This window comes from Schistocerca cancellata, chromosome 6, assembly GCF_023864275.1.
Source record: "Schistocerca cancellata isolate TAMUIC-IGC-003103 chromosome 6, iqSchCanc2.1, whole genome shotgun sequence".
NCBI classification, from domain to species: Eukaryota; Metazoa; Arthropoda; class Insecta; order Orthoptera; family Acrididae; genus Schistocerca; species Schistocerca cancellata.
This window is the reverse complement of record NC_064631.1, coordinates 70,370,888-70,659,245: the sequence shown is the minus strand read 5'-3', so window position 1 is coordinate 70,659,245 and position 288,358 is coordinate 70,370,888. Positions and strand designations below refer to the sequence as shown.

At 44.6% G+C, this 288,358-nt stretch overlaps 2 protein-coding genes across 2 annotated transcripts; both read left to right on the top strand.

Moving 5' to 3' along the window:
• The first annotated feature begins 14,615 nt into the window (after positions 1-14,615).
• LOC126191089 (UDP-glucosyltransferase 2-like) lies at positions 14,616-82,380 on the top strand. The gene is made up of 7 exons (XM_049931815.1): positions 14,616-14,695; positions 27,103-27,501; positions 44,195-44,454; positions 66,533-66,698; positions 69,441-69,684; positions 76,916-77,138; positions 81,869-82,380. Exons 2-7 carry the CDS (start codon positions 27,103-27,105, stop codon positions 82,167-82,169), a joined length of 1,593 nt encoding a protein of 530 aa, XP_049787772.1. The 5' UTR covers positions 14,616-14,695; the 3' UTR covers positions 82,170-82,380.
• Positions 82,381-122,038: 39,658 nt separating this feature from the next.
• Positions 122,039-258,548, top strand: LOC126191088 (UDP-glucosyltransferase 2-like). Its single transcript, XM_049931814.1, has 7 exons — positions 122,039-122,165; positions 200,412-200,831; positions 201,213-201,472; positions 206,271-206,436; positions 222,651-222,894; positions 249,954-250,176; positions 256,867-258,548. The coding sequence occupies exons 2-7, from the start codon at positions 200,412-200,414 to the stop codon at positions 257,153-257,155; spliced, it is 1,602 nt and encodes a 533-aa protein (XP_049787771.1). The 5' UTR covers positions 122,039-122,165; the 3' UTR covers positions 257,156-258,548.
• The last annotated feature ends 29,810 nt before the right edge of the window (positions 258,549-288,358 follow it).

Here is a 288,358-nt window from a genome sequence, read left to right as displayed (position 1 = left end):
CTTTGAAATTCGGTAATGTTTGTTCAAGCGTGCTCTTCATGTATCAACAGAGAAGTTCGAACGATCTCGAATTTGAAGCGAAACTCTGACTAAACTTTAAAATTTTTAGTAGGGTATATAGTTTCTCTCTCTCTCTCTCTCTCTCTCTCTCCCTGTTTTGTTCTCTCGTTCTCTGTAAGTGTGTGTGTGTGTGTGTGTGTGTGTGTGTGTGTGTGCGCGCGCGCGCGTTCGTGTGTGCGTGTTTCGTGTTACGTATGTTAGGTACCATTTGGATTGGATTGGATTGTTTGAAGGAAGAGACCAAACGTCGAGGTCATCGGTCTCATCGGTTTAGGGAAGGACGGGGAAGGAAGTCGGCCGTGCCCTTTCAGAAGAACCATCCCGGCATTTGCCTGGTGCGATTTAGGGAAATCACGGAAAACCTAAATCAGGATGGCCGGACGCGGGATTGAACCGTCGTCCTCCCGAATGCGCGTCCAGTGTGCTAGCCACTGCTCCACCTCGCTCGGTAGGTACCATTTCATAAAGAAGTCCTGCATGAAGGAAAATGTGTAAAAGAAAGAATGAAGATTACAGTTAAGCGTACCATCGACAAGGAGGCCATCAGAGACGGAACACAAGCTCGGCTTAGTGAAGGATACGGAAGGAAATCAACGGGGACCTTTGAAAGAAACCATCCAGGCATTTGGCTTAATTGGATTAGGGAAATTATGAAAAAGGTAAATATTCACAGATTAATCAGTGTGGAGTTCATAAGTCAAGAATATTAGTTATGAAATTACATTTCATTGTCAATTCAAAATAAAAAAAAGTTGGCAATCTACTTTTGTGTGGCAGAATGTTACGGAGCGTGGTGTTATGCGTACACACGGACTTGCCGATTGGGAGTCCTGAGGCTTCATTTGAGTTACGTGAGCAATGACTGTCAGAGGTTCATTTTTTCTACGTTGCTATTTTCGTCAGTCCTGTGCTTACCTCTTCACCTCAGAGCAGCACTTGCACATACGTCCTCAACTGTTTACTGGATGTATCTTCCAGCCTCAGTCTTACCCTACAGTTTTCATCCTCTACAGTTCCCTCAGGCACCATGGGATTGGTCCTCGACGTCCTGAGACAGTGCTATCCTGCTGTCGATGACAATGTTCCCATGGCGTAGTCCTCCACACCGGTTCTGCGTAGAACCTCCTCATTTCTTATGTTAATAGTTCCCTTAATTATAAGCATCCTTCAGTAGCACTACATCTCAAACGATTCGTTTCTATTTTTTTCTAGTTATCACACAATCCGTGATTCTCTCCCAAATAGTACTTACACCGCATGTATATTCTCAGATACTTCTTGTTTAAACAAATTACTACTCCCAGTGAATTCTTTGTTTACCAGTCTAGTGACATTTTGTAAGTGCTCCTTGCTTCGTCCGTCACGTGGTGTTTCGCTTCCAGGCACCAGAAACCATTCGTGGTCCCCAACTTTCGTGTCAACTTTATCGCTAATCATATTTCTGCTTGTCCACGTTCCCTGAGTCTTTCTTCTGTTTGCCGGCCGTTGTGGCCGAGCGGTTCTAGGCGCTTCAGTCCGGAACCGCACGACCGCTACGGTCTCAGGTTCGAATCCTGCCTCGGTCATTGATGTGTGTGATGTCCTTAGGTTAGTTAGGTTTAAGTAGTTCTAAGTTCTAGGGGACTGATGACCTCAAATATTAAGTCCCATAGTGCTCAGAGCCATTTGATTTTTTTTCTGTTTACTCTCAGTTCACAGTATAATCAGCTACATAGTCTTTCGTCTACCTGTCGTGATGGTAGGGTTTACCTCGTAGAGTGCTCCGTTACGTTAGTGCGAATGCAGAGACAGATTGCGGTCGTCGATGCTCATACATTGATGAGCCACAACATTACCACCACATGCTCAATAGCTTGTTTGTCCGTCTTTCGAACAAGATACTTCACCGAGTCTGCGTATTACGGATCCGACAGTTTGTTGGTAGGTTTGTGGAGGTATGTGGCATTAGCTGTCTACGCACAGGTCATGTAATTGGTGTAAATAACGGGCCGCTGATTGGCTTACGCGTTAATGTCACCCGATAGCGACGCAGATGGATTCCATAGGATTTACATCAGGCGAATATGGTCTCCCGAGACATTGACGTGAGTTCACTATAATGCTCCTACAATCACTAGCAAGGTTCTGTCTCCGAGACACGGATAGTTACACTGTTGCTGGCCGCGGTGGCCGAGCGGTTCTAGGCGCTACAGTCTGGAACCGCGCGACCGCTACGGTCGCAGGTTCGAATCCTTCCTCGGGCATGGATGTGTGTGATGTCCTTAGGTTAGTTAGGTTTAAGTAGTTCTAAGTTCTAGGGGACTGATGACCTCAGAAGTTAAGTTCCATAGTGCTCAGAGCCATATGAACCATTTTTAGTTACACTGTTGAAAGATGACAACGCCGTCGGGGAAAACATCAAGCATGAATGGATCTTACAGGTGATTCGCAACTGTTAGCTTATCTTTGATTAATACCACATGTCTCATGCAAGCGCAGGAGAATGTTTCCCATAGCATAATACTGTAGCCACCAGGCTGCGTCCGAGGTGGGCTGCACGTTTCGAGCAGCTATTCATTTCGATGGCGGCTTTGGTGGAGACGACCATCGACCTAGTGTTACAAAAATATTAACCTAGTGTAGCAAAAATGTTATTCACCCGAAGTTCAAAATGGTTCAAATGGCTCTGAGCACTATGGGACTCAACATCTTAGGTCATAAGTCCCCTAGAACTTAGAACTACTTAAACCTAACTAACCTAAGGACATCACACACATCCATGCCCGAGGCAGGTTTCGAACCTGCGACCGTAGCAGCCTCGCGGTTCCGGACTGCAGCGCCAGAACCGCACGGCCACCGCGGCCGGCCCACCCGAAGTGCCAACACATTTCCTTTGATCCACAGACGAATCCCGATGGTCCCGTGGCCCCTGCAGTCGTTATTGACGATATCGTTGAATCAATTTGTAAACGCGTAAGGGTGGTCTGCTGCGGAGCTCCATGTTCAACAATGTACGATGAACGGGTGTGCTCCTAAACACCTGTGGGTGCTCCAGCATTGTGCACTTTTGGCAGAGGTGCCACAGAGATCTATCATACTTCACAGAGCAGACAAGCCTCCGAGCCCCACGTTCAGTGCAGAGCCGTGAACGTCCTAGCATTTAGCACATAGCAATAGTTCCAGTGTCCTTCTTCCTTCTTCCATGGATGCTCACGACAGTAGCACGTGGACATTCGACCAGCTTCGCCGTTTTCGAGATACTCGTTCATAGGCTTTCTGTAATAATAATCAGTCGTTTAACAAAGTAGGTTATCTCCGTGGATTTCCCCATTTGCAGACCATACCTCCGCTTGGATGATCCCCATCCGTCACTGTTGCGATTACACACTTTGCATTACGGCAATTACACACTTTGCATTACGCTCCAAGTGCCGACAACGTCGTCAGACTGCACCCAGCTCACTGTGGACAGTGGTCATAATGTTTCGGCTAATCAGTGTATCTATTTGTAGTGGACTGACGTGACAGCCAGTCCACAGTGACGGGTAACCGAAAGGCACGCGTTTACACACGCCGGCTGGCGGTAGGTCTGAAACAGGATACGTAACGAATGCTATAAAGAAAAGTACGTAGCTGCTGGAATACTTAACTTTAATCCATCATTTGTATACAGCATTCTTGATGATACAAGTGAGACTCTCTCTAGAAATGGTTCATGGCGCCTTGCTAGGTCGTAGCCATGGACTTAGCTGAAGGCTATTCTAACTATCTCTCGGCAAATGAGAGAAAGGCTTCGTCAGTGTAGTCGCTAGCAAAGTCGTCCGTACAACTGGGCGAGTGCTAGTCAGTCTCTCTAGACCTGCCGTGTGGTGGCGCTCGGTCTGCGATCACTGACAGTGGCGACACGCGGGTCCGACATGTACTAATGGACCGCGGCCGATTTAAAGCTACCACCTAGCAAGTGTGGTGTCTGGCGGTGACACCACACTATTAGTGCTCCTCATCGTGCCTCCTCTTTAGCGCTTAAGGTGGTCCAACTTCTCACAAAAAGATTTGTAAGCAATAGGGGAGGACGGATAATGTAGAATATGTAAAAGAACCGTGAAGGAAAAATAAGGATTGAAGACCGAAAACGGGTTGCTCGAATTAGAAAGGGTATACGACACGAATATAATCCTTCGCCCTTACTGCTCAGTCAGTACATTGAAGACTCCATAACAGAAAGTTTGAAGAATGGACAAACGAACAATGAAAATCGATTCAACATTTGTAGAATGGTTAGAAAGGACACAACCACATTGGTATGGTCGAATGTCACATATGGATCGTAAGAGAATATCCCACGAAAAGCGAGTATGGCGACGTGCAGCAATGTGGAAAAGAGGCAGACATTCCTAGGAACGCAATAGTTACAGAGGAGAAGCAGGAAAGACAGCTAACTGGAGATACTTAGGTAGGCGACAAACGATGCCAATGTGGTTCTTCTACTGGACGTGTCCTTACGTGGCGAGATTTGAGAGCACGTAATGCACTCAGCAACATTGTCGAGCATCATCGTTTTGATGATCCCGGTGTTATGGCGTGGCTAGGCACGATGTTACATGGGTGTACTGACTATCAAATCTTTTGAACACGGCATACTCAGCGGTCAGTATGATTGTGATACATATTCTCCTTCCCCACGTGTCTATTTTCAGGGGTGCATTCAACCTGGTCTCCATTTTTATGGATGACACTGAGCCATCGCACCGAACAGTGCAGGAGAGCAGCTCTTGGAACGAGAGGATGTTCGGTGAGTGGACTGGCCTGCTCGTTTCCCGCGACCTGAATCTGAACGAGCGCGAGTGGGATGCTTTGGGGAGACGTACAGCCACACGGAAAGATGCACCAATGGCAATCTAGCTGTTGTCAAGGGCAGGGGTTGGAGTAATGGAACGCTGTACCACGTGAGCCCCTCACTAACCGTGTGGTCAGCTTGGCAACACGTTTCAGATCATGCACTAAAGTCCCTGATTATCACGGAATCTATTAAGAACCACGTTATTTTTATGCGATGTCAAATATCTGTAAATTCATTGAAGAATTCACTTACCTTTATACGTAAGTCACAGACATATCAGGGTAGGGTAACGACACAATAAAATTTCAGTATTAATAATCAGAACACATGTTTTAATATGACGCTTAGCAGCACGCCGCTACTGTAGTTTGCGATCGACAGCGGTGCCGCAATGAGAACTCCGGTCGTAAAGCGGAATTTATAACAACAATACCAAAATCCCGCCACAATCCCGACTGTTATCTGAGCTGTGGTACACTCGCCAAATACACTCAGGATTCACATGCAAGTCTCTTTATTACCACTGCAGTCAGTTTAATCTCAGTAATCCGCGTCTTCGTACATGTTTTCCTTAAAAATCTAGCGGTTTTGTCAGGGACTACCGCGAAACATTACCTTTAATGTACACATGGTAACTGCACGCTAAAAGGCGGTTACATCATTATAGACGTCACAATACATTGATTTATTCTGTAATCACAATATCTTACGTTTCGCAGAGAAGACAAGGGGTCCAGGAAAAAGGAATTACGAAAAACCGCCGACGGGAGACATTTCCAGTGCTTCTTTAGACTGTTAGAAGGAAGTACATTCTATAAATTTCTACCTTTAAGAGAAGTTTAAATACATGAATTAATCCTACTTATAGTGAAGAAAATATGTGCTTTTATCTACAAATATCTGATTACCAGACGTTGCTTGTTTACTTATTTATTCCAACTTCCCTTGAAAGGAAAAAGAAATCAAATATATATTGCATTTGAAACCAAAAATCAACTAGAAAACAACACCTCTTCATTACGATATATTTCTAAGGAGATACAGGGATAGTTAAATGAGTTATCGTATGTTTATTGGTTCTATGGAGTTCTGTTACTTTGTATAGTAATATGACGTGTCCCACAAGGTTCAGTAGTAGGTCCTATATTCATACCATTGTTTACAAACTGTTTGTCATCAGTTTTGTCCTACTGCAAATACCACATGCACGCTGATGACCTGTATTGTACCTGAAATACCTATCGATCATCTTAATACCGACATGTGTGCACCATGAATATGGGTGCAGGATACAGGGTTAAAGCTCAACCCATCCAAAACCTGGCCGGTACTCGTCGGTCATTCTAGGCTCATTAGCCCGAATTATCAGGAATCCCTATCACCTTTAACCGTTAATGGGGAAAATATGAACTCCTCTTCTTCAGCATAGAGTGTAGCAGTAAAACAGATGAAAATCTGTACTGGACTGCGCAGGTAACTGCAGTGTGTAAGAAAGAATCAGCGTCTCTCCATGTTCTACAAAAACGTAAAAAGCTTATCTCTCTTCACCTGGAGAAGAGACCTGTACAAACATTTAACATTGCAATAATTGACTACAGCGATGTTATCCTGCAAAGCATTTCTCAGGAAGGCTCAGGGTGCTAGAAACTGGTTATTAAGGCTTTTGTTCGTTAGATCTGTGATGTTCTAGCCTTTGATCATACTTCACCATCATATGCTATCCTAGCAGCATGCAGACAAGCGCAAAAGTTTCTTCTCTACCGTCTTATCAACGTGTACTCTCCCCCATATCCCTTCTCGACCTTAACACTCTTGTCTGAAACACATTACAGAAACACTCGTTCCCATGAGAGCAACATCGTTTCTTTCCCACTCCACCGTCCAACCACTTTTTTCGAAGTCCGCCTCAGTAACAGGGACCCGACTCTGGAATAATCTCCTGTAGCATATTAGAGAACTGAATAACATATCTAGTTTCAGAACACAGTTAATGACATATCCGCAAAAATGACAGTAACGATTAACATCGTCCCTGTACGCATTCGTTATCCTGTACATCCGTCTTCCCAACCTCCTTTTCCTCATTAATCTGTGTTCTTAGCCGATGCAGCATCTTTAAATTTCCTTTCGTCAGAACCCATTATATCAGAAAACATTTATTTTGTACACCTAAAGCCGCTCGGGATTAGCCGAGCGGTCTTAGGCGCTGCAGTCATGGACTTTGGGGCTGGTCCCGGCGGAGGTTCGGGTCCTCACCCGGGCATGGGTGTGTGTGTTCGTCCTTAGGATAATTTAGGTTAAGCAGTGTGTAAGCTTAGGGACTGATGACCTTAGCAGTGAAGTCCCATAAGATGTCACACACATTTGAACATTTTTGTACGCCTATAAATTCTTTTTATGTTTGGCACTATCATTACTGCTATTATTGTACTTATTATTTCTTTCTATTCTCAGACGTTATGTCTGGTCAAAAAGAGACAGTGACGCGGACCTTGATCAAGCGTGACTTCCTTTTAACTGTACGGTATATGTTATATTGCATTTAGGAACTTTCGGGTCATTGAACATGTATCAATAATTACAGGTTTTTGTAGTTGTATATATATGTTTGGATGTAGCTGTATTGCATTGATGTGCTGGTGGATATTGTGAGGTATGACTCCTGTAGTTGATAGTATAATTGGTATAATGTCGACTTTATCCTGATGCCACATGTCCTTGACTTCCTCAGCCAGTTGGATGTATTTTTCAATTTTTTCTCCTGTTTTCTTTTGTATATTATTATTATTATTATTATCATTATTATTATTAGCGACAGTAGCAGCAGTAGTACAAGTACTGGCAGTGTTGATTTTATTAGTTCATAGTCAGTATTACTTTCTCACGTTATTACTATAAACACTTTAATCATTTTAATACTATTTGTCATACTAAAATTGTTATTTCTTAGGTAACTATGACGTAAACACGGTACTCTATGCGTGAAACCCTAGTCTGATGTAGGAGTGTGCCTAATGGTACTAATCATATCAGGTTCAATACATAAATAAATAAATAAACGTAGAGTATCCAAAACGTTCTGTAGAATTATATTAGTTCCATTCGACTAAGAATGGTGATCTGAAATTACACTGAAATTCCAGTTAAACTCTACAGTTGTCTTGTAGCGCCATTCTAGTATCCTGACGCAAGAAGAGAATAGAAGCTGGTTGTGATTAACGGTGCAGATTAAGTGGGTATATCGGATACGTAATGAAGACGTACAGTATCTAAATGGGGAGAAAAGAAGTTTATACCTTAACTTGACTAAAACAAGGCGTCTGTTGAATTGACAGATCCTGCTGCATCGATGAATTGTCACTTTGTTCAAAAATGGCTCTGAGCACTATGGGACTATGGTCATCAGTCCCCTAGAACTACTTAAACCTAACTAACCTAAGGACATCACACAACACCCAGTCGTCACGAGGCAGAGAAAATCACTGACCCCCTCCGGGAATCGAACTCGGGAACACGGGTGCGGGAAGCGAGAACGCTACCGCACGACCATGAGCTGCGGACAATTGTCACTCTCTAATGGAGACGGTATCTGGATATAGATTCTAGAGGGAGCGCTAGACTTAACTACGCAAAGCAGTAGTTATGGAGACAAGAAGAGTCTTCAACATGACAGATTACGTGGAGCCTACACCAAACTAGTTATCAGACTGAGTACTACAATTACAGTAGTTATTCTTACTTTTACTCTACTGGCCCCACAAAATGCAGTCTGTTTTTGGCCTCGTGCAGTAGCCTTCTCGACAGCATTTTGTCCTGGCATCTTCTTCCCTTGCTCCATGTGTCTGAAGACCCATGGCCATCTGGTCTCTCTATCTTATTTTCGGTGTGCGTAAAGGTCTTCACCGGTCGCATTCCTTCTCTGACACTTCTCCCAATCTTGATCCCTCCTTGTATAGTCGGGCCGGCCCATCTCAGCCTCCTCTTCTTGGCTTCCGCAACAGAATCTGGTTTATTATACACCTCCCTTATACACCTCCCTTAGGTTTTTCTTCTTCACCATTCTCCTTTCCGTCAAACTGGTCCAAATATCTTCCATAGGATTTTATTCTCGAAAACCTTCATCTTTCTCCCCGTAATCTTACCTAGTGTCCACATTTCTGCCCCATGTAGTAATACTGGTCTGATTATAGTTTTATATATCCTTATTCTGGTTCCTCTTGACAAAAATTTGGATCATAGTAGTATGCTGAATGAATGCAATTCCCTGCACGTCGCTTTTAGCCTCGCCGCTGTTTCTTGTTACTCATCATTTCTGTTACTTATTCCAAGCGCTAGATATTTAGACTCCTACTTCTTCAAACACACGGTAGTTACTCGCCTTTTTTCTTGTCATTTCTTTCTAGCCTCATGAATTATGTTTTCTCATCATTTACCTCTAATCCAGCTTCCTTTGCTTTTTGAAATAGCTTTCTTGTCGGTATTTTCAGGTCATCAAAATTTTCAGCGATTAATATTACATCATCCGCAAAGACTAGTACACTCAGTTTTATTCTTAGGCTAATTCCTTCCTCCACTTCACTTGTTGCATCTAGCGCTTCCTATATTATTACAATGGACAAGAGTGGTAATATTCCATCTCCGTTTTTGCGTCAAAAGCCGTGGAGCACTCTTCATTTATTTTCACCATCCCTTTTGAGCCTTTTACTGTAACTTTTGCAAGATTTGTAACTTTTTTGGTACACGAAACTTCTCCATTTTCTCCCACAACTTTTCTCTGCTTATGCTCTCGTAGGCTTTCTTAAAATCAACAAACAGTATTGTCATTACACATGAAATGTATTCGCAACTGCGAATACGAACAACCATCAGGTGTTTAATGGAATGACAACAGCGAAGATTTGTGCCAGGCCGGGACTCGAATCTGTATTTCCCACTTCACGCAAGCAGTCGCTTTAACCGGGTTCACTGCCCGTGGACGACTTATGCCCACACTTTAACTTCAGTATGTCGTCATTCATACGTAACAACCTGCATTCGTACATATTATGTAATTCCCGTAAAGGGCGAGGACATTTTAACTGAAAGTCTCTGCCAGGTATCGGCGGATAAGTCGGATATTGTAGCGCATGTGCGAAAGAACAGGCACTGCGGCATGCATGCATGCACGTCTGATGGAACATTACATCCTACCTCCTAACAACACAGACACTGCAATATTGCATATCGTAGTAATGCCACTGTTTTATTGTATTCTCAGTATTTTGATGTGGCTTCTTTCGGTACAAGTACCTGATCAGTAGTGGATGGACTCTTCATAATTCCCTCTTGATTCTCGTCTATTACCTCTTTTAAATATGGTTCTAATCTTTTCTGGACAATCTTAGAGAACACTCAGTAGGCTGTGCTATTTATTGAGATGCGTTTATAATTCCTTCGTCCTTGCACATCGCCCTTTCTATGAGTTGGTGCTATGACCGCTTATTTCCACGCAGATGGTATTCCTTCCTCACTCGAATTCTGGTCACGAGCTTGTGTGCTTATTTCGCAATCGTATCTGCTTCTTCGTAAGTAGTTTAGCTGTTATTCCATCTCGTCTTGGAACTTTGTTGCTGTTTGCTATTTAGATTGCGATAATTAATCAATAATCTCAAAGATGATATTCCAGTCAACATAATCAAAAGCCTCCATTAAACCTACAAATTCTCTAAACGTTAGTTTGCCGTTCTTTATCTTTTAAGATAAGTCCTAGTGCCAGTATCAACACGCTTGTTCCCAGATTTCTCCAAAACCCTCCTCCTAGGTCTGCCTCTAGCATTTGTTCATTCTTCTGTAAATAACCTGTGTTTTTATGTAACAACCATAGCTTTCTGAAATGATGGTTCGATAATAATCACAGAATTTCATACAACTATCAACCTTGCAAATTCTCCGCCTGTCCTTGTTACAACCGATGTTCTCGTCTAGTAGAAGATGCATTTGCATACAAACACCTACCTAGTGTCAACTATATTTTTAATCAAACATGAAAGTGTCACAACTTGGAGTCATGGAGGACATTTCACAAACGTTGGGGAGCCATTTTTAATTTTGACCGGTCGGCTGCCGTGCACCAATTAAGAAGATCACACGAAACCAGGTAGAAGTATTTAGCTCAGTTGCGTCCCACATGTGTTGAACTGACTGGTGAGATTCTTCTTGATACTACTACTCAACTGGTTCTTTTTCCAACACTGAATTAGCGAGGGTTTTCCCTCTCTGTGACCAGTTTTTCCGCAGTTTACCGTCAGCCGTGGTCATGTGGGTAGCAGTCTCCGGTGGCAGCCATTTTCCGCACATACAGATACTCACGACGCGCCCTGGACACTGAAAAGGTCAAAACCTTCTACAGACTCCGAAATGGCGTTTACCACGACCTAGCGGCGATCAAATGCACTACAACTGTGCTGTTAGCCTATCCTGAGCTTGAAACTCACTCCGATGGCTCGTACAGACCCTGATGACGACGCCCTACACTACATCGATGTGGAGCCTTTGCGATCAGCTGTGAGCACCGCATTGAAACTAGAAAATCAACTGTCTTGTTTCACGTATGGCTCTACATTTCAAAGGCAACGCGACAACCTACTTTTATTAAGCAAACGCTGTCATTTTCTATTCCCTGAGGTAAAGCAGACATTAATTCCTCGCCAGCTTGTCAGCTTACGGGTTGTGTCGGCAAAAGGTTTGTAGAATTTTCTCATACGGCATCTGATCTATACAGTCTATCCATAGACTGATTCAAGTAAACAGTGAATAAGGAATAGATTGGACGGCAAATGAGACATGACGTGGACATTCGACGTGTCCTTCATTCCGCTGCATGATGAACGAAATCTGGTTTCCGCTGTTGGCTGCTTCTCAAAACGTTTACTCTGTGGTAGCGAAATATTAGTGTTCTGTCATTCTCGTGTCACTCGTTTTTATCACTTTCGCATTTTTTTAAAATATTTGTAAATGGATTCCATTTTTGTGGGATGTGAATAAACGCTTCTTACTGTATGAAGGGATTCTGATATGCACTGTAACAGCGTATAAGGAAAATGAATCTGTCCTCGACAGTACGTAATTTATCTTCGCGTCATTATATCGCGATTAGTGAAAACTGTCCAAAGTGTGAAGGTACACGCATGAGAGGCCGCAGTAAAATTTTCCATCCGCGGAGAATTTTTGAATGGTTACGCAAAAAACATGCTCGTTGTGCGTGGCACTCCAAATCTTATCGCCGTCGAGGCGCTGTACCGCATCTTTACACACATAGCGATAAGAGGTATGATACAGCTGTCACAGCGGCACTTCTGCTGAACCGGCTTCAACTGCTGAACCGAGGGGATCCAGTTGCATAACGCCGTACCCGACACCTTTTGCAGTTTTCAAGGACCGACATCTCTTTGATGAAGAGGTCAGCAAAGACGGAACTCAGGTTCCTGCAGGGAAAGTAAAGAGAAGAAAATCGGCCGCGTCCTTATCGAAAGAAAGGTGTCGGGTACGGCGTTATGCAACTGGATCCCCTCGGTTCAGCAGTTGAAGCCGGTTCAGCAGAAGTGCCGCTGTGACAGCTGTATCATTCTGCGATTTGCCTTGAGCATTTTTGGGAAACGAAGGAAAACCTAATTCTGGAAGATGGAGGGGTGTTTGAGCAGCCATCGTCACAAGTATACTGCGCCACCTCGGTCACTATTTTGTACCTCTATCATCTGTACCCGAGTTCGAGTCTCGGTCCGGCACACAGTTTTAATCTGCCAGGAAGTTTCATATCAGCGCACACTCCGCTGCAGAGTGAAAATCTCATTCTGGAAACATCCCCCAGGCTGTGGCTAAGCCATGTCTCCGCAATATCCTTTCTTTCAGGAGTCCTAGTTCTGCAAGGTTCGCAGGAGAGCTTCTGTAAAGTTTGGAAGGTAGGAGACGAGGTACTGGCAGAAGTAAATATGTGAGGACGGGGCGTGAGTCGTGCTTGGGTAGCTCAGTTGGTAGAGCACTTGCCCGCGGAAGGCAAAGTTCCCGAGTTCGAGTCTCGGTCCGGAACACAGTTTTAATCTGCCAGGAAGTTTCTGTTAATTTTTGTTTCCATTTAGTTCGTTGTGTGTCTATTCAGATTTTTACCTTTCTGGAAAAATATGTGAAGGTCTTAAAAAAACTTGCATCATTTCTAATACCATATACGACAGTTCCCTCTGAAGAATATACCTAAAATTCTTGTACTACATTTTTTTCGGAAATCTTTTCTTACCAGTTTATTCTGGTATTTTCTGTCATTTATTAGTTTCTGCAGTTCTTCGTAAAGTCTCCCTCCTTTTTATAGTGTGAGCACTTTAGCCTACAGACTAGCATGACTTCCGTACATTATCGTCCACTTATTTTTGGAAGCAATCTTGCTATTCTGGCCTAGAGCTTTCAGTATCTGTAATAAAGTTTCCAGTTCCGTAGATTACAATAAATCCATTTTAAAAATTTCCTCCCTGATAATTCTAATTCCACATAAGTTTTCGTTTCTCTCAAAAATGGTTGAAATGGCTCTGAGCACTATGGGACTTAACATCTGAGGTCATCAGTCCCCTAGACTTAGAACTACTTGAACCTAACTAACCTAAGGCCATCACACACATCCATGCTCGAGGCAGGATTCGAACCTACCACCGTAGCGGGAGTGCGGTTCCGGACTGAAGCGCCTAGAACCGCACGGTCAATCGTTTCTCTGCCGCACTTCATATACCCCTATAAAGTTATTGTTCTCAGCTGTAAAAGTGATAGAAGCATCTGTGCTCCTATGCCCCACTTATTGTTTTTATTGCCAAACTGTAGCTGGGCGTGCTCCATTGCCTCAAGCCATCAAAAATGGCATTGAGGTCATCAGTCCCCTAGAACTTAGAACTACTTAAACCTAACTAACGTAAGGACGTCACACACATCCATGCCCGAGGCAGGATTTGAATCTGTGACCGTAGCGGTTCAAGCCATCGTCCCGACAAAATTCTTTCATCGGGATAACAACGTTCTAGGAGAACCATCGTGGCAGTACGGCCGACGGCAGTCTTACCCATGAGACTGAGAGGGCCTGAAGAGCAAAAGCCGGAGTCGTGTTAAATCTTAGCAGAGCTGAGCTCACGCAATACTCATCTCAGACCGGATTCCTTCCCAGTCTCAGAGCGTGAGACGAGCAATACCAGTTCACCTACTAACCACGCGTTTGCAGGGTCCGCAAATCGCCATTCACTATCGTCCATTGGCCCTCAATCATTCTTCGTCGCAAGAAGCATACCAAATCTAGAAGGTAGCACTTTGGTTCACCACGCTGTCAGGAGTGTGAACTGGTGGGCAGTTCACAAATCGATCCGTCAACCTTATCACTTTGTCGGTACTAACACCTATAGGGTACGATCGTCTGGAGTGGAAATTGGGACGTGCCCTGATTGGTTTACGTAATCCATACTCAGATTTAAATAACTGCTTTCCCTCGAGGTCTCAGTAGAGTCATCTTTGGCAGCCATCACATTGTTTATTAAAATACATAGCATCTAGGCAAAACTCTATACCAACAATGGTTCAAGACTTACATGTTCTCGATGATGTAAATCTGCATCATCACGTATTTCGACGTCGCCTGACTCAGCAGGCGGCTGCGGTTCGAAGGCTGCCGCCGTTGCTCCTCAATTTGCTTATCTACAAGGCCGCGGCTGTCCGCAGACCGCCAGTGGAAAACGATCTCGCGAGACACGCAGAGTGCGAGCAGCTTGTGTTCGCTGCAGCCACCGGTGGGGGGTAGCACCGAAAGCGATTGTAAGTACTGAGTCCAACATCGCTTCTGCCTTGACTCTAGTGTCACTGTATGATATATGCTAGGTGTTACGAGAGTAACGCCTCGAAACATTTCCCTGTGAAGGCAAACATAAACACTTTTGTGTAGTTCGTACCTTTTCATCAGCACCTGTTTTCAGAAACGCGCATTTACATTAGTACGTGATCCTCCTATGCTGTATCAAAGACAACGACGTCTGATATACACTGTGTGTGTATAGTTCGTGAACGTGCGCCTCAGCGAATGATATACACCGAACAAAACTTGCAGGGTCGCTCATACGTGAACAGGTATTACATTGGTCATTTTCCGATATCGGCACATTGCCCATAAAGTTTGCGTAAAAACTGGGAAGTTACAAATCCATTCAGCTAACAACTCATGCGGCGTTTTAATAAATTGAGTGATTCCAAAAAGAATTCGCTTCTGCTATTGTTTTTTTTGTTGCTGTTACATCGACCGGATTCCGTATGAGCGAAGTGTGGGCTGTCAGCGGTAACTCTTAACAGCCACGCTCCCGCCAGGTAGATTTTAAAATATGTAACAATGATTCAAAAACATAAAAATCGTGACAAATTCTGTATAGTTTCTAAGTTGCAATATCATCGAATTTCTCTGAGTTTTCCTTAAAAGATAAAAGCAATTTGTCTTGATAACAAGTAAAACTGATGTGTTCACTGGTGTCTGGCAGAATTAGTAGTGATGCTGGTGCACGATTTGGAACTATAAGAACTTGACAAGAAACGTGATTTGTTGATTTCGAGAAAGCAGTCAGCAGTAGGTTATGAGGATTTTCGAGACGTAGTGTTTTCCTCCGGCATCAGGAAACCTGCTGGTAATGGAGAAACTACTCGAGACAGTTTGACTAACGATATGTAGTGAACATACTAAAACGCTCATAAAATAATTATAACATGTTCACAAAAAAAATCACGGAAAATAAAATACTTAGGAACAGGTAATGGAACTGACAGTTTTCGTACACAGAATCGAAATTTGTAATCCTAAACTCAGTTGGACTAATAACGTCTCAAGTGTAATAATGTACATATTTATTATTCACTACTGATTGATAGAATGGTTTATTACATTCGTTTAATCTTACATTACGTCGTAAGTGCTGCATAAATGAAAAAGTATAAAACAAAATCCGTATGATTTTTTACTCGTAGCAAAATGGGTGCGTATAAATTCATACTTAGTCGCAATTCACTAATGTGAATGTACAAGTTTCCGTATTCTCTAAGACTATACAGCAAACGAAAATCGTAGGTTGGAATGTAAATGACAGCAGGCAATAGGGAGAAGAGAATTACTTAGAACCAGAGTAAAATGAGTATTCTGTTAAAAGTGGAATGATAGGGCCGAGATTGTGGTCAGGTAAGGGAATCTGGATAAACGTTTTGTTGGGATGCAATATGGAGAGTGTGTAGGTATGAGGTTTGGGGGGACTGTTTGTATAAAGGTGACAGGAAAGGAGGGATAATAATCAGGAATAAAACCATTGGCTGGTTAGTGTTCATTTTTCGGAAAGCGCAAGAAATCCGAGGGCGTTGATATGGTAGAAGGGTGCGAGGAGAGAACACTTCTCGTAACATGTTCTCACGATATATACGTCAGCAAAATGTAACTGGCCCGCGAAATATTTATAACACTGGAGCTGAATTGACTCCTGTTAATGAAAAGGAGAACTGCTAACACGGAAAATGCTGGAAACCGAGATTTCTGTTTCCAGCCGGTTGCCATACGTCTGTGTCTGCGCTCGTCTGGAGTACTCCGCATCGAGTCATTAGCGCTTACGATAGTACATCGTGTAGTCATTGTCGAGTGCTATGCAAAGCAGAATTCACGTGAAACGTCTGAGGAAGTGTTCGTGCAAGAGTTTATAACTGGAAGTCTTTCGGCAAAACCTCCTGCACTTAGTGTGCAAAACGACACGAAGCTATCTATGTAGCAATATAAACCGTAACAATGGTCAATCCTGCGTCAGTCTTACTGTAAATATTTTTCCTTCGTGTATAAACTGATGAGCCAAAACACTATAACTGCCTGCGTAATCGCATATTGATCAAACTTTGATCGCAGTACAGGAGCGATTGCGGGTGACATGGATTCGACAAGTTCTTGGTAAGTTTTTGGATGTATTGGCACCAGATGTCAACGCACAGGTGAGGCAGTTCCCACAAAGTACGGGCTGCTTGTGTGTGGGCGCACGGAAGACACCTAGTAGCGCCGCAGATGTCTTCCATCGGGTTCAGCTCATACAAATTTAATGGTCAATCCATCAACATGATTTCACTTCCTAAACCTCTGGAGTACTATTCTGGCCCCTTAGCACAGACAGTTTTTCTGATGGAACACGCCACCGCCACTGGGAATGACTGCAAGACTGAAGGGGAGCAGGTTGCTCGGAATGACGTTCACGTTATTAATAGACGCCTCTGGTGCGCACATTTACGAGAGGCGTTCAATATGTAATACAGCACTTTTTTATGAAAGCAGATTGATTTTATTCAGGATTCCTCTACATCACTCTTTTGGCTACAAAATTCTGTTTTGAAAAATAATCTCCGTTCAGTGCGACAGCCTTATGCCATCTTACTGGGAGAGCCCGCATAGTACCACTCTACGGATCGACTTCGGAGCCAACGTTTTGTGAAACGATAACCTTCCCATCATCCATTACTGCTTCCATCCGAGTGCATCATTCACTGGGCCGAACAGGTAGAAGTCGGAAGATGCGAGATCTGGGCTGTAGGGTGGATGAGGAAGAACAGTCCTAGGAAGTTTTGTGAGCTTCTTTCAGGGTGAGCAGCCTTGTGCGAGGCGTTGCATTGTCGTGGAGAATGAGACGTTCGCATTTTTGTTGCGCCGAACAATCAGAAGTCGATTCTACAGTATCCTGATGGTAGCACAGTATACGTAAGAGTTGATTGTTGCACCCTGAGGGGGAACATAAAACACAATCACCCATTCAGAGTGCCAAAAGACCGTCTCCATGACTTTACCGATTGATGGAGCGGCTTTGAACTTTTTCATCGGAGGAGAGGTGATGTGGCGCCACTCCATGGATCGTCGTTTTGTTTCCGGTTCGAAGTGATGAACACATGTTTCATCGTGTTTGCCTAAGTTCAACAAAACACTGCCATGATCAGCCTCGCAAAGCGCAAGCAGTTCAGCACAGATCATCCTTCGTTGATTTTTATGGTCTCCTGTTAGGTGGCAAGGATCTCAGAGGGCACACATCTCTTGAGTACCCCAACTGGTGGATGAGTGCGTCAGTACTACAAACAGAGACGTGCAACTTACAAGGGAACCTCCCCATCGCACCCCCCCTCAGATTTAGTTATACGTTGGCACAGTGGATAGGCCTTGAAAAACTGAACAGAGATCAATCGAGAAAACAGGAAGAACTTGTGTGGAACTATGAAAAAATAAGCAAAATATACAAACTGAGTAGTCCATGCGCATGATAAGCAACTTCATGGACCAGGCTAAGGAGCGCCGTGGTCCCGTGGTTAGCGTGAGTAGCTGCGTAATGAAAGGTCCTAGGTCCAAGTCTTCCCTCAAGTGAAAAATTTACTTCTTTTTTTTTCGAAAAGTTATGATCTGTCCGTTCGTTCACTGACGACTCTGTTCACTGTAATAAGTTTAGTGTCTGTGTTTTGCGACCGCACCGCAAAACCGTGCGATTAGTAGACGAAAGGACGTGCCTCTCCAATGGGAACCGATAACATTCGATAGCAAGGTCATAAGTCAACCGATTCCTGCACAGGAAAACACGTCTGATATATTCTATACGACACTGGTGACGGCATGTGCGTCACATAATTGTCAGAAAATAAAAAAATTAAAATTTTCACCCGAGGGGAGATTTGAACCAAGGACCTTGCGTTCAGGAGCAGCTCACGCTTACCACGAGACCACGGCGCTCCTGAACTGAGGTTGTCCTTCATGTTACTTATGTTCCACATGGACTACTCAGTTTGTATATTTCGCTTATTTTTTTCATAGTTCCACACGACTTCTTCCTGTTTTCTCGATTGATCTGTGTTCAGTTTTTCAAGGCCTATCCACTGTGCCAACTTATAACTAAATCTGAGGGAGGTGCGATGGGGAGGTTCCCTTGTGAGCAGCGATGTTTTTGATGATGATCCGTCATTCACACGTTGCAACACTGCAGGCGTCACAAGTGCGTGCGCCTGGCCGGCACACGGGTGACAGGACAGGTTTGTGCGACCTTGTTGCTATCTACATCTACATCCGTACTCCGCAAGCCATCTGACGGTGTGTGGCGGAGTGTACCCTGAGTACCTCTATCGGTTCTCCCTTCTATTCCAATCTCGTTTTGTTCTTGGAAAGAAAGATTGTCGGTATGCCTCTGTGTGGGCTCTAATTTCTCTGATTTTATCCTCATGGTCTCTTCGCGAGATATACGTAGGAGGGAGCAATATACCGCTTGACTCCTCGGTGAAGGTATGTTCTCGAAACTTTAACAAAAGCCCGAACCGAGCTATTGAGCGTCTCTCCTGCAGAGTCTTCCACTGGAGTTTATCCATCATCTCCGCAACGCTTTCGCGATTACTAAATGATCCTGTAACGAAACGCGCTGCTCTCCGTTGGATCTTCTCTATCTCTTCTATCAACCCTACCTGGTACGGTTCCCGCACTGATGAGCAATATTCAAGCAGTGGGCGAACAAGTGTACTGTAACCTACTTCCTTTGTTTTCGGATTGCATTTCCTTAGGATTCTTCCAATGAATCTCAGTCTGCCATGTGCTTTACCGACGATCAACTTTATGTGATCATTCCATTTTAAATCACTCCTAATGCGTACTCCCAGATAATTTATCGAATTAACTGCTTCCAGTTCCTGACGTGCTATATTGTAGCTAAATGATAAAGGATCTTTTTTTCTATGTATTCGCAGCACATTACACTTGTCTACATTGAGATTCAATTGCCATTCCCTGCACCACGCGTCAATTCGTTGCAGATCGTCCTGCATTTCAGTACAATTTTCCATTGTTACAACCTCTCGATATACTACAGCATCGTTCGCAAAAAGCCTAAGTGAACTTCCGATGTTATCCACAAGACGACTCGCCCAACCATTCACCGTCCTTACGTTCACTGCCAGGACTCCGTAGACATTCTGCAAGCGGCTATTAATACCTGCGACGCTTTGGTTTAGCGCCAAAAGAAACTCAATGACAGTTTCTGTCTGGAAGGCACCTCCGTTACAGACGACATTTCGAAGGCTACGCCACCGCCACCTATTGCAACTTCAAGAAACTATAGGAGGCTGAAGCCGGAATATTCGACGATGTCCCACAACAACTTCCGTATTTTTTCAGCCGAAATTGCATAGAAAAAAAGCGTTTCATTACATATTAAACGCTGTTTGTACTATCACAAGTCTTGTTGAAGCCTGGACGAACATTTCCTGCAGTTTATACTGCCACACCGATCTGCATCCGTGGCCGGTTCCTGTTTAGAGTAGCCATTCTCCTGGATGACGGCGTATTCGGACACGACCATCGACCTGGTGCAACAAGAAACGTGATTCACTTGTCTACACGACACGTTTCCTCTGACCCAAAGACCGGTCTCGATGATCTGTTGTCGACTGCAGTCTTAACAGACAACGTCACTGGGTCAACAGGGAAACTGGTAGGAGTCCGGAAACAGGTAGACGTCGCCTACTGCGGAGATCCGTACTGAACCACGTGCACCGAACGGTGTGCCACGAAACTCTCGCAACTGCTCCAGCATTGTACTCTGTCGCTATATCTGCCACAATCCTCAGACCTCCACGTTTTGTGGTGAGGCTTCTACGTCCAACACCTTGTCGCCTACCCCTGGGCTTAAACGTCCTTCGACCACTTCCCGTTGATGCTCACGGCCGTAGCACGTGAACAGCCGACTAGCTTCTCCGTTCTCTGCTCTTTTGCAGCCGTTGGACCACAACAACCTGCCCTTTGTCAAAGTCGCGGATGTCAGCTGATTTTCTCATTTGCGATCCGCATTGTGGTGGGAATGATCCCCCATTCGTCTCTGGTCCACTTCTATACTTTCTTTACCGTATCCCGTATCCGCAGTGCCATGAAGTGTGACTCGATCTTTCGTTGGGTGGTGGTCATAATGACTTCTAATGGGTAATTATACAGCATATTTGTCCATTACTCGCACAAAGAAAAGCAGTGAATAGAGGACGGGTAAACAAGTAAAAAAATCTTAGCAAACATAGGCCCACAAACCAAGCGTTTCCCTGATATGGCGTTTATTCCTACCGAGCAGACTTACTGATCGTGAGAAATTTTCTGGAACACAAGCCAATCTGCTATTTACAGTATCTCCCTTACGGTGATGATGTGTTTGTGGCACATGCATAGTGGTGCACTGGCACACTTTCATGTGACCATTCAGCAATACACAGTACGAATCGTCAATAACAAATGAATCGCTCGTGGTTCACCACGCAGGACACCGACATCAACTACGTGGATTTTTTTCTGTGGCGATGTTTAAAAGCTTCATTGTATTTCACCCCTGTTGATAGTGTCGAAGAACACATTGTGGATCATTATCAATGAATTCGTGACACGCCTGGGATTTTTCAACGTGTACATGCGTCTATAAGGAGATGTGCCTGCCTTTACGGTGTCCATGTGGAACATTTCTGAGTACTATGGGACTTAACATGGGAGGTCATCAGTCCCATAGAACTTAAAACCACTTAAACCTAACTAATCTAAGGACATCACACGCGTCCATACCCGAGGCAGGATTCGAACCTGCCACCGTATCGGTCGCGCGGTTCCCACTGAAGCGCCTAGAACCGCTCGGCTACAGCGGCCGGCCATATATGTAAATCCTCGAAGACTCTGTTATAAGATGTTCACGTACTGAGACGTAGGATACTGATCAGTCAGAACATTATGATCACGTGCCTAATAGTCGAAATGTCCACCATTGGCACGGATGACAGCGGCGGCATTTTGTGGCAGGGAAGCAATGAAACCTCGGTAGGTCGCTGGAGAATGTTGGCTCCACATCTACACACACAAGTCCCCTAATTCCCGTAAATTCCCGGAAGGGGGGCCATGAGCAATGACGCCATGTTCATCCCAGATGTGTCCGATCGGGTTCATATCTGGCGAGTTGCGAGGCCAGCACATCAACTGCAGCTCGCCACTGTGTTCCTCGAACCACTCCATCAGACTCCTGGCCTTGCGACATGGCGCATTATCTTGCTGAAAAATGCCACTGGCGGCAGGAAACATGATCGTCATGGAGGGCTGTGCGCGGTCTGCAACCAGTGTGCGGTACTCCTTAGCCGTCACGGTGCCTTGAACGAGCTCCGCTCGATCCATGGTTTCCCACGTGAATCTTCCTCACAGTATAATGGAGCTGCCACCATCTTGTCTCCGTCCTTCAGTGTAGGTATCAAGCAGCTACTCTCGTGGAAGACGACGGATTCGCGCCCTCCCATCGGCCTGATGAAGAAGATATCGGGATTCATCAGAGCATGCAACGCTCTGCCACAGCGCCAATGTCCAGTGCCGATAGTCATGCACCGGTTTCAGTCGTAGTTGCCGATGTCCCGGTGTTAACATTGGCACATGCATTGGTACTCCGCTTGCGGAGGGCCAGTGTTGGGAGTGTTTGGTGCATTGTGTGTTCAGACACACCTGTACTCTGCCCGGTATTAAAGTCTGATGATATTTCTGCCACAATCCTGTCCTGTTTTATCAGTTTTGCCACATTACGACGTCGGATATCTTAAATGAGGCGTGGCCGAGCAACTCCTCGACGTCTGGCTGTGGTTTCACCACGTGTTGAAGTCGCTCACCGTAGCACTCCTCAAACACCCGACAAGTCGTCCAGTTCCCGAAATGTTCGTGCTCAGCCTCCGAGTCATCACAATCTGACCTCTGTCAGACTCAGACAGATCGAGCGCATTCTCTATTCTACCCGGTGAACAAAAAGTCAGTATAAATTTGAAAACGTAATAAACCACGGAATAATGTAGATAGAGAGGTAAAAATTGACACACATGCTTGGAATGACAGGAGGTTTTATTAGAACAAAAGAAAAATAAAGTTCACAAAATGCCCGACAGATGACGCTGGAGAGCAAAACGTCAGTGACTGAGCATGAGAATCGTGTATAAAAGGAGCTGTAATGAGTGATAGAATCAGATGCGCCAGCAGTCGCAGCATGTTGACGTTACCTGAAAAGGCGCTTTTAGTGAAGCTGTATTATCAGAATGGGGAGTGTGCTAGTTCAGCGTTACGATCCTATCGCCATAGGAAGGGGATTCGTTGACAAATTCAGCTGTGGCGAGAATGATTTCGAAGTTCGAAGCCACGGGTTGCTTGGACGATAGACCCCATAGTGGCCGACCGAGCACAAGGCGTAATGCTGCTGAGACAGTTCAGGAAGAAATGGGGACTGTAGGGGTTCGTCTATGCACGGGGAAGTCAGCGCTCGTGCAGTCGCACGTCGCACCGGCATTCCACACACTACTGTTTGGTTGGCACTTAGGCGTACCCTCCGATGCTATCCGTACAAAATCCGTCGGCATCATGAACTGTTACCTGGCGATTTAGTGAAGCGGAGGGCATTTGCGGTGTGGGCGTTTCAAAATATGGCGGAAGATGACGATTGGTTGAGTAACGTGTTGTGGACCGACGAAGCTCATTTCACGCTCCGAGGGTCTGTCAACGCCCACAACTGCAAATTTGGGTTACCGAAAAATCCTAGAACTGTCGTGGAAACTCCATTGCTCGACGAGAAGGTCACGGTATGGGTTGGATTTACCACATCTACCGTTATCGGGCCTTTCTTCTTCGAGGAAATGCGTGATTCTGGTTTTGTAACTGCTACCGTGACGGGTGAGAGATACGCTGATATGTTACAGAATCGCATCATCCCCAGCCTGGCTGATAAACACCTGCTGTAACGTACGATGTTTATGCAGGATGGCGCTCCACCTCATATTGCTAGACGCGTGAAAGATCTCTTACGCGTCGTTTGGTGATGATCGTGTGCTCAGCCGCCTCTTTCCTCATGCGTGGCCTTCCAGGTCCCCAGACCTCAGTCCGGGCGATTATTGGCTTTGGGGTTACCTGAAGTCGCAAGTGTATCGTGATCGAACGACATCTCTAGGGATGCTGAAAGACAACATCCGGCGCCGATGCCTCACCATAACTCCGGACGGGCTTTACAATGCTGTTCACAACATTATTCCTCGACTACAGCTATTGTTGAGGAATGATGGTGGACATATTGAGCATTTCCTGTAAAGAACATCATCTTTGCTTTGTCTTACTTTGTTATGCTAATTATTGCTATTCTGATCAGATGAAGCGCCACCTGTCGGACATTTTTTGAACTTTTGTATTTTTTGGTTCTAATAAAACCCCATGTCATTCCAAGCATATGTGTCAATTTGTACCTCTCTACCTACATTATTCCATGATTTCAAAAATGGTTCAAATGGCTCTGAGCACTATGGGACTTAACAGCCGTGGTCATCAGTCCCCTAGAACTTAGAACTACTTAAACCTAACTAACATAAGGACATCACACACATCCATGCCCGAGGCAGGATTCGAACCAGCGACCGTAGCAGCCGCACGGTTCCGGACTGCGCGCCTAGAACCGCGAGACCACCGCGGCCGGATATTCCGTGATTTATTCAGTTTTCAGATTTATACTGACTCTTTGATCGCCTGGTACACACGGACAGCACGCTCATTGATACTACGTGCACAGTGTACAGTCTGGTTTTAGAAATGGTTTAACAACTGAAAATGCTATAGTCTCTTTTCTCTGTGAGGTTTTGGACGGATTAAATAAAAGGTTGCGAACGTTAGGTGTTTTCTTTGATTTAACGAAGGCTTTTGACTGTGTTGACCACAAAGCATTACTGCAGAAGTTGGACCATTATGGAGTAATGGGAGTAGCTTACAATGGGTTCGCCTCTTACTTCAAGAACAGAAAGCAGAAGGTAATTCTCCGCAATATTGAGAGTGGTAGTGATGTTCAGTCCCAATGGAGCACTGTTAAGTGGGGCGTTCCACAAGGGTCTGTGCTGGGCCAATGCTGTTCCTTATTTATATAAATGATATGCCTTCTAGTATTACAGGTGATTCAAAAATATTTCTGTTTGCTGATGACACCAGCTTGGTAGTGAAGGATCTTGTGTGTAATACTGTAACAGTATCAAGTAATGTAGTTCATGAAATAAGTTCGTGGCTTGTGGAAAATAATTTGATGCTAAATCACAGTAAGACTCAGTTTTTATAGTTTCTGACTCACAATTAAACAAGAACCGATATTTTGATCAGACAGAATGAGCACATTATAAGCGAGATGGAACAGTTCAAGTTCCTAGGCGTTCGGATAGATAGTAAGCTGTCGTGGAAAGCCATTATTCAGGATCTTGTTCAGAAACTAAATGCTGCTGTATTTACCATTAGAACAGTATCTGAAATAAGTGACAGTTCAACACGAAAAGTAGACTGCTTCGCATATTTTCATACACTTATTTCGTATGGTATTATCTTTTGGGGTAATTCTTCTGGGGTGTTTTTGGCTCAAAAACGGGCTGTTCGAGCTATATGTCGTGTAAGTTCGAGGACCTCTTGTCGACCCTATTCAACAGTCTGGGAATTCTGACATTGCCCTCACAGTATATATTTTCTTTAATGTCGTTTGTTGTTAGCAATATTAGCTTATTCCCAAGAGTTAGCTTTCACTCAGTTAATACTCGCCAGAAATCAAACCTGCATGTGGAATGCACTTCCTTGACTCTTGTGCAGAAAGGAGTGCACTATTCTGATCCATCCATTTTCAATAAGCTACCACAAGAACTAAAAAATCTTAGCAGTAGCCAAAACTCTTTTAAGTCTAAACTGAAGAGTTTCGTCATGGCTCACTCCTTCTATTCTGCCGAGGAGCTCCTGGAAGAGCTAAAAAATTAAGCAAATTCCAGTGATACATTGTCCATTCTCTTTATTTAAAGTTACGACGTGTCGCCTGAATATGTTTCTTATATTTCATTTTATCTGTTTCTACAATCGTGTTATAATTACATGTATTGACTCGTTCCATGACCATGGAGACTTCTCCTTAATTTGGTCCCACGGAACAAAAAATAAATAAAGAAATAAATAAAGTGCTTGTGTCTGACTAGCAGTTACCCTCGCCAGATGACGCTTCTATCGCCTGGACGGCTTTATATCGATAGCAGGTCAGTGGTCGTAATGCTCTGACTAATCAGTGTTTTTTTTCCTTTATTGGATTTCGATTCCTTAGCTTAGTACGCCGCTCTTCAGCCTACAGAATTTTTTGAACATAAGAAGATAAGAAATCGATAAAAACAGGCGATGAAATGGTGATGTAAAATGTAAATCGCCGGAAAATTGTGGAAAGTTAAAACATAAAACTGATGGTGGGAGATGATAATAAAATACAAAGGAAGCAGACAGGGAAAAAGTATACAGACAATTAAAAAAACACGGTGACAGTCTGGATTCTGTTCGCAAGAGACATAAAAAAAATCACACCCTGCGACAGCATGATGACCGTTCGCAACAAAAAAATGGCTCTGAGCACTATGGGACTTAACATCTGAGGTCATCAGTCCCCTAGAACTTAGAACTACTTAAACTTAATTAACCTAAGGACATCACACACATCTATGCCCGAGGCAGGATTCGAACCTGCGACCATAGCTGTCACACGGTTCCAGACTGAAGCGCCTAGAACCGCACGGCCACACCGACCGGCTCGTTCGCAACACTTCGGAAAGATGCTCAACACTTAACAATCACTAGGAACACTGCACTAAAAGGTCGGCATGAAGATGACACTCCACAGGCAAGGGCAGATGGAAGGGGGGACCTGGACAGAGGAGGGGGAAGAAAAAAGGGGGGAGGAGAGGAAAAAACGAAAGGCGGGGGGGGGATGACGAAGGGAGAGGACTCAGAAGGGAGGGGAGCAGGGTAGACGCGAGAGGGAATGGGAAAAGGCAGAGGGTGGGAGAAGGGAGGCAGAGAGAGGGTAGGCGGGAAAAATAGGATGGAGGGGGGAGGGGGAAGGCAAGAGGGAGCCCGGTAAAAGGAGAAGGAAATGAGTGGGGTGAGGTTCAGAGTTGATAGGAGGGATGTATGGAGGGAGAGAGGGTATCATCCGGGAGGGGGTGTTGACGGAAGCCGCCTTGGGAAAGGAACTAATCAGTGTGCATCATATCGGGGAAAACTTTTGTGTCCGGCCATATGTTTGCTAGGATTGTTTGCCTTCTCCTCGCCGTTTTAGTTTGTCTACTGTGAGCAGTGTTGAAGACGTACAGGAAGTGGCAGGGCTGCGTTGCAGATGCGGCTGTTGGGCCTGCTGCTGTGTTCGGCTGCGCTGCTGGCGGTGGCGGTGCCCGGGTGCCGGGGTGCGCGCATCCTGGGCCTGTTCCACTTCCAGGGCCGCAGCCACTGGGCCATGGTGGAGCCGCTGCTGCGCCAGCTCGCCGCCAGGGGGCACAACCTCACCGTCGTGTCGCACTTCCCGCACAAGAGCCCGCCGCCCAACTACCGCGACGTCAGCATCCGCGGCTCCGTGCCGACCATCGTCAACAACCTCACCGTCGACTTCGTGCGCAGCCTCAATGTGGTGTTCTTCATGTGGCAGAACACCTACGACTACTGCGAGAACATCTTCGAACATCCCGGTCTGACCGAAATCTTGACGACGAACGAGAAGTACGATCTCATAATGACGCAGGTATGCAGCTACATCCCTCTCACATGCAGACAATGTAAATGCAGTGTAACTTGGCTATAACAACATCCAAGGGACCTTGAAATCTATGTTGTTGTAAACGAGTGTCCTAACCGCGATTCGTCTTATCAGTCTATTGTGACAGCAAATGGAAAAGAACATAATGAGATTTTTCACTCTGCAGCAGTGTGTGCGCTGATATGAAACTTCCTGGCAGATTAAAACTGTGTGCCGGACCGAGACTCGAACTCGGAACCTTTGCCTTTCGCGGGCAAGTGCTCTACCTACTGAGCTACCCAAGCACGACTCACTCCCCGTACTCACCGCTTCACTTCTGCCAGTGCCTAGTCTCCTACCTTCCAAACTTCACAGAAGCTCTCCTGCGAACCTTGCAGAACTAGCACTCTGGAAGAAAGTATATTGCGGAGACATGGCTTAGCGACAGCCTGGGGGATGTTTCCAGAATCAGATTTTCACTCTACAGGAGAGCTTCTGTGAAGTTTGGAAGGTAGGAGTCGTGCTTGGGTAGCTCAGTTAGTGCTGACACTGTAGCTCAGCGTCTTCGGTCAAAGAACTGTTTGGTCTCTGTAGAAAAAAAAAAAAAAAAAAAAACTGAGTTGAAGGATCAACAAACGAACTTGACCGGGTGTCATGTGGCGTCCGCAACGACCAAACAGAATGATAACAAAAAGAAAAAAAAATGGTAGAGCACTTGCCCGCGAAAGGCAAGATCCCGAGTTCGAGTCTCGGTCCGGCACACAGTTTTAATTTGCCACGAAGTTCCAGAAATACTTTGGTTTGCTGAGCTATGGGCAATGAATAAATGCGGATTTTTAAGGATACCATAACATTTTTTATCTATTTATTTATTTATTAATTTATTATTCTATCTATTTCTGAGGGATGTTCACTAAACGTTATCACAAGCACTACGAAAATAATGACACCCAATTGAAATAAAGAAGTACACACTCTCACATCATGTACGTCTTTGTACATCTATGTACGTCTATGTATATTCAAACTCATACTGAACTATTATTTCATATTTTTCTGATTCTCTGCTTCTGTCTGTACAATCTGTACCATTGCATTCTCTCCAAAGGATATTTGCTAAAATACACTCCTTCGTGTCAGGCCGCCCTAGACACTCTCTTTCCGCAAACGCTAGCCAATAAAAGGACAGGCAAAGCAAGGCTTCCTTAGAATGGCGTGATCTGGACAGCCACTGACAGACAAGAAAACGTATTTCTCAGTCGCTTCAAGTGATCGACCAGGAGCCGCGCGGGATTAGCCGAGCGGTCTAAGGCGCTGCAGTCATTGACTGTACGGCTGGTCCCGGCGGAGGTTCGAGTCCTCCCTCAGGCATGGGTGTGTTTGGTTCTCCTTAGGATAATTTAGGTTAAATAGTGTGTAAGCCTAGGAACTGATGACATTAGCAGTTAAGTTCCATAAGATTTCACACACATTTCTTGATCGACCAGGATCCCAGTGCATAATCACAGTGCTATATGTGTCGTCTGCTAGCCTTTATTATATCAGCGCACACTCCGCTGCAGAGTGAAAATCTCATTCTGGGAACACCCCCGCCCCCCCCCCCAGGCTGTGGCTAAGCCATGTCTCCGCAATATCCTTTCTTTCAGGAGTGCTAGTTCTGCGTGGTTCGCAGAAGAGCATCTGTAAAATTTGGAAGGTAGGAGAGGAGGTACTGGCAGACTCAGAAGTAAAGCTGTGAGGACGGGGGTGAGTCGTGCTTGGGTAGCTCAGATGGTAGAGCACTTTCCTGCGAAAGGCAAAGGTCCCGAGTTCGAGTCTCGGTCCGGCAAACAGTTTTAATCTGCCAGGAACTTTCATATGAGCGCACACTACGCTGCAGAGTGAAAATCTCATCCTTCATCTCCCTTGCTCACTTCATGGTCGCTGTGACCCCGATTATTCATTTCATTTGCGATTTCCCCTTCAGTTTGCGCTTCGGTTGTAACAACGTCATCATCTACTGTTGCATAAGTTTCAATGTCGCACCGACTGTGACTATCACAGTAGAGTTCTGGCAGCAATGCAGACAGATCATCAGTCTCATCGAACGTTTGTTCAATTTCGGCGGCACTTATTCCTTAAATTGTGATTCCCACACGACAGAAACAGTTCTTTATGGTTTGGGCTGTGACTCACCTCCAAGCTTGGGTAATGCACCTGAAAGCGTCCATTAAGGTAAGAGAATAATCCTGCTTTGGCAAGTTGAAAAAGAGAAGAGTTACAGAGAAGCCATATATATATATATATATATATATATATATATATATATATATATATATATATATATACACGTACGTATGACCAACCTCTCCCCTCAAAAATATTTCTCTCCGTCATACCTCCTCTGCGTTACCACAGATGACGTGTCACTGATCTCATTTGTACTAAGATTGCAGTACACGCGAGGTGTCTAGTTGCTTCTACCGCCCTGAGTGGAATGCATAAGTTCTAATAAGTGTTCACCAACCTGCAGTCTTCTACAGTCGTTGTCCCCTGCGCAGAAAACAGCACGTAGGTTGTGAATCCGATGTCCTGAGGCTGTAAGAAACTCTTAGCGAAGAACTGTTACTTCAGAAATAACTAAATTTCCAACAGTTGGTTTATATGGGATGCCACTCTCTTTTATTGGCAGAACACCAGAAACTGCACAATTACATACAACTTTAGAGCCACAAACGATTTCTATTTTTCAACAAATTAATGAACAGCATATTTCCGTAATTAGTGTCACACTGCTCTCAACTATACGTCCAAATAACCGTACATTGCTAATAAAATATTAACTAACACTGACCGCGGCACACAACATGTCTGTCTTCCGAAGCTTCCCAGCCAGATCTGATTTACACACTGTTGTTGTGGTCTTCAGTTCAAAAATGGTTCAAATGGCTCTCAGCACTATGGGACTAAACAGCTGTGGTCATCAGTACCCTAGAACGTAGAACTACTTAAACCTAACTAACCTAAGGACGTCACACACATCCATGCCCGAGGCAGAACTCGAACCTGCGACCGTAGCAGTCGCGCGGTTCCGGACTGCGCGCCTAGAACCGCGAGACCACCGCGGCCGGCTGGTCTTCAGTCCTGATACTGGTTTGATGCAGCTCTCCATGCTACTCTAACCTGTGCAAGCTTCTTCATCTCCCAGTACCTACTGGAACCTACATCCATCTGAATCTGCTTAGTGTATTCATCTTTTGGTCTCCCTCTACAGATTTTTACCCTCCACTCTGCCCTCCAATACTAAACTGGTGATCCCCTGATGTCTCAGAACATGTCCTACCAACCGATCCCTTCTTCTAGTCAAGTTGTGCCTCAAACGTCTCTTCTCCCCAATCCTATTCAATACTTCCTCATTAGTTATGTGATCTACCCATCTAATCTTCAGCATTCTTCTGTTGCACCACATTTCGAAAGCTTCTATTCTCTTCTTGTCTAAACTATTTACCGTCCACGTTTCACTTCCATACATGGCTACTCCATACAAATACTTTCAGAAATGACTTCCTGACACTTAAATCTATACTCGATGTTAACAAATTTCTCTTCTTCAGAAACGCCTTCCTTGCCATTGCCAGTCTACATTTTATATCCTCTCTACTTCGACCATCATCAGTTATTTTGCTCCCCAAATAGCAAAACTCCTTTACTACTTTAAGTGTCTCATTTGCTAATCTAATTCCCTCAGCATCACCCGACTTAATTCGACTACATTCCATTATCCTCGTTTTGCTTTTGTTGATGTTCATCTTATGTCCTCCTTTCCAGACACTATCCATTCCGTTCAATTGCTCTTCCAAGTCCTTTGCTGTCTCTGACCGAATTACAATGTCATCGGCGAACCTCAAAGATTTATTTCTTCTCCATGGATTTTAATACCTACTCCGAATTTTTCTTTTGTTTCCTTTACTGCTTGCTAAATATACAGATTAAACAACATCGGGGAGAGGCTACAACCCTGTCTCACTCCCTTCCCAACCACTGCTTCCCTTTGATGTCCCTTGACTCTTATAACTGCCACCTGGTTTCTGTACAAATCGTAAATAGCTTTTCGCTCCCTATGTTTTACCCCTGCCACCTTCAGAATTTGAAAGAGAGTATTCCAGTCAACATTGTCAAAAGCTTTCTCTAAGTCTACAAATGCTAGGAACGTAGGTTTGCCTTTCCTTAATCTAGCTTCTAAGATAAGTCGTAGGGTCAGTATTGCCTCACGTGTTCCAATATTTCTACGGAATCCAAACTGATCTTCCCCGAGGTCGGCTTCTACTAGTTTTTCCATTCGTCTGTAAAGAATTCGTGTTAGTATTTTGCAGCTGTGGCTTATTAAACTGATTGTTCGGTAATTTTCACATCTGTCAACACCTGCTTTCTTTGGGATTGGAATTATTATATTCTTCTTGAAATGTGAGGGTATTTCGCCTGTCTCATACATCTTGCTCACCAGATGGTAGAGTTTTGTCTACTCCCGGAGCTTTGTTGCGACTCAAGTCTTTCAGTGCTCTGTCAAACTCTTCACGCAGTATCGTATCTCCCATTTCATCTTCATCTACATCCTCTTCCATTTCCATAATATTGTCCTCAAGAACAGCGCCCTTGCATAGACCCTCTATATACTCCTTCCACCTTTCTGCTTTCCCTTCTTTGCTTAGAACTGGGTTTCCATCTGAGCCCTTGATATTCATACAAGTGGCTGTCTTTTCTCCAAAGGTCTTCTTAATTTTCCTGTAGGCAGTATCTCTCTTACCCCTAGTGAGATAAGCCTCTACATCCTTACATTTGTCCTCTAGCCATTCCTGCTTACCCATTTTGCACTTCCTATCGATCTCATTTTTGAGATGTTTGTATTCCTTTTTGCCTGCTTCATTTACTGCATTTTTATACTTTCTCCTTTCATCAATTAAATTCAATATTTCTTCTCTTTCCCAGGGATTTCTACTAGCCCTCGTCGTTTTACCTACTTGATCCTATGCTGCCTTCAGCACTTCATCCCTCAAAGCTACCCATTCTTCTTCTACTGTATTTCTTTCCCCCATTCCTGTCAATTGTTCCCTTATGCTCTCCCTGAAACTCTGTACAACCTCTGGTTCTTTCAGTTTATCCAGGTCCCATCTCCTTAAATTCCCCCCTTTTTGCAGTTTCTTGAGTTTTAATCTACAGTTAGATTAGATTGTGGTCAGAGTCCACATCTGCCCCTGGAAATGTCTTACAATTTAAAACTTGGTTCCTAAATCTCTGTCTTACCATTATATAATCTATCTGATACCTTTTAGTATCTCCAGGGTTCTTCCATGTACACAGCCTTCTTTAATGATTCTTGAACCAAGTGTTAGCTATGATTAGGTTGTGCTCTGTGCAAAATTCTACCAGGCGGCTTCCTCTTTCGTTTCTTACCCCCAAATCCATATTCACCTACTACGTTTCCTTCTCTCCCTTTTCCTACTGACGAATTCCAGTCACCCATGACTATTAAATTTTCATATCCCTTCACTATCTGAATAATTTCTTTTATTTCATCATACATTTCTTCAATTTCTTCATCATCTGCAGAGCTAGTTGGTATATAAACTTGCACTACTGTAGTAGGCGTGGGCTTCGCATCTATCTTGGCCACAATTATGCGTTCACTATGCTGTTTGTAGTAGCTTACCCGCATTCCTATTTTCCTATCCATTATTAAACCTACTCCTGCATTACCCCTATTTGATTTGGTGTTTATAACCCTGTAGTCACCTGACCAGAAGTCTTGTTCCTCCTGCCACGGACTTCACTAATTCCCACTATATCTAACTTTAACCTATCCATTTCTCTTTTTTAATTTTCCAACCTACCTGCCCGATTAAGGGATCTGACATTCCACGCTCCGATCCGTAGAACGTCAGTTTTCTTTCTCCTGATAACGACATCCTCTCGAGTAGTCCTCGCCCGGAGATCCGAATGGGGGACTATTTTACCTCCGGAATGTTTTACCCAAGAGGACGCCATCATCATTTAACCATACAGTAAAGCTGCATGCCCTCGGGAAAAATTACGGCCGTAGTTTCTCCTTGCTTTCAGCCGTTTGCAGTACCAGCACAGCAATGCCGTTTTGGTTAGTGTTACAAGGCCAGATCAGTCAATCATCCAGACTGTTGCCCCTGCAACTACTGAAAAGGCTGCTGCCCCTCTTCAGGAACCACACGTTTGTCTGGCCTCTCAACAGATACCCCTCCGATGTGGTTGCACCTACGGTACGGCTATCTGTATCGCTGAGGCACGCAAGCCTCCCCACCAACGGCAAGGTCCATGTTTCATGGGGGTAGGATTTACACAGTAGACATTGTTAAATAAGTGCTAACTAAACCGACTGCGGCAGACAACATATCTGTCTTCTGTGATTGCCAAACCAGCTCTGATATTACAGCCAAACAGCTTTGCTCGCCATCCAAGTTAGGCTCGATCCGAAGATCATCGAAGTGCTTCGTCTGCCTTTTCGTTTTGCAGTTGTTTATTATTCTGCTTCTTATTAACACTATTGAAATGATGGCATGATAGCACGCTATTGAGAGATGCTTTAATTTTAAAATCAAGTAAATACACTGTTTAATTTTTCAAATATTAATAATGGAAGATTACCATTTTGACGCGCAAGTACCGAACGCACCAGCCAATAGCGGAGAAGTACCACAATTTAGGTGGTCTATCTCACGATACCCTTAACAAAAATACCATCTGTCGTCGTTACCTCACATCACATTACGTCATCTTGCAACTGCTGCCTTCTCAACTGCTCTAAGACGAGCTTCTTGTACCTGAATATGATGGCTACAAAGCCAGAAATATTACAAGTTTACGATAGTGGCATTTCAGACTTTTAATTACGCTTTGGTCCATGGGATGCAACAAGCTAGTAGTACTTGCAGGAAGAAAACTAACTTAATATTTTCCAGGTCATAGAGTGCAGGATGTGCTGGAGGGTTGTCAATAACAACCGGTATCTTTTTTTTTCTGACTTCCAAGCCGCTGATCCCAACGCCTTATTTCAGCTTCCAAGAGTTCGGAGGTCATCCAGGGCTTTTTATTAGCATTGTAGTGCCCAGGCAAAGTTTTTACATGCTTAAAATAAGCACGAGGTTTGACTTAGTTATGACGAGCAATTTTTTCTTCTCAGTTCCATCTGTGTTACCAAAAACCAGAACTGTTATTCGTTCTTTAAATAACTTGCCTCCAACACATTTTTCGCCCTTGAATTTCAGAGTTTTTTCAAGAGTCAATTTAAGGAAAATGCTAGTTTCGTCTGCATTAAAGATGTCACAGTCTACATATCCTTCACGAATTTTAGGCCACGCCGTAGTGACAGATTGTTGGATTAATATTCGCACTGTTGGATACACCGCTCTCTTAGCCAAAAGTAATGCCGTCAGTCCAGCCAGTGCTGCACACAAATTCCTCGTCTTTTTCTTGGCAAATTCTTCTACTTTTCCATTAAGGAAAGGCCAGTCAATGGGTACACTGATATTTCTCTGTTGCTTAAACCACTTAAGCAGCGTTTCATCCTCGTCGCTCCGTTCTGCTTTTCGTAAACCATTGATTTTAGATCCATTTTGTTCAAACGCAGTAACAATTTTATACTTGTCCTTCTTAATCGTTTGGACTCAACATTTTACCTCCAACTCGATTTCGTGAATTACTTTCACTTTTTATTCCAGCGTTAAAACTTTTCTTTCACTCGCCATGCTGTTCTAAAATGCGTGCGCTTCGTAACCTGACATCACGTGTACTGTCGACAAGTTCTGTGACTGTCATTACTACTGTAATTTGACTGCGCTAGGATAACAATGAGGTGAAGATTTTATGCTACTCCTATTGTTGACGGAAGGGCAGAGAGAACACTATGCCAATTTGCCATGGTACAACACCAGATTTCCTTCTCAAGTACATTGATTGTTGGAAAATCTTGTTGCTAACTGCGACCAAAAATGACGTTATATACGACGTACATGCATATGCATTTGTCGTATTAAGCAGAGATGAGAAGTATATTCTTCACGAGAAATATGGCCGTACCACAGAAACCACGACGTTATACCAGAGTTATCGTTGTAAATGATGTTGTTATAAGGAAGTTCACCTGTAATACACTGGATATAATGTAACGTCTTCGGACGTCATTTCTCGAAATTTTTGTTTAGACTATAGCCTTAACGATACGCAAACGATGAACACACAAGCCAAGAATATAACAGATACTTCTGAAAATTTGGTAATTCAAAAGAAATCGTGGAGAAAACAGCTCTCCCTCATGACTTGACTGAAAGAAAGGATAGTTTGTTAAGGAACATCTTTAGACACCAACGGATGATTCATTCCGTAATGCCGGCCGGACTGGCCGTGCGGTTCTAGGCGTTGCAGTCTGGAGCCGAGCGACCGCTACGGTCGCAGGTTCGAGTCCTGCCTCGGGCATGGATGTGTGTGATGTCCTTAGGTTAGTTAGGTTTAATTAATTCTAAGTTCTAGGCGACTGATGATCTCAGAAGTTAAGTCGCATAGTGTTCAGAGCCATTTGAACCAATTCCGTAATGGCAGGAAATATAGCAGGCGTGAAGGCTACCAACTGTCGACGCGAACTGAGACTCGAATACAGTAAACAATTTGGAAACAGTACAATACTTACGCAGAGGGGAAGAAAATTTGGTACGATAGACTATACTCTGTTCAAAATTACTTTACGATTAGCGACCGTGAAGGAAGTAGTGGGGTGAAACTCACGCGGGATGTTCGCCTCGTTAACCAATGTCACGAGACCTGTAGCCGCAGCAAATAATTGCAGTTGTCAGACCTTCACCCCATCAATATAATACTAGCCACTTGCAGAATTATGGGCTTCTGTTTTAGGCGCCTTGCTGTCGCGAGGTTTTATTTTCATTTCTGGCGACTGTGAGACTGGGAATTTTATTTGTTGTTAGTGTTGTTTCTTGTGTGACAGTAATACGTTATTTATAAACCCACCTACGTGTTTCTCGCAGAGAAACCAAATTGGCGACAGCTTCTCTTTTGACTTGCGAGCAGTTCATAATTTGCAACGTTTAAGCCAACTTACATCACTGACAGAGTCCCGGTTTGGAGCAGAATAAAATATGATTCGTTTTTAAGACTTCGTTCGCATAATCCGGTCACCTTTATAACATCTAAAAACTTTCTCTTTTGTCGATAATTTCGTAACGTCACCTGGAAGGACATTTACGTAAACTTCCCAGATATCGTATGAAAGTTTATCGTTATTAATGTGGCCAAAATGAAAGCGCAGTACATCTTTTCCAGAACAAACTGATGCCAGTTCAGTTCCATCTTGGTACGCAGTTTTTGAGTTTGAGGGAACTGAACAGAATGTAAGATTATAAGAGTCATCGGTGCGGATGTAGCAGCTTTCTTCCGCGCTCCCACCTCCTCCTGCAGTGGTCTCAGTCCTGCAGTAATTTTGAACAAAGTATAGCGTGGACATTATCAAACCACTCTTCCGAACAACGACTTAAAGCGCAACAACAATACTGTCCATCAAAATTACTGGGCTGTGCATAAAGGTCAGATTCCTGATATAGAAGTAAGAAGGGTAACATGTCGAAATCGATCCCGAAAGTATTAGTTTCTGATATAGCTTGTGTAAGCGGCGCCCCACAGCCGCTAAATATTTAAAGAGAGTCATTATAACACCACCTTCAGTACTTATATAGTACAGTACGTACGGAGAAAATATATGAGATACTTAATATTGATGTTTCACAATAATATTTATATTTATTGTTCATGAACCAGGTTTCGGCTTTGTATGCCACCCGCATACAACATGAAACGAAACACATACTCCTAACAGCATCAGCGATACTTTATAGTTATGCAAGGACTTCTTTTTCCAAAGATAACGTGATCTGTTACGATTATATATCCATACGAAAAATTGAAATACAGAAAGGAGCAGATTATATGCACGTCAATCCGGTACAACTATAACTACTAGACTGAGACGAGGAAAATTCCACCTTTTCCGATCACGCTCTGACTGAATTTCATTATTACGACGTTAAATGTGGTGTTTTTCATAGATCAAATAAAGGCAGAAAACTAACATTACTTCAAATTCTGGCTATCAGTAAACATCCTTATTCACCCTTGTTCACCCGCGTAATGGGGCCCCTTAGGGATATGGCAGCAAGAGAGGGGAAGAAAACCAATGTGCACTCCGTGTGCGTACCGGGGAGAGTCATTCCAGATGTGGAAATGGTCCTTCCGGATGCCATGAAGGGTACAGGGTGCACCCATCTGCAGGTGGTCGCTCATGTCGGCACCAATGATGTGTGTCGCTATGGATCGGAGGAAATCCTCTCTGGCTTCCGGCGGCTATCTGATTTGGTGAAGACTGCCAGTCTCGCTAGCGGGATGAAAGCAGAGCTCACCATCTGCAGCATCGTCGGCAGGACTGACTGTGGACCTTTGGTACAGAGCTGAGTGGAGGGTCTGAATCAGAGACTGAGACGGTTCTGCGACCGCGTGGGCTGCAGATTCCTCGACTTGCGCCATAGGGTGGTGGGGTTTCGGCTTCCGCTTGATAGGTCAGGAGTCCACTACACGCACCAAGCGGCTACACGGGTAGCAGGGGTTGTGTGGCGTGGGCTGGGCGGTTTTTTAGGTTAGATAGCCTCGGGCAAGTACAGAAAGGGCAACAGCATCAACGGGTGCGGGGAAAAGTCAGGACATGCGGGGACCAAGCAGCAATCGGTATTGTAATTGTAAACTGTCGAAGCTGCGTTGGTAAAGTACCGGAACTTCAAGCGCTGATAGAAAGGACCTTATAGGTACAGAAAGCTGGCTGAAGCTGGAGATAAATTCTGCCAAAAATTTTACAAAGGTACAGACGGTTTAGAAAGGATAGATTGTATGCAACCGGTGGTGGAGGGTTCGTCGCTGTTAGTAGTAGCTTATCCTGTAGTGAAGTAGAAGTGGATAGTTCCTGTGAATTATTATGGGTGGAGGTTACACTCAACAACCGAGCTAGGTTAATAATTGGCTCCTTTTACCGACCTCCCGACTCAGCAGCATTAGTGGCAGCACAACTGAGAGAAAATTTGAAATACATTTCACATAAATTTTCTCAGCATCTTATAGTCTTAGGTGGAGATTTCAATTTACCAGATGTAGACAGGGACACTCAGATGTTTAGGACGGGTGGTAGGGACAGAGCCTCGAGTGACATTATGCTGAGTGCACTATCCGAAAATTACCTCGAGCAATTAAACAGAGAACCGACTCGTGGAGATAACATCTTGGACCTACTGATAACAAACAGACCCGAACTTTTCGACTCTGTATGTGCAGAACAGGGAATCAGTGATCATAAGGCCGTTGCAGCATCCCTGAATATGGAAGTTAATAGGAATATAAAAAAAGGGAGGAAGGTTTATCTGTTTAGCAAGAGTAATAGAAGGCAGATTTCAGACTACCTAACAGATCAAAACGAAAATTTCTGTCCCGGCACTGACAATGTTGAGTGATTATGGAAAAAGTTCAAGGCAATCGTAAAAACGCGGTTTAGACAGGTATGTGCCGAGTAAAACTGTGAGGGACGGGAAACACCCACCGTGGTACAACAACAAAGTTAGGAAACTACTGCGAAAGCAAAGAGAGCTTCACTCCAAGTTTAAACGCAGCCAAAACCTCTCAGACAAACAGAAGCTAAACGATGTCAAAGTTAGCGTAAGGAGGGCTATGCGTGAAGCGTTCAGTGAATTCGAAAGTAAAATTCTATGTACCGACTTGACAGAAAATCCTAGGAAATTCTGGTCTTACCTTAAATCAGTAAGTGGCTCGAAACAGCATATCCAGACACTCCGGGATGATGATGGCATTGAAACAGAGGATGACACGCGTAAAGCTGAAATACTAAACACCTTTTTCCAAAGCTGTTTCACAGAGGAAGACCGCACTGCAGTTCCTTCTCTAAATCTTCGCACAAACGAAAAAATGGCTGACATCGAAATAAGTGTCCAAGGAATAGAAAAGCAACTGGAATCACTCAACAGAGGAAAGTCCACTGGACCTGACGGGATACCAATTCGATTCTACACAGAGTACGCGAAAGAACTTGCCCCCCTTCTAACAGCCGTGTACCGCAAGTCTCTAGAGGAACGGAAGGTTCCAAATGATTGGAAAAGAGCACAGGTAGTCCCAGTCTTCAAGAAAGGTCGTCGAGCAGATGCGCAAAACTATAGACCTATATCTCTGACGTCGATCTGTTGTAGAATTTTAGAACATGTTTTTTGCTCGAGTATCATGTCGGTTTTGGAAACCCAGAATCTACTAAGTAGGAATCAACATGAATTCCGGAAACAGCGATCGTGTGAGACCCAACTCGCTCTATTTGTTCATGAGACCCAGAAAATATTAGATACAGGCTCCCAGGTAGATGCTATTTTTCTTGACTTCCGGAAGGCGTTCGATACAGTTCCGCACTGTCGCCTGATAAACAAAGTAAGAGCCTACGGAATATCAGACCAGCTGTGTGGCTGGATTGAAGAGTTTTTAGCAAACAGAACACAGCATGTTGTTATCAATGGAGAGTCGTCTACAGACGTTAAAGTAACCTCTGGCGTGCCACAGGGGAGTGTTACGGGACCATTGCTTTTCACAATATATATAAATGACGTAGTAGATAGTGTCGGAAGTTCCATGCGACTTTTCGCGGATGATGCTGTAGTATACAGAGAAGTTGCAGCATTAGAAAATTGTAGCGAAATGCAGGAAGATCTGCAGCGGATAAGCACTTGGTGCAGGGAGTGGCAACTGACCCTTAACATAGACAAATGTAATGTATTGCGAATACATAGAAAGAAGGATCCTTTATTGTATGATTATATGATAGCGGAACAAACACTGGTAGCAGTTACTTCTGTAAAATATCTGGGAGTATGCGTGCGGAACGATTTGAAGTGGAATGATCATATAAAATTAATTGTTGGTAAGGCGGGTACCAGGTTGAGATTCATTGGGAGAGTCCTTAGAAAATGTAGTCCATCAACAAAGGAGGTGGCTTACAAAACACTCGGTCGACCTATACTTGAGTATTGCTCATCAGTGTGGGATCCGTACCAGATCGGGTTGACGGAGGAGATAGAGAAGATCCGAAGAAGAGCGGCGCGTTTCGTCACAGGGTTATTTGGTAACCGTGATAGCTTTACGGAGATGTTTAACGAACTCAAGTGGCAGACTCTGCAAGAGAGGCGCTCTGCATCGCGGTGTAGCTTGCTCGCCAGGTTTCGAGAGGGTGCGTTTCTGGATGAGGTATCGAATATATTGCTTCTCCCTACTTATACCTCCCGAGGAGATCACGAATGTAAAATTAGAGAGATTAGAGCGCGCACGGAGGCTTTCAGACAGTCGTTCTTCCCGCGAACCATACGCGACTGGAACAGGAAAGGGAGGTAATGACAGTGGCACGTAAGGTGCCCTCTGCCACACACCATTGGGTGGCTTGCGGAGTATAAATGTAGATGTAGATGTAGATGCTAAAGAGTGATAATGCGCTTGGTGTAAATAGTATGTTCCCCACCCAATTCCATTGACCCCATCCTCCATTCTACCTCCAATTCCTTTTTTGCGTGTTCATCACTTTCACCAGTTATAGTGTTCATATAAGGTAGTATGTGCCAGAACTCACTTGTGTATCGTATTCACCTTGTGCATTACTATACTTTTTATCTATGAATGTAATGTAATAAAAGGCTTATTTGTTCATATGTTCTTTGTGTATTTCAATGTGATTGTCTTTTTCGTGTAGATCTATAGACATACTAGGACATACAATTTTCGGAAAACAATCTCAATGCAGCTATAAATTTTTGTTCATACAGTGTGGCTGTCTGTGGAGTCTTACACTGTCTAAGGATTTCCTCATAAGCCGAAAGCTGGTTCACAACGAACTGTGAAATAAATATTATTGTGGAGCATCAGTAATGAGTATTCCAGTTTTTAATGTGTATTTGCTCCTCCAAGTACCTGCCGATATTTTGTACGAATACTCTCTCAAGAAAAAAAACTAATACAACTTTTTAGAGGTTTTCAATTCACTCACGATTTATTGCTGCAACAGTGCATGTGTAGTTCATGACATGATTACATTTACAGATCAATACAAGCGATGCTGAGGTACCAGGTATCGAACCACGCTGAAACACCTATATTAGTACGTGGTGTACCTCTACGGGCCGCAATGCTGACACTGGCATCCAGTCGATCCTACAGATGTCGAATACTGCTCGGGGATACGTTATGCCACGCTTGATGGACCAGTTCGTGTAGTTCTTAAAGCAGTGTTAGCTGATATGTCGCACGAGATACTTCTTGTCCCATCATATCCCACACCTGCGCTATTGGAGACATATACGGAGATCGTGCTGGCCAGAGACGTCGCTGCGCGTCTTGCAGAGCACGTTGAGTCTCATGGACAGAGTGTGGTAAACCATTATCCTGTTGAAACAACAAATTTCCTTCCTGTTGCGAGAATGGCCAAAGGATGGGTCTAACAACATTCTGCACGTTCTTAGCGTCCCCTCCAGAAACACCAAAGGTGAACGAGAGTTATAGATATCGCACCCCAGACCCTGAGGCCTGGAGTGGGGCCTTCGATGCTGTGGCGTGAGTGAAAGTCGCGCTAGAGGTGTGCGTGCCCGTAGTCCCATTGCTAATAACCGGTTTGCAACAGATCGTGTTGATGCGTCTGGGTTCACGAGCCATCTTTTCTGAACTGTGGTAGCTGTGCGATCTGTCGCTGCTGCACTTACAATACATTAGTCGTCATGGGCCTCTGGAGTGCTTAGATGTCCAGAACCTCGGCTACGGTTGTGAGAATTTTCACGTGACCACTGACACCAGCATCGTTGCAAAACTGACAGAGAGCGTCCAACTTGGAGAGGCAGTTTTTCGAAAGGACCATCACGCCACACTGGAACCCACAATCTGACCCATTTCAGACTAGCTCAGATGTCTGTAGGAAGCCCGAGTGGGTCCCCGTGGCACAGTTGCCAGCTTGCTTCACACGTTTACACCACACTGAGCCTTCTGGTTGAGTGTTTTCCCTGTAAAGGGTAGACAAAGAGTGCGCTCTGGTAGACATATCACAAGGTATCTACACTCCTGGAAATGGAAAAAAGAACACATTGACACCGGTGTGTCAGACCCACCATACTTGCTCCGGACACTGCGAGAGGGCTGTACAAGCAATGATCACACGCACGGCACAGCGGACACACCAGGGACCGCGGTGTTGGCCGTCGAATGGCGCTAGCTGCGCAGCATTTGTGCACCGCCGCCGTCAGTGTCAGCCAGTTTGCCGTGGCATACGGAGCTCCATCGCAGTCTTTAACACTGGTAGCATGCCGCGACAGCGTGGACGTGAACCGTATGTGCAGTTGACGGACTTTGAGCGAGGGCGTATAGTGGGCATGCGGGAGGCCGGGTGGACGTACCGCCGAATTGCTCAACACGTGGGGCGTGAGGTCTCCACAGTACATCGATGTTGTCGCCAGTGGTCGGCGGAAGGTGCACGTGCCCGTCGACCTGGGACCGGACCGCAGCGACGCACGGATGCACGCCAAGACCGTAGGATCCTACGCAGTGCCGTAGGGGACCGCACCGCCACTTCCCAGCAAATTAGGGACACTGTTGCTCCTGGGGTATCGGCGAGGACCATTCGCAACCGTCTCCATGAAGCTGGGCTACGGTCCCGCACACCGTTAGGCCGTCTTCCGCTCACGCCCCAACATCGTGCAGCCCGCCTCCAGTGGTGTCACGACAGGCGTGAATGGAGGGACGAATGGAGACGTGTCGTCTTCAGCGATGAGAGTCGCTTCTGCCTTGGTGCCAATGATGGTCGTATGCGTGTTTGGCGCCGTGCAGGTGAGCGCCACAATCAGGACTGCATACGACCGAGGCACACAGGGCCAACACCCGGCATCATGGTGTGGGGAGCGATCTCCTACACTGGCCGTACACCACTGGTGATCGTCGAGGGGACACTGAATAGTGCACGATACATCCAAACCGTCATCGAACCCATCGTTCTACCATTACTAGACTGGCAAGGGAACTTGCTGTTCCAACAGGACAATGCACGTCCGCATGTATCCCGTGCTACCCAACGTGCTCTAGAAGGTGTAAGTCAACTACCCTGGCCAGCAAGATCTCCGGATCTGTCCCCCATTGAGCATGTTTGAGACTGGATGAAGCGTCGTCTCACGCGGTCTGCACGTCCAGCACGAACGCTGGTCCAACTGAGGCGCCAGGTGGAAATGGCATGGCAAGCCGTTCCACAGGACTACATCCAGTATCTCTACGATCGTCTCCATGGGAGAATAGCAGCCTGCATTGCTGCGAAAGGTGGATATACACTGTACTAGTGCCGACATTGTGCATGCTCTGTTGCCTGTGTCTATGTGCCTGTGGTTCTGTCAGTGTGATCATGTGATGTATCTGACCCCAGGAATGTGTCAATAAAGTTTCCCCTTCCTGGGACAATGAATTCACGGTGTTCTTATTTCAATTTCCAGGAGTGTATATATCATATCACAAGGTATCTATAAATCCAGCATACTTGCGCAGCTGTGAGTTACGTGACGAGCTGGCTGACTGTCGGCAGGTGTTCGGGGCGGACTGCTTCGCCGGCTTCCTGCACCGCTTCCGGGGCACGCCCGTGGTGAGCCTGACGACGAGCGTGATGCTGCCCTGGAGCAACACGCGCATGGCCAACCCGGACCACCCGGCCTACATCCCCAACTACTACCTGCCGTACGGGCCGCGCATGACCTTCACCGAGCGGCTCGTCAACACAATCGCCACGGTCGCCACCAGCGTCGGCTTCGACTATTACTCCGCCAGCCTGGTGGACCGCCTCAACAGGTAGGCGCAGCACCAGTTCTGAGAATTCTCTCACGGCAGACGCTCGCACAGAGGCCGCAAATATCCGAGAACCTGACTGGGAAATTCCAAGGAGTAGTTTCCGTGGTAGAATCTATTGTGTACGATTTCTCGGACATTGAGGTAGCTACACGACTGGCCATTAAAATGGCTACACCACGAAGATGACGAACTACAGACGCTAAATTTAACCGACAAGAAGGTACTGTGATATGCAAATGATTAGCTTATCAGAGCATTCACACAAGGTTGGCGCCGGTGGTGACACCTACAACGTGCTGACGTGAGGAAAGTTTCCAAACGATTTCTCTTACACGAACAGCAGTTGATCGGTGTTGCCTGGTGAAACGTTGTTGTGATGCCTCGTATAAGGAGGAGAAATGCGTACCATCACGTTTCCGACTTTGATAAAGGTCGGATTGTAGCCTATCGCGATTGCGGTTTATCGTATCGCGACGTTGATGATCGCGTTGTTCGCGGTCGAATGACTGTTAGTAGAACATGGAATCGGTGGGTTCGGAAGGGTAATACGCAACGCCGAGCTGGATCCCAACGGCCTCGTATCACTAGCAGTCGAGATGACAGGCATCTTATCCGCACGGCTATAACGGATCGTGCAGCCACGTCTCGATCCCTGAGTCAACAGATGGGGACTTTTGCAAGACAACAACCATCTGCACGAACAGTTCGACAACGTTTACAGCAGCATGGAGTATCAGCTCGGAGGTCATGGCTGCGTTACCCTTGACCCTGATCACAGACAGGAGCGCCTGCGATGGTGCACTCAACGACGAACCTGTATGCACGAATGGCAAAAAGTCAATATTTTGGATGAATCGAGGTTCTGTTTACAGCATCATGATGGTCGCATCCATGATTGGCGATGTCGCGGCGAACGCTTATTGGAGGCGTGTACTCGTCATCGCCATACTGGCGAATTACCCGGCGTGATGGTATGGGGTCCCATTGGTTGCACGTCTCGGTCACCTCTTGTTCGCACTGACGGCACTTTGAACAGTGGACGTTATATTTCACATGTGTTACGACCCGTGGCTCTACCCTTCATACGATCCCTGCGAAACCCTACATTTCAGCAGGCTAATGCACGACCGCATGCTGCAGTTCCTGTACGGGCATTTCTCGATACAGAAAATGTTCGACCGCTGTCCTGGTCAGCACATTCTCCAGATCTCTCGCCAACTGAAAACGTCTGGTCAATAGTGGCAGAGCAACTGGCTCATCACAATACGCCAGTCACTACTCTTGATAAACTGTGTATCATGTTGAAGCTGCATGGGCAGCTGTACCTTTACACATCTATTTGACTCAATGCCCAGGCGTATCAAGGCCGTTATTACGGCCATAGGTGGTTGTTCTGGGTGCTGATTTCTCAGGATCTATGCACCCAAATTGCGTGAAAATGTAATAACATGTCAGTTCTATATTTGTCCAATGAATACCCGTTCATCATTTGCATTTCTTCTTGGAGTAGCAATTTTAATGGCCAGTATTGTACTAATCATACAGTTATATAGAACACTCTGAATAAGTAATACTTTATTAATCACAATAAACTCATCTTTGCTCGCCAAGCTCGGCTGCAGCTGTGAAACTGCAGCTGTGAAACTTGTGGTTCAGAACACACTATATGGGCCACGAACACTGAGTGGCGAACTGATACAAGTTCAGAAAAGACGAAATGTGGCTTCATTACAGTCACTAGAAAAAACAAGTTTGACAGATCTGGTAGCGTTGGGGCGTAGGCACAGTTCACAGGAGACGGAAATCTCTTCACTCTCCCGTGGCTGACACGGGCTGCGTCACGGTGAGTAGGCAGCACAACGACATTATTCCTACAGGAATTTCCCAGAAGTGTAAAATATCCGACCTCGATCAGAACTGCCCTCCTGGCCACTGGCGACGCTATTTCAGGGGGGGGGGGGCTCGGAACTACGGGACGCCCGGCGTCTTCCCACCATCTCATTGGCGCCTCACGACACTGCTTTGCGGTGGTCGACACTTCTTGAGCCGCTCAGGATACGCGACGACACAGCAGAATCTACAGATGTTCATAACCGCCTACATGTGTAACTTCCCTAGAGACTGAGAACAGTAAATGAAATAGAAGCGCATGCAAAAGGAGCTGGTCGGAGTGGCCGAACGGTTCTAGGCGCTACAGTCTGGAACCGCGCGACCGCTACGGCGCAGGTTCGAATCCTGCCTCGGACATGAATGTGTGTGATGTCGTTAGGTTAGTTAGGTTTAAGTAGTTCTAAAATCAAGACACTTTCATAGGATTTGTCAATCTGGAAAAAGCGTTCGACAATATAAAATGGTGCAAGCTGTTCGAGATTCTGAAAAAAGTAGGGGTAAGCTATAGGGAGAGACGGGTCATATACAATATGTACAACAACCAAGAGGGAATAATAAGAGTGGACGATCAAGAACGAAGTGCTCGTATTAAGAAGGGAGTAAGACAAGGCTGTAGCCTTTCGCCCCTACTCTTCAATCTGAACATCGAGGAAGCAATGATGGAAATAAAAGAAAGGTTCAGGAGTGGAATTAAAATGCAAGGTGAAAGGATATCAATGATACGATTCGCTGATGACATTGCTACCCTGAGTGAAAGTGAAGAAGAATTAAATGATCTGCTAAACGGAATCAACAGTCTAATGAGTACACAGTATCTATCGTCTGAGAGTAAATCGGAGAAAGGCGAAGGTAATGAGAAGTAGTAGAAATGAGAACAGCGAGAAACTTAACATCAGGATTGATGGTCACGAAGTCAATGAAGTTAAGGAATTCTGCTACCTAGGCAGTAAAATAACCAATGACGGACGGAGCAAGGAGGACATCAAAAGCAGACTCGCTATGGCAAAAAAGGCATTTCTGGCCAAGAGAAGTCTACTAATATCAAATACCGGCCTTAATTTGAGGAAGAAATTTCTGAGGATGTACGTCTGGAGTACAGCATTGTATGGTAGTGAAACATGGACTGTGGGAAAACCGGAACAGAAAAGAATCGAAGCATTTGAGATGTGGTGCTATAGACGAATGTTGAAAATTAGGTGGACTGATAGGGTAAGGAATGAGGAGGTTCTACGCAGAATCGGAGAGGAAAGGAATTTGTGGAAAACACTGATAAGGAGAAGGGACAGGATGATAGGACATCTGCTAAGACATGAGGGAATGGCTTCCATGGTACTAGAGGGAGCTGTAGAGGGCAAAAACTGTAGAGGAAGACAGAGATTGGAATATGTCAAGCAAATAATTGAGGACGTAGGTTGCAAGTGCTACTCTGAGATGAAGAGGTTAGCACAGGAAAGGAATTCGTGGCGGGCCGCATCAAACCAGTCAGTAGACTGATGACCAAAAAAAAAAAAAGTTCTAGGGGACTGATGACCTCAGATATTAAGTCCCATAGTGCTTCGAACCATCTGAACCATTATTTTTCAAAAGGATTTGAGCGCTATTCCAGGGAATTGTGGTAGGACTCCTCTTGTTTACTACATATAGATCTGTCGTACAATGTGAATATCAATCTGTGACACTTCGCTGATGACGCTGCAGAAGATGGGAAAGTGTCATAGTTGAGTGACTGTAGGAGGACGCAGGATGAACTGCACAGAATTTCTATCTGGTGTAGTGAATGGCAGATTACTCAGAATGTAGAAAAATATAAGTCAATGTAGATGAGTGGGGAAAAGAAACCTGTAATGTTGGGTCAAAGCATTGCTAGTGTCCTGTTTGAGACACTCGGGTCGCTTAAATATCTGGTCGTAACGTTGCAAAGAGATATGAAATGGAATCAGAATGTGAGGATCGTGGCAGGAACGCCAAATTGTCGACTTCGGTTCACTGGGAGAATTTTAAGAAAGTGTGGTTCATCTGTGAAGAAGACCGCATATAGGACGCTCTTGCGAACTATTCTTGAAAACTGCTCGAACGTTTGGGATCCGCACCAGGTCGCATTAAAAGAAGACATCGAAGCAATTCAGAGGATGGGTCCAAGATTTGTTAATGATAAGGTCGATTTACACTCGAGTATTGAGGAAATGCTTCGTGAACCAAAATGGGAAACACCGGAGGAAAGACGATGTTCTTTCGCAAAACACTACTGAGAAAATTTAGAGAACTTGCTTTTGCGACAGAGTGCACTAACGTGCATCTCACTTACGGAGTGCGAAGGTAAAAAAAATCAGAGCCCCTACAGAAGCGTATAAAAAGTTTTTTTTCCATCGCTCCAGTTGCGATTGGAAAAGGGAAGGGGATTACTAGGTGCAGTACAAGGTACTCTCCGCGACGCACCGTAATTCGCCTTGTGGTGTATGTACCTAGATTTGTATGTAGAAGCAATCATACATCACACGTCTTGTCTCGTGAATGGCAAAGAAGAAAATCTTAATGCATGCAAAAAGACAAATAGAGTCTGGCATGGTCTTAACAACGACTACCAGAGTACAGCTGCAGAAGTGGGGCATTGCTGCAACCTCAGAAGGCGGCATCGCTTGATTTTATTCGACTACAATCCTTAGTTTTTATTTACATTCCTGTTACAATGTCGTTTTTTGACATTATACACTACTGGACATTAAAATTGCTACACCAAGAAGAAATGCAGATGATAAACGGGTATTCATTGGACAAATATATTACACTAGAACTGACATGTGATTACATTTTTACGCAATTTGGGTGCATAGATCCTGAGAAATCACTACCCAGAACAACCACCTCTGGCCGTAATAACGACCTTGATACGCCTGGGCATTGAGTCAAACAGAGCTTGGGTGGCGTGTACGGATACAACTGCCCATGCAGCTTCAACACGATACCACAGTTTATCAAGAGTAGTGACTGGCGTATTGTCACGAGCCAGTTGCTCGTCGACCATCGACCAGAAGATTTCAGTTGGTGAGAGATCTGGAGAATGTGCTGGCCAGGGCAGCAGTCGAACATTTTCTGTATCCAGAAAGGCCCCTACAGGACCTGCAACATGCGGTCGTGCATTATCCTGCTGAAATGTAGGGTTTTGCACGGATCGAATGAAGGGTACAGCCACAGGGCGTAACACATCTGAACTGTAACGTCCACTATTCAAAGTGCTGTCAGTGCGAATAAGAGGTGACCGAGACGTGTAACCAATGGCGCCCCATTACCATCGCGCCCGGTGATATGCCAGTATGGCGATGACGAATACACGCTTCCAATGTGCGTACACTGCGATGTCGCCAAAGACGAATGCGACCATCATGATGCTGTAAACAGAACCTGGATTTATCTGAAAAAGTACACCATCGCAGGCGCTGCTGCCTGTGATGCAGCGTCAAGGGTAACCACAGCCATTGTCTCCGAGCTGATACTCCATGCTGCTGCAAACGTCGTCCAACTGTTCGTACAGATGGTTGTTGTCTTGCAAACGTCCCCATCTGTTGACTCAGGGATCGAGACGTGGCTGCACGATCCGTTACAGCCATGCAGATAAGATGCCTGTCATCTCGACTGCTAGTGATTTGAGGCCGTTGGGATCCAACACGGCGATCCGTACTACCCTCCTGAACCCACCGATTCCATATTCTGCTAACAGTCATTGGATCTCGAGCAACGCGAGCAGAAATGTCGCGATACGATAAACCGCAATCGCGATAGGCTACAATCCGACCCATATCAAAGTCGGAAAAGTGATGGTACGCATTTCTTCTTGTCACAAGAGGCATCACAACAATGTTTCACCAGGCAATGCCGGTCAACTGCTGTTTGTGTATGAGAAATCGGTTGGAAACTTTCCTCATGTCAGCACGTTGTAGGTGTCACCGGCGCCAACCTTGTGTGAATGCTCTGAGAAGCTAGTCATTGGCATATGACAGCATCTTCTTCCTGTCGGTTAAATTTCGCGTCTGTAGCACGTCATCTTCGTGGTGTAGCAATTTTAATGGCCAGTAGTGTACATTCCATTTGTAAGATGGCAAAAACTATGCCCCTTACATGAAGTCATTAAAGATCACCTAACTCACGTTGAGTGAACAGTAGGGCTGAACAAAAAATGACTGACAAGGCACAATGCATCTTGTAGAGGGTATAGTATGGACATATTGGAATAATTTATGTCGGGTGATGGTTTTAAAGTAATTCACACGACATGAAAACTTTGTGGAAACGAATCGATTCCCTGGACGCTAGTTTACCCCAGGGAAATATTTAGAGTTGACCGTGTCCGGCTGGGGAACGGCGAAGGGAAGCGACAATAGGCAGCTTAGGGTGGCTCAAGCTCCGAGAAAGCGGTAACGCGGCGCGGCCTCCAGCCGCCTTAAGATGAGTGACAGTGAGTGGGTGCTTGACCCCGACTCAATGCTGGTGTACCGGGAAACAGATGGAGAACTTGTATGCCTGTTGATAAATGTCCGTCATCCCGTTTTCTGTGAAACATGCGACAAAGCCATGCAAAACTACTGTGGAGCGGTCAACAGAGGTCAAAATACGTGTATTCGTGACTAGAGCAACTTCACGCTGAATTCACGGTCCGCAGAGCCTGAAGTAAATCAGTGAAGAGCGACAGCATGAAATACGCTGGCCTCCGATGGGAACGTAGGACCAAGGAATTGGAAGTACTCTCCTGGGAGTCAGAATTCCGGAAAACCTGGTGTTTGTGCAGACGCTAACCTTGATGGGTGGCCTGGGGGGGGAGCTAAATAGAAGAAATTGAGAGAGGAAGGGAAATTTTGTGGGAATTTGTCCACTTCCCAGAGCAGGCATTGGTCGGCGTTGGGAAATGACGCATAATTAATGCGACTTGCACTGCAATTGGCGTAAGTGATTTTGCTGGAGGGGAAACCGAGGCGAAGAGCTGACTGGCAGAAGTCTCAGTAGAGGTCTTCCGTTCCCAACTTGCCTAGAGTGCGGACGTGGCTTTCTTTACTTAGCTTGCCTGAGAAAGAGTGAGCATCTCTGCAGTTTAGGACTTAGCAAATGGAACGATTGAGTTTGGAGATAGAAAGTTTTGGTTCAGCTATGTACTGAGCACGATAGCTAGGAGTGAATAGACAAGCGCAGCCTTGCAGCACCATGAGGTCGGCCGACACCCACACAACGATGCCGCTCCACCACGCTGTATTCGGTGATATTGCGCCCACTCTGGCCACTGATTAATTTGTTGAATCACGTCGGCAAAGCTTCCACAAGGGTTTCATGGGCCGTGTACTGAATTCTTCTCGCACTTCGCATTACGCCTGGGTCAGTCGATAGGAATTACTTTTGAGTTATTGAGCTTTACTCCACGCAAACGCAATTTATTATCTCTGCCTGGTAGGAGAGTCATGTAATGTGATGATTGAAGGTCGTGAGTTAAAATAAATTTGTGATAATCGACTGCATCTGTTTTCAATCAAGTAGTTGAAATCCCAAGTCACTTTCTTAATTAATTATATGTTCAACACTTGCATCTGGTGTTCAATAGCTGCATTTAACATCAATGTGCACCCCTTTTTAATTAAAAGTGATCAATTCTGAATCAATTAATGTCAACACTGCCACCGCTGTTCAATCAGGAGTCGCAGGGCCTTATTACTTTCTTTGCGTTATCTGATATTGTGGTTGTTTTGCACTCTCTGTTGATCTGTTAGTCAATTAGCTGGGGTGCACACGCCAAAACCAGATAAGTGACGGGTGGGGTGTTACACATTCAAATGATCTTGCAGTTTCTTTGCTGTTTTCTGACAGAATGATAATGTCACTGGCAAACCCCAAAGTTTTTATTTTTCTCTCCGAATTTTAATTCCCGAACAAAATCTGTACTTGGTTTACTCTACTGCTTGCTCAGTGTCCAGACTGAATAACATATGGGATAGGACAAAATCTTGTCTCTCCCCGTCTCAATTACTACCTCTCTTTCATAACCTTCTACTATTATAGGAGCAGTTTGCTTTCTGTAATATTTGTGTACAAACTTGTGCTACCAGCAATGGTAAGAATTTCAGAGAGTATTTTCCAGTCAGCGTTGTCAAAATATTTCTCCGAATCTACAAAAACTGTTAATGTAGGTTCACGTATGTTTAATTATGTCCTAAAATACGTCGTCGGAGTAGACATGGAAATCACCGCTTCAGTTGCAAGTCTTTTATTGCTAACTTCACGACCAGGTTTAGGCTAGCAAATATCCTTCATCTGGTGCAATTACTGAAAGCAAACATGAAAAATACACTAAAAAATAATCTTTGCATACTCTTGTATTCGTAAAATAAAACGAATGAGAACCACCATTCATGAAACTCCAACAGCGGTCGGGCTAGATACAATGAAAAGTGAGAAAGGAATATATCGCAATGCCATGGCGATAGCTAAAAGTACAGGTGCATAGGTGAAGAGACGTAGTATAAAATACGAACAAGAACACTCACGTTGTATGCGGCGACACCGAAGTTTCGTGAGATTGAATGGTTGGTTCAAATGGCTCTGAGCACCATGGGACTCAACATCTTAGGTCAAAAGTCCCCTAGAACTTAGAACTACTTAAACCTAACTAACCTAAGGACATCACACACACCCATGCCCGAGGCAGGATTCGAACCTGCGACCGTAGCAGTCCCGCGGTTCCTAAGATTGAATAGAGTGGAGGGTACGGAGTAGGGACGAAGTTAGGAAGGAATATTCAGCTTAACATCCCGTCGACATCGATGTCACGAGAGACGCAGCATAAGCTCGGATTGTGTCAAGGATGGGGAAGGAAATCGGCCGTGCCCTTTCAGAGGAACCATTAGGAACACGGAATGGCGCACACGAAAGAGGAAGCTAAGTTGGTAAACTTTGGTATCACGATACTGTGGCCATCTGTTAGGACGGAAGTGAATGGGATGAGACCGTCAACCCCACCGTTAACACTGAAACCGGCAGTTTTAAATGCAGAATAGGGGAGAAAATACTGTAAAGTAACGTAAACATCGCGAAAGGCGTATAATAAGACGATTTTTAAAAGATTAATAAATCATTAAAACGAGGAAACAAAACGAACAGGTGATAAAAACTACCAAATAAAAATCTAGTAGCTTAAAGAGACCTGGAAAGAACAAAACATAAACGAACAATAAAACTCTTCCCATAAGTGATAGACTCATGCTATCCAATGGATACAAATTTAGGAGGGTTCAAGTAGTATGTCATCAGAAGTTAATGCAACAATTAAAACTATTAAAGTGTGCAGAATTCTATTGAAAGCAGAATTCTTCAAACTGTCGAAAATTAAAAGTAACTGAAAGATAAGTTTTTGCCTTTTCACTTTGAATGAATAAACCTCATTAAATCAGATCGCACTAATCAGTAATTTTCCTTTCTTGAAGCAGCGTCCGATTTCACCCTTTCATCTTTCTAGTTTCTGATAAGTATGCGTTGCACTACTTTCAACAGTGTTATTAACTTCTCACTATGGGATATTTCTGGGACACTTCCAAACTTCTCTGCGTAATTCGTGTTAGTACTTTCGAACCTCGACTTAGTAATCTGTTGGTTCGATAATATTCGCACACGCCGTCCCTGCGTTCTTTTGAACAGAGATGATTACATTCTTCATTAATTCGGAGTTATTTCGCCTGCCCTAATATATCGAGCTGTTCAGTTTTGTCATAGTATCCTCCCACAAGAGGTTAATAATTCTGAGGAATTCCTTTCTATGTGGATTATTTTTACCTAAGTCTATCAACATTCTGTAAAATTCTTTTTGTAGTATCACACCTCTCATCTTGTCTACATCTAATTCCTTTTCACTCTCATAATAACATCTTCAAGTTTATTTCCTTTATACGGAACTTCTAATCTTCCAACGTGCGAAATTCATTGCTCGATGATATCTTTGTATGTTATTTGGGCTTGCACTCCATTCTGAAGTGTCTCTTCATAATCTGACTTTATCGGTCGGTTACTGCAGTCGGAATGTGATGTAAACAAACAATTTGACGTATATATGGAGAAACAACTGAAAAACGGAGTACCCCAGTGCTAACAGATAAAACCGAATAAAAATAGTTTTAGAACAGCGTGTGCGAGAGATCTATTTAACATGCATACAGTGGCTGTGCGAATACATTGTGAATTGTAGATAATCTTCCAATCTGCTGCGGTTTGATCACTTCTTTGAATCTCCGCATCTACAATTCGCTGACAAATAAGAGAAGAACGTACAACGACATCTCTACTCTGTTAAGTGTTGCATGCTTTACTATTCATGGTTTCACGAAAAGTTAAGTTTTTTGAGAAATAATACCTTACTTAATTAAGACATCTGTCAATCTAGTGCTCATAATTCTGTGTTGGACTGAACTGTTTCTGCAACAACTCGTGCTTCTCTTGTTAACCTTCATACATCTATTTAGAAATTCTGAATCATATTAATGCCAGTATAAAGTTCACTATGGGAAAAGAGAAAGGACGTCAGATTTCATTTTTGGATGCACAGGTATTTAGAAAACATGGCAAAAGTTAAGCGGACAAAGTTGACAGAAAGTCCACTCACACTGACCTCCACAAAAATTCCAACTAGCATTCCAAGCAGGAAAAAGAAGTGACTGAAATACTGGTGGGCATGTCTGAAAGAATCTGTGAGCTGCAGAACTAGGAGAAAGAGCACTATCATTTAAGTATAACTTTCAGAAGGAATCCCTACTCTGACACAGAGCGAAATAGGGCAGCATAATCTAGCGAAAAAGAAGCATCTGTTCGTAAAGTTTTCCTCGTGTTCGTGAAAACAGTTACAGATCGCATCCGCAGGGTGCTTGGAAGGCACGGCGTAAGTGTTTAAACCTAACAATAAATTAGTATGAATATCTAAACACTTCAAAGGACCAACGCATGTCTCTTGCCAGAGCAGGAATATTCAAAATACGTTGCACATGTGGTCAAGTGTACACGTCATATATTGGGAAAATGAAACCACCAAATACGTGTCTTTGATACTGTGGTTTTATCGAAGTCAAATCGTTACTATGCTCAGATGTAGAGAGAGACCATAAAAATTCAAAAGAACAAAAACAACTTTAACAGAAGAAAGAAGGATTGAAATTACACAAGCTGTGCACCCTGGTCGTAAATACAGAAACCAGCATCATCTCTTCCGCACTATACGCTCCATAAAAGAAGTCGATGTGACTGCTCGATCTTAAGGGCCCCAGAGCGACCGACACCGGTCGTAGACGAACCACTAGCTCTGATCCGGCCACACAGGAACGATTTACCGAGCAATTTCAATCGGAATTTCGAACGAAATGTGTCGTAAAGCTGGAAAATGAGCTATCTTAAACAGCGGTCACAGTTGTTCTCCGCGCATCAACTAATGCATGAAAAAAAAAAAATAAATAAATAAAAAACGGGACTCAAATTTATGAATCTTGTATCAAAATACTTTTCTTGGCTACTGTCGGCTATGTCGCAGAATACATTTCACCTTTCATTGTCACCAGGTCTGTTGTGCAAACTTTTCCAGCATGTATGTCCCGTATAAGTTTTAAAGTCCTTATTTCCTATTTCATTTATTACACAGTAGCTTTGCAATCTCGATGTTTCTCAGGAAGGGTCACCAATAGCAGCACCGCTGTTTTCCGTAACCGTTGTTAAAGCGTATGAGGGAGAGTTAGGCTATACAAAAAGCAAAGGGACTTTACGACTATGCATTAAGAATAAACATTTAAACCGAGCGGGGTGGCGCAGTGGTTAGTCACTGGACTCGCATTCGGGAGGACGACGGTTCAATCCCGGGTCCGGCCATCCTGATTTAGGTTTTCCGTGATTTCCCTAAATCGCTCCAGGCAAATGCCGGGATGGTTCCTCTGAAAGGGCACGGCCGACTTCCTTCCCAATCCGTCCCTAATCCGATGAGACCGATGACCACGCTGTCTGGTCTCCTTCCCCAAACCAACCAACCAATAAACATTTAAATTAAAATGTCGACTTAATATTACCTCATTCAGTTGGCACTTATTAACTGCAATAACGCGTCGTTTCATAAGTAAGGCCACATCATGAGATCTGCTTTTTTCAAACCAAAAACTACAAAATGCTGCTCACTGCAAAATCTATGGGTCCTGTGCTATACTAGGCTCTTTGGGTGCCTCAAAGGCCCATTTTTCGCGCAGAATTTTTCGTTTCAAGGCTTCCCAGTTTGCTTCCCGACTTGGCAAGTGACTTTGCATCGCATGAATGTTTTTAGATTTCTATTCCTTTCTAATAGTAATTAGAACTGTTGAATCCTGCCTAGTTGTCGACTATGAGGTATCTAGGAAACCTGCTTCCTCGGATCGCTAGACAACAATTCAAACAAATCATATTAATGAATTTTATTACAAAAGGGAATGATTAAAATAATTATCTTTGCGCTAAACAGGTGGGTCGAAAGCAAAGGGCAAAAGGCAAATAAACAATGTTCTTCAGTATATACACTACTGGCCATTAAAATTGCTACACCACGAAGATGACGTGCTACAGACGCGAAATTTAACCGACGGGAAGAAGATACTGTGATATGCAAATGATTAACTTATCAGAGCATTCACACAAGGTTGGCGCCAGTGACGACACCTACAATGTGCTGACGTGAGGAATGTTTCCAACCGATTTCTCATACACAAACAGCAGTTCACCGGCGTTGAATGGTAAAACGTGATGCCTCGTCTAAGGAGCAGAATGCGTACCATCACGTTTCCGACTTTGATAAACGTCGGATTGTAGCCTATCGCCATAGCAGTTTAACGTATCGCACATTGATGAAAGCGTTGGTCGAGATCCAACGACTCTTAGCAGAATATGGAATCGGTGGCTTCAGGAGGGTAATACGGAACGCCGTGTTGGATCCCAACGGCCTCGTATCACTAGCAGTCGAGATGACAGGCATCTTATCCGCATGACTGTAACGGATCGTGCAGCCACGTCTCTATCCCTGAGTCAACAGATAGGGGCGTTTGCAAGACAACAACCATCTGCACGAACAGTTCGACGACGTTTGCAGCAGCATGGACTATCAGCTCGGAGACCGTGGCTGCGGTTACCCTTGACGCTGCATCACAGACAGGAGCGCCTGCGATGGTGTACTCAACGACGAATCTGGGTGCATGAATGGCAAAACGTCATTTTTTCGGATGAATCCAGGTTCTGTTTACAGCATCATGATCGTCGCATCCGGGTTTGGCGACATCGCGGTGAACGCACATTGGAAGCGTGTATTCGTCATCGCCATACTGGCGTATCACCCCGCGTGATGGCATGGGGTGCCATTGGTTACACATCTCGGTCACCTCTTGTTCGCATTGACGGCACTTTGAACAGTTTATTTTACATTTCAGATGTGTTATGAACAGTGGCTCTACCCTTCATTCGATCCCTGCGGAACCCTACATTTTAGCAGGATAATCTACGACAGCATGTTGCATGTCCTGTACGGGCCTTTCTGCATACAGAAAATGTTCGACTGCTGCCCTGGCCAGCACATTCTCCAGATCTGTCACTAACTGAAAACGTCTGGTGAATGGTGGCCGAGCAACTGGCTCTTCACAATACGCCAGTCACTACTCCTGATGAACTGTTGTATCGTGTTGAAGCTGCATGGGCAGCTGTACCTGTACACACCATCCAAGCTCTATTTGACTCAATGATCAGGCGTATAAAGCCCGTTATTACGGCCAGAGGTGGTTGTTCTGGGTACTGATTTCTCAGGATCTATGCACCCAAATTGCGTGAAAATGTAATCACATGTCAGTTCTAGTATAGTATACTTCTCCAATGAATACCCGTTTATCATCTGCATTTCTTCTTGGTGTAGAAATTTTAATGGCCAGTAGTGTACAATTCCTAAGTCTCTGGTCTTGAAGTGCCTAATCTTGATGCTGCTACAGAACTGGGCCGCGAATAGTCGGCACGGCGCTTATGTCCTCTGCGTATAGAAGCCGCTTCCGTCGCGTTGTCTTCCTGGAGAGGGTTCGGTCAGTGTGCAATTGGCTGACGTCTTCTCCACAGCCCTCTACGCTCTATCATTTTCGACTGGCGTGCCGGCGCTTGATTTTACGCCATAACAAGTACTTCGACTTCAAGTTCACTTTATTGAGAGATTCGTGCTCCCTGAATAGCTATACATTCTAACGTCTAATTCACGAGGACGTAGAGTAAGGAAACAAAAGTACACGATCAGCGTTATTAAACAGAGAAAAGAGTCGCAGGAAGCAGTCGCATTGCGACACGTGGTACGAGATTCATCAGGTGGCCTGGAAATTGCGAGTGATCAGCGATCGACCACTGCAGTTTGCGGTTTCCCCGAACACGTGCAGTAAGTGGACAGATCGCGTGACCTGGTGAAGGACAGCTGTGGCGCTTCGCTTATGTGTGCGTCCCGCAGGAATGGTCTCATAACGTCTCAATCTGATGTGTGGATACGAATAAGAGCCGGCCGCGGTGGTCTAGCGGTTCTAGGCGCTCAGTCAGGAACCGCGCGACTGCTACGGTCGCAGGTTCGAATCCTGCCTCGGGCATGGATGTGTTTGATGTCCTTAGGTTAGTTAGATTTAAGTAGTTCTAAGTTGTAGGGGACTTATGGACACAGATGTTGAGTCCCATAGTGCTCAGAGCCATTTGAACCATTTGATACGAATAAACAATTCACCTTGTTTGCGTCTTAAATTGTCGTGTGAATCGTTATAACCTCTGATGATATCCACAGAATAAGTACGCGAATCTTTAAACACAGGAACACGCCTTAGATGGTGGCCTAGTCCAAAGCAACAAAAATCAAGAGAATTCCGCCCGTGAAAACCTCTATGATGAACAAAGTAAGAGCATATGGACTATCAGACCAATTGTGTGATTGGATTGAGGAGTTCCTAGATAACAGGACGCAGTATGTCATTCTCAATGGAGAGAAGTCTTCCGAAGTAAGAGTGATTTCAGGTGTGCCGCAGGGGAGTGTCATAGGACCGTTGCTATTCACAATATGCATAAATGACCTGGTGGATGACATCGGTAGTTTACTGAGGCTCTTTGCAGATGATGCTGTGGTGTATCGAGAGGTTGTAGCAATGGAAAATTGTACTGAAATGCAGGAGGATCTGCAGCGAATTGACGCATGGTGCAGGGAATGGCAATTGAATCTCAATGTAGACAAGTGTAATGTGCTGCGAATACACAGAAAGATAGATCCTTTATCATTTAGCTACAGAATAGCAGGTCAGCAACTGGAAGCAGTTAATACCATAAATTATCTGGGAGTACGCATTAGGAGTGATTTAAATGGAATAATCATATAATGTTGATCGTCGGTAAAGCAGATGCCAGACTGAGAATCATTGGAAGAATCCTAAGGAAATGCAATCCGAAAACAAAGGAAGTAGGTTACAGTACACTTGTTCGCCCACTGCTTGAATATTGCTCGCCAGTGCGGGATCCGCACCAGGTAGGGTTGATAGAAGAGAGAGACAAGATCCAACGGAGAGCAGCGCGTTTCGTTACAGGATCATTTAGTAATCGCGAAAGCGTTACGGAGATGGTAGATAAACTCCAGTGGAAGACTCTGCAGGAGAGACGCTCAATAGCTCGGTACGGGCTTTTGTTAAAGTTTCGAGAACATACCTTCACCGAGGAGTCAAGCGGTATATTGCTCCCTCCTACGTATATCTCGCGAAGAGACCATGAGGATAAAATCAGAGAGATTAGAGCCCACACAGAGGCATACCGACAGTCTTTCTTTCCACGAACAATAAGAGACTGGAATAGAAGGGAGAACCGATAGAGGTACTCAAGGTACCCTCCGCCACACACCGTCAGGTGGCTTGCGGAGTATGGATGTAGATGTAGATGTAGATGATCATTTCGATTCGGTTTCAGTCGTTCGAGCTACGGTACTTCCCCTCTGACAGCGTACACCTTTCCTTTGATCGTGGAGGGGGAGAGGGCAAGGGGATTGGGAGTTCACTGTTCGTCAGTCTGTTTTCATGCGCTTCACCACGACTTTCTCTTCCGTTCCAACCTCTTCGTAGCAGCGCTTACATCCTACGTCCTCGATTACTTGTTGGATGTTTTCCAATCTCTATGTACCCTTGCAGTTTTTCCTCTGTACAGCCCTCTCCAGTGCCATCGAAGTCATTCCTTGATGTCTTGTCCTGTCATCTCGTCCCTCCTTATCAGTGTTTTCCACATTCTGTAAAGAATCTGCTCATTTTTTTATATGTGCGCATCTAATTTTCAACAGTCTTCTATACCCCCCCCCCTTCAATTGCTTCGATTCTCTTCTCTGCTGGTTTTCCCAAAATGGATGCTTCACTTTCATACAATACTGCTGTCCATGCACACATTCTCGTAAATTTATTTCGCAAATTAAAGATTATGTTTTGGCCAGGAATGCTCTCTCTGAACTGTGCTAGTCTACTTCCTACGTTCTCCTTCCTCCGTGGTTTATTTTGCTTCTACAGTAGCAGAATTCGTTCATCTACTTCGTGGCCTCCAGTTCTGATGGTAAGTTTATCACTAATCTCATTTCCGCTGATCCTCATTTCTTTCGTCTTTTATACGAATTCGTGGTGTCTGTTCCTTCGGACAAGTTTTTCTCTCTACAGCCCTCTCAAGTGCCATGGAAGTCACTCCACTTCGTATAACTGGTTCACCTCGATGGACAATGAATCCACAACCTCCAGCGCCGATGCACGTCGACGTTCTACATCCGGCGGGAATCAAAAATTAGAGAGAACGAAGAAAATGGACGAGGACTGCTGTCGGATGGGGTACAGTGGGAATCAGCCGGAGAATATGCCGAGATAGCCCGCACATTTGCGCCTTGCTTAACGCAACTGCCTAGTAAGCACGACTTCCTGGGTTCGAATCCCGGTCTGGCACACATTTTCACTCGTCACCGATGATTTCACAGCTGATATTGTTAGTTCCTTCGCGTTCCTTTGCTTTCTGCCCACGTCCAACTTTCTTCGACTTTCTCTTATAAATATTCTGTGATCAGGAGACTGTTCGTTCCATTCATTATGTCCTGTACCTCGTTTTCACTGAGCATAGCCTAGCGATCACGTTATCTAATCAATGAAATTTTTTCATCCTGAATTTTAATCCCATCCTTGAACATTTTTTTTATGTTTGTTATTGCGTCTTTGATGTACAGGCTGAACAGTATGACCCAGAAACTGCATCTCTGTGCTACGCCCTCTTTTACTCCAAGCATGTCGTTCTTGGTCTTTCAACTGCTTAGTTCCCTTTTGGTTCTAGTCCATATTGAAATTTTCCGTCTTTCGCTATATGTTACATCCCGGGGATTCCGATCATTTTGCTCCATTTTACACTGTCGAACGCTTTTTCTAGGTCGAGAGATCCGATGACAGTGTCTTTATTTAGGTTCTCCTTCCGTTATCAAGAGCAACGTCAGGATTGCTTCTCTGTTGCCATTATCGTTTCTAAAGGCAGATCGATCGTCACTATGAAGTCGCCGAACTGCACACTACGGACGTTTTGCGATACCATACGTCATCCAACTGAAATGGTTTGTGGAAACCTAAACAGAGAGATAGGGGGAGATATCAGAACTGTGAAGTCTCCTGAGACTGACCAGGGAGCCACTATACACGACTACACGTACGCAAGAGTATATATAGTAGTACCCAATTCACTATCGAGTGCTTGGCGGAGGGTACCGGCCAGCGCTGTGGACATGTTTGTACGTACTTTGAAATTTCATCGGGAGAAGTGGAACGTAATTAGAAACTTGGGTGTCGTGTCGCTGGGCGTCGACTTCTTTGCTCATCTGTAAACATTGCGAGCTGGCCCGCGCGGTGGCGCGGCGCTGCTGCGACGTGTTGCGAATCTCGGAGCAGTAGCCTGCCTGCATAGGGAAACGGTTATCTCCGCGATGACTCCAGCGCTGCTGCATGTAGTGGAGTTTTCTGCCACTGCCCTGTACTGTCATTGGTTTTTGAATCGCAGCGATGCCACTGGTCTTCACCAATCGCGCCAACAGTATAAGCTAGGTGGCTCCGTGGAAGTTCTTGTATGTCATGCATCCCACGCAACCCCCTGCTCCAGCCGAACTTCACCCAAAGTTATATCGCACCAGTTAATTGAATCTATACCCGCCCTCTGAAGCCTAGAATAACTTCCACGGCACACCCTGCGAAACGTGAGCAGGTAAGGCCCACTGTGGCTTCCCTCTCATATGAACGCACGCCTTTATGAACGCACTCTTCATATCGTTGACCTCTCCAACACGCTTTAAGAGGAGCGTATCTGCGTGTTGTTGTGAAAAAAATTTTGCTGTTTTATCAAAAGCAGAGGGTCTCTGGAAAAATTATTTCAGGCAAATAACTTTTAATGGTTTTCAATTATGACGTGTGGCATTTTCACATTCGAGCAGCTGTTTCTCAGCGACATACTAAACATCCTACTCTGGTTTCATGTAGTGAATAACGTTCAATTCAGTGACTGAATGTCACATTTTCGATTCTTCACATGTATCTCTGGATTTACAATGTGAATTACTTTCAACTGAGAACACAAATAAAGCAACCAGTGCAGCTAGGCCCTACATGGGATTCCATTGTTGTTGTTCTTGTTGTGGTCTTGAGTCCTGAAACTGGTTTGATGCAGCTCTCCATGCTACTCTATCCTGTGCAAGCTTCTTCATCTCCCAGTACTTACTGCAGCCTACTTCCTTCTGAATCTGCTTAGCGTATTCATCTCTTGGTCTCCCTCTACGATTATTACCCTCCACACTGCCCTCCAATGCTAAATTTGTGATCCCTTGATGCCTCAGAACATGTCCTACCAACCGGTCCCTTCTTCTTCTCAAGTTGTGCCAAAAACTCCTCTTCTCCCCAATTCTATTCAATACCTCCTCATGTGATCTACCCATCTAATCTTCAGCATTCTTCTGTAGCACCACATTTCGAAAGCTTCTATTCTCTTCTTGTCTAAGCTATTTATCGTCCATGTTTCACTTCCATACATGGCTACACTCCATACAAATACTTTCAGAAATGGCTTCCTGACACTTAAATCTATACTCGATGTTAACAAATTTCTCTTCCTCAGAAACGCTTTCCTTGCCATTGCCAATCTACATTTTATATTCTCTCTACTTCGACCATCATCAGTTATTTTGCTTCCCAAACAGCAAAACTCCCTTACTACTTTAAGGGTCTCATTTCCGCCGGCCGCGGTGGTCTCGCGGTTCTAGGCGCTCAGTCCGGAACCGCGCGACTGCTACGGTCGCAGGTTCGAATCCTACCTCGGGCATGGATGTGTGTGATGTCCTTAGGTTAGTTAGGTTTAAGTAGTTCTAAGTTCTAGGGGACTGATGACCTAAGATGTTAAGTACTATAGTGCTCAGAGCCATTTGAACCATTTTTTTGTCTCATTTCCTAATGTAATTACCTCAGCATCACCCGACTTAATTCGACTATATTCCATTATCCTCGTTTTGCTTTTGTTGATGTTCATCTTATATCCTCCTTTCAAGACACTATCCATTCCGTTCAACTGCTCCTCTAAATCCTTTGCTGACAGAATTACAATGTCATCGGCGAACCTCAAAGTTTTTATTTCTTCACCATGGATTTTAATACCTACTCCGAATTTTTCTTTTGTTTCCTTTACTGCTTGCTCAATATACGGATCGAATAACATTGGGGAGAGGCCACAACCCTGTCTCACTCCCATCCCAACCACTGCTTCCCTTTCTTGCCCCTCGACTCTTATAACTGCCATCTTATTTCTGTACAAATTGTAAATAGCCCTTTCGCTCCCTGTATTTTACCCCTGCCACCTTTAGTATTTGAAAGAGAGTATTCCAGTCAACATTGTCAAAAGATTACTCTAAGTCTACAAATGCTAGAAACGTAGCTTTGCCTTCCCTTAATCTTTCTTCTAAGGTAAGTCGTAAGGTCAGTATTGCCTCACGTGTTCCAACATTTCTACGGAATCCAAACTGATCTTCCCCGCGGTCGGCTTCTACCAGTTTTTCCATTCGTCTGTAAACAATTCACGCTAGTATTTTGCAGCTGTGACGTATTAAACTGATAGTTCGGTAATTTTCACATCTGTCAACACCTGATTTCCTTGGGATTGGAATTATTATATTCTGAGGGTATTTCGCCTGTCTCATACGTCTTGCTCACCAGATGGTAGAGTTTTGTCAGTAATGGCTCTCCCAAGGCCGTCTGTAGATTCCATACAGAGCATCATTTGGAATGTAGTTATGCCCTACATCGGAAATTACCCTAAAGTCTCTATTCTTCCTAAAGATTCTGCACACAGCGTGATTTTCGATAATGGGGACAAAGTGCAGTAAACGCTCCCTGCGAGAACAAGGAGAGGAAACGATCATGTGGTCATATGACCCGAAATGCGGCCCAGGGGAGGTGGATATAAAGATCTTCATCAGTGATCCAAACGTCAGGACTACCAGATGGCCCGCCTGTGTGGTGTAAGCCAGGCGACCGTGTGGAACATTCTCCACAACAAAGCCTCTGCGCGTATTCCTTTAGAAAGCGTACTGGCCTTATTACTCACCGCCACTGCGACGGTTTCTTCGCTGGTTCGTTGGACAGGCCATCACGTTGGTGGGATTTCGTTCATCCGTCCTAATCGCAGATGAGGCAGCCTTTACGAGGGTCGGTATCGTGAACCTTCACAACACCCACCCGTGGCCTACGGAGAATCCCCACGGTATGGTGGCAGCGATGCATCACCACCGGTTCATCCTCTGTGCGTGGGAGGGGAATACCAGCGACCACATCGCGGCACCAGTCATCTTTCCACAACGTCTCACAAGCGAGGCATATCTGCACTTGGTGCGGCTGACCCTGATTCCACTGCTGGAAGCCGGTCCGCAGCTCGTGGTCGTGCGGTAGCGTTCTCGCTTCCCACGCCCGGCTTCCCGGGTTCGATTCCCGACGGGGTCATGGATTTTCTCTGCCTCGTGATGACTGGGTGTTGTGTGATGCCCTTAGGTTAGTTAGGTTTAAGTAGTTCTAAGTTCTAGGGGACTGATGACCATAGATGTTAAGTCCCATAGTGCTCAGAGCCATTTTTTTTTTTTTTTTTTGCTGGAAGACGTGCCTTTGCAGGTACATAGGGTGACGTGGTTACAAAATGACGGTGCTCCAACTCACTGCCCTCTTGATTGTGAAGTTAAAATACCAGTACAAGTAGAAAAGTCCCACTTTCTTCGTGTTTCCTATGTGTGCTTTCAGTCATTGAAACCCGCATTCTCAAATACCTATTATATCCACCTTCAGGTGGGTATACGTACATCCCTTGGAACGCATTTCCGGCCGTATGACCATGTAATCTCTTCTGATCCTTTCCTCTCAAAGACCTTTTCCTGCAGTCTGTCCGCATAAAACAAACTCACCCTTTATATTGGTGTGTTGACTACAACTCTGTTTTCAACGTCGACCATCATATTTTTCACTGAGTATGAAAACGGGATTTTGGTTATAAGGCCTGGTTACGAATTGAAGCACGTGCATATAAATACACGGAGGCCATCAGACGGAAAGGAAGAAGGCAAACTAAGCAGAAAAAGAAGAAGGCGGCAAAGAAAAACTGTGAATAGGGTATATTTTACAGGGTAAGTTTAAACCTAATTTGAAGTTCTGTATATTATTCGGTAGATACATTTTTGCCGTTTACATAGTTGTCAGTCTAAGGTACCACTTCCCAAAATCTACCCTTCAGACTTGAATTAAACTTTGATGTTAGCTTCAGGTTGCTGCTACCTATCTGCGTATCATCCCCCGATCGAGGTTCGTAATCTTTTTGACTAGTGACATTTAAAGTTGAAAAAACGTAACTCGTAAACAGTCGCTTCTAAAATCATAAATTAGAAGTACTTGAAGCATAATAATTCTGTTTAATTGTATTGATTCTAGATATTTTTCATCCTTTGCCTGTTAATATTTTTTCAGAGTGGATAAATACACACAAAATTCGGCTGAAAATTTGTAAAACTGTTTATATGAAAGTCAATATTAAATGTTTCAGGATAATTACATTCAGTTCCCCAGTAAACGAACTCTTACCTAACGAGACGTTTTATGTTTATCAGGCGATATTTCGGCAAGGGGATTCCCAGGACGGCGGATCTGGTGACGAACACGAACCTGATGCTGGTGAACAGCCACTTCAGCATCAACCACGCGCGGCCCTTCGTCCCCAACGTAGTGGAAGTCGGCGGAATGCACATCCCCAGCAATCCTAAGAAACTGCCCGATGTAAGTATGTGCTCAGAGGTCTGTTGCCAGATAACGCTATCCCTTTTTCTTACTTATGCTGCTAATGAGATTGTTTCCTCTAAGTTAAGGAAACAACTTCAAGGCATAAAGTAATTTGTGTTTTTGAGACACCTAAGCAAAAAAAGGTAGTCACCTAAGATCGCATTTTTTTTTTTTTTTGGTAAGCTAGAGCTACTACAGACAAGAGTTGAAAGTGGTTTTGCGGATAGACGGAAAAGAAAAAAACAGACCAGTAAAAAACTGGTCTGAAGCGCTTTTGGTAAACTAAGTGCGATTTTCAAAAGTAAGCTAAGCTACCGGTGTACCCGACAAGGAAACTTAACAACCACTGTTTTGATTTGTGTCAGCGTGACACGAACTTCCAGTGTGACGTCTGTAGAATCACTTGAAAAACATGCAGGATCAACGTGAATACGTGTAGCTGAAAAACGTAATACTGGAAGAAGTAATACATGGTGTGTGCCAGAGCCGGCCGCAGTGGCCGAGCGGTTCTAGGCGCTTCAGTCTGGAAACGCGCGACCGCTACGGTCGCAGGTTCGAATCCTGCCTCGGGCATGGATGTGTGAGATGTCGTTAGGGTGGATAGGTTTAAGTAGTTCTAAGTTCTAGGGGACTGATGACCTCAGACGTTGAGTCCCATAGTGCTTAGAGCCCTTTGAATCATTTTTTGTGTGTCAGAGAAGGTAATCCGTGAGTGCGAGAATGAATTTTTTCAAGAAAAGATAAGTGAATCAAATACATAGTCGAGGTACTGAGGACGGCACCAAGATCTAATCTCACGCTTTGGCCGATGATCTGACAAGATTACTGATATGGAAGTAGGGGAGATAGAGCTGTTAAACAAATAATACAAAGTACACACAGAAAGATAAATCTCTACGCCGGTTTTCACCTAAAACAGTCGTTATCACAGCGGTCCTGAAAACAGCGCCCGACTAATCTATGCTACTATACAAAGCCAAGATGTAGTTTAACGTTGTTGCCAAAAATCTCGGAAAGTTAGTTACCAACTTACTTCAAATTTTTACACGTCATTCTAATATACGTGCGGACGAACAGAAACTATATTTTTTAAAATGTATTTTATAGGAAGACCTCGAAAAGTACGTGACCCATTTACTCCAAATTTTTACACGATATTCTAATAAATGATCTGACGGATACAGATTACACGTTTATATACATAAAGGAAGTCGTAGTTTAACGTCGTTACCAAAATCTCGGAAAATTTTTCTTTTGTTTCACCCATACATGTTTCAGCACTTTTGTGCTATCATCAGTGGGTTCTATTTATTTGTAACTGTAAACTTGTTGTTAACATATTAACATTTTCGTCGTTTACAACATTATGTAAAAGTTGCATTTATAACTTAATTGGCGAAAAGTAACATACCTTACATTATATTATTGTCCTCTTGTTTTGGTAGCTGTTATGCTACACAATATACAACATGTCATCTGCAAACAGCAAAACGTAATTTATTTTCTATTTGTTATGTATTTACGAACGGAAATAAGACTGTATCACGTTTTCTTTCTGTAACTTACAGTTTTGAAGTTGTGGTAGGTTTTCCTGTTTTGTTGGCGAAGTAAATGGGCTTACTTCTTTGCCTGTGTTCGTGTGGCAATGCAGTTTATCGATTATTCAAAACATAGGCGGAGTTTTCGCTGCCATTACGTGTTGTTGTGGTTTTGTGGCGTTCATTTGTTTCGTAGCGTGTTCTGTTGGGTGAGGCGCGCGAGTTTGAATTGTATTTGGTGTTTAGTTGTGTGTGAATACGAGGGTAAAGGAGCATAAAAGTCTTTGCCGACTGGGAAACGTAGATAAATCGGCCGTTGCGGAACATGCGCTTCAGTCAGGTGACCATGTAGTTAAGTTTTCTGAAACTACAGTTTTAAGTGCTACCACGAACTATTATCCACGACTGTATAGGGAGGCTATTGAAATTTATAAACATGAAGATAATTTTAATAGAAAAGAAGAGGCCTTGAAATTAAGCGAGATATGGACAGTGGCGCTACAGAATCGATAAGTGATTTTTATCTATGACAGACTATTATCGATAGTTACATTTTATCTTTGAGTAGTTTTCTCTCTGCTACTGTGTGCAGGTAGACCACGCCCACTTTCCTCGGCATTTAGGCCGCTCTCCGACGTCCGACTCGTCAGTCGGCAGGACTCAACAGGAACAGCCATACCTCTGAGGATGGCCAACGTAGTATTGGAGGAAATGTTAGGAATTGAAGAATTCCATGGACCAAGGCCATATAACCCGGAAGAATTATCAACAACAGTACCGGAGGAGAGATACTCTGACAGACAAAGAAAGTGAAAATGTAACAAAATCAGTCGGTATAGATTGGAACAAAGAGCAAGGAGTTACCTTCAGCGACGGAAATAGCAGAGGAGGAATGATTTTACACATTCGCAAACATAGCGACATCACAGGGGCAAGACAGTTTTGCAGATACTGCCAGCGAAGCGCCGTGGGCAGTTAATTTGAAACGTACTGTACACCCTTTTCGTCTTCTCGCTACTAATAGGCACTGTGCTTAGTGGACCGTACGGACGTCTACTGTGTGAGGCAAGAGTACTGGAGTTGTCCTCCCCCCCCCCCCCCCCCCCCCGCCCGCTTTCCGGGCGTTGACATGACGGTGCTGCCACACCCGGCCAGGTAACCAGTTCGCCATGCCGGGTAACAGACGGCATTCTTTGTGCAGGATATGAAGAGGTTCCTGGACGGGGCCCCGGAAGACGTGGGCGCCGTGCTGTTTACATTCGGCTCGCTGGTGCGGACGGAGACGATGCCGCTGCAGAAGCTGGTGGCCTTCGTTGCGGCGTTCAGGCAGCTGGCCCCGCAGCGCTTTATATGGAAGGTGGACGCGGACGCCCTCGCCGAACTGGGACTCACCGTCCCCGACAACGTTTACACGGCCAACTGGGTGCCGCAGTTCGACGTTCTCAGTGAGTACCACAGTCTAGTCTTCACACTGTGCCGAGAACTGCAGCATAGTGTGTAAGTAGGCTGTTTAGGTTTTTATGTTGGTAACGCCACGTAGCCCTCTGTATGAAAATCACTGACTGTGCTGTGTGCAGTCTGTGGCTGGTTTGCATTGTTGGAATTTGCTATTCTAGTGTTGGGCAGTTGGCTGTTAACAGCGCGTAGCGTTGCGCAGTTGGAACTGAGCCGCCATGACATCCAGTCTCACAAATTTACTGTCTCTGATGGACACACGTCCAGATCATCCGCCCTCAAAACTCCGCCATCTCTCTTCCCACATCCACCAATGCTGGCGGCTCACCTCCAACTGCGCAACGTTACGCGCTGTTAACAGCCAACTGCCAACACTACAATAGCAAATTCCAATAATGCAAACCAGCCACAGACTGCACACAGCACAGTCAGTGACTTTCATACAGAGCGCTAGGTGGCGGTGGCGTTACCAACATAAAAACCTAAACAGCCTACTTACAAGTGTACAGTTAATAACGCTTTGAGTAGTTTCCTATCACACTAGAAACCAGTTTTGAATAGTATAGAATGTAACATTCACGTGCGGTAGGACGGGTGGCTCTATCACTGTCCTTTAAACAATCAGTCCACCTACCTGGATAGGCTTCAAGTCGTCTGCCCCTTCACTCAGCGATAGTAGATACTGGTTTAGCCGACAAAAGCAGCGGTGATGAAAATTCAACTTGATACCTACCACACAAAGACCGCATGACTCCTGTCCATTAGGCAGTAGCTGAAAGTTAGTAAAACTGTCGATCGTTCGGGATTCGCTCAAAAGTCCTTTGAAAAAACTGTCAAAAATTTCCTTTTTAGTTGATTTATTGCCTTTAAAACAAGGAAAACGGCTATCAAGTCCCGACATCAGTTATGAAATGTTACTGGTTGTCTCTGTTCCAGGTTCACACATAAAAACCGTCAGAAGATATTTAGTCGGACCCGATATTTCAAACGTCCTAAATAGTCAGTGACCCACGACTACTTGTGAGTTACAACTGTCAGTCGTTCTGTAGTCTTCTTGCACAGAAGTGCTCGCCATAACGCCTCGTTAAAAAAATGGTTCAAAAATGGCTCCGAGCACTATGGGAGGTCATCAGTCCCCTTGAACTTAGAACTACTTAGACCTAACTAACCTAAGGACATCACACACATCCATGCCCGAGGCAGGATTCGAACCTGCGACCGTAACGGTCGCGCGGTTCCAGACTGAAGCACCTTGAACCGCTCGGCCACACCGGCCGGCACTTCTCATTATCTGCGCGAAACCGGCCACGGCGGAGATGACGTACGACTTGAAACGTTCACACCTGAAATCTCCTACAATCAATCACTCACAAAGCTCAAACTTTCTCAAAATACTTAACACAAGTCGCTTTTCGACTGCGACACGAGAACGGATCAAACGTGGGAATTTCTTCATCCTGGTACAAATCTGATCAGCGCGATTTAACGTAGGTGTTTACCAGAAGACGGCTCCGGAGCGACTATATCTCGAGTCATAGATCTGAGGCACCAAGACCTACTCAAACGCGCGAGAAATGCTGAATTCCTATTAGCTAGTATTTTAGCACCCAATCAAATCGTCTCGACTACTTCTATACTCGCTGTATTTCTAACGTAAGCCATTGAGATTGTCACACGCAATTTAGACTAGAAAGCTCTTCATTCCAGAACTAGATAAAATTTAATGAAAAGAAAACACGTTTCGATTCCACAAAATAAATTACTAACAAATTTAAAACTCAACGCCCTCCCCTCCCCCCCTGGGCTGCCCTTTACAAAATTAAGCTCACTCGCACATACGAGGGTAATTCCAAAAGTAAGGTCTATTTTTTTTTTATAAGTACGCCGGCCAGAGTGGCCGAACGGTTAAAGGCGCTACAGTCTGGAACCGCACGACCGCTACGGTCGCAGGTTCGAATCCTGCCTCGGGCATGGGTGTGTGTGATGTCCTTAGGTTAGTTAGGTTTAAGTAGTTCTAAGTTCTAGGGGACTTATGACCACAGCAGTTGAGTCCCATAGTGCTCAGAGCCATTTGAACCATTTTTTATAAGTACAGAACTCTGCTTGTGTGGCAGTTGGTCACACTGTTATGAAGAGTGCTTGACGCGCTGTGTGTAATCATGCACACGCCCCGCTGAGGTGCTCAGTCTTGGCTTGGCAGCCGTTGAGAATGGAGTTCCCGTTGGATGTTACTGCCAAGTGCGAATTGCGCTCAGTTATTCGGACTTTGATCGCAACGGGCACTGCGCCGATTGAAATCCATCGCCAATTGACGGAAGCGTATAGTGAATCGTGCATGGATGTCAAAAATGTTCGTAAGTGGTGTAGAGAGTTTGCTGCTGGTCGGACCGAAATTCACGACGAACAAAGGAGCAGGACACCGTCGGTTCTGAGGAGACAGTGTTGAAGGTTGAGCATAGCATGCGTGACGATCGACGGATCACCCTGGATGATCTCTCTCTGTACGTTGGTTCCTGAGGTTTCCCGAAGCACCGCCCACGGAATTTTAACGGAAACATTGCACTACCTGAAGCTGTGCGCAATATGGATGCCACACATGCTGACTGAGGACCATATGCGGCAACGAGTTGATGCTTTCCGTGCATTTCTTCACCGCCTTGCAGACGAACACGGCAAGTTTATGGACTCAAATGTCACGGGGACGAAACCTGGGCATACCACATTACACCTGAGACCAAGTAACAATCACGCCAGTGGCGGCATCCTTCTCGGCCAAAGCCGCGGAAATTCAAACATACACACTCTGCCGGTAAAGTCATGACAACCGTTTTTTGGGATCGGAAAGGGGTATTGTTGGTCGACTTTATGCCCACTGGGACGACAATTAACACTGACAGGTACTGTGAGACTCTGAAAAAACTCAAACGGCCAATTCAGAACCGGAGAAGAAGAATGTTGAGCAATGGCGTACACATGACAACGCTCGCCACACATCGCTCGGCGAACTATTGTTCTCCTGCAACAGTTTCAGTGGAACATAATCACCCACCTTCACTATACAGTCCTGACTTGACGCCCAGTGAGTATCACCTGTTCCCTAAGTTAAAAGAACATTTGGCTGGAAAGCGATTCATCTCCGACGAAGAGGTGAAAGAAGAGGTTCATAACTTTCTGAACAGCATGGTGGCGAGTTGGTATGACATGGGCATACAAAAACTACCACTGCGTCTAAAAAAATGCATCGACAGAAATGGCGATTATGTCGAAAAATAGCTAAATGCTCAAGCTGTAAACTGATGTAAGCCATTGTAGAAACAAACAGGCCTATGTACTCATAAAAAAATAGGAGACTTTACTTTTGGGATTACACTCGTATATCCCCTAATTCCCCTATTTCACAACAACTTTCTCACACTTGCATTTACATAGTTTTCAATAAAATATCACATTCTCACTTTACTTATGTCCCCCATTCACTCCCTCAGTCTCTCCAAAACACTCACACAACCAAAACGCAATTAAATAATACTTTTTCAATGTACTTTTAATTACGTCAGAAATCTATGGCAATGAAACCAAAGAAAATTCCAGTAATGTAGATTATATGAACCTGTCCTCTTGGTTGTAATTTCAGTTGGTACTGCACATGAATACATTACAGTACCTAACTCAGTTTCACAATGCTAGCACGGTTTTTGTAGGTAAAAATCTATGTCTCCTAAAGTACTGAAGTTATTGAATTGAAATTTTAGCAGTATAGTTGTGTTATCCATAGAATTTGGTACAGTCGTATGAAAAAAACATCGATTAATATTTAATAGTACTTCTTGAGATACATAGACAGTACGTGTAACGTACTGCGTGTGGTATTAAGCAAGCGCACCGCTCCTCCGGCCCAGTAGCCAATATCTCCTCTCTGCCCGGCTCCACTGAAACGTGACAACTCGTAATAATTTGCTACGTTACAAACGCTCATACGCACCAAATCAGAGCTTGACGAAATTTTTGCTGTCACTTATACTTACGTTGCCTGCTAAATTTATTGACCACGGGGTTTCCTAATTGCGTGTTAGCTAATTAATGGTTCAGGTGTGATTTCAAAACTCGACCCATGCAAAAATATTTTCTGTATTTAAAAAAATTAATTCTCTCCATTCGAAGAAACTTCCTTTATCAACATCAGGATGGACACTCTTAACTTGCCGGTGTCACTGTAATCCTCTCAGAGACCACATAGGGCTTAGAAGAGCGGCTGAACGGAATGAGTACTGTGTCGAAAAAGGTTAAAAGATGAACATCAGCAAACGCCAAACGAAGTGAATGTAATGTTGTCGAACGAAGTATCTCGGCACTGAGTCAAGCTGCTACGGAAACGAGACACTGCAAGTGCTTGGGCAACAAATGACTGATTATGGCCGAAGTACACAGGACATAACATATAGACTGGCAATAACAGGAAAAACATTTTTTGAAAAGAGGAATTTTTTTCGTGTGATGCGTATCTTTCGAAATATTTTTACTTGTTCCAAGTTAACACGAACACAACGTAGCTCTTGGAGTGCAAATTACCCAGACTATACTCCTCTTCATCCGCTATTACACAATGAGAGTACTTAGCTATTTCTAACAAGCAATATACATAATTTAAAAACTGCTTCTCCCTGGCGACACGGTATCCCCACAAAATAATGAAAGGAGAGAGATTTATCGCTTACTACATTTTCAACGTGCATGCAATAAATCTTCAGATCGGGCATGATGTTTTACTTTATCACTGCATTACTCTTTCCTCTAAGGCGCCTTGCCACGGTTCGCGCGGCTCCCCCCCCCCCCCCCCCCTCGTCGGAGGTTCGAGCCCTCCCTGGGGCATGGGTGTGTGTGATGTCGTTAGCGTAAGTTAGTTTAAGTTAGATTAAGTAGTGTGTAAGCCTAGGGACCGATGACCTTAGCAGTTTGGTCCCACAGGAACTTACCACAAATTTCCAATTTTACTATTCACAACGTAAAAAATGGTTCAAATGGCTCTGGGCACTATGGGACTTAACATCTGAGGTCATCAGTCCCCTAGAACTTAGAACTACTTACACCTAACTAACCTAAGGACATCACACACATCCACGCCCGAGCCAGGATTCTAACCTGCGACCGTAGCAGTCGCGCGGTTCCGGACTGAAGCGCCTAGAACCGCTCGGCCACTATACGACACATAATTCAAGAGATACTACGCCGTAAAATGTAATCGCGCCAAGAACTACCTTTTGTGAAAACCTAGCGCAAGTTACTCAGATTATACTGAGTCAGTGTTTGATAATGAGGTCACTGTTTTCCACCCGGAAGTTCTGTTCTGTGAAGAATCTGGGCTGCGTGCGGGGATAAGGCGGAGGCTGGGAATAGAGGTTACTGCTACTGGTAGTATGGGCGAATGGTTTGCCTGACAGCGGTCTGTGTGTGCAGTATACCTTAGCCGGTGGCAACCGCTGCCGTCAACAAGCTGTGGCCGTGCTGCGTGGTTTCTCGGATCTAGCTACTCACGGTACACGATCAGAGGTCAGTTCCTGCACGACCTCTGATACGGAGTGTGCCATTTCTAACGCACAAACAAGCTACGCGCGATAAAAGGCGCTGACGTCACGCGTTACGCCCATCCTGCACGCCGACTGCCAGGATGGCTTCCACACACATCTCAACCACGAGAAACGAACTACCTGTACGGTATTCACGTCGGCTATCTTATCATGGAAAACGTACACTCCTGGAAATGGAAAAAAGAACACATTGACACCGGTGTGTCAGACCCACCATACTTGCTCCGGACACTGCGAGAGGGCTGTACAAGCAATGATCACACGCACGGCACAGCGGGCACACCAGGAACCGCGGTGTTGGCCGTCGAATGGCGCTAGCTGCGCAGCATTTGTGCACCGCCGCCGTCAGTGTCAGCCAGTTTGCCGTGGCATACGGAGCTCCATCGCAGTCTTTAACACTGGTAGCATGCCGCGACAGCGTGGACGTGAACCGTATGTGCAGTTGACGGACTTTGAGCGAGGACGTACAGTGGGCATGCGGAAGGCCGGGTGGACGTACCGCCGAATTGCTCAACACGTGGGGCGTGAGGTCTCCACAGTACATCGATGTTGTCGCCAGTGGTCGGCGGAAGGTGCACGTGCCCGTCGACCTGGCACCGGACCGCAGTGACGCACGGATGCACGCCAAGACCGTAGGATCCTACGCAGTGCCGTAGGGGACCGCACCGCCACTTCCCAGCAAATTAGGGACACTGTTGCTCCTGGGGTATCGGCGAGGACCATTCGCAACCGTCTCCATGAAGCTGGGCTACGGTCCCGCACACCGTTAGGCCGTCTTCCGCTCACGCCCCAACATCGTGCAGCCCGTCTCCAGTGGTGTCGCGACAGGCGTGAATGGAGGGACGAATGGAGACGTGTCGTCTTCAGCGATGAGACTCGCTTCTGCCTTGGTGCCAATGATGGTCGTATGCGTGTTTGGCGCCGTGCAGGTGAGCGCCACAATCAGGACTGCATACGACCGAGGCACACAGGGCCAACACCCGGCATCATGGTGTGGGGAGCGATCTCCTACACTGGCCGTACACCACTGGTGATCGTCGAGGGGACACTGAATAGTGCACGGTACATCCAAACCGTCATCGAACCCATCGTTCTACCATTCCTAGACCGGCAAGGGAACTTGCTGTTCCAACAGGACAATGCACGTCCGCATGTATCCCGTGCCACCCAACGTGCTCTAGAAGGTGTAAGTCAACTACCCTGGCCAGCAAGATCTCCGGATCTGTCCCCCATTGAGCATGTTTGGGACTGGATGAAGCGTCGTCTCACGCGGTCTGCACGTCCAGCACGAACGCTGGTCCAACTGAGGCGCCAGGTGGAAATGGCATGGCAAGCCGTTCAACAGGACTACATCCAGCATCTCTACGATCGTCTCCATGGGAGAATAGCAGCCTGCATTGCTGCGAAAGGTGGATATACACTGTACTAGTGCCGACATTGTGCATGCTCTGTTGCCTGTGTCTATGTGCCTGTGGTTCTGTCAGTGTGATCATGTGATGTATCTGACCCCAGGAATGTGTCAATAAAGTTTCCCCTTCCTGGGACAATGAATAGACGGTGTTCTTATTTCAATTTCCAGGAGTGTATTTTCGTTCGTCTGGACGATCAAAGTCGATTTCATCGTCACGTCTTTCAGGCCACTCCAAGTTGCGGGCGTTCATCTCCCACGGCGGCCTCATGGGGACGCTGGAGGCGGTACACTGCGGGGTGCCGGTGCTGGGGATCCCGCTGTTCGCCGACCAGAAGCTCAACGTGCCCAACATGGTGCGCCACGGCGTCGCCATGCAGATCGAGCTGGACTACGTCAACACCGACCTGCTCGTCTACGCGCTGCGGAGGATCACCGCGCCGGGTTCCAAGTGAGATCATTTTACTCTAACACAGTGGAGTCTCCTTCGCTCGGGATAGCAATTTCTGTTTCTCTCCTTTCTTGAAGTTGCTGTTGTCTGCTTATTCTTACAATCACATTCCATCAAACTTCCTTGCACGTTAAACTCGTGTGGACTCGCGGGACTTCGTTGATGCACAGAACGTGAAACCTCGAGAAATGTCTTTACGCTGCTTGTCGGCAGCTCTCGTAGCAAGCAATACTCGCACAAAGTCGTCGTAGTCTCTGGGTAATGCTGTTCTTCAGTACTGTATCTACTTCGCTAGTGTTTTCTGCCAGGACAGTCTGGCTCTGAGCACTATGGGACTTAACATCTATGGTCATCAGTCCCCTAGAACTTAGAACTACTTAAACCTAACTAACCTAAGGATAGCACACAACACCCAGCCATCACGAGGCAGAGAAAATCCCTGACCCCGCCGGGAATCGAACCCGGGAACCCGGGCGTGGGAAGCGAGAACGCTACCGCACGACCACGAGATGCGGGCAGGACAGTCTCTCAGATAACTAAGAGTGAACAAATTTCGAAAAGGAGATCAGGCTGAAGTAGCTATAAATTCATAAATCACCTCTACATTTCTGACGAAACTGCCCATGAAAAAGTGGATGAACATGAATTAACGAAGTCTTGGATGCACTCACATGATATATCAGAGGTGGATTATCGATTAAGCAAACTTTTATCACATACATTATGAAACAGAGGGAACTGCGTGTAGTGAACGTCCAGGAGACGAAGAAGAAAAACAGGGATAATGCAAGAGTAGGGAGCGAAACACTATACAGCTCTATTGTTGGTGAAGGTGACCAATACTACGATTTTCTTCCGCGTAACTACATGCACATGACCAACAAATTATTTAGGAAAAAGGGTACAAACAGCTATATTTCGATATTTGGAGCTATAACAAACTGTAGTTCTGTTAGTAATAAGTGTGTAAATCTCATTCATTCATCACACGCGTGAATCTAGTGATCCAAATGCCGAATCCGACGGCCATGTGGATTATTGCCTCAGGCATGAGTAATGAATGGTGTATGAAAGCTACCTGCTTAAAGGTGAAAAAATAAAGGACCTGTATAAGCAAACACTAACAGCATCCATAACACACACACATACAAATCAAATTAAAGTGAACGACAATCTAGTTTGTATTAAAAATGTAATCTGCTAAAATGCAAATACCAAATTAGAAAAATATTATACGCAGTAGGAACGGGTTCCGTGTGCGGAATTAATAAAACAGATGGGATATGAAATAAAAAACTCTCTGGAATACAGTTTTTTTACAAGTGTAGTCTCTAGTCACAAACTTCTACTGTTTTACGCCACAAGCGTTATATTATAGCCGACAGCTACCACACATTCCATTTCACCAACGACCTGACTCATTCCCTCGACACTTCTGGCAACAAGTGGTACATCATCAGCAAACCATATCATGATGATTTTCTGTCTGTGACAAACAACTCCAACATCAATTTGGTCATTAGCTTCCCTCATCGCCTTTACTATACAGGTTGTCTGTTTTAACTTGAGACAACGAAACGCCTCGAAAACGAGGTCTCGTACGAAAAAGATTTTCTAGATGAAAAGTTATTATTTGTAAAGCGCACATCTGTCTGTGTTACTAACCATCTCCTAACCACACCTCCTGGTGGGCGGGGGGTCGGTTTTGCGTTTTCAAACAGGAACCCTCCATTTTTATTGCATGCTCTGATTCTACGCCAAAAAATATGAACGATTTACTCAAATCATTGTATCTAATTCGTGGCAGATGCTGTTGGAGTCGATAAATTTCAAGTGTGCCTGTGTTCCCAAGCAAGAACCGACTCATTTGATTGTACATTTGATATGCGATGTAAATGTAAACCTTTGTGTTCTAGTTGTTGACATTTATGTTCGAAATTTACTGTAGTGTTGTAAATTTGACTGTACAGTACAATATGAGTAGCAGTTTCAATGTCCAGTTGGAAACTACGTTTAGCGTATTGTAGGAACAACGACGTCGAAATTATAGTTTTCTGTTCCCGTCGGGTGCTTGACATTGGTGAATTCGGTTGAGTCTCACCATTGGGGTGCTTGATGTAGGTGAGTATCTATAGCAGGTGCACAAATCACTACCACTTCATGGACATTTTACGTTATTACAATGCTTGTGTTTTATACACCGTCGGTTGCCGCGTCGAGAGTTACGGCGGTTGAATGGAAACATACACCGAAATCAGTTACCCTGATGGTGAGATCCAAGGGCGGCCACTATAATCAATCATTCTGATGATCTGGGGACTCAACACAATCAACCCTATAGGGAACAGAAAAGTACCTTTTCATACAACTTGCTTATTTGCCAGAAATGTCAAAGTCTAACTTTGTTATTTGTACTGTACACTCAGATTTGCAACCCCGCATGATCCACGAAATTTCCAGAAAGCTGACTGGACGAAGTTTTCAACGGAACTGGATGACACCATTCGCTGGATACCTCCACCATATAAGAAGTATCAACGCTTCATTGGTGTAGTAACAGCAACAGCTAAAAAGTATATGGCAAGAGGATACAGAAAAGAATAGGTTCCAGGATGGAATGATGAATGTGAAACACTGTACCAACACTTCCAGCGAAGTTGCCGACCGGATTGGCAGTACGGTTCTAGGCGCTACAGTCTGGAACCGAGCGACCGCTACGGTCGCAGGTTCGAATCCTGCCTTGGGCATGGATGTGTGTGATGTCCTTAGGTTAGTTGGGTTTAATTAGTTCTAAGTTCTAGGCGACTGATGATCTCAGAAGTTAAGTCGCACAGTGCTCAGAGCCATTTGAACCATTTTTGAACTTCGGATGTTTTCTTTTTTTTTTTCTAAATCTGTCATCTACCATTTCTTCAGCGCCGCAGGTCCTTTCATAATCTACTTACAATATTTCGTCGTCTTCTTTCACAGAAGATTCATTTGACTACTTAAGTCAATTTTTATGTCTGTTGTTATGTGGTTCACTCTCAGTTTTCAATATCTCGTGACACACGAATTTTTCACCATAAGGGCGTTCTGCACCAGATGTGTTCCTCGGATCGGTCTCTCCCAGAATGGAGAACCTCCCGTATTTGCGGTTGTAATAGGAGGAGACATTGGTGATAGTGCGAGTTTGAGAGTGGAATAGGCGAGGATAGGCTAATAGTTCGAGCGACTGACCGCGAAATGGAAAGAGAAGTCTGGTTCGTTTCCTGGTCACTAGTCACAACCTGAAACTTCCTGGCAGATTAAAACTGTGTGCCCGACCGAGACTCGAACTCGGGACCTTTGCCTTTCGCGTGCAGGTGCTCTACCAACTGAGCTACCGAAGCACAACTCACGCCCGGTCCTCACAGCTTTACTTCTGCCAGTATCTTGTCTCGTACCTTCCAAACTTTACAGAAGCTCTCCTGCGAACCTTGCAGAACTAGCACTCCTGAAAGAAAGGATATTGCAGAGACATGGCTTAGCCACAGCCTGGGGGATGTTTGCAGAATGAGATTTTCACTCTGCAGCGGAGTGTGAGCTGATATGAAAGTTCCTGGCAGATTAAAACTGTGTGCCCGACCGAGACTCGAACTCGGGACCTTAGCCTTTCGCGGGTAAGTGCTCTACCAACTGAGCCACCCAAGCACGACCCACGGCCCGTCCTCACAGCTTTACTTCTGCCTGTACCTCGTCTCCTACCTTCCGAACTTTACAGAAGCTCTCCTGCGAACCTAGCAGAACTAGCACTCCTGAAAGAAAGGATATTGCAGAGACATGGCTTAGCCACAGCCTGGGAGATGTTTCCAGAATGAGATTTTCACTCTGCAGCGGAGTGTGAGCTGATATGATACTTCCTGGCAGATTAAAACTGTGTGCCCGACCGAGACTCGAACTCGGGACCTTTGCCTTTCGCGGGTAAGTGCTCTACCAACTGAGCCACCCAAGCACGACCCACGGCCCGTCCTCACAGCTTTACTTCTGCCTGTACCTCGTCTCCTACCTTCCGAACTTTACAGAAGCTCTCCTGCGAACCTAGCAGAACTAGCACTCCTGAAAGAAAGGATATTGCAGAGACATGGCTTAGCCACAGCCTGGGAGATGTTTCCAGAATGAGATTTTCACTCTGCAGCGGAGTGTGAGCTGATATGAAAGTTCCTGGCAGATTAAAACTGTGTGCCCGACAGAGACTCGAACTCGGGACCTTAGCCTTTCGCGGGCAAGTGCCTGGTAGAGCACTTGCCCGCGAAAGGCAAAGGTCCCGAGTTCGAGTCTCGGTCGGGCACACAGTTTTAATCTGCCAGGAAGTATCATATCAGCTGACACTCCGCTGCAGAGTGAAAATCTCATTCTAGTCACAATCTGTTCGTCACGTCGAAAAATGGTCCAAATGGCTCTGAGCACTTTGGGACTTAACATCGGAGGTTATCAGTCCGCTAGACTTAGAACTACGTAAACCTAACTAACCTAAGGACATCACACACATACATGCCCGAGGCAGGATTCGAACCTGCGACCGTAGCGGTCGCGCGTTTCCAGACTGAAGCGCCTAGAACCTCTCGGCCACAAAGGCCGGCTCGCCACATCGAAGTGCAGCATTTGGTCAGCATACTTCGCAGAGTAATTTTCACGTCTCCGCATTTCGTGCAATGCAGCATGACCGACGAGATGACTCTGTAACTGACTGCCTTCCGCCTTCTGCCCAGGTACCGGCTGCGCGCCAAAGAGCTGTCGTGGCAGTTCCGCGACCGGCCACGGTCGCCGCTCGAGGAGGCGGTGTACTGGACGGAGTACGTGATCCGGCACCGCGGCGCGCTGCACATGCGGCCCGCCTCGCTGCGGCTCAGCTGGTACCAGTACCTGCTGCTCGACGTGCTCGCCTTCATCGCCTGCACCTTCTGCCTCACCACCACGCTCACCTGGATCCTCCTCAAAAACTGCCTGTGCACGCACAGTCAAAGGAAGCGCAAGAGGTCGCGGATCGAGAGGAGGTTCAGAGCGACCTGAGTGACCGCGTACTGGGCCGACACCGTCCCCCAAAGTGTTGCCCGAACTGTGACGTCCTGTTAGTATACCAGGCTGAATACTAGCTCGTAGTAGGAATCTCTTAGTCCTTGGCTTCTGGAGACACTTTTCATTGGTGAATATCTATAAACTGCCATTAATGAATTAGTAGGTAACTGCTTACCTCTAACTATTATAGAGCAGTTTCCGACAAGTTCCACTATACAAGCTGACTGATTACTCAGGAAAATATTTCGCGCATGCAGGGACACACACAGTTCTAAACGCAAAATTGTTTTTCCCTTGTTACTATGCCCAAAAAAGGCAATGTAGTTAAATTTCGTAACATCGAGAAAGGTGAAGTGAGCTTTTGAATGTTTTCGTGTGCCTGTGAAAGCTAGAAGGAAACATTGGCAAGACTGCACTACTTGCGCGCGCTGTAGCCGTCTTTGAAGGCGGCTCTTCCTGTTTACAGCTGAAACGTGCCGTGATCTGACACTGCCTACACACACTGCAGTATCGGAAACGTGTGGCTCGCATTTCCTTATACGACTGCTCTTCCTCAGTGTTGAAATAAATTATTTCCCGATCTTGCCAGCGCTAGCTGGTACAAAGCAGGACTTTGATGTATGAACAGATACATCTATCTGACAGGAAGATATTCAGATTATGAGAGTCTACAGCTGTTAAGTGTCTGTCTTTTGTTAACAGCAAGTCCAGGATGAGAGGCACAACGACGGAATTTGGCGCCTTTTTTAACTGGCTGTCGATACGTACCCTTACAGCCATTCCAACAGTGGAAACATTTACAATGATACGAACGTTAAAATAACACAACACCCAGTCCCCGAGCAGAGACAATCTCCGCTTCTTGGCATCTAGTGCATATCGACATGTGGTCCTCGGACTACTGTTCCTTATTTATGACTCACACTCCAGAGAATCTACACGTCAAGGCGGGCTTTTCCAATAGCTAAAGTTGCCACAGACGTCTACGATTATATTCTTTCACTCCTCCGCCAACATTTGTAGCTGCTTTAATCTGGCAGATGATGCTGTAATTCGTGAGAGAAATGCTCAGCTCTTTTCACATCACACCCCTGGTCTCGTCATTCCGTTACATTCAAACCACTTGCTTATCATCTACTTTTCAAGTACTAAAAATAAAACGACGGAATCACACTAACCCCTTATACTTCAATTAATTTCTACAAGGAGGAAAAACAAAATCACACGCACGAAATGGCAGTACGTGTAGGAAGCCTTGGTAGCTTCGTGTAGAATCTGGACCTATCGACAGTGGCGCTCAAGACAGTTCACCTTCCAGTTATTAGCGTCGCATTGGTATTTTCGTGGCGGGGTTCGTAGCGACAAACACTTCGCTGTAGAAACGGCTTACGAAGTCACCGCCACACTTTTAATAGCGGGCCGACCGGTCCGCTGGAACAGTGAACAGAAAGATGAAAACCCAAACACTCTGATTAAATAAAAGTCGGTACTTGTCTTTATTAACGAAGATACAGAAACACAGTAGTGAACTCCGTGTCTACAGAAATCTGTCTAGTTCGAGTCGGAGCGGCTAGGTCAGCGTCGGCTGACGACAAACAACAACTCTGCTGCGATGAACACACAACTGACTAGCAAGTACACAAATCGGTGGCGAGTATACATCTGAGCGGCGAATACAGAACTGTCCTAGCGCTCGCGACTCCAGCGCTTAAGAAGCCAGAAGCCAGCGGTGGCGCGCGCAGACTTGCGGCGATTTCCTGTATCGCTGGCGCTGCTTATGCGGACGGCGTCCGGACTTTGATGCTGCCAACCTTTTGGCAGCGGGCTCGGTTGGCATTACTGGCTAGGATATAACAGGTATGATGCCAACTCGTGACGCTCGACATTCAGCAGTTAAGATTTCAGCGTTCAAGTGTAGCTCGTCGGTTGGCTCTGTGGTGAAGTGTCACGTTACACATCCAAAGGCTCGGGATTCGATCCACGCTCAGTGCTAAGATTTTTATCTCTTGCTTATCGTTGCTTACACTCAGTAAATGGTTGTTAATGTTGAAAATTCCAACTTCGTCGTGATTTGGAGTCGTAAAGTGAAGGTCTGGGCAAGTCAGTCCAGAGGTCGGAGTAGTACTAAAATCACTGTGAACATATCCAACCGCCAACATTGGCCCATATCACTATGATACCAGGCAGGTTCAAGTTTAGTAGCGAACGGTGCACTCTGATATCTGCTATGTTCGTACATGTCCGCCGAAGCACCACTTCCTGTATCGAGAGAACGCCTTATAATGACCCGTGGTCTACGATAGCCCCGTGTTTTTACCACTGTAGTCGGCTGCAAGCATTCTGCTTCGTAATCCGTCCCTTACGTGCTGCAGTTCTCCCTTGGAAATCAACTGTAATATCATATCTAGGCCAACAGTAATTACAGACTATACGCACGGTTGTCAACTGAAGCAACTTGACCATTTCCCCCCAGTGAATGTTGGCGCGTATACGGCATCACCTATCGAAAGCAGATCCATCTGTCAGTTTTGTTACTCGATGACGGGGACCTGTAACTGACGGAATCACTGTTTCGCAAACATGAGTAAATCTGAATTACGGTGAACAAAGTTGAATGAGAATTCAGAGATGGAAAGACGGAATCGATGCTACCAAACATGCCTCCTACTTCATACACGCTCAGCTCTCCTCGAAAGTCCACGTCCACATTAGTAACAATCTCCACAAATATCACTGAAATAGAAGATAGATGCTCTCAGTGTTGAACAGCCTATATTACAGTGTTTTTGTTTTTTGCTGTTAAATAATCTACGTAATTGTTATTTTATAGTATTTATTTAATTAGATTGTAAGATAATAAAATACATTTGTCTTCACATTTGCGTCGGTGTAGACCGATATATGTTGTACCTCATTAAATATAAAATTTCACTAATTACTGTTTCCACACATATTTCACATATCGCAAAGGTTATCGCGGTGGAAACGTATCATAGTTGCCCCCATATCTTATGTTTTACAGTTCGAAACAGCGAAATTTCTTCAAAATGGCTCTGAGCACTATGGGACTTAACATCTGTGGTCATCAGTCCCCTAGAACTTAGAACTACTTAAACCTAACTAACCTAAGGACATCACACACATCCATGCCCGAGGCAGAATTCGAACCTGCGACCGTAGCAGTCGCGCGGTTCCGGACTGAGCGCCTAGAACCGCTAGACCACCACGGCCGGCGCGAAATTTGTTGTTACCCTCAAAGATAAATAACGCTGTCAGAAGAAAGTATATGTTGAGACATCAGTTCTAGTACTACTTGTGATTCAGATTCGTAAGGCATCGCTCAGATTCTTTTAACAATCTTCAATTCATGCAGCTGTTGAAACAATGGTTTCAAACAAACTATGCAGGTAAGATTCATCTTCATTCTGGACAGGACTTGACACTTAAACCAAAAGCCCCACATTACTACCAAGCAGTACTGAAGCTATATCCGAGGATGCAGCCCTTGAACGATGCACAAAAAGATACACACAAACGATCGCAGAATTTTGTTCATAGCTCATACATGAATCCACGAATGCATAAGCCAAATATTTACGTTTTATGAAGCAATATTATAAATATCCCAGTAGCTTGTGACACATAAGAAAGTAAAAACTGATAAAACAAGAAAACGGCGGGCACACAAGGTACTCCGATGTCACATACACCACACTACAATTTTTGCTATGGAGAGAGGGCGTATCTGCCACCATAAAATCGGACACAATAACACGCTTAAAGGTTAAATTTCGGTTGTTGTGTCTGTGTTTAGTTTCAAATAAATATGCTTTGGAAAAGCATTATGCCTTGAGCAAGAAGAGATTTTTTTCTTTTTTCACGGACACACGTTTCAATGACGTTTCACTATCAACAATGGGTTCGTTAAATTTTTCGGACTAGCGACAAATAAATGCTTGATGCTACACATAGCACGTTGATTGTGGTCATTCGTAACATTTCAACAAAATAAATACCTTAATAGCATATACTAGTTCCATGTAGCTGTCTCTGACCTGCAGTACGTCTGATATTTAGCCGACCTCTGTGGTCGAGCGGTTCTAGACGCTTTAGTCCGGAACCACGCGCCTGCTACGGTCGCAGGTTCGAATCCCGCCTCGGACATGGATGTGTGTGATGTCCTTAGGTTAGTTGGGTTTAAGTAGTTCTAAGTCTAGGGGACTGATAACCTCAGATGTTAAGTCCCATAGTGCTTACAGCCATTTGAACCATTTGAACAGCTGATATTTCGATACGGTTTGTACTGCAGCAGCTGTATGTGATATTGACGTATATATGTTGTTAAAATGTTGCGACTATAACGAACACAATTCCGGTACTATATGTATTATCAAACTTATTGTGAACTGCTTCTTGGCCTCCGGCTAGTACATTTATACAGTTTTCGCCTTCTATTACGATGCTGAACACATATTTTGCATTTCCGCAGTCTGACTCTTTTACCAGTGAGCCTATTTTTGAGCTTCGTTTAAATTGCGAGGAATCCACCGGGAACAGATCAAGTGCTCACGAAAGGTCGAATGCAGCATAGTCTTAATTATGCAAAATAGTGGTTGTTACATCGCGGTAAGTCTCTCGTCGACCTCCTTCAATCATGACAGGATAGCATTGAAGCTTTTTGGAACAATATCTGAATACGTCAAGCAAATAATTGAGGACGTAGGTTGCAAGTGCTACTCTGAGATGAAGAGGTTAGCACAGGAAAGGAATTCGTGGCGGGCCGCATCAAACCAGTCAGTAGACCGATGACCAAAAAAAAAAAAAAAAAATCTGATTTTGATCGACATTCACGAAATACTCTGCAGACGAAACCAGGACCAAGACTAAACTCTGCAAAACAGTTGTAAACAGTCTTTCTCATTCGAGCCATTGATCACGAGTTAGTCCTCAACAAAAATCCTTAAAATGTATCTAACGGAAAGGATCACATCAAATTTCCAATTTATTGCAAAAGTGTTTCTTTTAACAGTCACAAGTAGTAAACTATTCAACCAATTTCCAAGTTGTCATTTTTGTAACAAAAGCGAATAGTAAATTGCAACGCCGCGTCTGAACAACGCCACTAGCTGTTGTTATGCAAAAAAACTAAAAGCCAACTCTCTTACGACGTTAATCAACTTTGGATTAATTGTGCATTTTCAACTTTTCGCGCCGTAAGGAATAATCCATTAAATTTTGGGCATGGAGCCGCACTAATAAACTTGGATTAGTTTTCTCATATAATAAATCAACGAGCAGGGAAAGGTAAATGGAAACCCATAAAGCTGCTCGCAGCGATCAGAACCAAACCAAGAAGTCCGTGATAGCTTCTTAAATGAACTCACTTGCTGATAACGACAAAAGTGGTTGCATATGCGGCTATAATGCCGAGTGAATCTTTCCCACGCAGAATGGGCATTTTTACTGGTGGTTGTGCAGCGTCGGTGAGCACAGAAATGAAATTTAGAATCGAAGGTGGTCTAATACAATGTTAAAAGCGACGATAGAAGCTGTAGAAAGGAATTAGAGGGCGAAAGCAATCGATTGTAGCATACGCCTCTGTCACCAAGAACGGTAAATAATCGCAACCCAATGAAAGCTAACGAAAGGCGAGTAGCTCCTTGGTTCATGCACTGAATCAGTTTACACTTTTCTAACCTGTCAGGATGTTTAACACGAGCGCAGAAGCATCTTTCAGAGTGAAAGGTTCGCATTCTAAACAACTGTAACGTTATGGATAAGGCACTTCAACTCTCTTCCGTTTGTCTTAGTAGTGACAGTTCAGGAAAGCGTTCAGAAGAATTTCTGTGGAATTTGGAACTAAAAGTCATAACCTTGCCTGGATAAATCCACTGGTAAGTCAAGGCTTCGGTTACAATTCTTGGCTCAACATCTCTCTGTCTCTCTCTCTCTCTCTCTCTCTCTCTCTCTCTCTCTCTCTCTCTCTCTCACACACACACACACACGAACATACACAGTTTCATTCCATTAAGCGCAAAAGATATTTATTTTTGAAAACATGGTTCTAAACCAAATGGAATCGCCTTTTAGTACCAGTTCATGAGAACTGTTTAAGGAATCAAACATTCAAATACGAAAGTTCATAAAATCAGCAACGGAAAGTCAACGGCTCGAATAAATGTGTCATATACCTGTATTGGCGTAAGATGCCGAATACAGATTTTTTTTATCTGTTTACTGGTGCAATAGTAGGCACACATGTCCGTCACCAGAGATATCATATGTACTGCTTTCTTAGCACTTGCCAAAGAAATCTGCCAGAAAGTCATAAATTTATCTCATTATATGATAGTTTTAATCAGAATACTAAATGCGGATATTGTGTAATTGTTAATGGCGATGTGCTTCACACCCAAAGTTTTTCCTGGGGTAGCAGGAGAAAACATTGACCATGTTAGCAGTCTGATTGCCCACACTCATAACGCTAGATTTTGGAATTAGTACCCACTTCGCTTGTCACACTAATGTATGGACAAACATCACGTGGCCGCTGCAACAGACAGAGGTCTTATCAACCGTCTGGGATATCCTCGTGATATCTACCCTCCCGTCGACTCTCGTTAACTGTTGTAAACGCTGCGCGTGTTTTCGAAAAGCAGCAATTTTGTTAAAGGTCTCTACCCATAAATGAGTGGCGTGACACACGAACGCTTACTCGTTAGTGCATGAGAAGTCATTAGAATGCCTATACAGTTGACAGCTCTAACGCTACAGTAACAAATGGCCCACTGAACAGTCGCATGAATTCCTTCTGACTTTAGCAACAAGTCTCCTGAGTTGGTGTACGTACGGGGGGGAGGGGGCGGGGTGTTCCTAAACGATGCTGTGTTTGACTGTTAGCTATACTTGAACAGTTTGCAAAAATAATATACGTGATGTAGAGACAATAATCAGTTCTTACACAGACCCCTTGCCCTTCATTTGGATGCAACCGCAATTCTCTACATTCACTAGTCTTCATATATAGGTAATCCAGCTTTTACTGTCAGCAACAAACATTTAGGAATGTACGCAACTGATTCGTTTCCGCAAAGATGCCACCAATTTGCATTACCAAACAAAAAGGGAAATTTGTTATTTGTAATTCTCAGTATGAAAACATGACTCGTCAGTACACTGTTTCAAAAATTTAGGAATGCTGAATGTTGTACGTTTATTTTCTTCATTTCAAAGTTTCCAACGTCATTACGTTCTGCAGCGAAATTATCAGAAAATGGGTAAGGGATCTGGAAACTATCAAAAACTGCGATCTGTAAAAATAGACATTAGAGGATTTAACTTTTGCCAGTTTTGAAAATGTTGATTCAAATATCGTACTGGGTCATACTTCTTTTCTTAACACATGATGACGTATAGACAACGATATTTTTGAAGTACTATTATGGTTTGCATCTAACAATGTGAATTACATTAGAATCAGTGTTTCCTTGCGCAAGTTACAAAGCAGCGTGTTGTTTAGGATGGGACATGAAAATGTAACGTTAACTGCTGGGACTTCGAGCCAATTTTGTGCCTGTTAGAAGTTTCGTCTTGTTACTTCACTATATTGTTGTCGAAATGAAGTGACATTCAACTGATGGCTTGTACAAAGGTAACTTTTAATTTTGTTGCGAAATACTAAAACGAAAATATTTTTGGTACAAAATATTCGGTTTTAAAATTTAAACACTTCTGCATGTGTAGTGACAAATTCTGGAAACACTTATTCCACTGTGATGTTAGTACGAAACCATGGCTTTGGAAAGATTCAACGCTTTTTTGAGGATATGAAAACCTTTTTCCACGCATTTTTCTCCTTAACATATCAAAACAAAAAGAAGTCGTTAGGCGATAAATCCGGCGAAATCGGGCAAGGAGAATGTTTTTCCCGTCAAATAATGAGGTAAGTGACGTACTGTGTGATAACTCATATTGTCGTGATAAACAATGAGCAAACAACCAAGTGTTGGGTCATGTTTTAACGCAAACCGTAAAAAATCATCCAACGTGAATTTTACCTTGAAATTTCCATTTTTTGGCAATATTGTTTCTTTAAATTTGTACTTTAACCAAACTTTGAAGACAATTTCTGAGCTGCAATTTTTTTAACAATAACAAACAGGAAATTTAAAAAGAGCATTAACGTAACGTCTTAAACAGGTATGTAAATGTTGACCTTTGCAAAAAAGACAAATCCTAACTGTTTTCAGTATAAATTCTCAAGTTTATTATTCAGTATTCTGAAATGGCGTGTCTTAGAAATCCTCTGTGCAAGAAGTAACAGATTAGCACCAGATACCATAGAGAACATCATAGAGAATCATTAACACACCTGAGGTTGCGAGAGAGAACCCACACAGATAAGACTGCAACTGGATGAAAGCAGTTCCATGTTCTCACCAAACATCTAGGAAGGAACTAAAGGTGTCAAGATGTAGGATGATTCAGGAGGAATGTAACTTGATTTTGGAGCAGGCTGAAGACGACACAAATCCATGAACGAATAAGAAGGCAAATGTGAATAGTACTACACCGAAATGCTGTGAAGGTGCTGTGATGGACAGAATAACGGTGGGACACACGACTGATCCATCTTGCAAGAGGTGTGGGGGTTCTACAACAGATGGCAGCACCGTGACATCTCGCCGAGGCAACAGCTGCAAGTGCATCCAGTGCACGCACAATCGTGTGTTGGGTCAGTGAACAGTCTTGAGGCCGTGTGCTTGTCGTGATTGAGTGTTGTCTAATTGAACAAGTCCATTGTGTCCGTCAATATCAACATGCCGCATACGCTCACCCATGCGGAATATGCACACATGTTGATTGCTTACAGTTACTGTAATGGCAGTGCCCCTGCGGCTGTGGCTGAATACAACCGATATTTCCCTGATCAACGAAATCCATGTGCCATGGTATATCCTAGGACTTTTCAAACATTACATGAATCTGGAACACTAACCAGTGTACATATAACACCGAAACGTGAGGCACTCCAGTCAGTTCAGAAAATGGAAAACGTTTTTCCAATGGAGTCCTACAACCAATACACAGTGCATTAGCCGCCAGCTCGATATTCCACAAACGCAAGTATGTCGTACGTTACACTCCATGTGCAGCGCTGGACAGGGTGGCCGAGCGGTTCTAGGCGCTACAGTCTGGAATCGCGCGACCGCTACGGCAACAGGTTCGAATCCTGCCTTGGGCATGGATGTGTGTGATGTCCTTAGGTTAATTAAGTCTAAGTAGTTCTAAATTCTAGAGGACTGATGACCTCAGAAGTTAAGTCCCATAGTGCTCAGAGCCATTTGAACCACGTGCAGCTCGCGCAACATTTATGACTCAGTAAGCAGACAACGAATTTGTGAATGGTTGGCTGTACACAGAGATGTTGTGCAATACATTATATTCAGAGACGAGACTAGATTTACTCGTTATGGTGTGATGAACATTCGCAATTCTCCTTCATGTGGGATGGAGTACACACATGACGCTAGGGAACCAAGATTCCTAGTCAGTTTCTCAGTGAACGTCTGTTGTGGTGTGACTGATGACCTGCCAAATCGTATGGCAGCCTCAGCATACGCACGTATGTGACATTCCTCTTCAAACACCCTGTACAGGGTGTACATAGAGTCCGGTAACACTTTCAATTATTTATTGCACAAAAACTAAACATTGTACAAATGTCATACATACTGCATTTTGAAGGAAACTCTGAAAGTTATTTTTTTTTACAGACATTCGATATGCGAACCATGAGTGACCCGGCAGACGTTAATAGGGTAATCGAATTCTTGCCATACCCGTCCCAGAATGATATCGTCAACTGTGGCAGTCGCTTCCCTTATTCTCTCCCGGAGCTCTGCTACACCACGTGGTAGAGGCGGTACATACACCAGATCTTTAATGTGTCCCCACAGAAATAAGTCACACGGAGTGGGATCTGGTGATCGGGGAGGCCATTTCATGAAACAGCTGTCCCCTTCTGTAGCACGGCTCGCTCCGCATCTGAACTCGCGATGTTTGCAACTAGCACTGACTACCGGCAAATTACCAAACTAAGCTGTGGCGGTATACATGAAAAAAAAGAAAAACTTTCAGGGTTTCTCTTCAAAATGACGTATGTATGATATCTGTACAATGTTTGGTTCTTGTGCAATAAATAATTGAAAGTATTCCCGGACTTTCGGTACACCCTGTATGTTATGCTCCTTGCTTTGGTCTCCTGAAGAGGCCAGAACAGTTTTATTTCACTGTTAGTAAATACTACCGAGGTAATACCCAGTAAAGTTGGGAGAAGGGCGGCAAACTGCTGATATACACCCCTGCCCCCTGAGAAAGAATAATCTCCGTTAAGTGTACTTAACTTGCTCCGCCACAATAACGTATCGCTACACCTGAACAAGGTACGTATTTTTCTGGTCCCCTTGAAAAGAAAGAAAGAGACGAGAGAATCATACCATTATCTACGTTTTAACAAAATAAAACGAAACGGGTATCGTAACGAAGAAACAAATTTCTGTAGTTGTATACACATGTAATATCTCTTTATATTCGACGAATTATTCTGATACAATTCTACCCTTTAATGACGTTTACTAATTTTCTTTCTTCATACTCGCAGAATCCACGTGAAAAGTAGTTCATACAATAGCTATGCCATGAGCGCATAAGTATTCTTTGTAGTACTCTCTCTGGTGGTTGTTAGAAAAAGGAAGAAGGGAGCTTCCGAGATTGTCTTCGTGCCGATTAGCATGAGCTTGGTTTGGAAGAACTGTAATTTGATTATTGAGATTTATCACAGAAGATAACTGATACGAACTGTACGATTAAAAAGGAAATATATATATATATATATATTGCTCCTTCAAAAAAGGGTGTGTATGTGACATTGGGAATTAATGATATTTATCGATATATTGCGTAGTTGTTAATCAGAAGGGACTTCCGAAAGACTGGATACGAACCTGCATTTAATAATCCAAGAGCTCCAATACTTCTTCGGAAGGTTAAACTTCATCAAAGCCAAATATCCGCTTGATCTGAGGTTTCCCGACTGATTATACAACGCTCCCAAAATTACGAGGCATTTTATTTGTACAGATTAGCAGACTGCCGCAAAGCACGAGCCTGCAGAGAAGAAGGATCATCGCCTGATTTCATTCTAACAAGTAAAATTTCAGAATCATTTTGAGTGACTGAGCTATGACTGTGTTTCCTATCATGAATGATTGATTGGAGGTTCAAATGGCTCTGAGCACTATGGGACTTAACATCTATGGTCATCAGTTCCCTAGAACTTAGAACTACTTAAACCTAACTAACCTAAGGACAGCACACAACACCCAGGCATCACGAGGCAGAGAAAATCCCTGACCCCGCCGGGAATCGAACCCGGGCGTGGGAACCGAGAACCCTACCGCACGACCACGAGATGCGGGCGAATGATTGATTACTCGAACGAATTGAGAGCTACAGAATTACGTAGATAGGAGGAAAAACTACACACAGTACAAGAATTAATAAACTACTGATACATGCAGGGTGTTCGGATATACCCGTTGCAAACTTCTAAGACTTGTACAAGGGAATGAGTACGTAATATTTGCCCCGCCCGGCTAGCCGCGCGGTCTAACGCGACGCTTCCCGAGCGGGAAGGCGTGCCGGTCGCCGGCACGAATCCGCCCGGCAGTTTAGTGTCGAGGTCAGGTGTGCCAGCCAGCCTGTGGATGGTTTCTAAAGCGGTTTTCCATCTACCTCGGCGAATGCGGGCTGGTTCCCCTCATTCTGCCTCAGTTACACCATGTCGGCGATTGCTGTGCACACACTGTTTCCACTTACGCGTACACCATAATTACTCTACCGTGCAAACATTTGGGGCTACACTCGTCTGATATGAGACGTTCCTGGGGAGGGGTGAGGGGGGGGGGGGTCCGCTGTGGGCCGAACCGCACAATAACCCTGCGGTGTAGGGAGGCGGTGAGGAGGGTGGACTGCTGTGGTCTGTTATCGGGTTGTCAACCACTGAGGGCTTCGGCGGGACGAAGCCTCTCCATCGTTTCTAGGTCCCCTGTGTAATATAAAATACACAATACACACATAATACAGGGTGATTCAAAAAGAATGCCACAACTTTAAAAATGTGTATTTAATGAAAGAAACATAATATAACCTTCTGTTATACATCATTACAAAGAGTATTTAAAAAGGTTTTTTTTTCACTCAAAAACAAGTTCAGAGATGTTCAATATGGCCCCCTCCAGACACTCGAGCAATATCAACCCGATACTCCAACTCGTTCCACACTCTCTGTAGCATATCAGGCGTAACAGTTTGGATAGCTGCTGTTATTTCTCGTTTCAAATCATCAATGGTGGCTGGGAGAGGTGGCCGAAACACCATATCCTTAACATACCCCCATAAGAAAAAATCTCAGGGGGTAAGATCAGGGCTTCTTGGAGGCCAGTGATGAAGTGCTCTGTCACGGGCTGCCTGGCGGCCGATCCATCGCCTCGGGTAGTTGACGTTCAGGTAGTTACGGACAGGTAAGTGCCAATGTGGTGGCGCTCCATCCTGCTGAAATATGAATTGTTGTGCTTCTTGTTCGAGCTGAGGGATCAGCCAATTCTCTAACACCTCCAGATACTGTAGTCCAGTTACAGTAGCACCTTCGAAGAAAAAGGGACCAAAAACTTTATTGGCTGAAATGGCACAGAAAACGTTCACCTTAGGCGAGTCACGTTCATACTGAGTAGTTTCCCACGGATTCTCAGTGCCCCAGATATAGACATTGTGACGGTTGACTTTCCCGTTAGTGTGGAAAGTTGCTTCATCACTAAACACAATCTTTGAAACGAAAGATTCATCTGTTTCCATTTGAGCAAGGATAAAATCACAGAAATCGATTCTTTTAATCTTATCAGCTGCAGACAGTGCTTGAACCAATTTCAGACGATAAGGTTTCATAACTAATCTTTTTCGTAGGACTCTCCATACAGTTGATTGTGGAATTTGCAGCTCTCTGCTAGCTCTGCGAGTCGATTTTCCTGGGCTGCGAACAAATGCTTGCTGGATGCGTGCTACATTTTCATCACTCGTTCTCGGCCGTCCAGAACTTTTCCCTTTGCACAAACACCCATTCTCTGTAAACTGTTTATACCAACGTTTAATACACCACCTATCAGGAGGTTTAACACCATACTTCGTTCGAAATGCACGCTGAACAACTGTCGTCGATTCACTTCTGCCGTACTCAATAACACAAAAAGCTTTCTGTTGAGCGGTCGCCATCTTAGCATCAACTGACGCTGACGCCTAGTCAACAGCGCCTCAAGCGAACAAATGTACAACTAAATGAAACTTTATAGCTCCCTTCATTCGCCGACAGATAGTGCTTAGCTCTGCCTTTTGTCGTTGCAGAGTTTTAAATTCCTAAAGTTGTGGTTTTCTTTTTGAATCACCCTGTATTTTGAACAGGACTCCATGTCAGGAAACGTACCGTTTCCGTGCTATAGCCGCCTGAGTTCATGTATGTTAGGTAAGTATGCAACGCGGTCATTATGGTGAGGGTGGTTACGTCGGATCGGCTCATGTCATTTGACGTCTGTCCCATCCCTCTGACCTGGTTCGAGCATAAGGTTCCTTTAACGGAGATTTTGTAAATAATTAATAACTGTTGTGATTCCAACTGCACAAAAAAGATCGAAGTATCAGTTAGTAACGCTCATCGAGACACATCAACTTAGCGTGAACTCAACCTTTGGCATTAATAGACCCTTTGGGACTACGTGCCAGTTTAATGCTGTGGCTTACATTTTCTGCGCTGAAGATGGCAGCACAGTTACCAAAATCTGGATACGCAATAACCATTATTTGCAACTCATTGCTCTACCTTTACTATTTAAAATAAATACAGTCGCTGGGCACATCTGCTTCTCTATGAAATGAAACCTGCTAACTAGGACCCGAATTTTATGTAATTGTATATTTTGTTCCTTTATATGCAGTTATAAGACAAACTAAAACGTCGACTAATTACACTGAAAGACCCTCGTTTCAAAGTTTTAAATTACGTATTTTGTGGTATTAATCATATTTCAGACTAAACTACGTAATTTTACATATTTTAATACTACTGCCGAATTATTATACATTTTCGTTAGTCCCATACATTTTCCTTACATGCCAAGGAAGAGAAAAAATAAGTTGTATTATTCTGTTTCTCATACTTTGGTCAATCCCATTACACTCAAAGCTAAATTGTTAATCGACGTCGACAACAATGACTCGTTTTAAACGCTTCTCTTTCTTGTTCTCAAACTTTTCACACAGCGTAATAGTCAGTTACATTTAAGTTAACTATTGCACCGTTTGCACTTCGTTGTCATCAAATCTGAAAACATGGATTTCTAATGACATTGCTATTAACCACTGGTGATATAATAATCCTCCGCCGAACTTGTAATAAACGTAAATGATGTACGATGAAATCAAACTAAACAATAATTATACTGCTTTCATTAGGAATAAGCAACGTATATCTTCACGGATAGGTTCTATGTGCACAGTTGCACAGCTGCATCTAAACCAATTTAGTGCAGATCTTTGGCGGCAACAAACGGTTTGGTTGCGAAATTCTTTAATTATAGACTTAGGGTACAGGTACTATGTTCCCATGGCGTAAAAAACGCGAGGGTCCTATTGATGTACACATATGCAGCACCATACATGTTAAAAGCGGGGAAATTGGTTAATGTATTTTACCCAAACTTATTCCGTGTTACATGTCCAGGTTCTAGCAATGCAATGAGTCTCAGAGACAGACAATAGTTACCACAAATTAATACACTGATAAGATTCCTTTAATTTACGTCTATGGTCACAAACTTTTTGTTAACAGCTGCGGCTGCAGTACATTAGGACTTTGTTTTTATGAAACAGATCCGATGATGGTCATTAAAGACTGAAACCGGTTATCTGTTAACGAAAAGTTTGTGACCATAGACGTAAATTAAAGGAAACTTATTACATATATGGGTCACTGTTTTTTCGCGACAATGTCGCAGCTTGTAATACACTGATATTAGCAACAAAGAAAGTTTTCTTGAAATCTACAACCCCACTGCTCTACAAATTCGGTGAATTACTTTCAAATGTTGAAGGAACGGGTACTCATACATTAGGAGGGGATTCAATCAGCAAAGCACAATAGCACGGGGCCAAATCGTACCATCGCAGAAATTCAGAATATTAGCGGTTCGAAACAGATAGTAGGTGCCCTACAGAGTACAATTAAATTTTAAGTTCAATGAAACGCATTGCAGAGCAGATGTGAAACTTCAAAAATTAATGAAAACTTGAGAGTATCGTGTCGAGAAGAGTCTCCACCATCCAGTATTTTGGAGATATTGACTAATAATATGATGTAGACAGCAAAAGACTCAAGTATTTCAGTAACGAAACGACGTCAATACATTTTATGAGATAACTTCCATGTGGTCAGTACTATAAATTTTTGGAAAGCTCATACTTTCTTAGAATAGTTCGTTTGTTTGTAATACAAATCTACAATTTTACTCCGATCTTGAAGTTTTGGACACTGCCTTCAAGACAAGAGGAAGATGACTATCTGCATAACATTTCATAATCTGGATTGACGCATATATATGTCTGTATAATATGGAAAGGTTGTTAACCAAAAATCACTTGACCGATTTAACTCAAATTTCTACACGATCTCCTACTGTACATTTGGTCTGCCACAGGCTATATGTTTTTTTAATATACACAATATATAAAATATAAAAAGAAGAAACGTTGTTGCCGAACGTACTGACCGATTTACTTCATTCTTAGCCGATTTACTTCAAATTTCTACATTCAGATGAAAACATGAAAAAAATTAATGAAAAATTAAATGCCTAACAAAAGAAATAATTCGTGGTGAACTGACTGTAATTCCTATCGGGAGAATGAATTCAGCGGCAATACGGCTACTGGAGATGTACTGTACCATCAGACGTCATTAGCTCGCGAGACGGGCGAAAGCTCGATAATTTTACAGAAGCGTGATTGCAAAGAAAAGAAACTTCCTGGCAAATTACAACTGTGTGCCGGACCAAGAATCGAACTCATACATTAATTCACAGTGCCACGCAGTACATCACGGGTCGATCAAATGATCAAACAGAACCCGAGATTTCTCAACTGTGACGGAAACTGTTCCAATAGTTCGAATCGTGCTCAAACACAGCCCTACTTGAACAGTAGAACTGAACTGAAAGAATAGAAGCTACATTTAAAGCGATTGCAGTTTCCCAAGCGGCAAGCATTCGCTATGAGTATCAACAGGCCACTGGGACAGTCAGTGTGGCAAATATTAAATATCCTGGGCAACGCTTGGTACTACAGCTAATTTCATATAAACCAAAGACGTCTTATGAGTGTTTGGAGAGCTACAAAATTACCACAATGTTTGTGACGTTATATACGATTCAAAAGCAGTAAGAGAGAAAAACTGACTTCCAATACGTTAGCGTGTACTCACCGAAATACAGCAGTCATCAGACGCGGACAGCATACAGCGTTTTTCCATAGATGAGTACAAAGAAGGAACTGGATATTTGACCATAGATACACGTATACCAAACACACGTTACGTCTGCAATGTTAACTTCTGAAACTGTAAGTCACCTGACGGTCGGAAACTGTTATTTCGTAAGTGAGGCTTCTCATTGCAATTTTTCTCGTTTATAGCAGGATTGAAACACTGAGATTAACAACTTACCATATTGTTACGACAAATGTAGTACTACCATTATCGCAGTTTCAGCCATATTTCCAATGGTTATACTTTTAACAATCGGCCAAGCGAAAGAGTAACAATAAAAAATCATGATATTTACCGTTCCTCCACCAGATGCTTTTTATAAATGCTGATTCCTCTTATTTTCTACATCGAATGTTATTTAGTTATTGGCTTCCTCAAAACTGGAATACAAAATATCCGTTGGGCAGAGAACGCTCTGTTATCAGAGAATTTCTCAAAAACATTCATGATATGTTTTTGATACTGTTATAAGAAAGTACATACTATTTTACCAAACGCTACCGATTTCTGCGCAATACAAATTTACAGTTATGACGTTTGTTAAATGAACTGTAGTTAGTGAAACAGCATGGAATACAGGACGTTATGTTAAAATACAGTACACTGAGTCTTGAAAAACCGAGCGGGTTGGCGCAATGCTTAGTACATTGGACTCGTTTTCTGGACGACGACGATTCAAACCCGTGTCCTGCCATCCAGATTTAGGATTTCCATGATTTCCGTGAATCGCTGGAGGCAAATTGCGGGACAGTGATTTGAAAGGGCACGGTCCATTTCCTTCTCCATTCTTTCCTAATCCGAGCTTGTGTTCCGTCTCTAATGACCTCGATGTCGACGGGACGTTGAAGACTAATCTCCCACCCCCTGTCCAATTATTGACAAAACTGTTTTACTGAGTCGAACGACAGAAGAAACCTGTGCTAGACTATACGTTCAGTAATGGTAGCTAGTAAAGTATCACCGATAAGTGCATTTTTGGTGCCTGAAACACTGACTTCTAGGCTTGGTGAAAAGAAGCACAGTTAAAAATTTATTTTATCTCCAAAGAGCACAGTAAAGAAATCAAAAAGGAACACTTACTGAAACGTGGAATATTGTTATGTCATATCTGAATATGTGATGAAGTCAACAGCTGCACAAATTTTCCCTCGCAAATTCATACTTGCTGTAAGACGAAAGATGGTCTACATCCACGAGCGGCCGTTGAGCAACTAGTTCGATCATTCGTCGCTAGATGGTGCTGTAGTCGCGAGTCTCGCAGTAACTTCAGTATACAAATTCAGTGTCGATCCTTTGGCCAGGGATCATTGAAGGCAACATGACGACGTTTCTAGCGATCATAAGCACTTACTGAAAGGTAACAATGCGTTCGAAAAGCATCAGTTGAAGAAAGTGGAAATGTGTGTTCGAATCTGCAATCATTTTGTACTTTTACATATGAAGGCAGAGGTGTCGTTATATCGGTAGCATACATTAGAGCTTAAATAATTGTTGGCTGCGAACGAGCACTGATTTCAGTCGCACGAAAGAAATACACCTTCTCTTTAGCACCCACATTACTGGCGTCATAATGAAATGAAAAAAATAGATTTGTGACTGGTTTCGCCATTTATAATTTAGGACGACAGCCGTAGCCAACATAGTTCCATATCTACACTCCTGGAAATGGAAAAAAGAACACATTGACACCGGTGTGTCAGACCCACCATACTTGCTCCGGACACTGCGAGAGGGCTGTACAAGCAATGATCACACGCACGGCACAGCGGACACACCAGGAACCGCGGTGTTGGCCGTCGAATGGCGCTAGCTGCGCAGCATTTGTGCACCGCCGCCGTCAGTGTCAGCCAGTTTGCCGTGGCATACGGAGCTCCATCGCAGTCTTTAACACTGGTAGCATGCCGCGACAGCGTGGGCGTGAACCGTATGTGCAGTTGACGGACTTTGAGCGAGGGCGTATAGTGGGCATGCGGGAGGCCGGGTGGACGTACCGCCGAATTGCTCAACACGTGGGGCGTGAGGTCTCCACAGTACATCGATGTTGTCGCCAGTGGTCGGCGGAAGGTGCACGTGCCCGTCGACCTGGGACCGGACCGCAGCGACGCACGGATGCACGCCAAGACCATAGGATCCTACGCAGTGCCGTAGGGGACCGCACCGCCACTTCCCAGCAAATTAGGGACACTGTTGCTCCTGGGGTATCGGCGAGGACCATTCGCAACCGTCTCCATGAAGCTGGGCTACGGTCCCGCACACCGTTAGGCCGTCTTCCGCTCACGCCCCAACATCGTGCAGCCCGCCTCCAGTGGTGTCGCGACAGGCGTGAATGGAGGGACGAATGAAGACGTGTCGTCTTCAGCGATGAGAGTCGCTTCTGCCTTGGTGCCAATGATGGTCGTATGCGTGTTTGGCGCCGTGCAGGTGAGCGCCACAATCAGGACTGCATACGACCGAGGCACACAGGGCCAACACCCGGCATCATGGTGTGGGGAGCGATCTCCTACACCGGCCGTACACCACTGGTGATCGTCGAGGGGACACTGAATAGTGCACGGTACATGCAAACCGTCATCGAACCCATCGTTCTACCATTCCTAGACCGGCAAGGGAACTTGCTGTTCCAACAGGACAATGCACGTCCGCATGTATCCCGTGCCACCCAACGTGCTCTAGAAGGTGTAAGTCAACTACCCTGGCCAGCAAGATCTCCGGATCTGTCCCCCATTGAGCATGTTTGGGACTGGATGAAGCGTCGTCTCACGCGGTCTGCACGCCCAGCACGAACGCTGGTCCAACTGAGGCGCCAGGTGGAAATGGCATGGCAAGCCGTTCCACAGGACTACATCCAGCATCTCTACGATCGTCTCCATGGGAGAATAGCAGCCTGCATTGCTGCGGAAGGTGGATATACACTGTACTAGTGCCGACATTGTGCATGCTCTGTTGCCTGTGTCTATGTGCCTGTGGTTCTGTCAGTGTGATCATGTGATGTATCTGACCCCAGGAATGTGTCAATAAAGTTTCCCCTTCCTGGGACAATGAATTCACGGTGTTCTTATTTCAATTTCCAGGAGTGTATGTTATGTAGCTCTGATGGAAAACTAAATAAATAATACCTTTTATGGCATATTACACTTCAGCTTTTTTGGCGTGCGGTACTGCCGACAAATGTGCTCCGGCTCAACAATGTAATTGCAGTAATATAGTAGTAAGTCTTATTATCTGTCTGATGGCAGATGGAAGTGAGGTGTCAACATCGTGTGGCGGACAGTGGGCATTAAGGCGAACGTACTTTCCCGTCTGGAAGTCTAACGCGGATGAACATCTAATGACACCGGAGTAGTTACATGCAAATTTTAATTGAGGCGACGACCATAGAAAACTGTAACGGAGACATCCAGTTACTTAGGGTAGTGTAGGGTACCACACTACTACGTTAGCTAACAGTTTCACGTACACAGATCAGTCATTGCGTTTATGTCTGCGACCTGTTGTCCTCGGAATTATTCTAAACCAGTGGCTGCGACCAAGATTTATGGGAGATTTTCCTCGATCGTATGGAATATGCGCATATTGTATTTCCGGTTGGGAAACCCCCCGTCTCTACCCCATTTTCCTAGAAGATGTCAGCCAGCCCGCTGTATCTTAGGGTTGAAAACAGAAAAAAATATCGAATTTCTCCGTCGCTGAGAATTCACAAATACTGCAAGTGATGCGTTATTACTTGTTTATTCGCAGAGGTCACGTGGAAGTGCAGGTATCGATTGCTGAAGTCGAAGAGGGGAGAGAACTGTATCAGTGATGTCAATGTTCGATATGATGGAGAAATGTATGAATATTATAAGAAGGAAACGTTACGGCAGTGTTCGCTTCTATTCAGCTTGGCACTTTAGGATTCCAGTGTCGGGCACACATGTGTCATCATACGGACGAGCGAGTATTAATATTTCATTTTTGCCCCGTGTCAAATTTAAACGTCGGCAGTTTGGGAGAGGAAGGAGAAACAATCTCGTTCTTGTGTTGTTAAAAGGATACATTTACCTACTAGACACTGACGTTGACTAAGCAAAGCTCCGTAACTTGGTCCTTGTGGGTCAGTCAGGCTCGACCGAGCGCCTTGTCATCCTCTGCCACTCAGGGCCGTGGGGTCAGCACACCGCTCTCTGGCCGTTGTCGGTTTTGTAAGCTGCGATCCTCCCACCAAAATCTCTGGTAGTACCGGGAAACGCACTGGGGTCCTCCGCATAGCTGCCAGAAACGTTGGCCACTGAGCTGCGAAGGTGGACGGCTCTGACTGCAAGGGAACCTGCATTCACGTCAACACCGGCATGAAGGCCTGTATGCATAGTCATCAGCAAGAGAGAGTGGGGGTGGGCGCTTGCTCCCTCCTGATATCTGCCGGTATCGACAGTTTATTCCTTACCAAATGCTTACAAGTTTCGAGCAGTGACTGACTGCGATTCTACTAAACGGTAGCTTGATCGGTTTGTATACATCTCGGGTTTGCTCGGTTGTCACTCCGTCCATGGAAAATGCAGTTTGCTCGGCGCGGCGGCAGTTTCGGAGCTGCTGTGGAGTCAACTTTTATAAGCGTAATTTGCTATTTTCTGCGGGTTAGTTTCGTTCCCGTCCAACTCGAGTTTCGCAATCAGCCTAATATATGTTTGTAGGTTATATTTTTAATTTTCAGTGTCAACCTAAGTTATTGGTGTATGTAGACTAATGATTGTGCTTTACCTCAATAAAGCGGAACGCGTCTGGTGAGGAAAAGACGCATTTTCTTACAGTTGTAACGACGGAAGGAAAATACCCTCAGTAGGTGCAAAGCATCTACGGACAGTATGGTCACACAAATGAAGAAATTAACTGCTGTATATTTCTTGCCAAATTTAACTTTTCGGTCTCGAAACGTTTTCAGATTCACCGGATATGAAAAACGACCATTTTAGAATCTTGCCACCTCTATGATAAATTTTGCGGATGTCTACAATAGCATTCTAACATATCCTTTCCGTCCCGATCACTCTTATCCACTATCCGAGGTCGTGGACTATGTTTAGACCACTTATTTTACTTCAGTTAGTAGTGGCGGAAACCTTATAGAGAGTGTTACAACATGTACTGAGCGTTTATATTCTTATCTCGATCTTGTTGCCCTAGAGACAAATAAAAAACTGTCCGCTGGGATGTGGCTGAAAAGAACCGAGCTTTACATGTGGAACAGTAAGCCGAAAACAAAGATCCATGTATTTGGACAAGGACATTGACTTTATGAATTGTAAATAACTGTAAATAGCAAGCGCTTATCTGAGGAGACAGTTCCTGATAAGGGTAAGCAACAAGTGACCTCACGGTCACTAGTACAGTAATACCTCTAAAACTGATGCAATAGCGACCTTAACGAATGTTACGGGCAAAATTCTCGGTTCAGTCTGGGCGAAAGACACACAGCCAGTATATACGAAATCTAAATGCAATTCATATTAATGTTGTTGAAAGAGAACAAGTAGAGAAACCAAGCATAATTTTCTAAAATGAAAGTAAAAATATTAAGAGTGTTTATTAACGAGGAAACTTGTTAATGATACCTTCATCAAGGTGCCAACAACATACTACTTGAGAGAGCACATTTCGTAAGTTTTATTTGCTGTCACGCATGTGACATTTACTTACATGGGAATACTTTCTGTATTCATGTGTTAGTGATTTCCGATATTGTTTCCACGAGGAAAAAGATTGTGCATTGAAGGTACAGCGCTACTGGAATCTTTTACAATTGACAGCTATCATACATGTTTATTTCCAAGAAGATAAGAGGCGAACGGCGAATTAGTTGAGAGATTATAAAGCGCAAGGTTTCAGCTAACTACGACTTTACGGCCTGTGAGGAAGTCTCTAGCATTAGGCGAAGAAACGATCGCTACTGGAACATACCTTAGTCCACGATCTGATTCTCGTAAAACACAAAGTAACAAAGGAGTTTTGAGATTTCTCGACAAATGGCTACGGCTGCTGTTGTGACTTGGCGAGACAGCCAAGCCACTATGATTGTTAGCCGAAAGGCACGCGTTTAAGCTCACGCAGGCTGGCGTGAGGTCTGGGACAGGACAATGTAATTAATATGGCCAATAAGGTACGTTGCTGCTGGAATACTTAACTTTAATCCATAATTGGTGAACATCGGTCTGACGGTACAGGCATCACAAGATAAATAGCAATTGATAATGCCGCCTTGCTAGGTCGTAGCAAATGACGTAGCTGAAGGCTATGCTAACTATCGTCTCGGCAAATGAGAGCGTAATTTGTCGGTGAACCATCTCTAGCAAAGTCGGCTGTACAACTGGGGCGAGTGCTAGGACGTCTCTCTAGACCGGCCGTGTGGCGGCGCTCGGTCTGCAATCACTGACAGTGGCGACACGCGGATCCGTCGTATACTAGCGGACCGCGGCCGATTTAAAGGCTACCACCTAGCAAGTGTGGTGTCTGGCGGTGACACCACAGCTGCACTTGCTTCTAGCCTGTGTCTTTTACATTTTCCTCCTTTTTGAAACTGGATGTCCCCTTTTTGAAACTGAAAGGCCTACGGATTTGATATGTCTGTCTTTGTGGCGGATCGGGGTGGAATTACATTTTCGCGAAGATGATTATTTATTGTGAGTGTGTGGGGCAGCTACCCTCCCAGGCCCCTCGCTGAGAATTCCATTGATCTAACCGCAAGTTGTAACTGGAACTGAAAAGTACTCTCGACCCAGATCGACAGTAACAATAAACGAGGAGTATACACTGGTAAAATAGTTAGGGTCCTGCAGAGGTTAAAGCTCTGGAGCTCTGAAATAAATCCAGTGTACAGAAGCTCCATCTAGGACCCAATGGAAGGACTGAAGCTGCACATCTTAAACGACAGTGGCGTTGAGGCTGACGTCCCACCAATGGAGTTCACCCTTTCATCTCTCAGCATGTGCGGTGCCACTAGCTTACATATGTGGAAAGTTGGCTCTGATGACTTCCCTGTACATACATCAGTTTACAGGTTCACAGTTAATGTTAATATAGTACATAATCTTAATTGTATGTAAGAAGTACACAAGAGCTTGTTAGTAGTACAGAATCGGTATGCCAACCAGGCATTGAGGCAGTCATCCCACCGACGCACCCGTTTGGTAAAACACCGTATCCTGTTGCATGAACAAGTCCACAGCTGCCCGCTGCACGTCCTCGTTCGATTGGAATCGTCGACCCTTCAAGGCCTCTTTTAAGGGACCGAAGGCGTGATAACCGCACGGGGAGAGGTCACGGCTACAGGACGGGTGCTCGAGTGTCTCCCACCAGATTCGGCGTAACTTCTGCGTTACGGCGTTTGCTCAATAGGAGCGTGCGTTATCACGAAGCAGAAGTGTCCCTGGTATACCATTCCACAATGGTGGTTTTCGATAGACAGGCTGCCCCATACATATTATTCATTTTCCGATGGACGTCTACCGGGGTTTTTCCTTCAGCAGCCAAAAAAACAATAACAGCACGTCGATCCCGTTTGGACGCATTTGGTAAAAACGTCATAGTTTACGTTTCTGTATTTACCGGGCGTGCGTCGGAAAGACACAAATGCCACACCATGTGCATGTACAGGTATACCCACATCGGAGTCATGCATATACGTTGCAGAAACGCTGTAAAATGGAAGAATTATGATCGCCCCTTATAGCACCTTACACTTGTCGTCAGTATCTGTTGTTCGGGGAAATCGACTTCGTGATAACGATAATTTAAACACTTTAAAGTTCGATGGGAAGAATCTATTTACACAGTGATAGGTCAGGAGAAGGTCAATATTTGACCATTTTCGATTCGAGTACGCCTCATCTGTTCTGTCCCATTCCACTGCTCTCGTTCAGTGGAGAAGCCGCATTTGGGTCTGAGCACTATGGGACTTAACATCTGAGGTCATCAGTCCCCTAGAACTACTTAAACCTAACTAACCTAAGGACATCACACACATCCATGCTCGAGGCAGGATTCGAACCTGCGACCGTAGTGGTCGAGCGGCTCCAGACTGAAGCGCCTAGAACCGCTCGGCCACATTGACCGGCGGACATCATCACGTTGGCGTAAAAATTGATGTATGTTCGTACATGTCCGCCGAAGCACAACTTCCTGTATCGAGAGAACGCCTTATAATGACCCGTGGTTCACGATCGCCCCGTGTTTTACCCCTGTAGTCGCATGCAAGCGTTCTGCTTCGTAACCCTTCCCTTATGTCCTGCAGTTCTGCCTTGGATATCAACTGTAAAATCATATTTTGATCAAACAGTAATTACAGACCACTCGCACGGTTGTCAACTCGAGCAACTTGACCATTTTCTCCAGTGAATGTTGGCGCGTATACGTCATCACCTGTCGAAAGCACATCTCTCTGTCAGTTTTGTTATTCGATGACGGAGACCTATAACTGATATAACTGACGGAATCACTGTATCGCAAACATGAGTAAATCTGAATTACGGTGAACAAAGTTGAATGAGAATTCAGAGATGGAAAGACGGAATCGATGCTACCAAACATGCCTCCTCCTTCAGGTTCAAATGGCTCTGAGCACTATGGGATTTCACATCTGAGGTCATCAGTCCCCTAGAACTTAGAACTACTTAAACCTAACTAACCTAAGGACATCACACACATGCATGCCCGAGGGAGGATTCGAACCTGCGACTGTAGCGGTCACGTGGTTCCAGACTGAAGCGCCTAGAACCGCTCGCTCACGACGGCTGGCTTATTTTAAAATGTTCAAATGTGTGTGAATTTCTAAGGGACCAAATTGCTTAGGTCATCGGTCCCTAGACATACACACTACTCAGAATAACCTATGCTAAGAACAATACACACACCCATGCCTGAGGGAGGACTCGAACCTCCGGAGGGAGGGGCCGCGCAGTCAGTGACGTGGCGCCTCAAACCGCACGGCCACTCCGCTCGCAAGCCGGATTTCCGTACCTTTTTGCTATACTTGGCATCCTAAGATAGACGCTTCTTATTACCAATTTCGTTTCACTTAGATCTACATCGAAATCTACATACCTAGTCACCAAACTACTGCGAAACGCATGGCAAGCGGTACTTAGCACGGTACATGTCAGGGTATCTTTCCGTTTCAGTCAAGTATGGATGGCCTACCTTCAGCACTCTCGTAATTCAGGTTCCTCAACATAACTGTGATGCTCTACGCTGCATTCAAGAAACCAGTGATTACTCATGTCGTCCTTCCTCATATACACGTTCAATACCCCCTGTTAGTCCTATGTTGTATGCATTCCAGACACGTGAACAATATTCTAAGGTGGGGTGTGTGGTGTCACCGCCAGACACCACACTTGCTAGGGGGTAGCCTTTAAATCAGTCGCGGTCCGTTAATATACGTCGGACCCGCGTGTCGCCACTATCAGTGATTGCAGACCGAGCGCCGCCACACGGCAGGTCTAGTCTAGAGAGACTCTCTAGCACTCGCCCCAGTTGTACAGCCGACTTTGCTAGCGATGGTTCACTGACTACATACGCTCTCATTTGCAGAGACGACAGTTGACCATAGCCTTGAGCTACGTCATTTGCTACGACCTAGCAAGGCGCCATATCCAATTATTATAATTACTTCAAGAATGTATTCTGAACAGATAATATTGTGAATCATGTACCGTCAAGAGCGACGTTCGTCATAAATGGATTAAAATTAAGTATCAAACTAATTACGACCGCTTTCTGAATTCTCATTCCTTGTCATGTTCCAGACCACACGTCAGTACAGTTTGTAAATAGGCTGTTTAGGTTCTTATATTGGTAACGCCGCCGCCACGTAGCGCTCTGTATGAAAATCACTGGCTGTGCTGTGTGCAGTCTGTGGCTGGTTGGCATTGTTGTAATACTCGCCATTGTAGGGTTGGGCAGTTGGTTGTTAACAACGCGTAGCGTTGCGCAGTTGGAGGTGAGCCGCCAGCAGTGGTGGATGTGGGGAGAGAAATGGCGGAGTTTTGAAATTTGTAAGACTGGATGTCATGAACTGCTATATATATTATGACTTTTGAACACTATTAAGGTAAATACATTGTTTGTTCTCTATCAAAATCTTTCGTTTGCTAACTATGCCTATCAGTAGTTTTCAATAGTTTGAATCTTTTATTTAGCTGGCAGTAGTGGCGCTCGCTGTATTGCAGTAGTTCGAGTAAGGAAGATTTTTGGTGAGGTAAGTGATTTGTGAAAGGTATAGGTTAATGTTAGTCAGGGCCATTCTTTTGTAGGGATTATTGAAAGTCAGATTGCGTTGCGCTAAAAATATTGTGTGTCAGTTTAAGCACAGTCATGTATAATTTTTCTAAGGGGACGTTTCATATGTCGACCCTTAGCCGAGGATACCTCAGTGGAATCTTCTGATTATTTCTTGTAGTTTGTGTAATTAGTGTAGCTTTTATTCGTTGCTAGGGCGTAATTGTAGAGAGAATCTCCTTTGTAGTTGTAGTCTTTCATTGTTGTACAGTAAAACAGTTGTGGCATGCATGTAGATTTGCACCAAGTATTTCGCAGCTGCGCTTGCAATTAACTAGATATTATTTTCAGTGCTATGTTAATGTGTTTTCTTATTTTGCTCTTCAAATTGTGCTTTTCTGTGTTGTCGTGTGAAATATTGTGACAATAATGGCGTGTGAAAAACGTAATATTAGCTCCAAAGTAAATTGAGAAATGACAGTGATGACGAAAGCAGTGTGTTAGCGCCACTGTGTAATGAATTAACTAATGTTCAACATAGTAATTTGGTAATTGTGCATAGGGAAATGGAGTGGGTGGCAAACAATGGTGTGGACAGTGAAACAATTAGTGAACAGGGAAGCATTATCGATCGATCGGTCGGCAACAGCCCGCCTCAGGAATCGGGAATGACAGGACACAATCTTGGAAATACTGCAGATTCAGGTTTTGGGTCGTCACCGTTTTCTCAAATAAGTCAAGACACATTTTCTGCTTGTCAAAATATGAAAAAATGTCAAAAAGTGTGTAATGACGTAAAAACACAAATTTGTGAGCATTTCCAACCTATTTTTTCGCGGCATGAAAATACATTACAGAATCACGAAGCAGACATAAAAGAACTGTAAACTATTGTTCATGAAAATCATGAGACCTTGCAAGCTAAAAGTGACTCTGTTGCATCTACCGATTCGGTTACGCAACTTGCAAAAACTCAGGAAAACTTAAAGGACACAGTAGATACGATTTCAACACAAATGGACACTGAAACTTGGTTCAGAAAAACACACTGAGGAAATAAGTACACTATCGGAGAAAGCAGCCGATGATGATTTGAATGACACAAGACCTGTAGCCATCACTGAAACAGAAGAGTATGAACAAATTAAGCAATTCAAACAAAATCAGAATCAAATTAATACGCAACACAAAAGAGAAATCCGGGAAGTACAAGATCAGTTTCACAAGTAATACAAAAATTACAAATTTCAGAGGACACTCGCGCTCCAACACGGTAAGAGGGACTTAGAAATACGGAAAAGCCGCAAAATAATAACACAGGGCATTTTGGAAGTTATGAAAGAAATTGGCAATGTGCACCGAATTTTGAGATGGAACCGCCGACACGACGTAACAATGACCGATATGCGACCCGCCGACACGATGATTTTGACTATAAACTGTTCTTTACTACACGTAAATTCAAAACATTTAAGAATTCGGGCAACGACATTCATCCACAAGTGTGGCTCCATCAATTCTCTCATTGTTTTCCTCCCAACTAGTTATTAGAGCACAGATTAGAATTTATATGTAGGGTTTTAGAGAATGAACCAGCTGTAAGAATGCGATCGGTCATTCACGATTGTCACAGTGAAGGAGAATTTTACCATGCCTTCGTCTCAGCATATTGGTCTCAAGCTATACAAGACCGAGTAAAACATAGCATTGTAATGATGAAACATTTCGAACAATCTGAATTTTCCAGTCTTGTGAAATATTTTAGAGACATGTTGCACAAGAATCAGTACCTGTCAAACCCATACAGCCCCTCAGAACTTATCCGCATTTGCTTAATCAAATTACCTGAACATTTACGACATATTATTTTGGCAGGACGTTGCAAAGACGACATTGAAGCTTTTCAGGGACTCTTACAAGAATTAGAAATTGACACTGACAATCGCGGAACGCGAAAACAGGAGCACAACAATTACAGGTCACATCCGTCAAAATTCCGCAATGACAGAAATAATAACTGGACACGACAAGGCTATTCTTACAACGTAAATCGTGACCAAAACAGACGCCACCCATATCACAACCATTGGCACAGTAGTAATAATTACAGAGAAAGGTCGCATTTCCATACTAATGAATATGACAGAGATAACTACAGAAACAGACAATATGGGAACCAAAATAATTATTATCAAGGGAGACAGAATAACTCCAGACGCAATGGTCCACCGCGCAGCTTCGATTCCGGGAGAAATTCTCCACCACATGAGCGACAAAAAAGAAACTATGTCAACTACCGACATGACGACAGACGACATAATCGTAACGACAGACCTGAATTGCATCAGAACTGGCGGGATTCAAACAGAGTAAGGCCCTCTCGACAAGGTGAATTTGTAGTAGTTTGGTCTCCAAATCCTAATAACGACGCGCGCCAACAAAGAGATAGCAGACAATGACTCGCACTGCAGGCAGCCACGTGCGCTGGCTGGCTCAGAGAAAAATAACATAGACGCTAACATTGAGAAAAATTTCAGTATTCTTTACTGATGTATACCGCATGATAATTGTGTTTAAGTTGAAACTCGGCGTACTAGGAAGAGTAAAGGATTGCACCACATGTAAAACCGTTGTGTGCAGCAAATGATGGCCACCACATTGAACATCTATTGGCCTGACATGTCGGGACACACTCTATTCCACTCCTTAATTGAAAACGGAAACCATGTGTGTACGTGTACCTCACCCCTCATGGTAATGTACATGTGCGTCAGTGAAAAAGACCAATAAAAAGGTGTTAGCATGTGGACGTAATGTGCTGTTCCAGTCTCTTCTGTACCTAAGGTCCATCACCGTTCCCTTTGGATCCCTACGTAATTCGGTGCTCTCCGATACACACGATCGAACAGCGGAGGAGTGGTACTCAAGCGTCAACTTTAGGTTACATTATCTCCGGATGTAATTAACATTTTACAATGCAACAAACGGCACTGATTACGTATTTGTTTATATGTTCAGATGTGCTAACAAAACTAACGTGGTTCCATTTAAAAAAACGTAGGTTTGTGTTGAAAAACATACTTCCGTGCATTTTTCTATGGTTTGTATTAACCAGTTACACTTGGCCCTCTCCTCACGTTCGGTCTGTGGAATCGATTCGTCAGTATTTGATGTGGTTTACGAAATATATCCAGCGGTAATGTTAGGTAACTCACCCTGTATATATTATGACTTATGAACACTATTAAGGTAACTACATTGTTTGTTCTCTTTCAAAATCTTTCATTTGCTAACTATGGCTATCAGTAGTTTTCAGTAGTTTGAATCTTTTATTTAGCTGGCAGTAGTGGCGCTCGCTGTATTGCAGTAGTTCGAGTAACGAAGATTTTTGGTGAGGTAAGTGATTTGTGAAAGGTCTAGGTTAATATTAGTCAGGGCCATTCTTTTGTAGGGATTTTTGAAAGTCAGATTGCGTTGCGCTAAAAATACTGTGTGTCAGTCTAAGCACAGTCATGTATAATTTTTCTAAGGGACGTTTCAAGTTCTTCCCTCCTCACGCCAGCCTGCATGAGCTAAAACGCGTGCATTTCAGCCTCCACTCGTAACACGGTGTTGGCTCTTCTGCTAACACAAAAGGGTGCACATTGATTCCTCTGCTCTGTAGAGTGGCTGCATTTTCCTATAATCCTGCCAGTGAACAGAAGTTTGTCATTTGTTCTGGCTATGAATTAGCTAATGTGATCGCTCCATTTCAGTTACCTATAAGCTGTTGCACCCAGGTATTTTTACGAGTTGACTGGTTCTAGTTGTGATCCATTTATACAGGGTGTTACAAAAAGGTACGGCCAAACTTTCAGGAAACATTCCTCAGACACAAATAAAGAAAAGATGTTATGTGGACATGTGTCCAGAAACGTTTAATTTCCATGTTAGAGCTCATTTTAGTTTCGTCAGTATGTACTGTACTTCCTCGATTCACCGCCAGTTGGCCCAATTGAAGGAAGGTAATGTTGACTTCGGTGCTTGTGTTGACATGCGACTCATTGCTCTACAGTACTAGCATCAAGCACATCAGTAGTAGCGTCAACAGGTTAGTATTCATCACGAACGTGATTTTGCAGTCAGTGATATGTTTACAAATGCGGAGTTGGCAGATGCCCATTTGATGTATGGATTAGCACGGGGAAATAGCCGTGGCGCAGTACGTTTGTATCGAGACAGATTTCCAGAACGAAGGTGTCCCGACAGGAAGACGTTCGAAGCAATTGATCGACGTCTTAGGGAGCACGGAACATTCCAGCCTATGACTCGCGACTGGGGAAGACTTAGAACGACGAGGACACGTGGAATGGACGATGCAATTCTTCATGCAGTTGACGATAACCCTAATTTCAGCGTCAGAGAAGTTGCTGCTGTACAAGATAACGTTGGTCACGTCACTGTTTGGAGAGTGATAGTGGAGAACCTGTTGTTTCCGTGCCATGTACAGCGATGGCAGGCACTATCAGCAGCTGATTGCCTCCACGCGAACACTTCTCCGAATGGTTCATCCAACAATGTGTCAATCCTCATTTCAGTGCAAATGTTCTCTTTACGGATGAGGCTTCATTCCAACGTGATCAAATTGTAAATTTTCACAATCAACATGTGTCGGCTGACGAGAATCTGCAAGCAATTGTGCAATCACGTCATCAACACAGATTTTCTGTGAAAGTTTGGGCAGGCATTGTTGGTGACGTCTTGATTGGGCCCCATGTTCTTCCCCCTACGCTTAATGGAGCACGTTATCATGATTTCATACTCGAACCCTGCGCAGCGGCTAATAATTTTTTCACGTTGTAACAACAATAACTACGACTTCAACTACAGTACCAGGAGCTGCTGGAACAGATGATGACCAAAAACAATAGGAAGTTTCACGACAACTGCTACAGTGGGATGCGAATTCTCTGCAGCCAGAAGAAGAGTGCTAGGACAGTTACCAGTAGCTCCTGCACCTCCACTTCAAGCCACGAGCCGTTTCCGACGTTGTAACGCAATGCCCCTGTCCTTCGTCTAATGACTCCGAAACTTTAAATGTAAATAAGCAGCAGGAAAACACTATGCAGATTCGTCTCTCAGGCGAGAATCGTTGAAGGCGCTACTGGCTGTGTACACGCCAAGGTGAATGAAGTGTGCTGTACCGGCAGCAGTTACCAAACATTTCTATCAACAAAGACATTGGCACAATTTGCACTTGGCACAATTAGGTCTTTTATAAATTATTACTTATTTATTTATCCATCCTGTCTAGATTGTGGTCGTCAGTTCCTCTTTTAAATGTAACCAGGCATTCCGTACATTTTACGTTACGTTCAAAACGACACACATGCTGTAAAACATTGGGATAAACGCTTTTTCTACTTACAACGCCAACAGTAGAAAAAATAGTAGCGACTGTAGAATACAGCAGAGTTTACATCAGTTCAAGGAAAACAAAACACCAGAGACAAATTAGAGCCCGGTAGATTTAAACTGAGAGCCTTGGCAGGAGTGGACGCCAGCGAAGAAGTGGGGCGGCCAGAGAGGGAGGAACGTTAAACAGTACAACTAATGAAGAGGTGGAGACAGACGGAGACGGCGCTAACAAAGAAACGAAAAGAGGAAGAAGAAATAAAAATATTTTGTAAACAGAAAAGTGAAATGTACATCACAGCTAGGAGGAGAAATGATCCAGAAACAGTGGAACATTATAAAAACTACTATAAGTCCAGAAATATGTACATTACGTCTGAGATTAGTACGTCTGATGATAAAATTAAAACAATTTGGAATATTGTTAAAAGGTAAAGAGGGCAACCGTGAGCTCAGGAAGACTGTATTTCTATGAAACTCAATGAAAAGTTTGTTATCAAGAAATCAGTAGTAGGAAACAATTTAATAATCATTTTTAGTGTTTTAGAGAAAATAGGATTCAATTATTCTGTAGAAAATGCGAGGCAGTAAATGGAAGAGGCTACACCTACGCACTTTCATAAAATTGAAATTACACCCACATCTCCTGCTTAAATTAGGAAATTAATAAATTCACTCAAAAGTAAAAGTTCACATGCAATTGATGGGATTTCCAACAGATTTCTTAAAACTTTGAACATAGCTGCTAAGGTTCGTGACTGTGTCAGAATTATATTAGAACAAATAAGCCCTCGGTCACAAATATTAAGTCAAAATGGACCAGGTTTCGACGCTGCTATGAGCGTCATCTTCAGAATTAGACTAACTGTTAATTCTTTATATTTAGAAGCAGCCTTAGATACCTGGGCAGGTAAGAAACGTAAAACTTTGAACGTAGCTGCTAACGTTCAGTGACCGTGTCAGAATTATATAAGGACAAATAAGCTGTCGGTCACAAATATTAAGTCAAAACTGACCATTAGAACAAATAAGCCCTCGGTCACAAATATTAAGTCAATTTTGACTTAATATTTGTGACCGAAGGCTTATTTGTTCTAATATAATTCTGATATGGTAACTGAACCTTAGCAGCAATGTTCAAAGTTTTACGTTTCTCACCTGCCCAGGTATCTAAGGCTGCTTCTAAATATAAAGAACCAACAGTTAGTCTAATTCTGAAGACGATGCTCATAGTAGCTTCGAAACCTGGTCAATTTTGACTTAATATTTGTGACCAAGGGCTTATTTGTTCTAATAGATTTCTTAAAGCTTGTTCCCAACAGATAAGTAGGATTCTCAGCCACACATGTAGTAGTTCACTAAACAGGGCATTTTTCCAGATAGACTGAAATACGCTATTGCTAAACCATTGCATAAAAAAGGGGATCAGTCTGATGCTAACAACTACCGCCCAATCTGACTTCTGACAGCTTTATCCAAAATTCTTGAGAAAGTAATGTATTCAAGAATACCATCACATGTTTGTATAAATGAAGTACTAACAAAATGTCAGTTTGATTTTCAGGAAGGCTTTTCAACAGAAAATGCTATAAATGCTTTCACTAATCAAATATTAAATGCATTGAATAACCAAACATCACCCATCGGGATATTTTGTGATCTCTCAAAGTCTGTTTATTATGTGAATCATGAAATTCTTCTATATAAGCTTAAGTATTGTGGTATGTGTGGCACAGTACACAAATGGTTTAATTCACACTTAACTGGAAGAATGCAGAAGGTTGAAATTAACAGTACAGATAGTCTACAAAAACCAGCAGAGTCCTCTAACTGGGGATGTATCAAGAATGGTGTCCCACAGTGTTCAGTCTTGGGTCCCTTATTGCTCTTAATATAAATTAAAGACTTGCCACTCTGTATTCATGAAGATGCAAAGGTAGTTCTTTTTGCTGATGATACAAGTATAGTAATCACACCCAAGAAACAAGAATCAGCTGAGGAAATTATAAATACTGTCTTTCGGAAAATTTTTAAGTGGTTCTCTGCAAATGGACTCTCATTAAATTGTGAGAAAACACAGTATATACAATTCTGTACAGTATATGGCGTAACACCTTTGATAAATGAAGACTATGAACAGAAGTCTGTTGCTATGCCAAGAATGTTCAAAATTTCTGGGTGTGTGTATTGATGAGAAATTGAAACGGTTAGGTTCAGCTACTTTACGCTATTAGTGTTACTGCATATTTTGGTGATAAATATATCAGTAAATTAACCTGCTATGTCTGTTTTCATTAACTGCTTTCATATGATAATTCATGATTAAGAGAAAAAGTATTCATTAATCAAAAGCGTGTAATCAGAATAATAGCTGGAGTCCATCCAAGATCACCTTGCAGATATTTATTTAAGGAATTCGGGATATTCACAATACCTTCGTAATACATATATTCACTTACGAAATTTGTTATTAATAACCCATAACATTACAAAAATAACAGTGAAGTTCATGTCTGCAACACTGCAAGAAAGGATGATCTTCAGTATTCTGGGTTAATTCTAACTTTGGTACAGAAAGAGGTGAATTATGCTGTCACAAAATTCTTTGGTCATTTGTCAAATAGCATCAAAAGTCTGACAGACCAACATTTAAAAACAAAATAAAAGAAATTCTGAACGACATCTCCTTCTTACCAATAGAGGAATTTTTAGATATGAGGCAGTAACTGAAAAAAAGAATTAATTAATTAATTAATTTGTGTAAAGAAAACTTAGTTACAGTGACATGTTCTACATCTTTACGAAATGTCGTGTTCAGGGTCTGTGGAACAAATATTAATGTAATGTAATGTAATGCACACCTAGGATGAGATAGGAACATTTGCACTGCTCTTTAACAGAGAGATAAACTGGTTATTTAGTTGATTTGAGAGAAAAACTGGCCATATTCGTTGATTTTTACGAAAAAGTGCTTCAGATTTTTCTTAAATGCCACTAGTCATTGAACTATGCGCGGAACAGATTTCGGCCTGAGAGGAGTAGGTTGAGGCTCCTTCTTTTTTCTTTCATTTTGTTGACGGGCAAAACTAGGACACTAGGCAACCGAGACCTTGTGTTGCGATTACTGTGAGGCGATGGGAACTCAAACTCTGAAGCGACGAGCTGTGGTGCGTGTGCACTGAGGAAGCGATGGCGCGTGAGTGGTGTATGGCAGTTATGTAACTCAAGTGGCCCCAATCATCCTAACTGGCCGTACGAAGCAATGACACAGTGACACAGAAGAATATTGCAGATGTACCGCACAGGCCTACACTAACCGTCTGAAGTTTTCACTACTCGCGCCATATTAGATGACGTCGCAGTAGTGGAGTCACTCAAAGAGAGTGCACACGTGTACGTTCCACATCCTGCGGAAGTACAATCTAAAATTTATTTCCGAAAACAAACACTAAACTATTTCTAGTCCAAATAAAATGGAGGCCCCAATATGAAATTCCCACCTCAGTTTAAGTAATAACGGCGACAGAGTGATCATTCCTGCAGCTTCTTAGTATATTAGTTACAGAAAAGTAAGTAGCTACTAATACCGTAATGCTATGGAACCTGTGTTGACTGCCAAGTCACCAGTGTGAGAAACGTAACGTTGACATTATTTCACACTTCACTTGAAATTACATGAACTTGTGGAGTGCCCTCTAGCCACAATACAGCACTACATTTTACTTGGTGTGTTCACGTTACCGATGGATAACTTGGAGGGCGATACCTGGTTACTTTATCAAAATACACCTCGTATGTGAATACAACAAGTGACGTATAATTTGCTGACGTGGAGAATCCAAAGTATGGGATCGTTATAATTACACGTCACCACATTAGAAGGCTTCCATGTAAAACCAGTGATCGTAGAACAATGAAACTGTGTGACACATTTGTAAAGGCTTGCGGAAGAAAAATTACGAATAAACTATTGAAAGCAACACATTTCACACTACTGTCCATTAAAATTGCTACACCACGAAGATGACGTGCTACAGACGCGAAATTAAACCGACAGGAAGAAGATGCTGTGATATGCAAATGATTAGCTTTTCAGAGCATTCACACAAGACTGGCGCCGGTGGCGACACCTAGAACGTGCTGACATGAGGAAAGTTTCCAACCGATTTCTCATACACAAACGGCAGTTGACCGGCGTTGCCTGGTGAAACGTTGTTGTGATGCCTCCTGCAAGGAGGAGAATGCGAAACATCACGTTTCCGACTTTGATAAAGGTCGGATTGTAGTCTATCGCGATTGCGGTTTATCGTATCGCTCGCGTTTATCGAGATCCAATGGCTGTTAGCAAAATATGGAATCGGTGGGTTCAGGAGGATAATACGGAACGCCGTGCTGGATCCCAACGGCCTCGTATCACTAGCAGTCGAGATGACGGGCATCTTATCCGCATGGATGTGTCGGATCGTGCAGCAACGTCTCGATCCCTGAGTCGACAGATGTGGACGTTTGCAAGACAACAACCATCTCTGCAAGAACAGTTCGACGACGCTTGCAGCAGCATGGACTGTCAGCTGGGAGACCATGGCTGCGTTTACCCTTGACGCTGCATCACACACAGGAGCGCCTGCGATGGTGTACTCAACGTCGAACCTGGGTGCACGAATGGCAAAACGTCATTTTTTCGGATGAATCCAGGTTCCGTTTACAGCATCATGATGGTCACATCCGTGTTTGGTGACATCGCGGTGAACGCACATTGGAAGCGTGTATTCGCCATAACCATACTGGCGTATCACCCGGCGTGATGGTACGGGGTACCATTGGTTAGACGTCTCGGTCACCTCTTGTTCGCATTGACGGCACTTTGAACTGTGGACGTTACATTTCAGATGTGTGACGACCCGTGGCTCTACCCTCCATTCGATCCCTGCGAAACAATACGTTTAAGCAGGATAAAGCACGACCGCATGTTGCAGGTCATGTACGGGCCTTTCTGGATAGAGAAAATGTTCGACTGCTGCCCTGGCCAGCACATTCTCCAGATCTCTCACCAACTGAAAACGTCTGGTCAATAGTGGCAGAGCAACTGGCTCGTCACAATACGCGTCACTACTCTCGATGAACTGTGGTATCGTGTTGAAGCGGCATGGGCAGCTGTACCTGTACACGCCATCTGTTTGACTCAATGCCCAGGCGTATCAAGTCCGTTATTACGGCCAGAGGTGGTTGTTCTGGGTACTGATTTCTCAGGATCTGTTCACCCAAACTGCGTGAAAATGTAATCACATGTCAGTTCTAGTATAATATATTTGTCCAATGAATACCCGTTTATCATCTGCATTTCTTCTTGGTGTAGCAATTTTAATGGCCAGTAGTGTAATTTGTCCATGAGATGGTGATGTTTTTGACTTGAGTACCATGTTTACGTTCCAGGTTACACACGTTGCTCAGTGTGACGGCTGCCTGGATGTGAAGTTCGTACGGTGATCATTTCACAACTGTTCGCAGCAGTTTTCGAACGGTGGGCCCTGGAATAATGTTCAGTTGTCGTGGCGCAGCTTGAGCTCTGCTTGAAGATGTCACACTGAGGGCAGCATTCTCAGCCGTGCCAACAGTAACTTCTTCAATAATCTGTGGCGCAGTTGGAGGTCGACATCCCCCAGGAACAATTCTCTTAATCGAGCGTTAATTCGAACTTCTCAATCATGTTCATCAATCCCGGTGCGAAAAAAGGTCATGTCTACAATACTTTAATGCAACGGTGCCCGAGAAGAGCAGTTGCAATACTGCTGTTGTTTTGATAAAACAGATTTACAAGTGAAGTCCTGCTGACCTTGTCCAAACCCATGCTGACTGTCTATAACTGTAATGTACACTGGTACTTGCGTTTCAGCCCTCCGTCGCCGTACCAGTACCTACGCCTAACGGAGAATCAGGTCACTAACACTACTAACAATGCAATTCCCGCAGCGCAGAAAATCTGCACATCATTGCAAGAAAGTCGGGTGTACATACGGTAAACAATTTTCCGTCTACACTGGCCCAAGAAGCGAAACTTTAATTATAGCGGCACTATAAAAGATAGACTTAATCAAAAAAATCACATTTCATTGCATTCAGACCTGGAAGGCTGAAGTTTTTGAACTGTTATCCTTACTTAGGTTTCCCGCTCCGCAAACCGGTGTTTTAAATTCCCTTGCTCAGCGCTTACTTCCTGCAGTTTTGCCTTGAAAATGACAGAGTGATCACCTGTCGAAATATCGAATGACGACGTCATACAGCTGCGTTTCCGTAAGTCATTTGAACTTTGTTTACGCCGGGAGAGCCGGCCGGGTTGGCCATGCGGTTCTAGGCGCTACAGTCTGGAACCGCGTGACCGCTACGGTCGCAGGTTCGAATCCTGCCTCGGGCATGGATGTGTGTGATGCCCTTAGGTTGGTTACGTTTAAGTAGTTCTAAGTTCTAGGGGACTGATGACCTTAGAAGTTAAGCCCCATAGTGTTCAGAGCCATTTTTTTACGCCTGGAGAAACTCAAGTCTCACATTTGCGACTATTTTAAAGCATAAATTTTATTACTTACCGCAATTGTTTTGCTCCCAAAGACGAAAAATACATAAGTGCACATACCGCTTGCCTCTCGAGACTTGGCCTCGGCCCGCATCTCGTGGTCGTGCGGTAGCGTTCTCGGTTCCTACGCCCGGGTTCCCGGGTTCGATTCCCGGCGGGGTGAGGGATTTTCTCTGCCTCGTGATGGCTGGGTGTTGTGTGATGTCGTTAGGTTTAAGTAGTTCTAAGTTCTAGGGGACTGATGACCTTAGAAGTTAAGCCCCATAGTGTTTAGAGCCATTTTTTTACACCTGGAGAAACTCAAGTCTCACATTTGCGACTATTTTAAAGCATAAATTTTATTACATACCGCAATTTTTTTGCTCCCAAAGACGAAAAATACATAAGTGCACATACCGCTTGCCTCTCGAGACTTGGCCTCGGCCCGCATCTCGTGGTCGTGCGGTAGCGTTCTCGGTTCCCACGCCCGGGTTCCCGGGTTCGATTCCCGGCGGGGTGAGGGATTTTCTCTGCCTCGTGATGGCTGGGTGTTGTGTGGTGACCTTAGGTTAGTTAGGTTTAAGTAGTTCTAAGTTCTAGGGGACTGATGACCGTAGATGTTAAGTCCCATAGTGCTCAGAGCCATTTGAACCATTTTGAACTTGGCCTCGAGGAAGCATCGGGACACTGAGTGCACACTGAAGTCTCTCTTGACTCAGTGAAGCTACACCGGCGAATAGACACCATATCTCGATTACTTTCTCCCGATTCACTCTATTCTCGTTTCTAAGAACTCCTCGACGTCTCTCACAGTACGAATCACTTTTTCTTAATACCTGCTCACTTGACCGTGGATACCGCCTGAAACTGCTGTCATGTTGGATTAACTACCAGCCCTGGCACAACTGAGCGTCGCTCGCCCGTCCCTCGCCTGCTACCACGCCACGATCCTTGACCCCAGATCTGCTCTGGCAAGGCTTTCGCCTGTCGCCACACACGGGCAGTGGACGCGCTGCTCCGCGGACGGGGGCACCGGTGCTGTGACGTAACGGATGACGTAAGGCGGCAGCGACCCACCAGAACAGTGGCGGTCGTGGGGCAGTGACTGAACAGTCGGCCTGCTGCACCGCCTCCACAACGCAGCTGCCCAGAGGTGAGTGGCGTGCGCTCTTCTGCGATTCCATCTGGCTTCGGCCGTTTATACTTGAGGCGATTTTCTGTACGACTGACAGAACATGGGTTTTCGTATACGATTAGGATCGCAGTTTTGTTTTGTTTCTCTTGGGAAAGCAAGTGTGAGCTTTGGAATCTTAATAGTATAAAATGAAGAGTAAGGTTCCGTGTTCTGACCCTAGATGGACCGTTTGGACCTGACCGACCACCGTGTCATCCTTTGCCAGTGGCGTCATTGCATGCGGATGGAGAAGCATCGTGAATCTCTAGCCCAGTGCAAAGTCCCAAGCAGTGACGGGGCCGCCCTAATTGCCACCCCCGCCGTCCCCGTCAGTCAGCACACACGCTGTTCGTTTCTTTTGTCAGTCGACTCCTGATTCGAGTTATCGAGTAGTTGTATTATCCTATATAGCACGCGCGTCCTCGTCATCGTATTTTATACGTTTCTGTCTGCCACACACATCGCTAACACATACCTATGAGAAAATTCGCGGTCATTCTAGCGATCTCGATACGTTATTTTGTCTCTCATTTGTTCGAGAAAAGTCGCTAATTTTCTACTGTTTTCTTGTACAGAGAACCTTCGATACGTAGCGTTATAAATACGGACTATTCGCTGAATAGGAAAGCTAGTTTACATTCAGAAGCAGAAATATTAAGACTGAAGAATGAATAAGTAAAAAGTCCTAACTATAGCAAGTGCAAGTGTGAAGATTAGTCAAGAGTGAGAGTGATCAGATGATTGTGAAGTATTAATAATAAATGGTCAAGTGTGTGCGAATTCGTAAGGGGCCATACTGCTCAGATCATAGGTCCCTACACTAACACACAAACTAATTTATGCCAAGAACAACACACACAGCCCGAGGGAGTACTCGAACCTCCGGCGGGAGGGGCCGCGCAATCCGATACGTGGCGCCTCAAACGAAGCGGCCATTCCCCGCGGCGTATTAATGATAGTAATTTATGGTTATTTCACAGTAAAAATATTGTTACGAGACTCGTAACAATAGTTTCCCATACCTTACTCGTAATGATAGTTAGCTATGGGAAAGTACTGATGCATATATATCCGGTAATAGTGACTTTCGAGAGGATTCCTATAAACTGCGATCGTAATGATGATGCTATGATATATCGGAAAAAACTGTTTTTATTCCAACACTGGGTCATGTTACGAATGACATGAGAGAACGTTTTGCTGAAGAAAATATTTATCATTTAAAATTCAAGATACTTTTGACCTAACAACTACTGAAACATGACGGTAATGATCTGGCACATAAATTGAATCAGCCCTTAATTGAACTACCATTCTTTGAAGAAGAATCACTCTTTGTGATGTAACCTCCCCACAAAAATTTAAAAGAAAATATTTAATAAAAATGGGACCAAGTGAAACCTTCCCACAAAAATGTTGACCGGACAATAATTTGAATGTTAACAAGAATACAACCTAACGTAATCCCCCAGCAAATAAATTCAATGACAATGACCATTAAACAAAATTCGCAATCTGACTCTGTGTAAGCTTCCGCAAAATAATGAAAAACAATTCAGTACTAATGAAACTTCAGTGATAATGATAATTCAATTAAACCGAAATATCGGTCTTTGGCCCTCTGCAAATCAGAAATTAAATTCTTACCTCATTGTATCTGCTAGTCACATTTCTGCTCTTATTCTTGCGCACAGCTTGGAGGAACTGCATTGCAAATAATAATATTCCTTTTTTTTTTAATTTAACTGAGACTTTTGTTTAAGGGAAGTGGAACTTCAATTAAATAAATTTTTTTTTGTAAAATTGCTTTTGAAATCAAAATTATTATTGGGGCACTTGTTGGAAACTAATTACAATAAATAAACTTTACATTATCTGATGATTACCTTAATTAACAATATACCTCATTCAGCATCTTGACCAGTGTTGCCCACAGACTGCTCTGCATGACGACTACTAGCGTACTCCACGACGACTACCACTGAACTGCTCTCAACGACTACTAACTGAGTACTGCACAACTCGACGAGTACTGCCCTCAACTAGACAGAGCTACAGACTCGCAACGACTGACTGACAGACTGAGAACCGCTCGCAACACTCGCGCGGTCAAGCGCATACTCTCTGGTCACAGATGCTACAATGCCTCGCCATCGCTGCTATGTTACATACGTGTTTCATAACCCTCCACTGGGGGGGCAAAAATTTGGCAGCGATGGTGAGTCATTTGGACTTGCCAAGTGCGGCAAAATTTTTCTTTAATTAACAAACTTCTACAACTTACAGAATATTTAGATGTAGTACATGAATTAAATGTTGTGCACACCCACTAAGTACAAAATATATCAGACAAAGACAAAATGTGAGTACAAAACATAGTAGCAAATCAGAAAAATGTATATACAAATTATTTGACAGATAACAAAGTGCACAGGCACTGAAAAAATTCTTTAGCATATTCAGAACAAATAAATAGACTGGCAAAAAATATTATGTTGACAAGTGACATGAGTGCACATGCACTGCAGTTGAGAACATATCAGTAAATGATGAAATGTATATACAATTAGTAACAAATGACATAAGTGCATACGCATTGAAGTATTGAATATACAGAATAGTACAAATCATATTGAAAAATGAGAAAAGGGCACAGGCACTGAAGTTCAGTAGAAAACATATTAACACCTAACATAAGTGCACATGCACTGTAGTTCAGAACATATCATTAAAAAAAAATAGTAAAAAATGTATATACAATATAAAAGACAAGAGTGCACATACTGTACTTGAGAACAAATTGAAAAAATGTCTTAGGTATTTTTGCAATAAATAAACATAATGGCAAAAATCATATCGACAAGTGACATAACTGTACCCGCACTGGAGTTCAGCGAATCAAAAATATGTATAGTCATGAACATAAATAATGTTAGCAAAAAATTATTTTCACTATGTGACAAGAATTAGGATAGGAAAGGGAAGGATTGCATCATGGTTGTAGCACTTTAGATTGCACACAGCTGTTCTGAAAGTCCATATCTTTCGACAGATGTACAACACCAAGTGACACAATTTGCAGTTCTTTTCCCATCAGAATTCATCAGTGTAGCCAAGACACTGAACTCTCGTAGTAATATTTCATGTTCTCATTTTGGCAGTACATTAGGTACACCAAACAGTGGGACCATAATAACGTCTTCATCGCTCATGGTGGTGGACAGCATGTCGTGTCAACACCACGCTTTTACAAGGCACACCAACGTAGAATTAGTGCAAAACCAAAGATAGTGCTCCATGATCACTAGGATAGATAGGACAAATGGACATTGCAGTAATTCAGGGTAGTTAGCTCATGAGGTGAAGGACATTAAGTCACATAATATTGACAATTACAGTCTTCATTAGTAGTTTGGGGCATTCATAGCCCAGTGATTGAACATTTCTGTACCAAGTATGTAGTATTACAGAAAAATGTTCATTAATTGTTTTACATAGAATCAGTAACCTTCTTTTCCTAGTTACAAAGCATTATTAAATAATCGTATTCTTTTCCAGTTACAAAGTATCAACATTGAAAACAAGAGCTAATTAATAGCATAATTAACAACATAATTCATTGAGTGACATTAATTATTGGCACTCAGTGGCCATCAAGTATCGAATAGTATAAAACATAGTTCCTCATTCAGTATTATTCAGATCATTAAGAAGTAATAACAATTCATTGAGTGACATTCAGATCATTATGAAGTCGTTATTAAAAATCAGCTAATTACAGTCATAGCATTAATAATCATACACATTATAAGTAGTCTCATTACAATAAACAGTGGAGTTATTATAAGGGAAAGCAAGAAGAGAAAAAGAAAAAAATTGGTTCTGGGTTGTTCCTGTAAATGAAAAATGTGTAACGTCATTCGTCATGAGTCAGCTGTAGCAAGATTGTGAAACAAGGCAGTAATGTGATCACATGTATAAATGATAGACACAAATGGGTAAAAAAAAATAAATGCAAGTACTAGAACAGGTATAATAAGTAATAGGTTTAGTATGTATCATGAAAAACTTCTCCTGGAAAAAATACAAAATGGATTATTGACCTGAAAGAAGAAACGCACACTATGCTGAAAAGTAGTGAACTTCGAATTAACAAGTAGTGAAATGTGTATAAACATGTGTTCCATAGCTGTCCTTTCCAAAACTTTCCGTCATCCTACTATGCAATATAACACCTGCTGTCAAAACAAACTGCAACAAATACTTAAATAACTACGTAGCATAAATACATAACTTCAACATTATCCTCATCTGTAAAGAAAAAACTTCATTATCAATCACTTCATTATCCATATTATCATAACTTCATTATTATCATCACCTGTAAAGAAAAAACTTCATTATTCATAATAGCATATTCTTCATCATTATTCATCAGTATTCATTATCATCTGCAAAAATATCACTTCATTACTCATTATACAACTATTCCTTATCTCTAACATATTTCATCACTAAAACTAAGATGTGTAGTTCTGTCTGACAGCCTGCATCAATCACTTTGTATTCTGAAAGAAAAAATTAGTTAAGACTGCTATTCTACGATGAGTATAGTATATTCTTGTTAATGCTTGTTAATCCTGATCCATTTACTCTTCCTCATAAAGTTATTGCATCTTCTATCGTTTATTCCGTAGGTGAAATTCCCATTTCTGTTGAATTTATTTCTTACACGCATCATTTCTTTCTGAAATTGATGAACAGAGATTAACGTCTTGCATTTAAATCATATACCCACTAAATAATGACTGGTTTATGGTGACACAATTAACCATACAGCATAACATGACAGACAACGTAATATGTCAAAGACATTGACAGTGTTCAAAGCCAAAATGTACAGAGAATATCACAATGTAGCAGCAAAAATGTAAAAGTCACGATGTTGAGATGTCATAAGGCCAAAAAAATGTCAAAGTCGACTGGTGTGTGTTATACCTTAACTATTTCACAGTGCATATAGACAAAACTGGAATACAATCGTACATAAAAAGTGGAAAATGTGCATGGTCTGATGTGTAACGACAAGAAAAGCGACCTGCTAACCTTACCTTGCCGGGCACTTGCCAAGAAAAAATACGATAATCATCAGTAATTAGTCAGGTGAAATAATGGCATTAGTAAATGGCATCATAGCATGTTACATCATAAAGTGATTTCATTCAATAAACGGCTTATGTTTGAGATATGGTGATTGCCTTTCGATTTTCTGGTTCTCAAAGTTTCGACGTGTACAACATTGGGGTGAGGGATGCTGCGAATCCGATATGGACCTGCGTATAGAAGTTCAAATTTACTGCACTTACCTTTTAATTTGCTGGATAAATAGTGTGTACGTACTAATATTTTCTGTCCAACGTGAAAGTCGCGGCGTGTACAAACCTGTTTTTGCTGTCTTCTCCGGCGCTCTGCGGCACGTTTGATGTTGTTCAGCGCAATGTCAATTATTTCGTGGTGTCGTAAGCGACAAGATGTAGGGAAATTTATTAATTCTTTAATTTTGTTTGGTGGTTCAACGTTTTTCAGTATAACAGACGGAGATAGCATAGTGGATTCATTTGGAATGGAGTTAATTACATCCTGTAATGAGTGTATGTGTGTATCCCAATCAATATGTCTTTTGTGGCAGTATATTCGGCACAGCTTACCAATTTCTTTCATTAACCGTTCACAGGGGTTCGAAGAAGCGTGGTACTTGGATATATAGATCGGAGAAATGTTTCTGGCTCGTAACATGCGTGTCCATATGCTACTACGAAATTGAGATCCATTGTCAGAAATTACTCTCATCACATGCCCTACATGAAATAGAAAATGTTTTACAAATGCTTTCGAAACAGTTTTAGCAGTAGCTTTGCGTAACGGAGTGAAAGTAACAAATTTCGAAGTGAGCTCAACAGCGACAAAGATGTAGCAAAAACCTCTGTTAGTTCTCGGAATCGGACCAAAAATATCTACTGCGGCCATATGTCTTAATTTAACAGGTACAATCGGATATAATGGAGGAATATGTGACGTTGTGTCTGACTTAGCTTTCTGGCAAATTTTACAAGACGCTAAAACTCGTCGTATACGTTTCTCCATGTTGTTAAAATAACAGTTCTGTCTCAGTATAAGAAAACATTTTCGTGCTCCGTAATGTGCGTAACTTAAATGAGTGTACCAGATTAATTTGTTAACAAGTTCGTCAGGGATGCATAATAACCAATTGTTGCTGTCAGGATGAGAACGGCGAAACAGAATGTCATTGCGTACAGTGTAATGGTTTCTAATCGTAACATTATTCCTATCTTGCCAAAGGTGTTTAATTTCTTTCCACACATTGTCTTTACTTTGCTCTTTTGCTATGTCCTGTAATGACGACGAAATAAAATTTTCAAATGCAACTTGTTGGATGTACATTACGCTGAAATTTGCTTTACAGAAGTTGGTTGCGATGTCTTGTTGATTGTTGCAAAGAGAACGGGATAATGCGTCTGCTACAACATTTTGTGTGCCGGGAATGTGAACAATTGTGAAATTAAATTCTTGCAAGTAAAGTTTCCATCTGCTTAACCTGTCGTGAGTGAATTTAGCTGGAAGTAAAAATTGTATCGCTCTGTGGTCTGTGTAAACTGTAGTGTGTCTTCCATAAAGAAAGTGCCGAAATCTCGTAAAAGCCCAAACAACACATAATGTTTCAAGTTCAGTAACGGAATAATTACGTTCAGCAGGTGATAGAATGCGGCTTGCAAATGCGATGTTTTTAATTACTGTAGAACCATCTTCTTCAATTTCCTGGAAAATGTGTACGCCTAAAGCGGTGTTAGAACTGTCTGTAGCAATGGAAAAATTTCTGGTAAGATCTGGGTGCGATAAAAGTGGTGTATTCAACAAAGCGTGTTTCCAATAACATTCTCATGAACAAAATTCTGCGTGTCAAAAGTATTGCTTACATTATTGGAATATGCAACCTGTACTGTATTTAATCATATTCTATCTGACGTGTTATTGAATGTACGCTGAAAATTGTGCTAATTAATTTTACGTATGTCGTGATAGTCATTTCCATACGGCGCATTGCGATAGAGATTGAAATACTGTTTTTTCTATACATAGTTATTTCCTTGCTGCCGTGCGCTACTATTTGTTGTAGCTGGGACTATACGTGCACGCGGCGAAACATTAAAGCTTGGTTGACCTTGTAGACTGCATTGTTGGTTAGGTATGCAAAGCGGTTGACTTTCATGCTGTTGTGGTGAAAAATGTCTATTGTTACCAAAATATGTTTACTGTTGCTGATAATTTTACACGTACTGATGATTAAAATTTTGTCAGTTATTAAAATTACGCTGGTAGTTGTGGAGTGCCTAATGAAAATTGTCACTTTCGGTATATACTTGTCTTATCCGGTTTTCTTATTACTACGTTTCTTAATTCTAGATAGAGCAATAGTTAAAGAGCGGTTTTGATAGATATAAAGTATAGTAGAAGAGAAGGCAGCAGTGCAGAAAACTAAAGATGAAACAGCACTACTACAGCTCGGGGCCCTATGCTCGCTACGGCACATATTCATTAAAGCGTAATGAATCCCCTGAGGTTAATTACGCGCTACAAATACTTTTCAGCTTTTGCCTTACAGGCAATGCCGGTAAAAATTCAGAAATAAATTGCTGTATCCATACTAATTCAAGTTTTTGCATTACACGAAATGTTGGTAAAAATTCAAGAGCAAATTGTCGTATCCAGTTCAAAGCTAGTTTCTGCGTTACAGGTAATAGCGGTGAAAGTACAAAAATAAATTGTCGCATACAGTTCAAAGCGTGTACCTGTACGCTGTCATTATTAAATTCTTTACATTTTCTGGCGGATAAAAATTGCTCGTAATCTACGTTCTCGTCATTGAATTTGAAAACACGTTCGGGTTTGTGTGTGAATCTGTTTTTCTGTGTCATTTCGGATTTCAAGTTGCGTAGCTTTTCAGATTTTAAGTCGCGTAGCTTTTCGGATTTTAATTCGCGTAGTCTCTGTAAATTGCTCATATTATACGCGTTGCGCGAGTCTGACAAATGCTCGCAACGTGGCGGATTCTGTGACGTATTGGTGACTGAAATAATTGTTAATTCTGTTACTGTAATACTTTCGTCAATTTGGTTGTTGTGCCGTGCAAATTTCTCGTCAACTTCCGTATTCGGAGTGTGTGAAACTTCCGCTGACTCTAAATTAAACTCGTCGCTTATCTGTACTGTGTTTTTACGGCATTGTTCAGTGACTGCATTAATTTTGTCTTTATGTGATTCTATTGTGCCTACACGTGTGCTACTCACTTCTTGTGCAACAGTGCCAACTTCTTTATTACTGTTTTTAGCACAATCCTCAGTATCCACACGTAATTGCTCTCTAATGTCCTGGCATTGCACGGTAACAGCTGTATTCTGTTCACTAACTTGTATGCTCTGTTCGTTAAGGTTGTCTAGTTTTTCGCTCGTTAGTTTGAAACTTTCATTAATTGTTTCACTTACCTGTTTGTAATGGTTGTCGAAACTTCCATTAAGTTGTTTGAAATAATTATTCATCATTTCCTTCCGCTGTTTGTACTGTTCACTAAGTCTGTCTAGTTTTTCATTCTGTTCGTTCCTAAACTGTAGCATTATTGCCATAAATTGTTCCAAAGTAACATTACCTACTCCATTATCTGTGCTGTTTGATTGTGTACCTGGAATTGTCGCGCTTTGTGCGACCATTTGGTCATTCTGCAATTTACCAAAAGGATTATCATTCGGACCTACACTGTCACTCACTATTTCGGAATTAAATAAATCCGTCGTACTTTGTGTATCCTGTTCATTTTCATTAGAAGAATTCGTCTGAACGTTACTTGAATTTTCCAAACCGGGTGTGTTCCGCTGGGCAGCGCTCATTACTATAGACCGCTCCGCATCATCAATTGTCGTCAAATTAACAGACGAGACAATTGAGTTCGTTCGTTCATCATTAAGACAAAAGTCATCATTAGTGGTTGGAATACACTGATTGTTAGTGAACGCAGGATTGTCATCATTACACTGCGTGTCACAATTACTATCGGTAAAGTCATTTATGCCGGTAATTTCGTTCATAATACCTCGCGATACACTATTCACAGTCTTTCGCGGCATTTTTACAATATTCACAAAACAATAAGCACAAATGCAAAAGCAACACACAAATACAACAGAGCAACGAATTGCCGTTGACCTGTAGAAAGAAAGTCACAAGTTAATAAAAGCGTTGCGCCAAATCCTAATTATATCTAAGCAAATAAGAGCAGATATCTGACTGTTGTTCAAAAGAATCTCAACGAAATACGATCCTGGACTGGGTGTCGCCAAGTGTAACCTCCCCACAAAAATTTAAAAGAAAATATTTAATAAAAATGGGACCAAGTGAAACCTTCCCACAAAAATGTTGACCGGACAATAATTTGAATGTTAACAAGAATACAACCTAACGTAATCCCCCAGCAAATAAATTCAATGACAATGACCATTAAACAAAATTCGCAATCTGACTCTGTGTAAGCTTCCGCAAAATAATGAAAAACAATTCAGTACTAATGAAACTTCAGTGATAATGATAATTCAATTAAACCGAAATATCGGTCTTTGGCCCTCTGCAAATCAGAAATTAAATTCTTACCTCATTGTATCTGCTAGTCACATTTCTGCTCTTATTCTTGCGCACAGCTTGGAGGAACTGCATTGCAAATAATAATATTCCTTTTTTTTTTAATTTAACTGAGACTTTTGTTTAAGGGAAGTGGAACTTCAATTAAATAAATTTTTTTTTGTAAAATTGCTTTTGAAATCAAAATTATTATTGGGGCACTTGTTGGAAACTAATTACAATAAATAAACTTTACATTATCTGATGATTACCTTAATTAACAATATACCTCATTCAGCATCTTGACCAGTGTTGCCCACAGACTGCTCTGCATGACGACTACTAGCGTACTCCACGACGACTACCACTGAACTGCTCTCAACGACTACTAACTGAGTACTGCACAACTCGACGAGTACTGCCCTCAACTAGACAGAGCTACAGACTCGCAACGACTGACTGACAGACTGAGAACCGCTCGCAACACTCGCGCGGTCAAGCGCATACTCTCTGGTCACAGATGCTACAATGCCTCGCCATCGCTGCTATGTTACATACGTGTTTCAGTGATTAAAAAGGGACTAATGGGAAAGAATCTTCAATACAAGCAAATGAGCATAAACGCCGTTAATGATCGTGATTCTGTTATGCAAGTGTTGTCTGTTTGTCCTAGATCTGACTATCCTACTTTGCTCACGATGGTACAAAATATTAGCTTGTCTACCTGCGTCTATTGCTACAGTAGAAAGAAGTGTTTCAACATTGCGGCGTACAAAGAAAGACAGGGCTGACGTCGACAACGAAGGAGAATGGACTTAATGGCGTAGTTCTGTTGAACACTCATCCTGACATTGATTGACCTACGGACGATGTAATTAACCAATTTGCCAGGAAGTATAGGCCCATAGAAATCATCAATGAAGGAATAGAATCACAACTGTAACATTTTTATATCATAAGATGGCATTGTCTTGTACACGTGTATTATCAGTTTAAATAAAACTTCCTTAAACTTTGCATGTGACTTGCTTATTTTTTTATTACGGTAAAAGTAAAGGTAGCTCAAGATATCCTTAGCGCCCCCTCCTTGAGGTTTTTCTGTATCCGCCACTGGTCCCAAGCGACTGGTAAAAAGCGTATATGAATCCTGTATATAAGAACGGCAAACGAACAGACCGGCAAAATTGCAGACCAATATCCCTGACATCAGAATCCTTGAGCATATTCTCAGATCGAATATAATAATTTTTCTTGAGGTCGATAAGCTTATGTCCAGGAACAGCATGGTTTTCGAAAGCGTCGCTCATGTGAAACTCAGCTAGCCATTTTCTGACGTGATATACTACGAGCTATGGATGAAGGCCAACAGGCAGATCACATATTTTTAGATCTCCGGAAGGCTATCGTCAGGAATGCCTCAGCGAAGTGTGGTAGAACCGCTATTATTCTTTATATACGTAAATGACAGGGTGGACCAATCTGCTGCTATTTGCTGACGATGCTGTGGTGTACGGTAAGGTTTCGAAGTTGGGTAGCTGTAGGAAGATACGAGATGAGTTAGGCAAGATTTCTAGTTGGGGTGAAGCACGGTGGCTAGCTCTAATCGTAGAAAAATTTAACTTAATGCGGATGAATAGGAAAAACAAAAGCGTAATGTTCGGACAGCATACCGAGTGAGGTATCGTTGTGGTTAGCACACTGGACTCGCATTCGTGAGGACGACGGTTCAAACCCGTGTTCTGACCATTCTGATTTACGTTTTCCGTGATTTCCCTAAACGCTTAAGGCAAGTAACAGGATGGTTCCTTTCATACGGCACGGCTGATTTCCTTCTCCATGCTCCTTAATCCGAGCTTGAGCTCCGTCTCTAATAATCTCGCTGTAGACGGGATGTTAAATACTAACCTCCTTCCTTCAGACAGCATTAGCAGTGTCCTGCTTGACACAGTCACGTCGTTTAAATATCTGGGCGTAACGTTGCAAAGCGATATGAGCACGTGAGGATTGTGGGGGAGGTGTGGGGGGGGGGGGGGCGGAGGGCAAGTCGAATTGTCGATTTTAGTTTATTGGGAGAATTCTAGAAAAGTGTGGTTCACCTGTAAAGGAGATCGCATGTAGGTCACTGGTGCGACCTGTTCTTGAGTACTGCTCGAGTGTTTGGGATCCGTGCCAGGTCTGATTGAAGGAAGACATCGAAGCATTTCAGAGGCGAGCTGCTAGGTTTTTTTACCGGTAGGTTCGATAAACACGGGAATTTTAGGGAGATGCTTCAGGAACTCAAATGGGAATCCCTAGAGGGAAGACAACGTTCTTCTCTAGAAACAATTAAAACAGCCCTCGGTCACTATTTTTAACGAATTAACCGGGTTTCAACACTGCTAGGAGTGTGCCGGCCGGGGTGGCCGAGCGGTTCTAGACGCTTCACTCTGGAACCGCGTGACTGCAACGGTCGCAGGTTCGAATCCTGCCTCGGGCATGGATGTGTGTGATGTCCATAGGTTAGTTAGGTTTCAGAGTTCTAAGTTCTAGGGGACTGATGACCTCACAAGTCCCATAGTGCTCAGAGCCATTTGAACCATTTTTTGCTAGGTGTGTCTTCCTCACAATTTAAATCAAAGAATGGTCTATAACATGGTCACAGAATTATGACTAAAAACGTGTGATGCAGAGTATCATACGGTAGTCTGTTTTGCAACCTGCACCACGCAAGTAACGAGCAGCCCTTAGTGGCTCGCCATCACAGTTTCCTTTATCTTAAATATCTTTGTGACTAATGCGCTTTCGACATATTTATTATTTTATAAATTACATATAAGTACTGCCAGTCTTTCACGATGATTCCGTACTTTACGTTTTCAGTCATAATTCTGTGACCATGTTATAGACCATTCTTTCATTTAAATTCTGAGGAAGACACTCCTAGCAATGTTGAAACCCGGTTAATTCGTTAAAAATAGTGACCGAGGGCGGTTTTCTTTCAATTGTAACGATTCACGGTCTCTGAACGTACAGCCAGGTACAAAATTTTGCTTCTCTAGAAACATTGCTGATAAGATTTAGAGAAACTTCGTTTGAAGCTGACTGCAGAGCTATGCTACTGCCGCCAAGATACATTTCGCATAAGGACCACGAAGATAAGATACGTAAAATTAGAGCTCATATGGAGGCATATAGATGACGTTTTTCTGTTGTTCTTTTTGCGAGTGGAAGAGGAAAGCAATTGACTAGACGTGGTACGGGGTACCCTGTGCCATGCACCGTAAGGTGGACTGTGGAGCATCGACGTAGATGTAGATGTAGATGTAGACATGCGGTCGCTCACCGCTCGCCCATTCGTTGTCAGGTTTCTTGATCCTGGAACCGCTACAAATCGATCAAGTAGCTCCTCAGTTGGCCAAAGTAGGCTGAGTGCATGCCATACCAGTCTTCCCACCGAAGAAAACTCCCTGACAGTGGTCAGTTACGGACAGTTAATGGTTCAAATGGCTCTGAGCACTATGGGACTTACTTTCTGAGGTCATCAGTCCCCTAGAACTTAGAACTACTTAAACCTAACTAACCTAAGCACATCACACACAACCATGCCCGAGATAGGATTCGAACCTGCGACCGTAGCGGTCGCGCGGTTGCAGACTGAAGCGCCTAGAACCGCTCGGCCGCACCGGCCGGCTGTTATTAATGGAAAGTACTTATATACAATCGATATAAAATACCTAAAAGTTTCAAAGGTTTAGTGTCTTCCTGCAAAGTACTTATGCCCGTTGTGTGTACCACGTTACCAGCGATTGTGGAAGTAGTAGGAAACCTTTAGCAGCCACAGTTGTGTTGATAGTTGTAGCGCTCTATTCCGCTAAGAATCTCTAACAGGTGTGAGGCGAATGCTACGAAGTCTTTCAAGTCAACCCGAAGTTACAACTACTTTTGTCCGGCAGAATAGTTGAGGGTACAGCTGTTCCCAGACCCAAGTCGGTCACAGCTTGAGCTGTATGTACCCGAGCGTTGTCTTATAAGCTGGTGTGTGGGCTGTCGCCGGTTCTTTCTCAGAGATGGTCACAAGTTTTGTTCCAAAAAATGAACAGTAATACAGCGTACTGACGGTCTGCTGCTGGTGAAGGACACGTGTTAGGGGATAATACCACAGTGGTACGCGGGAATCAGCATACACTCCTGGAAATTGAAATAAGAACACCGTGAATTCATTGTCCCAGGAAGGGGAAACTTTATTGACACATTCCTGGGGTCAGATACATCACATGATCACATTGACAGAACCACAGGCACATAGACACAGGCAACAGAGCATGCACAATGTCGGCACTAGTACAGTGTATATCCACCTTTCGCAGCAATGCAGGCTGCTATTCTCCCATGGAGACGATCGTAGAGATGCTGGATGTAGTCCTGTGGAACGGCTTGCCATGCCATTTCCACCTGGCGCCTCAGTTGGACCAGCGTTCGTGCTGGACGTGCAGACCGCGTGAGACGACGCTTCATCCAGTCCCAAACATGCTCAATGGGGGACAGATCCGGAGATCTTGCTGGCCAGGGTAGTTGACTTACACCTTCTAGAGCACGTTGGGTGGCACGGGATACATGCGGACGTGCATTGTCCTGTTGGAACAGCAAGTTCCCTTGCCGGTCTAGGAATGGTAGAACGATGGGTTCGATGACGGTTTGGATGTACCGTGCACTATTCAGTGTCCCCTCGACGATCACCAGTGGTGTACGGCCAGTGTAGGAGATCGCTCCCCACACCATGATGCCGGGTGTTGGCCCTGTGTGCCTCGGTCGTATGCAGTCCTGATTGTGGCGCTCACCTGCACGGCGCCAAACACGCATACGACCATCATTGGCACCGAGGCAGAAGCGACTCTCATCGCTGAAGACGACACGTCTCCATTCGTCCCTCCATTCACGCCTGTCGCGACACCACCGGAGGCGGGCTGCACGATGTTGGGGCGTGATCGGAAGACGGCCTAACGGTGTGCTGGACCGTAGCCCAGCTTCATGGAGACGGTTGCGAATGGTCCTCGCCGATACCCCAGGAGCAACAGTGTCCCTAATTTGCTGGGAAGTGGCGGTGCGGTCCCCTACGGCACTGCGTAGGATCCTACGGTCTTGGCGTGCATCCGTGCGTCGCTGCGGTCCGGTCCCAGGTCGACGGGCACGTGCACCTTCCGCCGACCACTGGCGACAACATCGATGTACTGTGGAGACCTCACGCCCCACGTGTTGAGCAATTCGGCGGTACGTCCACCCGGCCTCCCGCATGCCCACTATACGCCCTCGCTCAAAGTCCGTCAACTGCACATACGGTTCACGTCCACGCTGTCGCGGCATGCTACCAGTGTTAAAGACTGCGATGGAGCTCCGTATGCCACGGCAAACTGGCTGACACTGACGGCGGCGGTGCACAAATGCTGCGCAGCTAGCGCCATTCGACGGCCAACACCGCGGTTCCTGGTGTGTCCGCTGTGCCGTGCGTGTGATCATTGCTTGTACAGCCCTCTCGCAGTGTCCGGAGCAAGTATGGTGGGTCTGACACACCGGTGTCAATGTGTTCTTCTTTCCATTTCCAGGAGTGTACTTTCCACATTTCTGGGTCTCTGACAAACATTCCATCGACACAGTGTCCAGTATTGACACCATTCTTTTGATTTAGCTCATGACTCTTCCAGCGCAATGATGCGGCACAAGAAAGAGTTTCAACTGAGTGCGAGCAACGTAGCGTCGTAGCCGCTTCTGTGCTTCCTGCAGATGATGAGGAACTCACGGTGAAGGAATTTTCTCACCTACAAACGTAACTTCAGAGTGAGAAGCACAGTCCTGTGGGCTAATCCTGTGTGTCTGGCCAGCTCAGAAGTCGTCTGGCGCCCATCACTGTCCAGCATCGGGCACTTCTTCACTCATACGGGCACGGGCTGGCAGACGAGTATCTGTCACGTTTCGGGGTCCGTCGATGAAAACTTGTCACTGTTCTATAAGGCAGTGTAGATTTCTCGCAAGCCCGTTTAAGTTGTTAAAGACACTGTCGTGCTCTACAATTTCTTGCACGTTCAATTTTTATCCAACTCCGCGGATATTTTCTTTGTAAAACATCGTGACAGCACTGCAGAAGACCGTCCTCTACACTATCCTTCACGTAACTGTGCATGTGCTCGATGTGGGAAGGGAGTGTCCGTTTGCGCTGAGGTGAGGAAAGTGTGTGTATCTAAGATAAGCGGCATTATTTTATTCCGTTGAGTTGCATCTCTGCGGCACTGTTACCACCATGATAAGTTCTAACCCTCGTATGTAATCCAACTGACAACATCATCTGACTGAAAAAAGACGAGGTGTCAATAAATAGACTCTCACTAACGAGAAAATTATGTAATTAACTGTTTCCACTTAGATGCGTATTTTTCTAGTGAAATTTTAACGATCCCTCTCATTCCAAAGAGCACCCTGTTCCTTCTCATACTGTCAAAATATTTACTCCTATCAAACAACTGCTGTTCCTTTTCATTTTGCCGAGTAAGGTGGCGCAGTGTTTAGCACACTGGACCCGCATTCGGGAGGACGACGGTTCAAGCCCGCGTCCGGCGACCAACCTGATTTAGGTTTTCGGCGATTTCCCTAAATCAGGGAAAATGCCGGGATGGTTCCTTTGAAAGGGCACGGCCTTCTTCCTTCTCCATCCTTCGCTAATCCGATGGGACCGTTGACCTCGCTGTTTGGTTCCCTTCCCCTAAGTCGACCAATCCTTTTGTTTTGCAAGTATACAACTATGGATGACGCAAAATAAATTCGTCTGCCAGAATGACAGTACGTATGGTACACCAATCACCCAGAGAGTGGTTTATGGCAGTACTCAAAATCCCGCCTCAGAAACAATACACAAACCGTTAAAAATACGAAAATAAACTGAAATTTGTCAAAGAAAGACATGACTAGCGACCGCCGCTGTTATGTGACGTAAATTTTTGATGATGGCCGGCCAGAGTGGCCGAGCGGTTCTAGGCGCTACAGTCTGGAACCGCGCTACCGCTACGGTCGCAGGTTCGAATCCTGCCTCGGGCGTGGATGTGTGTGATGTCCTTAGGTTAGGTTAGGTTTATGTAGTTATAAGTTCTAGGAGACTGATGACCTCAGAAGTTAAGTCCCGTAGTGCTCTGAGCCATTTTAACCATTTTGATGATGTACAGTAACCAGCCACAAACAGGTTTTAGGTTACTTTGTTCAAAGAATAAAAATCATTGTGATTCCCAAACAGTTGGTCTACCGGACACTATATGCTACTTTATAGTGACTGATCTAATGACAATAGAAATTACATACAGTCAGAGAAATAAAATAATTGCTGAAGTTAGTGCTTGTACAGGTATTAACGGTATTAATGACAGGTAAGAGGAAGTGTTCCAGTAGGTAATGGGGTCCATCGATCGAAAGAGGCTGTGTATCAATGCTGTTCAAAAATATTGTTCCTTGAACTATGAATACGGTTGGAATTTCTCCATCGTGTTTACTATAATAGTTATTACTCTTACGTCTACGTTCTTCATTAGGTCTACATTCTTCATTTGATAATATCTGAATTTACAAGAAGTCAGTGAAACTTGAATGTCTAAACGACCAGTCGCGGTCTGTCGTATTCAACTCGAAAAAAAAAATTCGTTTTGAGGAATTGTCTCTGCCGTCGGTATTTGTACGGATCTGTGAAGTATCGTGTACCCTGCGCTTCTCTGAGAAGTGCTGTCCCACTGGTTATTACTCGGCTGTTTGCTGTTTGTTTATGGCCTGCAACACATTTCGCATAAGTGCCGCCAGCGCTTTGGTTTTCTGCTCCATAGCCCTTTTCTCTCTGCGATGAGTGTATGTCTAACCTTTTACTAACCACTCAGAAAAAAGATGGCCTTAATTTTACAGGGTTGCACTCACATGTAGAACGAGCACTAAAACGAAGGCTACTTCTTGGTTCGCAAAGTAAGTGTGGTTTCATATTCAATCCAAAGGCTCTAGAAGGGCCCATAGGAAACATAACAACGGCCTCATAAATGTGTTTTTCCATTGCGTTCATAGCCAATAGAAATGCCGTGAACAGACGACGTACAGTTCCGTCTCTCTTAAAAACGGGATAAACTGCATTATTATAGGTAAAATATACGAGTAGCTCAGGTGAATAACTTCCCTCTTCAGTCAAAAATAACGTTATTTTACATTATGCGCGGCGTTCCGGTTGCTGTGAATCCATTGTCAGCTTCACTTAGTAACAGCAGTGAACATTTCTTATCGGTTTATCCCAGCTGTGACCCTCACGCCCAACATGGAACCATTATCTCTGTCACAGGGCCAACAGCTGTCCTCATCCCAGCCAGCTTCTATTTGCTATTTTTCGTCTCATCTGCTGTCTTTACCCTATTATTTCTCGCTGTTTCCAAGACCAGTAACCTTCTTCTCCAGATCTGATAACTTCACCGTTGCTTCAATTTACCGTGAGTAGTGAGAAAGGTACTTGACGAATGTTAACAAAACTACCATTACACTATCACCTATGTTCAGTACTATACCAATTATTATCATAATTATTATTATTATTATTATTATTATTATTATTATTATTAGGAAACGATAAACAGGCGATTTTCTGTCTTTCTTAGGATTCCTCTTATTCTCCCAACATTTCTTTATATTCTCCCCGAAGGCCTTCTTTCTTTCTTCACCGCCCTGGGTGGCCGAGCGGTTCTAGACGCTACAGTCTGGAACTGCGCGACCGCTACGGTCGCAGGTTCGAATCCTGCCTCGGGCATGGACGTGTGTGATGTCCTTAGGTTAGTTAGGTTCAAGTAGTTCTAAGTTCTAGGGGACTGATGACCTCAGAAGTTAAGTCCCATAGCGTTCAGAGCCATTTTTCTTTCTTCTGTCCACTTTGGTCGGTATGGTTTTGGTTCTATCTCTGCAGTAAACTCTCACTTATCAATTTTGTTTCTGAATGTTTTTGTGTCTGACGTATTTGTTACATCAATTTTTGCTTTTATCAAATCCTCCTTAACTTCATTTACCAAAGCTATTGATGCTATAAGTAATGTCACAACGTCTAATAGACGCTTAGTTAGTCCGTTTCCAGGTAATCTGTCTATAAATTATTATTATTATTATTATTACTATTATTATTATTCTGTGTAACTCGTGAACTATGTACTCAACAATGTTAACAGCGAGCACGTTCTCTGGTGATACGTGCTTACATGTAAGAGACGATATGAAGGTCGTAGTTCTGCCACGCAACATAAACGAATAAGTAACTGAATAGAAGTGCTGCATTATAAGGACATTTATCTTCATTCTCTTGCCTGTAAAAGCTAAATGTTTTGCTAAACTATATCTGATTCCAATGAAACCACTTAATTGATTAAAAATAATGGATGTAACAAGCAAACAAACAGGGTGTTGCAAAAAGGTACGGCCAAACTTTCAGGAAACATTCCTCACACACAAAGAAAAAAAATATGTTATGTGGATATGTGTCCGGAAACGCTTACTTTCCATGTTAGGGCTCATTTTATTACTTCTCTTCAAATCACATTAATCATGGAATGGAAACACACAGCAACACAACGTACCAGCGTGACTTCAAACACTTTGTTCAAAATGTCCTCCGTTAGCGAGGATACATGCATCAACACTCCGTCGCATGGAATCCCTGATGCGCTGATGCAGCCCTGGAGAATGGCGTATTGTATCACAGCCGTCCACAATACGAGCACGAAGAGTCTCTACATTTGGTACCTGGGTTGCGTAGACAAGAGCTTTCAAATGCCCCCATAAATGAAAGTCAAGAGGGTTGAGGTCAGGAGAGCGTGGAGGCTATGGAATTGGTCCGCCTCTACCAATCCATCGGTCACCGAATCTGTTGGTGAGAAGCGTACGAACACTTCGACTGAAATGTGCAGGAGCTCCATCGTGCATGAACCACAAGTTGTGTCGTACTTGTAAAGGCACATGTTCTAGCAGCACAGGTAGAGTATCCCGTATGAAATCATGATAACGTGCTCCATTGAGCGTAGGTGGAAGAACATGGGGCCCAATCAAGACATCACCAACAATGCCTGCCCAAACGTTCACAGAAAATCTGTGTTGATGACGTGATTGCACAATTGCGTGTGGATTCTCGTCAGCCCACACATGTTGATTGTGAAAAAATGGCTCTGAGCACTATGGGACTTAACATCTATGGTCATCAGTCCCCTAGAACTTAGAACTACTTAAACCTAACTAACCTAAGGACAGCACACAACACCCAGCCATCACGAGGCAGAGAAAATCCCTGACCCCGCCGGGAATCGAACCCGGGAACCAGGGCGTGGGAAGCGAGAACGCTACCGCACGACCACGAGATGCGGGCTGTTGATTGTGAAAATTTACAATTTGATCACGTTGGAATGAAGCTTCATCCTAAAGAGCACATTTGCACTGAAATGAGGATTGAGACATTGTCGGATGAACCATTCGCAGAAGTGTACCCGTGGAGGCCAATCAGCTGCTGATAGTGCCTGCACACGCTGTACATGGTACGGAAACAACTGGTTCTCCCGTAGCACTCTTCATACAGTGACGTGGTCAATGTTACCTTTTACAGAAGCAACTTCTCTGACGCTGACATTAGGGCTATCGTTAACTGCACGAAGAATTGCCTCGTTCATTGCAGGTGTCCTCGTCGTTCTAGGTCTTCCCCAGTAGCGAGTCATAGGCTGGAATGTTCCATTTCCCCTTAGACGCTGATCAATTGCTTCGAACGTCTTCCTGTCGGGACACCTTCGTTCTGGAAATCTGTCTCGATACAAACGTACCGCGCCACGGCTATTGCCCCGTGCTAATCCATACATCAAATGGGCATCTGCCAACTCCGCATTTGTAAACATTGCACTGACTGTAAAACAACGTTCGTGATGTGCACTAACCTGTTGATGCTACAGGGTGTTTCAAAAATGACCGGTATATTTGAAACGGCAATAAAAACTAAACGAGCAACGATAGAAATACACCGTTTGTTGCAATATGCTTGGGACAACAGTACATTTTCAGGCGGACAAACTTTCGAAATTACAGTAGTTACAATTTTCAACAACAGATGGCGCTGCAAGTGATGTGAAAGATATAGAAGACAACGCAGTCTGTGGGTGCGCCATTCTGTACGTCGTCTTTCTGCTGTAAGCGTGTGCTGTTCACAACGTGCAAGTGTGCTGTAGACAACATGGTTTATTCCTTAGAACAGAGGATTTTTCTGGTGTTGGAATTCCACCGCCTAGAACACAGTGTTGTTGCAACAAGACGAAGTTTTCAACGGAGGTTTAATGTAACCAAAGGATGAAACGCGATACAATAAAGGATCTGTTTGAAAAATTTCAACGGACTGGGAACGTGTCGGATGAACGTGCTGGAAAGGTAGGGCGACCGCATACGGCAACCACAGAGGGCAACGCGCAGCTAGTGCAGCAGGTGATACAACAGCGGCCTCGGGTTTCCGTTCGCCGTGTTGCAGCTGCGGTCCAAATGACGCCAACGTCCACGTATCGTCTCATGCGCCAGAGTTTACACCTCTATCCATACAAAATTCAAACGCGGCAACCCCTCAGCGCCGCTACCATTGCTGCACGAGAGACATTCGCTAACGATATAGTGCACAGGATTGATGACGGCGATATGCATGTGGGCAGCATTTGGTTTACTGACGAAGCTTATTTTTACCTGGACGGCTTCGTCAATAAACAGAACTGGCGCATATGGGGAACTGAAAAGCCCCATGTTGCAGTCCCATCGTCCCTGCATCCTCAAAAAGTACTGGTCTGGGCCGCCATTTCTTCCAAAGGAATCATTGGCCCATTTTTCAGATCCGAAACGATTACTGCATCACGCTATATGGACATTCTTCGTGAATTTGTGGCGGTACAAACTGCCTTAGACGACACTGCGAACACCTCGTGGTTTATGCAAGATGGTGCCCGGCCACATAGCACGTCCGACGTCTTTAATTTCCTGAATGAATATTTCGATGATCGTGTGATTGCTTTGGGCTATCCGAAACATACAGGAGGCGGCGTGGATTGGCCTCCCTATTCGCCAGACATGAACCCCTGTGACGTCTTTCTGTGGGGACACTTGAAAGACCAGGTGTACCGCCAGAATCCAGAAACAATTGAACAGCTGAAGCAGTACATCTCATCTGCATGTGAAGCCATTCCGCCAGACACGTTGTCAAAGGTTTCGGGTAATTTCATTTAGAGACTACGCCATATTATTGCTACGCATGGTGGATATGTGGAAAATATCGTACTATAGAGTTTCCCAGACCGCAGCGCCATCTGTTGTTGAAAATTGTAATTACTGTAATTTCGAAAGTTTGTCTGCCTGAAAATGTACTGTTGTCCCAAGCATATTGCAACAAACGGTGTATTTCTATCGCTGCTCGTTTAGTTTTTATTGCCGTTTCAAATATACCGGTCAATTTTGAAACACCCTGTATGTACTGATGTGCTTGATGCTAGTACTGTAGAGCAATGAGTCGCATGTCAACACAAGCACCGAAGTCAACATTACCTCTCTTCAACTGGGCCAACTGGCGGTGAATCGAGGAAGTACAGTACATACTGACGAAACTAAAATGAGCTCTAACATGGAAACTGAGCGTTTCCGGACACATAACATCTGTTCTTTATTTGTGTGTGAGGAATGATTCCTGAAGGTGTGCCCGTACCTTTTTGTAACATCCTGTATACAGCAACTTGTTACGCGACGAACATGGTAGCTAGAATTGTTTTAGATTATACAGATGCTTTCCTCTCTCTTGTTTCCCAAAGCCCTCACCGAACCTTTAAAATAACAAAGTACAGCTGTGAAATGCCTCACCTACATCCCAATTAAACAAAAAAAATTAAACACTAAAAGAGAATTTAAACAAGAGATAGTATCTCATCAACTCTAATAATTTACAGAAAATTTATAATATGCCTTTACAGGGCTGGACTCGGGTGGTACGTGAATGACAACTCGAGGAATATATCCAACCGCCTGAGATTCGTCGACGACATAGTGCTCTTGCCGGATGGGCCAGATGAAACAGAAGAGAAGCTAAAACAAATCGGTGATGTGAGAAATCGAGTTGGCCTCCATATTACTAGTAACTAGACGTCGCGCCTCGTGGTGTAGCAATACAGCGCGTGCCTGGAAAAACCTTCACCTCTGAACGATGTGACGAGTCGCCAGGAATGACACGTGGTTCGGACTCCACGTTAAACTGTAGCTCCCCTTCCCACGCTTGGGTAACTGGTGTAGATTAGGGACACGTATGTTGCTGAGGTTGCGTCCAGTTGAAAGACGCACTCGTTCATAGAGCTACACGGGACTGTTATTATTAGTATATTACAAGCGAAAACACATACAACACTGGTGTCATATTCTACAATATTTAGTACTTATTTCAGAAACTGTTTTTCAGCTGTTACGTCATTATCAGATACAAAAATAAGTATATAGTGCAGTGAAATTTTGTAGGATCAAAGGTTGTAAACTAGTACATCTACAGACCATCTCAACTTCCAGAGTTGAAAAATGTTGATATTAGATTTAGCAAAAAACGAGAGGAATTATGTCAGTGTAAATGCGATCTCAGATTATTTAACTAGGATAAAATATGTGACATAACTAATGAACTAAATCCAGATTTCAACATTGTTCATAGCACAAAATAAATTGAACAATAAACTTTGGTGACATGTTCCAACGGTGTGGCTGACCAAACTAATCTTGTCTTTCACACGTCGTAAATTACAAACAGATAAGATACACTAGTGAGATTAAGCAGTTAAGTGAAGCAGCTGTGATTATATAAAGCAAAATTTTTTAACACGGAAAAAGATGATTTAGTAACTGAAATAAAGGAAAAATCGGACATGTGACTAAGAGGGGCAAGTTAAAACATGGTCCAGAGGGGATTATGAGTAGTATCTGCAGTTAGAAGTGATTGGTCATTCAGTACTAAGCTTGGGCAGATTGACATACGTTTATTAATTTCCATTATTCCCACGTAGTCTACCTTCCTTCCTTTACAGATGCGATGGAATACCTCATGTGGCACCTTGTAAATATATCATTCTTTAAGCATGTGGTCTGCAAAAGTAGATTCTTCTTTTCTAAGTTTCCAACTCGTGTGGTGTTCCTTTCAGCTAGTGCATATTGCCCTGTCAGACAATCCTACATAGATCTTGCCATAATTACAAGTAATTTTAGACACTGCACTCTTTTCCAAAGCTGGAGTGCTATCTTTACCATTGGGCAAAAAGTGTCCAACAGTCTTGCGCACACAAAATTATGTTTTTAATTTCCTGTCTACATACAGTAAGACCTTACCTAAATATGGAATGTGCACCGTTTATTTCTTCCTTGAGGCCGTAGTTCGAGGACAGCTTAAAGATGAGTACACCTGTCGTTTCTACTTTTTGTGAATTGTTGAGTCCAGCCAGATAGGAGGGTAGCCATTGTTTGATGCTATTCGTTTGATTGCATCCTACAAAATTTCACTGCATCACAAATTTATCATTGTACCTGCTGATGGCGTAGCTACCGAAAACCGGTTTATGCATGTAGGACGCGTTGTGTCATTCAGCATCAGTCAGCTACTAGTAATTGGTATCCATTCTAAGAATGGATGCAGACAGTATTGGAGCTAGAGATCTGTTACGAAGGGGGACATACCGGTATCTAAGACAAGAGATTTTCAGTTTGTGTACCTTAGTATATGGATGTCATATCTGGTCTACATATATAAACATCAACATATATCAGTATGATCCAGACTGTACTGTAACACAGTGTGTTCAGCAGACTGCTCAAAAAACTGTATACTCGCGAACTTGCGTGGGCCTACATTCAAAGGGCACATAATAGTAACGTTTATGAAAGTAAAACAATTACTTTACTTCGAAAGAGAGTCAGAGAAAAGCTGTCTGTTCGAAGGTGATTTGCACACCTGTGGAATAAAAACTGCTGCTGGATAACATAAAATGCCATGTCGTGGCATCCCGCATGCTTCGACCAACGTTGGTAAGATGTTCACAAGGCGATCGAGGAATTGCTACTGAAGCCAATCCAACTCTTCGACTACAGCCTTCTGGGTCATCCAGCGTGTAAGAAGGGTTCCTGCAAAGGCGACGTGCTGATTTTAACTGGTACAACAAAAGATACGACAGGTCATTCTATTCGGTTTATCACTTGCTGCTGGAGGAATATTTTCAGAAGGTGGGCGAGGTGCCCTCGTGCATTATCGCCTCGAAAGATGAACCTAACGCCGCAATGTTGGCTGTAGGTCTGGGTAATAAGTTGAAGGGTCCTGTACCGATACTGAACCGTCTTGAAATCACCCAGGACAGAGCTGGGAGGCATCCGGACGCTATACCACCCCAAAAACTCTTCTGGTCAACCTCCCCGTTGAACCCGTGTGACTGTATGTGTGAGGCGTGCCCTGGACCCTAGTTGCTTCCACACCACTTTTCGGTGACGATCATCAGGCGTCAAACAAATCGTGCACTAGTCAGTGAACAGAACCCTAAGTTGCTGATCCAGGTTCCATACCACGCATCCCTTTGCTAATTTTCTTCACGCGGCAGAATTGTACCGAGAGAGGTGGTGCAGTGGTTAGCACACTGGGCTCGCATTCGGGAGGAAGACGGTTCATCCTGATTTAGGTTTTCCGTCATTTCCCCTAAATCGTTTCAGGCAAATGCCAGGATGGTTCCTTTGAAAGGACACGGTCGACTTCCTTACCCATCCTTCCCTAATCCGGTTGGATCGACGACCTCGCTGTTTGCTCCCCTCCCATAAAACAACCGACCAAACAGCAGCAGTATTGTATTTTTGTTCGTAACGGCAACGTAGTGGGCGAACTGAATTGTTGTGTACTGTTTGGGTCGATACAGCCCTCCCAATAGCCTCCAAAATGGCAACATACGGTTACTATAATTATTTATTACGTCCAATATCTTGAACGTAATGAATTATTATAAAAAACATTTAACAGGGGCATACGAATGCTTCCATTTGGCAACATGCCAACTACTAAAAATCACGCACTCTTGCTACATTCTACTCGGGGTGTTGCGACCCATGATTTGTCGTCAGCTGGTATTGTTGACCTCGGGCAACCAATTTGAGCAGATCTGCATTGTTGTGTGTCTCAAACTATCGGCTGAATTTTCGGGTGACTTCTCTAGCTGACAACACTTGTTGTCCTAACGTGACAATGTGCTACAGGCCTAAGTTTCAAAGCACGCTTCGAGGCGTGAGAAAAGACTGCGCAGTGCACCCGAGCTGAAATGTCCTGTTCACATCTGGAGACCCAGCGCGTGTCACTGAACTGTACTCAAAATGGTTTACTTTTACAGCAGTTCAGCTGGATTTCCTTTAGTGAAAAAGGTATTGAGAAACAGATTTACGGTCGAAAAACTAAAACAATACAAGTCATAACGAAGCTGTAAAATATTTTCGAATAGTTTATAGCACGTAGTGGCAGGATCGAAGAAATACGTTAAGAAACGAAACAAGAGGAAGCGATGAACTGGCCGAAACGCGATCACTGAGATGGTAACAAGCGGAAATTGGTATGAGGGGGTCTGATGTCAGAAGGACCAAATTGACAATAAAATGGCTGACTCTAGAAGGGGAAAGTATTACGGGAAAACGAAAAAGAAGTAGATGACGAGTCAGTTTGCAGTCATGTGGAGGACTGTGATGGCCAACGACGTCGTGGGACAGAGACCGAGAAGCTGGGAGAGGCCTTTTCCCAGCAGTGGAGCACTAATGGCTGACAACAGAAACCACAGTAGCGTCTCTCATGAGACAGGGAAGGTCAGTTTCACGCTAAGTCTAGTCAAACCACCTCGCTGTAGTCCGTGTCAAAGGGCTCAGTATCAGAGTGTCAGCGATTCCGTCACCTGTCGCTCTGTTATGGGTTTGTCATATTGTGACGTACCGAATAAGGCGATAAAAATTAGAGAAATTTGTACGCAAGCTATCGTAGACGCCATACGCTAGCCCGTGGACTGAAAATGATAATGTTATTAGCATCAAACGAAAAAACGTAATTTTGAATGGGTAAAAGAAGAAAAAACACTATGTTGCTGATCACAGGTATTTCAATCAAAACTGAAGTTTATTATTGAATGCTACTTATGATGTCTGTGGCCATGGCTGTGAGATGTCGGGTAAATATACAGGGCGAAAAAAAATTCGCAAACTTCGACTTTGCAGCGCGATTCCTCACGTACTAGCAATACAAAAATATATCTCACAAAATTTCGTCCTGCACATAATTCAGGCAGTAAATGACCGTTAATGATTGGCAGTCTGACAACACTGTAATCACAGGTAAGATAAGTAGCACTGTCAGCATGCAGGACCAGTGCTGTGCAACTGGTGAACTGGATTGCATTTTGGGTTACCTTGCAGGACGTCGAGAGTTCGATTCTGGGTCGACGCTTGTCTGTATCAATTAGTTACGTGGCATCTGCCTAGTACGATATCTGGCATCTTAATCGTCATGCAGCGATTACAGTTTGTCTTCTAGAAAACATTTACAGTTAGTTACTACGAGCACAGAAATAGAAGTACAATCGATTTCAGTTATCAGTTTTTAAAGAAGCCCTTTGCACGTCATGGACGCGAATCGTTTCGCACCACTGCATCTACCAGATCCCAAACTTGTTTTGTGTGTACCCTACCCCAATGGTCTCATCGGTTAATACCAACTACACTCCTGGAAATGGAAAAAAGAACACATTGACACCGGTGTGTCAGACCCACCATACTTGCTCCGGACACTGCGAGAGGGCTGTACAAGCAATGATCACACGCACGGCACAGCGGACACACCAGGAACCGCGGTGTTGGCCGTCGAATGGCGCTAGCTGCGCAGCATTTGTGCACCGCGCCGTCAGTGTCAGCCAGTTTGCCGTGGCATACGGAGCTCCATCGCAGTCTTTAACACTGGTAGCATGCCGCGACAGCGTGGACGTGAACCGTATGTGCAGTTGACGGACTTTGAGCGAGGGCGTATAGTGGGCATGCGGGAGGCCGGGTGGACGTACCGCTGAATTGCTCAACACGTGGGGCGTGAGGTCTCCACAGTACATCGATGTTGTCGCCAGTGGTCGGCGGAAGGTGCACGTGCCCGTCGACCTGGGACCGGACCGCAGCGACGCACGGATGCACGCCAAGACCCTAGGATCCTACGCAGTACCGTAGGGGACCGCACCGCCACTTCCCAGCAAATTAGGGACACTGTTGCTCCTGGGGTATCGGCGAGGACCATTCGCAACCGTCTCCATGAAGCTGGGCTACGGTCCCGCACACCGTTAGGCCGTCTTCCGCTCACGCCCCAACATCGTGCAGCCCGCTTTCAGTGGTGTCGCGACAGGCGTGAATGGAGGGACGAGTGGAGACGTGTCGTCTTCAGCGATGAGAGTCGCTTCTGCCTTGGTGCCAATGATGGTCGTATGCGTGTTTGGCGCCGTGCAGGTGAGCGCCACAATCAGGACTGCATACGACCGAGGCACACAGGGCCAACACCCGGCATCATGGTGTGGGGAGCGATCTCCTACACTGGCCGTACACCACTGGTGATCGTCGAGGGGACACTGAATAGTGCACGGTACATCCAAACCGTCATCGAACCCATCGTTCTACCATTCCTAGACCGGCAAGGGAACTTGCTGTTCCAACAGGACAATGCACGTCCGCATGTATCCCGTGCCACCCAACGTGCTCTAGAAGGTGTAAGTCAACTACCCTGGCCAGCAAGATCTCCGGATCTGTCCCCCATTGAGCATGTTTGGGACTGGATGAAGCGTCGTCTCACGCGGTCTGCACGTCCACCACGAACGCTGGTGCAACTGAGGCGCCAGGTGGTTTTGGCATGGCAAGCCGTTCCACAGGACTACATCCAGCATCTCTACGATCGTCTCCATGGGAGAATAGCAGCCTGCATTGCTGCGAAAGGTGGATATACACTGTACTAGTGCCGACATTGTGCATGCTCTGTTGCCTGTGTCTATGTGCCTGTGGTTCTGTCAGTGTGATCATGTGATGTATCTGACCCCAGGAATGTGTCAATAAAGTTTCCCCTTCCTGGGACAATGAATTCACGGTGTTCTTATTTCAATTTCCAGGAGTGTATTATTCTTGCCATGTTCAAGTCCATTACTTTTCGTTAGAGTCTTACGTCACCAGTAGGGCTAGCAACGTGCTTTGCAAATAATTTTGATGGGACCGTTGGGAGAGAGTTCACAGAAAACAGGTTTGGAATCTTGTAGATGCAGTGGCGCGAAAAAATTCGCGTCCTCGATGCGTGTTCATAGTACGCAATTGCAAATGTTTGTAGAAGACCCACTGCAATCGCTGTATGGCGATTAAGACGCCAGTTACCATACCATTGAGACTACATTTAGCTAATAAAAAACGAATACTCCTCAACCCAGACTCTAAGCCCCGATCTCCTGCATGCTAACCCGAAACGCTGTCCCCTGCACCAGCTGCACAACACTGTCGTATATACTGACAGAGGTAGTCAGCGTAGGTGTGATTACAGTGTTGCCAGACTTCTAGTCTTTAATGTCCATTTGCTGCCCGAAATACGCACAGGACGAAATTTTGTGACAGACATTTTTGTATTGCCAGTATGTGAGGAATCACACTGCGACAATTTTTCTTCGCCATGAATTTTCTGATGATACGGATCGCAAGTAATATTCACTACTTTCAACAATTAAGTGGTGTCGCTGGAATCACGTATAGTTTAGCAAGACATTTTGATCTTTATAGGCGCAAGAATAAATGTAAATGTCCGTTAAGTGCGGTAATGATGATTCTATTTAGCTATGCATTTGTTATGCAGAATTATGGTCTACAGATACTCCATCTTAGCAGTCATTTTGAGAGTGTTTGCTTTCAGTTAACATTGTTAGGTGCATAATTTGTGAATTATACAGAATAATGATGATAATAATAGCAATATATTCGTTATATTTCTCTATTATGTAGTTCGCAATTTCAGAGTGATAATTACTCAGAAACCTTTTCCAAAACCTGTTTCATTTCCCTACATCTACATCTACATCTACATACATACTCTGCAATCCACCATACGGTGCGTGGCGGAGGGTACCTCGTACCACAACTAGCATCTTCTCTCCCTGTTCTACACCCAAACAGAACGAGGGAAAAATGACTGCCTATATGCCTCTTACGAGCCCTAATCTCTCTTATCTTTGTGGTCTTTCCGCGAAATGTAAGTTGGCGGCAGTAAGATTGTACTGCAGTCAGCCTCAAATGCTGGTTCTCTAAATTTCCTCAGTAGCGATTCACGAAAAGAATGCCTCCTTTCCTCTAGACGCTCTCACCCGAGTTCCTGAAGCATTTACGTAACACTCTCGTGATGATCAAACCTACCAGTAACAAATCTAGCAGCCCGCCTCTGAATTGCTTCTATGTCCTCCCTCAATCCGACCTGATAGGGATCCCAAACGCTCGAGCAGTACTCAAGAATAGGTCGTATTAGTGTTTTATAAGCGGTCTCCTGTACAGATGAACCACACCTTCCGAAAATTCTGCCAATGAACCGAAGACGACTGTCCGCCTTCCCCACAACTGCCATTACATGCTTATCCCACTTCATATCGCCCTGCAATGTTACCCCCAAATATTTAATCGACGTGACTGTGTCAAGCGCTACACTACTAATGGAGTATTCAAACATTATAGGATTCTTTTTCCTATTCATCTGCATTAATTTACATTTATCTATATTTAGAGTTAGCTGCCATTCTTTATACCAATCACAAATCCTGTCCAAGTGATCTTGTATCCTCCTACAGTCCCTCAACGACGACACTTTCCCGTACACCACAGCATCATCAGCAAACAGCCGCACATTGCTATCCACCCTATACAAAATATCATTTATGTAGATAGAAAACAACAGCGGACCTACCACACTTCGCTGGGGCACTCCAGATGATACCCTCACCTCCGATGAACACTCGCCATCGAGGAAAACGTACTGGGTTCTGTTACTTAAGAAGATTATTACTTAATAAGATGACTTTCATAAACAGTTCTGCTGATTCTGCTGTGTCAGATTGTTTTGATAAATAATTTGTAACTTAGCGAGTTCAGACTGGCAGTCTGTGTTATCAGATTTACTTCCTGTTTATTTGGTTTTGTTAAGAGGCTTTGACGAGGCAAGAGTCAATGACAGGTAGTGTGCTAGTCGTAATAACCTTTTTACACAGGAATTTTACGCCTATGAAAGTGTGAATTGCCGGCCCCGGTAGCCGTGCGGTTCTAGGCGCTTCAATCCGGAACCGCGAGACTGCTACGGACGCAGCTTCGAATCCTGCCTCGGGCATGGATGTGTGTGATGTCCTTCGGTTAGTTAGGTTTAAGTAGTTCTAAGTTCTAGGGGTCTGATGACCTCAGATCTTAAGTCCCATAGTGCTCAGAGCCATTTTGAAAGTGTGAATCATTTACAACTGGTACGTTTTTCCAGATTTCTTTTGAATTTGAACTCGTTGAGGTCATTCTTTGTAGGCGCGATAGTCTTCAGGAACATTCGTGTCATTAGTGCATGGAAATACCATCGGAAGGGCAAGCTGACTGTTGTATTCAAGATGCAGGGACTAGGTGTAGCTGTCTCCCCTTCGCCGGTTGTTACCATATACAGTGTGTAAACTTTTAGATGGCAGACCTCTCCCTAGTCTTGAATCGGTAAACGTCGGTAGGCTTCGGTAGGCACGCAGTTTCGACTGCTGCCAACATTACGTAGCTGACTGTGCTGTACAAGGTAGCCATTGTCGTCTGCTCCGTTACTGTTTTGCGCTGTACTGTTCTGCGTGTTTTTATTGTGCAGTTGTGCTAAACATTATCAAAGTGAGTGAAGAGGCAGTTGCTGGCCCATCTCGGGAGTCGCCAACAACGCCTACCGGTAGGCCTACGGTTGGAAGGAAAGTATTGCGTAGCGATGCTCGCAAAATTATATTGCGTGTGATTGAATGCTGCGAAAGGGAAAGGTCGCAGAAAAAATTGCTTCACCCTATTTACAAATCTTCAGTGAGAGTTTCTACATACACAGGACAAAGCATGCGTAGCATTGAAAGATTCAAACAGTTTTCCAAGAATCATCCTGGCGTATCACCACAAACGCTTGACAAGAACAGGTGAGTTTCCATTTCAGATATTTTGTTCGCGATCACTTTGAAGGAGCCCCCTATTTCGTCCGAATTACCTTATATTTCATTTTTCCTTGCTACCGTATTGCTTTGTATGGAAACACCACTGGTTCGAAACACATTCATATTACAGTACTTTGCAATCGGATGAATGGTTTGTGAGCGCATAGTAGACAAACATATATATATATATATATATATATATATATATATATATATATATATACATTAATGTACATGACGATTTCAGTTTCGTTTACGAACAACATTTAAAGCGAGTTTTATTTCCAAGCCTTTCGCCTGCTTTCGTGTCAGCATGATGCGCAATTTGTAGTGCCATCACTGCAACTGGTAGGCGTGCCTTGTCTCCCCCCCCCCCCCCCTTCCAAAGGCTCCTCTCCGCTCGCCAGCCAATGCTTGCTTCCTCCTCTCCCCACACTCCCCTCACAACTGTGCCGTCTTACAATTAACACACTGTACTGCCGTCGTTGTTAATGAGGCAACAAACTGAAACAGTTTTATGTTAAAATGAAAAGAAAATTTATGAACGCCGCCTCGATACAGAATGACCTTATCGACCCCTAGGTTTACGCCATCGTCTTATCTCGGCACTTCACAGCGTTTAGATTTCCGCGTGTGCCTTTGCTGGCAACATTTCAGACTGCCGTTCGCGTGCAAAACAGTCTGTTGAAAGCAGTTAGGAACTGACTTATTGCTGGTGTATGTGCCAAAGATGGACAGTAAGCATATACCTGTACGGTGCTATCCAAAAGCAGAAAGCTGTGACACATTTCCAGTTTTTTTACGAGAACACGCTGAAAAGCAATGCCTCGGAACTTTTTATGTGAAAATTCTTAAATTTTTTAAAAATAAACACACGTATTAACAGTCTACATCTTTATTCCTCACGTCTACATATTTGCAGCCCTCGGAACTTTTTATGTGAAAATTCTTAAATTTTTTAAAATAAACACACGTATTAACAGTCTACATCTTTATTCCTCACGTCTACATATTTGCAGCCCTCGGCCGCCAGAGGACTCCGAATTATATATGGCGCTGCGTTAACTACGTCGGCGCTGTAATCGAGTTTCGAATTCGACGAATTCGTCCACGCACGGAGCACCCTATTTTTCAGCACGACAACGCCAGGCCACAAACGAGCGCTGCGCCATCTGCAACAGTCCGACGCCCTGCGCTCACTGTCATCGATAATTCTGGCTCCAGCCGATTTTCATGGTGCAAGCAGAAGTGAGGCTGAAGTTGCGCCAACAAAGTCAAACATTTTGCAGTGATGGTATCAAAAACTGTTCTTTCTTTGGGAGCAATGTGACTATGTTGAGAAATAAATACGTAGACATGTAGAATAAAGGTGTAGAATGTTAACGACGGTTGGTTTATTTAAAAAACTTTAAGAGCTGTCACAAAAAATTCGGAGGCGTTACTTTTTAGTACGTCCACGTACTTATTGAACTCCTGCTAGTTACTATGTGGTTGTTATGCATAACATTTTGATCTCTTAAGAACCAGATTTCCACTAGCTGCTATGCAATGCACGCTCAAAGTGCGATACTCGACCAGAGTAATTTGCACATAACGTCTGTTAAGGAAACCCAAAACGTCGGTTATATGATAGCGTGTAACATAACGTGCTGGTTCTTTGTGAGTAATCTTTTGCCGAATAATTTGCGTCCATCTTCAAAAGTCTGCCGATTCAGGTTTCTCAACATTTCCGTGGTGCCCGCCTTTGTGCAAAAAATAGTTCAAATGGATCTGTGCACTATGGGACTTAACATCTGAGGTCATCAGTCCCCTAGAACTTAGAACTACTTAAACCTAACTAACCTAAGGACATCACACGCATCCATGCCCGAGGCACGATTCGAACCTGCGACTGTAGCGGTCGCGCGTTTCCAGACTGAAGCGCCTAGAACCGCCCGGGTACTCCAGCCGGCAAAACTGTTTCACCCAGGCATTTGTATGAGTTGAATAATTGTAACTGTAAATAATGATGTGGTATTTAGGAAGTCTCCTTTGTAAACACAAATAACAAGTTTACCAGCAAACATTCCTTGGGCACTTCTGGAAGTATCTGAGCTTCTGTGGACCGCTCTCCATCAAGATAACCCGTTGCGTGATGCCTACCAAGAATTCCTCAACGGTGATAATGTTTGTTTGGTACTCCATTTAATCGTACTTTTGTTGAAATACGTTATCGTAGTACCGAATAATCGCGACCACTGAGTCATCCTCAGCGCATGGCGTCATTCGGATACGGTTTTTCAGAGACATGGGGTCAACAAACCGATTTCATAGCCATTGTTGGCTGCCTCGACCTTGGAGCTTCTGCTTCTCATTCAGATGGCTTTTCAGTTGGTATCCCGATGTTAAATGAACTTCTTTGCAGTCGTAACACGACGTAAAAATCCCTGGCAGTACTGGGAATCGAATTGCGGTAGTCCCCATATCCGTCAGACGTGCCGACAACTTAAGCTCCGGAAGTGGACGATACCGGGCAAACGTTTCTTTGAAGTCAACAAATACAGCGTCACGCCTGAGTTTCTTGATCAGTGGCTTTGGTGATGGCGTCTGAGAAAAACGAGGCTTCCGTTTCGCGTGATCAGTGTTTTTGTTACCCATGTATGTAGAAGGTCATTCTGTTCGAGTTACTTTTTTTAGCTCAGAATTTGTAGTTAGATTTTACGACAGATGGACATAAATCAGATTGGACGGTAGTTCCGTGGTTCATTTCTGCTACCCGTCTTCAAGACCAGTTGGACATGGGCTTTTCTCCAATCACAGGGCACAGATTTTTGTTCAAGGGATCGGTAGTGTATTACGCTGATAATGAGATTCATATCGTCTACCGTCCAATCTGCTCGGTTTCAACGATCTTCGGAAATCCAGGAATATGGAATCTGTCAGCTGCCCTTCATCCACGGTCGCAGGATATCGTGCGAGATAAGGGAAAGTTGAGTTCACACGAGCGATGCTTCCTGAATCCGTATTGATTTGTGGGTAGAAGCCTTTCCCTCTCAAGGAAATTTGTTATTTTCTGAATCAGAATACATTCAAAAAATCCGCAGGAAATCGACTTTGAGGATATTGGTCTGCGGTTTTTAGAATCAGTTCTTTTACCTTTCTTACGTAAGGGAGTCACTTCTGCTGTTTTCCAGTCATTTGGGAGTTTCCGCTGGGCGTGAGATACGCGATAAATGCACGCTAAGCATGCAACCAATGCCGAGGTGCGCTCCTCTGATACCTGTATTATCGACGATCTGATATCCAGAGGAGGAAAATCGTATACGGATGGTTCACGTTGTTACCAAAAATCTTGCAAAGTCTTTACACGATACTCTAGTAAACATTCGGACGGGCACAGGCTACATGTTTTTAATATATACAAAGAGGAAACGTTCTTAGCAAAATCTCGAAAAGTTCTTGCGCATTTTACTTCAAATTTCTACACAATAACCCCGTAAACATTCAGACGGACTTAGGCTACATGTTTTTTTTAACAAAAATTTACTGGTTTTCCCGTTAAAACCTGCTGCTAAAAAGAAAATGCTGTGTTGTGAAAATGTGCTGTTCGTTTTATTTCTCGTAGTTAGTTTTAACTACGATAGCACATATATTCTTTCTCCGTTGATGGGTTGGTTAAGTTTCTTCCTTGCAGTCGGCATCAATAGATTAGTGGGAAGACATGCTTACGACTTACCCGCTTATACTTATTACCTGAATCGTCTGAAACTTTGTAATGATACATGTTTGCAGACAAAGAGTAAGCGAGATGATGTCATTTAGGTGCTATCTGTGGTGTCACAGCCAGACACCACACTTGCTAGGTGGTAGCTTTAAATCGGCCGCGGTCCATTGGTACATGTCGGACCCGCGTGTCGCCACTGTCAGTAATTGCAGACCGAGCGCCACCACACGGCAGGTCTAGAGAGACGTACTAGGACTCGTCCCCAGTTGTACGACGACTTTGCTAGCGACTACACTGACGAAGCCTTTCTCTCATTTGCCGAGAGATAGTTAGAATAGCCTTCAGCTACGTCCATGGCTACGACCTAGCAAGGCGCCATTCATTAACCATTTCTATAGAGAGTCTCACTTGTATCATCAAGAATGCTGTATACAAATGATGGATTAAAAGTTAAGTATTCCAGGAGCTACGTACTTTTCTTTATAGCATTCATTACGTATCCTGTTCCAGACCTCACGCCCGTCTGCGTTAGATTATAGCGTGCATTTCGACCTCCTCTATCTACAAGGTGTTGGCATATTTGCCAACACATCACTATCCTCACGGAGAGGAGTGGGGAGAGGAAATGGACGTACAGGAGGGGAAGGGGAGGTACGGATGGACAGCGTGAGGGGGTGGGGAGGTAGAAGGAGATGAATAGAGAGAGGGGTAGAAGGCGATTAGGACGTGTATCCAATTCCCATACACATTTAGCGATTGCTAAGCGTTCGATAGAGCACAACATTTTCATCCTGCGCCTACGAGAGAGCACGACAGGCTAGTTGGAATGTTCTTTCTGTACCAGTGCCTTAGCGCCACATTCAAGGGGGCAGTGAACTGTAGCACCATCGCATAGTGTCCACATTACCCTTCCTATACAAAAGATACGTCCCCCAGAAGGCGAGGGGAAGGATGACTGGTCCCACGACGAGGTCGCCAATAATTTCGGACCACATACTGAAGCTAAACCGGTACTGATGGTTCGCTGATTCCACACTTTAGGAATTTTGCGTAGCCCCTGGGCGGGCTTTGTGGAGATTGGCAATACCACCACTCGTGAAGGTAGCCTCATCTGTGAACAGGATGGATGATAGAAATTGCAACACTGTGGTGGCCTGTGCTACGAATTAGCGACAGAACCGTCGCCACGGTGGTTAAGTCCGTAGATAAGAAGGCCTGAACTGGCTGTAAGTGATATGTAGAGTAGCAGCTGTCTTGGAGAATGTTCCTCACGATCGCCTCGTTTATCCCATGCTGGCGGGGCACCTCACTGGTGCTGATACCAGGATCACTGTCAAAGGCCTTTTATTTCCACTTGCAAGTGAGACTACCTACGCTACGCTTGTCTGTCCTCTTTTGCAGTACTGCTGTGCGGCCTGGTGTCCTTGCCAGGTAGGATTAACGGAGCACGTCGACGAAGTTCAAAGAAGAGCAGCACGTTTTTTACCATCGAGGAATAAGGGAGAGGGAGTGACACTGCCATGATAGAGGATTTGGGGTGCAAATCAGTAAAACAAGGGCGTATTTCGTTGCGGCGGAATCTTCTCACGAAGTTTAAATCACCAGATTCGTCCTCCGAATGCGAAAATATTTTGTGGATGACGACCTAGGGAGAAACGACCATAATAATAAAATAACGGAGATCAGATCTCGCACGAAAAAGAACAGGTATTCGTTACTTCCGCGCGCTGTTAGAGATTTGAGAAACATAGAATTATTTCGAAGTTCGTTCAGTGAACCCTCTGTCAGGCACTTAAGTGTGATTTGAAGAGTATCCATGAAGATCCAGATGTAGATCTAGATATATACCTGTGACCCTTTTTGCTACATATTCTCTGTAGGATCGTTTGCAGTAGTTTTTTTCTCATTTACCAAAATCACCATGTACACTTACGTCAGCTCTCTCACTTAACGTTGCAGCTTTTGTACACAGATAATCACAGTTTCTTAATGAATGGTTGTCATACCACCATGTCCTCTGCAGTAAGGAACTTCGATAGTAAAGTGAATAATGTGAAGTCAGCGGTGCGTTCCTGTGAGGTACGCTGTAGCCCAGATTCAGTAAATGGCCAAGAAAGCAGCATGTGAGGTGTTTCACAGTGGTTAGCACACTGGCCTCGCATTCGGCAGGTCGATGGTTCAAACCTTCGTCCGCCGACCCAGATTCAGATTTTCCGTGATTTCCCTAAATCGCTTCAGGCAAATGGTGGGATAGTGCCTTTGAAGGGACACGGCCGATTTAGTTCCCTAAGCTTGACAAAATCCGCGTTTGTGCTCCGTCTGTAATGATCTCGATGTCGACGTGAGGTAAAACCCAGTCTTCCCTCCTTGCAGTTTTATTAGCATGTTTCCGTCGCTGGGACGTCGAGCGCAATGTGGTGGCTGTTACCGTCTCTCTCTCCGCACGCACAATACAGAAGTACAGGGTGTTTCAAAAATGACCGGTATATTTGAAACGGCAATAAAAACTAAACGAGCAGCGATAGAAATATACCGTTTGTTGCAATATGCTTGGGACAACAGTACATTTTCAGGCAGACAAACTTTCGAAATTACAGTAGTTACAATTTTCAACAACAGATGGCGCTGCAAGTGATGTGAAAGATATAGAAGACAACGCAGTCTGTGGGTGCGCCATTCTGTACGTCGTCTTTCTGCTGTAAGCGTGTGCTGTTCACAACGTGCAAGTGTGCTGTAGACAACATGGTTTATTCCTTAGAACAGAGGATTTTTCTGGTGTTGGAATTCCACCGCCTAGAACACAGTGTTGTTGCAACAAGACGAAGTTTTCAACGGAGGTTTAATGTAACCAAAGGACTGAAAAGCGATACAATAAAGGATCTGTTTTAAAAATTCAACGGACTGGGAACGTGAAGGATGAACGTGCTGGAAAGGTAGGGCGACCGTGTACGGCAACCACAGAGGGCAACGCGCAGCTAGTGCAGCAGGTGATCCAACAGCGGCCTCGGGTTTCCGTTCGCCGTGTTGCAGCTGCGGTCCAAATGACGCCAACGTCCACGTATCGTCTCATGCGCCAGAGTTTAGACCTCTATCCATACAAAATTCAAACGCGGCAACCCCTCAGCGCCGCTACCATTGCTGCACGAGAGACATTCGCTAACGATATAGTGCACAGGATTGATGACGGCGATATGCATGTGGGCAGCATTTGGTTTACTGACGAAGCTTATTTTTACCTGGACGGCTTCGTCAATAAACAGAACTGGCGCATATGGGGAACCGAAAAGCCCCATGTTGCAGTCCCATCGTCCCTGCATCCTCAAAAAGTACTGGTCTGGGCCGCCATTTCTTCCAAAGGAATCATTGGCCCATTTTTCAGATCTGAAACGATTACTGCATCACGCTATCTCGACATTCTTCGGGAATTTGTGGCGGTACAAACTGCCTTAGACGACACTGCGAACACCTCGTGGTTTATGCAAGATGGTGCCCGGCCACATCGCACGGCCGACGTCTTTAATTTCCTGAATGAATATTTAGATGATCGTGTGATTGCTTTGGGCTATCCGAAACATACAGGAGGCGGCGTGGATTGGCCTCCCTATTCGCTAGACATGAACCCCTGTGACTTCTTTCTGTGGGGACACTTGAAAGACCAGGTGTACCGCCAGAATCCAGAAACAATTGAACAGCTGAAGCAGTATATCTCATCTGCATGTGAAGCCATTCCGCCAGACACGTTGTCAAAGGTTTCGGGTAATTTCATTCAGAGACTACGCCATATTATTGCTACGCATGGTGGATATGTGGAAAATATCGTACTATAGAGTTTCCCAGACCGCAGCGCCATCTGTTGTTGAAAATTGTAACTACTGTAATTTCGAAAGTTTGTCTGCCTGAAAATTTACTGTTGTTCCAAGCATATTGCAACAAACGGTGTATTTCTATCGCTGCTCGTTTAGTTTTTATTGCCGTTTCAAATATACCGGTCATTTTTGAAACACCCTGTAGATACAGATGTCTGGATGTTAGGCGTGCCACAGGTGCGTCAAATATTGTTGTTACGGTCCGTTTACTGCATATCAGCATAACAACGTCTTCTGGTAGCGCAATAACTTTTCCGTCTACAGCCCCATTGTGTACTTAATGCTCCTCGAACTACGTTACGAAATATGACTACGCTATCTTATCGTACATTTCACTGCCCACCTTAACAGCTTGCGTGTTGTAGGCAACCATTTTCCGCTCAGTCTCAACTGTAAGACAAGAGAACTCCAGTTTTCTTTTGTACAGAAGAGGGGCAGTTATTTTGCTACTGGACAAGACGGCCCTCATGCGTCGAACCGTGTGTGAATGAAGCACCATACATGTTTCATTAGCCAACTGAGGCGTTTTCTTTGATTGACGTGCACGAGACGCAGTGTCACCCTATCTCGGTTTGCTCTGTCATTAGTGGTCAGGGCTGCGCAGAGGTCAGAAACGGAAGGAGCGAAGTCTGGCGGTTTCATGGCTGGTTACGTCATTCGCTGCCACAAGGTCGGGAGCTGATCACAGGACTGTCTGTGTGTCCAGGGCCGCTTCCCGTCCCTCATGCCTCGGCTGTCACGCACATCCGCCGAACATTTACTGAGTGGACGGAGACTCCCCACTGTAGCACGGCACCGTCCAAAACCTGATAGCAATGCAGTACGCACACACACGACGCCGTGGTAGGATATTTGTGACCGATCGGAGCCGCGTTGTAGCAGCTCGACATCTTCTCTTCCGCCCATTTTTCTCGAAGTTCGAGGCTTCGTTCTGAAAAACTTCACGTTCGAAGTACTGCCATATCTGACCACCACTTTATCGCATCTTTCGGGCAGCCTATAGTTCCATTGGCGGAAGAACTGGGCGTCTTTTGAGGACATCGATGAATCGATGAATTTTGCACTTGTCTCTATTACCAGAAGTGCTGGTCAGCCAGGCCGTGTGCCACTGATCGAAAAAAGTGGTAGTCACAGAGAGCGAAGTCTATAGCAAACGGCGGGTGTGGCAGAACTTCCCATTTCAACTTTTCCAACTATGTTTTGACAGGTTTTGCGACGTGGGGTCGAGCATAGTCATGATGAAAAATCACCTTTCAATGTCTGTCGCTGTAGTGTGGCGGTTTGTCTTTCAGTGCTAGGCTCAGGCCCATCAAATGCTTTCGATAACGATCTACTGTCACTGTTTGCGTCAGTTTCAGTACCTTCGAAAACCTTCTCCCTCCCTCCGGCATGCCGATCTTAGGCTTCAAATTCACCATTCCTGAAAGGTTGAAACCATTGTCTGCACGCACTTTCACTAATAATTGCCTCACCATAGATCTTACCCAGCATTTTGTGGCCTCCTTCCGCTGATTTCTTCATGTTACACCAGAAAATTAAAACATCCCGCAAATGACGAGAAATGGGCTCCTAAGCTGACATATTCAGTCGACAATAACTTAATGATGAAACCAGAAATCGACTAATATTACGATGAAGTTATGTTTAAAAACGCCTAAGCTCATTGTATGGCACTGGCGACTTACTACCTGAACCACCACTTGCGGCTACTGCCGTCTACTGCAAATTTGTAGACCTAACACACGAAGGTGAACTACAAATACACTCCTGGAAATGGAAAAAAGACACATTGATACCGGTGTGTCAGACCCACCATACTTGCTCCGGACACTGCGAGAGGGCTGTACAAGCAATGATCACACGCACGGCACAGCGGACACACCAGGAACCGCGGTGTTGGCCGTCGAATGGCGCTAGCTGCGCAGCATTTGTGCACCGCCGCCGTCAGTGTCAGCCAGTTTGCCGTGGCATACGGAGCTCCATCGCAGTCTTTAACGCTGGTAGCATGCCGCGACAGCGTGGACGTGAACCGTATGTGCAGTTGACGGACTTTGAGCGAGGGCATATAGTGGGCATGCGGGAGGCCGGGTGGACGTACCGCCGAATTGCTCAACACGTGGGGCGTGAGGTCTCCACAGTACATCGATGTTGTCGCCAGTGGTCGGCGGGTGGTGCACGTGCCCGTCGACCTGGGACCGGACCGCAGCGACGCACGGATGCACGCCAAGACCGTAGGATCCTACGCAGTGCCGTAGGGGACCGCACCGCCACTTCCCAGCAAATTAGGGACACTGTTGCTCCTGGGATATCGGCGAGGACCATTCGCAACCGTCTCCATGAAGCTGGGCTACGGTCCCGCACACCGTTAGGCCGTCTTTCGCTCAAGCCCCAACATCGTGCAGCCCGCCTCCAGTGGTGTCGCGACAGGCGTGAATGGAGGGACGAATGGAGACGTGTCGTCTTCAGCGATGAGAGTCGCTTCTGCCTTGGTGCCAATGATGGTCGTATGCGTGTTTGGCGCCGTGCAGGTGAGCGCCACAATCAGGACTGCATACGACCGAGGCACACAGGGCCAACACCCGGCATCATGGTGTGGGGAGCGATCTCCTACACTGGCTGTACACCACTGGTGATCGTCGAGGGGACACTGAATAGTGCACGGTACATCCAAACCGTCATCGAACCCATCGTTCTACCATTCCTAGACCGGCAAGGGAACTTGCTGTTCCAACAGGACAATGCACGTCCGCATGTATCCCGTGCCACCCAACGTGCTCTAGAAGGTGTAAGACAACTACTCTGGCCAGCAAGATCTCCGGATCTGTCCCCCATTGAGCATGTTTGGGACTGGATGAAGCGTCGTCTCACGCGGTCTGCACGTCCAGCACGAACGCTGGTCCAACTGAGGCGCCAGGTGGAAATGGCATGGCAAGCCGTTCCACAGGACTGCATCCAGCATCTCTACGATCGTGTCCATGGGAGAATAGCAGCCTGCATTGCTGCGAAAGGTGGATATACACTGTACTAGTGCCGACGTTGTGCATGCTCTGTTGCCTGTGTCTATGTGCCTGTGGTTCTGTCAGTGTGATCATGTGATGTATCTGACCCCAGGAATGTGTCAATAAAGTTTCCCCTTCCTGGGATAATGAATTCACGGTGTTCTTATTTCAATTTCCAGGAGTGTACTAGAGACACCGAAACTCATCATACATTTGCCAAATTACAGCACTGGTAATTAAAATTACAAAAACAGTAAGGATAGCAAAACGAAAACTTATTTCACGCGTGTAACATAGCAGGAAGAATAAACAGTTAAATTTGTCAGTAGTTTGCGAAATTTCCATGCAGAGCTGCCAGCTTCGTCAGCAACATTGTCTCTTAGCCGCTATGAGTCCTCTTTCACCCCTGGGAACCAACATTTTTTGTTAAAAATGTTCAAATGTGTGTGAAATCTTATGGGACTTAACTGCTAAGGTCATCAGTCCCTAAGCTCATACACTACGTAACCTAAGCCGAGCGGTCTTAGGTGCTGCAGTCATGGACTCTGCGTCTGGTTCCAGCGGAGGTTCGAGTCTTTCCTCGGGCATGGGTGTGTGTGTTTGTCCTTAGGATAATTTATGTTAACTAGTGTGTAAGCTTAGGGACTGATGACCTTAGCAGTAAAGACCCTTAAGATTTCACACACATTTGAACACTACTTAACCTAAATTATCCTAAGGACAAACACACACACCCATGCCCGAGGAAGGACTCGAACCTCCGCCGGGACCAGACGCACGGTCCATGACTGCAGCGCCTTAGACCACTCGGCTAATCCCTCGCGGCCTACTTTTTTTTTTTTTTAGAAGACTCTAAGAAGAGAACCTTGGAGTCAGCAGCCGTCAAAGCAGATCTATTTTGGAGAATTGGAGAAATATGGACGACACTTCCACAGTGTGACTTCGCGGACAAAATATACTAATGGAATTTTTACACCACCGTTCATAAGATCACGTGTGGAAATGTTGAAAGTTGGTTGCCTGAAATTCCTGAATGTTGTGGCTGGACGGAATATTGAGTGCCCTTTGGGGTATTCATTCAATCGAAATCCCAATCACAGCAGTACGTATTTTCAGTCTCTCGAATTGTCATCACTCGTCCCAGACAACGAGCGTGCTTAAAACGCTTGCACACAGAGTTCACACGGACTCGGATTCTGTTATTTTGTCTAAAGAGCTGCCCACCTAGGGAACAGTGTTCACAGAAAATGGATATTCTAGCCAGCAGATTAACAGGGTGCTACCAGTAAAATGCCAAAAACCAGGAAATGGATATGATGTAAAGCACGCCAGCAAAATTTCGTTCTTCTTTCATTTGTTTGGAAAACTTCATTCAACACAGCCCAATCGTCTCCAAGATTAGTTCCAAACGAAGACGACACAGTACGCCAATTTTCACGGTGAGCGACAAGACTGAAGACAGTTGACAGTGGAAGTGCGGTGGCTCTATCAGAACCGCACGCAAATACGCTTAAAATATAAACTCTCGTCCCAGAAACCATGGTATGAGCTATTCACAGGCAAAATTGCACTCATCACCACAAGAGCCATTTGAGTGATCACTCACTTATATGAACGTTTTTCGAACAACGATGTTAACAAAATGTTTCCAACCTCATGATATGTACCTCTTTAGGCGCAATGTAAGTTGTACTTGAGAAGGATAGTTGATATTATAAGATAACGACTTGAAAAACTGTAACACGATCTTTATTTTTTTCATCATCTGACTTCTCGCTGTGCTATGCTTCCTGCTTCCTGCTTCCTGCGCCGAAATTCAGGTCTGTTCGTATCTTCCAATATGCTTTGCAAAAGCCAGAAAATGTTCTTAGAGCAGGTGACTGACCGCTACTTTTTCCAGTGAAAGCGTTCAGCGCTCGCGTTACACGTAGGGATGTCGAAAATCCTTTGAGCACGCTGTGGAGTTGTCCGAGGGTCTGACGTCGCAGCAGTGCGTGCGTCGCCCGTGAGAAACCCTGTACTATGAACTTGGGCTGCAATGTAATAAAGCGCAACAAAAAAAAAAAAAAAAAAAAAAAAAAAAAAAAAAAAAAAAAAAAAAACGGCAGGTGGCCTAGCAGATTCATACACAAGCTGTTACAACAACAATACCGGTTTCAACAGTGTTGAAGGACGACGAAAAACATACAGTCATCTCAGGACTGGACGTTACGTTCAGTAGTACAGATTCCGACATAAAATAAGAGTCACATCCAACGTAAACGAGACGAAAATTGAACACAGGGTACACAGAAGAAGTAAAAATACTACTTGTAGCGCAATAAGAAATCATTAATCGCCGTTGATACAAATTTTGGGTATTCCCAGTTCAAGCCATAACAATGACTATGTGTCTAAATCAACAATAAAATACTCTCTTTTACACTCCTGGAAATGGAAAAAAGAACACATTGACACCGGTGTGTCAGACCCACCATACTTGCTCCGGACACTGCGAGAGGGCTGTACAAGCAATGATCACACGCACGGCACAGCGGACACACCAAGAACCGCGGTGTTGGCCGTCGAATGGCGCTAGCTGCGCAGCATTTGTGCCGTCAGTGTCAGCCAGTTTGCCGTGGCATACGGAGCTCCATCGCAGTCTTTAACACTGGTAGCATGCCGCGACAGCGTGGACGTGAACCGTATGTGCAGTTGACGGACTTTGAGCGAGGGCGTATAGTGGGCATGCGGGAGGCCGGGTGGACGTACCGCCGAATTGCTCAACACGTGGGGCGTGAGGTCTCCACAGTACATCGATGTTGTCGCCAGTGGTCGGCGGAAGGTGCACGTGCCCGTCGACCTGGGACCGGACCGCAGCGACGCACGGATGCACGCCAAGACCGTAGGATCCTACGCAGTGCCGTAGGGGACCGCACCGCCACTTCCCAGCAAATTAGGGACACTGTTGCTCCAGGGGTATCGGCGAGGACCATTCGCAACCGTCTCCATGAAGCTGGGCTACGGTCCCGCACACCGTTAGGCCGTCTTCCGCTCACGCCCCAACATCGTGCAGCCCGCCTCCAGTGGTGTCGCGACAGGCGTGAATGGAGGGACGAATGGAGACGTGTCGTCTTCAGCGATGAGAGTCGCTTCTGCCTTGGTGCCAATGATGGTCGTATGCGTGTTTGGCGCCGTGCAGGTGAGCGCCACAATCAGGACTGCATACGACCGAGGCACACAGGGCCAACACCCGGCATCATGGTGTGGGGAGCGATCTCCTACACTGGCCATACACCACTGGTGATCGTCGAGGGGACACTGAATAGTGCACGGTACATCCAAACCGTCATCGAACCCATCGTTCTGCCATTCCTAGACCGGCAAGGGAACTTGCTGTTCCAACAGGACAATGCACGTCCGCATGTATCCGTGCCACCCAACGTGCTCTAGAAGGTGTAAGTCAACTACTCTGGCCAGCAAGATCTCCGGATCTGTCCCCCATTGAGCATGTTTGGGATTGGATGAAGCGTCGTCTCACGCGGTCTGCACGTCCAGCACGAACGCTGGTCCAACTGAGGCGCCAGGTGGAAATGGCATGGCAAGCCGTTCCACAGGACTACATCCAGAATCTCTACGATCGTCTCCATGGGAGAATAGCAGCCTGCATTGCTGCGAAAGGTTATTTCAATTTCCAGGAGTGTATTTTCTGTAAGAACTGTTTGGAAAGCTGCACATAGAGAATTGAATATTTGAACAGGTCTCTAAGCACTGCCTACACAGAACAATATTCAATAACCACATTTGGGTATTACAGCCATATCTGTTGCTACATCAGTATGTACATATAGGTGGTGCACAGTGACCTTGAATTATTTTCATTCAGATTTATAACAAAACGCTCTTCTCTCTCCTCTGTAATGAAGTCTGGTTCCCACATTCATCTTTAACTTTTTTCATCACATGGAGGCCACACTTTTTCCACTCCTCTTTAAGTTCTGTAGGTTTGATTCTGGCCCAAACTAATTTGTTAGCATTTAATTAGCTATGGTACGGAGTAACCCGAAGAACAACTTCCTCAGCATTCTTAGCCATTTCATCTACTGCTCATTCGTCGTGCCCTACTCTGTCTTTCTTAATGGTATCTGGTAGTTCTTTCTTCAATGTACCGTCTTCAAAAGTGATATTTTTCGATTTTAGCAATTCTGATACATTTTGCGTATTGGAATTTGCGTTCGGAAGTTTTTCTTTTCCAGAAGAATTGTATAGCGCATTATACCACATGAAACCGAGAAAGAAAATCTTGAAACCACTTCTCTAACGTATCATCCAAAGCTGTCACCAGCACTCCGGCCGGCAAAGATGTAGCGCGAAGATCGATAGTAGGCACTGGATCAAATGCACCTATCACCAGAGAAGCCACAGTTGCACCGCAAGCAGCGTGCCGCCAACGCCCTCTCGTCAGCAAGTATTTAAGCTGCCGCCCTGACCGGAGGGTCTCAATCACTCACTAGCTCGGTCTCTCACGGACTAATTCTCTGTCACCCACATTCTAGTTTGGCGTCTGTCATTCATTAGCATAGCGGGACTTGTACTTTACCCATAGCGGTACTGAAGTTTGTAATAAGCAGAATATTGTCTTGCAACAGGACTCTAGGGCAGTTGAGTAAAATCTACGGTTCATGTAAATAAAGAACCGTATTAATCCACGTGTGAGTTTGTGTTGTAGAAAGAGGATACTGGCCACCCATAGCAACATCCTCTGCCTTGATTCCTGCCGTACAAGACTCTACAGAAAGTTCACGAGCAGCCACCGAAGAAACCAGCTTTGTTCAAAAAATGGGGTCAAATGGCTCTGAGTACTATGGGACTTAACATCTGTGGTCATCAGTCCCCTAGAACTTAGAACTACTTAAACCTAACTAAGCTAGGGACATCACACACATCCATGCCCGAGGCAGGATTCGAACCTGCGACCGTAGCGGTCACGCTGTTCCAGACTGAAGCGCCTTTAACCGCATGGCCACACCGGCCGGCCCAGTTCTTTCTTCAATGTACCGTCTTCAAAAGTGATATTTTTCGATTTTAGCAATTCTGATACATTTTGCTTATTGGAATTTGCGTTCGGAAGTTTTTCTTTTCCAGAAGAATTGTATAGCGCATTATACCACATGAAACCGAGAAAGAACATCTTGAAACCACTTCTCTAACGTATCATCCAAAGCTGTCACCAGCACTCCGGCCGGCAAAGATGTAGCGCGAATATCGATAGTAGGCACTGGATCAAATGCACCTATCACCAGAGAAGCCACAGTTGCACCGCAAGCAACGTGCCGCCAACGCCCTCTCGTCAGCAAGTATTTAAGCTGCCGCCCTGACCGGAGGGTCTCAATCACTCAATAGCTCGGTCTCTCACGGACTAATTCTCTGTCACCCACGTTCTAGTTTGGCGTCTATCATTCATTAGCATAGCGGGACTTGTACTTTACCCATAGCGATACTGAAGTTTGTAATAGGCAGAATATTGTCTTGCAACAGGACTCTAGGGCAGTTAAGTAAAATCTACGGTTCATTTGAATAAAGAACCGTATTAATCCACGTGTGAGTTTGTGTTGTAGAAAGAGGATACTGGCCACCCGTAGCAACATCCTCTGCCTTGATTCCTGCGGTACAAGACTCTACAGAAAGTTCACAAGCAGCCACCGAAGAAACCAGCTTTGTTCAGAAAATGGGGTCAAATGGCTCTGAGTGCTATGGTCTGAGTACTGTGGTCATCAGTCCCCTAGAACTTAGAACTACTTAAACCTAACTAACCTAAGGACATCACACACATCCATGCCCGAGGCAGGATTCGAACCTGCGACCGTAGCGGTCACGCTGTTCCAGACTGAAGCGCCTAGAACCGCAAGGCCACACCGGCCGGCTTTGTTCCCAGTATGTGTGATAATGAGGCCTTTACCTATTTTCCGGAAGATAATCCGGACAGAAACGGAAGTTTTGAAGATTTTATGGCGTTATCTACCCAGACGTTAATTTCGGTGTGAGCTGCTTCCATCCATGTCCCCTCCAAATACTAAATGCGGCTTGCTTCATCTCTCAACAATTTAATGGTTCGCAGAAAACGCCACCTCCATAAAATGATGCCAAGCCTGGCTATTAGCATGCTGTCGCGTCCACACCAAACAAAAATAAAATTCATTCTTTTATTTTAACAATTTATAAAATTTCGTTCTCCGAAAACTGCCCAAATCTGGACCTTCATTCACGGCAGCGAGCACTTTGTCGGCTGTTCATTCACGGCAGGGAGCGCTTTGTCAGTTGTTTACAGTTGGTTACAAAAAAGAATTTCATGTGCTCTTCTTCTCTTCGCGTTCCTGTCGAACTCAACAACACCTTCTAAAAGCTTCTGTCGCGTTTTTACTTCGTTGGGGAATTTCAGAGTGACTGTTCCCTTGCACTCACTTGTCACACGATACAATGAAAAACGACCGAGACCTGCAGTTGCAACTGTTTTGAAAGTAACGTCCGCTCAAATGGCTCTGAGAACTATGTGACTTAAAATCTGAGGTCATCAGTCCTCTACAACTTAGAACTACTTAAACCTAACTAACCTAAGGACATCACACACATCCATGCCCCAGTCAGGATTCGAACCTGCGACCGTAGCGGTTGCGCAGTTCCAGACGGAAGAGCCTAGAACCGCTCGGCCACAGCGGCCGGCCAATGTCGGCCATTGACTGCTTTGGATACAACATTTTTTACTCATTAAGAGCCGGGCGTCTCTCTGAACAACTTAGTGGTTTCTTCTTTGATCGCTGGCATATCGACCCCGCTCGCTGTATCCCTGAAGGCTGACTTGATGAGTCTACTCGTATGTGATACGAACGAAAAACATGCGATGCTACTGGATGGCCACAGAAACAACGAATGCTGAATGTGATTTCAAACACTGGTACTTACGCTAATCGTCAACTGGTCTTTCAAACAACTTGTGCAGACAGATTCTAAAATCACCGCTGTATAACAACACACACTACCGAGCTTATACCTGCAACGTACGCGGCCACAGTGAGCGAGCACAAACTGTCTTGTCCGCCCCTCGACGGCAGTGCTACAGCCACGCTCCTCGGTTTGTTTTACAGGCTGTCTCTCGTTTCGGTGGACAAAGCACAGGAAAAGGTTCTGTTTGAGATGGGGTAACTCTTTCAAGCAGACGGAAATACAGCAGTAAATCACGACAGTGAAGAATATGTTTTTGGTCCTATTATATCGATTTCTTTTTCTTCGCATTATCGAAGTACTTTGAAACGTTGATCATTCGAGCGGCTCTCGTGGTAAAATGCGCAGTTTTGTGTCCGAATGGCTGATACTACTGTTTTTTCTAGCTATTTATATTCGAAGCAAATTTTTGACTGTTACTGGGCGTCTGAGTTCACGCACTTACCTCGTGGGTTCCTTAGTTCCACCAGCGATAGTGCTGCCCTCCGATGAGTCTGATCAGTCTGTCAATAAAATCTGAACGCATGCTCGGAATACACACAGTGCGCTAATAAGTTGCGGTACGGTGGAAGTCTCTGCCCGTCTTCGGAAGCTCACCTGAGTATGACTCGCAGGTGCCCAGTCGAAATATCGTGAAAGACGACTGGCTGAGAGTACGAAATCCTTCGCATTAATTAATATGCTGTTACGTTTGGAGACTTGAACAAGAGCTCCAGAGTGCAATTAATGCACATTCCACTTTACGAGGTGATCATACACTGAAGGGCCAAAGAAACTGGTACACCTGCCTAATCTCGTGTGAGGCCCCCGCGAGCACGCAGAAGTGCCGCAACATGACATGGCATAGATTCGACTAATGCCTGAAGTATTGCTGGAGGGAACTGAGACCATGAATCTGTAAGTAGGCTGTTTATGTTTTCTTATTGGCAACGTTACGTAGCGCTCTATATGAAAATCACTGGCTGTGCTGTGTGCAGTCTGTGGCTAGTTTGCATTGTTGTCTGCCATTGTAGTGTTGGGCAGCGGCAGCTGGATGTGAACAGCGCGTAGCGTTGTGCAGTTGGAGGTGAGCCGCCAGCATTGGTGCATGTGGGGAGAGAGATGGCGGAGTTTTGTAATTTGTCATGAACTGCTATATATATATTATGACTATTAAGGTAAATACATTGTTTGTTCTCTATTAATATCTTTCATTTGCTAACTATCCCTATCAGTAGTTAGTGCCTTCTGTAGTTTGAATCTTTTATTTAGCTGGCAGTAGTGGCGCTCGCTGTTTAGCAGTAGTTCGAGTAACGAAGATTTTTGGTGAGATAAGTGATTTGTGAAAGGTATAGGTTAATGTTAGTCAGGGCCATTCTTTTGTAGGGATTTTTGAAAGTCAGATTGCGTTGCGCTAAAAACATTGTGTGTCAGTTTAATCACAGTCATGTAAATTTGTCCTAAGGGGACGTTTCAAATCCTGCAGGGTTGTCCATAAATCCGTAACAGTACGAGGCGGTGGAGATCTCTTCTAAACAGCACATTGTACGGCGTCCCAGATATGCTCAATAACGGTCATGTCTGGGGGGTTTGGTGGCCATCGGAAGTGTTTAAACTCAGAAGCCACTCTGTAGCAATTCTGGACATGTGTGGTTTCGCATTGTCTTGCTGGAATTGCCCAAGTCCGTCGGAATGCACAACTGACATGAATGGATGCAGGTGATCACATAGGGTGCTTACGTACGTGTCACCTGTCGGAGTAAGGTATAGACGTATCAAGGGTACCATATCACTCCAACTGCACACGGCCCTCGCCGTTACAGAGTCTCCACCAGATTGAAAAATCCCTTCCTGATATGCAGGGCCCATGGATTCATGAAGTTGTTTCCATACCTCTACACGTCCATCCGCGCGATACAATTTGAAACGAGACTCGTCCGACCAGACAACATGTGTCACCATTGTCGGTGTTGATGGGCCCAGGTGGAGCATAAAGCTACAGCTACGGTACACGAATGGGCCTTCTGCTCAGAAACCCCATATCGATTATGTTTCGTTGAATGGTTCGCACGCTGACACTTCTTGATGGCCCATAATTGAAATCTGCAGCAATTTGCGGAAGGGTTGGACTTCTGTCACGTTGAACGATTCTCTTCAGTCATCCTTAGTCCCGTTCTTGTAGGATCTTTTTTCCGACCACACTGACGTCGGAGATTTGATGTTTTACCGGATTCCTGATATTCACGGTGCACTCGTGCGATGGTCGTACGGGAAAATCCCCACTTCATCGCTACCTCGGATATGCTATGTCCCATGGCTAGTGCGCCGACTATAACACCACATTCAAACTCACATAAATCTTGATAACCCTCCATTGTAGCAGCAGTAACCGATCTAACAACTGCGCCAGACATTTGTCTTATAGAGCGCCGTATTCTGTCTATTTACATATCGCTGTATTTGAATACGCATGGTTACAGCAGTTTCTCTGGCGCTTCACTGTAATATAGCACAGCACTCTGCTACCGTAATACGCATTGGTATATTAACTGCAAGTCAGCTACCAATTCATGTTCATTTTTGTTTTCCATCTCGTAGGTTCCAGAATGCCGAGTTTCCTCTCTAGTATCGCAGATGATCAAAAAACACGTGGCGTGAGCAAGATTAACTGAAAAGTGATGGTACATGCAAACTTTGCTTTATTACGTCATCCGTATTGGTCACAGGTACCACAAAAGAGTACCAGCTGAGGGTCCTGTACGTTCTGAAAAGATGGTATCGCGACAAAACTGTTGCGATTATGTATACTATGCAACAAGGAATGACGGCAGCGTCGGAATATCTGCAAACCAAACGCATTGCGCGTCGAGAGTTGGGAACTCCCAACAACAACGTCAACAGTGAAGTACATGAATTATTCCGTCAGACGTCTTCGAGAGATCATGCAAATTGCTATTAGATGCACTGCATCCGTAAATTCAGTCTCGTGGAAGACGAATGGTAATGCAGTTCAGTGGAACAACTTCAACTCTGAGACAAGGGAGACAGTATCTATGATTACAGACTGTATATGATTACAGACTGCGTATCCTGTCTTCACACCATCAGAACTACAGAGTAGAATATTAAGTTTCAGAGGCCGATTGAATGAGGCGTGACACATTCTGACTGGTCGTCCGGAGAATCCCCCGTGCCGGCCGGTGTGGCCGTGCGGTTCTAGGCGCTTCAGTTTTGAATCGCGTGACCGCTACGGTCGCAGGTTCTAATCCTGCCTCGGGCATGGATGTGTGTGATGTCGTTCGGTTAGTTAGGTTTAAGTAGTTCTAAGTTTTAGGTGACTGATGACCTCAGATGTTGAGTCACATAGTGCTCAGAGCCACTTGAACCACGCCAATTCTGCATCCGGCCATCCTGAGTCAGGTTTTCCATGATTTCCCTAAATCATTTCAGCAAATTCCGGGATGGATCCTCTGAAAGGGTACGGCCGACTTCCTTTCCCATCCCTCCTTAATCCGTTTGGACCGATGACGTCGCTTTTTGGTCCCTTCCCCCAAATCAACCAGCCAACCAACCAACCAACCGTCCGGAGAATGATTCTGAAATTTGGAAATAATGAGTTGGAACTAAGTGTGGACATGTTTTATGAAAAACTAACAGGACATCCAGATTTCCATTCGTGTGAAACATAGCACATCACTCTGCTTCGACGGAAAACTCAAATTTCAAGCACATCGAATCGAAAATGCACTATAAGACATGAAAAACGCTGCAACACGAATGAATTGCCACATTGGAAGTTGCGATGTACACGCACAGACAAATAAATTATTAGAATTTCAGAAGAATTTGATAATTTATTCAAGAGAAAGAGTTACACAAATTGAGCAAATCAGTAACGCGTTAGTCCAACTCTGACCCTCCTCCAGGTCGTTATTTGGCTTGGCATTGAATAATAAAGTTGTAGGACGTCTTCTCAAGGGATATCGTGCCACCTTGTGCTCTACTGCTAGTTGGAGGACCCTGCCCATAATAATCCAAACGTTCTCAGTCGTGGACGGATTCGGCGACTGTGCAGGTCAAGGTATCTTCTGGCAAGCACTAAGACAAGTAATAGAAATTCTCAGTATGTGCAGGAATTATCTTGCTGGAACGTAAGCCCAGGTGGTTTTCCCATGAAGGATACTAAAACGGGGCATACAGTGTAGCCGACGCACCGCTGTGCCGTAAGTCTCCCGCGGATCACAACCAACTGGGTCCTGCTGCGAAACGAAATGATTCGTCGGGCGACAGTCCCGTCACTATCCCACCTCTGCCGCCGGCCGGAGTGGCCGAGCGGTTCTAGGCGCTACAGTCTGGAACCGCGCTCCTCGGGCATGGATGTGTGTGATGTCCTTAGGTTAGTTAGGTTTAAGTAGTTGTAAGTTCTAGGTGACATGCCCTCAGCAGTTAAGTCCCATAGTGCTCAGAGCCCACCTCTGCCCAGGGCGTCTCCAGAAGTGTCTACGCTGGTCATCGCTGGAGACCATCTCCGATAAATGATATTACATGCCGAATCCGAGTGATCCCGACACAACTGCAAACGGGTTTGTTGGTGTACAGTGATCAATATTAGTAGGCGTGAATTCAGCCCCCTTTCCGTGAGCCGCCTATTAACGGTTCCTGTGGTCACTGAAGCACCAGCTGCACAGCGGATCGATGAAGAATCCGTGGCCTTGAGTGCAACTGCTGGGTCGCCACGTTCTGTCGCCTCTCGAGGTCGACCACTCCCTTCTTGACGCTGTGTTCGGCCATGGTTCACCCAGTCAAGCCAACATTGTCCAATTCTGGCATCACGTCTGTTCAAACGTCGAGTTATTCGGCGATTACTCCCACCGACTTTTTTGAACCGAATGACACATTCTCTCTCAGAAGCTGACATCTGCGCATATCGTTCACGAGCCTGTCTGAGAGGCGTAGTTACTGTCCAACAAAGTACGCGGATGAAATTCGCAAAGATTTCATCCTCTGGTATCGACATGTTCTCTGTTTAGTACCTGTTGTGTAGATACACTCCTGGAAATGGAAAAAAGAACACATTGACACCGGTGTGTCAGACCCACCATACTTGCTCCGGACACTGCGAGAGGGCTGTACAAGCAATGATCACACGCACGGCACAGCGGACACACCAGGAACCGCGGTGTTGGCCGTCGAATGGCGCTAGCTGCGCAGCATTTGTGCACCGCCGCCGTCAGTGTCAGCCAGTTTGCCGTGGCATACGGAGCTCCATAGCAGTCTTTAACACTGGTAGCATGCCGCGACAACGTAGACGTGAACCGTATTTGCAGTTGACGGACTTTGAGCGAGGGCGTATAGTGGGCATGCGGGAGGCCGGGTGGACGTACCGCCGAATTGCTCAACACGTGGGGCGTGAGGTCTCCACAGTACATCGATGTTGTCGCCAGTGGTCGGCGGAAGGTGCACGTGCCCGTCGACCTGGGACCGGACCGCAGCAACGCACGGATGCACGCCAAGACCGTAGGATCCTACGCAGTGCCGTAGGGGACCGCACCGCCACTTCCCAGCAAATTAGGGACACTGTTGCTCCTGGGGTATCGGCGAGGACCATTCGCAACCGTCTCCATGAAGCTGGGCTACGGTCCCGCACACCGTTAGGCCGTCTTCCGCTCACGCCCCAACATCGTGCAGCCCGCCTCCAGTGGTGTCGCGACAGGCGTGAATGGAGGGACGAATGGAGACGTGTCGTCTTCAGCGATGAGAGTCGCTTCTGCCTTGGTGCCAATGATGGTCGTATGCGTGTTTGGCGCCGTGCAGGTGAGCGCCACAATCAGGACTGCATACGACCGAGGCACACAGGGCCAACACCCGGCATCATGGTGTGGGGAGCGATCTCCTACACTGGCCGTACACCAGTGGTGATCGTCGAGGGGACACTGAATAGTGCACGGTACATCCAAACCGTCATCGAACCCATCGTTCTACCATTCCTAGACCGGCAAGGGAACTTGCTGTTCCAACAGGACAATGCACGTCCGCATGTATCCCGTGCCACCCAACGTGCTCTAGAAGATGTAAGTCAACTACCCTGGCCAGCAAGATCTCCGGATCTGTCCCCCATTGAGCATGTTTGGGACTGGATGAAGCGTCGTCTCACGCGGTCTGCACGTCCAGCACGAACGCTGGTCCAACTGAGACGCCAGGTGGAAATGGCATGGCAAGCCGTTCCACATGACTACATCCAGCATCTCTACGATCGTCTCCATGGGAGAATAGCAGCCTGCATTGCTGCGAAAGGTGGATATACACTGTACTAGTGCCGACATTGTGCATGCTCTGTTGCCTGTGTCTATGTGCCTGTGGTTCTGTCAGTGTGATCATGTGATGTATCTGACCCCAGGAATGTGTCAATAAAGTTTCCCCTTCCTGGGACAATGAATTCACGGTGTTCTTATTTCAATTTCCAGGAGTGTAGTTCCGCGTAGTCAGCGCGTACACAACTTTCCCACTAGAGCACGCTCCGCTAAGCACAACAGTTCAGGCGCAGCGCTCGTCCGTCTCCGCACTACGAGATGGCGGTGCCATAGAGATGGACCAAATTCTGCTTCCGCCGATCCTCGTATTAATATGTAATGCAGCCAATGAAATTGCTGCTAACGTAGAACCTTTTCTCCTCGCGGATCACACTCTCGCAGTGATATATGAACGCGCGAAGTATTATAACGACTGTACAGACCTCTGATAAGTTGGTCTGCATTTGTCTGCATCAGTCTGTACGAGTTCTACATTTGTCTATACCAGTCTATAGTCAAGTTTCAGTCTGCGCCTAATAAGATTACCATGTGCCTGTAAATAGTCATGAAGATAAATGTATAGACACTTTTGTCAGGTAACAGAGATATATCTGAGAATAAGATTAACGTATCAATACCAAAGGAACTTCAGATTGTCAATTGTAAATAGCATCCAGAATCAAGATAAGAAAGGTTTATGCTGGTTATTATGTTAATAAATGTGTGTGAAAATTAATCAAGTTCTGTTTAAAGTTGGTCACCGTCAGTCTGCTACTCTATGCGTGCAAGTGGCATTTCTATCGTCTGACCTAACGGCAGAAGATAAAGACGCCACGATAAGACCACGAGACATATTGCTGACACTCGCCTACTCCGTTAGAGCGACAAGCCAAATAATCTGATGGTGTGTGTACTGAAGGTCTTACAGTACGCACACCACACTACCACTGACAGATGCGCTGTGCAACTGCGCTGCAGAGTCAAACGTTCATCCATCGGCCGCCAAAGTTTACAGTTTTGCATCTTACGTCAATGCCTGTATGTAAATCAATTTGCGACCATTCTGCATAACTGAAGTTCAATCTTTAGTAAGACTGTTGCGTTAACAATTATGACAGGAAAAATATTAGCTGCTAATGACTCACCATGTACAATAAATCAGGAGGGGGACAGAAAATTGGTGTCTAGGAGGTGCAGAGATCAACTTTCTGTGAGATGTCTGTATTACACTTCACAAAAAGGACGTTTTCAAGGTTCAAGAAATGTTCACAGCAATCTGTTAACCTACTCCATGAACAACGGATAAGAAATGGGGCGCCATAGTGATAACAAAGCTTCTCACCATCAAGTTCGAAGGCGAACTTCTTGGGAGTTACAAACCGTGTGGGACGTTCAGCTAGGTATCCACTCTTAAGGAATGCGTATAGGAAAGTATTGGTGTAACGGTGTGGAATGTGATGGCGTACAACCGAATGCGAAACAGTCTGTCGTGGAGCTATCTTGAAAATGACTATCCTTTAAGGCGTAGCTGTATATAGTACAATAAAATATATTATACGCACGGTGAAAGCGAACATCTAAAGGCTGAATTTCGCATGGTGAAAGCGAACATCCAAAGGCTGAATTTCACGAGGGATAGCTGTCCTAAAGGAGTATGATTTTCATACGCAGGCCAGGAATCAAGCAAAAGTAAGTTATTTTGATCAGCCATTGGCCAAAAGCAGTGCTTATAACATAGTTGTAGATATCTTACGCTCATTTTCCCACTCTCGCTTGCTGTGACGTAAATATTCCCTATTCCCCTTTCAGGATTACGCACACGAAAAAAATCGTAGTGGGTTGAGTACCTCCAATGTCTATCGGCACAATAACTAACTTACCAGCCAATTTACCGTCCAGATTATCAATCAGCATAATTCTATACGAATGCGTTAAGGCACTGATGTTAGTTGATCTTGAAGGATCTCTCTTGCTACCTCTAATTTCCAGAGTTCCTTTCATGTGCATTTCCTCATGAAATCCCGATTGGTCGGCATTGTAAACAAATTCCTTACCGAAGGATAGGACAAATTTGTTTATCTGAACTACAAATTTTCGGACCGATTCCGCAGTTTGCTGTGCATCGTCGAGTTGACGCTATGTTTTTAGGAGAAAACTGCTTACGGCAGTCGAGCTATTTTGCAGTTCTGTTTCAACTGAGGCACAACAAATGCTTAAGATTTTTTTTTTAAAAAAGAAAGTCTCACTATATAGTAAGATGAGCAGCGCTCTTGTATCACACTGGTGGTATTAGCTCGAGCAAACTGTTCACCAAACAACCCTTTACGTCTACGTGAATATGAGATGGTTCTCAGTATATGCTGGTGATGTTAAGCATAATCTCTAAAGAGGAACCCAAAGAAAAATCTTGAATCACACGATATGAGCCGACAGAGTAAAAAAAGAGAAAAGCCTGAAATGAAACGACTTTATTTTTCAGCCTAAAGCGTCTGTTATGTTACATTTGAACAAACTTGTACTACGCGAAAATTTAGGATACAACGAACAAATTCCTTTCCGTCGAAGCAGTCGTTTGCATACCGATCGAGTGCTTCTTTGTGATCCAAATCGTCTCGTAATCATCCCATGGGAACAGTCATATACTGCTCACACACCTATGTCTGCTCGGGTACCATTACACCTGTTACACCTGTCACTCACAAGAGTTACTCTACACCTAAACACCATAGGACACATTGCGATGTATAGCGGAGGGTACTTCTGGTACAACAGTCATTTTACTCATACCTGTTCCATCTGCGAATGATGGGTGGGAGGAACGGCTATCCTGGGCACATACAGTATGTAGTGAGTCACTTACTATTGCCACCAAGAATAACTCCGAAAGTATGACAGGAGCTGAAACGCTTGTGGGGAAAAAAGTGGCATCGGACAACGGGAGCCATAATATGACGTTGGTTTTTTGTTGCTAGGTGGGGTCGCGTCAGAGATATGACGGTCAACTTAGTTTTTTTAAATCGGCTGCTATTCTTTGGTACTTATTTTCGGACAGCGGCTATCGCTTATTTTCTGACAGCGAGACGAATCCAATGATTAGATTAGATTAGATTAGATTAATACAAGTTCCATGGATCATGAATACGATATTTCGTAATGATGTGGAACGTGTCAAATTTTCCAATACATGACATAATTAAGTTAATTTAACAACATACTTAAGTTAATATAACAAATTTTTCATTTTTTGTGTTTTTTATTTTTATTTTTTATTTTTATTTTTTTATTTTAATTTTTTTATTTTTATTTTTTATTATTTTTTGTTTTTTTTATTTATATCTAAAAGTTCCTCTATGGAGTAGAAGGAGTTGTCATTCAGAAATTCTTTTAATTTCTTCTTAAATACTTGTTGGTTATCTGTCAGACTTTTGATACTATTTGGTAAGTGACCAAAGACTTTAGTACCAGTATAATTCACCCCTTTCTGTGCCAAAGTTAGATTTAATCTTGAATAGTGAAGATCATCCTTTCTCCTAGTATTGTAGTTATGCACACTGCTATTACTTTTGAATTGGGTTTGGTTGTTAATAACAAATTTCATAAGAGAGTATATATACTGAGAAGCTACTGTGAATATCCCTAGATCCTTAAATAAATGTCTGCAGGATGATCTTGGGTGGACTCCAGCTATTATTCTGATTACACGCTTTTGTGCAATAAATACTTTATTCCTCAGTGATGAATTACCCCAAAATATGATGCCATATGAGAGCAAGGAGTGAAAATAGGCGTCGTAAGCTAATTTACTAAGATGTTTATCACCAAAATTTGCAATGACCCTTATTGCATAAGTAGCTGAACTCAAACGTTTCAGCAGATCGTCAATGTGTTTCTTCCACTTTTATCTCTCATCAATGGCCACACCTAAAAATTTGGAATATTCTACCTTAGCTATATGCTTCTGATTAAGGTCTATATTTATTAATGGCATCATACCATTCACTGTACGGAACTGTATATACTGTGTCTTATCAAAATTCAGTGAGAGTCCGTTTACAAGGAACCACTTAGTAATTTTCTGAAAGACAGTATTGACAATTTCATCAGTTAATTCTTGTTTGTCAGGTGTGATTACTATACTTGTATCATCAGCAAAGAGAACTAACAGTAAGGTCTCTGAAGGTCAACGAACATCACAAACGTGGCAAGGACGCCTGTTTACGGAACGTGTTCGACGAGTTGACCATTGGTACCAAAGTAGTGCTGCAATTTTCTTATCATGGATGAGCGGTATTCCTTATCACATCGGCACTTGTCGGAGTACATGCTCTGACAGTTCTCTCTTGCATATTTTCTGGTGTAGTTGGAACGTCTTTATAAACAATATCTTTTACGAATCCTCACAAGGAAAAATCCAGAGGCGTCAAGTCTGGCGAACGAGGCGGCCACTACACATGTCCGCGTCCGGTCCAACGATTTGGGAACTGTCTCTGCAACGCATTTCTAGCCAGCAGCGTAAAATGTGCCGGCCATCCATCGTGTTGATAGCACATTCTGTTCCTTGTTCCTAAAGGTTTTTCTACTAACAGCAGACCTAATGTTTCTTGCAGGAATGTGGTGTTCTTCCTACCATCAAGATTTCCTTCGATGAAATAAGAGCCTATAATTCTGTCCTCCAGAATCCCACACCATACATTCACCGACCACGGTTTTTGGTGTGCAACTTGCCGCAACCATCATGGATTTTCAGTTGCCCAATAATGCATGTTATACAAATTAACATTTCTATGGTCAGTGAATGTAGCCTCCTCAGTAAATAAAATCAAATTAATATACGTGTCATCCCTCTGAATCTGAAGTTTAGCCTATCGGCAGAATTCAGTGCGACGCATATAATCCGTACCAGTTAATTCTTGGTGGAGACTGATGTGGTAAGGACGATATTACGGCGATGCAGAACACGAGCAACACTACTTTGGCTCATGCCAGATTTCCTTGCGATTTGACGCGAACTAACACATGGATCTCGAACCACAGTGGCAAGAGTACCAACTTCTGTTTCCTCGTTAGTAGCTTTCCTTTGCCGAATATGTTTCCGATGCGTTAAGGATCCAGTTGTTCTCAATTTATCATATACATATTTAAATGTACGACGTGTAGGGTGAGTACATTGAGGATATCTTTCAGCGTATAAGTCTGCAGGTCTCACTGAATTTCGCTGGCATTCTAAGTAACTGCCAAGCATATCGACTTGTTCTTCGAAGGGATACATCATCCACATTCGCTTCATTCGACGATACTAGTCTTACGTTCCTATTAGTATTGTATTGCGAAACTGTCGAATGGTGTTTACATGTCAGTGGCACGTTAGATGGATACGCCGTATTCGGCGAGTATTTACTACCGGCATGATATAACAGAGAGAATTGTGAGAGCACATGCTTCGATAAGCGCAGAAGTCATAAGGAATACCACTCAATCCATGTTAAGAAGATTTTAGCGCTGCAATGATACCAATGGTATTCACTTCGAACACCTTCTGTAAATGGACGTTCATGTTATCTTTATGACGTTCGTTGACCTTCAAAGACCTTACTGTTACACATCGTTGGATTCGTCCTGATAGCTGCTATGAGAAAAGAAGTACCAAAATATAGCATCGGATTTAAAAAAAAAAGTTGACCTTCATATCTCTGACGCGACCCACGTAGCAATAAAAAACCGAAGTTATATTATGGCCACCGTTGTCCCATGCAACTTTCGTCCCACAAACGTTTCAGCTACTTTTATACCTTCGGAGTTATTCTAGGTGGCAATAGCCAGTGACTCACTCAGTAAATATAAATATAAATATATATATATATATATATATATATATATATATATATATATATATATACAGGGTGTTTCAAAAATGACCGGTATATTTGAAACGGCAATAAAAACTAAACGAGCAGCGATAGAAATACACCATTTGTTGCAATATGCTTGGGACAACAGTACATTTTCAGGCGGACAAACTTTCGAAATTACAGTAGTTACAATTTTCAACAACAGATGGCGCTGCAAGTGATGTGAAAGATATAGAAGACAACGCAGTCTGTGGGTGCGCCATTCTGTACGTCGTCTTTCTGCTGTAAGCGTGTGCTGTTCACAACGTGCAAGTGTGCTGTAGACAACATGGTTTATTCCTTAGAACAGAGGATTTTTCTGGTGTTGGAATTCCACCGCCTAGAACACAGTGTTGTTGCAACAAGACGAAGTTTTCAACGGAGGTTTAATGTAACCAAAGGACCGAAAAGCGATACAATAAAGGATCTGTTTGAAAAATTTCAACGGACTGGGAACGTGACGGATGAACGTGCTGGAAAGGTAGGGCGACCGTGTACGGCAACCACAGAGGGCAACGCACAGCTAGTGCAGCAGGTGATCCGACAGCGGCCTCGGGTTTCCGTTCGCCGTGTTGCAGCTGCGGTCCAAATGACGCCAACGTCCACGTATCGTCTCATGCGCCAGAGTTTACACCTCTATCCATACAAAATTCAAACGCGGCAACCCCTCAGCGCCGCTACCATTGCTGCACGAGAGACATTCGCTAACGATATAGTGCACAGGATTGATGACGGCGATATGCATGTGGGCAGCATTTGGTTTACTGACGAAGCTTATTTTTACCTGGACGGCTTCGTCAATAAACAGAACTGGCGCATATGGGGAAACGAAAAGCCCCATGTTGCAGTCCCATCGTCCCTGCATCCTCAAAAAGTACTGGTCTGGGCCGCCATTTCTTCCAAAGGAATCATTGGCCCATTTTTCAAATCCGAAACGATTACTGCATCACGCTATCTGGACATTCTAACTACATTGTAACTACTGTAATTTCGAAAGTTTGTCTGCCTGAAAATGTACTGTTGTCCCAAGCATATTGCAACAAACGGTGTATTTCTATCGCTGCTCGTTTAGTTTTTATTGCCGTTTCAAATATACCGGTCATTTTTGAAACACCCTGTATATATATATATATATATATATATATATATATATATATATATATGGTGCCGCATACCTGTAGACCTGCTGAATCCATGGTAAGCAGGTGTCTTTCAGAGGTGAATCAACACGCTAGTAACCAGGAGGTCAAGACGTTCAGGGGATTTGGTAAACAGTGAGACTAGGCGCCCGCAGGCTCGACCGAACAACCGCTGTCGCGTAACTACAATATGGTACCCACACGGCGACGGGAAAATCGCAATTCCTCTCAGCACCTCCGTGGATTTCATGGAGATAGCTTGTTTGGTGGTGCTTTTACTACGAAGAAGAGCGAGAAAGCTGCTCAGATATCGTTATTAGGTGCGCTATGTAGACATACTGCATGAGAAAGCTTACAATGAAACAGTTTGTTCTTAACCATAGACTTTCTCGTGCTCGTAGAACGGTCGAATGTTCTTTTGGGATTTTGGCTAAAAAACGGAGACTGCTTCATCAGCCTATCGATGTGGACGTCGATTTCTCGGACTTAATAATAAAAGCCTGTTATATTCTACATAATATAGAAAGAAGAAATGACGGTGTATGAATTGAGGACGAGCCATGTGAATGCCTTCTGCAGCGCTGTGAGCCTATAGGAACAGTTGCTAATGCGCTCGATATGCAGATAAGGGATTTTTTTTCAAATGACCATGTGACTACATAAAGACCAGTACGTGGACAATATTAGAAAATATAAATAGCGGTAACGGCAACGGCTACATGAATGAATAAAATTTGTGCTCTATGAATGTCATCTGTGGCGCAACTCTCGTTATGAATCTGTTGCTGACGCACAGAACATGTCCGTCTGCAGCACAGTACGAGAGAGATTGAGAAACAGCGTCTGAACGTCGCTAGTATACGTGGGTCAGTGTCAGTGGGTGTTATTCATTCAACATCTGCTACCGTCGCGACGCAAGTCAACTAGGGCCTGTTGCGTCTTTTAATTCGCCGCTACTGTTTGAACGTAGATGCGCCTGATCGTGTTACAGCCTCCAAGTTTCATTGTTGCGAAAAACAAGTAGCGCGACCGAAAATTGCGAATGAGCGCCTAGCCTTGAGGGCCCACCGAAAGCGCCGTACGAAATGCGGTGCGAAGCTGACTGGACTTAGGGTGACACGCTGGTTTCATCAGGGGAGGAGTTCGACACATGAACCAACAAGAATTTCACCAAAAAAATCGTATTTTGTTTATTTTTGAGTTCAGACTGTTGTATTTCGTGATCTATCAAATATTTCTTGGGCTTCTTACCGTTTGAGTTTAAAATCACTCCTGCGGTCGTTCTTCTACCTTCTGGAGATCAAATTTAAATTAGATCTCATCGTACTGTCTGGTTCTCGCTGCCTGCAGCTTTTTTCTCCACTCATAGCCTTAAGGAAAATTTGCAATCTCCGCTATCATCTCCGAGTAGAAAAAGTTTCGAGATTACTGTCCGCTGGAAACCCACAAGGAAAGCATCAACAAAACCCGTAACAGAAGTCAATATCACAAAGACTGCCTCTTGTCTATATGACTTTGAAACCAAGCAAACATCTGATTTCTCTCTCTATCCATTGATCTGTTGTTGTTTAACCATCACTTCATCCATTTAAATGTAGCCACAACGGTCAGTTATAAGAGCGGTACACATTTTGTTCTGAAAAAAAAAAGCTGATCCATTACATTCCACTCTTTCCATTGCAGTATGTGTGTATGTGTGTGTGTGTGTGTGTGTGAGGGGGAAGGGACTGCGTGAGTGTTTCGACTTCATGGGAACTCAACAGTGAGGTTATCAACGCCCCTTGTGCATGTCTTCGTTGTTGTACTTCCCAAGAAGGAATGAAAGGTGTGGTTTTCTCCGCGCTGCAGTAATTTGATACCATATCAATATACTTACTGTAGTGAGTGTAGTTCAGTATATGTAAAATGCCTGTTCAGATGTATGGGAGGGCCTGATGCCCCTATTCTGGCCAGGATAAATAAATAAATAAATAAATAAATAGTATCTAAGCTCAGATGAAGGTGCAAAAACCAATAATTTGCAGAATCTGTTTCTATGTTACGAAGAAGTTGAGTTATTCATTTAACGAGTCATCGTGCACGTTATTATGAAGCTTGGCTAACAGTGTCTATGAACTATTAACTCATCTTCTATAAAATTATGTAAATTATGTATAGCCTACCGGCTATAGGACGCGTATGGATTCATTGCAGGTGGTAAGGACAGGGAGTGTTGTGAAGTAATTTTGACTACGTTTTGCGATGACTTGAGCAGCTAGCTCGGCAGCCCATACACAATGGGAATATTACAGAGGTTGTAGCTCCAAACTGGCCTGACCTTACCGAGTACGCCAGTATACAGACAGGGATTAGTGATCACGATGCCACACAGTCGATGGTTACTGAAGTTAATAAATCCGTCAACAAGGCTAGGTGAGTATTTTTGGTAGAAAGACCTGATAATGAGTTATTAGCACCCCTCTTAGGAGACTGATCGACATCATTTAGTTCCGTTACGGTGGACGTAGAGGAATTACGGGAAAACTTTAAACGGACTGTAGATGGCATACTGGGGAAGTATGTGCCGAGTAAAACGATCAAGGGCGGGAAAAAAAAAACCGGCGTAGTTTAATAAAAAATTAGGAAAATGCTGAGGAAGCAGAAGCTGCTGCATTCTCGGATCAAAAAAGAACGCGCAAATGACGACAGACAATTGTTAAAAAGTTTGATGCGCGAAGCATGTAGCTACCACCGTCACATCTTAGCAAAAGATCTTGGCGAGAACCCGGAATAATTCTGGTCCTGTTTAAAGTCAAAGTATTCTGTCCAGGCCCTCATTCAGCACTCTCATGTGGCAATAGAGGATAGCAAATGGAAAGCCGAAATTTTAAATACCGCATTTAAAAATTCGTTCATGCAGAAGGATCGTACAAACGTAAGACGTTCGACCGTCGTACAGAGGTATGGGGGACGTACTAATAGGCATCCCAGGCGCAGAGAAGCAACTGAAAGAGCTGAAAACAAATAAGTCCCCATATTCGGATGGAATCCCAATTCGGTTTGACACAGAGTACCCTATGGCATTGGCTTCTTACTTAGTTTTCATTTATCGTCAATCTCTCCCAGCACATACTCCCAAGTGATTGGAAAGAGCGCTGTGGCTCCTGTACAAACGAAGGGCAAAAGAACGGACCCGCAGAATTACAGACTAATATATCTAGCATTGGTTTGCTGCAGATTTCTTGAACATATTTTCAGTTCCAATGCAGTAAATTTCTTTGAAACGGAAGAGCTTCTCACCATAAATCAGCGTGGATTTAGAAAGCACCGCCCGTGTGAAACGCAACATGCACCACACGATATGCTGAGAACCATGGATGAAGGGCAATAGGGAGATTCCATTTTCCCATATTTTCGCAAAGCGTTAGACACTGTGCTCCGCTACAGACTATTAACGGAGGTACGAGCGTACGGAGCAGGTTACCAGATATGTGAGTGGCTGGGGAACACTTCTTGGGCAGTAGAACCAAATACATTGCCCTCAACAGCGAGTGTTAATCAGAGAAGAGTGTATTGTCAGGAGGGCCTCAGCTAAGAATGGTAGAATCGCTGTTTTCTTTTTTTTTTAAATTTATAAATGATCTGGCGAACAGGGTGGGTAGCAAACTGCAGCTGTTTGCTGATAACACTCTGGTATACAGAGTAATGACTAGGAGGATACGAGATGACTTAGACTGACTTTCTAATTGGTGTGATGAACGGTAACCTGCTCCCACCAGGTCGGATTAAAGGAAGACATCGAAGCAGTTCAGAGGCGGGCCGCCAGATTTGTTACTGGAAGGTTCGACAAAAACGCGAGTATAACGACGTTTCGGGAACTCGAACGGGAATCCTTCACCTTTCGACGACATTCTTTACGCGGAATACTGAGAAGACTTAGAGAATAAGCATCTGAAGCTGACTGCAGAACTATTCTCCTGCGGCTAATGTACAGTTTGCTTAAGGACCACGAATATAAGAAAATTACGGCTCCTACGGAGGCATATGGACAGTTATTTTTCCCTCGCTCTATTTGTGAGCGGTACAGGAAAGAAAATGACAAGTAGAGGTACAAGGTACCCCTCGCCACACATCGTACGTTGGAATGCGGAGTATATACGCAGATGCAATCATCCTTGCGCTATTTATATTACTGTAAAGCACACCTTTATTCAAGACGAATACGAAATCTTGCCACAGGGCTGTAATAGTAGTTAAGGGAAACTGGTTCAGTGATTTGGTGTTATAGAACTTTGTTACAAGTTCCGTAATATGTACGGCAATGAATTGTGCACATTCGTTGTCCCAACTGAATTTTTATGTATTACCTGGTAGAAGTTGTAAAGAAAGACATTAGAAATTGTTGACTTAAATACGCAAATAGTGGTGTTTGATGATTATTTGTCTGTAGATTTAATTTGTGTTAGTGTATGGTCTACTAGGACTAAAGTGGTATATAACTCCGACTTGTGTTACTACAGTTCCAAGGACTTGGGTCGATTCTAGCACATCAGATTAAAATTTCATGTTACACGACCATGAACAGCACTAATTTCTGCCATCAATACTTTGCCGTCGCTCCTCAACGGCTTATATAATTTGTAAGTGAGGATAGGTATTATTTCTTTCTTTTGTTGGATAAATGAGCAGTATGTAACTTTGGAGGAGCAATAAAGCTGTTCTAATACGCATCGTGCCTAACGTTCTGTTCTGCTGTTATTTCCCTCTTCTTTCACACACACCAATATTATATCATTCTACGTGCGTTTATAGGACAGTCAACAGCAATGTGCAGACGCTCATTGCACATAGTTAGTGATACAGTACAAGATCCATATAATTTATGGTAGGCGCTGCCCAACTGCCCAAATGAAAAAAATAAAGAGCTAGCAAATTCAACGTTACCACCGCTTTCATAATCAGCCAGCGCACCCATACTCAAGTACGTAAACACACTGTTAACTTTACTGCCTCATTCGAGTGTATGTTTTTCCAAGAACTAATCACTCAGAGAAAACAAAAATAAAAATGTCTGCGTGAATCTTATTGTCTCGCGGCTGGCAGTAATTTATAGTGAACTGCCTATTCATATTCATACAGCGGTTTACATATACATGAGTACTCGTTTCTCGTGAATAATACATAACAGATATAGCGTGATTCCTACGGCAATCAATAAAAATTTTATGCTGATCCAAATACATTGTTTCCGAGACTGTCACACCGTGCGGAATATGGCCGCGAGGTCGAACAGCGGGCAGTAGAAACCGGAGCTACTTTCGAGTGCGGCTTGGTCGCGTGGCTTGCTTACGTAGTTACTTGTACAATGGAATACGCATTTCGTTATTTGCTACACTAGAATTTCTCAGTAGAAGCCTTTCTTAGTTAATTTACATGTTATGAATCATCAGTCTTTCTTTCTTTCTTTCACTGGTGCCATGTCCCGCGCTAACGCAGGGTCAGCATTGTTAGGAACGGATGTGGCGAGGATAGTGGAAAGGGGTGGCCGGTTGCCCTTCCTGCCGCCACCCTGTACCCCCTGGGATGGAATTAGTGTACCCCTGCTGTCTGCGTCGAGTGTAATTAATGGAATAGTGGGAGCGTGTTCAGATGTCTGTGAGTCGTGTAACTGAGGCGGAACATGGGGACCAGCCCGGTATTCACCTAGGGGGATGTGGAAAACCGCCTAAAAACTACATCTAGGCTGGCCGGCACACCGACCGACGACGGTAATCTGCCGGGCGGATTCGATTCGTGGCCAGTGCGCCTACCCTAGTCCAGGAAGCAGCGCATTAGCGCTCTTTTTTTTTGTGGGTTTGGGAAACTTTCTGAATAATTGGTGGATTAACAAAAGAAAATGAAACAGAAGGAAAAAAAAGTGTGGAGGAAGAATCGAACCCGAGTCCTTTGGCGTAAGAGTCCGAGCCCTAAACATCTTTTTTTTTTTTTTTTTAATTTTAAGAGTGTTCAGTTATGAGTAGGTGGAGACAAGGCGGGCAGGGGTCGAAACCCGAGGCCTGGCCGCGATGTCTCCCCCCTCCCATCCCTGAATCACTCCCTCAAGTAGCTTTTTGATTTATTTTTATTTTATTTTTATTTTTTTACCAGGAAAAGAGTAAATGAAAAAAAAGATCTTTATTGGTACAAACTTAAATACAACAGAAATGCCATCCTTCCGGCGAAAATAACACAAGACATTATATTCGTACAAGGCGAGCAATTTTTTTTTATGAATAAGGTGTAGGAAAAAAAAGAATAATAATTCTGATGTAAGCTAAGAGGTGTGAAGCAATATACAGTGGAGTGAGGGAAAGACCAGTGTTTCCTGGGGTAGTGCATTAAAGAAAGGCATGGACACGCGCCTACTCCACTGTGGGTTACAATGTAGAAAGTAGCACGGGGAGTCTCAGATGTCAGCAGGGGGGGCGGGAGTGCTGTCGGCGTGTGGCACCATCCAACTGAGCGGGGGTGAAGTAAAGATCGCATGTAGGTAATTGGCGAAGAAGGCGCGGTAGCGCGGTCGGTGTTCGACATCGCTGTGGGCGGTTTGTAAGTACTGCCAGAAATCAAGGCGTGATTTGTCGCCATCATTATACATGTAGGTGATCGTCAATCCCTTGACCCATACAATCGCATGATTTTTGGAGGCGGGGAAATAAGTATTCTCAGGATGGATAAAAGTCCACGCGTCAATCGAGTCCGGCGGAACGCGGAGGTAACAGGCAACGAACTGTCGGGCAAGTTTCCAGACGTCACTGGTGGCAGCACAAGTCAGTTGATGGACATCGCCATCCACGAGGTGGCAAATGGAACAAAGTGGAGAATCCTTTAGTCCGATTGCGTGAAGACGATGATTTGTGGCGAATTTTTCATTTGCGACTTGGTACCATGTTGCCCGGACGTTGGAGGGAAGAAAAGGCTGGTGGATGTGACGCCAAACCGTTGGCCACCGCCTGGACGGATGTCTCAGTTCGATATTGTTGCTGGATATGGAACGAAGGAGTGGGGTGTAAAAATCTTTAGGTCGAGGAGAACGCGTGGTCGGTAAGTGTGCGTGAGCATAACTGAAGTCGACGATGAAATCAGAAATGTGCGTCATATGGTGCTTGATGTGTCCGACGGGTACTGGTGGTGTTATGGTCGCGGGCACAAGAATTTCCAGCAAGCTGCGCGTAAGGGAGGTGCCCCCGTGCCACTGCTTGTGCATGGTGGACATGTACAAGGACGCCACGCGGAGTGGCACATTGACAAGGCCAAGGCCCCCCGCTCGCGGGGAAAGGGTGAGCGTGTCGTAGCGGACCTTAAAGAGCGTACCGGCCGTAAGGAAGTATCCGAGGGCAGCCTGGAGGCTGCGTCCAATAGAATCTCGGCTAACCTGGCGGGACATGTTACGAATTATCTGTATCCAGGGCATTTCAATTATCGTATGATAACCCACAGTCAGGAGGTTCTTTGGGGCAAAGAAATATTGACGTGTATATAAGGTGTCACGAAAGAATTACCGAAGTCTATTCACTTGAAATCTGATGCTCAACAATAAATTAGAAAGTGCTTACGATATAGCAGCAAATACATCTATACCTACATCTACAGCAATTCTCAGCAAGCCACCTGATGTGTGGTGGAGGATATTTCTGGTACCACTAACTGATTCCCCCCTCGTCTGTTTCATTCAGGAATAGCGCGTAAGAAGACTGATTGTCGGTAGGCGTCTATATTACCTCCAATTTCTCGAATTTTCTCGTCGTGGTCATTTTGCGAGATGCATGTGGGAGGGAGTAATAGGTGCCCGACTCTTCCACGAAAGTGCTCTCTCCAAATTTCGACAGTAAATCTCTCCGTGATGCACAACGCCTCTCTTACAGCGTCTGCCACAGGAGGTTGGGGCATCTCCGTAACGCCCTCGCGCCAACCAGAGGATCCCTTGGCGAAAAACACCGCTCTTCTTGGGATCTTCTCTACCCCTTCTCTCAGACTTACCTGGTAACGGTCCAAGATTGACGAACGGCACTCAAGAATCGGTCGAACAAGCACCTTGTAAGCCACTTCTTCAGTGGACGAATTAAATTTCCGTACTATTCTTGCTTTGAATGCCAGTCAGGCATCGTCAATTACTGGTATTTGCTTTATGTGGCCATTCCACATAATGTCCCTCAGGATAGACACTCCTACATATTTTACGGTGGTTACTGTTTCCAGCAGTTTGTCACGAATATGTTAGTTGTACAGTAGTGAACTTTCTGTTCCTAATTTTGGATAACATGCTACATTTATTAACGTTCAACATAAATTGCCAGAGTCTGCGCCATTCAACGATCCTCTGTAGGTCCATCTGCAAATCGTTACTTTCTTCTGGCGTTGCTACCGTATTACTGACAACGACATCTGCGAAGAGACGTAAAGGGCTTATCGACGAATTCTGTGTTTTTAAAACAGGAACCGCCATTTTATTACATATTCGTGTAGTACGTAAAGAAATAGGAATGTTTTAGTTTTTCGCTTTGTGATAGATGGCGCTGTAATAGTCACAAACATATGGCTCACAATTTTAGACGAACAGTTGGTAACAGTTAGCTTTATAAATTAAAATACAGAACGTAGGTACGTTTGAACATTTTACTTCGGTTGTTCCAATGTGATACATGCACCTTTGTGAACTTATTATCTCTGAGAACGCATGCTGTTACAGCGTGATTACCTGTAAATACCACATTAATGCAATAAATGCTCAAAATGATGTCCGTCAACCTCAATGCATTTGGCAATACGTGTAACGACATTCCTCTCAACAGCTAATAGATTGCCTTTCGTAATTTTCGCACATTCATTGACATTGAGCTGACGCATTTTGTCAGGCGTTGTCGGTGGATCACGATAGCAAATATCCTTCAACTCTCCCCACAGAAAGAAGTCCGGGGACGTCAGATCCGGTGAACGTGGGGGCCATGGTATGGTGCTTCGTCGACCAATCCACCTGTCATGAAATATGCTATTCAGTACCGCTTCAACCACACGCGAGCTATGTACCGGACATCTTTCATGTTGGAAGTACATCGCCATTCTGTCATGCAGTGAAACATCTTGCAGTAACATCGTTAGAACATTATTTAGGAAATCAGCATACATTGCACCATTTAGATTACCATCGATAGAATGGGGGCCAATTATCCTTGCATAATGCCGCACCATACATTAACCCGCGAAGGTAGCTGATGCTCTACTTGTCGCAGCAATCGTAGATTTTCCGTTGCCCAGTAGTGCATATTATGCCGGTTTACGTTACCGCTGTTGGTGAATGACGCTTCGTCATTTCGGCATTTTGTTCACAATAGCCATACATCAACACGATATCGACCCTTTCCGCAATTGGTAAACGGTCCATTTTAACACGGCGGAATGTTGCCTGACACCACGTACTTATACGTTTGTGACTATTACAGCGCCATCTGTCACAAAGCGAAAAAAGTGGTCCAACTAAAACATTCGTATTTCTTTACGTACTACACGAATATGTAATAAAAAACGGTGATTCATATTTTAAAAAACGCAGTTGATATCCGGTTGACCTATGGCAGTGCCATCTAGCGTGGGAACCATAGCGCCTTCTGGTTTCCCCCTTCAAGCTAGACGAGTTTCGTTCTTTGTAGTTCTTTCGTTTAACGCTTACTTCGTGAGATATTTGACCCGGTCACTATCAATGGACCATCCTGTACACATTGAAAACAGTATCGGTCCTATCACACTTCCTTAGGATACTCTCGAAGTTACCATTACATCTGTCGATTTCGTTCCGTTAAGAACGACGTGTTTGGTTCTCTCTGCAAGAATGTATTGAATCCCGTTGCAAGTCTGTTCCGATACTCGGTATGCTCGTATTTTTCGTTTCACTTATCGGCAGTGCGAGACAGTGTCAAATGCCTTCCTAATGTCGAGGAATATGGCATCAACTTGAGCGCCGATGAATACAGCGGTGTGGAATTCGTGGAGGAAAAGAGCGAGGTGAGTTTCGCAGTATCCCATGTTGATTTTTGTAGAGGAAGTTTTCGTTGCCCAAAAACTTCATAATATATGAACATAAGACATGTTCCATAGTTCTACAACAGATCCCTCCTGCGACCCTTTTGATCCAGTCGCTAGGTGCCCCTTGTTGTTGCAGTGACCTGCAATAAACTGCTGGTAGAAGGGAAACAAGTTCTTTCATGTAATATCTATAGAACCTTACAGGTACCTCATCTGGTCCTGATTGTTTTCCACTCCAAAGCGATTACAATTGTTTTTCTATACCGCGATCACTTATCTCAATATCTGCAATGTAGTGATACTGGCATACAAGCAAATGTCCGACGTGTTACTCGACAACACAGCATTACGTAGAATAATTTTTTGTCAAAAGTGGAACAGAGGTTCATATTCTAGCATTACGTAGGGGACAATACTATTGGAAGCGAAGCGAATTTACGCGATGTGGCTGGAAGCGGTACGCGAAAAGCAATTAGTTTTCTCGTTCATATAGCGTAGGCTCTTCTCCTGGTAGACTGTACCATTCAAGGTATTGTATATTTTAGACTCGGAATGTGAGCGACCCATTAAACGATATACAGGATATGCATTAAATATTACTTCACCATATGTCAGGTGAGGTGCATGTCTGTTGATTCCTAGTCCCTCCTCTCCATCCTTCCCTAGGGAAGAACGTTCTACTGTGTGCCGTTTAGAAAAGTTCTGCTATCGCTGTGCCGTGAAGGGAGGAAAAGTAAATGCAGGTCCGATGAAGAGCACATGACGTGGAAGGAACGATGCAAGACAGAAGTCCACTTGCAGAAGATACAGACTATAGGTACCATGAGAAGTGGCGACCATAAGTAAATGATACAATTCATAGCAATTGAAACTGCATCCCATATTCCACACAAGCTTCATTCAGATCTTTCAGCATGTTATTCACTGTCCGCTCACTTTCTGCCACTAATACCATGGCTTAGAATGTATAAGATTTGCTGATGACATGGTATTAGTGGCAGAAAGTGAGCGGACAGTGAATAACATGCTGAAAGATCTGAATGAAGCTTGTGTGGAATACGGGACGCAAATAAACACAGCAAAAACAAAGAGTATGGTCGTCGGTACAAGACGCAGACTGTCCAAGATTAAAATAGGACAGTCTACCATTAGCATTTAAATATCTTGGAAGCACACTAACAGAGGACTTGAGATGTCACCAGGCGGTGAAAACTCGATTTGCCATAGCGAAGGAGGCATTCAACAGAAAGAGGAGACTCTTCATGTGGCAAATAAAGGTCTCAGGAAAAGGCTTGGCAAATGTTTTGTCTGGAGTGTGGCACTATATGGAGCAGAAACATGGACGCTGAGACGAGAGGATGAAAAAAGGTTAGAAGCATTTGAGATGTGGATGTGGAGGAGAATGGAGATAATAAACTGGATGGAAAGAGTGAATAATGAAAGAGTATTGGAAAGGGTTGGTGAGAGAAGATGTCTGCTGAAGGTTGTAAAAGAAAGGAAAGAGAACTGGTTGGGACATTCACTGAGAAGGGAGTGTTTGCTAGCAAATGCTTTGGAAGGATTGGTTTGCGGGAGAAGACTGAGAGGAAGAAGGAGACACAAGATGATAAAGGGAAGAGGAAATTATGCAGACCTGAAGAGGATGGCAGAAGACCGGACAGCCTGGAGAACCACCATGTGAAAACCTGAATTTTGGCAGAACACTGATGATGAAATTTATGCAATGTAACTCTGTCCAGAAGTTTTCCAAAGGAGTTCAACATGCCCACGAAAACAAGGACAGCGACCTCGGGTCCACCGAATTCTTTTTAAACTACTACCACTCAAATCGTGAACAATCTAGTCATCTGTTGTCCCACTTATTGCAGTCATCTTACGCTGTAAGCGAACAAACACGTATGTGTAATCTGCTAGGAGGCTAAAGTTTTCTTTCCATGTCATGCAAAGATTCCAAAACGAGAACAACGTCATCTGCACCAAAAGAGCGAGAGGTATGTTTCACCAGATATCTATCAGATGCTCCTCACTCCCTGTCAGCATGTTGTACCGAAGCGAAACAATTTACTCCCTTTATAACAGCAGTTTGATGATGAGAGCTGGGGCAATCAATTGGAGAATAGCGCAGTTCATTCCCGTTTCGAAGAAAGGTCATAGGACGGATGCAGATAATTACAGGCCAGGCCATTATCACTATCATCATCTATTGCAGAATAGTGGAATAGTTTTTGGAGAACGAAAATCTATAAAACCAGAATGAGTTCCTCAAACAGAGATGTTTCGAAACCAATCAAACTCGCTGTGTTGATCTGACAGATCCAGAACGCCTCAGACAATGGCGTGCAGGTGGATTTCGTAATCTTTGATTCTAGGAAGGCATTCGATGCAGTTCTGAACGGCGCTTAGTGAACAAAAGACGGTCTTACAGATTCTGCATTAATTACTTACTAGAAGAATTAATGGAACATGTTCTTCTCAATGGGACGAGATTGACGGACGGCACGGTAATTTTGGGAGTACCTTAAAGGAAGGTTATAGGAGTGTTATTGTTTACAAACGATCGTTTGCGGACGATACTATATAGGAAGGTTGGAACGGCAGAGATACGCAGGAAAATCCGCAAAGGATCAATTATTGGTGCAGGGATCCCTGCTAAATGTAACTTATAGCTCATAAGTAATGGTACTGTTCGGTTGTACCATTGTTGATACATGCATAGAAAGAGTAAATACTATAAAATACCCAAGGATAACAGCCAGTAGCAACAAAAAGTGGAACGATTATATAATACTAAAGGAGAAGCCCTGCTGAGATCCATTGGAAGAATCTTAAGGAAACGTAATTTGTACACAAGAGACGTATCTTACAAAACACTGGATAGACCGATTCTTGACTATGGTTGATCAGTCAGGGAGCCTTACTAGGGCGGATGAGTAGAAGAGATGGAGAAGAGCCAATGAAGAGCGGCGTGTTTCATCACTGGATGTCCTGGTAAGCGCGAACGCGTTGCCGAGGTGCTCAGCAAACTTCAATGGCAGGCGCTACAAGAGAGGCGTTGTAGGTCACGGAGAGTTTGACTTTGTGTTGTCCTCATCATTATTCACGAAAAGTGGCGAGATTGGACTGAGCAAAAGTTGGGAATTTGTACGGGCGCTGATAACCGTGCAGTTGAGCGCCTCACATCATCGAGAGATTGACTATTGAAACTGCGAGAGCATACACGGAAAGAAGTGTCGGGTCAAACATTAGTGCCTCCCACTCACTGAATGGTCACGCTGAGAAAATGAGAAAACTTTGAGTCCATACACAGATAGACCGACACTCATTCTTCCAACTCGCCATTCGCGAACGGAATAGAGAGGGGGAAGACGATACTGCACACATCGTACGGAGGACTGCCGATTTAAATGTGGATGTAGACATGTACCGCATTTCATGGAACCAGGCGACTTTTCTGTATGTCTTCTGGGAATCACGATCACCGCTATCTCTGTATCGAGCTGGCGTCTTCGATGCCTCAGATGGAAGCTCTGTTCTGGGCGGTGGCCCCCATTTGCAGTTATTGCGGTACATTGTCTTTCAAGTGATAGGCAGACTTGTGGTCTTTCATCCGCTTTGGAAAGTCCGAAACAGCCGGAAGTGTTCTGCAGTCCATGCGTGATAGACTGAGGGATTTGAACAAGGAGACAGTAGGTTTGCCCGAATTGGAGTGATCGTGGTAGAGACTTGGACGTGACGCCTGGACCAGCTCTGAAACGGGAATTTATGCAATCAAGACGGATTATAAGTAACATACCCCATCACATTGGACGATCTGTTATGCAAGCCTTCGTGACAGTCACTTTGAGGCAAAGATACTTCATTAATTCCTGGCAGTTCGTGCAAGACTGTGCTAGTGTTCGTAAGCGATGAGCACCAGTGGAAGCCGCCGGCCGGGGTGGCCGAGCGGTTCTAGGCGCTACAGTCTGGAACCGCGCGACCGCTACGGTCGCAGGTTCGAATCCTGCCTCGGGCGTGGATGTGTGTGATGTCCTTAGCTTAGTTAGATTTAATTAGGTCTAAGTTCTAGGGTACTGATAACCTCAGAAGTTAAGTCCCATAGTGCTCAGAGCCATTTGATCCATTTTGAACCAGAAGAAGCCATAATTTGTAGTCCCCAGCCCACATCCAGCTCTGGTCGCAGCCCCAAAACATGAAGTACCTGCAGCCACCTCACAGCTGTTGGAGAGTGCTGCCGACGAGTGCATTTCGCCACAAGTTTATCTCTCTACCATACATTTCCCGGTAACAACGTGCCACTACCCACTTCTGTCACCGCCTAAGTGCCAGTATTCAGTTTGTCTCGAAAGCAGCAACACCTAAGGTTTAAGAGAAACGACTCTGAATATTTTCATTAATATACGGGGCCAACTAAAACAGTGAAGGATCCAGAAGGGATGAGGAAACGAAACATTACGATTTGATAGGGCATGAGACGTTGTGGCAGTGATTACAAAACGAAGTCAGATTTAGAAAGAACTTTGTAGTACAACTCCACTTATCAGTATGATCTTGTATCCCCTGTGGCCTGGATGCTTCCGCTGATTCCATAGGGAAGGGTGTCATAAAGTCGTTGTATCCTGTCCCGAGGCAAAGTCGTCCACATCAATTTCACCTTCTCCTCGATGTCCTCAGACAGAGTTGACCAAAAATGGTTCAAATGGCTCTGAGCACTATGGGACTCAACATCTTAGGTCATAAGTCCCCTAGAACTTAGAACTACTTAAACCTAACTAACCTAAGGACATCACACACACCCATGCCCGAGGCAGGATTCGAACCTGCGACCGTAGCAGTCCCGCGGTTCCGGACTGCAGCGCCAGAACCGGTAGACCACCGCGGCCGGCAGAGTTGACCCTCGAGCTGGTTACACACATCTTCCATGTGGCGATCTTGCTGGCCACAGGAGTACCAAAACGTCAGACACACGGTTCATAGAGGTACATGCCTTGTATGGACGAACATCGTCCTGTTGAAAAATAGCACCACTGTACTCCCACGTGCGAGGTAACATATGATCATACGGGATGCCTGTCAAGTACTGTTGTGTGTTCAGAGTTCCGTCAATCACAAACGGCCGTGACCTGATGGTTCCCCAAAGCATGACGCCAGGAATGACAGTGCTGAGTCTCTTCAAAACCCAGGAAATATGAAACTTCTACCGAGCTCGCTTTCATACTCGCTGTCTGGAGCTGGTCCACTCCCATGGCTGCATCCATTGGTTGATGTTCCGGCTCTGTTGCAGACGCGGCCGCGGGGCGCGGTGCCTTCGCTGTCGGGTGGTGCTGGCTGCTGGCTGTGGTGCTGCAGCTGCAGCTGTTCCACCTCCACGGCTCCAGCCACTGCCTGACGCTTTGGCTCTGTTCCAGATGCGGCCCTGGGGCGCGGTGCCGTCACTGTCGGCGTGGTGCTGGTGCCTGGCTGCGGTGCTGCAGCTGCAGGCGCCACTGTGCGACGGTCTGCGGGCCCTGGCGCTGTTCCACTACCACGGCTACAGCCACTGGGTGATGTTCCGGCCACTGCTGCTGGAACTGGCCCGCCGCGGCCACCACGTGACCGTGCTCTCACACTTCCCCCAGGACAACGCACCGCCTACCTACGAGGACCGCAGCCTCAAGGGCGCCGTGCCTCCCATTGTCAATACCTTCTCTGTCGACTTCGCGATGAGCTCCAGCATGATTAAATTCATCTGGTTCGAGATGCAGTCCTTCTGCAGGCCCAACTTCGAGCACCCGGTCACCAAAGAGCTGATCAAAAATAAGGAAAATTTCGACGTCATCCTTCTCGAGGTAAAGAACATCTTCCGTCCTAAGACTGGTTCGATGGAGCTCTCACGTTGGTCTAGCCAATGCGAGCTTCTTCATCTCTGCTTAGCTGTTTCAACCTTCACCATTTGAAAATGCTCGCTCTAGTCAAGCGTCTATAATTTTTACCCACACCATTATCAAACCAATTATACCTTGATGCTTCAAGATGTGTCCTATCAACCGATCTCTTCTTTGACTAAACTTTTACTATAATTTCTTGGCTCTTCTGTTCGATTCAGTTACTCTTCATTACTTATTCCATCTATTCAGCATTCTTCTGCAGCACCACGTTTCAGACGCATCTGTCTCTTTTCGCCCAGGTGTCACTGGTATGTAAGGCAACATACCTACAAACTGCTGCAGGTGTTCGGGCCGGACTGCTTCGCAGCCTTCCACCACCACCTGGGGGGAGTCCCAGTGGTGGGGATGACGAGCAGTGTGATGCTGCCCTGGGGAAACTCCCGCGTGGGCAACCCCGACAACCCGGCCTACATACCCAACTACTTCATGCCCTTCAGCTCACGCATGACCTTCTGGGAGCGCCTCGCCAACACGGTGGCCACCTTTGCTACGAGCGTCGGCTTTGACCTCTTGGTTCCAGGATCAGTGGATGAACTGAACAGGTATGAAACGAACGCTTATGGCTCCTCTTGCTGACAATGCTCTCCAAACGTAAAGAATAGAACGACGACACATTGCAAACGATGCAGGTCCATGCACTGTAAATGTAGTGCAGAAAACCCGCACGATATTAAAAACGATTGGAATTTTTTGAATAGATTTTTCATAGTTATCAATCTGTCAACTGGATTAGTGGTTTTTCTTCTCCCATCGTTTGCTCGAGTTTTCGTAGCTGTGTAACAGTTACAAATGACGTCTACCTGCATTGAATATTGTAGTGGATAGCTGCCCTTGTTAATATTCTCCTCTAGTGATCCTTCCAGTTAACTATTCCTCCAACCCATAGGTGAAGTTGCACTGACTTGCCTCTTCTTCTGGAAGGGCTCTTCCATATTCTTTTCTGACCTATACTGCCTGGTATGTCTTCATTTCGTAATTCAGTTTTCCACTTAATTTTACATTCTTATATATCACTTAATTTAAAATTCTTTCAGTGAAGGTATTTTACCGAAACCAATGGTCTTCCTGCAGTGTTAACACCGGTTCCCATCAGGTCATCGAAGTTAAGCGCTGTTGGGCTCGGCTATCACATGGATGGGTTACCGTCCGGTCTGCCGAGTGCTGTTTGGAAGCGGGGTGTACTCAGCCCTTGAGAGGCCAACTGGGCAGCTACTGGACTAAGAAGTAGCGGATCCGGTCACGAAAGCAGGCAACGGCCGGGAGAGCGGTCTGCTGACCACGTGCCCATCAATATCCGCATCCAGTGACGCCTAGCAGCCGAGGATGACACGGCGGTCGGACGGTATCGTTGGCCCTTCCGAGGCCTGTTCTAACGGAGTATTTTGTTGATGAAAGCACTGGTCGGCTGTGCCCTTCTATTTCTGATATCTTTCTTGCTCAAATGGCTCTGAGCACTATGCGACTTAACTTCTGAGGTCATCAGTCGCCTAGAACTTAGCACTAATTGAACCTAACTAACCTAAGGACATCAGACATATCCATGCCCGAAGCAGATTTCTAACCTGCGACCGTAGTATCTTCCTTGCGTCAGCCATCTTGCACAGTCAATTCTTTCACTTTGTCTACGACGGTTTCGTTTCTACACTCCTGGAAATTGAAATAAGAACACCGTGAATTCATTGTCCCAGGAAGGGGAAACTTTATTGACACATTCCTGGGGTCAGATACATCACATGATCACACTGACAGAACCACAGGCACATAGACACAGGCAACAGAGCATGCACAATGTCGGCACTAGTACAGTGTATATCCACCTTTCGCAGCAATGCAGGCTGCTATTCTCCCATGGAGACGATCGTAGAGATGCTGGATGTAGACCTGTGGAACGGCTTGCCATGCCATTTCCACCTGGCGCCTCAGTTGGACCAGCGTTCGTACTGGACGTGCAGACCGCGTGAGACGACGCTTCATCCAGTCCCAAACATGCTCAATGGGGGACAGATCCGGAGATCTTGCTGGCCAGGGTAGTTGACTTACACCTTCTAGAGCACGTTGGGTGGCACGGGATACATGCGGACGTGCATTGTCCTGTTGGAACAGCAAGTTCCCTTGCCGGTCTAGGAATGGTAGAACGATGGGTTCGATGACGGTTTGGATGTACCGTGCACTATTCAGTGTCCCCTCGACGATCACCAGTGGTGTACGGCCAGTGTAGGAGATCGCTCCCCACACCATGATGCCGGGTGTTGGCCCTGTGTGCCTCGGTCGTATGCAGTCCCGATTGTGGCGCTCACCTGCACGGCGCCAAACACGCATACGACCATCATTGGCACCAAGGCAGAAGCGACTCTCATCGCTGAAGACGACACGTCTCCATTCGTCCCTCCATTCACGCCTGTCGCGACACCACTGGAGGCGGGCTGCACGATGTTGGGGCGTGAGCGGAAGACGGCCTAACGGTGTGCGGGACCGTAGCCCAGCTTCATGGAGACGGTTGCGAATGGTCCTCGCCGATACCCCAGGAGCAACAGTGTCCCTAATTTGCTGGGAAGTGGCGGTGCGGTCCCCTACGGCGCTGCGTAGGATCCTACGGTCTTGGCGTGCATCCGTGCGTCGCTGCGGTCCGGTCCCAGGTCGACGGGCACGTGCACCTTCCGCCGACCACTGGCGACAACATCGATGTACTGTGGACACCTCACGCCCCACGTGTTGAGCAATTCGGCGGTACGTCCACCCGGCCTCCCGCATGCCCACTATACGCCCTCGCTCAAAGTCCGTCAACTGCACATACGGTTCACGTCCACGCTGTCGCGGCATGCTACCAGTGTTAAAGACTGCGATGGAGCTCCGTATGCCACGGCAAACTGGCTGACACTGACGGCGGCGGTGCACAAATGCTGCGCAGCTAGCGCCATTCGACGGCCAACACCGCGGTTCCTGGTGTGTCCGCTGTGCCGTGCGTGTGATCATTGCTTGTACAGCCCTCTCGCAGTGTCCGGAGCAAGTATGGTGGGTCTGACACACCGGTGTCAATGTGTTCTTTTTTCCATTTCCAGGAGTGTATATTGGTGTTATGCAGGACATCACACTATTCACCACATTGGCCTTTATTTATCGTTAATCCATTTACCGTGCTAGGCGTGTTGTCCGTTCCTTGCACCAGCTGTGTTTCCTTGACGTTCGGCGCTGAGGACTCCTGTGTACGCGAACTTCACAATTTGTGAATTCCTAAGGGACCGACCTGCTAAGGTCATCGGTCCCTAGATTTCCATACTACTTAAACTAACTGAAAATAACTTATGCTAAGAGCGACACACACACACACACCCGTGCCCGAGGGAGGACTCGAACATCGGGCAGGAAGGACCGCGTAGTTCGTTGCATGGCGCCTCAAACCGCGCGGCCACTCCGCTCGGACAGTGGTTCTGTTCCCCTGCCCTTTTACTCCTGTTCCGAAATCCTCTTTAACTTAGTTTACCGCATGTTCAATCTACAAGTTGTTCAGCAGTTGTGATAACCTTCAACCTTGCCTTCCACATCTCTTAACATGATCTAGTCTTTCTTGATTTTCAGTTTCTATTATTAACACATGTACTCTGTAGACGTCTGTATTATTTAGCTCAAGTATTCAAAGAAATGTTAACCTGTTATTCACCTTACATTGTGAAAGACGTTCTCTAGACCAGAAACGCTGGAAGATATGCAGATTTCTATGGTCTCTCCTCCGTCACCAATAGAAATGTCAGAATCGTGTCCTTGATATCCTCCCTGAAACTTAGCTAATCTTCGTCCAGAAAATCTTTGTAATTAAGGCGCTATAAATCTAATTGGTAGAACGCACATTCTATTCATAACTAACTTACATTACTAGTCAACTGTCTGTGAATGAGTGATTGTTTTAATATTAGTATTCGATCCCTTGAGCATACAATCATCTTCTTTACACACATTTACATAAAATACGTACTGCGGATAACAAGAATAATGTTAAGGTACCGAGAAGGTCATGCAGTGATGTTCCTGGCAGTAAAATAATAGTTATAAGTGGCATGTGTAATATTAAAAACATTTCAGTCAGAATTTTTACAAAATGTTTTCGTTAATTGTGTTTGTATTATTTGGTAGGTGGAAACGATGCAACTCCCTTTCTTGGATTCTTAATTAACTCTTCTTACTGAACTGTTCTTTGATAGCACAATATTAGTGCAATGCTTTACAATAACCTGAGTATATTTTAATAGGAAACTAGCATACTTTACGCCATAGCGTGATCGGAATACAAAGTAGATTGTGACAGGAGAAGTCTGTCGAGTTTTAACGGTTTCGAAACGTTCATTGAACATAAAACATAAATTACTAAAGTTAATCCAAAACTTTTAGTGTTATAACACAAGCAGGAAAGCGTATTTTGCCCATTAGCAATCGTTTGTTGTTTTAAAGACTTGATTAACTCTGGGCAAGTTACTCTCTAAGGCTGATACACCTCTACACAGTACTTCTTGGTACGTGGCATCTGCATTTTATCTGTTTTCTCCGATACGATAGGGCTCCTATCAACTGTATCCTGTTTCCGTTACATTCCATCTAAATTTCGTACACCGACTGAAGTTCACACACCGAGTCTCTTAACGGACAGAAATGCATTTCTGAAACTGCCAGAAAGTACATGATGGGCTCGTTCACCATAAACAGCCATGCGAGACAAAATAAACCGAACTCCCATTGGCTGTCCTGATGATTTAGTAACAGCTACATACATCAAAATAAAATAGTAATGCAAGTAAATAACTGACTCTCGCAGTTAGCTGCCAAAATGAGCGATCCACTCAAAAATCGTCTCACAGTAATTTAAAATAATACCGAACTGTACTTCAGGCGGTTTTTATTTCTATACACATGAAGAAGTATTCGAAAGAAATCTAATACATAGAAGAAAAACCAACCAGTTAATAATAAAAGTACTGTGCAGTGCAGACTTAGCAAAGTGTTGAATGTCTGCAGCATTAGTTAATTTTGATAACTGTATTAATAAATGCTCTACACTGAACTACAACTATTTCCTTCATTGCTGCGTTGTATTATGCAACTCACACATACTGTATCACTAAAATATTGAGTGTTGTGTTGTATGGAACTGTCCTACCTCCTGGGCTATCGCAAACTGACTTACACAGGATAAACTTCTTCATTAATTTCATTAGATTTCTTGAAGGTTTGCATTTCGCATTTTACAACAAGAAAGCAAGTTGCACGTTTATGCAGTCAATTTTATCTGCTACTTTTGTTACCTGACTAGAACAGATTATCGCCTCACTGTAAAATTCATTTTCATTTCAGGGAGTATTTTGGGTACGAAGTACCGAAAACGCTAGATCTGGTGAAGAATCTCAGTCTTTTGCTGGTGAACAGCCACTTTAGCATCAACTTTCCTCGACCGCTGCTGCCGAATGTCTTAGAGGTCGGCGGCATACACGTCCCAACAGCTGTGAAACCACTTCCAAAAGTGAGTCTGTACCTCATAACGAAATTACAACCGATATCCACTGACGGCAGTCATGACTGGTTGGATGTATTACATTCCGTATGACATGGAAAACAGAGTATTTCTGAAGATTCTCCTTTCAAGGCAACAATTTCTACCTGTAATGAAATGGCAAACTTTTGCATGGCAAGAAAACACACTAACAACCAACTACCTTTATAAAACACATAAGCACGTTGAGTAAAAGCCTTAAAAGGTATTGAATTTTGCTGACTAGAAACAATATTAAAAAAATCCACTACGGCGTACATTAACAACCTTGCGTGATTATAGCCAAATATACATAAACACAAATTTACGTAAGTTACAGCTTCCAGATGGGTAGGAATTAGTTATGCAATTGACTAGTTCTTACCACTAGGCAAAAGGAATTTTGCTTCTTTCGTAGAGTACCTTTTACACGTGAGTCTGGTAATACTAATTATGGCAGGCGAGAGGATGGATCAGGTCTTAGCGCCTTGCATTTTAAACAGTACAGTCATTGGTGCCTTAGACTTTCACAGACATGGCAGAGGCTAACAGTCGAATAAACCCGTAGGTATGCTGGGAGGGGAAAGAACAGATTTACTCTAGTCCCTCCCCCCTTTTGTCCTCAAAAGGGGGCAAACGGACCACCCTTTCCAATATTACCACTTTCCCGCGGGTTGGCAGACGAGAATGAATGGCATGAAACCTCACAATATAATTAACAAGAGTAAGTAAATTGAATTCAATTAAACTTCATAAAATCTGTTAACAATCAATACTCAACTTCTGGTGCCCTACGACTCCCATGACTGAACCAACGCAGCACCTCCAAATGCTCTGCCGAGGCGCCCGCTGCCAGCCGTTTCAACGGACGCAGAAAGGCGCGCCGATTTTCAGAACCTACTCACCGGTGGACAGCATACGGCCGAACTGCAGATTAGGTCCCTCGCGGAGCCACGCTCAGGAAGATTCCTTTAGCGACGAGCAGTTAACGCCCCATACCACGGAGCCGCTGCTCGCGTCGCTTACGCTGATGCCGCGGTCTGCGTGCTGTCCCTCTCGCACCGGCAGAGAAGTCGCTTGTTGATGCCCCGACTGCCAACTCTCCACTAGAGCTTTTTTTTTTTTCTTTATTGATTTTCAATTCCCCCCGAAGGGGGCGGGCCGGCAGCAGCTTACTACGCTGCTCTACAGCCTACAGACTTTTTTTAAATAAAGGAAGAAGAAAGAAAGAAGGAAAAACAGGCGATAAAATGGCGATTTAAAGTGAAAAATGGCGTAAAATTGCGGAAAGTTAAAACAGAAAGCAAAGGGGGTTGGCAATGTAGATAAAAGACACAGCAATCAGACAAGTAACACAGTAGACACACAATTAAAAAACATGGCGACAGTGTGGTTTCTGTTCGCAAGTAATAAAAAGCACACCCAGCGACAGTAAGATGGCTGTTCGCTACACTTCCCAAAAGACACAACACGGAGCACGCACTGGAAAAACACACTGTAAAACACTGCACGAAAAAGGCGGCACAAAGATGGCACTCCCGACCCAAGGCAGATGGGGGGGGGGGGACCTGGAGTAGGGGGAAAAACAAGGAGGGACGAGAGGAAAAAACGAAAAGGGGGGGGGGAACCAAGGAGGGAGAGGACTAATAAAGGGGGAGAAGGGCAGACGCGAGAGGGAATGAGAGGAGGCAGAGGAGGGAAATGTAAAAGGACGCGGGGGAGAGAAGGGGGCAAAGAGAGGGGAGGTGGGGAAGAAAGAGGATGGAAGGGGGGGAGAGGGAGCCCGGGTAAAGGACAGAGGAAAGGAGGGGGAGTGAGGATCAGAGTTGATAGGAGGGATAAATGGAGGGAGAGAGGGCATCATCCGGGAGGGGGAGTTGATGGAAGCCACCTTGGGAAAGGAGATGTAGGGTGTAGAGATGGAGGGTAGCGGGGACACAATGGTGAAGACGTGGCAGGGGGGCGGGGATGGGAGAGGAGAGGAGAAACCAGGGGGTGAGGGGGTTCAAGACGGCGGGAGGTGTAGAGGATGCGGATATGTCCACTAGAGCCCACACAGCCACTTCTTAAACCCACTCGAACAGCCCACTTTTCCCCTTTACCGCTAGAGGGAGACACTGAAGCCTTCAATTGCGACAACGGCGCCACCGCCAGAAAACGGAGGGCGACTGCTTCACGCTACGCGCTGCGGCGCGCTTTTCAAAGCTAACATTACTACGGCTCATCAAACAATCCAGTGAAATCTTTTGAGGTCCACGTAAGCAGATTAAATCAAACAGTCGGTTAGTTAAAGCTAACCCTAAAGTCACCACTGACTGTGTCTGCAAAATTATATCATTGTACGAACATAGGTCAGGAGATATGACACCATAATCATTCAGAAGCCTGAGAAACTAGCTTTTCTTAAAACGGTACACAATTTAGGAACTTATTACTTGTTTGAACGCCTAAAATCGAATATAAATACACCGACGGAAAAGATTCCTAACACGAAGAATGAGCGAGATAAGCGACAGTTGGTAAGCGTGTTTCTACATTTGGAGGATAACGTCTGTTCGCGCTGGTCGTGGGTGGAGCTAGTAGCGCCATTATGACGACGCAAATCAGGCTTGTTTTAATTTCGTGCTGTAACGGTCGTCAGAGTTAGTTACTTTTGAGATTGGACATAGAGACTTGATGTTAGTCAAGAATGCCTTTAAGGCGACCAAGACACCTTTATCAACAGCTCACCGAGTCTGAACAGGTTCGTGTAACAGGGCTACGAGATCATTGCAGAAAGATTTGCCATGAATGCAGTTACTGTACATATTGCGGTGGTCACGGAAAGTTACGGTCGCAAGAAGACCGGTCCCCGGTCGGTCACGTGAAACTACCGAGAGGGAAGATCATCGTTTCCGACGTGTGGCTCTGGCGCGTCGTTCTGCACCTGCAGCAGCAATCTGAGCAGCAGTTGGCACCATAATGTCACAAAAACTATTAATCGGTTACTTCAAGGACTGCTCCGAGCCAGACGCCCTGTTGCGTGCATTCCACTGACCCCAAACCACCGCCGTTTCCGACTTCAATGGTGTCTAGCGAGAGCTCATTGGAGGCCGGTGCAGAGGTCTCTTGTGTTCACTGATGAAAACTGGTTCTGCCTCGGTGCCTGTGATAACCGTGTGTTAGTTAGAAGAAGGCGCCTGCAGACAAACTGTCTTTGGATCATAGTATGAAGGCTTTCACGACCGGATGACATATCTTCTGGTAAACCTAGGACTACAGAATTGCTAGACAGTTTTATCCGTGACGAGATCACGACCGATAGTTAAGTTTTATCTCTGACAAAGATGATCTATGCATATCACGTGTAACTCTGGCCACGCCCACTTTCTACGATACATAAGTCGCTTTCAGACGTCCGACCCGTCAGTCGGCAAGACTCACCGAAGGAGAAACACCCCTCTGAAGATGTCCAGCGTAGCTCTGGACGAAACGTTAGGAGCTGAAGAGTTTCATGGACAACGACCTTACATCCCGGAAGGTTTACCAGAAGAAACTGTCTTTGGCCTAGACACACTGGACCTACACTTGGAGTTATGGTCTGGGGTGGGATTTCGTCTGACAGCAGGAGCACTCTCGTGGTTATTCCACGAAATCCGACTGAAATTTGTACGTCAGTCTGGTGATACGATCTGTTGTGCTGCCATTCGTAAACAGCATCCCAAGAGGAGTTTTTCAAGAGGATAACGCGCGACCACATATCGTTGTTGTAATCCCACATGTTCTACATAGCGTCAACATACTGCCTTGGCCTGCTCTGTCACCAGATATGTCTCCAGTCGAACACGTATGGGTCATCACTCGGCCACATCTCCAGTGTCATACACAACCAGCATTAACCGTCCTTGAACTGATGGACCAGGTGCAACAGTCATGGGGAACCAGCCCACCAGCAGACATCCGGAACCTGTACGACACAATGTACACACCTTTTCGTGCTTGCGTTCAACATTCTGGGGGTTTCGATGGTTGTTAATGTACCAGCATTTTACATTTGCACTAACTACACTCGCGCTTACATTAACTTATGAACTAGCGACGTTAATCACTCATATGCATTACCTAGACATATGGATTACCGTAGTTTCATTACTATACATGTGTAGTGTTGGCAGAAGAGCCAACACTGTGTTGCAAGAGGAGGCCGAAATGCACGCGCCAACTCACGCAGGTGTCGCTAGGTCTGAAACAGGATACTTAATGAATGCTATAAAGAAAAGTACGTAGCTGCTGGAATGCTCAACTTTAATCCATCATTTGTATACAGCATTCTTGATGATACAAGTGAGACTCTCTCTAGAAATGGTCAATGGCGCCTTGCTAGGTCGTAGCCATGGACTTAGCTGAAGGCTATTCTAACTGTCTCTCGGCAAATGAGAGAAAGGCTTCGTCAGTGTAGTCGCTGGCAAAGTCATCGTACAACTGGGACGAGTCCTAGTACGTCTCTCTAGACCTGCCGTGTGGTGGCGCTCGGTCTGCAATTACTGACAGTGGCGACACGCGGGTCCGACATGTACTAATGGACCGCGGCCGATTTAAAGCTACCACCTAGCAAGTGTGGTGTCTGGCGGTGACACCACAACATGAATTACTTCTTCTCGTTAGAATTTTATTTCCCGTCAGAGCAATTTTAAAATAAGGAGAAATGTCTCTTCTACGGTCCATCAAGATCATTCCTCTGTAGAGTTCTGCATCTGTGTACTGTCGATGTTCAAACGTTAATGAATCTGAAGAGCAGACAAGCAAAAACCGTTGAACAAACAATATCGTGAAACGGACAATGATGAATTGAACGGTTTCTCACGAAGATCTGGATGTTGTTGTCGCTGTGGCTTTTGATATGCGACTGCATATGTGGAAACCTCGAACACCAAGTAGCATGTTTCTGTCCTGTTTCACTGTGCCTAAATCAAATCACTGGGATTCCTTATTCGCATTTTGATGACGAATAAGGAAAGGAAACATAACATAGCAATTTCTGTTTTGTGAAAAATTTAATCCTCGCCCCCAATTCTTTAAAGAATCAGCTCTCATATGTAAAACTGTTTCAAATGTCTGATTGGTTTTCAAATGTGTTAAAATGTTAAATATATGGCCTCAAGCATGAGTTTTGTTAGTTTCGGATTGTTCTCTCATAGACTAATAAAAAAATCAATAGTGTTTCTAGTTCGCTGGAAGTTGCTATGTCTTCTCATTATCAAACACTGAATGACTATAGTTTGGGTAATTTGCGTTCCGTGTTATGAAAAGCTGATGGTTTCTCAGACTTCTCAGTGGTTATGATGTCATCCCTCCTGCACTGTGTATCGCTCCATGTTATAATTTTATTGGTATGGTCAGTGGTGTATGTGGATAAAATGTGCAAAATGTGTTGCGAACAGAGTTAGTAGTAAAGATATAAAAGTTAAAATGTAATACCTGATGCTGAAGTTTGATTGCATCAACAGCGATTATTTCGTGGAGGTATCAGCGAGGAAAAGTTTCTAAAAGGTTTGAAATAATGTCTAACGTTCATTGAAAATTGTAACTGCTATCATTCTCAATATTTAGACGAAAATGGTGTGGGTAATTTGCGAGCCTTAACTTACACTGCCTCAAGACATGGACACAGTTTGTCACTTTAATATTTACCTTATTCTCTTAGATCTTTACCTTAATGTTATACCTTTTAATCAGTAGATTATGAAAGTATTTTAATTTTTTAAAGGCAAAGTATAAGTAGGATCGTGTGACTGTTCTACTCATTTAGTAATACAGCTATGATTATGTCACTACTGCATGTGTTATCGTACATTGATTCAGGCATTGTGTAGCTTTTCCCGTATAATACCTCTATTCTTAGTTATGTACCTGCTGGTCATGTCATTTGTTACATGGTACTGTTTCTTCATCGACATTTCATCTTTAAATTCTTTAACTTTCAAACATTTACTGTACATAAACTCTGAGTTTTATAGCTGAATGAGCTTGTTGGTTGGTAGAACACACAAATCTCTGTATTCTGAAACAATGTTTCTTCTGTTTCATCTTTTCGAGCTGGGTTATTTCCCTTGTAACGTATGTGAAACAACCTTAAAATAACAAAAAACATATCAGAGAGCTTAATAGGTAAGTAAATCAATTCGTTTAGACGACGTAAGCTACATTTCACACTGATAATTCAGCTACTTTCGTTTCTAGTTTAGCATCGTCTCCACATTTCTGTCAATATTAAAAAACCTGCAAAGCGTCTGTTTAGTTGATTCACAACCACTGAATAACGGGTTATCTTCGACTGCGTAATTAATGTTTACAAAAAAGTTAAAAGGCCACTGCTCCAATAAACTCATTTGTACAACACATTCTGATTTTTGAATGTCTTTAATGGTTTATGCCATTCTCGATGCGGCAAGCGAATGAATTGACTGTAGTAGTGTTATCAGGAGGTTTTATTCTACTTTGCAGTGAAAAGTATAATCCCCTAAGCACGTAGAGTTGATTGTATGATAAGGAATTTTAGTGTATTGTTACTTCCACAGGAATGTAGCTGCTCAAATAATAAGCGTTTTAGATCAATTGGATTTTAGTTATGTATCGAAGAGCGTATGGACTATCAGACCAATTGTGTGATTGGATTGAAGAGTTCCTAGATAACAGAACGCAGCATGTCATTCTCAGTGGAGAGAAGTCTTCCTAACTGAGAGTGATTTCAGGTGTGCCGCAGGGTAGTGACGTAGGACCGTTGCTATTCACAATATATATAAATGACTGAGGCTTTTTGCGGATGATGCTGTAGTATATCGAGAGGTTGTAACAATGGAAAACTGTACTGAAATGCAGGAGGATCTGCAACTAATTGACGCATGGTGCAGGGAATGGCAATTGAATCTCAATGTAGACAAATGTAATGTGCTGCGAATACATAGAAAGAAAGATCCTTTGTCATTTAGCTACAACATAGCAGGTCAGCAACTGGAAACAGTTAATTCCACAAATTATCTGGGAGTAGGCATTAAGAGTGACTTAAAACGGAATGACCATATAAAATTAATCATCGGTAAAGCAGATGCCAGACTGAGAGTCATTGGAAGAACCCTAAGGAAATGCAGTCCTAAAACAGAGGAAGTAGGTTACAGTACACTTGTTCGCCCACTGCTTGAATATTGCTCACCAGTGTGGGATCCATACCAGATAGGGTTGATAGAAGAGATAGAGAAGATCCAACGGAGAGCGGCGCTCTTCGTTACAGGATCATTTAGTAATCGCGAAAGCGTTACGGAGATGATGGATAAACTCCAGTGGAAGACTCTGCAAGAGAGACGCTCAGTAGCTCGGTACAGGCTTTTGTTGTAGTTTGTGAAGTACCTTCACCGAGGAGTCAAGCAGTATATTGCTCCCTCCTACGTATATCTCGCGAAGAGACCATGAGGATAAAATCAGAGAGATTAGGACCACACGAGGCATACCGACAATCTTTCTTTCCATGAGCAATACGAGATTGGAATAGAAGGGGAACCGATAGAGGTAATCAAAGTACCCTCCGCCACACATCGTCAGGTGGCTCGTGGAGTATGAATGTAGATGTAGATGCAGAATATGGAGCGTGTTTAAAGCCACGGAAAAGGTGTCGCAAACAACTGATTGTGCGCGTGTATCATGTTTTAGTCCGCCGATCGCTGGTAATCGCTCCTGTTTAGTAATGTTTTTCGCCAACATTTATGTAATAGAGGTGAGCTTTCAGTTACAATTACTTTATTCACAGTTTCAACATTTCAATAGCTTCATACGCATGTTCGAAAATAATCCACGTGACCGCCTCTACATGTATAATAATGGGACTTTTTACGAGCACAGTACGAAAGCATTTATTTACGGGATGGAAGAATAAACCTCGCAAAGGCGCTATATTTGCTGTGCTGTAATGATGTCGGCTCACTTCAAAATGCGTGTGAATCAACGAAACATCACACCTCTCGAGTTGAAGAGCAACGTACGTTTAGTCTGAGTCGATTTATCTTCGCATCTTTTAATTAAGAACCTTTGAGACGACGGAATGTGTATGGAGTGAGCATAATATACTGTACATCAAGCCAGAACTGTTCCAACTGTTCCTTACATAGGTCTGTATTACAATTTGCTTGCAATTTTAGTTCAGACAGGAAGTTTAATATTAAACCCCCTTGTCGTGTTTTTACACATGTATTAGTAATAGTGACGCCGAATATATTGTTATTACGATAAATTCAAACCGATGTGAAAAGAGTAACATTCTACATGTAGCCACAAAGTCACATGACCTTGGAGGCAATTTATGTTGACGACAGAAATCCTGTTCTACGTGTGAAAATGCTGATTTCCTAAATATTCCGGCTTTATGATTATATCATCGCAACTGCCCTGTTCAGAAAAATTATTCTCGAATCAGAGATAACAGCTTAGCCCATAGATAACCCATTAAGGAAATGTCACTAATATTTCTCACACACGATAACAATAATCACCATTTGCTCATGGGTTATGGTGACAATAGATCCCTATATCTGAGTGTCCAGAAGTACCGAAGCAAAAAATAAAAAAAAAATTTAAAAAAATGTAGCAAACGATTCACCTATATCCGAGCCTGCAGATTCCCAAGTAAAGGAGTATTACAGTTTATTCAGCACTGATTACTGAATCATATTTATATTCGTTTTTTCCACAATTTGTAAATTAAATCATCACTAATATTTTTTTCAACTGGACGAATTTCCTAAAATACCAGTTAATACATAATTACTTAAGATCCCTTTTCATTTTTTACCACACTGTTAGGTCCACTGTGCTGCATAATAAATTTATTTGATTCCAGATTTCCAGCTCAGTTTCGTGATCAGGTACCTCAGCTACTCTCATAGGCCTATGCGAATTTCCTTGTAAATCAAACCATGAGTTTGAATAGTGGCCAGGAATTTTTCTTGTTTCTGGTTCCACTGCGCGCTTGTATTTGTTGATCCAAATATCTAACTATCGTTGAGGATGTTAGGACTTCAGACATTCTCAGTTTCTAAATATTGCTGACACTGGGTAAAAAGATCAGCATACATATTTTAATGCAGTACATCGCAAGCTCTATTCACCAACACTCCTTCTAACTGAAAATAACAGCATAGCACAAGCCTTTAGGGTCAGCTAACGCTGTTGATACATGAGCACAAACGGAGTACTGTACTGATAGCTATATTACGCCCATGTTGGATGATGATGATGATGATGTTGGGTTTGTGGGGCGCTCAACTGCGTGGTTATCAGCGCCCGTACAATTACCCAATCTTTGCTCAGTCCAATTTCGCCACTTTCCTGGATGATGATGAAATGATAAGGACAACACAAACACCCAGTCATCTCGAGGCAGGTGAAAATCCCTGACCCCGCCGGGAATCGAACCCGGGACCCCGTGCTCGGGAAGCGAGAACGCTACCGCGAGACTACGAGCGGCGGACCCATGTTGGAAAGTAAATTTATACAAATTACACTTACTAATTGTGAAATATTTGCACTTGAGTAGAGTACTCTCGACGTGGCACGGACTCAGAAAGTCGTTGGAAGTTCGCTGCAAAAATATTGAGCCGTCCACAATTACGGAGGTGTTGCCGGTGCAGCAGTTTGGGTACGAACTGACCTCTCGATTATGTCTCGCAAATGTTCGATGAGATTCATGTAGGGCGACCTGGGTGGCCAAATCATTCGCTCTAAATCTCCAGAATATTGTTCAAATCAATCACGAGCAACTGTGGCCCTGTGACGTAGCGCATTGTCATCCATAAAAATCCTAACGTTGTTTGGGGACATGAAAACCTCGAATGGCTTCAAATGGTGTCCATTTTGCCGAATATAACCGTTTTCAATCAATGATCTGTCCAGAGGACCCAGTACATTCCATGTAAATACAGGGTGATTCAAAAAGAATACCACAACTTTAGGAATTTAAAACTCTGCAACGACAAAAGGCAGAGCTAAGCACTATCTGTCGGCGAATTAAGGGAGCTATAAAGTTTCATTTAGTTGTACATTTGTTCGCTTGAGGCGCTGTTGACTAGGCGTCAGCGTCAGTTGATGCTAAGATGGCGACCGCTCAACAGAAAGCTTTTTGTGTTATCGAGTACGGCAGAAGTGAATCGACGACAGTTGTTCAGGGTACATTTCGAACGAAGTATGGTGTTAAACCTCCTGATAGGTGGTGTATTAAACGTTGGTATAAACAGTTTACAGAGAATGGGTGTTTGTGCAAAGGGAAAAGTTCTGGACGGCCGAGAACGAGTGATGAAAATGTAGCACGCATCCAGCAAGCATTTGTTCGCAGCCCAGGAAAATCGACTCGCAGAGCTAGCAGAGAGCTGCAAATTCCACAATCAACTGTATGGAGAGTCCTACGAAAAAGGTTAGTTATGAAACCTGAACGTCAACTACCCGAGGCGATGGATCAGCCGCCAGGCAGCCCGTGACAGAGCACTTCATCACTGGCCTCCAGAAAGCCCTGATCTTACCCCCTGCGATTTTTTCTTATGGGGGTATGTTAAGGATATGGTGTTTCGGCCACCTCTTCCGGCCACCATTGATGATTTGAAACGAGAAATAACAGCAGCTATCCAAACTGTTACGCCTGATATGCTACAGAGAGTGTGGAACGAGTTGGAGTATCGGGTTGATATTGCTCGAGTGTCTGGAGGGGGCCATATTGAACATCTCTGAACTTGTTTTTGAGTGAAAAAAAACTTTTTAAATACTCTTTGTAATGATGTATAACAGAAGGTTATATTATGTTTCTTTCATTAAATACACATTTTTAAAGTTGTGGTATTCTTTTTGAATCACCCTGTACATCCCACACCATAATGAAGCCACCAACAGCTTGCACAGCGCCTTGTTGACAACCTGGATCCACGGCTTCGTGGGGTCTGCGCCAACTCGAGCCCTATCATCAACTTTTACCTACTGAAATCAGGACTCATCTGACCAGACCACGGTTTTCCAGCCGTATAGAGTTTGACCGAATGGTCATGAGCCCATGAAACGCGCTGCAGGCGCTGTTGGCAAAGGAACTCGCCTCGGTCGTCTGCTGCCGTAGCCCACTGACGCTGAGTTTCGCAGCTCTGTCGTAACGTCTACTTTCGTTTTACGTCCCACACTGATTTCTGCAGTCATTTCACGCAGTGTCGCTTGTGTGTTAGCACTGAAAACTCTACGTAAACGCCGCTGCTCGCAGTATTTAAGTCAAAGCCGTCGACCGCTGCGTAGTTTGCGCTGAGAGGAAATGCCCGAAATTTGGTATTCCCGGCAAACTCTTGACACTTGGGATCTCGGGATACTGAATTCCCTGACGATGTCAGAAATGGAATCTGCCATGCGCCTAGCTCCAACTACTATTCCACATTCAAGGTCTGTTAATTCACGTCGTGCTGAGGTAATCACGTAGGAAACCTTTTCACACGATTCACCTGACAAGGGAACATCCCCATCGCACCCCCCTCAGATTTAGTTATAAGTTGACACAATGGATAGGCCTTGAAAAACTGAACACAGATCAATCGAGAAAACAGGAAGAAGTTGTGTGGAACTATGAAAAAATAAGCAAAATATACAAACTGGGTCGTCCATGCGTAAGATAGACAATATTAAGGGGAATGTACGACGAGGAGCGCCATGGTCGCGTGGTTAGCGTGAACAGCTGTGGAACGAGAGGTCCTTGGTTCAAATCTGCCCTCCACTGAAAATTTTGCTTTCTTTATTTTCGCAATGTTATGATCTGTCCGTTCGTTCATTAACGTCTCTGTTCACTGTAATAAGTTTAGTGTGTGTGTTTTGCGACCGCACCGCAAAACCGTGTGATTAGTTGACGAAAGGACGTGCCTCTCCAATGGGAACCGAAAACATTTGATCGCAAGGTCATAGGTCAACCGATTCCTCCACAGGAAAACACGTCTGATATTTTCTATACGACACTGGTGACAGCATGTGCGTCACATGACAGGAATATGTTGTCGACCCACCTAACTAGTACACTTGGCGAATGGGTGAAAAGATTCTTCTACCTTGCCCGATTTAGGTTTTCTTGTGGATGTAATAATCACTCCAAAAAAAGTGATGAAAACATAAGAGTTTTTCACATAAACTGAAAATAAAAAGTTAAAATTTTCGGTCGAGGGAAGATTTGAACCAAGGACCTCTCGTGCCACAGCTATTCACGCTAACCACGGGACCACGGAGCTCCTCACTTCACATTGCCCTTAATATCTTACGCATGGACGACCCAGTTTGTATATTTTGCTTATTTATTCATAGTTCCACACAACTTCTTCCTGTTTTCTCGATCGATCTGTGTTCAGTTTTTCAAGGCCTATCCACTATGCCAACTTATAACTAAATCTGAGGGGGGTGCGATGGGGATGTTCCCTTGTGAGTATGTCAGCTCCGGCAATGCACCGCCCTTTAATAGTTGGTGTTCATATCGCTATTCCGTGATTTCTGTCTCCTCAATGTCATGTGTGACGTCATCTTTCTGTCGTGCGATGATGAGAAAAGGGACGGGGTGAACAACACTTAGCTTGTGATTCTTCAACCTCTCCCGGCGTATTTCTTGCTCGAACAGTCCACGGGTGCACTGCCGGTCCATAGTGTCCAACGGGCACAATATGTCGGCTATCAGACATGTCGCCATCGTCAGGTGCGCTGACGAACTCGGTCCGCGGTCCGCGCCCACGGGGGAAGGGGATTTAGGACCGCCGTCCGCCCTCAGGAGTTCAGTTCGTCAGCGCACCTGACGATGACGACATGACTGATCACCGAAATATTGTGCCCCTTGGACTCTATGGACCGGCAGTACACCCGTGGACGGTTCGAACACTTAGCTCGTCCTCTCGAATGGCACGGAGGGAGTCGCTGGACATAACGTCCAAATCCGGCGGTCGGATTATCATTAACAGTGTTAGGAGAGTTACCTATCTCCAGTTGTGAACTAACTTCATGCCTCAGTACGGAATGGATGATTTACGGTATTCACCCGACAAAAAGCCCACTCCTTGAGACACTACGGAGAGGTTTCGAATATAGTCCAGGACAATGGCGAAAAGTCTGATGATCATTTATTTTACGCCACCGCCTCTCAGGCTCTTGCAGACCAAATACAGACGGTGGAAATTTCTTCCAGCGCCAGAATTCAAGTCGGCTTACCTCTGAGTCTGGCGGCACCACAGCGAGTGTTTTGGCATCCTCGGCAATGAAGGCAGATATGTTGGAAATAACGTAACTGAATGTCCACGCCGTGGGTATTTCTGCGCTATGAGGGTACCCTACGATGTACACTGAGCTGAGAAAGTCTTGAGATAGCGGAATGCAGATAGGCAGATGACGGTAGTACCGTATACGCAAAATATGAGAGGGCACTGCATTGGCGGAGCTGTCATTTGCGTTGAGGTAATTAATGTGAAGAGGTGTCCGACGTGATGATGGTCACGCAGACTTGTAAAGCGGATAGCGGAATGCAGATATGCAGATGACGGTAGTACCGCATACACAAAATATGAGAGGGCACTGCATTGGCGGAGCTGTCATTTGCGTTGAGGTAATTAATGTGAAGAGGTGTCCGACGTGATGATGGTCACGCAGACTTGTAAAGCGGATAGCGGAATGCAGATATGCAGATGACGGTAGTACCGTATACACAAAATATGAGAGGGCACTGCATTGGCGGAGCTGTCATTTGCGTTGAGGTAATTAATGTGAAGAGGTGTCCGACGTGATGATGGTCACGCAGACTTGTAAAGCGGATAGCGGAATGCAGATATGCAGATGACGGTAGTACCGTATACACAAAATATGAGAGGGCACTGCATTGGCGGAGCTGTCATTTGCGTTGAGGTAATTAATGTGAAGAGGTGTCCGACGTGATGATGGTCACGCAGACTTGTAAAGCGGATAGCGGAATGCAGATCTGCAGATGACGGTAGTACCGTATACACAAAATATGAGAGGGCACTGCGTTGGCGGAGCTGTCATTTGCGTTGAGGTAATTAATGTGAAGAGGTGTCCGGCGTGATGATGGTCACGCAGACTTGTAAAACGGATAGCGGAATGCAGATATGCTGATGACGGTAGTACCGTATACACAAAATATGAGAGGGCACTGCATTGGCGGAGCTGTCATTTGCGTTGAGGTAATTAATGTGAAGAGGTGTCCGACGTGATGATGGTCACGCAGACTTGTAAAGCGGATAGCGGAATGCAGATATGCAGACGACGGTAGTACCGTGTACACAAAATATGAGAGGGCACTGCATTGGCGGAGCTGTCATTTGCGTTGAGGTAATTAATGTGAAGAGGTGTCCGACGTGGTGATGGTCACGCAGACTTGTAAAGCGGATAGCGTAATGCAGATATGCAGATGACGGTAGTACCGTATACACAAAATATGAGAGGGCACTGCATTGGCGGAGCTGTCATTTGCGTTGAGGTAATTAATGTGAAGAGGTGCCCGACGTGATGATGGTCACGCAGACTTGTAAAGCGGAACGGTAGTGGGAGTTAGACGCATGGGACATTCTGTTTCGGAAACCGCGAGGGAATTCAACATTCCGAGATCCGCAGTATCAAGGTTATACCGAGAAACTTCATGCATTAAGTCTCAGTATTAACAATGCATTGGTCGACGGCCTTCACTTAACGTTCCCGTTCCCTGCCCTGGCCGTTGACGTAAATTCAGGCAGTGTATTTTCCTCATCTTGTTGTCCCTGTCCAGCATGGTGTGTAGTTTGACAGCTCAATCTACTATAATCGGTTGTGGGCGACAATACCGTCTACGTTGTTCCATTGAAATTCCTGTTGCGTGCTGGTTGGGTGAAGCGGAGGTTATGTTGTCGGTGGGTCCGTTGACTGTGTGACGATTGGGTTATCGTCGGATCGACAATGAACGGGCCAACTGTCTGTCTCACCTAAGCGAGCATTAGTGTTTGATTTCCAAGACCGACCGTCGGAACTTCCGAGCGCCTTTCGGTGTACTGCCTTTTCTTGTTTGCTCTTGTTGTTTGTACTTGTATGGCTTCTAGCCGATTTTTAGATTAAGGTTGTTCAAAAATGGTTCAAATGACTCTGAGCACTATCTGCGATCATCAGTCCTCTAGAACTTAGAACTACTTAACCCTAACTAACCTAAGGACATGACACATATCCATGCCCGAGGCAGGACTGAAACCTGCGACTGTAGCGGTCGCGCGGTTCCAGACTGAAGCGCCTAGAACCGCTCGGCCACAAAGGCCGGCTTAACGTTGTTTTGCCCTTAAGGCGTCAGATGGTTTGGGCCTTCAGCCTAATTTAAGAACTTTTTTACGTAAAGCCTATGGCATTTTTAAAATTAATGTCATTGAGTCTTAAGTGTTGGGCCTTCAGCTGATTTTGAATTTAAGTTGTTTGCTCTTTAAGTGTCAGATTCTTGGGACCTTCAGCCGGTTTTGAATTAAAGTTGTCCTGCTCTTAAGGTGTTAGATGGCTTGGGCCTTCAGCCTAATTTAAGAACTGTTTTTCGTAAAGCCTTTGGCATTTTTAAAATTAATACTATTGCGTCTTAAGTGATGGGCCTTCAGCCGATTTTGAATTTGTTTGCTCTTAAAGTGTCAGATTCTTTGGTCCTTCAGCCTAATTAAGGAACTGTTTTAAGATAAGGGTTTGGCTTTTAAATTTCTGATTTTGGTTTAGTTTTAAGTCATTGGATTTCAGCCATTTTTAAATTAAAGTAGTCTTCCCTTCAGGCATGAGATTGTACGGCGCATTCAGCCGCTAATTAAGTTTCAAAACTAAAGCTTTTTTTTAAAGAAAAATTTTTCTTGGCCCCCTTAATGTTTGATGAAATAAAAGATTATATGTTGGGGTGTAACTGACAGGCGTTTATTTTGGCCCCTTTCCACAACTTAAACTTCCTGTCCTTTCCTGTCCTGATTTTTATCGGCTCAGTGTATTTGACAGTGCGATTAGTGAGACAAATGCATGTGTACAATTACCATAAGTATTAGTATGAAAGGAGAGAAAAATAAGACAGACTCGTTTCAACTTCACCAAAGTGGCGTTTAGCCTGCTAAAGGATACTCTGTCAGAGGTAGAATTTTGTTTCCTGTCATGCGACAAGTGGAGAAGCTTAAGCTAAGTGTGCATATGTGCGACAGGACCTGCAGCAGTTCCTGGACGGGGCGCCCGGAGAGACCGGCGCGGTGCTGTTCACGTTCGGCTCTCTGGTTCAGGCAGACACTCTGCCCACCGACACGCTGCTGGCGTTCGCCGAGGCCTTCCGGCAGCTGCGGCCGCAGCGCTTCGTCTGGAAGCTGGACGCGGGGGCGGCCGCCGCCAAGGGCGTCGCCCTGCCGGACAACGTGCTCGCCGCCACCTGGCTGCCGCAGTTCGACGTGCTCAGTGAGTGGCTCTCCCCTCGACAAAGTGGAGCACGCGTGGAGGTGGCACCCCAGTCAGTTACGAGAGTACACACTTCCAGGATCGGTCACAAGAACACGGGTCACCATTTGAAAAGCAGCGCCATATTCTCGAGCTTACCTCATTTTCTGCACCTTATAAACCAATGTGGCTTTTCTGATGAAAACTCCGCCCGAACAGGCCATGAAAGCTCAACAGTGTCGGCCGGTTGCTGTATCGTCTTCAGCCCACAGGCGTCACTAGATGCGGAGCCGCTACTTCTCAGTTTAACTAGCTCCTCAGTTTGCCTCACAAGGACTGCGTGCACCCCACTTGCCACTTGTAGAATTTTGGAACACGTATTGTGTTCGAGTATAATGACTTTTCTGGAGACTAGAAATCTACTCTGTAGGAATCAGCATGGGTTTCGAAAAAGACGGTCATGTGAAAGCCAGCTCGCGCTATTCGTCCACGAGACTCAGAGGGCCATAGACACGGGTTCACAGGTAGATGCCGTGTTTCTTGACTTCCGCAAGGCGTTCGATACAGTTCCCCACAGTCGTTTAATGAACAAAGTAAGAGCATATGGACTATCAGACCAATTGTGTGATTGGATTGAGGAGTTCCTAGATAACAGGACGCAGCATGTTATTCTCAATGGAGAGAAGTCTTCCGAAGTAAGAGTAATTTCAGGTGTGCCGCAGGGGAGTGTCATAGGACCGTTGCTATTCACAATATACATAAATGACCTGGTGAATGACATCGGAAGTTCACTGAGGCTTTTTGCAGATGATGCTGTGGTGTATCGAGAGGTTGTAACAATGGAAAATTGTACTGAAATGCAGGAGGATCTGCAGCGAATTGACGCATGGTGCAGGGAATGGCAACTGAATCTCAATGTAGACAAGTGTAATGTGCTGCGAATACACAGAAAGATAGATCCTTTATCATTTAGCTACAAAATAGCAGGTCAGCAACTGGAAGCAGTTAATACCATAAATTATCTGGGAGTACGCATTAGGAGTGATTTAAAATGGAATGATCATATAATGTTGATTGTCGGTAAAGCAGATGCCAGACTGAGATTCATTGGAAGAATCCTAAGGAAATGCAATCCGAAAACAAAGGAAGTAGGTTACAGTACGCTTGTTCGCCCACTGCTTGAATACTGCTCAGCAGTGTGGGATCCGTACCAGATAGGGTTGATACAAGACATAGAGAAGATCCAACGGAGAGCAGCGCGCTTCGTTACAGGATCATTTAGTAATCGCGAAAGCGTTACGGAGATGATAGATAAACTCCAGTGGAAGACTCTGCAGGAGAGACGCTCAGTAGCTCGGTACGGGCTTTTGTCAAAGTTTCGAGAACATACCTTCACCGAAGAGTCAATCAGTATATTGCTCCCTCCTACGTATATCTCGCGAAGAGACCATGAGGATAAAATCAGAGAGATTAGAGCCCACACAGAGGCATACCGACAATCCTTCTTTCCACGAACAATACGAGACTGGAACAGAAGGGAGAACCGATAGAGGTACTGAAGGTACCCTCCGCCACACACCGTCAGGTGGCTTGCGGAGTATGGATGTAGATGTAGATGTAGAAGACCGGATGGTCACCCATCCAAATGCTAGCCTAGCCCGACAGCGCTTAACTTTGGTGATCTGACGAGAACCGGTGTTACCGCTGCGGTAATGCCTTTAGCTTTGTGTGATTAAAGTTGAGTAAAATAAAGGGGCCAGTAGATTTGCAACCGGCAGAGCACGCTCAGGAACAGCTGTAGTGTTAGTGGATGCGAGTGGGTGCTGTAGGGGGAAATGCCGAGCGCTGGACGGGAACTGCTACACTCACATTTTTTTTTTGTAAATGTTAAATGGAGCCCCTCCACGCCCACACTTGCATGGGACCATTCAAAAAGATCTACCGTCACCTCTACTTTGGTTAGTATCTAAAAAGAAATCTGCAGAAAATACAACAAAAGCATTCAAAGATAAGGGAAATCTGAGCTCGTACTGAGGTGTACAGACAGTCGTTTTTCCCTCGTGCGATCCGCGAGTGGAACAGAGGGGGCGAAATATGACTTTGGCGCGAACTGCGCCCTCCGCCCCACACCACATGGTAGCTAGTGGAGTATATATGTACACTTGACAGCAAAAAAAGTGGGTCATTGCCGAATACGACCAACATAACGTAGCTGTGTTGCAGGTACTCTAAACACCAAACCTCCGTGGGGTACAGTCGTTTGACTTCACGCAATGGGTACCACAAGAGACTACTAAGAGACCAAAGGTCTTTGTGGCAGTCAGTCTAAGCGTCAACTAATATCGTCATACAAGACATATTAGAAAACACGTTCTTAGCGATGAGACACCTCATAACACTCATAAACTAACCTTAATTACAACAAGTGACATTCCAAAAGTTCTGAGAAAACGGATTATTTTACATGTATCGTATAGTAATCCTTAGTCAAAATTAAATACTTGAGACAATATATGGAGTTACAAAGCTGTACGGCAATTGGAAAAAAAGTTTTTCGCTCTCTAAAAGGTTTTTCATCCACGTGCTGAAGGTCACTTAACGGCGAGTGGCTGTGGAAACCGGATATTGGACGAACCAGTAGAAAAACGCGATTAACGGCAACAAGCACTCTTAGGAAATCTCAACATTAACAACGAATCACCACTAATATCATTGTTCTCGCAACACATCAACAGCTACGTGTACACAAATTTGAACTTTAAATGATATGACCAACGTCGTCGTTCTGGACCTGGATTCAAACCCAGCACCTATAGCCATTGCTAACTAAGCTAAGCTTTGTTTGTGCCTTATTGAGACCGGATCACTAGGCATAAAGAGACGTGATGTATAGACGTTTGCACCAGTATCAGTTATCAATTCAGATCCTGAAAATAAATGACGGAAATGTTTGTACTGAACTGGGAATCCTGCCATAACAGTTACCGTCCTGGGAACTACCCCCAACAACGTTTAATATGGTGTCATTCACAACGAACAAGGTATGCTCATGTTTAAAAGTGAAATGCCATCATATAAAGCTTGTGACAGGGATGCGAACCCAGCACGTAATCGGATTGTTAACGAAGTACAGTCATGCTCAAAAGTATCCGAACGACCTGTATTGCATTGCGCCTGATTCCCATGCAACCCACATAACGCAGCAGTCTATCAGGTCCTCTAATCGCGCCTTGATACAGTCATTTGACTATTGAAAATGGTTCCAACAAGTCACCACTATAAAACACTGCTCTGTTTCGCAATAACTCAGGATGTAAAGTAATACCACGATACTAAAAATATCAGGGAACGCCTTATCACAGATAAGACTGTCCTTAAGGCTTTTAAGCTCACATTTATTGCAATAAATGACATACCTGAAATGTTAGCACTCTTATTATTACGTCAGATAGGTAATGCACGTAGTAAGTTCGTCGTATTCATGATTTCCTCTTCAAAGTAACATACCATACTTGTTATTTAACACAAAATGTCATTAAAATTTACGTTATTCACGAGCAGCTAGTTGAGAATATCTATGAACTTCAAATGACACGACGAACCGACTCGTTCTGCATATGGATTCAAACCCAGGTCATGCAAACTAAGATTTCGTGACTGACGGAAATTAACAGTCATTCCTAACTAGGCATAAAGAGAGTGATATACCACATTTTTGGACAGTATCAGTTAACAAATATCAACTTTAAATTACATAACGTAACATTTTTAACGGACACGAATTCCTAACCAGCGTCTATTCTCCCTGTTAACAAACTACGAGAGATGTTAAATATTGCTACTTCACAAGTAAATTACTTGAAAGGCAGTGAGGTAAAGCTTTGTTTTGGACAGGGATTCGAACCCAGAACTTAATCGGATTGTTATCGAAGCACAATCAACTTTGACATATCGGATTTTCTCGGCAGTAGCTAGATGTATTAAATGAACGGACGAGACGAAACATTAATTTTTCCTTCCCAGGACTCCAACCCGGCACATATCGCTGTTATATTCTAGAGAAAAGGAACGTTAAGTATGGGTTTGTTACACCAGCAGCGACATGTGAGCATGTTTGAACTAGAAATAATATGTCGAAGTGTTCAGTTCTGACCGAGAATCGAACCCCACACATATCGTTGTTGACTACACACAAAGAGACGTCAGCTAACGAATTTTTCTCCACCAGCAGCTCGGAATAACATCCTTGAACTTACAGTGATCTCACAAATAGTTCTGTGTCTCACTGGGAGTCAAAAACGTCAGATATCGTTAGTGTTGACAACGAATGAAAATGCATTAAAAATAAAAATTATTATCCACCATCAGATAGGTGTTCTCATGCTAGAGCTTGATAATACATAGTGAAAAGTTTAGTGCTGGGCCAGTATTCCAACCCATTCATGCGCAATATGTAGAGATGTTGAGGAATCTGCAGTTTTGAACAAACAACAAGTTGTAGTCGAGCTGCATTGTCACGAAGGGATCAAATTCCGCGTTGAGGGCGGTCTGAGTTGCATTCCCAGTTCAGAACCAATTTTATTGACATACAGAAGCTCAAATAAAAGACGGAATAAGTGTCCTGTGACCATACACAGGGTATGTTTCGTCACTAGAAATAAATAACTAGTATAAGAAAGGTTCCTGGTGATAGAGTTTCTACATGTCGCCACTCCTTACTTTATTGTGGTTCCACCTAACGTCTACTTGGTAGAGAAGGAATATCATGTTCAATGTGATTTTCAGACCACAATGCCATTATACCTTCTTCACTTGGCGTAGCCAGAAGAGAATAGAATCTGCCTCTCCCTATCAAAAAACATCGGCAGAAGTTGGAATCGAACCGAGACCATCATCATATGAAACTATCATCAGTTCAACAGACCACCAAACCCTCTTCAATACGTCTCATTTCTCTATCATAACACCGTAGTGGCACACAAGATGAGAATTCTGACACACAGGCTCCCTGTGGTGGTGTGCAGGATGTTCAGTACATTCATTTACCTGGTTGACCGAATCGCCATGGACTAGCTGCCTCGGCTACCCAGTGCATACATTCGACTCTATTTTGTAATCACCGAAATAAAATAACGTAACTGCCACCTACACAGAACTGCCAAGAGTGTAGGATGCACAAATTTAAATAGGAAGTGTTCCATTCCATTTGAGCTACTCTATTGCTCTATCTGTTTGTTGAAACCATCGTGCAGTGCAAAAGAAATCCTGCAACTGTCTGTCTCTCAGAAGTCTAGATCCGGCCATATGCATTATCTCACAGCACTGTGGATTGCCCAAGTTCTGGAGGAACTGTTGTTCACTTCCAGAGGTGATGTAGCTACGTCACAGCTAGTAGAGTAACGGTAAGCGTCGCGTGTTCTATTAAATTCGCTACTACATTTTTTTTAAAAACGCAATTCTGCTGTCTGCTGAAGTTAACAATTTAATGGAACTTTGAACATAATTCTCTTCACTTCTCAACCCAAAATAGTCGCATGTGGAAAAAAGGCTAACTTCTGCGTCATTTTGTTCTTTTCGGGTTTAATAGACGGCCAGGCAGCAGATGAGCTCTAAGCTTTTGTATTATGTATGGGGAGAGCGCATCGTGCCAAAATAGTCAGAAAAGTATTTTTTACATTAGCTGTCGTCTGGTAGTGGCATTTTATTCTTCTTCAAACCTTGTTTGACAGCTTTAACTCAGAACAAGTTTTCTACATGCATGTAATCAATAAACTGCATGCGCATTGTCAGACTGTTATAGATAACATCAGAGAATTCGCATATATCGTTGATGATTAATTTCTATCTCATGTTTAGTATTGTTTTAACAACACTAAAAGAAACCTTACGAAAACTGTGCACTATATTGTAAGAAATGAAATAAAACTACCCAGGATAACCTTACGAAGAAAGTAAGTCTGTTTTAACAAAACTGAGTATCTGTATACAAGCGTGCCTCTATCTGCACGAATTAGTAAAACACTATTCACTTATATTTCAATAGGGTCTGTGTTGAAATGGTATGCTGTGTCATACTCAACAGGTATGCAAACGTGGCATTTCATAAATAAAGTTACGTATTCCTAGAAACCCAAAATTTGCTTGTCAGCAGCGGAAAGAGGCGTTACCTGTTGTGCAGAATTTTAAGTTTTTCACTATTGCACTATGAGCTGAAAGTATTTTCTTACCATTTGCTTATCGATGTTTGGTATGACTGCTTGCAGCTCTTACACAAAAGGGACAAAAACTTAACATTCAGCGAGGCTGGAACCGCGAACCATAACAGTCGCGTTTTCACAGGTCAGCACATCAACACAGAGCTAGCGGATAGATATGGTTTGCGCCTTCCTCTTACGAGGTCAGTAGTGGGTAGAACTCGTAAACCACTATTTAAGGACGAGATTAGTTGCGATTGCCACGTTCAATGACTTTGCTGGGCTGAAAACCGTAAATTTACAATCTTCTGTTACACCTCAAGCGATAACAACTCAGGTTATTCAATGGAAATGACACGAGAACAAGTGAACTTTGAGGCTTAATTCCGTGCACACCAGGAAGTAAGTCGTCGATCACAGAGTTGCCAAACATACCTTGCGTTGTTGCCAAATCTCAGTTACATTACCAGCAGGAAGAAGACGAACCGATGTGATCCTGCAGCGGGCTGGGAAGTGACCTTAGCTGGCGCCTCAAAGACGCGGCTGCTACGGCCTGGGATACGTAATGCGTCTGATTCGCATTTCTGTAAGTAGGTTTAGGGACTGGAGCTTGGTTGCTAATAATACCCAGAACTGACTGCTACTAAGCATCATAAATCTGCAACTCCCATAGTTGTTTTTCTATTTCTTTCGTAACTGTACTCAAAACTAAGAAACTCACTGACGGACGTTTTCGTGCCTCGCCGATATTCGAGCACAACAAACAAATAAAAATAAAAAGAGAATGGGTGTGTGTGTGTGTGTGTGTGTGTGTGTGTGTGTGTGTGTGTGTGTGAGAGAGAGAGAGAGAGACAGAGAGAGAGAGAGAGAGAGAGAGGGTAAAAAATTGTTGTAAAGAAATTGAATACTGGTATGTAAAGAAATCTTTCATTAAAATGACTCGTTCCACATCATTACGAAATGTCGTATTCATGATCTATGGAACAAGTATTACTCTAATCTAATCTAATCATATCATATGGCTGACTACCCACGAAGAGCCATAAAGTACGGAAATTTTCGCTTGTATCAGTAACCAAATCTAGCTACTGCCGAGAAAATCCGATATGTCAAAGTTGATTGTGCTTCGATAATAATCCGATTAAGTTCTGGGTTCGAATCCCTGTCCAACACAAAGCTTTACCTCACTGCATTTCAAGTAATTTACTTGTGAAGTAGCAATATTTAACATCTCTCGTAGTTTGTTAACAGGGAGAATAGATGCTGGGTAGGAATTCGTGTCCGTTAAAAATGTTACGTTATGTAATTTAAAGTTGATATTTCGTAACTGATATTGTCCAAAAATGTGATATATCACTCTTTTTATGCCTAGTCAGGAATGACTGTTAATTTCCGTCAGCCACGAAATCTTAGCCTGCATGATTGGTTCAAATGGCTCTGAGCACTATGGGACTCAACATCTGAGGTCATAAGTCCCCTAGAACCTAGAACTACTTAAACCTAACTAACCTCAGGACAACACACACATCCATGCCCGAGGCAGAATTCGAACCTGCGACCGTAGCAGTCACGCGGTTCCGGACTGAAGTGCCTAGAACCGCACGGCCACCGCGGCCTAGCCTGCATGACCTGGGTTTGAATCCATATGCAGAACGAGGCGGTTCGTCGTGTCATTTGAAGTCCATACATATTGTCAACTAGCTGCTCGTGAATAACGTAAATTTTTAATGACATTTTGTGTTAAATAACAAGTATGGTATGTTACTTTGAAGAGGAAATCATGAATACGACGAACTTACTACGTGCATTACCTATCTGACGTAATAATAAGAGTGCTAACATTTCAGGTATGTCATTTATAAAATAAATGTGAGCTTACAAGCCTTAAGGACAGTCTTATCTGTGATGAGGTGTTCCCTGATGTTTGTAGTATCGTGGTATTAGTTTACATCTTGAGTTATTGCGATACAGAGCAGTGTTTTCTAGTGGTGATTTGTTGGAACCATTTTCAACAGTCAAACGACTGTACCAAGGAGCGATTAGAGGACCTGCGAGACAGCTGCGTTATGTAGGTCGCATGGTAATCAGGTGAAATGCAATTTTTTTTTTCTATACTCCGCGAGCCACCCTACGGTGTGTGGCGGAGGGTACTTATTGTACCACTATCTGATCCCCCCTTCCCTGTTCCATTCACGAATTGTGCGTGGGAAGAACGACTGCTTGTAAGTCTCCGTATTTGCTCTAATTTCTCGGATCTTTTCGTTGTGATCATTACGCAGATATATGTGGGCGGTAGTAATATGTTGCCCATCTCTTCCCGGAATGTGCTCTCTCGTAATTTCGATAATAAACCTCTCCGTATTGCGTAACCCCTTTCTGAAGTGTCCGCCACTGGAGCTTGTTCAGCATCTCCGTAACGCTCTCGCGCTGACTAAATGTCCCCATGACGAATCGCGCTGCTTTTCGGTGGATCATGTCTATCTCTTCTATTAATCCAACCTGGTAAGGGTCCCATACTGATGAGCAATACTCAAGAATCGGACGAACAAGCGTTTTGTAAGCTACTTCTTTCGTCGATGAGTCACATTTTCTTAGAATTCTTCCTATGAATCTCAACCTGGCGCCTGCTTTTCCCACTATTTGTTTTATGTGATCATTCCACTTCAGATCGCTCCGGATAGTAACTCCTAAGTATTTTACGGTCGTTACCGCTTCCAATGATTTACCACCTATGGCATAATCGTACTGGAATGGATTTCTGCCCCTATGTATGCGCATTATATTACATTTATCTACGTTTAGGGAAAGCTGCCAGCTGTCGCACCATGCATTAATCCTCTGCAGGTCTTCCTGGAGTACGTACGAGTCTTCTGATGTTGCTACTTTCTTGTAGACAACCGTGTCATCTGCAAATAGCCTCACGGAGCTACCGATGTTGTCAACTAAGTCATTTATGTATATTGTAAACAATAAAGGTCCTATCACGCTTCCTTGCGGTACTCCCGAAATTACCTCTACATCTGCAGACTTTGAACCGTTAAGAATGACATGTTGAGTTCTTTCTTCTAGGAAATCCTGAATCCAATCACAAACCTGGTCCGATATTCCGTAAGCTCGTATTTTTTTCATTAAACGTAAGTGCGGAACCGTATCAAATGCCTTCCTGAAGTCCAGGAATACGGCATCAATCTGCTCGCCAGTGTCTACGGCACTGTGAATTTCTTGGGCAAATAGGGCGAGCTGAGTTTCACATGATCTCTGTTTGCGGAATCCATGTTGGTTATGATGAAGGAGATTTGTATTATCTAAGAACGTCATAATACGAGAACACAAAACATGTTCCATTATTCTACAACAGATTGACGTAAGCGAAATAGGCCTATAATTATTCGCATCTGATTTATGACCCTTCTTGAAAATGGGAACGACCTGCGCTTTCTTCCAGTCGCTAGGTACTTTACGTTCTTCCAGCGATCTACGATAAATTGCTGATAGAAAGGGGGCAAGTTCTTTAGCATAATCACTGTAGAATCTTAAGGGTATCTCGTCTGGTCCGGATGCTTTTCCGCTACTAAGTGATAGCAGTTGTTTTTCAATTCCGATATCGTTTATTTCAATATTTTCCATTTTGGCGTCCGTGCGACGGCTGAAGTCAGGGACCGTGTTACGATTTTCCGCAGTGAAACAGTTTCGGAACACTGAATTCAGTATGTCTGCCTTTCTTCGGTCGTCCTCTGTTTCGGTGCCATCGTGGTCAACGAGTGACTGAATAGGGGATTTAGATCCGCTTACCGATTTTACATATGACCAAAACTTTTTAGGGTTCTTGTTTAGATTGTTTGCCAATGTTTTATGTTCGAATTCGTTGAATGCTTCTCTCATTGCTCTCTTTACGCTCTTTTTCGCTTCGTTCAGCTTTTCCTTATCAGCTATGATTCGACTACTCTTAAACCTATGATGAAGCTTTCTTTGTTTCCGTAGTACCTTTCGTACATGATTGTTATACCACGGTGGATCTTTCCCCTCGCTTTGGACCTTAGTCGGTACGAACTTATCTAAGGCGTACTGGACGATGTTTCTGAATTTTTTCCATTTTTATTCCACATCCTCTTCCTCAGAAATGAACGTTTGATGGTGGTCACTCAGATATTCTGCGATTTGTGCCCTATCACTCTTGTTAAGCAAATATATTTTCCTTCCTTTCTTGGCATTTCTTATTACACTTGTAGTCATTGATGCAACCACTGACTTATGATCACTGATACCCTCTTCTACATTCACGGAGTCGAAAAGTTCCGGTCTATTTGTTGCTATGAGGTCTAAAACGTTAGCTTCACGAGTTGGTTCTCTAACTATCTGCTCGAAGTAATTCTCGGACAAGGCAGTCAGGATAATGTCACAAGAGTCTCTGTCCCTGGCTCCAGTTCTGATTGTGTGACTATCCCATTCTATACCTGGTAGATTGAAGTCTCCCCCTATTACAATAGTATGATCACGAAACTTCTTCACGACGTTCTGCAGGTTCTCTCTGAGGCGCTCAACTACTACGGTTGCTGATGCAGGTGGTCTATAGAAGCATCCGACTATCATATCTGACCCACCTTTGATACTTAGCTTAACCCAGATTATTTCACATTCGCATTCGCTAATAACTTCACTGGATATTATTGAATTCTTTACTGCTATAAATACTCCTCCACCATTGGCGTTTATCCTATCCTTGCGGTATATATTCCATTCTGTGTCTAGGATTTCGTTACTGTTCACTTCCGGTTTTAACCAACTTTCCGTTCCTAATACTATATGCGCACTATTTCCTTCAATAAGAGATACTAATTCAGGAACCTTGCCCTGGATACTCCTGCAGTTTACCAATATTACGTTAACTTTTCCTGTTTTTGGTCTCTGAGGACGGACGTTCTTTATCAACGATGATAATGTCCTCTCTGGTAAGCCGTCAGGTATTTTATCGTTTCGCCCATGGGGGGGTCCCTCTAACCTAAAAAACCCCAGTGTGCACGCCACACGTACTCTGCTACCCTAGTAGCTGCTTCCGGTGTGTAGTGCACGCCTGACATGTCTAGGGGCGCCCTACAGTTCTCCACCCAATAACGGAGGTCGATGAATTTGCAACCATTATAGTCGCAGAGTCGTCTGAGCCTCTGGTTTAGACCCTCCACACGGCTCCAAACCAGAGGACCGCGATCGACTCTGGGCACTATGCTGCAGATATTAAGCTCAGCTTGCACTCCGCGTGCGATGCTGGTTGTCTTCACCAAATCAGCCAGCCGCCGGAAGGAACCAAGGATGGCCTCAGAACCCAAGCGGCAGGCGTCATTCGTTCCGACATGTGCTACTATCTGCAGCCGGTCACACCCAGTGCGTTCAATAGCTGCCGGAAGGGCCTCCTCCACATTACGGACGAGACCCCCCGGCAAGCACACCGAGTGCACACTGGCATTCTTCCCCGACCTACCCGCTATTTTCCTGAGGGGCTCCATAACCCGCCTAACGTTGGAGCTCCCTATAACTAATAGGCCCGCCCTCTGTGACTGTCGGGACCTTGCCGGAGAATCGGCCACTGGCCCAACAGGCGAGGCATCCTGTGGTGGCTCGGAAACGATGTCATCACCACTAGGAAGCACCCCGTACCTGTTGGAAAGGGGTAAGGCAGCTGCCACGCGGCCAGATCCCACCTTCGCCTTTCGGCCAGGCACGCGCGAGCCCACCACTGTCCGCCATTCACCCTGGAGTGATGGCTGACCGGTAAGATGCTCACTGCCGGAAGACGCAGCGACATCAGGGGTTCCATGCGATTCCAAGGCCACCGAAGTAGGCATAGGTCTCACCACAGTTGCCCCAACGCCACTACGAGCCGACGCCTGCGCCTCGAGCTCGATGAGCCTAACAGACAAAGCCTCCACCTGCCCCCGAAGAGTGGCCAATTCTCCTTGCGTCCGCTCACAACAACCACAGTCACTACACATGACTATGTTTACCCTACCCTATACGGTGACAAATTCCCAAGATAATCTTCTGATGAGCTACTCTGATAATCAAGGAACACTCACTGAAATACGAGACGCGAAAACTACGCTAGGTTTTCCCAGAAAAACTATTTAAAAGCTAAGCGCAGCAAATAAGTACAAAAACGCTTTATACAAACAGTACTCGCTGCTGCTGGTGCTCTCGCTCTGGCTGTCACAAGACAACTGCTGATTCAAGTGACTAGTGGCTAACGGCCGCGAAACAAACAAAAGACGGTTTTAGGGCGCTTTCTGTTCTAAACGATCAAGGAAACACTAAGAAATCTAACACGAAAACTACGTAAAGTTTTATCAAGAACTGTTAGTTACTATGCAGAGCAGATAAACACAAATAGAATCCCTTCCTTAGTGGAAGGTCGTAAACAAAATGCAAAATAAACGTTTTATACAAACAGTACTCGCTGCTGCTGGTGCTCTCGCTCTTGCTGTCACAAGACAGGTCGTTCGGATACTAGTGAGCACGACTGTACATAAAATCGAAAGTTAAATATCAAATGTTTTCACCAATAGCGAAATTCTGGAACCTTAATTGACGATAGAATTGTTTTTGCCTGACTGGGATTCGAACCCAGCATCTAGCACCGTCGTTTTCTAGCCAGGAACAGACGATAGATAGCTATTGTTGGTTTACTAGTAGCGAGATGGGCCCATGTTTAGCTAGACATCAGGCGACGAAAACTTCTGTGCTGAATGGAATTGAAACCCCGCACACATGGTCATGAAGAAACTTCAACTATCAAATTCTTTTCCAATAATAGCTAGGAATGGCATGGTTGTACTTGCAATGATGTGATGGAAAATACTCTGTTGGCTAGAAGTTGAATCCACGGAATGTCGTCGTTCGTGATCACAACGAACAGAACGTCAAACACAAATCCGTTTTCACCAGTAGGATGGAGAGGAATGTTTGAACTTGAAAAGATGTAAGGAAACTTTTGATCTTGTAATGTTGTCATAAAAACCTCATCATATGGCTGTGAGTTGAAACGAACACCTTACAGCTGACAACGCACGAAGAGACGTTGAAATGCAACTATTTTTCACCAGTAGTTCGGAGTGCACATGCTAGGGCTTGAAATTAAATAATGAATGTTTTGTACTGATCAGGATTCGAAACCAAATAGGTGCCTTTCGAGGACGCCTAGAAGAGTTTGCCATCTTCGGGAACACAGTGAAATCGAATTCTAATCCCAGTCCAGCACCACAATTTTCAACGTCTCAGTTTCAAATAAAGTAAGAGCCTTGTGAACTTACATGGCCATTGGTTCATTTAATGAAATACGTTTTCTAGTTTATGACGGCTTGCCGGTGACAAAGTCTCTGCCTTATGGGGTTTCTCCATCTGTCACAGCTCAAACGAATGCCAAGTCGGCAGCGAAGGGATGTTATCTTTACTGCGGATATTGAACTACGAAGGTTACTGGCGTTCTGCACTTGGCGTTACTAGAGGTGAAGGAGAGCTACTTGTGTGTGTCAAAAATCTACGCCTGACGTGAGAAGTGAACCTACACGTTTTACACATCAATACAAGATTAATCCACCAGACCACAGAACCCCCTGCCAAGCACATAATTATGAATTGCAGAGTATTCATTTAGATGTAGATGCAGATGTCAAGGGTCGCGTAACAGGAAGGAGGGCGGAATCTGGGAATGGATAGAAGTGCAGAAGTGCAAAATATAAGCGTGAAATGCTTGCAAAGTATTGCTTACTTAGATGTGTGCCACAGTTCGTTTTATCTTAGGACAGAGAGATAAGGAAGGACTGTTCTCAGAACGAAGAATAGGTTTTAGGGAAGGGGAGATCAAAGAATACGGTTTCTTAGATGGTGAGAGGAACGACAGAGAGTAAAGACAGCAGCAATTAAAAGAGAAAATGTAGCGTCATTGGAAACCGCTATATTTGATTACAAAGTTTTGGGGGAGTGCAATAGAAGGGCGCTTGCGGCGATAGTGTCAGAGAGAGAGAGAGAGTGAAAGAGAATAGAAGAGATATTAACAACGAGTAAACATAAATGTTCAAATGTGTGTGAAATCTCATGGGACTTAACTGCTAAGGTCACCAGTCCCTAACCTTACACACTACTTAACCTAAATTATCCTAAGGACAAACATAAACACTCCTGCCCGAGGGAGGTCTCGAACCTCCACCGGGACCAGCCTCACAGCCCATGACTGCAGCGCCTTAGACCGCTCGGCTAATCCGCGCGACGGGTAAACATAATATGAAATCGTTGGCATATTGTGTGGAGGACGGAAGGTGTATTCATGGATGGAAGGGAAGAGAGAGACGTATTTGAAATAACAAAAACTACTGTGACAGAGTCCATCTATGCTGATTAGTTTGTAAGTATGTAGACAGGGTATAAATGAAATCAAAATAGAATACTTAACAAACTGTATATTCAAAAGAAACCCACTTAAATTAAAAGGGCAACTCAAAGGAAAGCTAACCAATATTGAATCTTTTCTGTTGCCACGCGATCTTCCACTAGCTCCCAATGAGGAAAAATGACGAAAAAGAAGACATAAAAAACATTTTAAGAACTGTAATATTTTATACAGAATCCTTCATTATTTTGTTCTTCTGTTACGCGTCTTGGCATAGAATGTATAAGCCGTCGGACGTAACAGCCTGAAGAAGCAACTTCCTCCCAGGCTTCCAGGACGCAGTCCCAAAGAGCGTCCGCAGTAGTTGGTTGGTTTCGTGGCCAGTTCTCTGTTAATGTTCTGGCGACCTCAGCCCACATGTTTTCCATGGAGTTCATATCAGCCGCCCGTGGCGTTGACGCAAATCGTGGAGAGCCGCTGCTGAACAAATGCAGACTTGTGAATGAGAGAATGATCCTCTTCCAATGTGACGTCCCCTTCTGCGTACAGCATTCGCACTGACGGAAGCATCTTATTTTCCAATATGTGGGCATACTGCGCGCTGTCCAGAGTTCCTTCTATCCTGTGAAGAATTCCCGCCCCTCTCGCAGAATTCCAACGCCAGCAGGTATCAGATAGCCGGCCACTTCTTCTCGTCGTGGTTACATATTCGCGTCGATGGCGAGTCCCTTGCGGCCTGTCAACGATTCGTGGACCGTCGTTATTGGTGGAAAACACCTCCTCATCAGTGAAAATGACGTTGTCAAAAAAAATGGTTCAAATGGCTCTGAGCACTATGGGACTCAACATCTTAGGTCATAAGTCCCCTAGAACTTAGAACTACTTAAACCTAACTAACCTAAGGACATCACACACACCCATGCCCGAGGCAGGATTCGAACCTGCGACCGTAGCAGTCCCGCGGTTCCGGACTGCAGCGCCAGAATGACGTTGTCCCACGACGCCCTCAGATGGAGCTCCGCAAATGCTAGCCGGTATAAAACGTTGTCTTCGCTGAGCTCTTGTTTCACGGCGGACCGTCGTGCATGCAGTCCAGCGTCCACCAGCCTTCGGCGAATCGTGTCACTGGAGCCGGGGACGTTGGTCTCCCGCCGCAGCTGCTTCGCGTTCAGAAAGGGATTTTCTTTGCTCCTAGACACTAGGTCCCTGTCTTCCTGTAGTGAGGTCACTCTCTTCCTGCCTGAACCAGGAGCCCTGTTGGTGGTGCCTCTTTCAAGGCAGATCCTCCACCATCTCGTTGCACTGGTATGCGGTACGCCATACCGTCTGCCAGCTTCCCTGATGGAACATCCTCCTTCCTCAATGAGAGCGATGACTCTACCTCGGCCGGCCGGAGTGGCCGAGCGGTTCTAGGCGCTTCAGTCTGGAACCGCGTGACCGCTACGGTCGCAGGTTCGAATCCTGCCTCGGGCATGGATGTGTGTTATGTCCTTAGGTTAGTTAGGTTTAAGTAGTTCTAACAAGGGAATGGTCAGACTTGTCATGCCGAAACATGTATTGATTTTTTTAGCACTGTTATTTAACTGTGCAAAAGGTCCGTCTGCAAAATTGTAGCTGCTGACATGAACTGGAAGTCCCTAAAAAAAAATCAAGAACATGGCTGTGTTTCCTGCTTGGCGCTTGCAGTGACGGCTGGCCACCCCTGGAAATGGCGAGTCGCGAGCGTTGTGCGCATGGTCGGGAAGAGCGGCCGTCTTACCGCGGCGTTCACTAAAGAGGAATATCGCTGCAAGGTTTTGGTGGAAAGGGGGAACGAATATTCGTTTCTGTGGCATGCACGTCCTTTTAATTTCTGGTACGTATTTCGAAACATACCGTCCTGAAACTGGTTGGAGATATGAAAGATTTTCTGTACATGTTCATTTATAATCCGCAAGCCACTTTACGGTGAACATTCAATCTCCCCTCACAAGTGATGGCGAACCCTGTAAATGTTTTGCTGCTTGCCATAGAGATATACCACAGACGCCAAATGAAGCAATCAACAGAAAACACGCGTGAAGACCATGTGTTGTGCGACATGGTTGTTAAACTTCTAGACGAGCATGTAAATGGCGTAGACATGTGGCTAGAAACAACTGGAACACTCGATATTGCAGACTGTGACTATACAGACGGCGAAGACACCGACGAAAGTAGCACTCGTGAAGACTCTTCGAGTGATAGTGCCGCGTACCATCATCAATTATCTCCGAAAGTAACACCAGCAACTACAATTACCTTATCAGACAAAGAAAAAGCGGTGACGTATTGGTTGAACGAAAGTGGTACGAAACGCCTACGTGTCAGTACTGTTCAAAATAAGTATCGCTTTGTCCGTTCTGAACGTGAATTGTATAGATGGAAAAAGCAAGTCGCTCGACGACGTAATAGTCGACTGGAAATTGCGACGGAGATAACTGCGCGACTTTTTGAGTTATTTACCGATGCCAGACAACAGTCATTGGTGTGAGCAATACAACTTTGAGTGACTGGGCGTTAGAGATTGCCAACGCGATAGGCGCTAAAGAATTTACAGCTTCTCAAAGTTGGATTAGTCGCTTCAAACGATCACATAAAATTGTGGCAAGAAAAATAACAAAATTTGTATCGAGAAACAGGTCGGAAAATGAAGTGATACAAATCGAAATGATATAAGCTATTCTTACGAATGCAAAAAATAAGATCGCTAGTTTTAGTGAATCATACGTGTACAATCCAGATCAGTCAGGTTTTCAAAAAGAAATGCATGCGAAAAGAACACTGTCATTCAAACGGGAAAATCATATTTAGGCGATTGCACAGTCCACGACTGCACTCACCCATTCATACACTATAATGCCCATAATTAGTCTGGATGGCTCATTGCTGCCTAAAATTTATGTGTGTCTTCAAGAACCAACTGGACGTTTTGGACCACGTGTCAAAAGAACAATGTTCTACACAAACAATCTTGTGGTAGACGCATCGAAGTCTGGAAAAATGGAAATGAAAACGTTACACTTTTCATGCGTCATGCTTTTTTTCCGTTCTGCGGGAACAAATCTCTTCTCCTAGATTCGTGGTCAGGTCATAAAAGGTCTGATTCATTAAAAGCTGTATTTAGAGCCCACCCTGACAAAGAAGTAGAGATGCTTCAGATTCCACCCGGCACGACCAACGTAATTCAACCAGTAGACAGAGAATTTTTCCGCCAGTGGAAGGCATTTTACAGAAAACTAACAGAAAATTATTGTGTGCTGATCACTGCAATTTCCTGTCTATCACCGTGACAATATTCTCAAGCTGCAATCAGTAGTACATTATCAATTTTCCTCCCCACGATTTCAGAATTTGATTAAATATGCGTGGCACTCCTCGAAATATGCTGAAATTAGGCCTGATTCATTCCTAACACCAGCCCAGTTTTGTCTACGGACATCTAACAACGTCTGTGATTCGCAGGGCTGTCATATGTCGTCTTTACTTGTATGTTCTTGGTGCACAAAAAAGCTATGTTTTGAACAATGTATCAATGTTTCGCATTTTTGCGGTAATTACAAGAAATAAAATTTGGACGTGTTCTAAACCGTATATTTATTTGTGTCTATTTCATAGCTATTTGGAAAGAATGTCGTAGATAACATATCAGCCATATTTGTCAACGAATGTTTAATTATCATACGATCGCTTTCACTGGGGGAATCAGCTCTCTCACCGCTGTGGCAAGAGAGCGGCGCGTAGCTAACGCCACCTTGTCCCTAGATGGCGTTGGTATAACGTAGCGAGAGAGGTCAGGGTTGTACAAGAGGCAGTTATAAGCGTGGAAACCATGCGCAATAATGTCTTACTTCATAAAATTGTTTACAGACTTCCAGGTCATGTCAGCAGCTAAAATTCTGCATACAGACGTCTTGCAATGTTAACTCACAGTGGTAAAAAAAGCAACACAGGTTTCGACATGACAAGTCTGACCATTCCCTTGTAAGTTCTAGTGGACTGATGACCTCAGATGTTAAGTCCTATAGTGCTCACAGTCATTTGAACCATATTTTGACTCTACCTCGAATAGACCTCTCCCGGCGAGCCATTACGGCAGACAGCCCGATGTATATTTCTGCTTGCCGCTCTTATACTGATGCCAGGAGAGGAGGTAAACATATTTACGTCAAACGGAGCGGCAGAGGCAGAGGCATGCGGCTCAGCCGTGCTGGCTCGTCCCGGGCTGTTGGCTCACCAACCCCACCGCCAGCTCGCTCACTTCCGTCTCGCCTCGGCCAGCCTGGCTGGCCCGTAGCTCCCGAGCCGCGGCTAGTACAGACCCGGGCTGCATGGCCACGATCACCCATTGAAGGATCAAAAGTTGCACCTAACCTACCCAAGTCTGTAGTACAAACTAACGCAGCCACAGCTATTATGCTATAACATGTGCAGGCACACCTAAGGTTGACGATTTATTCAAATATTTGACGAACAATACTTTCAAAAATACATTCGTTTAACATAGCTACCACAAAATATTTCACCTAGTTAGCAATAGCATGACGCAGGAACCTATACTTTCTTGTAAGCGCTGTTCATTAGATGTAGCCTTAAGAAAACCTGTATTCAACCACGACAACTAAGCGGAATGTAAAAGTAAACAGGTTTGGCGGCAGCGTCTCCAAATAATAGTATATGCTTAGTATATAATACACGTTTTGTGCACTTACAACATGTACTCGGTGTCTCTGAAACAATACGTGCTGCACGACGGAAATTACTTTCTGCTGAGGCACTTCATTTACATCTCAATGATATACGACTACTAGAGAACATTGCTCTTTACGGCAGTCAATCCACTTGTAAATTAACATAATGATACCGCAGATATTAGGCAACACGTTACTAGGGATGAGTAAGGCCTTCAGGTTTGCAACTGAACATGCTACTCATAGCTACTACTGAATATGAAGTTGATTATTAGCGTGGCTTCATCACCATGTGTGCGGCGTTCGACTCTCAGTCAGCACAGACGTTTTCGTCACTTTATTTCTAGTTAAACGTGTGCGCATCTCGCTGATGGTGGACCAACATTGGACATTTCTCGTCTGTTCCTGGTTAGACAACGACGGCGGTAGGCTCCGGGTTCGAATCCCGATCAGGCAATACAACTACAGTCGTCATTTAAGGTTCCAACCCCAGTACTGGTGACGAACTGTGACATCTACATTCTGATTTTAAGTACTTATTCAACAATCCGATTAGGTGCTGGGTTTGCATCTTTGTCCCGAGCATTACATGATGGCATTTCAATTTTAAAGATATGCATCCTTTATTCTTTGACAATGCAACACTATACAACGTCTTTCGAGGTTAATTACCAAGAAGGTAATTGTCATGTTAGGGTTCCTGCTTTCGTACAAACATTATCGTCATTTACGTTCAAGTTGAGAATTGATAACTGATACTGGTGCAAACGTCAATATTTGACGTCTATTTCTGCCTAGTGATCGAGTCTCGATAAGGCACAAAGCTTTGCTTGGTTAACAAGCATTTGCATTCGGATCGAGAACGAAGACGTTGGTCATGTCATTTAAAGTACAACTTCGTATACAAGTAACTGTTGGGATTTCCGTAGAGTGGTTGCCGCCGTTAATCACGTTTTCTTTTAACTGCTTAGTATAACATAAAGTTGATGCGAAACCACTCCCAGTTGAACGACGTTCAGCATGTGTTGGGTAAACCTTTTAGACAGCAAAGAACTTGTTTCCAATTGCCATACAACTTTATAAATCTATATACTGTCTCAAATATTTAATTGTGCCTAAGGGTTACTGAACGATTTATGTGACAAAACTAGTTGTTCCATAACATTTGAAATGTCACTTATTGTAATTACGTTTAGTTTACAAACGTTAAGGACTGTCTGATCTCTTCTGTACTATCGTGGTGTTACTTTACATCGAGACAGACTGTCATAAAGACTGGTGTTCTCTAGTAGTCTCTAACGGTATCCATTGTGTATCTTACAACGACTGTACTGTGGAGGGTTGCGACGATGTGCAACACAGATATGCTATGTTGGTTGCATACATTCAGGTGCAGCCTACACACTGGAATTCAGGGGTGGGGGGGGTGGTTAGTGTTTAACGTCCCGTCGACAACGAGGTCATTAGAGACGGAGCGCAAGCTCGGGTTACGGAAGGATTGGGAAGGAAATCGGCCGTGCCCTTTCAAAGGAACCATCCCGGCATTTGCCTGAAACGATTTAGGGAAATCACGGAAAACCTAAATCAGGATGGCTGGAGACGGGATTGAACCGTCGTCCTCCCGAATGCGAGTCCAGTGTGCTAACCACTGCGCCACCTCGCTCGGTGGAATTCAGGGGCGACACACTTTTTTTGCTGTCGAGTGTACATGTGGATGTTTCGTTTTCGCTTGGCTTATTAACCACTTGTAACTTTCAGAGAAGCATGATGAATGGCGAATTTGGAATAAAACCTACACATTTCTCTTGTTGACATGTTAAAATTTGCTTCTTTTGCCAAAACACAGCTGAGTTTACACAGTCTCACCTCACTAACTTTTTGGGCAGACGCCATTGCGAGAGAATTTACGGAGTTTATGAAGTGAACTAAGGTCAATATCTTATAAAAAAGCACATCTCGGTACAAAAATAAACGCGTAATGTCGTCGCTTACTTTGTTCCAAAACCTATAGATGGCTGATGGCCGTTAAAAATTACATAATTTCATCGATTAAAGTATGTAGTTAGTGGAATAACAGGGTGGATAATCAAGTTTTGAAAAACCATAAGACAAAAAAATACTCTCCTCTCTGTGTGGTATCATTTGCCAAAACGCCATTTCAGTATCACAAACCATTTGTAAAATATGATTGATGTTGTCGTTGTTTTCACTCTGGCTTCGTAACTAGTGCGCACGATAGCTAATGAGTGTGCTACTCATCTGAGTTTTCTACAGATTGGTGGTAGATGGTGACCTCCACCTAAGACTAAAGAAACATTCAATAGGCTACGTTAGATGAATTTCATATGTAGCAACATACAGGGTTTTTCAAAAATGACCGGTATATTTGAAACGGCAATAAAAACTAAACGAGCAGCGATAGAAATACACCGTTTGTTGCAATATGCTTGGGACAACAGTACATTTTCAAGCGGACAAACTTTCGAAATTACAGTAGTTACAATTTTCAACAACAGATGGCGCTGCAAGTGATGTGAAAGATATAGAAGACGACGCAGTCTGTGGGTGCGCCATTCTGTACGTCGTCTTTCTGCTGTAAGCGTGTGCTGGTCACAACGTGCAAGTGTGCTGTAGACAACATGGTTTATTCCTTAGAACAGAGGATTTTTCTGGTGTTGGAATTTCACCGCCTAGAACAAAGTGTTGTTGCAACAAGACGAAGGTTTCAACGGAGGTTTATTGTAACCAAAGGACCGAAAAGCGATACAATAAAGGATCTGTTTGAAAAATTTCAACGGACTGGGAACGTGACGGATGAACGTGCTGGAAAGGTAGGGCGACCGCGTACGGCAACCACAGAGGGTAACGCGCAGCTAGTGCAGCAGGTGATCCGACAGCGGCCTCGGGTTTCCGTTCGCCGTGTTGCAGCTGCGGTCCTAATGACGCCAACGTCCACGTATCGTCTCATGCGCCAGAGTTTACACCTCTATCCATACAAAATTCAAACGCGGCAACCCCTCAGCGCCGCTACCATTGCTGCACGAGAGACATTCGCTAACGATATAGTGCACAGGATTGATGACGGCGATATGCATGTGGACAGCATTTGGTTTACTGACGAAGCTTATTTTTACCTGGACGGCTTCGTCAATAAACAGAACTGGCGCATATGGGGAACCGAAAAGCCCCATGTTGCAGTCCCATCGTCCCTGCATCCTCAAAAAGTACTGGTCTGGGCCGCCATTTCTTCCAAAGGAATCATTGGCCCATTTTTCAGATCCGAAACGATTACTGCATCACGCTATCTGGACATTCTTCGTGAATTTGTGGCGGTACAAACTGCCTTAGACGACACTGCGAACACCTCGTGGTTTATGCAAGATGGTGCCCGGCCACATCGCACGACCGACGTCTTTAATTTCCTGAATGAATATTTCGATGATCGTGTGATTGCTTTGGGCTATCCGAAACATACAGGAGGCGGCGTGGATTGGCCTCCCTATTCGCCAGACATGAACCCCTGTGACTTCTTTCTGTGGGGACACTTGAAAGACCAGGTGTACCGCCAGAATCCAGAAACCATTGAACAGCTGAAGCAGTACATCTCATCTGCATGTGAAGCCATTCCGCCAGACACGTTGTCAAAGGTTTCGGGTAATTTCATTCAGAGACTACGCCATATTATTGCTACGCATGGTGGATATGTGGAAAATATCGTATTATAGAGTTTCCCAGACCGCAGCGCCATCTGTTGTTGAAAATTGTAACTACTGTAATTTCGAAAGTTTGTCTGCCTGAAAATTGAAACGTCCCCTTTGAACAATTTATACAAGACTGTGCTTAAACTGACACACAATGTTTTAGCGCAACGCAATCTGACTATCAAAGACCCCTGCAAAATAATGGCCCTGAGTAACATTAAACTATACCTTTCAGAAATCACTTACCTCACAAAAATCTTCATTACTCGAACTACTGCAATACAGCGAGCGCCACTACTGACAGCTAAATAAAAGGTTCAAACTACGGAAGGCACTAACTACTGATAGGGATAGTTAGCAAATGAAAGATATTAATAGAGAACAAACAATGTATTTACCTTAATAGTCATAATATATATAGCAGTTCATGACAAATTACAAAACTCCCCACATCCACCACTGCTGGCGGCTCACCTCCTGCGCAACGCTACGCGCTGTTAACATACAGCTGCCCCTCTACAATGGCAGACAACAATGCAAACTAGCCACAGACTGCACACAGCACAGCCAGTGATTTTCATATAGAGCGCTACGTGGCATTACCAATATAAAAATCTAAACAGCCTACTTACAAAATGTACTGTTGTCCCAAGCATATTGCAACAAACGGTGTATTTCTATCGCTGCTCGTTTAGTTTTTATTGCCGTTTCAAATATACCGGTCATTTTTGAAACACCCTGTATTATGTAATATGCACCAAACGCAAAATCGTAGCGATCCCTATTTTTCATGGCGAACTTTTTCGACTTTCGCACAGTGTCTTACTTCCACACAAATATCACAATAATTATGAGTACTAACCAAATGATGGGAACATTATCATGAAGCTGACATACAAAGGTATAACTAACGCAAAAATGATAGGGCCTGCGCCGACCGGTAGAAATGGGACCAACACTGTCGCTCTCCCCTTCTGAACAAACTAATGAACTCGCCCAGCGCTTAGGACGAAAACTGGTCACTGGGCATCGGCCACCGTATTCATAATTGCCTCTGGGGTTTCGTAAGGTGACCGCGCACAAAGTACAAGACATACAGAAAGTGGAGATGTGTCAGTGGACAGAGCGTCGCGTCTCTCCCAGTTTTTAACTCCTGTTGCATGTGGTCTGCACGGGCACCGTTTATGGCACTGTAGATAACAATGCGTACACGCAAATCGTTCAGGCAGCTGCTGCGGGAGGAAGCGATAGGAGTCAGGTTTGAAAATGTGTTAGGAGGGTTGCCTATCTCCAGTTGAGAACTAACTCAATGCCTCAGTACGGAATGGATGATTTACGGTATTCACCCGACAAAAAGCCATCAACGGATATAAGCCGCACCCCCAACTTTCGAGGAAGAATAAAAATAGGCTGCACACTGATTGAGAGCAGAAAAATTACCTGAAATATGCTTCTCCTTAAATGTAAGACGTAGGTACCACAAATTTTTTGTTGTAACATGATGGCATCTAACATACCAGTACGGTATTTTTTCTTCCTCACTATCATTACTATCAGTACGGATATTTGCTTCTTTGTTCCCATTCTCATTCACATCGTGATCTTCATTCTCTTCGCACAGTTCGTCATCCTCGTTGCCATCCAGCGCATTCGATATACAGCGTTTCTTGAACCCCTTGATGACGTACTCCAATGACATGGAGCACCATCAAGCAAGAAACCACTCCCACAGAACAGTGACTGATGGCTTCCTGCTCTTACCAGATGGCGTATGGACATGACCTTCTTCCAGGAACCAATCTGAATACATTTTTCGGCGGTTGTCCTTGAGTGCCTTCTTTATGGCCACATCTAACTCCTGCTACTTTGAAGTCATTCTTACTGCTATTACGAAAAAGTCTGTCTTTCGTGCAGCAAGTTTGTCTTTCACTTAAGCAGTTATATTTCCACTAAAAGCGTCTAAACTAGCCTGTACGTCTTAGCAAGCAGTGCCCCAGTTCAGTGATTTCATAAAGTAGACGGATAGTCAACAATCAATTGCGTTCTCATTCAGCCGTTTACCTGGCAGCGAATCACTATGCCTTTACGAAAATTTTCTTTGGAAATAGTTTTTCTCTTCAGATTGAGATATTCACGCTAGACTCGTGAAATGATGGTACGGAGAATTCCCACATCATCGCTACCCCAGAGATGCTGTGTCCCATCGCTCGTGCGCTGACTACAACACCACGTTCGAATTCACTTAAATGTTGAGAACCTGCCGTTGTAGCTTCAGTAACCGATAAAAACTGCACCACACTCTTGTCGTCTTATATAGTCGTTGCCGACCGCAACGCCGTATTCTACCTGTTTACATATCTCTGTATTTGAAAACGCATGCCTATACTAGTTTATCTGGCGCTTCTGTGTATTACATTTGTCAGGAGAATGAATCTCTGTTAGTTCATAACTTGTTTGTATCAAAAAATTCAGAAGATGTTCTGATACCACAGAATCACCGAAAAAATAACCAGGGAAAATACACTCCTGGAAATTGAAATAAGAACACCGTGAATTCATTGTCCCAGGAAGGGGAAACTTTATTGACACATTCCTGGGGTCAGATACATCACATGATCACACTGACAGAACCACAGGCACATAGACACAGGCAACAGAGCATGCACAATGTCGGCACTAGTACAGTGTATATCCACCTTTCGCAGCAATGCAGGCTGCTATTCTCCCATGGAGACGACCGTAGAGATGCTGGATGTAGTCCTGTGGAACGGCTTGTCATGCCATTTCCACCTGGCGCCTCAGTTGGACCAGCGTTCGTGCTGGACGTGCAGACCGCGGGAGACGACGCTTCATCCAGTCCCAAACATGCTCAATGGGGGGCAGATCCGGAGATCTTGCTGGCCAGGGTAGTTGACTTACACCTTCTAGAGCACGTTGGGTGGCACGGGATACATGCGGACGTGCATTGTCCTGTTGGAACAGCAAGTTCCCTTGCCGGTCTAGGAATGGTAGAACGATGGGTTCGATGACGGTTTGGATGTACCGTGCACTATTCAGTGTCCCCTCGACGATCACCAGTGGTGTACGCCCAGTGTAGGAGATCGCTCCCCACACCATGATGCCGGGTGTTGGCCCTGTGTGCCTCGGTCGTATGCAGTCCTGATTGTGGCGCTCACCTGCACGGCGCCAAACACTCATACGACCATCATTGACACCAAGGCAGAAGCGACTCTTATCGCTGAAGACGACACGTCTCCATTCGTCCCTCCATTCACGCCTGTCGCGACACCACTGGAGGCGGGCTGCACGATGTTGGGGCGTGAGCGGAAGACGGCCTAACGGTGTGCGGGACCGTAGCCCAGCTTCATGGAGACGGTTGCGAATGGTCCTCGCCGATACCCCAGGAGCAACAGTGTCCCTAATTTGCTGGGAAGTGGCGGTGCGGTCCCCTACGGCACTACGTAGGATCCTACGGTGTTGGCGTGCATCCGTGCGTCGCTGAGGTCCGGTCCCAGGTCAACGGGCACGTGCACCTTCCGCCGACCACTGACGACAACATCGATGTACTGTGGAGACCTCACGCCCCACGTCTTGAGCAATTCGGCGGTACGTCCACCCGGCCTCCCGCATGCCCACTATACGCCCTCGCTCAAAGTCCGTCAACTGCACATACGGTTCACGTGCACGCTGTCGCGGCATGCTACCAGTGTTAAAGACTGCGATGGAGCTCCGTATGCCACGGCAAACTGGCTGACACTGACGGCGGCGGTGCACAAATGCTGCGCAGCTAGCGCCATTCGACGGCCAACACCGCGGTTCCTGGTGTGTCCGCTGTGCCGTGCGTGTGATCATTGCTTGTACAGCCCTCTCGCAGTGTCCGGAGCAAGTATGGTGGGTCTGACACACCGGTGTCAATGTGTTCTTTTTTCCATTTCCAGGAGTGTAGAAAACAAACAATTAAGAACGTTCTAAGTGCCAGACCAGGAAACTGGTTCCAACGAGAAGGTTTTTACAACCTGATCCTTGCAAGGGAGAAAACAGCGGCTAGACGTGTTCGGCGTAAATTGTGACTGAAGTGGGCGCTGTGCTGTCCTGTCAGGCCACCCCAAGTTGCGGGCGTTCATCTCCCACGGCGGCCTCATGGGGACGCTGGAGGCGGTGCACTGCGGGGTGCCCGTGCTGGGGATCCCGCTGTTCGCCGACCAGAAGCTCAACGTGCCCAACATGGTGCGCCACGGCGTCGCCGTCCAGCTCGACATCAACCACATCACCACTGACCAGGTCGTCGACGCCCTGCGCAAGCTCACCGCTCCAGGATCTGAGTGAGTCACCACAGTCCGTGTATTGCATCTGCGCTTTCTTCCAGCAACGGGCGTTTCTTATGGCCGTTTCATTTCGAATGACAACTTCTCTAAGGTAGATTTCACATATAGCCATAAGGTCATGTCTTACTCTTAGCAGATATAACTAAAATGGTTCAAATGGCTCTGAGCACTATGGGACTTAACATCTGTGGTCATCAGTCCCCTAGAACTTAGAACTACTTAAACCTAACTAACCTAAGGACAGCACACACATCCATGCCCGAGGCAGGATTCGAACCTGCGACCGTAGCAGTCGCGCGGTTCCGGACTGCGCGCCTAGAACCGCTAGACCACCGCGGCCGGCGCGGATATAACTGAGAGAGTCTTTTACAAAATACAACCATACACCATGACTTAACCGATGCGTGCGGATACGTCGTGTTGACAAAGTACAGACAATTTTCAGAGAAAAATTCCTTTCCCAATTTTTATTTGCTTGTCCAGCAGTTTAGTCAATAATTATCTTCAAAGATTTTGTCTATAGGAACGATGTTTGGAAGCCGCACGTGTATGTTGAGTGTTTATGGAAAAAGGTCAAGACAATCGTAAAATGCGTTTTAGACAGGTACGTGCCGAGTAAAACTGTGAGGGACGGGAAAAACCCACCGTGGTTCAGCAACAAAGTTATCAAAGAGAGCTCCACTGCAAGTTTAAACGCAGCCAAAACCTCTCACACAAACAGAAGCTAAACGATTTCAAAGTTAGCGTAAGGAGGGCTATGCATGAAGCGTTCAGTGAATTCGAAAGTAAAATTCTATGTACCGACTTGAGAGAAAATCCTAGGACGTTCTGGTCTTACCTTAAATCAGTAAGTGGATCGAAACTGCATATCCAGACACTCTGGGATGATAATGACATTGAAACAGAGGATGACACGCGTAAAGCTGAAATACTAAATACCTTTTTCCAAAGCTGTTTCACAGGGGAAGACCTCACTCCAGTTCCTTCTCTAAATCCTCGCACAAACGAAAAAATGACTGACATCGAAATAAGTGTCCAAGGAATAGAAAAGCAACTGAAATCACTCAACAGAGGAAAGTTCACTGGACCTGACGGGATACCAATTAGATTATACACAGAGTACGCAAATGAACTTGCCCCCGACCCCTCCCCCTTCGAACAGCCGTGTACCTCAAGTCTCTAGAGGAACGGACGGTTCCAAATGATTGTGAAAGAGCACAGGTAGTCCCATTCTTCAAGAAGGGTCGTCGAGCAGATGCGAAAAACTATAGACCTATATCTCTGACATCTGTCTGTTGTAGAATTTTAGAACATGTTTTTTGCTCGCGTATCATGTCATTTCTCGAAACCCAGAATCTACTCTGTAGGAATCAACATTGATTTCGGAAACAGCGATCGTGTGGGACACAACTCTCTTTATTTGTTCATGAGACCCATAAAATATTAGATACAGGCAACCAGGTAGATGCCATTTCCCTTGACTTCCGGAAGGCGTTCGATACAGTTCCGCACTGTCGCCTGATAAACAAGGTAAGAGCCTACGGAATATCAGACCAGCTGTGTGGCTGGATTAAAGAGTTTTTAGCAAACAGAACACAGCATGTTGTCCTCAATGGAGAGACGTCTACAGACGTTAAAGTAACTTGTGCCGTGCCACAGGGGAGCGTTATGGGACCATTGCTTTTCACAATATACAGGGTGATTCAAAAAGAATACCACAACTTTAGGAATTTAAAACTCTGCAACGACAAAAGGCAGAGCTAAGCACTATCTGTCGGCGAATTAAGGGAGCTATAAAGTTTCATTTAGTTGTACATTTGTTCGCTTGAGGCGCTGTTGACTAGGCGTCAGCGTCAGTTGATGCTAAGATGGCGACCGCTCAACAGAAAGCTTTTTGTGTTATTGAGTACGGCAGAAGTGAATCGACGACAGTTGTTCAGCGTGCATTTCGAACGAAGTATGGTGTTAAACCTCCTGATAGGTGGTGTATTAAACGTTGGTATAAACAGTTTACAGAGAATGGCGATGGATCGGCCGCCAGGCAGCCCGTGACAGAGCACTTCATCACTGGCCTTCAAGAAGCCCTGATCTTACCCCCTGCGATTTTTTCTTATGGGGGTATGTTAAGGATATGGTGTTTCGGCCACCTCTCCCAGCCACCATTGATGATTTGAAACGAGAAATAACAGCAGCTATCCAAACTGTTACGCCTGATATGCTACAGAGAGTGTGGAACGAGTTGGAGTATCGGGTTGATATTGCTCGAGTGTCTGGAGGGGGCCATATTCAACATCTCTGAACTTGTTTTTGAGTGAAAAAAACCTTTTTAAATACTGTTTGCAATGATGTATAACAGAAGGTTATATTATGTTTCTTTCATTAAATACACATTTTTGAAGTTGTGGTATTCTTTTTGAATCACCCTGTATATAAATGACCTAGTAGATAGTGTCGGAAGTTCCATGCAGCTTTTCGCGGATGATGCTGTAGTATACAGAGAAGTTGCAACATTAGAAAACTGCAGCGAAATGCAGGAAGATCTGCAGCGGATAGGCACTTGGTGCAGTGAGTGGCAACTGACCCTTAACCTAGACAAATGTAATGTATTGCGAATATATAGAAAGAAGGATCCTTTATTGTATGATTATATGATAGCGGAACAAACACAGGTAGCAGTTACTTCTGTAAAATATCTGGGAGTATGCATGCGGAACGATTTGAAGTGGAATGATCATATAAAATTAATTGTTGGTAAGGTGGGTGCCATGTTGATATTCATTGGGAGAGTCCTTCGAAAATGTAGTCCATTAACAACGGAGGTGGCTTACAAAACACTCATTCGACCTATACTTGAGTATTGGGATCCGTACCAAGTCGGGTTGACAGAGGAGATAGAGAAGATCCAAAGAAAAGCGGCGCATTTCGTCACAGGGTTATTTGGTAAGCGTGATAGCGTTACGGAGATGTTTAACAAACTCAAGTGGCAGACTCTGCAAGAGAGGCGCTCTGCATCGCGGTGTAGCTTGCTGTCCAGGTTTCGAGAGGGTGCGTTGCTGGATGAGGTATCGAATATATTGCTTCCCCCTACTTATACCTCCCGAGGAGATCACGAATGTAAAATCAGAGAGATTCGAGCACGCAAGTAGGCTTTCCGACAGTCGTTCTTCCCGCGAACCATACGCGACTGGAACAGGAAAGGGAGGTAACGACAGTGGCACGTAAAGTGCCCTCCGCCACACACCGTTGGGTGGCTTGCGGAGTATAAATGTAGATGTAGATTTAGATGTAGATATGTCGAAATTCAAGCGCAAAGGAACGTATAGCGCTTCCTGCCAAGGCCCGAGATAGTACACAGTGCTCCCAAAGCTAGTACCCTCGTTTGCTTGGTTCAAAGTTGAAAATTTTCTGGTATTTTGTATCCGATGTGCTCCATTCAGAGGAAAAGGCTCCATGAAAACTGTACAATGCTTTCAATTTACGTGCGAATTATTTAATTTTATGCTCTTGTCACTTGTCGTTTATGAATTACATACGTAAAAGTACCTGTAGCTGCAAAAATATATTTTGCGTTAAATATGGCACAGAACTTTTGGATTCCCTTCAGCGTTATTTGTACTATGTCCGACTTTCGAAAAACATCGAAACGTCCAGGTGAACGTTTGCTTTTACGCAGTAGTAACCCAGTGAAGATAGGAGCTGCACGGAGATCAAACTGGAAGGGAATAACAACCAGAAACTGCGAACAAGTATGAGGAAAACGTAAGTGACCGTCGCCACAGTTGCACAAGATAATAAGCAGCCAACACATTACGCTTGATGGTTTTTCACAATAAGCTGAAAATGTGCAAACGACTGACACCCACAGATCGCAAAAAATAGACCAGGTGCAATAAAACGAATGCGTAAAGACAAACCTAAGACGTGTTCTTACAGAACGCGATCTTGTAAATCACATTCTATGCAGTTACGAAGCTAGAACTTACAAATCCACAACAGTCCTTCCTTCAGTGATTGTGTACGTCTCGCTTGGATTTTGTGAGGATCGATGTTAGCACGTTATTACATAGACATAACAACAAAATTAACGTAAAACAAACTAAATACGTACAATTTTTTTGCTGCTTTTGCTCGAAGCTTACTGATGGAGATTAGCACTATATACTTCAGAAACAGGCTGACGTCCCCGAATGTCCCGTTTCTGCCTCACATCAATGATTCACAATTAATATGTTGTCAGCGACAAGTGTAGTTTTTTACTTGTAAAAACCATGGTTGTATTTGCTTGCACCGGAAATTTTCAGATGTTCATAAAATATTTCATTCATTTCTCAATAGCCATCTGCAGGCCATTTGAATTCCTTTAAATCAGTGTAAGGTTGTCAGCTTAAAAATGTCTTTTTAATACCAAGAAATGACTGAGCTTTATGAGTTTACCTCAAAAATTCAGCTACAAATCCCATCGTCAATACTGATACTAAATACGCTGGGTGATCAGTTACGTAATTGTCTTTCTCCTTTATTCGTTGATACTGAGTCTGTACGTTTTGCGGCTAGGTCTAACACAAATAAAGTGTTTTCGAATATGCTCTGAATCATTGATGTTAGATGTAACGGGTATTTTCTACACGACATTATATTCAATATTTATCAACGCTTGACGTAAAGGAAAAATATAATCATTAATCGAACGACCGACTATATGTTAAATACTTACGCAACATTGTAACAGCAGATGAAACCTAGCTTTATTCGTATGTGCCATGAAAGAATCTGCATTCAATTGTTTGAATGTTCCAAGACGAAACGAAACCAACAAAAGTGGTTCATTTGCGAGGTCCTTGTAACAAAATCATCGCTTCTTTTTTTTTTGCAAAAATCATCGATAAGATCATAAAAAAGTCGAAAACGTCTCATCATTCTTCATTATAGCAATGTCTGCTGTCACACAGCAAATCAAATAATTGGCCATTTGGCAGAGAAAAACGTTGAGTTAATGACTTATTGTTCGTGCTGGCCTTATTTACTACGTAACGGTTTCTTTCTCTCCCATTCATCAAACAATAAATGCTAGGCAGCGAATTTCATTACGTCAAGTAGCTGCTTCATCAGTCAAAACATTAGAGAGGAAAACAAAAGTGTTTCTAGAATCTCCTCTCCTCTTCTCTCCTCTATTCTCTCCTCCTCTATCATCCTCTCCTAGTTTATCCTCTCTTCTCCTGCCCTCTTCCACCTCTCCTCTATCCTCCTCTCCTTTACCTGTCTCTCATCTATATTCTCCTCTCCTCTACTGTTTGTTTGTCTCCTCAGTCCTTTATTTGTACTATAATCTGCTCTACTCTGTCCTCCTCAGCTCTCCTCTACCCTCCTCTCTCCTCTCCTCTTCTCCATCCTCCTTTCCTCTATCCTGCTCTGTTCTAGTTTCAATACCTTACCTCTAGACTCATCTACTATCTTCTCCTCCTCCTCTCCTTTACTGTATCTTCCTCCCCTCTGTATTCGTGTTCCCTTGGCTAGCATTGCTGCCTCTGCATCATGGGATCCTGGGTTTGATTCCCGGTCGGGTTGGGGATTTTCTTTGCCTGGGGACTGGGATTTGTGTTGGCATCATCATCATCATCATTCGTGACAGTGGCAAGACTGGACAGCGTAAAAATTGGGCTATGTAAAAATTGGGACATTTTATGGGCACTTTTATGGGCAGTTGAGTACCCCACAACCAAACATCATCATCATCATCATCTCTTTTGCCCTCCCCTATTTTCCTCTCCTTTTGTTTCTTCTCCTCTCTCCTAGTCTCCTCTTCTTTCTTCTTCACTCCGTCCTTCTCTCCTTCATTATGTCCTTTTGTAGTCTCCTGTCTTTCATTTCCTTTCCTCTGCTCCATCCTCCTCTCCTCTATGCACTTTTGCTGTAGTTTCAACTTCTCTAGTCTCCTTTACCCCTTCTCCTCTCCTCTACCTTACTCTCCTCTCTTCTACACTATCCTCCTCCCTTCTACTGCATACAGAACTCCTTTCCCCTGTGTCCTCTACCCTCCTGTCCTCTACTCTCCTTCAATCCTCCTCTCCTATCCTCTAGTTTCCACTCCTCTCCTCCAGTTCCTTCTACTTTTCTCTCTTCTGCTGTATTCTCCTTTCTATTCAGTCCTCATTTCCTCTGCTCCATACTCTTCTCTTCTACCCATTCGTACTCACCACTGTTCTCCTTTATTCTAAACTCATCTCGTCTCATCTCCTGTCCTCTCCACTACTTTAGCCTGTCTTTCTCTCCTGTATCCTCCTCTCCTCTATACTCCTCTCCTTTTCTCTGTGCTCCTCCTCTACTCTCCTTTGCTCTCGTTTTCTCTCCTGAACGATCCTGTTCTGCCGACCGGAGTGGCCGAGCGGTTCTAGGCACTACAGTCTGGAATCGCGCGACCGTTACGGTCGCAGGTTCGAATCCTGCCTCGGGCATGGATGTGTGTGATGTCCTTAGTTTAGTTAGGTTTAAGTAGTTCTAAGTTCTAGGGGACTGATGACCACAGCAGTTAAGTCCCATAGTGCTCAGAGCCATTTGAACCATTTTTTGGTCCTGTTCTCCCATCTCTTCTCTTCTTGTACTCTGAGAAACAAAACCTTCAAAAAGATTCCTTTCCTCTCGTATTAAATTGTCAGGAGAGTAAGCTGGACTTGTCGGTGGGTGTCTCAGGTACTGGACGCGGGCCAAGCAGCTATCTGCACTGTTCCGGGACCGCCCCCGGCCGCCGCTGGAGGAGGCGGCGTACTGGGTGGAGTACGTGGCCCGCCACCAGGGGGCGCCGCACATGCGGTCTGCCGCGCTGGACCTGTCCTGGTACCAGTACCTGCTGCTGGACGTCGTCGCCTTCGTCGCCCTGGCCGCCGCCGCCGCGCTGGCCGTGCTCTGGGTCCTCTGCAGAAAGCTGATCTCTCTGGCGCTGCCGCCCACGAGGGGGCCGCGCAAGGCGAAAGCGTCGTGAGGCGGTGTAGAGCTGGCTCCAAGATGTCACGTGCCGTGAGGAGCAGAAGACTAGTTCGTCAATGTGCGGACATTTGCCACGCCGGACATTTGCCACGATTTTACCTGCTCCGAAGGGTTGGGTCCCTTGTCTCCTCCTCCTCCTCATCGCTTACTGAGCCTTTACGCTGTTTCACTTAACTTAGAACCAGAATCTCTTTGGATTTTCTGCCACATTTATAGAGAGGGTTTCGTTGTGGAAACTATTAAATGCATCTCGCATTGAAATCCGCACCAAATTTCGAGCCGCAGTAAAACTTCGCCAATCTTGGAGATTTTGCGTTCGCCTAAATTATACTTACCTTTTTCGGTGCTCCTGCATCAGCTTTCTGTCGTGTTTTGTGTACCATGGGCGATCAGTTCAGTCTCTTATTAATTTATTTGGTATGAATCTCTCGAGTGCTGTTGATTCTATTTCTTTGAAATATGGTCTTCACTTACATAGTTTGGAAGGATTGGTGACTGTCTCTTAGAAAGATGTCAACCGATTTTTAGTTGCTTTTATAAATAGACATAGTTCGCGTTTAGTTTTGGTGAGCTTCTTTGTTACGAAAATGAGCCTCGCTACGACTGTGTGTTCACTAATCCCTGTATCCGTCGTGATGCTCAGGATTATTTGTGGCTAAGAGGTCAAGTGTGTTTTCGTAACCATTTACAGTTTGAATGGCCTCGTGAACTAATTGTTCAAAATAATTTTAAAAAAGCATTTAGAACAATTACGGAAGTTTTTTTCTATATACAATAGGGTTTGAAAATGTATTTTTGTCAACATATGGAAGGTAGATTGAAGTCACTGCCAGCTATAATTGCGTGAGTGGGGTACCTATTTGTGATGAAACTCAAGTTTCTTTGAACTGTTCAGCAACTGTTTCATCTGAGACCGGGGGTCGGTAGAAGGAGCCAGTTATTAATTTATTCGGTTGTCGAATGTAACCTCTGCCCATACCAAGTCACAGGACTATCTGCTTCAATGTCGCTTGTGAGCTGGAATACACATTACATTATTTTTCTTTAAGTTGTGATTCTTCTTTCTGTTGTAGTGCAGATCATTACAATTACGGATTTTCCTTCCAAAACCTAGGATGCTTTCTCTGTGACCCAGTAAATACCAGAGCTAAACAATGTAGAACAACAACGTACGTTACAAGTATAACATTCTGTATTACTTCATTTCTTATTTCTAACATTTTAAAATTGTATGTCGACTTTAGATGACATGTCAATCATAGATGATCTTATCTCTATTTAGTGAACGTATTTTCAGTCATGTTTTGAACATTGTCTAGCTACACTTTATTAACTAATGTTTCGCCGCAAGGGATATCGTATTTTAGAGAGTAAATTAGTATGGAGTATTCGTTCTTCTTTTCAGACATTCACATACCTATTTCTTCTTTTCTTATTGTCTTTTGGGCATGCAGTTGTAGTAATTAAAGTAAGCACAAATGCAGTGATCAAAAAGAAATGATTAGTGTACATTCGCATTCTCATTACATCGTTCCTTTCTTGTTGCTCTCATGGCGATGGACTGTTTCCATACAAATCAGTAAGCGTGAAAGAAATCTACCGTACAGACGGAGGGGTCTATATTTATACTTGGCAGAACTAATTATATACTGACATAATCGTCGGTACTGCTTTCGTTTCCCAAAAGTTATAAATATTTCTATTTCGGAAAATAAGCTCCGAATTTGGCCAAAATGTCGAAGAAGAAGGTCCCTTATTTACTGGTTGTATCGAGTAAGATGTGGAGACGGCGGTTTGAAAGCGGACAGAAGTAGGAAGGGCGTCCCTTACCTGAGGGATCGCTACCTGGCGAAGGGGCAAATGTGGCAAATGTCCGCCGTGGCAAATGTCCGGCACTCAGTTCATCAACTGCCGTGCTATATTTTTTTTCTATTTATTTTCAATCCACGACCGCACACAAATAACCGCATCTTTGTTTAGGTTGTGCAGAACAGTATTTTTGTCGTCAACGTATATTGCCTCCCACATCACTCGCCTTCAGCACGGTGCTAAGTTTACCCATAAGAGCTACAAAGCTAATGCAGACAGGTCCATTCATATGTACCGTGGAATCTGTATATGCATTTCAAGGGCAACTTCACAATTTGTATCCGATATGTGCCACGGACATGACGCTGCAGAGCACACTGCAAGGGCTTTTCGTTTGTTTGTGGCAAGTGTCACAGCTACAGGGTCGCTATTCCTATGTTATATGAATAGAAGGTACAACGACCGCTATTTTTTTTTTTTTTAGATTTTGTGCTGCACTTTATTGTAGTGCCGAATCTCTGTTCTAATATTTTATGCTTCGGCTGGAATATAAAACGGCTTCATAGTACCCCGATAAGTGTCCCAAAACCACGAAATTAGGAGCTACAACATGCAGCAAATTAAGTATTTACATCATAAGCATGTTCATTACTATTTTCTTGGCCTTTTTTAGTCGCTTTCCTCTCTCTTATAGGCAATCTAAAAGTAGTATTCAACATTTTAACGGGTTTATTTGTTGCATTTTACTACATTAAAGAATAAATATCAAGTCAAAAGAAGAGCATAATAAGTATACAAAATCAATCTAACATTGAAAAAGAAAAATAAACTTTATTCTCTTGTACAGACACTCTCACATAGAAGTGAATTTTGCACTACTTTCTTGCAGTAATGTGGTGCCTTGCAAAGTCCGTTGTTTATATGCATATCCACGTTGACCGGCAGGCGAGTCGTCTTCTCCCAGTGGCGGTGACGCGCGGCGCGGGGTCGTATGTCCGGACTTTTTATATTTATTCCAGTTACGGACCATATTATTTTACACGAGGTAATAAATTTCGGTTTATGATGATTAACTTGGAGGCCTAGAAAATAATAAGAGACAGGCGTTCAATCTCATCGAGCCAGCGACGGCAGCTGGAGCGCTCAGCTGTACGCATGTCTATTGTCTGCGCCCTTAGTCTGTTAAAGTGTTGTACAAAGTCAACATGACATTTCGAATAGTTTGTATTTCATACTCACATTCTTACATAAAACGACGAGCCTTTTTGGCTCGTTACTTTCTCACCATACCATATTTATATGTCGCTGAAAAATTGTTTGTACTGTGATACCTCTAACTACTTTGTAGAACTTCAAAATGGTCATCATACCTTGTATTTGACTACCTGGTGATTGGAATAAAAATAAAAGAGCTTTCTAGGATAACTGCGAAGTTTTTTGCGTCTCGTGTTTTCTACAAATGTATAATTGCGAATATGGACTGGAAGTAAATGGAAATATTTTCAGATCTCTTGGACATCACAACGATCTCGTCACTCGTAAAAATGTTTGACTAGGTGAGAAAGAGATGGACATTGATGGAACGGGAACGAGAGCTGCGACTCAATGCAGGTACTCAGGGTTGACGAAACAAACGTGTAAAACCGGGGTGCTTTTTAACAACTTTATCATTTACTCGTTCATATTTTTCTCTCCTTCTCAAAATATTCTGGAACCTTTTGATTTGTGCAGACTTCCACATATTTTGCGTAATCCTTAGAAGTGTTGCACAAATTGCTCCAGTAATAATGTAAATCTCATTTTGGAAATATTTATTAAAATAATGTTAATTCCCGGTGACTGTCTCCACAAAGGGAGGTCCTAAGCCATCACAGGTACATGCAGGCACTGTACGAATCAGAATTGTCTTTTTTAACAACAGTTCACACCATCTCCGTCTAACGGAACCGACACATCAAGGTATTCTTGATGCAACGACAGTATGTTCTTGAGAGTCTTTATGGATCAACAGTCTGCCTCGAACACTAAAGATGTGTACAGGTGTGACGAATGAATAAATTACCATGTTTAGATGTTAGCGTTAACATATTCTTTGTATTCAGACATTTGAATAAACTTGATTTCCGTCCACCAACACCTTAGTTTTCGTAAAAATGTGTGTCTTCCACTCACTTGTCTTGAAAATAAAAGCTGTTCAAAAATGGCTTTGAGCACTATGGGACTTAACATCTGTGGTCATCAGTCACCTACAACTTAGATCTACTTAAACCTAACTAACCTAAGGACATCAAACACATCCATGCCCGAGGGAGGATTCGAACCTGCGACCGTAGTGGTCACGGCCGGCCGCAGTGGCGAGTGTTTCTAGGCGCTTCATTCAGGAACCGCGCGACTGCTACGGTCGCAGGTTCGAATCCTGCCTCGGGCCTGGATGTGTGTGATGTCCTTAGGTTGGTTAGGTTTAAGTAGTTCTAAGCTCTAGGGGACTGATGACCTCAGATGTTAAGTTCAATAGTGCTCAGAGCCATTTGAACCATCGTAGTGGTCACGCGGTTCCTGACTGAAGCGCCTAGAACCGCATGGCCACACCGGCCGGCAAATAAAAGCTGTAAATAAGTATTCTGTTACATTAGCAAACACCTACGTATTGAAATACATATACCCGGGTCTAACTTTCAAATAGCTAAAGTCCTTAACTCCTTCGTTCATTTTCTTCAGTGCATTTATCTAATTTGTCTAAATAAGGCCTGAGAGACAAATTGCGTAGCAGTCCATTGCTGAAGAATTTGCAGTTTGCGTTTTATTCACTACATGTGTAAAGGTACGTACAATCGTTCGGATGATGAATCAGACTTCTGACTACGTGTTCCAGTCAGCACGCCCGGCTAGCCGCGCAGTCGAACACGCTGCTTCCCGAGCGGGAAGGCGTGCCGGTCCCAGGCAAGAATCCGCCTGGCGGATCAAATGGTTCAAATGGCTCTGAGCACTATCGGACTTAACATCTATGGTCATCAGTCCCCTAGAACTTAGAACTACTTAAACCTAACTAACCTAAGGACAGCACACAACACCCAGTCATCACGAAGCAGAGAAAATCCCTGACCCCGCCGGGAATCGAACCCGGGAACCCGGGCGTGGGAAGCGAGAACGCTTCCGCACGACCACGAGCCGCGGACCCTGGCGGATCAGTGTCGAGGTCCGGTGTGCCGGCCAGCCTGTGGATGGTTTTAAGGCGGTTTTCCATCTGCCTCGGCGAATGCTGGCTGGTTCCCCTCATTCCGCCTCAGTTACACTATGCTGGCGATTGCTGAGCGAACACTGTCTCCACATACGCGTACACCATAATTAATCTACCATGCCAACATGTGGGGTTACACTCGTCTGGTATGGGACTTTCCCGGCAGAGGAGGGGGGGGGGGTCCATTGGGGGGCCGAACCACACAATAACACTGGGTTCGGTGTGAGGCGGCGGTGGGGTGGGTGCACTTCTGTGGCCTGTTGTGGGGTTGTGAACCACTCAGGGCTACGGCGGAACGAAGCCTCTCCGTCGTTTCTATGTCGCTGGTTTAATACACACATACACATGTGTTCTTGTCACACAAACTGTTGTGCCCAAAAACTCTTAAGAAAACAAATCACGTGACTTAAACACGAAAATAACTCCATTTCCACTAAAAATGACATATGATGGACACGAGATGATGACAACAGGCCATGGCTGAGTATTTTTGGAAAGTAAGTAGTACTGTGTAACGGAAGTGGTGAGTGGTACACATTTTTAGAATGCAAATAAATGGTACAATTGGCTCTGAGCACTATGGGACTTAACATCTCTAGTCATCAGTCCCCTAGAACTTAGAACTACTTAAACCTAAGTAACCTAAGGACATCACACACATCCATGCCCGAGGAAGGATTAGACCGTGCGACCGTAGTGGTCACGCGGTTCCAGACCAAAGCGCCTAGAACCGCACGGCCACACATGCCGGGTTTAGAATGCAGTTCGATACACTGAATAAAGTCACCATCCGATCCAATAACATTTTATCACTCAACAAAAAGTCTGATATTCATTTACATTAATATAGATGGTATGAAGTATAATTTGGTCGAATTCAAATGTAAAAACGTTTAATGGTAAGCTGTTTCATACCAGAGCTTGCAATTCTAAAAATGTGTCATACAAATTTTATAATTTTGATAATCATCCATAGTGATTTTCGTTAGTTAGTATTATTCAGTTACCTAGGATCACCTACAACATTTATATTGTCAGTTATGGAGAGTACTAATTACACATAAAAAGTATTTGCTTTTATGAATCGAGTGTAAACAGCATCTTTGTATAGCAGAGAAAATTGCTAGTCATTTTATCTTTGGGACACTTCTTACGTAGTTCTTGTGAGAAGGGAAATGTACTTCTAGACATACTGTGCCAATGGAAAACATCAAGAAAATTACGAAGAGGAGAAAGAAGTAACAGCAATCTTACAAGTCTTGTGCGCTATTCGGCCATACAACGATAGTTCACCACTCTTTTTTATCTTCTCAATGTGTTCAGAATTACTCACGCAGACCGCGCCAGTGTTCACCATTGAGGCTTTTCGAACAATTTTAAATGTTACATTAGTCCCGTTGCAGGAGAACAGGATAGACTGCATTGTCATTGACATACTAATGTTCCCTTGCTGAAAACTGTCACTGGCCCTAGATGCAGAAGTTGTTTACCCTATTCACATATTCTGTAGTGGTTGGGGACATCGTGTATTTCTCTTTTGTCCCAGTATTAGAAAATTAATTCTGTACTCAGTGGCATTCAAATCAAACTGATAATGAAATGAAATGTCGTGTAGCTAGGGCCTCCCGCGGGTAGACCGTTCGCCTGGTGCAAGTCTTTCGATTTGACGCCACTTCGGCGACCTGCGCGTCGATGGGGATGAAATGATGATGATTAGGACAACACAACACCCAGTCCCTGAGCGGAGAAAATCTCCGACCCAGCCGGGAATCGAACCCGGGCCCTTAGGATTGACAGTCTGTCACGCTGACCACTCAGCTACCGGGGCGGACATCAAACTGATGAGTCGCTTGGTCAGGGAGATCAGCCATAAGCTCAACGGACGAACTGTGAGTCACCCGCAGTAAACAGCAGTCATTTCGCTGTGGAGCGCTGCAGCCGTGGCTCTACCCTTCATTCGATCCCTGCGAAACCCTACATTTCAGCAGGATAATGCACGACCGCATGTTGAAGGTCCTGTACGGGCCTTTGTGGATACAGAAAATGTTCGACTGCTGCCCTGGCCAGCACATTCTCCAGATATGTCACCAATTGAAAACATCTAGTCAACGGTGGCCAAACAACTGGCTCGTCACAATACGCGTCACTACTCTTGATGAACTGTGGTATCGTATTGAAGCTGCATGCCGGAGGTGGTTGTTATGGGTACTGATTTCTCAGGATCTATGCACCCAAATTGCGTGAAAAGGTAATCAGATGTCAGTTCTAGTATAATATATTCGTCCAATGAATACCCGCTTATCATCTGCATTTCTTCTTGATGTAGCAATTTTAATAGCCAGTAGGGTAATAAGAGTGAGATGGGTGTGCTTGCAGACTTGACAGAATGGCAGGAAACAGCTCTCGTGTTTGGACGTGACCGCGGATACACCGTGAAAACAGTTCCCCTATTTTTGGTGTATCAACGTGAACCGTCCAAACTGTCTACAACGAACGGTGTGCCACTCGTAGCCGCGAAACGCCGTCGTAGAGGCACTCAGACAGACAGGGGCTGTAGACCGAACTGTCACGTCTTGTCAGTGACAAACGGATTCAAACGAAAATCACCTCTTTAGATATCAACATTGATTTTGGAAACAGAGATCGTACTGCTCGCTCTGTTCCTCCATGACATCTATAGCGCTGTAGACAACGGGGCTCAGGTTGATACCGTGATCTTTGACTTGAGGGAGGCATTTGACGCCGCCCCCCACTGCTGTTTTGTGAAAAAAATACGAGCTTACCGAGTATCGGACCAAGTTTGCGACTGGTTTCAAGCCTTACTTGCAGACAGAACTGAGCACGTCGCTGTTAACGGAACAAAACCGACAGGTGTAAAGAAAAATCCAAAGCACCCAAGAAAGCGTCATAGAACAGTTTCTGTTTACAACGTAAAAGTTGACCTAATACAGGTTTCAGCTCCAAAACGCTGTAGAAAGACAACATTTGCTCAGAATGACGCCAAATTTGAAAAGCACTTTACTAATGCAAGGGGAAACGTCACGAAAAAATAATTACCATTAGATGAAAAGATTGCGTTGTAAGCGTGTTAACGTAGTTGCGATCGGCTGGGGTCAGCTATATATGGCTGATGAATCACAACACGACACGTATGGTTTCAGTGGTTTCAGTTAGCCATTCCACCATCCGTACTGTTCAATGTACAGTATCATGCAAAAAAAAAAAAGGGCAAACCGTCATGATGGAACACAAAAAACAAACCAAAAATTTTACCAACAGATGGCGCTGTGAGCGCCTTAACGAAGATGGGACCTGCTACAAATGACAACTGACGGCTATGGCTAGAGTTAAACATCAGACTGTTCAGTGTGCGTGACTGCAGAAGTTCGGCGGCCAACAGCTGTCGCACTTTAGGTACACCCATACACCACGGCAAAATCGTACCACATCGGATGCGAAAAATCGGTTTTTATTTTTGCTTAGGCTGAAAACCGCACGAAAATGAAAGCAACATCGGTTTTTAATTCCCCCCGAGCTAGAAACCGCGTAATTAGCAAACTAACGTCGGTTTCTAATTGTCAGAGAGTGGTGCAAGACATGTTCCATATGCTGTCCAACGTTTTCTGCCACAAGGTGAAATCAAATGGTTCAAATGGCTCTGAGCACTATGGGACTTAACTTCTAAGGTCATCAGTCCCCTAGAACTTAGAACTACTGAAACCTAACTAACCTAAGGACATCACACACATCCATGCCCGAGGCAGGATTCGAACCTGCGACCGTAGCGGTCGCGCGGTTCCAGACTGTAGCGCCTAGAACCGCTCGGCCACCCCGGCCGGCATGGTGAAATCGAGAAACGGCATGTTCCCCAGCAGATAGGAGTGTCTTGGGGGTCACGTTCAGAACGCGTTGCGGAATGCTTGTCTTCAGTTCAGTTACGTTCATAATTGGAACACTGAACACAACATCTTTCAGATATACCGTAGCCAGAAGTCACAGAGATCAAGATAATCAGCATGGCCAGGCTATAGGGAAATGACGGCTGATAATTCTAGCATTTCCGAAATGCTTATGGAGAGGGTTGATAAATGGCGCAGGGACCGACAGTTGGTCCTGAAAGTGAATAAAGGTAAGCTATTGGGCATACAGAGGAAAACAAAGCGACTGTTGTACAATTGTACTAGTGATGAGAAACTTCGGAAACAGTATCTCCCCTAAACTATCTAAGAATAACTATACGGAGCGACCCTAAAAGGAATGACCACAGAACAAACAGTCTGAAAAGCAGATACCGGGTAGAAGGCACTTGTTCGACCGATACTTGAGTATTGTTCAAAAATCTGGGACCGTTACCAGATAGGACTGATAGAAGAACTAGTGAAGATACAATGAAGAGCGCCGTGTTTCGACACGGGTTCGTTTATTCGGTGCGAGAGCTTTACAGGCATGCTCAACGAACTCCGTTGACAGACGTTACAAGATAGGCGTTGTGCATCACGGAGAGATCTACTGCTGAAATTTCTAGAGAAGGAAAGAGTCGGACAACGTATTACTTCCTCCCACATACATCTCACGAAATGATCACGACGAGAAAATGTTAGAAATTAGAGCTGATACAGAGACTTACCGACGATTATTTTTCGCACGCGCCGTTCTCGAGTCTAACAAGGAAAGAAGCATCAGTTAGTAGTACCAGAAGTACTCCCCTCCACACACCGTTAGGTGGCCTGTCGAGTATGATGTAGATATAGACGAAGAAATCGAGCAGTAACTGCCAGTGATTACAGGTCCGTCTAAACTACTTTCCGGACAAACATTGCAATGAACATTTGGAATCGGGTATCTCACAATGCCTTTTTGCAGATGATGCAAAGGGTATAGTTGACGTCGGAGGTGGTTCTGAGCAGTTCTGTGGGTATATTTCGTACCATTAACTGGTCCCTCACGTTCAGGTTATAGGGTACGTAAAGCAGAATGTTAACTTCAGTATTAGGGGTGACCAAAGTTTTGCCCCCTGTTCTACATGTTCATGGTAACTACTCTGCCGACACTCCCATCTTCCAACATGAAAACAGCTGTATCACAGGGCTGTACGCGTTCGTTCCGTTTTGACGAAGTGAGGCACCCGATTTCATATCGAATGGCCCGCTAAATTGTTCCATTTCAATCGCACAGAAAATATTTGGGACTGTCTGAAACGGTAGGTGAAAAGCAGGGATCAACATCCCCACTGTCTGGCGCCGCTACGGGATCTCGTCATCAGTTCGTTTCTTCAGCTGGATTTGGCTTACCTAATGTGACATGTGGACGCTGCTCCTCAGTACACTTCTACAGCATGTCCAGGCTAAAAATACAAACAAATGCATATAACTAGGGTACTGGACATGCTATGTTTCTGGGTAAATATGCAGTCGATAGAGACACACTCTACAAGATATGATCCCAACCGTCTCATGGCCAGAGCTGAATTGTACGATGCATGCGCACAAATGTTTACTGTGCAATATGCAGACGTACTTCTTACAGTCGCCACAGTAGCACACTTCGTTTTGAACTGTTGTAAATTCTACATGTACTCCTACATACTATAAATAAATATTGTTTTCCTTATACTAGGACCTACACCCATCGAGCTTGGATTGATCATACACACATTTCTGTAGAGTTCACGTCCGTAATATCTTACATGAGTGTGAAACGGCGTCAGTCGTCATAAAGTATAGAGCCGCATGAAGGAGATGATGGAGAGAACAGCGATGAAAGTTATTAAATGTCTACCCATGGTTCGTCCAGCACAGTACAGTCGACCAGGTATGAGACCTCTTTCAGACCTATGTACATACAAATGTGGAGTGGATAGTGTCTACTCATTTCAGTTGTGTATAGAAAAAACTATATGGAAGTATCTGGAAAAAAATGTGAACTTCAGATTGATAGTACTTAAGACATTCTGATATACAGGATGTGTGGTTAGAGGTATATAAAAGCGTTTGTTTATATTTCAGTACCTATTGAGGTTTATAACTTTTTTTGACCAACACTGTACACAGGAGCTCAAAGATTTCTGGGCATGGTGGTATAGTTCAATGTGGGCATGACAGGTATTACGGCCCCTACTGTGGTGAAAATGCGTTGTCTCAAATCAACCAGATCGCGAAAATTCTTTCTGTAAGGAATGTACTTGATAAATGCCTAAGCACCCAAATCCAGCGGAGAAAGATCGGAGGTCGTGCGGTAGCGTTCTCGCTTCCCATGCCCGGGTTCCCGGGTTCGATTCCCGGCGGGGTCAGGGATTTTCTCCGCCTCGTGATGACTGGGTGTTGTGTGACGTCCTTAGGTTAGTTAGGTTTAAGTAGTTCTAAGTTCTAGGGGACTGATGACCATACATGTTAAGTCCCATAGTGCTCAGAGCCATTTGAACCATTTTTGAAGAAAGATCGGAAGACCGATGGGGCATGCAATGGGACCCCCAGGCTCCTTTCGACTCAACGCGCAGTATACGCGGACATGCGGTATCACTCCGTCGACAGTCGAGTGGGGCATCATTCTTGTCGAAAATGATATCGGGAGGCAGCTGTGGAACTGCATAGTTAGCTGACGTCTCGATACAAGTGTACCCCGTCACTGTACACTCCATTAAAAAATGGAACAATCACAGCATGCTGGTGTAATCCAAACGACGTATCAACTTTTGGTGTGTCCTTTTCGTACTCAGTCACTTTTCGTGGAGACTCGCTTCTCCATTTTCGACAGTTCTATCGGCTAACTTTGCCACAGATGTGGAAGCCAGGTTCATCACTGAACAACACTGCATTGAAGAAGTCGCTGTGTTCGTCTATACAATGCAACATTTCAACAGAAAAATCACATAACGTGCGGTGATTCTCAGGCATAACGTGATGCAAAAGTTGAGGGCTTTTGTGTACAATACGCACCTTCGAACGGGGACCGACTACTTCCCTACTGGCTTTCTTTGATGGGTTTACTTGTGCTTTTAGCGAATGCTTCCCGCACAGTTTCCACGGTGCGATTTAGAAAGTTTCCAGCATTTGAAATGAAACATCCCGTTTCTCGAATAATTTTGTCTCCCTGTTAACTGGATTCACGTGTGGGAGGATCGACATTCCATTCCTTTCTCGCACGCGCTGAACACGTGTCACAGATTTTAACTCTGCCAACCATAGCGTATATATACTTTCCTTCCGACCAACACACAGGATTTCACTACGCGAGAGGAAAATTTACACCACTGCAGGAGAGGGTGCCTTCCATTTTAGTGCACCTCAGATAACAGGTACGCATTGTGCCGAAGGATTTATGGCATCTATAATAAGGGCGTGTCATGAGCTGCTGGCGATAATTGAAAATGGAAACCTCAGCAGCTGCTAAACACGTAGATCTCGTAAAGTCGGCAGCACCTCATCGCGTACGGTTACGAATGAAAACGCGGCACGGCTGTCTCTCATTTCAGTACTTGTGCACGGCAGTAAAACCCAGATACGTGAGTTTTATGGAACTGTTCTTTATTGGAGAACCTTCCGTCCAAGTAGCTGCCGGAAATTACAAAAATTCTCATTTACCAGCGCCAGACTGGCGGTGTTCATCCGTGACGTCATCACAGGCGTCAGCTATCACGCGCCATTCTGCCCCTTTACCCTCACACTGCAGTGCAGGTTCACTGCCGGGTACCGATCTCCGGCCAGTGATACTTCTGAGTCACGAAAGCATTTTGATTACGAACTTTACAGAAATGATTTGGACCACAAACTGCATGATATGCAGATAATGGGGCTGTCAGGTAGAAGATGACACAAATGTCTTCCGGGCTATTTCGGGAGACGAAAAATGCTGATCACCATACGGCCTATTTCTGATTAACTTCTGCGTCTACATATGCAGGGTGTAAACTAGAGTTTTTTGCAACATACCGCAGCGGAAGTCGAGAGGAACAGTTTGATATGGGATTCTTGTCATCCATCAAGTCGGGAAACTACCAGAAACTGGCCTACAAAGACCACCTAAGCTACAGCGCATGCGCAGTGTGCTAGGTTCTCAACATTGTCTTACTCTCTGCGCGCACACCATTGGTCCAAGAGAATAACTGAATCAGGTCAGTTTTGTACCGGGGAACATTTCGCTAGAGGCGCCAGTTTTAGAGCTGTTCAAGAAAAACATACGTAGGTGAATTTCACGCGTACCTCCATCTCCACGATGTTTTTCATGGCACTCCTGCATACTGCCTTTCAAAACCTAGCGACTGCACAAATTGTTTCTCACGTTCGACATTTTTGGCCTTCATTCGCTGGACTACAAAGCTACGGGCTTGATCGCCTACTTCATTCACGTTATTAATTTAAACTTTCCCACGAGGCAACAAACTTGGCTTTGATGGCTACTTTTACACGTTTTTCTGGAATAACTCTAAAGTCGCATCGTCTAGCGAAAATATGTCCCAATGCAAAATTAAACTACATTACATTTCCTACTAAAAACTCCTATTCAATTTTTCTCTAGGACTAATAGTTTGCGCAAGTCCTGTAGCGTAGATGATTTTCGTAAGCCAATTTGTGACAGTTCTCCGACTTGATGGACCACAAGTGTTTGATATCAAAACGTTCGCCTCGACTTCCTCTACATCTTCAGTTGTCACTTTTCACATCAGACAGATATCTTATCTAAATGATTTTGCAGTTCGTTTTGGCCGTCTGATGAGTTTACAAGAGGGTAAATAACAGCATCGTTTGCAAACAATCTAAGAGGGCCACTTAGATTGTCTCCTAAGTCGTTAATATAGTTCAGGAACAATAGAGGCCTACAATAGTTGGGGAACGCCGGATATTAGACCCTACTTCTGTTTTACTCGATGACTTTCCGTCTATTACTACGAACTATGGCCTTTCTGACAGAAAATCACCAATCCAGTCGCAAAACCGAGTTTAAACGTTATGTTATAGTCTGTGCACGAGCGATGAGACACAGCATCTCCGAGATAGCAATGACGTGGAGATTTTCGCGTACGATCCACTCACGAGTCTACCGTGAATATCTGGAATCCGGTAAAACATCAAATCTCCGCCATCGCTGCTGCCGGAAAAAGATCCTTCAACATGACAAAAGTGCAACCCTTCTGCAAATTGCTGTTTTTTTCAGTGCTGGGCTATCAAAAACTCTCAGCGTGCGAATCGTTTAACGAAACATCAGCTCGTAATCCTAACTCTATCATCCCATAGCAACTGACTCCGACACATCATCATAGACGTTTAGTTTTTCAGGCGATAGTGTTGGCCGGCTTCTGTTTGCTGCTCATAAACGATGTCAAATCCGCTCTGATTACAAATTGCTTGTGTCACAAAATAAAAGTAATAACACGTTATTTATAGGAGAATATCAAAATAATATAAAAATAAGTGTTCATAATAAGCTATAAAGGCTTCACTGTCGCCGGCCGCGGTGGTCTCGCGGTTCTAGGCGCTCAGTCCGGAGCCGCGCGACTGCTACGGTCGCAGGTTCGAATCCTGCCTCGGGCATGGATGTGTGTGATGTCCTTAGGTTTAAGTAGTTCTAAGTTCTAGGGGACTGATGCTCATAGATGTTAAGTCCCATAGTGCTCAGAGCCATTTGAACCATTTTTAGGCTTCACTGTCAATTGCAACCATGACAACTATAATCAGACGAAACTAAAACATATTCCAAACAACATACGGAACAGTTAAATACGATGTGAAAGGAGAAACAAGAAAAGAAATACATCTTAGATTTTACACAGTTATGGGTCTCCCAGTATTTCTGTATCTTAGATCAATTAGAGGTCATGCACTACTCAATAAGACAAGCTACAATGTAGTCAGACAATAGCTTAACAGTTCAAAAACCAATGAGAAAATAATTTACACAAGAAGGAAGTAGAAGGAGCATTTAATTAACATGGGAGATATAACACAGAAAAAGGAAATAGATTACAAGCCAATATGTTGAAGGAGTACTGGAAAACTATAAAGAAACCGATTTTGAGAACCGGAACGAAACATATGGCCTAAAATGCCTTGAAAGGGTAGAAGAAAAAGATGAACACCGCCCCTCCTCATGAATGTCCTTAACAGAAATCTTATTAATAGTATGATCTCATTCAGAAGGAAAATCATCTACACATAAAAACGAGTTGTACGTAGATAACAACAGTTTTGCTGGTCTCGTTATAATTAGTTTTTGTTCAGAACTGAAATATTCGAATGATGAATCCCCATATTTTCAAATATAAATTAAAAGGCTGCCTTCATTCTAAAACACTTTTTTTGTTCTATACTAATGAGTCCTGCAGTAGTTTCGAGCCTTGCACGCAAATATCTTGTTTGTTAATCTGCTACTGCAAATCTTTTTCTGCGTCATTTAATGTTGTAATGTTCGTTTATGAGTTTTAAAGTGTTCATAAGCTTTCGGGAATTAAATAGACGCTCTTACGAAGACCAAGTAGCTTCTGACACATGGTCCCGCGCTACCTCGTTAAGTAAAAACTAAATCGAAGCCGTCTTTCACTTTTTTCATTCATCTGACTTTTGCGAATGCGGTTCAAGAAATAACGCATGAGGATCGAGTCTCATCACTCAATGTATGGGTAGGCGTCCTTGGCGATAGATTGCTAGGGCCTTACGTGCTACCAAAAAATGTTCAGATGTGTGTGAAATCTTATGGGACTTAACTGCTAAGGTCATCAGTCCCTAAGCTTACACATTACTTAACCTAAATTATCCTAAGGACAAACACACACACCCATGCCCGAGGGAGGACTCGAACCTCCGCCTGGACCAGCCGCACAGTCCATGACGGCAGCGCCTGAGACCGCTCGGCTAATCGCGCGTGTCTCTTACGTGCTACCACGGAGGCTGACTGGGGCTCCTTATCATCACTTCCTGAGGGGCGTGCTGCCTGTCTTGCTGGGGGATGCGCCATGTCGGGACAGATTACAGAATGTGGTTCATTCGTAATGTGGACACCAGCACATTTTCTCTTCATTGTGCATCGACACTTGACGAGGACATTTTAAAACCGTATACCATGGCCTGTTCGTTCCCTGGATCTAAATCCACTAGACACATGAGGTAATTAGTCTACTTCACTCGGATAAACGATGTGCAGACACTACACCATCTTCCATGCTTCCCAACACATTCAGAACCAACCAGGGTGATTTCAAAGAGTGCATGAGTCCTTACATCTAAGGACAGTGTAAGGTGCCTCTTACGGAAGGAAGACATTTTTACCAGTTTTAATAAATTATTGTCTCTTATTGATGTATTCACGGTAGTTAGGAAGTGCTGTAGTCCGTAGCCGGCCATGGATCGGAGAGCATTTCCGACGCTGGCTGGCTAGGTGACGAAGCGACCATATGTGACGCGTAGTGGGGTGGGACTCGGCGCTGGACCGTAGCAACAAGCGTCAGACTGGTAAATATACATGACGGGAAGTACCGCCATCTTGACGCCAAAGCCACCGATTTTGTTTATTTATATTTAATAATTAAAGTCATGTATGACAATATGAATACTAGGAGGACCTCTGGATGTTTAAAACTATTTATCATAATTTTGCCTCGTTAATGCTCACACCCGTTCATTGACAAATGCATATCTTAGTAAGTACGAACTTGATCGGAAATCCACGAACTGTGACGAAACTAGTAAGAAATACGGACCGCACGCCAAAGTCGGCGGTCGGCGTTAAGGGCTCTTCCTGTCTTGTTCGATGGTAGCCATGCTCTCGGTTACGAGTAGTTTGTGACATGAGTGTTTCATTATTGATCTAATAGGAATTAAAGTGATACTACGGCATTCTGAACGTTAATTTCGAGTAAATAGATACCCCAAAGTTGATCGACAGCAATTTCAGATAATTAGCATCCACCGACAGACACATCCAATGCACCAATAAAGAATCTGCATGGGACGACATTTACGAGAGCTGCACCGCGCACAGGTAGGAGGAAATCCGACGACACGACCCACCAAGGCGGATCAAGAAAGGTCCGACTTACACTCGCAAATTCCGGGTGGAAATGCTGACCAGTTACACTGTACGTCACATACACCACCCTCTACGGACTCGGGGCTAAGTTGAGTAATAACAGTATCAGTTTAGAAGCGAGGCGATCTTGCAACGGGCTGCTACGGTCGCAGGTTCGAATCCTGCCTCGGGCATAGATGTGTGTGATGACCTTAGGTTAGTTAGGTTTAAGTAGTTCTAAGTTCTGGGGGACTGATGACCTCAGATGTTAAGTCCCATAGTGCTTAGAGCCATTTGAATCATCTAAGGACAGAGGCGCGCATTGAAATGAACGGACATCATGTTAAGCACCTCCTCTGAACAAGTGGTCATATGCCATAATGTACACTCCTGGAAATGGAAAAAAGAGCACATTGACACCGGTGTGTCAGACCCACCATACTTGCTCCGGACACTGCGATAGGGCTGTACAAGCAATGGTCACACGCACGGCACAGCGGACACACCAGGAACCGCGGTGTTGGCCGTCGAATGGCGCTAGCTGCGCAGCATTTGTGCACCGCCGCCGTCAGTGTCAGCCAGTTTGCCGTGGCATACGGAGCTCCATCGCAGTCTTTAACACTGGTAGCATGCCGCGACAGCGTGGACGTGAACCGTATGTGCAGGTGACGGACTTTGAGCGAGGGCGTATAGTGGGCATGCGGGAGGCCGGGTGGACGTACCGCCGAATTGCTCAACACGTGGGGCGTGAGGTCTCCACAGTACATCGATGTTGTCGCCAGTGGTCGGCGGAAGGTGCACTTGCCCGTCGACCTGGGACCGGACCGCAGCGACGCACGGATGCACGCCGAGACCGTAGGATCCTACGCAGTGCCGTAGGGGACCGCACCGCCACTTCCCAGCAAATTAGGGACACTGTTGCTCCTGGGGTATCGGCGAGGACCATTCGCAACCGTCTCCATGAAGCTGGGCTACGGTCCCGCACACCGTTAGGCCGTCTTCCGCTCACGCCCCAACATCGTGCAGCCCGCCTCCAGTGGTGTCGCGACAGGCGTGAATGGAGGGACGAATGGAGACGTGTCATCTTCAGCGATGAGAGTCGCTTCTGCCTTGGTGCCAATGATGGTCGTATGCGTGTTTGGCGCCGTGCAGGTGAGCGCCACAATCAGGACTGCATACGACCGAGGCACACAGGGCCAACACCCGGCATCATGGTGTGGGGAGCGATCTCCTACACTGGCCGTACACCACTGGTGATCGTCGAGGGGACACTGAATAGTGCACGGTACATCCAAACCGTCATCGAACCCATCGTTCTACCATTCCTAGACCGGCAAGGGAACTTGCTGTTCCAACAGGACAATGCACGTCCGCATGTATCCCGTGCCACCCAACGTGCTCTAGAAGGTGTAAGTCAACTACCCTGGCCAGCAAGATCTCCGGATCTGTCCCCCATTGAGCATGTTTGGGACTGGATGAAGCGTCGTCTCACGCGGTCTGCACGTCCAGCACGAACGCTGGTCCAACTGAGGCGCCAGGTGGAAATGGCATGGCAAGCCGTTCCACAGGACTACATCCAGCATCTCTACGATCGTCTCCATGGGAGAATAGCAGCCTGCATTGCTGCGAAAGGTGGATATACACTGTAGTAGTGCCGACATTGTGCATGCTCTGTTGCCCGTGTCTATGTGCCTGTGGTTCTGTCAGTGTGATCATGTGATGTATCTGACCCCAGGAATGTGTCAATAAAGTTTCCCCTTCCTGGGACAATGAAAACACGGTGTTCTTATTTCAATTTCCAGGAGTGTATGTTTTGTAGGACCCATGGTTATAAAATTTTTATGTTTCCATGCTTACAATCATCCCCAGAAATACTGGACACTTTTCTTAACACCCTACATGCATCTCACAGAATGACCAACGAGGAGAAAGTGGGAGAAATTGCTCAGTCTGAGGCGTACCAATTGTAGTTCTTCCCACATAGAATAAAGATCAGGAAAAGGGGGGAGTGACAATGACACTGGAAGCACCCTCTGCTTGCGGAATGTAGACGTATTTGTAGATCTGCTAGGACATTCCTGTTGTTCACAGCAATATATACCAAGCACGTGGGCGCGGTATAGAAGAAGCTCTTCCTAACCATTGCGAGAGACGGCAATGTATGCGTTACACGAGCGACTACTTCGCCTTTTCACAGTTCCCTGCCACCCCGGTACCTTTTAGACTTGACGTTAGCGCCACAGACCTCGCTCGCTACGGTAGGCGCCAGCCGCACTGGCCCCGCTAGCGGTGTTACGCGTGTAGCCGTGAATAATGTGTGGGCCGCTTCGACGACGACCTCTCGATCCCCGCCTGCTTGCGGCGGCACAGGAAATCTAATGGATGATAAATCGTCACTACTGCTACCACGAAAAGAAACAGTCATAGAATGACAACACGTCAACGCATTAAAAACATCACGATATAATCTCTGAAGGCTACGTAAGCTGTATTCCTTCACTCGTAATCACACACTGCAGTTAGTTATTTTTCAATTTCACGGATCGTTAGCGAGTATTTGGGTATTTTTTCTTTTATACCATGAGGACTTACCGACCGCAGACCTGCTCCACAAACCTCAAACCTTTTCATTCTGTCTAATGAGTTGCTTGCCCACTCGATATTGTTTTGATATCGCCTATGTTCCCCCCACCATCTGCATCTAGGTCTTCTTCATGCATAAATGCCATCCGTTTTTCAGGACAAAAACCAGATATTATCAAAAATAAGGCCTCCTACTCGCTAAGTTCGTCTTTATTTATGTAGACAAAGAATGTTCAAATGTGTGTGAAATCTTACGTGACTCAATTGCTAAGGTCATCAGTCCCTAAGCTTACACACTACTTAACCTAAATTATCCTGAGGACAAACACACAAACCCAGGCCCGAGGGAGGACTCGAACCTCCGCCGGGATCAGCCGCACAGTCCGTGACTGCACCTCCTTGGACCGCGCGGCTAATCCAGCGCGGCTCTAGACAAAACCTCAACTAAAAGGAAGAGCTGATCTACGTACCTGAGGATGGCATAATGTCTGGCAGCGCCGTTGCTGATTAGTGACAATTCTCAGTGGGCTGTCTCCCTATGAGATTCCTTTCGTTTAGAATCCATCCTCCTCTAGGTGCTCCATGCTGATGGCGACTGCAGGGTGGCCACCAGTGACAGTCAGTTGGGGTTACATGCCAACTTCCAGCTTAACCACCACACTGTTCTGGCCGAGCTGGACGTGGTGGCCAAGCGGTTCTAGGCGCTTCAGTCCGGAACCGCGCGACTCCTACGGTCGCAGGTTCGAATCCTGCCTCGGGCATGGATGTGTGTGATGTCCTTAGGTTAGTTAGGTTCAAAATGGCTCTGAGCACTATGTGACTTAACATCTGAGGTCATCAGTCACCCAGAACTTATAACTACTTAAACCTAACTAACTCTAAGGACATCACACACATCCGTGCCCGAGGCAGGATTCGAACCTGCGAACGTAGCGGTCGCGCGGTTCCAGACTGTTGCGTCTAGAGCCGCTCCGCCACCCTGGCCGGCCATAGACGTTGACTGTGGATATTGTATCACAGAGACAGTCCCTTTGACTGTTCAGAGAAGTCACTAAACCCGACCAAAACCGTAAACAACCAAGCATGAGAAGCGCCTATTAGATGGAGGGGGCCCGACAGCCGATCAGTGCCAGGCATTCCACCAGGAAGGAGGTACACGGCTCGTGTTGTCTGTAGTTCAACAATGCCTAGACGGTCAATACCGCGGTTCGACCGTGTTCGCATTTTTACTTTGTGTCAGGAAGTTCTCTCAACAGGGGAAGTGTGCAGGCGTCTCGGAGTGAACCAAACCGACGTTGTTCGGACGTGGAGGAGATACAGAGAGACAGCAACTGTCGATGACATGCCTCTCTGAGGTCACCCACGACCTATGGATTACGGCTCGGAGGAAACCTGACAGCAACGCCACCACGTTGAATAATGCTTTTCGTGTAGCCACAGGACGTCGTGTTACGACTCAAACAGTGCCCAATAGGCTGCATGATTCGCAACTTCACTTCCGACGTCCATGGCGAGGTCCATCTTTGCAACCACGACGCCATGAAGCGCTGTACAGATGGGCCCAAGAACATGCATAATGGACGGCTCAGGATTGGCATCACGTTCTCTTCACCGATCAGTGTCGCATATGCCTTCAAGCACAAAGTCGTCGGAGACGTGTTTGGGCGCAACCCGGTCAGGCTGAACGCCATAGACACACTGTCGCTGCTGCTGTGAGCTGGCATTACGTGGGGCCGACGTACGCCGCTGGAGGTCACGGAAGGCACGGTAACGGCTGTACGATACGTCAATGCCGCACTCCCACCGATAGTGCAACCATATCGGTAGGGTATTGGCGAGCCAGTCTTCTTCATGAACGGCAATTCGCGCCCACATCGTGCACATCTTGTGGATGACTTCCTACAGGATGACGACATACAGTGGCCAGCATGCTCTCCTGACCCTATCGAACATGCCTGGGATAGATTGAAAAGGGCTGTTTACGTCCGACGTGACCCACCAACCACTCTGAGGGATCTATGCCGAATCGCCATTGAGGAGGGGGACAAGCTGGACCGACAGAGCCTTGATAAACTTGTGGATAGTATGCCACGACGAATACAGGCATGCATCAAAGCAAGAGGACGTGTTACTGGGTCTTAGAGGTACCGGTGTGTACAGCAGTCTGGATCACCGCCTCTGAAGGTCTCGCTGTATGGTGGTACAGCATGAAATGTGTGGTTTTAATGAGCAATAAAAAGGGCGGAAATGATGTTTCTATTGATCTCCATTCCAATTTTCTGTACAGTTTCCGGAACTCTCGGAACCGAGGTGATGCAAAACTTTTTTTGATGTGTGTGAAAACACGTGTATTTGTATGAAGTTATAGGGAGTTTTAAGTTCTTTGGCTACTTACCATTTTTAAATACATGTAAGTATTAGAACAAACATAACATTCGAAAAGTCAACGCAGAAACGCATAGAGTTTTGCTTAAAATGTATGCCTGTCATGCTTTGCGGAATCCGTTATACACGCAATCTGCTAAGGTAAAGCACCTCGACGCTTTGAAATGCAGACACAAGGGCATGCCCAATTTGGCAGTTAACCTGCCTGGAAGTGAGACGTTGCTAACGTAGCAAGAACGTATAGTGTAGGTACAAATTTTTTGAATATCGCAGAATTTTTGTACTACAAAAATGAAGGTGACTCCCTGTCCTTCGACTACCGCAGATAATGAATATCATGATGATCCAGTGCATAATGCAGCTGCAGAACGTCAGTTAAAAGACGCGCTCGAGTACTGTGACACCCTTCAAGAAGCGGACCTTATTTATGCGGAGCAATCACCACCAATTTCTGCAGGTGCAATGGCTATTTGAGAAGTACTTCATCATTCTATTGTCGAAATTTGAGGAGAAAAAATATAGATTTAGAAATAAATGTTTGCGCGGAGCAATCACCACCAATTTCTGCAGGTGCAATGGCTATTTGAGAAGTACTTCATCATTCTACTGTCGAAATTTGAGGAGAAAAAATATAGATTTAGAAATAAATGTTTGCGGGATTCGGACCGTCGCTTCAGCCATGACACTCTTGCATAGCGCGAACGCTAAGAACTTGACCACAGCGACGTCTTGCGGAAAGCATCTTCGCACAGGTAAATCAGTTACATAATAGGCGGTGAAACTTCTCTTATGATTTTCTCGGAACTGCCAGTGTAGTGCACCTTACCACTTGCACATTATGCTGTTTTAATGGCCCACTAAAGGTGTACAAAGTTTGTGGTAAATCAGTGATACCAACGTCGTGACGTCCCCTTGTGATTGCGGTAAATGAACAGTACTGAGACGATGGTCGATTGTAGCACAATGACAATGCACACTATCATATAACAGAAATGACGTGTGGAGAATACCATTCCTGAAATGACGTGTCTAACTAGACACCAGGCCTGAGCCCTGTGGAACACCTCTGGACTCATTTAGTCGACTGCGCTCGAAATCCCAGCGTCCAACATAAAAAACGGCTCTGAGCACTATGGGACTTAACTTCTAAGGTCATCAGTCCCCTAGAACTTAGAACTACTTAAACCTAACTAACCTAAGGACATCACACACATCCACGGCCGAGGCAGGATTCGAACCTGCGACCGTAGCAGCAGCGCGGTTCCTGGCTGAAGCGCCTATAACCGCTCGGTTACAACGGCCGGTCGGAAATTTGTATTCTTGTACTTTTAGACAAATGAGGGTCCTTACTTTGAAACAGCATATTTTGGGCTTAACCGACTATAACCCTCACGTAATTCATGGTGCAGTTTTGAACAAATCATTGTGCAAGGCACTGATGGTACCAACATGTGGAATTCAGAGAACTTTTGTTAATTTGATCCATTACCGAAAAACATCCTTACAAATAACTACAGGTTTGCCTTTATACTTTCGTGCCAGCCACACATAAAACTGCAGTTAAAATTTCTATACTTCACTTTCAGATATCACACTTGAGTATACACTGGTACAAGACTGCAGTGAAGAATTCATAACACGCCTGGAGCTGTAAGTGGGGTCACGACCTCCGCACTGGAAGGTTCAGAATGGTTCAAACGTCTGTGAGCAGTATGGGACTTAACATCTGAGGTAATCAGTCCCCTAGAACTTAGAACTACTTAAACCTAACGAAGGACGTCACACACATCCATGCCCGAGGCAGGATTCGAACCTGCGACCGTAGCAGTCGCGCGGTGCCGGACTGAAGCGCCTAAACCGGTCGGCCCCCGCGGCTGGCACGCACTGGAAGGGATGCGCAGTCCGGGCTCCGTTAACCGGACTTACACAAGAAACGAATACTTTCCATCCACGGGTAACATCCACCCCTATTAATGCGAAATGAATACATTGCAGGCTTCCAAATAACATCCAGACTACATGGAACCACATGCGTGTAACAGCTGGCGAGGTGGAATTCTGAGCTGTCCGTTACAGTGACAATGCAAGAATGGTATTGTTACTGGAATTTTAACAAGATTAAAATCATTGTACTAAAAACTGAATAGTTTTTCACTGCTACTAAAAACCGGCGGTTAATAGTAGAAAGCTGTTTCTCTGTTCGTGAATGCTACCCTCTTAAAACGACTCAGAGTGATTTTGGTAGTTACGTTAAATATCGCCCTTCACTACGAGCTACTCTGATGCTTGGCGGATTTCGGGTAGAGGGGGGGGGGGGGGGGGCTGCGGATGGAGAATACAGGTTGTTATAGAAAAAGTATTTACTAAACTATAAGAATACTATTACGAAACTTGAGACACGTATTTACAAATGTCTCAAGTTTAGATTACAGATGTTCTATACATCCTGCAAGAGACATAAGAACAATATCATGTTGATATTCGGATTCCTGCAAAAGCTCGGGTCGATAGTCACTGATGTTATGGCAGTACGGATACAGTTGTTCAGCTTTTCTGAGTCCTGTGTTAGTAATGGTGCAGAAACGTTATTCTTAGCCTAACCCCACAGGAATAGTCCGCCGCTCGTGGTCTCGCGGTAGCGTTCTCGCTTCCCGAGCACGGGGTCCCGGGTTCGATTCCCGGCGGGGTCAGGGATTTTCACCTGCCTCGAGATGACTGGGTGTTTGTGTTGTCCTCATCATTTCATCATCATCATCCAGGAAAGTGGCGAAATTGTACTGAGCAAAGGTTGAGAAATTGTACGGGCGCTGATAACCACGCAGTTGAGCGCCCCACAAACCAAACATCATCATCCACCCCACAGGAAGAAGTCACCGGGCGTCACACCCCGTAACCGTGGAGGCCAGCTGAGAAGCGCTAAGTCGCCGGCTGTTTGACGACGAGTCCAAGGGCTCGGTAGAGATTCACTGACGTATTCACACACTTGGCGACTCCAGTAAGGGGGTTCCCGACCTTGTAGAAGTGAAGTTGTTCTCGTTCCGTCTCGAAAACAGCAAGTTTTGTAACATAGCGAGATACTGCTGACCGGCAACAGGGTTTCCACCAAAGGAGACCAGGCCATAAACAGATAAGCCGGATATCGGATTGCCGGCCGGAGTGGCTGAGCGGTTCTAGTCGCCACAGTCTGGAACCGCGCGACCGCTACGGTCGCAGGTTCGAATCCTGCCTCGGGCATGGATGTGTGTGATGTCCTTAGGTTAGTTAGGTTGAATTAGTTCTAAGTCTAGGGGCTGATGACCTCAGAAGTTAAGTCCCATATTGCTCAGAGCCATTTGAACCATTTGATATCGCACTGACGTTGGGCGAATCTCGTACATGTTCATTGTGTGCATTGGGCTCCCGTAGGCTCCAAATTTGTTGTGTCAGATTACTTCCTCAATAAGGTGGAAAGTCCGTTCTTCGGTGAGCACGACGCGTTGTGCGGAAGTGTTATAACTATCAATAGCACTCGCAAGCTCGACAGAAAATGCCAAACGTTTGCGTCTGTCATCATGACGTAAAGCCTTTACCAGCCGCAATTTGTACGGTTTCATTACCAACGCAAGTCTCACAACACGCCAGATTACTTTGTAGGCTATTGTTACTCCCGACTGCCGCGACGAATTGATTTTGTAGGACTACATTGGAAAGCAGTTTGAATCCGTATTAAATGTTCGTCGGAAACACAACGGCGGCCAGAACCCTTTCCTTTACATACACATCCGGTGTCTAAGAACTGTCGACAGCAATTTCGAATATTCCGTCCATTCAGAGGAAGAATTTACTATCTGAGCCTGAAACGTATTTGCACTATAATTACGGAATTACTCTTTCCAAACTCGAAAACACAAATGATTTCTGCTGCAGAGCAGCCATTTTGCAGTGTGTACGGTAATGAAGGAAACACTAGGCAACCGACATCTAGCGGCAGTAAATACAAAGTAGACATCGTCCTCGTTCCTCCAACAGGCGATCCATGGCCCAGCGATTGATGGTTCTGGTGACATTGTATTTTGTAATATTTTGTGTTAGCAGAAGAGCCAACACCGTGTTACGAGTGGAGGCCGAAATGGCGTTTTAGCTCACGCAAGCTGGCGTGAGGAGGGAAGAACCATACTGACGTGAGGTGTGGAACATGACAAGCATTGAGAATTCAGAAAGCGGACGTAATTATTTTCATACTTAACTTTAATCCATTAATGATGAACGTCTCTCTTGACGGTACATGATTCACAACATTATCTGTTCAGAATACATACATAGTAACTGAATATGGCGCCTTTCAAGGTCGTAGCAAATGACGTAGCTGAGGCTATGCTGAACTGTCGTCTCTGCAAATGAGAGCGTATGTAGTCAGTGAACCATCGCTAGCAAAGTCGGCTGTACAACTGGGGCGAGTGCTAGGAAGTCTCTCTAGTCTGGCGTGTGGGGTGCTCGGTCTGCAATCACTGATAGTGGCGGCACGCGGGTCCGACGTATACTAACGGACCGCGGCCGATTTAAAGGCTACCACCTAGCAAATGTGGTGTCTGGCGGTGCCATCACATAATAAATATATCTTTTTTGAAACACCCTCTGTGGTGTAACCGCCAGACACCACACTTGCTAGGTGGAAGCGTTTAAATCGGCGGCGGTCCGTTAGTATACGTCGGACCCGCGTGTCGCCACTATCAGTGATTGCAGACCGAGCGCCGCCATACGGCAGGTCTGGTCTAGAGAGACTCCCTAGCACTCGCCCCAGACGTACAGCCGACTTTGCTAGCGATGGTTCGCTGTCTACATACGCTCTCATTTGCAGAGACGACAGTTTAGCATAGCCTTCAGCTACGTCATTTGCTACGACCTAGCAAAGCGCCATATTCAGTTACTATAATTACTATCTTCAAGAATGTATTCTGAACAGATAATATTGTGAATCATGTACCGTCAAGAGCGACGTTCATCATTAATGGATTAAAGTTACCTAATTACGCCCGCTTTCTGTATTCTCATTCCTTGTCATGTTCCAGACCTCACGTCAGTATAGTCCTTCCCTCCTCACGCCAGCCTGCATGAGCTAAATTGTTCAAATGGCTCTGAGCACTATGGGACTCAACTTCTGAGGTCATTAGTCCCCTAGAACTTAGAACTAGTTAAACCTAACTAACCTAAGGACATCACACACATCCATGCCCGAGGCAGGATTCGAACCTGCGACCGGAGCGGTTTTGCGGTTCCAGACTGCAGCGCCTTTAACCGCACGGCCACTTCGGCCGGCGGCGTGAGCTAAAACGCGTGCATTTCGGTCTCCACTAGTAAGACGGTGTTGACTCTTGTGCCAACACAACACCCTTTATGTTGAATAATTATGTATGGCCGGCCACTGTGGCAGAGCGGTTCTAGGCGCTTCAGTCCGGAACCGCGCTGCTTCTACGGTCGCAGGTTCGATTCCTGCCTCGGGCATAGATGTGTGTGATGCCCTTGGGTTAGTTAGGTTTAATTAGTTGTAAGTCTAGGGGTACTGATGGCCTCAGATGTTAAGCCCATAGTGCTTAGAGCCGTTTGAACCATTATGTATGATCTAAATTCTGACACTATCGTCTCGGTGTAAAGTCAGGAACATTTCACACCCACCCCCCTACCGACGTATATTCTTAACCATGAAGATCTTGTTTGTTAACTTGGGCAGGTACAAGTTTTTACTGCCCGTGACAGCATTAAGATAGTAACTTGTGGTGGGCTCGGCACCCGCCGGCGGCTATCTGCGCTGTGGGAGGCACGCAGTGCACACACAAACACACACACGCACACGTACGCACAGTGGCGAGGCGGACACGGGAAGCGTGCCCGTGATGGACGGCGGCGCCATCCGCCCCCGCCGGAAAGCGGCGCCGCTGTGGCCGCGCCGGGGGCGGGGGGCCGCCGCCCGCCGCCCGCTGCTGCCGCGCGCGGCGCCACCGTCGCCGCTGCTCTGCTCCTCGTCACCGCCCCTGATCTGATGCAAGTCAATGCGGCCGCTCCCAAAATAATAACACCTGCAATGGATAGCTGCGGGCTAGCCGTCGACGAGCGCGGTACAGCACGTTTGCGAAAAAGACTCGTTTACTCGGCGGCAGCAGATCTTGCAGAGGATCAATGCACGTACATTATACAGGGTGTAACTCGGGTAAGCGCAGGCATTTTTATATGTTGTACACACATCAGTCTGTTGTTCTGTCTCTGCGTCGAACAGTTTTCCCACAAACACATCATAATATTTATTGCCTGATCTTTTCTGCACTGTCGTAACTGCACCAGTAATTGGAAGACGACTACGCCTGTCGGTATAGACTACCCGTTTTATGTCCACGCATCCAAACTTCCACATCTGACATGTTGCCCAGGGCAAAATAACATAAATACGTATGACTTGTAATAGCTACAATTATTAGTCTGAATATGACGTAAATACTGGTGTACTGTTGTTCGGTACCATCTTGGGTTACTAACAGTAACATCTGCTCTTCCGCCTGTTACACCCTCCATATACACTCCTGGAAATGGAAAAAAGAACACATTGACACCGGTGTGTCAGACCCACAATACTTGCTCCGGACACTGCGAGAGGGCTGTACAAGCAATGATCACACGCACGGCACAGCGGACACACCAGGAACTGCGGTGTTGGCCGTCGAATGGCGCTAGCTGCGCAGCATTTGTGCACCGCCGCCGTCAGTGTCAGCCAGTTTGCCGTGGCATACGGAGCTCCATCGCAGTCTTTAACACTGGTAGCATGCCGCGACAGCGTGGACGTGAACCGTATGTGCAGTTGACGGACTTTGACCGAGGGCGTATAGTGGGCATGCGGGAGGCCGGGTGGACGTACGGCCGAATTGCTCAACACGTGGGGCGTGAGGTCTGCACAGTACATCGATGTTGTCGCCAGTGGTCGGCGGAAGGTGCACGTGCCCGTCGACCTGGGACCGGACCGCAGCGACGCACGGATGCACGCCAAGACTGTAGGATCCTACGCAGTGCCGTAGGGGACCGCACCGCCACTTCCCAGCAAATTAGGGACACTGTTGCTCCTGGGGTATCGGCGAGGACCATTCGCAACCGTCTCCATGAAGCTGGGCTACGGTCGCGCACACCGTTAGGCCGTCTTCCGCTCACGCCCCAACATCGTGCAGCCCGCCTCCAGTGGTGTCGCGACAGGCGTGAATGGAGGGACGAATCGAGAAGTGTCGTCTTCAGCGATGAGAGTCGCTTCTGCCTTGGTGCCAATGATGGTCGTATGCGTGTTTTGCGCCGTGTAGGTGAGCGCCACAATCAGGACTGCATACGACCGAGGCACACAGGGCCAACACCCGGCATCATGGTGTGGGGAGCGATCTCCTACACTGGCCGTACACCACTGGTGATCGTCGAGGGGACACTGAATAGTGCACGGTACATCCAAACCGTCATCGAACCCATCGTTCTACCATTCCTAGACCGGCAAGGGAACATGCTGTTCCAACAGGACAATGCACGTCCGCATGTATCCCGTGCCACCCAACGTGCTGTAGAAGGTGTAAGTCAACTACCCTGGCCAGCAAGATCTCCGGATCTGTCCCCCATTGAGCATGTTTGGGACTGGATGAAGCGTCGTCTCACGCGGTCTGCACGTCCAGCACGAACGCTGGTCCAACTGAGGCGCCAGGTGGAAATGGCATGGCAAGCCGTTCCACAGGACTACATCCAGCATCTATACGATCGTCTCCATGGGAGAATAGCAGCCTGCATTGCTGCGAAAGGCTGGATATACACTGTATTAGTGCCGACATTGTGCATGCTCTGTTGCCTGTGTCTATGTGCCTGTGGTTCTGTCAGTGTGATCATGTGATGTATCTGACCCCAGGAATGTGTCAATAAAGTTTCCCCTTCCTGGGACAATGAATTCACGGTGTTCTTATTTCAATTTCCAGGAGTGTATTATGTACGTTATGATCACTGACCACTCAGAGACTAAAAGCTGCCTGAGGGCGCTGCTGCCGTTGATGCAGTAAGGGAAGTATGTCCGCCCGGTAGGCCGTGCGGTCTAACGCAGCCGGCACGGTAACTCAGCGTGTTCACTCGGAGGGTTAGCTGCGCTCTGTAATAAAAAAGCTGACTTAATGGATCAAACAACGAACTGAAACGGGCGTCTTGCGACGTCCGCACCGAGCAGATTATGCGAATGAAAACGAACAAAATGAGATTAAAATAAAAAAATTTAAAAAAACGCACGGCTTTCCGGGCGGGAAGGAGCGCCTGGTCCCCGGCACGACGTCGCCCGGTGGATTTGCGTCGAGGTCCGGTGAACCGGCCAGTCTGTGGATGGTTTTTAGGCGGTTTTCCATCTGCCTCGGCGAATGCGGGCTGCTTCCCCTTATTCCGCCTCAGTTACACTATGTCGGCGATTGCTGCGCAAACAAGTTCTCCACGAACGCGTACACCACCATTACTCTAACACGCAAACATAGGGGTTACACTCGTCTGGTCTGAGACGTTCCCTGGGGGGTCCACCGGGGGCCGAACCGCACAATAACCCTGGGTTCGGCGTGGGGCGGCGGAGGGGTGAAGTGGACTGCGGTAGTCATCGTGGGGTTGTGGACCACTGCGGCTGCGGCAGGGACGGAGCCTCTCCGTCGTTTCTAGGTCCCCGGTTAACATACGATACGATACATACAAGGGAAGTGTACGAGGTACACTGGAACTCCAACGACGAACTTCCGCAGGTGGAAGTAGACACCAAAACAAGAAAAAAAGGTTCTAAGTATGGGCTTTAAAATGAATGTTTTAAGAGCTGGGAACACTTGTTCATCATCGCTGCTGTGAAACACATCTCTTCTATTGGACAAATGCTTATAGTTGTTATGGTACGAGTTTTAGAACCCACGTTTATGCTATATATTTTTTCTCGTTTTGGTCCATACCTCCTTTTCCCCACCACGAGAGACAGGTTTCACAGTAGGTAAGATAAGCAAGCACTGGTAGCTGATAAGGTATACATTTAGAGCTGATTTTTACTATAGAAACAGAACATTTGAAACTTGTTCTGCTGCTACTACACCTCTGAAAGTTTATCGGTGGGGTCATCGTTCGCTCTGTATAAGCGGAGCAGAGACGATTAGATTGGTTGGTTGGTTTGTGGGATTAAAGGGATCA

What these genes read in the sequence shown, in the direction of transcription:
- LOC126191088 (XM_049931814.1), top strand. Translation starts at nt 200,412, where the DNA reads ATGCGGCCCTGGGGCGCGGTGCCGTCACTGTCGGCGTGGTGCTGGTGC. An exon ending in CTGTGAAACCACTTCCAAAA is followed by an intron (nt 206,437 to 222,650) that starts GTGAGTCTGTAC and finishes TATGTGCGACAG; the next exon opens with GACCTGCAGCAGTTCCTGGA. An exon ending in CTCACCGCTCCAGGATCTGA is followed by an intron (nt 250,177 to 256,866) that starts GTGAGTCACCAC and finishes TGGGTGTCTCAG; the next exon opens with GTACTGGACGCGGGCCAAGC.
- LOC126191089 (XM_049931815.1), top strand. Translation starts at nt 27,103, where the DNA reads ATGCGGCTGTTGGGCCTGCTGCTGTGTTCGGCTGCGCTGCTGGCGGTG. An exon ending in ACGATCTCATAATGACGCAG is followed by an intron (nt 27,502 to 44,194) that starts GTATGCAGCTAC and finishes GACTGTCGGCAG; the next exon opens with GTGTTCGGGGCGGACTGCTT. An exon ending in CTGGTGGACCGCCTCAACAG is followed by an intron (nt 44,455 to 66,532) that starts GTAGGCGCAGCA and finishes TATGTTTATCAG; the next exon opens with GCGATATTTCGGCAAGGGGA.